Here is a 241,621-nt window from a genome sequence, read left to right on the forward strand (position 1 = left end):
CACGTGCCAACCAGATTCGCACATGTGCACTGGAATCAAGATAGCCGTGCTCACCCTATGGACCCCAGGACACTGACTAACAAGATAAGTATGCACATTTTGTCTGTTACATGCCCTGTATCCCTGTTATAGTTTGTCAAATACAACATAAATCATGTAAATTTTATTTTTTCTTATGTGTGGATGGATGCAAATTGCCTAAGTCAAGGAATACAAATGACGTGTTGCACCCCCATTTCTGCAAGTATGGTGACACATTGGCAAATTTGCTCATCCCATCAATGACCAACATTGCACTCCACTTTCCCTAACTGTCAGGGTTAAGGCAACCACATTGCACACATAAGAGTTCCAACAGTTTGAAATGTATGAGCTCAATCATGTAAAACGTGCATTTTCTGCTCTGGAATATCTTACTAATCAGCTTAATTGTCTCAAGCAGATGTGATAAGTGCTAAACTCTCTCTTTTGCATAAATGGTGTGACTAGTTGTAATTAACATTCTCATCATGCATTTCATTCGAGAATTTAAACTACTATGAATAAAATTTGAAAGCATCAACTTTATATTACTTAGAATTCCCAACTCCAATAAGGCCCTGATGATTACTAAAGTCAATACAGGAGATATAGATTTTATATGATTTCATAAATCAAATAGAAGAGTAAAAATCTATTGCTGCATATTAAAAGAAATCAATGTACTGGTATTCATACCAAATAATATATTATGAAGCACTTGGCTCATCTTCAAATCCCTTATGTCCGTAGACAATCCTACACAATCACTTCCTTATTTACTGTTATCGCTGCTGACCTTGGATGCTTCTTTGGATGAAACATTCAGGAAGGAAATCGAGAGGGCAAAAAGAAGGTATAAGGGCTTCTACAAGTCTATTAAGAGCAAAAGGATAGCAAGGAACAACATTTTTCCTCTAAAATCAGAGTGGCCATCTTGTGCATTGAGCCAAAGAGATGGGGAGATCTTAACTGCATTTTTTGCATTTGTATTTACTCAGGCGACAAACAAAATCTATAGAAGTTTGGCAAACAAACACAGATTACAGAAGAGCAGATGCTTGCAGTCTTGAGGCAAATAAGAGTGGATAAATCCCCAAGGTCTAATGAGATATTCCCTTGGATTTTGAGGGAGGGTACAGCAGAAATTGAGGGGGTCTGAGCAGAAATATTTGATATGTTCTTAGAGGTGCTGGAGGATTGGAGGATAGCTAATGTTTTTCCGTGGTTTAGGAAAAGCTCTAAGAATAATCCAGAAAATGACATCCAGTGAGCCTGACATCAGTAGTTGGTAAATTATTGGAAGGTGTCCGAAGAGACAGGAAATATAATTATTTGGCTAGATTTCAGAGATTTATTGTCAGAGTACATACATGACATCACACAAAGCCCTGGGATTCTTTTTCCTGATGGCCAGGCAGAATTACCTCTGATTGGTAGTGGGTAAAAAAACTGTATACAATGCACAAATGGAAACAAATATAAACAAGTGGGCAGTACAGAAAAGAAAAAAAAGTGAGAGTCCTTAAACTAGTCCCTGATTAAGTTTGTTGTTGAGAAGTCTGATGGTGGTGGGGGTGGGGGGGGGTAGCAGGTGTTCTTGAACTTGGTGGTGCAAGTCTTGCGTTACCTACACTTCTTTCCTGATAGTAGCAGCAAGAACAGAGCATGTGCTACGTGGTGTGGATCCTTGATGATTGCTGCTGCTCTCCGATGGCAGTATTCCCTATAAATTTTCCTCTGGTAAGGAAGGTTTTGCCTGTGATGACATGGGCTGTGCCCACTACCTTTTGCCTGGCTTTATGCTCAGGAATATTGGTAACACCATACCATATTGGTGACTGTGATGAGGCTGGTCAGCACACTTTGCACCACACACCTGTAGAAATTTGCCAGGGTTTCCAATGCTATACCAAACCTCCACAAACTGCTGAGGAAGTAGAGGCACTGATGAGCTTTCTTTATGATGCCATTAGTGTGTTGGCTTTAGGAAAGATCCTCTGAGATAGTGACTCCCAAGAAGAGGATAGATAGGAATTGGTTGGAGATCATCTGCATGGCCTTGCGCATGGTAGTCATGTTTAACTAATCTTATTGAATTTTCAAAGACTTTAGTAAGGCCTTTGACAAGGTCTCATAATGGAAGTTGGTCAATTACTTGGCATCCAGGATGAGGTAATAAATCAAATTAGGTTTTGGCTTTGTGGAAGAAGCAGAGTGGTAGTGGATGACTGGAGGCCTGTAACTAGTGGTGTGCCTCCAAGATCAGTGCTGGCTCTATTGTTGTTTGTCTTCTATATCAAAGATCTGGATGATAATGTGAGAAATTAGATTAGCTAATTTGCAGATGACAGTAAGATTAAGGGTATAGTCGACAGTAAGGAAGGCTCTCCAAGCTTAGAATGGAATCTGGACCAGCTGGAAAAATGGGCTGCAAAATGGTAGATGGAATTTAATGTGGATAAGTGTGAGGTGTTGCACTTTAAGAGGATAAACCAGGGTAGGACTTGCACGGTAAACAGCAGGGAACTGTAAAGTGCAGAACAGATTGATCTGGGAATACCGATACATAATTCCTTGAAAGTGGAGTCACAGGTAGATAGGGTTGTAAAGCTTTGGACACATTGGCCTTCATAAATCAAAATATTGAGTACAGGAGTTGGTATGTTATGTTCATGTTGTAAAAGACACTGGTGAGGCCATATTTGGAGTATGATGTGCAGTTTTGGTCTCTGACCTACAGGAAATATGTCAATAAGAATGAAAGAGTGCAAAGAAAATTTTCAAGGATGTTATCGAGATTAGAGCTGAGTTTTAGGGAAAGGTTGAAGAGGATAGGACGTAATTCTCTGCAGAATCATAGAATGAGGGGAGTTCTGATAGGGGTATACAAAATTGTGAGAGCTATAGATAGGGTAAATCTAAACAAGATTTTTCCACTCAGGTTGGGCAAGACAACAAGAGGACATAGATTAAGGGTGAAAGATTAAATGTTTAAAGGGAATATTGGGGGAAACTTCTTTTACTCAGGTATGTGAGAATGTGGAATGAGCTACCAGTGAAGTGGTGGATGCAGATTCGGTTTTGACATTTAAGGGAAGCTTGGATAGGTACACGAATGGGGAGGGGAATTGGAGGGCTGTTGTCCAGGTACAGGTCAATGGACCTAGAAAGAATAGTTCAGGACAGACTAAATGGGTCGAAGAGCATGTTTCAGTGCTGTCGTGTTCTATGGTTCGATGGAAGAGTCCTTCACCACAGATGCTGCCTGATTCATTGAGTATTTTCTATAATTTATTTCATAACTTTGTTGCCTGATTTCCTTTCCCTGGTCAGTTTCAGATCTTTCTCCTTTCCTCTCATTTATTGCTTTCAGCAGGTTCTTTGTTTCAATCACACACTCTTCTTCCTCTTTTGCTGTTTGTCCATGGCAGCATTTTCACACGTTGGAACACTGTCCTTATCATTATGTGTGCCTTCCCATTTTTAAAAAGCCTTCTGCAAACAACTTCTCCAGAATTGTAGTCCAGTTTGGATCAAAGATGAAAGGATGGTGATGCTGATAATCTGGAAAAACAAATGCTGGGGGAACTCAGTGGGTCAGACAGAAACCATGGAAGGCATTCACATACCACTCACATACCACTTTAAGTAATCCCCAACTAACCACAGAGCACCGTTGGCATAGGATTCCATAGGTTAATAAGGGATTACTGAAGATGGAATGTAATGGGGGGGGGGGAACAGAAAAAAGTTGAGAACCACTGCATTAGGCCAAAACTCATCATGACTGGCAAAAAAGAGAGCAGAAGCCTGAATAAAAGGGTGGGGAGAGGGGAGAAGCATGAACTGGTGGGTGAATATAGATGGAAGGGGAAAAAATGTGAAAAAAGCAAGAAGCTACCGGATAAGAGTGGCTTGAGATAAGTTGCTCTGTTTACACTGTGTAAATGCAAGTTGTTATATATATATAATTCAAACACACATGGATTATTTATGTAAAATTTGTGCTGTACAATTTGAACAGTTTTAAAGCAATTAAAGGATTCCCTGAATATTAGTGATTTTCCTGAATATGAAGGGAAGAGACCAAGCCTAATACTGCAGAAGAAAGGATATTTTTCAAATAGAAATTGATGGGAAAACCAATGCAAATATTTATTGTCTAAATCTTCAAATAAATTAACAATGAAAATCTTAATTCCACACAGATACGGTAGGTAAGAAGGCATATGGGTTACTTTCCTTTTTTATCGTGGGCATAGAATATGGTACAGGTGTATGAGATATTAGTTAGGCCACAGGTGGAAGATTGTGATGTCTCAGTTTTCTCATTTCCACAAACTTCACTTTTACATTGGGACCCTTTTAGCTGTCTTTTCACCATTTAAACTTAGCCATGCTGAGGCAGAATACCTCCAGGAATGGAGATGAACAGGGAATTGACATCTTGGTAGAAAATCAGTGGAGCCTAAGTTCAACAATGGAATATAGAATTTTCTGGCATGGGTCTATCAAATGAATTTTCTCACTAAATATCTGTTTGCTTAAAATTTATAATCACGTTAAATCACTTCGCTGTATAGTAATCTGGACCTTTTTGGAAAATGCCACATTGAATGATGTCACATATTCTGCACAAATTCTTTTACATGCGCTCAAGAAGCTTCTGTGGACATATTCCTTCTTAAACTCTGGATGGTCAAATACAGAATAAAACCAATGGTGGACTGAAAGTGAATGGATTACCCAGCCACCCTGGTCAACAGGTGAACAAGGATGCAGGCAGCAGGTGCAATACAAGGATGCAGGCAGCAGGTGCAATACAAGGATGCAGGCAGCAGGTGCAATACAAGGATGCAGGCAGCAGGTGCAATACAAGGATGCAGGCAGCAGGTGCAATACAAGGATGCAGGCAGCAGGTGCAATACAAGGATGCAGGCAGCAGGTGCAATACAAGGATGCAGGCAGCAGGTGCAATACAAGGATGCAGGCAGCAGGTGCAATACAAGGATGCAGGCAGCAGGTGCAATACAAGGATGCAGGCAGCAGGTGCAATACAAGGATGCAGGCAGCAGGTGCAATGGAACACTGCCTCCTGTAAGTTTCCCTCCAAGTCACACAATATATTGACATGGAAATATATTTCTATATCATTGTTGCTGATAATAAAGCTTGATTGACACTTTTGTCTGTCAGCATGAAGCAAACCATGACAGTGATATCTCTGTACTTACTCTATCTTCAAAATGGAGTTAAATATGTTCAGAATAAATTAGACTCTGATTCATTTATTAAATATTATTATATTTATGGATCTTAAACACAGGCCATTACTGTAGTAAAGATGTTATTTGAAAATGAGTTGACATGTCTGTGACAAAAGTCTATAAATCTTGCTGTACGAGACAACTACATGTATTTTACCCGGGGTGGCTGGGCAATCCATTCACTTTCAGTCCACCATTGGTTTTATTCTGTATTTGATCATCCAGAGTTCAAGAAGGAATATGTCCACAGAAGCTTCTTGAGCGCAAGTAAAAGAATTTGTGCAGAATATGTGACATCATTCAACGTGGCATTTTCCAAAAAGGTCCAGATTACTATACAGCGAAGTGATTTAACGTGATTATAAATTTTAAGCAAACAGATATTTAGTGAGAAAATTCATTTGATAGACCTATACCAGGCTTGTTGCCAGAATGATTGTTCCACTTTGTGAAAGCTGCATCTTTAAAGGAAAGTTAGAAGGGTTGTTGAAAAGTGATTTGGAGAAATACAAAAATGCAGAGCCTTTCATAGAACATCTAAAACAGTTTTGAAGTGTAACCTCTGCAGTAATCGGTGGAATAAAATGCTTGATACAATTTCCATACAGCAAATCTCACAAAAAAAACTTAACAACTTGGATGTTGAGTAATGTTTAGGTCAGGAGAGAAAACGGGGAAAAAAAGCTATCTCTTTACGATAATCCTGAAGGACATTTCCATGTACTACAGGAATGAATATTGGGTCTGAAATGAAGAATGCCAAGTTTGACAGTTTCGCACATGATGGACACCAAACTCTGCTTATCTCTGCAATAAGTGATGAAGTGATGGTGAACCAACGATAATCAAATTATGAAGTGAGGTACCACTGATGTGCCAGATTTCTTCCTTATTCATATAATATGATATCAACTATCCAAAGACAAACGGAAGCAGAGATCTTAAAAGCAAATAAAGAAATTCAAATGTGAATTCAATTATAAAAAATAACCACTGTATTTGATGGCATACAAGACCCATGGGCATATAAGACCCCTCTTCCCCCCCCCCCCCCCCACTTTTAGCAGGGAATATTGATTTTTTTTAGTTTATTGACAGGTAAGTCGGTGAACAGGTTCCTCTTGGTTCCTCCTGCACCTTTTGCACTGCTAGCAGGGTCCGCCATAGTTGGCCTTCTCACCAGGTGAAGTGAGAATTAGATGGGTTCCCTTGGAGCTGGAGGGCCACGGGGGCACACATGGGGCCTCTCCCAGCAGCAAATGCCACGGTCTCTCTGCATCCTCGCAGTGACCTTGCTCCTATGGTCGCCAACGGCTCTTTACCTTTTTATCTGAACCAGCACCGGGGCCAGAGGGCTGTCCATGCCGCTGGACCTGGATGGCACTCATCTGCCGCCAGACGCGGGTCAGGCCGCTGCTTCTCCCTGGCAATGTTCAGGGTCCGCCAGGTAACTGCGGCCAGCGAACAGGAGGCCGGTTCTCCATGTAACGGCATATTATTCCCCAATGTGGTCAGCAGAAGCTGAGCCGTGTCCACATGACCCAGGGAATCCAATGCATGGCAGTATCGCTCATGACCTACAATTTATGGATCACGCTAATTTCAACTTCGAATACAAGACCCAGGGGTTATTATTGAGCCAATTTTTTGAGGAAAAAAAGTAGGTCTTGTATGCCGTCAAACATGGTACATTGTCTGTCAGATTTACAAAATAGTTATTGTCAGAGTAACAAAAACCTAAGTAGAACTTATTTAAGCCCAGCAACAATTAAACAACTGCTCTAAATTAGATGCATGTACTGTAAATAGCAGCTTTCACTGATACATAAAACAGCATGCACATTCCATAATAATATCCTAGCATCAATGGTTTAATTTTGGAAGTTGTTTCATTGCTGCAGTCTTTTTAATTGGTCCTTTCTTGAGATCTAAAATCCTTTTTGCGGTTGGCACATTGCATTTTCCTCTGAAATAAACATAATTATGATTAATTTGTAATATTTCATGGTGTTCAACAGCTGCAACAATGTAAATGGCTACATTGTCCAAAATTTCCAAATCATTTTTACATTTTAAGGAGGAGAGAACAAGACCTACTTTGAATGTAGTTTCAGAATAGCATCTCCTGTTTTGTTCAGGGCTGGAGGGAAAAGATTATCAATAGATTTACTGGCTAAGAAATGGAGCCTAGTGTTTGTCCTCCAGCATGATCCAGAAGAGTCATTACAGAAGAAGGCAAAGTCTGGTGTAGCTTTCAATTCTTAATTTTTTTTTAAAATTTGAATTTAGACAAACAGCACAGTATCAGGACCTTCCAGCCCATGAGCCCCTGCTGCATAAATATCCCAATTAACCTACAACCCTGGTATGTTTTGAAGGGTGGGAGGAAACGAGGGAACTTGAACGAAACCCACACAGACACGAGGAAAATATTCAAACTCCTTACAGACAGTGCTGGATTTGAACCTGGGTTGCTGGTGTGGTAATAGTGTAGTCCAACTAAATCTGGTCATGGAAAGCAAAGCTCAGTGTACACTACAGCACATATCCTTGGACATGAGGGAATAGAGAGCAGCTTGATGGAGAGAGATGGCACAATAAGAGGAAACAATAAAGAATTCTCTGTGGGTCCAGGGTTAGGGTTGTAAAAAGTAGAATTAAAAGAATAGTTAAGCTTTCCCCACAGCCAGCTGGAAGAGCCAGCATGAAGATGGTGGGGATTAAGTGATGTGAGTAATGAGAAAAAATGATAAAGGGAGAGACAACCCTGGAAAAACAAACCCAATGAGTTACACCTAAATAAATAGATTGGCATGTTATCTGCTTCTCTGCATGAGGAATATGAGAGGGTCAGAGTAGGCAGAATTAATGCCTTTGTTCTGGGGGGTGGCACAGTGAGAGCAAGTAGTGCTGTTGTGTCAAATTTGGTTGGTCTTTCTTTCACTTTGTGTGGCATTCATCCCTGCCCTCCATTCTTCACTGATATCCCAAAGACCATAAGATATTGGATCAGAATTAGCCCATTCAACCCAAGAAGTCTGCTCTACTATTCCATCATGAACTTTTCCATTCTCCCACTCTGCCCCACTCCCCACCTTCTCCCCATAACCTTTAATATCCTAACTATTCAGATACCTATCAATCTCTGCTTTAAATACACACATTGACCTGGCCTCCACATCTGCCTGTGGTAGCAAATTGCAGAGGTTCACCACACTTCGGCTAGAGGAATTCCTCCACATTTCTGTTTTAAATGGGCACCCTTCAAACTTGAAGTTGTGCCCTCTTGTCCTTGACTCCTCTACCATGGGAAACAACTTTGCTACCTCTACACTGTCTAGGTCCTTCAACATTTGAAATACTTTATGAGGTCCCCTTCATTCTTCTGAACTCCAAGGAGTACTGTCCAAGAGCCATCAAACATTCGTCGTTAATCCCTTCTGTCCAGGAATAATTTTTGTAACTCTTCTCTGAACCCTCTCCAATGCTAACACATCCTTTCTTAAATAAGGACCCCAAAACAGTACCCTATACTCCAAGCAAGACCTCACCAGTGCCTTATAAAACTTCAACATCACATCCTTGCTCTTATACCCTATTCTTCTAGATATGAATGCTGACATTGCATTTGCCTTCTTCACCTGGTTGACCTTTAGGGAATCCTGCATGAGGACTCCCAAGTCCCTTTGCACCTCTGAATTTTGAATTTTTCCCCTCCCAAATAATAGTCTGCCCTTTTATTCCTTCTATCAAAGTGCAACATTATATTTCATTTCCCACTTACATTTTCCAACATTGAAATTAATTTGCCACTAGTTTGCCAATTTTCCTCATCTATCTAAAGGCCCTTTTGGGTAGCCTGAACACCCTAGTGTAAAGCCACATAATCTCTCCCCTTGCGGCTAAAGACATACTCACCTGAATGTGGCAGAAGCACCTCCGAGGCGCTGACACCTCGGTGAGGGCTCCGCCAACGCACCTGAATGTGCAGCCTCTGTAAGCAGCTGCCTGGGGGCAGGCTGATAACTCCAACAGCCGGTGACCCAACTCCCAGCTGCCTGACAGCACCCCCCCACCCTACTACTTGACAGTCCCACTACCTGATAGCTCCCACCTGGCTATCTGACAGCTCCACCCCACTGGGGAGAGGAGGTCAGCAGAGGCTGTTGGGGCAGGGGTGGCTGGCGGGGGTCATCGGGGCAGAGGCGGCCGGTGGGGCAGGGATGGCCGGTGGGGGTCATCGGGGCAGAGGCGGCCGGTGGGGCAGGGATGGCCGGTGGGGGATGCAGGGGCAGGGGCAGCTGGCGGTGGATGTCAGGGGGCGGCTAGAGCAGCTTTCACAGCCCGGTTGGCCGGTCCTGCACCGGGTCCACTCTCTGCAGCTCAAAATACGGCATAGCAATGGCCGTCTTCCCTACCCATAAACCCCCAATCAGCTGGAAATGTGAGAAACACAAAGCGGTTCCACCTGCATAGGGGATTATGGGTAAGGAAGATGGCCATTGCTATGCCGCATATTTATGACGGGTGGCGCTGCAGTACCAGTCGCCCTGTTTCCATCAGATCCGGAGGTGCCTCTGGATATGAATAGGCCCGGGCAACTCTGCAAGGAGCCTTTTAGGGCTACTACCTGAAAGGTGAATCCACAGGTTAAAACCCGCTCCTGCCGCTGCCCTCAAGGCAGAGGATCCACCTGAAAGGGCCTTAAGTTTCTCTGTGGTCTCGGTGTTTCCTCATCACTACCTCCACCTGGGCGGTCTGTCTTACCAAAAGATGACTGCCAATGCCTTGCAGGCACCGCCAAAAGGAGTCAATGATGGCACCATCCTACAGGAATGGGTAATGATTGCGGTCCAGTCCGGGTTCCCTACTAGAATGGGGTTGACACAGCCAACCCAGTGGCATACCGCTGGCATTGGGAGGTGGTTGGATAGGGAGTGGGCACTGATCATGGGTATCTATGAGGGTGCTTGTGAGCACCACTTCCTAGGGAGCACAAAACTGACTGGTACCTTGTGGGCTACTTTGACACCGCCACACACTTCGACTTTAGAGGGGTGGTCTTGCCCCTTATGGGACTGGTGATCAGGAAGCCATTACCCTCTAGCTCCTCATGGGTTAGCAGTCCTGGAGGCCATTATCCTCCTGGAGTGATCAGAGTACACAGCAAGGAGAGCTCCTGCTCGAGTTTTCAGGGCTGAGGGGAAGTTGGGTGTCGTCACTCTGCCATTGGGGCTTCCCCCCACAATGCTCTATCCAGAGAGCATACTTGTCTCTGTGAGAAGGTGCCTTATCCAACATATGGAAAACATTTCTCTATATAGTGATCTGCTTGAGTGGTATCGTTTTTATTTTAACATATCTTTTTTTCCCTTTTCCTTTTTTTAATAATTATAACATGTACATAGAATTATTGATTATCTTCAAAGTGATTGGAGAGTAATGTCAGCCTTCTTCCACAAACGTAGCTTCCCCTCCATCACTATCAACTCAGCCCTCACATGCATCTCCTCCCTTTCCCACTCATCTGCCCTGGCCTCCTCTGCCTCCAGACACAACAAACATGGAAATCCCCTCATCCTCACCTAATACTCTACTAGTCGCCACATCCAACATATTGTCCATTGGAATTTATGGCACTTACTACAGGATCCCACCACTGGAAACATTTTTCCTTCTCCTCCCTTCTAGGCCTTCTGCAGGTACTGCTCCCTCCGTGATTCCCTTATGCACTCATCCCTCCCCACTTATCGCCCCCTCTGGTACTTTACTCTGTTGCCGCAGGAGGAGCAGAAGCAACCCTTCACTTATATATCCATAGGACTTGTTTACTGCATCTGGTGTTCCCTTTGTGGTTTTCCCTACATCGGAGAGACTGGTTGCAGATTTGGAGATCACTTGTCTGAGCACCTTCTCTCCCAGTAGCCAACCATTTCAATTCTGAGTCACACTCTCACATTCACATGTCTGTCCATGGTCTTATGTACTATCCCACCCTGACCATCCACAGATTGGGCAACGACACCCGATTTTCTGTCGGGGCACTATCCAGCCAGATGGCATTAACATTGACTTTTCTGCTTTCTGCTAAACTTGATCATCTTTTCTTTCCTCTCCCCCTTTCCAGTTCTCCCTTCCCTTCCCCCTTACCACCCAGCCATCCTTCCACCCCCTCAATGCTGCTGTCCCCTCCCTCCTTTCTCTGCCTATCAAATCTTGCCTTTACCACCCCTCTCTATCCTTCCCACCACCCCCCCCACCCCACCTTTTTGATTGGATTCCTGCCAGCATTCTCTCATACTTTGATGAAGAGCTCAAGCCTGAAACATTGGTTATGTATTTTTATCTTTGTTAGATATAGGACACTGTTTGACGTGCTGAGCTTCTCCAGCAATTTTGTGTTTTTACTTCAACCAAGGTATGATTTACTTGCAGAGTAATGACTTCCAAGGGTTGGAATGTTGTGTGTGGAGGAAACGTGACCTCCCCGCTTGGCTGGAATGTGTGCCCTTCCTGTCTGAAACTTATTCAGAAGTCACATCACCTGTCAATCAAGGTTGGACTCCAGCCACCCATTAGTGCACACCTTGCCAGTGGCCAATTTAAATCACCTAGGGTCATTATCAACTAGAAACACAGATTAGCACTGTATATAACATCAATGCACAGCACATTCTTTCTCTCTGCCTACAGGAATGGGTAATGATTGCGGTCCAGTCCGGGTTCTCGCTACTGTGGACATCACTGGATGTGTCGCTGGTAAGGTGTGCATTACATTGAAGTTGAGCTGTAGTATTGTGATGGATCAATACTTGCAGAGAGCCACACCTTTCCTGGTGCATGGAACCAGGTGTGTGTAAGAGTACCTGTTTGTAGTATGTGCACTCAAGTGTGTGAGAGTGTCGAGTATAGGTTCACTATTGTCAGAGTCCAACCCAGATCTGAGGTGGATGTCTATATCACTGCTCAAGTGAAATAGCAATGGAGAACTGTTTAACATTCTCCCATGTTTGTCTCCCATATGTTAATTAAAGTTACAGTGATTGTAACACTTGTGTCCAGACTTGTCCCTCTGTGAACCCACTGAACCTGATACTTTTCCCAACATGACACATGCCTTTTCTATTTGCTGTTGTAATTTGTTGTCCACATCCTGGCTACTGTTTGGAGGTCTGTTTCTAACAGTGTCTTTTGACTCTTGCCATTTCTTAACTCAATCTACAATGATTCTATATCTTCTGATCCTATGACGCCTCTTTCCTTACGAACAGAGCCACACCAGTCCCTGCTTAACTGCTTATCCTTTCAATATACTGTGTATCCTTGGATATTCAGCTCCCAATTATATCCCTCCTTTAGCCACAACTCTGTGAGGACAATGTCATACCTGCCAATCTGTAGCTGAACTACAAGGTCATCCACTTTATTTCTTATGCTGTGTACATTTAAATAAAAAACCCTTAGGTCTATATTTGTAACTTTTTTTAACGGTGCACATTGCATGGCAACTCATCCCCATAACTGCAATTTTGCCCTATCTGCTCTTCCACACAAACATGCTACCAGCTGTCTCTACTGGTGCGCCAACTGCCTCTTCACATTGGTTCCCACCACCACCTCTCCCCCACCAATCTAGTTTAAACCCCTCCAACAGCATTCACAAACCTCCCTGCCGGGATATTGGTTTCCCTCAAGTTCAGGGGCAACCTGTTCCATTTGTACAAGTCACCCCTTCCTGAGAAAAGGTTCCAACGATCCTAAAACTTGAAACCCTGCCCTTTGAACCATCTCATCAGCCACTTATTTCAGCCAGGGTGAAGAGGTTGTGCTATCTTTCTGGGCTGACCGCTGGTCCTCTCAGCTGTGCGCGTGTGTGTGCGCACACGCCAGTTGCAACCCGCGCTCAAAGGAAATTAATGTGCGCACGAAAGGGGAGTTAGCTACAATCATGTAGTAATTAATAATTATACTTATTGATACTTCATAGAATGAAGTCATAGTTGTATGATATTAAAACATGCCAATGCAGTTTTATGAGCCATGAGAGATAGGCTGTGCCAAAATGATCTTGAAACCATTGCCAATTTACATTTGCACAAGCCTTCAGTGCACAGATACTTTGGTCACAGGAAAAAAAATTTGCACAACATAGGATTTTTGTACACACTGACCATCCCTAGATCATGGCACCAGTAGTAATCCATAGATTACCACCTTCGAGATCTCTTTCCTAACTGCCTCAACTTACTTTGCAGGACCTCTACTTCACTCCTGCTTATGCACCACAACCTCGAGCTACTCCGCCTCCACCTCAAGAATATTCTGCACCTGCTCAGAGACATCCTAACCCAAGACCCTGGAGGCACACACTACCCTGGAGTCTCTTTTGCAGCCCAGAGTCTCCTATCTGTTCCCCTATCAAGTCCCCTATGACTATTGCTCTGCCTGACTTTACCCTTCCCTTCTGAAGCGCAGACCCATCCACAGTGCTATTGGTTTGGCTGCCGCCTTGCCCAGATTCACCCCACCCACCAACCCTTCCCCCTCCCCCCACCATCAGTAACCAAAGGGGTATACTTGTTGTTGAGGGGATTGTCCATAGGGGTTCTCTGCACTGACTGCCTATTCCCCTTCCCTCTTCCTACAGTTAACCAGTGATGCACTATCAATAACTCCAGAGACTGGAGGTTAACTGGAAGATAGGCTTTTACTACCATAAACAGAAGGCACATCTCATGTTGCTGTCCCGAGACCTGAGCTTGTTCTAGGGGAGGGGTTATGGCATTGCTGCCTCTATTGGGGAAATCAAGGGGGAGGAGAGACAAGTACAATCGGCAAGGCTGGGCCAACCATACAGATACAAACAGTATTAACAGTGGTTCCACCACATTCACCCCCTATTTTCAAAGAAGTCTAGGAGGGTGAAGAGGGTTCCATGTCCATCACAAATTCAGTCTGTCCAGTGGTCTTGTCTGCCGTTGTGACTTTCGTAGTGGTGGCTGTAGCTCAGCTGTTGACTCCTGAATGGTCTGGTCGTTGTTGGTAGGTGGGGTGCTGCGAATGAACTGAGACAGTTGGGGCAGGGGCTGGGGGTAGGGTGATATAGTATGCCGTGGGGTGATGGATGTACCCATGAAGGAGGACCCCCGGTCATTATGATTATAGCAGGGGTATCCGAACAGGGTGAAGAGGTTGCGTAAGCCTTTAATGACGGTGGGAGCAGTCATATTCGGGCAGGGAATGGGAAACGCGAGAACTCATCAGTGATGTTGAGGAAGTATATGTTGCGATTCAAAGAGGTCAGGGACTCCTTGAAATCCATTCTCAGGCACTCAAAGGGGCAGGTGGCCTTAATCAGGTACGACCTGCCTGGCTGGCAGGTGTGGTTTGCGCTCGGCACAGACCTGCCAGTTTCTGGTCATTGTCCTGATGTCCTCAACTGAATAGGGGAGATTGCAGGCTTTGATGAAATGGAAGAACATGGTGACCCTGGGATGGCAGAGGTCAATGTGGAGGGCTTGTAAATAGTCTATCTGCTCACTGGCACAAGTTCCTGGGACAAGGCATCCGAAGGCTTATTGAGCTTTCCGGGCCAGTACAAGATATTATAGTTGTAGGTGGAGAGTTCAATTCTCTACTTCAGAATTTTGTCGTTCTTGATTTTACCCTGCTGCTTGTTATTGAATATGAAAGCAACTGCATGTTGGTCAGTCAGCAGGGTCAATCGTTTCCTGGGAAGATAGTGCCTCCAAAGCTGTACCACCTCAACGATGGCCTGGGCCACTTTGTTGATGGAGAAGTGCCGGATCTCTGGGCCTTGGAAGGTGCAAGAGAAAAATGCTATGGGTCTGCCCTTCTGGTTAAGTGTGGTAGCCAGAGCAAAGTCAGACGCATTGCTCTCCCCTGGAACGGGGTGGATTCATCCGCAGTGTGCATTGTGGCCTCGACAATATTGCCTTTGATGCAGCTGAAGGCCTCACGGGCCTCTGTGACAGGGGAAAGGAGGTAGCTTTTATGATGGGGCAGGCCTTATCGGCATAGTTGGGGGCCCACTGGGCACAATAGGAGAAAGACCCCTTGAGACTCTGGGGAAGTTGGAGCTCTAACGGGCTGCATGTGGTTGAAATTGGGGCCAATAATTCCATTTGCACAATGCAGCTGTGATGCGCAGAATACACATTTATCTTTGTTGTAGATGAGGTTAAGATTTTGGCTGTCTGGAGGAATTTCTGTCTGGAGGTTGACATCATGGTCCAGCAGATAGTGACATTGTTGAGGTAGGGGAATGTGGACAGTAGCCTGTGCTCATCCACCATTTAGTCCTATTCGCTCTGGAAGATGGAGACTCCATTGATGATCCCGAAGGGGACCCTCAGAAAGTGTTAGAGACGGCCATCCGCCTCAAACACAGTGTACTGGTGGTCCTCCAGGAGGATAAGATGGTAGTATGCCTGGTGGTATGCCAACTTTATGTCACCGGTAGAGGGGGTATGTGTCCAGTTTTGTAAACCTGTTAATGGTCTGACTGTAGTTGATAACCATTTGGTATTTTCCCCAACTCTTAACCACCACTACCTGAGCTCTCCAGGGGCTGGCACTGGATTTGATAATCCTCTCAGTCAGGAGCCATCTCACTTCTGATTTGATAAAGGCCCTGTCTCCAGCGCTGTATCACCTGCTCTTGGCGGTGACGGGCTTACAGTTGGAGGTGAAGTTGGTGAACAGTGGTGGTGGGGAAATCTGGAGGGTGGAGAGCCCGCAGGTCACACTCAGTGGGTGGATCACAGGTTGCTGGTTGGACACATTCGGCGGGGAGGGAAGGCAGTTTAAAAACTGTTGGTTGTAGACCGAGATGGGGCCCGCCATATTCCATGGTGATGCTCTTTAGGTGGCACTGAAAGTCCAACCCCAGTAGTCATGACGTGCAGAGCTGTGGCATCACAAGGAGTTTAAAATATTTGTAATCTGCGCCATGCATGGTCAGTGTCACTAGGCAGCTGCCGCGGATCTCTGCCAAGTGGGAAATTGTAGGCCATGGAGACTCTGTAACTCACTGGTATCACCACAAGGGAGTAATGCTGCACCGTGTCGGGGTGGATGAAACTCTCTGTGCTCCTGCTATTGAATAGGCAGCTCATCCTGCACCCATTTACCTCTATGTCCATCATTGACCTGGAAAACTGATGAGGACTGCTTTGGTTGAGCATGAATAAAACCAGAGTAGCTTCACTGATCTGCTGTATCGGCTCGTGGTCTGGTACAATGGCGGCATCGAAGATGGCGGCTCCCATGGCATTCATGCAGTGCTGTTGTTGTTCATCAGAAGTGACGTCGTCCAAGATGGTGGTGGCCCCCACTGCCCACATGCAGCACTGCTTGGGTAAAAAGGTTGCTTGTATTTGCATACCCTTACATAGTGTCCCTTCTCACAACCGGAACAGACCATGTCCTTTGTTGCACAGCGCTTCCTGGGGTGCTTCTGCTTGCCGCAGAAGAAGCACCTTGGGTCCTTACTGGCAGCAGCGGCAGCCGTAGTCAGGTCGGGACGTGGGGCGGCCTGCGATCCCACATCCCAAGATGGTGGTGCCCACATTCCTCACACAGCAGCCGTATTACTGGTTGAGAAAGAGTGAATATAATCTGATCTGAGATGCCTGCTAAACAGACATCTCAGATCAGCTCCTCCGTGTACTCTTCTGCTGGTATGGTTTTGCAGCTGCAGGCCCATCCAAGGTCTTGCAGGACCCGAAGGTAATCATCACTCAACTCCCTGAGTTGCTGCTTACACGTGACTAGGATGTGCCTGGCGTAGACTTCATTCACCCAGGCCAGGTACTGGCCTTTCACAATGTCCATTGCTTCAGGAATGTCTTGCAGTCTCTGACCATCAGGTAAATGGGGTGCCTGACCCATGAGAACAGTAAGTGTAGCTTGTCTGCATTGCATTGAATGATCATCGTGGAGGTCTGCAGAAACAGTTGAAGCAGCATAGCCAGAGTTTGAACTTGTCAGATGCTTCCAGTGATTGCAGGTCAATTTCCAGCCTCTCTGGTCTCAGCAACTTGTCATAGGCTTTTATTTACCATAAACAGATGGGCCAGGTGCGGGTCAATGGACTAGGTGGGAGTAGGTATTCGGCATGGACTAGAAGGGTTAAACTGTCCTGTTCCTGTGCTGTAATTGTTATATGGTTATACATCTTGTGTTGCTGACCCGAGACCCGAGCTTGTTCTGGGGGAGGGGTTATGGTATTGCAGTCTTTATTGGGGGAATCAAGGAGGAGGAGCCACAGGTATAATCAGCAAGGGGTAGGTCAGCCATACACATTCTAACAGTGGTTCCACCACACCCAGTTACCTGCCCTTTGCCTCTTAGGTGTGACTGTCTCCTTACACTTTCTGTCTATCACCTCCTCTTTCTACTGAATGATCCAGAATTCATACAGCTCCAACTCCAGTTCTCTAGCACGGTCTGCAAGGAGTTACAGCTGGATGCACCTCTTGCAGGTGTAGTCATTAGGGACACTTGCGTTGTTTCAGATTTTCCATATCCTGCATCTGGAGTATTCCATGGCCCTATCCTCCATCTCTACTAGGTTACTGTGAAAAGATCTTACTTGACCTTGCCTGTCGCATGTCCTGAAGTCTCTTGAGCCAAACCTTTTAACACTGCACTGGGCCAGACTCACACCAGTTGCTCCACTTGAGCTTCGCTTCTCTTTTATAAATCTCCTTTTGATCTTACATCACTTCTTTCTAATGATCTGCAGCAAAGACTCCCAACAATCTCCATTCCTCTTCCCTTTGTTACGAGTCCAGAGGACCCCAAAATCCAGCTGCAATAGATATGCACCACGACAAAGGGCAACTTAAACAAAAACTGCTTTTAATTATCTTTGAACATGAAAATAGAATCAAACTTTAACTTATCTCTTTTGACTCACTTAACCTTAACCCCCTTCTAATTCTAAGTGCACGTGTGTGTAATGTGTGTGTGTAAGTTCAGCAAGGTTCTTTGGTTCACAGTCCAATCTCACTGGTTGCAGGCAATTCTTGTACTGTGCACAGAACTTAACATTAGTAAAGTTCACCATGCTTTGGTGCTTAACAGTTAAATGGTTACCACTCAGAGGGTTCTTGTTGGTTTTCAGAGAGAGAGATTTTCTTGTTTCAGGTCACCACAGAGTTCCTTTCTGTTTCTCCTATTCCAAGGGAAACACTGGACAGCCAGTCCTCTCCTTTAACCAGGCCGTCTTCCAAAGCTTGCCAGCTTGTCCCTCTGGAACCAATGTCTGTCTCTCTCCTCTCTCTCTCTCTCACTCCTCCCTGAAAGCAAAGCCTCTTTTTTACTGCTCTCTACCTGCAAAGATCACATGACCTTCCAGACAGTAAGTTCTGTTTTCCAGACAAAGCTGCTACTGCCTGTTGTTACATTTGTTGCCTTTTCACAGTCCATCATGAGTCTGAGACTCTTGTAAAAGCTCCTGCAAAAAGTCTGTGTTTTAAACTATTTGTGTGACCTGATCTAACAAACCTTTCCCAATCTATCTCTCAAACACCTCTATATACTCTGTCACAGCTTTTAAACTCCCCTGAAACAAAGTACAGCTCCCAACACTCACTAATTGCCAGGTCCTGGCTCTGCTTTATTTTTTTAAATTCCCCTGGAAAAAAAATTCCCGACCCCAACCAAATTCTAGTTGGTACGTTAATTAGCCACTGTAAATAACTCTAATTGTAGATACATGTTGAATTGATTGGCTTCTGACATGAAAAAATAAATGGGGGATTGGGATTGATAGGAAAGGTGTGGACAGTGACACAGAGTTAATGGGGTTTAAAAAAAATAGCAGATATGTATTGAAGGGACAAAATCTGGAGATTAGAAACAATTCTGTGGGGAAGAACATAATCATGCAAGAACATACTCTGAGACTGACTGAAATGCAACTTGGATACATCTAATGTATCAATAAAACTGACCTTGTGTACTGGAGTTGGTGTTGATAATGTTGTCTCCTCTATAATCGACTTCAGTCTGCAGAGGTGACCCCAAGAGTTTGTCAGTGCCACTCCCACCCTGAACTATTAGTTTCTGGTCTTCTTTACTATTTTAATAATACCTAATGCAAATGTGGGCACATTGCAGGCTTCTGGACTCAATATTAAATTGTACAACTTGAGGTAACTTGATTTCTTGGTCTTTGTAGGTTGTCTATTTGTGATATTTGCTAAGTTTGTTTCCTTTTCCCCCCTCTCCTCACACTTTTTTCTGCTCTAGGAGTGAAGAACATGCCCAGCCTGACATGTTAGGCATGACTTCCTACTCTGCATTTCACAACTCCTACATTTTGTCTGTGTTCTCACCTTAACTACTCCCATTCACTCACTGGCCAGATTACCTTGTTTCAATGTATCACCGTGGTCATCCCAGATTTCCCCTGTCAAAGACATCCTTCCCCTCTGACCCCCCCCCCCCACCCCCACCGCCCCTGCAATTTAACAAGCTTCTTTTGTATCCTTCCAGTTCTGATGAAGAATATTTAACCTCTTCTGAATCTCTTCCCACAGATGCAGCCTAAGCTGCTGGATATTTCCGGCATTTTCTGTTGTGTTTTCTGTTAGGTTTCCGGTATCTGCAGTTTGTTTGATTATTCACCTGGAAGTGGATAATCAGACATGGTCAAGTTTTTGCAGCAGGCTTGAACCTTTTTCCTCTCGTGTTATGACCAAACCTAGAATTGTGATTCTCCAATGTGAATGTTAAGGAGGCTTACTATTGGAACTCAATAGTTTCCTCATGTACAACATCCTGTTCTACTTAATATACCATTCTATTCCCAAGCAAGTTTACTGTTATGTACCAATAATTGGCCAGACTGATAAAATACTTACGTGAAAACCTTCATTTCTCTTGATTCCATTACCTTTTGTTTCTTTGCTGTTTCAATTAATAAGTTTGCCTGTATGAAAGTCGATTAGAAAAATAATTGATCAAAATCTAACACAATTAGTTCTTCTTTTACTCCTATAACAAAATTCTATATTTAAACCCCAAAATAAAGGCAGCAGATTCTAGAAAACTGAAAATAAAAACAGAAAATGTGATAAATACAAAGCTGATCAGACAGAATCCATGGAAAGTAAAATTGAAATAACATCAAGTAAAAATAAACATGCAAGCTCAAAATGAGGTGCTAATAAATGTTTGAATCAAAGTAATAGGGAAAGTGCATAATGTTGTATAAGGGGACATAAATCAAACTCTTGTTCAAATCCAAGTTTTCCCTCTTTGTACTTACTATTTTTAGAACCTTGCATGATCCAACCCTCCAGATTTCTGCAGAGATATAGCCAAGGTGCTAAAACTTCTTTTCTAACAGCTGAGATCCTCCTAGACAATGACCTCTGGGTTCTGTAGACTTTCAAAGTTGCTTTACCTACATTCTGTCTTTTTTTTCTCAAGCAAAATATTTCAGGAAAATTGAGCCATCAGGATGTCAGACATCCTGTGACTAAAATAGATGGGAGTCTTCTTATTAGACCATATTCTTTCTCACAGGGCTTTTGTAATATCCTCCATGAAATAAGCTGCTAAACACTTTACTTAGGGAGTTGTTCAATAGGGAGTAGAATCCCCAAAGGGAAAAGACCACCTATAAATTGGAGGAACAACATCAGATTTTCCGAATGAGCACTGTCCAGCCAGATTGCATTAACGTCGACTTTTCTGGTTTCTGCTAACCTGCTCTCCTTGAACCCCCCCCCCCCACCACCTTCCCTCTCTATTCACCTAGCCATCCCTCCCTCCCCTTGCTCGCTGCTATCCCCTCACTCCCTTCTTCACCTATTACCTCCTGCCTTTGTGACTACTCATTTTTTTAGACGCCTGCCAACAATGGATCTTTCTCGACACCGAACGTGACTTGCATATATTCCTTTGATGTAGCTTATGTTGGTCCTAGGTTTTCTACAGACAAAGACTTTGTTGCAAGAAGTTGTAGCATTATTCCAGTCATGCTCAAGTTGAATTTGGCCCATCTCTGGAATGCTTGCCATTACACCAAAAATATTTTGCAGCAACTGTTCCAGCAGTATCCTGTCAAAGGCCCTAAGGCAGTGGTTCTCAACCTTTTTCTTTCCACTCACATATCACTTAAAATATTTCCTATGCCATAGATGCTCTATGATTAGTAAGGGATTGTTTAAGGTAGTATGTGACTAGAAAGAAAAAGTTTGAAAACCACTGTTTTAATCGTACCAAATTGACTCATTATGTGCACGGTTTCAGAACTCCAAAGGAAATGGGACAATGACAATTTTTCTCAAGCAAAATATTTCAGTAACAATTGGGTCTAGAGCAGTGATTCTCAACCTTCCCTTACCACTCACATACCATCTTAAGCAATCCCTCACTAATCACAGAGCACCAATGGCATAGGGATTACTTAATGTGGTATGTGAGTGGAAAGAAAAAGGTTGAGAACCACTGCCCTAAGGTATAATATCAGCAATCATTTGAGTAAAATTCATCACATTACCACAACCCCAAACCAAGCCATGCTCCTGATTGTCACACCCATTGTTTCTCCAGATAAGAGAATTTCAATTGAATACCCTGGAAAAATGATCTTCAAGTTGTAAAATCAAAGCCCTTTCAAGCTATATTACCTGCTTTAGTTTGTACCTAAAATCAAGTTGTTTTCAACAAAATTCACTTCTGTGGAATGCATGTGGAATGAAACACACTGATTTAACAAAGGATTTAGAACCTCAGACATAGCATAATACTGTACAGTACAGGTCCTTCAGCCCACAATGTTGTGCTCTCCTATATAATCCTACTCTACATCAGTCTAATCCTTCACTCCTCACAGCCCATAACTCTTTGTTTTTTCCTACATCAATGTGCATATCCAAGAGTCTTTTAATAGTCATCCCTGATCAATTAATATTATAAAATGATGACAGAGTTTCATCTGCAATAAAAACAGAAAATGTTGGAGACACTCAGCAAATGGGAGGCATATGTAAAGACAAAACAGTTAATGTTTCAGATCAATGACTTTCTCATTAACCAGCATTTTGTTTTATTTGCATGCTGGGCAGAATTTTAAACTTGATTCCATGTTACTAAAAATAACAACCTTGAGTGAGCAATCTCATAAAGAGTCCTCTTAGAGGGGAAGAAGATGAGGAAATTGCCTTTGGTAATCTCTTGATTCATTTGTATTCTATTCCAGTGTCTCTGTTTCTGTCCTCATTTGTAGCAAATCAGAAGCTGTTTCCAGCCCATCTACAGTATATTATCAATCATTTTGCATGGAGATCATTACAGGATTTCTCTTTATTTGCAAGAAAAAGCTTACTGCTTTGATTGCCCTCTATCAGTAAGAAAGAGTTAAAAGGAAGATACTCTCATCATTTCTACAAATAGCAGTGAGACTGAACATAATTAGTGGTTTTCACATGTACTAACATAATTAAAGCTGCAAGCTGCACACATTGTATTTTCCTGTTTTTAAATGTAATTAATACCTAAGATCAGACCAGAATATTTTAAATTGTTTTCTCTATTTAAAAAGTTTAGATATTTAACTGTTTGACAATAACTTTAGAGTATTGCAACCACAACTTCTGACTAATAATATTCATTTACAGCAATGTTTCCTGGGTTTTCATTTTTGTTGCCTATGCTATTAAATTTGATATACTAAGGCATATGAGGAGTCTAGGTTAATTGGGTGTATTCCAGCAGCACAAGCTCATGGCCGAAAACGATCAATAAATTAGGTCTGGACAAACAAAGAGCATGTCTCATTTTTGAGGAAGACATTTTTGGTGCATTCTGGTCAGTATTTATTCTTCATTCACCATCACCAAAACAGATTATCTGGTTATCATCTAATTGCTGTTTGTGATGTATCTTGTGCACCAACTAGCTGCCATACTTCTGTAAATCCAAAGGACTGCAAAGCACTTTGAGGTACTTCATCAGTTAGAAACCGTGCCCAGAACTTATAGACTGCTCCATATAAAGTGAAAAATCAATGAATCAAAACAGTACAACAGAAAAAAAAATCATAAAAATGCAGTCTTCAACTTGCATTAGTAAGAGAATTGTAATTTTGAATTGATGCATTTTTAATTTTTATCCTCTACAATTGTCAAATATTGGTCTTGAGAGATAAGTAGCAGACTGGATGGGAAGCCACAGAGCCTGCAGTATAAGGTAAACCTGCAGACAGTAATTCATGTCTGTTGAGTAGAATCTAGGAATGCAAAATGTGGGTAAGAATGAAGATTATAAAAAGAAACTGAAAGCACAAAGTTTGGGAGGATGTGCTACTTGATATGGATTAACAAATATTTGCTCAGAATTAGATCTACCCGCAGCCATTTCATGAGTAAAATACACATGGAATAACTGCATATTTTGAAATGTTTGCTTCCATTTCCTGTTGAGCCTTGAGTGCCCACACTTTATACACTCCAGCATTCTGGTAACTTTTTCATTGGACATGTTATGATATTCTCAATGTGCGCAGCCTTAATTTCCTTAAATAACAACTTAAATTGATATAAGAAGTTTGTTTCCACTTGCAAATTGAATAAGGAAACTTGTCACGTCATAGATCATATGTAAATTGAAGTGTCCCTGCCAAGATATCAGTGGTCATCTCTCCCATTTTGTGTCATGGATCTGTTGCAGGAACAGACCATACTTATTACTTTTTCTCCATGCAGTGTTTGTACAGTTATTATAAATGCTATGAGAATTTCCTTTTAAGTTTCTCAATCACTTCCCATGGCTCTTAGCAGGAATGGCAAGACTAGAGATTCATGCAGGCAACTAATATTCAGAATTTCTGAAACAAAAACAAGGGGGTGAAAGACAAAATTATTTCTTTAAAGGAAATGTCACCAATTTCAGAATTTTTAAAGGATTTTATTATGTGATTATAGCAGCAGAGGTTTCAGTCAATAGAATCTGTATCAGCTCCCAGCCGGGTATTCCCATTTACCCTATTCCTCCTTTCTACACATTTACTACTTGTTTCCTCACATATACCCATCAACTCTCCTTTGATACAATTACCACCTACTTGCACCAAGGAATAATTAACAATTGCCGGTTAGTCTTTGTGATGAAGGAGGAAACTGGTGCACCCAGAGAAAACCTCCATAATCAAGGAGAGAATGTGCCAACACCCCACAGATCACATCCAAGACATAATCAAACCCAGGACTCTGGAGCTGTGAACAGATAAATTCAATTACTTCTATGCATGATTTGACCATCATAACATGAAGGAACCACTTTGCATCCCCACGTCTCCTGATGATCCTCTACTTTCAGTATCTGAAGATGGCATGCGGACTGCCTTCAGAAGAGTGAATCCAAGAAAATCATCCAGTCTAGACGGAGTACCTGTCCAAGTACTGAAAACCTTGCTGACCAACCTCTCACTCTGACAAGGTGTGGTACCCACCTATTTCAAACAGGCCTCAATCACAAGAAGAGCATGATATCCTTCCTAAACAAGTATTGATCAGTGGCATTCACATTCACAGTGATAAAAGTATTTTGAGAGGCTGGTATTGAAGCATATTAGCTCTTGTCTAAGCAGTGACATGGATCCATTCCATTTTCCCTATCGCAGCAACAGGTCTATGGCAGATGGCATTTCTCTGGCTCTTCACAAAACTCTGGAACATCTGGACAGCAAAAGTGCATACATCAAGATTTTCTTTATTGACTACAGTTCAGCATTCAACACCATCAGGTAATCAGCAAACTTCAAACTGGCCTCAATACCTCATTGTGCAATTGGATCACATTTCAATATCCCAGTGAGGGTGGATTGGCAAAACTGTCTCCTCCATAATCTCTATCAGCACTGAGTAACTACGGGGTTGCATAGCTGCCTGCTCTATTTGCTTTAAACCTGTGACTGTGTGGCTCGGTAGGACAACAACACCCTTTACCATTTTGCTGATGCTATAGTAAAACCCTCGGTATCTGGCACCAGTCGGGATTGGTGATGTGTGGATAGGCAGAATGACCACTCGTGGACACCAATTTTAAACTTTTGTATTGTCTTACCTATTTATTTTCAGAATTTATTTTGCCAGTTGCTTGAATTCCGGGTAACTGGGATTTTACTCTACCACATTAACGGGCTATATAAAAAGGGCTGATGAATTAGCATACATGAGGGAGATTGAAAACTTGGCTGAATGATGCACCAACAACAAACTCACACTCAAATGTCACCAAAACCAAGGAGCAGATAGCTGATTGTTGACTTCAGGAAGGGAAAACCAGAGGTGTACAATCCAGTGATCATTGGGGGATCAGAGGTGGAGAAGATGAGCAAATGTAAGTTCTTGGGAGTTACTAGCTCGGAGGATCTTTCCTGGACAAAACACACTGATGGCATTGTGAAGAAAGCACGTCAGTCCCTCCACTTTCTCAGGAATTTGCAGAAGTTTGTTATGACATCGAAAACCCTGGCAAATTTCGACAGGTGGTAAGTGTGTTGACCAGCTGAATCACAGTCTGGTATGGGATCACCAATACACCTGAGCATAAAGCCAGGCAAAAGGTAATGAATGCATCCCAGGACATCACAGGCAAAACCCTCCCCACCATTGAGAATATCTACAGCAAACTTACTGCCGTCAGAGAGCCGTCAGAGAGCAGCAGCAATCAAGGATCCACATCACCCATCACATGCTCTGATCTCGTTGCTACTTTCAGGAAAGAGGTATAGGTCCAAAAAGACTCACGCCACCAGGTTCAGAAACAGCTGCTATCAACCATCAGACCCCTCAGCAATAAACTCAATCAGGGACTCATTTAAGGACTCTGACTGTTGCACTTTATTGTTTATATCCTCTCTGTATGGCACAGTTAGTTTGTTTACATGTCTTTATTTGTTTAAATGTGTTCATTGTGCAAGTTTTTTTGCACTACCAATAAGAGGTAATTTTGCCTCACACACAAGAAAAAGAATCTCAGGATTGAACGTGATGCCATATATGCGCTCTGACAATAAATCTGAAATCTGTTAACTTTTTTTTTGAGTACAGTACAGTTTACTGGTTTTCAGAAATTCTGCCTGGCCCGCAGAAAAAGAAGCTCAGGATTGTATGTGTTGCCATGTATGTACTCTGAAAATTCAATCACGAAGAAGGCTTGCCAGCAGTTATACTTTGTGAGGTGTTTGCGGAGATTCGCTATGTCACCAAAGGCTCTCGAAAGCTTATATAGGTGTACCGTGGAGTGCATTATGGGTGGTTGCATCACTGACTGGTACAGAGATGGCAATGCTCAGGACAAAAAATCTTTAAAGGCTTGTTAACTAAGCCTGTGGCATCATGGGCACCAGGCTTCACTCCATCGAGGACATCTACAGGAGGCTGTGTCTTAAGAAAGCAGCCTCTATCCTCAAGGACCCCAACCACCCAGGCTTCCCTGCTACCATTGGGTACTGAAGCCTAAACTCAGCAGCACAAAGGACAGCTTCTTCCCTGTTGCCATCAAATTCTTGAATGATTGACGAACCAAAGACACTGCCTTACTTTAACTTTTCGTTCACTATTTAAATTTTTTGTGAGGTGATTTACATGATATTTTCTCTATGAGAGCTGCTGCAAAACCAGTTATGTGACTTGTTCATGACAATAAATTCTGATTCTTAAATTTTAACTTTGTATTTTGAAGCAGCAGTAATAATTAAAGAGTCACCATGCTGAACCATGATTGGGCATTCAGGCAAACTCAGTATATCATTAATGGATGAAATAAAAATTCTAGGATAATTGTCTCTAAAGCAACAAGAGATGTAAAGAGACTATAGCAAAGGCAAGAAATTTAAAATTGGGTAGTTGATATTCGCTCAATGGTCTCCTATGCTATGATTTGTATTCCATATGGCTAGCAGGTAAATCTCCATTAAACATACTGGGAAAAGAAGCAAAGTTTACTGTGAGAATTAAGTGAGCCAGACAGCTGAATATGCTGACACCTGGCATTAGGGGATTTTAATTTTAATGATTACAAATGTGATTAAATGAAGGATGGATGTGAGAACAATGGATCAAATGCATCCTGTTTACATGACCTTTGTCAGAGGCAGATCTAGGGAATTGTCTGGCAGATATAAATTAAGATCCCATTGTGCCCTTTAAGCTTGAATCAGTGGGGGATAGATCATCATCTATGGAAAGCCAAATCCCGGCTTAAGTGGAGTTTCCAGACTAAAATAGAAAAAATGAAGAATATCCAATAGCTGTGGCAGGGCCTAAATGACACAACCTGCTACAAAATCAAATCCGGTGCAGTAGGAGACAGTAAAACTTTACTCCCAGATGAACTCCATGCCTTCTATATCTGATTCAATCATACAAACAAGGAAGAGCTATCACTCTGCACTCCCATGTCCTCTGATAAAATTCTCCAGTCCGTATCCGAGCAAAACATGCAGGCTGCCTTCAGGAGAGTGAATCCGTGGAAAGCATCTGGTCTAGATGGATTACATGGCCAAGTATTAAAAATCTGTTCTGACCAACTTGTCAATTTATTCATAAATATCTTCAACATCTAACTCCAGCAGGATATGATATCCTCCTGTTTCAAACAGCTGTCAATCATTCCGGTGTCCAAGAAGAATGTGGTAACCTACCAAAATGACTATCGACTAGTAGCTCTCACATCAACAGTGATAAATCGTTTTGAAAGGCTAGTGTTGAAGCATATCAGCTGCTGTCTGAGTAGCAACATGAATCCAATTCATCTATCATAGCAACAGGTCTATGGCGGATCCCATCTCACTGGTTCTACACAAACTTCTAGAACACCTGGATGGCAAAGAAGCATGCTCTTTATTTATTTATTATAATTTATTTACAAATGTTCAAGTTAGTGCAAAGGACAAAATAAGTTTCTGAAAAAATAGTAATATACATTCATTAATAGCTATTAATCCATGCTCTTTATTAAATACAGTTTGGCATTTAACACCATCATCCCCTCAAAATTGATCAGCAAACTCCAAGACCTGGGACTTATACCTCACTGTGTAATTGGATCATGGATTTCCTCACTTCCAGACCACAATCAGTGAGAATTGGTAAGATTATCTCCACAATCTTCATCTGTACCAGAGCACCTCAGGGCTGTGTTCTTAGCTCTCCTGCTCTACTCGCTGTACAACTATGACTATGTGGCTCGGAAAACAGCAACACCATCTACAAATTCACTAACAATATGACCGTAGTAGGTTGTATTAAAAAGGGGCAATGAGTCAGCATACAGGAGGGAGATTGAAAACTTGGCTGAATGGTGCACCAACAACAACCTTGCACTCAATGTCACCAAAACCAGGAGATGAATATTGACTTCAGGAAGAACTTGAGGTTACAATTCAGTGATTATTGGGGTTCAGAGGTGGAGAGGGTGAGAAAATTTAAGTTCTTGGGAGTCACTACCTTGGAGGATCTTTCCTGGACCTAATATATAAATGGCATTGTGAAGAAAGCACGTCAGTGCCTCCAATTCCTCAGGAGTTTGTGGGGGTTCGGTATGACATCAGAAACCCTGGAAAATTTCTACAGATGTGTGGTAGAAAATTTGCTGACCAGCTGCATCACAGTCTGGTATGGAGACCCCAATACCCCTGAGTGGAAAGCTCTGCAAAATGTGGTGGACACAGCCCACGACACTACAGGCAAAATCCTCCCCACCATTGCGAATATCTATAGGTAATGCTGCCTTTGGAGAGAGCAGGAGCAATCATCAAGAATCCACATCACCCAGCACATGCTCTGTACTCATTTCAATAATCAGGAAAGAGGTAAAAGTGCCACAGACTTGCATCATCAGTTTCAGGAACAGCTGCTACCCTCCACCATCAGACTTCTCAACAATAAACTCAATCAGGGACTTATTTATTTTTGTTTCATTGATTTTTCTCTCTGTATGGCACAGTCAGTTTGTTTAAATTTCTTTATTCATTTACATGTGTATGTTGAGTCAGTTTTTTTGCACTACCAATAAGTAGTAATTCTGCCTCACCCGCAGGAAAAAGAATCTTGGGATTAAATATGATGTAATGTCTGTATCCTGACGATAAATCTGAAATCTGAAAATAATCCCACAAGCTACCCTGATAAGGAGAAATAGCTAAGTCATCAGAACTATTACATATACGGTAGTAACAATTTCTTTACTTTGTTTGGTTGGGTTGATTGAGATATGAGGGTCCTGAACTTTCTGAAAGATCAGGAAAAAACATAAGGAGGAAAATCAACCCCAATAAGCAATGATAACTCAGGAACAAAGTTCACAAGGAAGACTCAGAGAGGTCCACAACCCATAGCAGTGATCCCTCACTAAGTTCTCACATCAAAATTGATGGTGGGTTTTGTGATGTAATGTAATGAGTGACAGGCTAGAACAGTGAGTCAAGTGCAAAGAAGTATTGAGTTGTAAGGAAAAATAACACTGCACAATAAAGATTTTGCTTCCTGAACACTATGGATTTATGGCTGCTGATTAAGAAAATCACCTTACAATGTTCCTATCATGAACCATCTTTTAGATCTAACCTACCTTGTGATTTCCTGTCATATTTAAAGTTTACTTCAAGAATATAAAACCATAAAGTACAACTTATCTTTGAAAATTCATTTTCTTCATTCGCACTTGGAATTCCTCCCTCCTGATCAATGACAAACATGATAAAAGGTTCACCAGGACATTGCCACCATGGAAAAGTGGTATCAGGGCAACTGGAATCCATCAATGCTGGCTGACTATTGTTAGACAGTGAAATGAGAGGTATCAGATGCTGAGTACAAACGAAAATCAGCAGCAAAACAATTTTAGGTTAGTTTACCTATCTCGGCTGCACCATTTCATCGGATGCAAGAATCGACAACGAGATAGACAACAGACTCGCCAAGGCAAATAGCGCCTTTGGAAGACTACACAAAAGAGTCTGGAAAAACAACCAACTGAAAAACCTCACAAAGATAAGCGTATACAGAGCCGTTGTCATACCCACACTCCTGTTCGGCTCCGAATCATGGGTCCTCTACCGGCACCACCTACGGCTCCTAGAACGCTTCCACCAGCGTTGTCTCCGCTCCATCCTCAACATCCATTGGAGCGCTCACACCCCTAACGTCGAGGTACTCGAGATGGCAGAGGTCGACAGCATCGAGTCCACGCTGCTGAAGATCCAGCTGGCTGGATGGGTCACGTCTCCAGAATGGAGGACCATCGCCTTCCCAAGATCGTGTTATATGGCGAGCTCTCCACTGGCCACCGTGACAGAGGTGCACCAAAGAAAAGGTACAAGGACTGCCTAAAGAAATCTCTTGGTGCCTGCCACATTGACCACCGCCAGTGGGCTGATATCACCTCAAACCGTGCATCTTGGCACCTCACAGTTCGGCGGGCAGCAACCTCCTTGGAAAAAGACCGCAGAGCCCACCTCACTGACAAAAGACAAAGGAGGAAAAACCCAACACCCAACCCCAACCCACCAATTTTCCCTTGCAACCACTGCAACCGTGTCTGCCTGTCCCGCATCGGACTTGTCAGCCACAAACGAGCCTGCAGCTGACGTGGACATTACCCCTCCATAAATCTTCGTCCACGAAGCCAAGCCAATGAAAAGAAAAAAAATGTCAGCATCATTACGTGATTAAGCTTGTTAAATTAAATAAGTTAATTTAACATTCCTTCAACGTCCTACGTTTTACAGCAAATCTGAAATTATCTTTGTGTTCATCTTCATAATCCCTTTTTTTACGAAACAAACCTTTTGAAAAAATATGTTGTCCAGTGTAACTGAACATCAGTATACTTTAAGTGATATGTACATTAATAAGCTTTTGTATTTCTTTGTCTACCAAGTCCATTGATACCATGTGTAGGGAAGAGGGTTGGCAAGCCCTTACAAGAAGAGCAGTTATAGAAACTTCATTTTGCGTGTAGGTGATATTATAAAGATATCACGTTACAAAGATTTCTAAAGAGAGTTTAAAACAGTGGTCCCTTATTTAACACCACCCTGTTTTCAGAACTGTTGGCATTTGATGTCAAATATCCCAGTATTATAGTGCTTTTCTCTCGTGGTTCAGATGTCAAGAAGAAGCCCTTAAAAGCTCGCACTACAATAAAATTAGTACTCCGACAACTAGAAATGTGTTGGCAAAGAATGGGTAAAAGCTACAATTATGAGACAGGATATCGCAGAGTCCTTAGGGAGCAGAATAACCTGCCAAAGAGCATTGAAGAACAGTGCATGCAGGAGACAACTTCCTTCTGCAAAGGATACTTACATCAAGAAGAGGAACAGCAAATGCTGGAAATACTCAGCATTTATTCATAAGCAGACAATTCTTAATAGTTAAGAAATCTCTACCTGAATGTGGAGATTATTAGAAATACATTTCAATGTTGTCAGCTACAGATCTCCAGGTACAGTTCTTGTAGAGGTCACAGATTTGAAACATTAACTCTGTTTCTCTTCACAGTTTCTGCCTGATCAGCTGAGAAGCATTTTTTGTTTTTATTTCAATGTATACAGTGCCTGGTTCAAAAATGAAAAACTTTTACATAATCAAACAACACTTTTTATTTATATATTAATAAGATATCACTGGCAATGTCAACATTTATTGTACATTCCTGATTGTTGCTGAACAGAGCAGAAAGTCAACCACATTAGAACATCTCGAGGTCAGACTTCGTAAGGACAGCATATTTACTGCCCTATTAGGGACAATGATAAACCAGATGGGTTTTTGCATCAATTCAGCACTGGTTACTGCTACTGAGACAAGCTTCTGAATTTAAATTTTCCTTGGCAATTACAGTGGAATTTTAATTTGAGTCTCCAGAATGGGTGTAGAATTCTGGCTGCTGGTCTGGTAACAACCAAAATGCTAGCATGCTGTATAATTGTTTCTTGTACTCTGGATGTACAATCCAGACCTTTTTATCTTTGGACTACGTAGGTTTTCTTTTTTTTTAAACTTTATTTATTCGTTGAAAAAAAAACAAGTAATATATGACATATACAGCAATTAAACATGAACATTTTTTTTATATATATAAAAAAAAGAGAAAAGATACATAGGTTTTCTGAACATGTACTATGAGGATGCAGATTACAAATTAGGAAATTAAAAGGGCCCAAGGATCATCAATTTAAAAAAAAATAAACAGATGTCATAATTGATCAAACACTGTTATCAGTCACCTCATACTTTGTTAGTATTTTGCTAAATCATGGAGTGTTAACTTAAATGATTCAAGAGTCAATTTTCCATTAGGGGGAGAGTCATAAATCTAAGGTTTAAAAAAATCAATTGCACATACTCATTCACTTGTCATTCTATGGGGTTCATAAATCCTCCCAAGCAATATTTCATCAGTTGATCTGTGTAAAATAATCAATGCAACAATGGGAGACAGAGAATTCTTTACAATCATTATGGGTCCCTCTGTTGGCTTTAACTTTCATTTAGTTTTACTGATGCTAAACTATACATTGTGATCTCTCATTAATTAGGCAACATAATGAACTTACTTGTGCAATTTCTGTCAGGTATATGCGGCGTTCATCATTGGACTTATGATAAGCCTGAGGAAAAATGTTCAATTAGCTAAGTTTTACAAGGAGAAATTATGATCTTCAAGTCAGTCAATATAAATTGCAGGTAATCTATAGAAAATGACACTTTTGCTCTTATCACATGCAATGACTTCAATAGAAATGTCACAAACAAGTAAATATTATGGACTCATATTAATGAACAATCATACATTATACCACCTCACTGACAAAAGACAAAGGAGGAAAAACCCAACACCCAACCCCAACCCACCAATTTTCCAACGCAACCACTGCAACCGTGTCTGCCTGTCCCGCATCGGATTTGTCAGCCACAAACGAGCCTGCAGCTGACGTGGACATTTTACCCCCTCCATAAATCTTCGTCCGCGAAGCCAAGCTAAAGAAACATTATCACCCAGAAATCAACAAAAGGTAAGTGCCTCAAAAGATCCAAAAAAATCATTGCTTTATTCTTTTAGATTTCCCAAGTAGGTCTAAATAAAGCAATAAATATTAAGCATTGTTTATCCAAATCCATATTTAGAGGTAATGTCCAAGAAAACATAAAATTTGCAAATTTCCATTTTGAATTAGTATTAATATTCACAAAATCGAGTGCAACACTGCCTGCGATTAACTATCATAAACTAATTTTGAGGATTTGGATAATTTTCTAAAGGTTAAATGAGTGAAGGGAACATTGGGATAAATTCACTCTTTGAATGCTTCAAATTTTTTTTGAATTTTAATTAATGCATATTGAGAAGTAAACTACAAAATTCTAGAGCAATTCAGCACTGAGAAAACAGAATCAATGAGTTTTTTCCCAAAGGTTTTTAACAAGTGATAACTAGATATATTTAAACTATCCGATACCCACACTGCTAAAGAAAACTCTAAGACAAACCTTCGCTTCTTGTTCTATTCTCCATTCATAATTTTTAAGCTGGTTTAGAAGACTTTTCTTTTCGTTGTCCAGTTGCTTTATCAGTTGTTTGAGTGCACCCTGCAAAAGCATAACTTTGATGATACATCTGCATCTTATGTCTAACAATCACAAATATTTTAAATTTTAGGATATTCAAACTTTAATATTTTAATTTGCATGTTGAAATTTTGGGAACTGTCAAGAAAATACATCAAAATTTACAGCCAAGTAAGTAATTAAAGTGCTTTTTGAAAGAAATTACAAATAGGCATTAAGGAAAAAGTGGATAATTATGGAAGGAAAGTTCACTAAGGGAAGTTTTGTTATCCAGAATTCAAGCAACTGGCAACCTTAAGCAACTGGCAAAATAGAGGAAAATAAATTTGTAAAAATACGCAAGTTTAAAATTGGTACACCTTGCCGTTAGTTCTCAATTCACATAACATGCCATCTCAAGCAGCCAGAAAACTTGCTTATCCAGCATCTACCAATCCCATAGGTGCTAGAGATCAGGGATTTTACTGTATTTCATTGTTAAATATTTTCTAACCATGGGATCTATATTTGAATAATTGTGAATCAACATTGCAAGAGTGATTTTCAATTATTTGTTGAGTTAATTATGACTTTTAAAAATGCAGATGTATCTCTTCACACAGATGCTGTATGACCTGTTGGAAAGTTTCTGGCATTTTTGGAGTTTGAGTTGATACTTGTAGGCAAGATCAGATTCAGATTTATTGACAGAGTACATACACGACATCACATATACCACCAAGATTCCTTTTTCCTATGTGCATGGCAAAACTACCACTAATTGGTAGTGCAAAAAATAAACTGTACACAGGGTAAAAGATGTAAACAAATAAAGAACTGTAAACAAATAGACTGGGCAATACTGAGGGAACAAAAGAAAATCAATAAAGTGCACAAGTATGGAGTCCTTAAATGAGTCTCTGATTGAGTTTGTTGTTGAGGAGTCTGATGATGGAGGGATAGCAGCTGTTCCTGAACCTGGTGGAGAGAGTTTTGTGGCAACTTCACATCTTTCCTGTCGGCAGCAGCGAGAACAGAGTGTGTGCTGGATGCTGGGATTGCTGCTGCCTTCCAACAGCAGCGCTCCCTGTAGATGTGCTTAATAGTGGAGAGGGTTTTGCCTGTGACTTCTGGGCTGTGACCAGTATCTTTACACTCAGGAATATTGGTGTTTCCATACCAGACTGTGATGCAACCGGTCAGCACACTTTCTACCACACCTCTATAGAAATGTGCTAGGGTTTCTGATGCCATACCAAAACTCCGCAAACTCCTGAGGAATTAGAGGCACTGACGTGCTTTCTTTACAATGCCATTGGTGTGTTGGGTGCAGGAAAGATCCTCCAAGGTAGTGACTCCTAAGAACTTAAATTTACTCACCCTGTCCACCCTCAATGATCACTGGATTGTGTACCTCTGGCTTTCCTTTCCTGAAGTCAACAATCAGCCCCTTAGTTTTGATGACATTGAGTGCAAGTTGTTGTTGTTGCGCCATTTAGCCCGGTTTTCAATCTCCCTCCTGTATACTGGCTCATCCCCTTTCTTTATACAACCCACGACCGTGGGATCATTGGCAAATTTATTGGTCATTAGGCCAATAAAACAAATGATTCCATGGGATCACTGAAATAGCACTTTTTACCACTCATAATGGTAATCCACAATAAATTTCAACATCCAGCAGAGGCCATCAATGAACTAAGATCAGCTACTAGCTGATGTTAAACTATCACTGGCTTGAACGTCACAAAGCTGAGATGAACCAAACCAAAATTAAATGTTTCTACCACCTAGCAAAATGTAAATCCATCTTGGACTGAATTAAATCACAGCAAGGGTATTTTAAAATCAAATATGTCCTCCTTGCAACTGTCCTTTAATTCAGAATTTAACTTTTATTATTCCATATTAACTTTTATTCATTTTGAAAGACCTAATTTTAAAATTTTTAAAGTTTGGTAGCTGCAAACCACCTTGTTTGTATCATTCTGTTAATTATCTAGCGCTATCCTCGGTTTCCCCCCTTTCCATAAGAATTTCTCTTTACCCAGAGGGTGGTGAATCTGTGGAATTCATTGCCACAGAGAGCAGTAGAGGCAGGTTCATTAAATATATTTAAGAGGGAATTAGATATATTTCTTCAGTATAAGGGTATTAAAGGTTACGGAGAGAAGGCGGGGACGGGGTACTGAACTTTAAGATCAGCCATGATCTCGTTGAATGGCGGAGCAGGCTCGAAGGGTCGAATGACCTGCTCCTATCTTCTATGTTTCTATGTTTCTATGTTTAGTTCATTGAAGAATTTCTCTGTTAAGGGAATTGGTAACGATTGAAATAGGTATTGTATCCTTGGGAAGACATTCATTTGAATGCAATTTACCCTCCCTATCAATGTTAGTGGTAATTCTTTCCAATGTTCTAAGTCATCCTGTAATTTCTTCATTAATGGCTGAAAATTTAATTTGTAGAGGTGGCCTAAATTATTATCAAATCTAATACCTAGGTATCAGATTGCTTGTGTTTGTCATTTAAATGGTGATTCTTTTTTAAACTCTGTGTAATCCGCATTATTCATTGGCATCGCTTCACTTTTATTTGCGTTGATCTTGTACCACACTCACTCCTTTATTAGGGCTGGAAAGGCTGCCCTCAATGTGGGTCCCGCTAGCTTGCATCTCGTGTCCAACCCTGTCGGGGGTATCAATCTGACCTCTGCGCCTGTATCCACCAGGAAGCAACTGCCGGACAGGCGGTCTCAGACATATCCTGTTCCCTGTGAAACCCCTGAATGCATCACGGTTGCAAATGTAATTGCACTTTACACATCAGCATGAGCCCTACATGTGTCAGGTACAAGTATATAAAGTAACTGTTTAAGTATATATAATGACAGCAAAGAACTACCCCTCTGCACCCCCACGTCCCCTGACAATCCCACCCTGTCCATACCTGAGGATGACATGTGTGCTGCTTTCAGGAGAATGAATCCGAGGAAAGCATCCGGCCTGGATGGAGTACTTGGATGATTATTAAAGATCTGTGCTAATCAAATTACCAAGGTTTTCACAGATATCTTCAATATCTCACTTCAGCCGATGCCAATCATACCAGTGCCCAAGAACATAGTAATCTGCCTTAATGAATATCAACCAATAGTACTTACATCAACGGTGTTTTGAAAGGCTGGTGTTGAAGCATATCAGCTCCAATCTGAGCAACGACATGGATCTGTTCCAAGTCTACAGTGGATGCCAGCAAACTCCAAGTCATGGGACTCAATACCCCACTGGATCATGGATTTCCTCACCCCCAGACCACAATCAGTGAGGACTGGTAAGAAAATCTCCTCCACAATCTCCATCAGTACCGGAGCACCACAGGGCTGCATTCTTAGCCCCCTGCTCAACTCATGACTCTGTGCTTCGGTGAGACAATAACACTATCTACAAATTTGCCGATGATAACACAGCAGTGATTTGTATAAAGAAATGCGATGAGTCAGCATACAGGAGGGAGATTGAAAATTTGGCTAAATGGTGGACGAATAACCACCTTGTACTCAAGGGGTAAATCACAGGATTCTGTTGACACCATGGTTAAGTGAAAAAAATACATAAATGCTGGAGAAACTCAGCAAGTCAAACAGTGTCTTTATGTAGCATCGGTAAAGATACATCACCAACATTTCAGGCTTGAGCCCTTCATCGTGTGGGGGAACATGAGAGATGTCTGACCAAAACCTTGTACTCAATGTCACCAAAATCAAGGAGCTGACTGTTGAATTCAGGAAGAGAAAACCAGAGGTATACGATCAGGTAATCGTTGGGGGATCAGAAGTGGAGAGAGTGAACAAATTTAAATTCTTGGGAGTCACTATCTCGGAGGATCTTTCCTGGACCCAATATACTAATGGCATCATGAAGAAAGCATGTCATTGCCTCTACTTCCTCAGGAGTTTGTGGAGGTTTGGTATGACATCAGAAACCCCAGCAAATTTCTACAGATATGTGGTGGAAAGGCTGTTTATCTGTTCTTTATTTGCCCAGTCATCACGGGCAAAACCCTTCCCACCATTGAGAACAGCTACAGGGAACACTGCCGTTGGAGAGCAGCAACAATTATCAAGGATCCACACCACTCAGCACATGCTCTGTTCTCTCTGCTGCCATCAGGAAAGAAGTACAAAATTTGCACCACCAGGTTCAGGAACAGCTGCTACCCTCCACTATCAGAATCCTCAACAATAAATTCAATCAAGGACTCAAATATTTAAGGACTCTTACTTTTGCAGTTATTGATTTTTTTTATTTTCTCTGTATTGCACAGTTTGTTTACATTCATTATCTGTTCTTTATTTGTTCACATGTGTACACTGTGTACACTTTTTTTTTGCACTACCAAAATGTGGTAATTCTGTGCGCCCAAAGGAAAAAGATCACAGGGTTGTATGTCATTTATCTGAATCTGAATAAAAATATAATCCACAATTGGGATTAGGGTTCTCCAGTTCTTAAATTGGTAAGTAAATTCACTGATTGCCACCAATGCCATAGGATTCTATAGGTGATCTGTGGTTAGTAAGAGATTACTTAAGGTGGTATGTGAGTGGAAAGAAAACCACTGAGAACCACTGGTCTAGTTAATGGTTTTTCAGTACAGCAAGTGGAAAATAAAAGAAGAAAATCTACAGACACCGTGGTAGAAGCAAAAGCACAATGCTGGAGAACTCAGCAGGTCAAACAGTGTCCTTTATATAGCAAAGATAATATTAAATAACTGACGTTTCGGGCTTGAGCCCTTCATCAAAGTATGGGAAAATGTCAGTAGGCATTCAAACAAAAGGGTAAGGGGAGAGGCATGGTCATAAAGCCAGGAGTTAATAGGTGGAAAAGGAAGAGAGGGCACAGTAGTAAGGAGGAGGGATGGCTAGGTGAATAGAGAGGGATGGGGGTGGAAAGCTCATGGGGGAAGGGAAGGGAGGGAGGGGGAAAAGGAGAGCAGGTTAGCAGAAACCAGAAAAGTGGAGTTAATGCCATCTGGCTGCAAAGTGCCCAGTCGGAAAATCAGGTATTGTTCCTCCAATTTACGGGTGGTCTTGGTGCAACAGTATATGAGACCATGGACAGACATGTGAATAAGGAAAGGAGTGTGACACAGAATTGAAGAGGTTGGAAAGGGGTAAATGTTAGGACTTAAGAAAAATATTTGGGGTGACCAACTCAAAGCTCTGAACCTAGTTTGGTTTCTGCTGGTGAGAAGCAGAATATTTACGGGCTGGGAGGGAAAAACAAGAATGTATCCTTGCATATTCTCTTCTTCACTGGTAAGCTAGAACCAGACCAAAGACACTTGGAGTGAGAATACAGCAAGGTGCAACCCAAAAGGTCTTGCAGAAATTTGCCCACCAAGCTTTCCATTTCTGTTGATTTATGGAAGTGCATACACTGAATGGATGGAGGGATACAGGCAAATTGCAGAGGCCACTGGGCCTTGCCATGAGTGAGTAGTTTTCTTCTAAATCCTATTGCTCTGTGGAATCCTGGTCTCAGTCATTCTGGACCAGCACCCAATTGATGCACTGTGTAGTCCTAATTGGTAGCAATACCAAATCTATGATTGGCAGCTTCCAGCTTTTCCAGGACCAAGCTGATGCTCATGCCGAGACCTTGGGTTTGCAGCCAGATGGAACCTAACTACTTGTGGCAGGTTTGATATCTAAAAATGTACAAATCTTAATGTTAAGAACCCAGTGGACCCCAAAACCTAGCAGCAATAGAAATTCACCAAGACAAATGGTTTCTTAAACAAAAGTTGCTTTTAATTATCTTTAAACATGAAAACAGGATCAAACTCTAACTTTTTACTATTAACTTACTTAACCTAACTCAAGCCCCTTCTAAGCACACGTGTATGTAATGTGTATACAAGTTCAAAAAAAGTTCTTTGCTTCACTGTCCAATCTCATTTCTCACTCGTCCAAGTTCACCAGTATCAGGCAATTCTTATACTGTGCACAAAATTTAACATTTATGAATTTCACCAGGCTTTGGTGCTTGAAAGATAAATGGTTACTGCTCAGAAAGGTTCTTGTCGGTTTTCAGGGAGAGATTTATTGCTCATTGGACACCCACAACTGATTCCTTCTGATCAGCGACTTCAGTGTCTTGCCGAAGAAACTTGCCCCGACAGGGTTTTCTAGATGATAACCTCTTTCTTTCAGGTCACCATGGAGTTTCTTTTTCTTTCCCTTATTTCAAGTGAAATATTATGCAGCCAGTCCTCTCCTTTTGTATGGACCACAAGGGCTTTGACCAGGTTGAACTAAGAACTCACCTCCCATCTTCAAAATGGGGTTTTTCCACAAGCTTGTCAGCTCGTTACATTCCAGTTCCAGTTGCTGGTGCTAAACTGTAGAACTGAATTTTTTTTTTCTCTCTCTCTCTCTCTCACTCACTCACTCAGAGAAAACTACATGACCATCTTCGAACAGCCAACTGCACTCAGGCAGACTGTGGCTCCGGACCTAATCTTTTGAGTTCAATCATCTGTTGCTTTCCAAAACAATAATCCATTACTCCACAGCATGTCCAATTAACATCTGCTTGTGAAGTCCTTATAGGCATTCTTCAATAAGATCTGTTTTGGTTTGTATCTGTATGTGACCTAAACTAAAAAACCTGCCACAATTTATCTCCTTTAAAACATATCTATATTCAATATAAAATATAACATAATCTGTCACACTGTCTTTGGATGAGACATGGTAAGACAAGGTTTTAGTTTTGTAACTGAGCATTTCATTACTCTAGAGTGAAACTAGGACACCTGACTGGAGATAGAAGGAAAAGTTGGAGGACATAGCCATTGGATCCCAGGAACTGTCAAGCAGCTGTATAAAATAAAGTAGGCATTGCAGATACTTGAAAAAGAATTCCACCGGCAGGGAACTGTGCTTCAGGGAATTCTGCTGATGGTCAAAAACAGTCAATTTATTTGGAGATTGTCTCCATGTTCACAAAACGCAAGTTCATATATGGAGACAAAAATCCCATTCTGTTTCATTTATTCTCGCCAATTCCAAGATTTCCTGGTCTCTGCTTCTTTGCAAGTTCTTAGAATCATCAAGAAGTCAGTAATTGTGGCAAATCCACCTGTCCACAATGCCTACTGTCCAATGCTCTGTAAGAAGGAAGTTAATCCCTCCTACTTTATTTGAGATTGAAGGAAACGGCAAGCTGAAACTTATGAAATGAGGTTTTGGTCAGCTGCAGCCACCTGGAATAACAGACAGTAAGAAGTTAAGGATATCAACCAACCACTTGGAGTAACCCAGACAAGATCAGGCATGGGCTCATGTCTGAAACTTTCCTTAAGGACATCCTGGAAAATATGTTCAGGATGTAGAGTTCTTCAAAAACTTAAAGGTACGAGGATAAAGTTCCCAAGCTGAAGCCCGACTTCCCTCTTCCTTCAGGATTCTTTGGCAAGATGACCTTTCCATTGGTTGATCTCTTGCAGTTACCAATCAACACTTCAGGTTGCTCAAACATTAAAGCAACAATGAAAGAAAATGAGTGCAGCACTGTAGATGATTGTAACTGCAGTCTTTTGTCAATGAAATGAACTGAACACAATGCCAGTCACTGCGTTAACAAACCATTCATCCCTTATTGCTGTTGACTTGCTTTCCCATCTGGTCTGCATTGGTGCTCATTCTATATTTGTGAATTAATTGGACATTGTATAGGCACAATCATCTGTGTGTGTGTGTGTGTGTGTGTGTGTGTGTGTGTGTGGATGCATTGGACTAACAGTTGTGGTCAATTGAAATTTTATTTTGTGTATTGCAATGAATCAGGACAATGGTGTAATGTTTATCAGATACACCCTGAGACAGTTTCTAATATTTACACAAGGATGAGTGAAATAGGCTATGGGAATCCCAAGGGAAAGAGACTGTGAACAAGTGCTTAAAGCCATACTGTAATTAGATTTTTTTTTACACAGTCAGTTCTATGTATGACTGGCTGCTGGAGCATCTGCAGCTCAACATTCCAGCCAGGCACTGGAGAGGAGGGAGGGTAGAAGACCTTACAGGGGGGCAGGGAGTAAGGAATCACAGGGTGGGGGCAGAGATTAATAAAAGGAAATCTATTCTGCAACATTTAATGCATCTGTCACAAATCCAAATCAAAGGTCTAGATCACTCACCTTGTTGGAAATTATATTATGAAATATATGCAAATGACATTTATGATTGATGAGTTCGAGTTGAAGGAAGCAATTGCAATCTGTTGCCAGGCTACAAAATACCCTTAAAAGAAGCATGCCATAAATTTTCCAGTGATATGTCAATATAAAAGAGAAACAAAAGAATTGCATTTTATTTAAAAGGTTACTGAATTATGTTTTAATGATTGACAGGCTGCCTGGTGTCCCAGACATCTTCATTTACTGTAGTGTTCTAATTTATTTCAATACCACAGAAGAAATATGGCAACAGGACTTTAGAATAATAGCCTTTATATGGGCAAAACATTATTATTGATGAAAAAGATAAGGTACCTCAGGAGGAAAGGTCATCTCTGATGTTTAAAAAAAGATATAAATTTTGTCTATTTCATTAGCCACTCTCTTGCTGTCCTTCCAATGTACCTACAAAATTGCAGCAACTTAGGGCACCAGAAACAACTGAGGAAGAAATGAGATGTTTAGAGTACCATATCTAGCTGTCATCATGCACCAAGCAAAAATCAATACTGTATTTTGAGCAAGGGTTTTAAATCAAATCAAACACTAAAAAAGGACAAGGCAAATGGATCCTGAGGCATTCTCACCTATTTAACACCATTGTCTGAGCCAAATGCTGCAGTGACAAAACATCTTCGTTAGATTTAAACATTTAACAATAAACACCTGTAAAATGTTGCTAATACTTTTGATACTTCAATTTTAGTTGGCAATATGGCCTTTGAAATTTCCATAACCATTCTGACACCAACAATGAGATATCTGCTAAACTTTCAGCAGGCCCTGGCTCATGGTCAGCAGGCCCTGGCTCATGGTGATATCATGAAAGGAGAATTAAAAATGAAACAACAATTCAACCTAGTTTTTGGAGATAATTTAACCTTTTCAGAACAGAAGGTTTGCGTGATCAAATGACTTAAAAACTAGAATTGTTGTTTGTCATAATGTCACTGTATAATTACAGTTTATGGGCTTTTCTTTTTCTCTCTGGTAATCCTGCTTTTGTGTGATTACCACAGCTGATACTGAATTATACAGCCATAAATAGAATAATTCATGATGATGTTCTGATTATTAGAAAGTGGTACTGACCAACAAAAGTTAATTAGGGATAAAATGCCATTTTAATGTGCTAAAAATCATTATTTAACTTTAAACCCTAATGGTGTTCAAAATTCTTCTAGCTTCAAACTATCAGTTCATAGTGTTACCGAGTTATAAAGCATGGAAACAGACCCTTTAGTCCAAGTCATTCATTCTGATAAATTTGTCAACCTGATAACTTTGCATTTGGCCCATATTCTTCTAAATTCCACCCGCACCCCCCCCCCCCCACCCCAGCCATTTAAGTGTAATTTAAATGTTACCATTGTACCTGTCCCTTTCTTTCTTTGGCTTGGCTTCGCGGACGAAGATTTATGGAGGGGGTAAAAAGTCCACGTCAGCTGCAGGCTCGTTTGTGGCTGACCAGTCCGATGCGGGACAGGCAGTCCCTACCGTTCAATATACCCACCACCCTCTCGGTAGAAAAAGTTGCCTCTTATTTCTCTATTAAATCTTTCCCTTCCCACCTTAAACCTATTCCCTCTAGTTTTAAACTCCCCTGCCCTGGGAAAAAGACTGTGACCATTCATTAGAACCATAGAACATTACAACACAGAAAAAGGCCCCTTCTATTACCATATAACCATATAACAGTTTATGGCATGGAAACAGACCATTTCGGCCTTTCAAGTCCACACTGGTTCACTCGAACAACTCCACTAGATCCACCCACCTATTCTCCATCCATAACCCTCCAACCCTCTCCTATCCATGTATATATCCAGCCTCCTGTCAAATGAAAGAATTGACTCTCATCTTAAAAAAAAATTAATCCATCATTAAAAAGGATGAAGTGTATTGTTTTACAATACAAGCTTACCAAACTATTTTTCTGACTAATCCCAGTGACCTGCACCCAGTCTATAGACCTCCCATCCATGTACCTGGCCAAATTCTTCTTAAATGTTAAAATTGACCCCACATTAACGTCAGCTGGCAGCTCGTTCAACACTCCCAGCACTTTCTGTGTGTAGAAATGCCCTTTCATGTTCCCCAAAACTTTTACATTTTCATTCTTAACCCATGCCCTCAGGTTTGTATCTCACCTATCCTCAGTGGAAAAAGCCTACCTACATTTACTCTGTCTTTACCCCTCATAATTTGAAATACCTCCATCAAATCTCCCCTCATTCTTCTATGCTTCCAAGATAAAGTCCTAACCTGTTTATCCTTTCCCTGTAACTCAATTCTTGACATCCAGGCAACATCCCAGCAAATCTTCCCTGCACTCTTTCTACCTTATTTATATCTTTCCTGTAGTTAGCTGCACACAATGCTCCAAATTTGGCCTCACCAATGTCTTGTACAACTTTACATTAACATCCCAACTTCTATACTCAATACTTTTATTTCTGAAAGCCAATATGCCAAAAGTTCTCTTTACAACCCTATCCACTCTCAGGGAATTATGTATCTGTATTCCGAGATCATTCTGTACTACCACACTCCGCATTGCCCTACCATTTACCTTGTATGTCCTATCTTGGTTTGTCCTTCCAAAATTCAATACCTCACACTTGTCTGTATTAACTTCCATCTGCCATTTTTTATCCCATTTTTCCAGTTGGTTCAGATCCCTCTGCAAGCTATGAAAACCTTATTCACTGACCACACACCTCCAATCTTAGTGTTACCTGCAAGCTTGCTGTTCCAATTTACCACATTATCATCCAGATCATTGATGTAGATGACAAATATCAATGGTCCCAGCACCAATCCACCACTATTCTCTGGCTTCTCCAATCCAGCCATTGGCAAATCCAATCCACTACTTCACCATGAATACCCGGCATCTGAACCTTCCTGACTAATCTCCTATGTAGGACCTTGTCAAAGACCCTACTAAGGTCCATGCAGACAACATCCGCAGCCAGACCCTCTACAATTTCTACACTAACCTCCCTCAAGGTCTGAGGGAATATTTTGTCAGGCTCTGGGAATTTATCCACCCTTATTTGCTTTAAGTCAGCAAGAACATCCTCCTGTTTAATCTGTATAGTTCCATGACCTCACTGCTTGTTTTCCTTATTTCCTTTGACTCTGTGCATTTTCCTTCAAATTGTCTGCCAAAGCAACCTTGTATCTTCTTTTAGCCTTCCTGATTTCTTTCTTGAGATTTTCCTTGCATTTTTTAATACTCATGTACCCTATTTGCTCCATGTTACCTATACCTGCTATACACCTCTCTCCTCTTCCAAACCAGATCCCCAATATCCCTTGAAAACCAAGATTCCCTATTCCTGCTAACCTTGCCTTTAATCCTGACAGGAACAAACAAACTGTACTCTCAAAATTTCACCTTTGAAGGTGCTCCATTTCACATCTTAACTGCAAGATCAAGTAAGCAGATCTCAAAACCTTCTCAAAAAAGTATCCAGATCCAAAATTTTGATTGTCCATTTCAAGGTTCTTTTTATTGTCATGTAGTAATACATAAAAATGTAATATATATGATATACTTCAACTTTTTTCTGCCATATGACAAACAAAGAGTTGCTATGAACATTGCCCGGTGCCACTAACAATAAGAGAAAGAAGCAGTCAGTGAGTATCTGTGGATTCACCTCCAACAGACTTGCAGCCTCTGCAGCTGTACAGACTCCTATTCAATCCATTGGCTACCTGAGCTCCAGATCCAAAAACTCTGATACAATCAGGAAGCTTTTAGCACCCAAGGCCCAAGCCCTTCTTGCCTTCTACTGGTTTCCATAAGCCAGTCTCCAGCAGCCTGCAGCCTAGTGTGAGTCCTTCAACTACTCAGCTCCTCGCTGGGTTGCTGCCATGGTCACCTTCCTTGTTCTGATACTTTGTTCTCAAGAGCCAGGTCCTGTAGTCTGTTTGGCTCTTTTGACTGTTCTTACCTTGCTGGTTTGATGCCATGGTAGGGACGTCTCCTATGGGGGGGGGGGGGGGGGGAAGGTGGGGCGTTCCCTGTCCCCTGTGCCTTTCCCCCAGAGTCTGCATCCTATTGTCTGGACACAGACCTCAGTATTTTTTTTAAATGTCGGCTTCTTAACAAGGCCATTTATAGAATTGTCAGCATCAGAACCAGGCAGTCGGACCCCACTCTCACGGGTCCACACCAGTGGCAGCACCTCTGTTATAGCATCTCTGGCAGCACCATTATTTTTTTTCTCTCCACGACCTGACCTGCTGAGTCCCTCCAGTTTTTCTGCCCTTGCCTGAGTAAGCAAATGGTCTTCCCTGAATGATGTTAATGAATCAGACAATCCAACTGTGACATGTCTGAAAATCTTGATCAACGATGCCTGGAACTCTTCATATTCAGCTACTTGGAAATTGAAGAGAATTACATTATAGACTAAAAGCCTTCTCACCACAATGAATGGTGATGCAAATCAACAAGCAAGTTTTACAAAAGTTGGTGATGGAATTAATTAGCTGAAAGCAGCATTACAAGCTTCATTACAGACTGCCATTTCAAACCAAATTTAGTGTCATCTGATTGCACAAGTACAACCGAATGAAACAATGTTCTCCAGTCCTTGGTGCAAACCATGCAAAAATACAACCAGACATTATGCATATACAGATAAAAAATACATATGCAAGACAAGTATTCATATATACAAATAAATAAATATTGTTTCGTGAATATGAGAGATTCAGATGGTTAGTGTGAGCAGTTGCTTTGGTCGTTGAGCTTTGGTCGTGGGAAAAAGCTGTTTGTTAGCCTGGTTGTACTTCTGTATCTCTTTCCTGATGGGAGCAGCTAAAAGATGCTGTAAGGAGGGTGGAATTTTCAGAAAACAATCCTGATAGATCACATCAATGGGGTTGGGGGAGGGGGAGTAAAACGGGGAAGACTTCAGCTCTTATGGTCCTGTGGCTTGACCTCCGATCGATTTCTCTGCAGCGACCATACTGTAGAGCTCGTTGAAAGAATCAAAGACTTGTTGATCCAATCAAGGCTTTTATTAGCAAAAGACAGGAGCTCTTCACAGGTGGCTGACCAGTCTGGAATGATCCGACCTGGCTAGGGACACAATCCTTTAAGGCCCAGACAATAGGTGTGGCTTAGCTCTCAGCCAATCGCTGTAAGCACAGTCTAGATACAGTAACTATATATACTATGTACATTGGTGATCTTCTCTCTTTGGCTTGGCTTCGCGGACGAAGATTTATGGAGGGGGTAAAAGTCCACGTCAGCTGCAGGCTCGTTTGTGGCTGACAAGTCCAATGCGGGACAGGCAGACACGGTTGCAGCGGCTGCAGGGGAAAATTGGTTGGTTGGGGTTGGGTGTTGGGTTTTTCCTCCTTTGCCTTTTGTCAGTGAGGTGGGCTCTGGGGTCTTCTTCAAAGGAGGTTACTGCCCGCCAAACTGTGAGGCGCCAAGATGCATGGTTTGAGGCGATATCAGCCCACTGGCGGTGGTCAATGTGGCAGGCACCAAGAGATTTCTTTAGGCAGTCCTTGTACCTTTTCTTTGGTGCACCTATGTCACGGTGGCCAGTGGAGAGCTCGCCATATAACACGATCTTGGGAAGGCCATTCTGGAGACGTGACCCATCCAGCGCAGCTGGATCTTCAGCAGCATGGACTCGATGCTGTCGACCTCTGCCATCTCGAGTACTTCGACGTTAGGGATGAAAGCGCTCCAATGGATGTTGAGGATGGAGCGGAGACAACGCTGGTGGAAGCGTTCTAGGAGCCGTAGGTGATGCCGGTAGAGGACCCATGATTCGGAGCTGAACAGGAGTGTGGGTATGACAACGGCTCTGTATACGCTTATCTTTGTGAGGTTTTTCAGTTGGTTGTTTTTCCAGACTCTTTTGTATAGTCTTCCAAAGGCGCTATTTGCCTTGGCGAGTCTGTTGTCTATCTCATTGTCGATCCTTGCATCTGATGAAATGGTGCAGCCGAGATAGGTAAACTGGTTGACCGTTTTGAGTTTTGTGTGCCCGATGGAGATGTGGGGGGTTGGTACATTGGTGATAGATCTGTACTATCACACATACCATACCACATTGTGAGCCAGCCTGCCAGATGCTCTTGTTAGAGCTCCTGTAGAAAGCTGACATAATGATGGCTGGTAGCCTTGCCCGCTTCAGTCTCTCAGGAAGCGCAGTCACTGTTGCTCCTTCCTGACAAGTGAGGAGATGTGTGTTCACAATAGGTCACTAGTTACTGTAAGTGAACTCCAAGAAATATGGTTCACTCTACTCTCTCTATGACATAGTTGTTGATGTGTAGTGGAGGGTGCTCATTCTTGGGCTTCTTGACAGGTTAAGATGATTATATCTGACATGGCAATGCCTTACAAGATCTATCAATTCTGAGATAACTTTTAGGTCTTTAAAAGTTTTCTGTATTCATCTGACCAAAACTATAAACAAATGCCATCCTTATGACTTTATACACTATCTAAAGCTTTCAATTTATGGTGTTGAGATGCATGTTATTTTTATAGTTTTAATGGTGTAAATATTTCATGTCTTGATATACATAAATAGCAAAGTAGTGTATTCTCTCCCTTATGAAATAAGAATTCAAGTCCTCAACATTTTTATGTTATGTTTGGGACTCCTGCATAACAGACATGTTCAAATGCATGGGGACTTTTTAACTGGACATGCAAATTGATTTTCATTCATGACATCAATGGCTTCTACTGGTTGAATTGAATTTGTTGGATGATACTTGTCATATATATCAAGATAGAGTAAAAAAAAACTTTGTTTTGCATACTATCTAGACAAGTCAACCTATCTTTAAGTACAAAAGGCAGTGTAAAATGAAACAAAAAGCAAAGTATCTTGTTACAGAGGAAAAAGTTCAGTTAAACAGCATGATTTGTCTAAAGAGTGGTCCTTTCAATGGTCTTTAAATCTGGAAGTGGGTGTTGTCAGACTCCTGTATCTTTGCTTCATGGGAGACTGGGGTTGCTTCATGGGAGGTGGGGGAAGGCAGGGGGAGGAGAGGGTGGATAGGATGGTTCTTTTAATATGTTGGCAGCTCTCCCACAGCATCTGAAGGAATAGATGGAGTTGATGGAGGGGTGGTTTATTAATTCAATAGCTTGATTCGTTCAATTTCTTGGGCACAAGCTGTGATATATCTGTGCAGGATCTTTTGAAATGTACATTTGTTACTTGACATTTTTTGATAGCAAAGGCTGCCACACTCACAGTAGTATTTACACAATTGCTAAACATAATCTGCTAGAAGTCAAGCAGCCTCAGTGAGAAAAGAAGAATGGTTAATGTTTTCAGATTGAAATCCTTTATCGAAACTGGTTAAATGTAGTAGAGAAGCCAATGTAAAGAGTCAGGGAAGAAGGGGTGGGACAGGGACCTTGTATAGAATAGGGATTAAACCTCATGGCTATTCTTTCGAAAAGGATCTCATGTCATTTGTAATCTGGTCATCATACATCTGACCAAAGCACTTTTGGATAACAGTCTATTACATTGATGCTCTCATGTCCAAGACAGATAGCAAGGCAAACTCTTTCTAATATCAGTTAAATGAGTGTGCCAGAGCAGACTGTAGTACACATTTGTCATTGTTGCCCATATGTGAGCTGCAGTGTTTCAAATGTGAATTCGATTCTATTGTGCAAACTTTTATTAGATTGTTGATGAATTAAAAAGAGTCTTACAAATCTTACATGGTTCAATGTAGACAGAGTTTTATGCAAGGCAAAGCATAAACCTACTAAGCTTTGTTGAAATCTCTATCCAGAAAATTAATTTGCACTGCGCAATCTTTTCAAACTATGTGTGACATTGTCTAAAACACAATTGGGTTTTTTTAAATATATTTATAACCCAGTAGAAGCTGATTCCAGACACTGAAACCTATGCCGCTTAATTACATTCAATTAATCTGCAAGCCTGTACGTTTTGGAGGGTGGGAAGAAGCTGGAGCACCAGGTCAAAAACCACGCAGGTCACAGGGAGAACGCACATAACTCATCGGCAGCGTCTGGTTTGAATCCCTTCGTTGACAATGTAATAGTTTCGTGCTAATCGCTACACTAACCGTGCCACTTCCAACTTTTATACCACTTGCACTGGTTCGGCCCAGTCCTATATGATGCATGCATTCAGAGAGGCTGTTGGATGTGTATTATTTAAGATACCATGAATAACTGGTGTCAACTGCACCATACTGTGTCACACATACACGACTTGTGAATGAGTGGCTTGGGTTTTAACACTTGTCCAGGTCTTGACTCACACACTAAGCCCTTCTCCAACATTTTTCAACCTGGGCTGCAGAAGGGCAGTACAAGGCAGCAGTATTAAGTGGATCCTTCATTATTATTTAAATCCATCGCACCCCTCTCACCTCTTCTCCATATCCTTGCGATTATTTCCATTTTTTGTTAATGACCCTGTTTTCCCAACCAACTCCCCCCCACACCTCCAATATTCTGACACCAGTCCTAATGTCTTGATTATTCCTCACCCTGCCCCACCTCCAATCTCCTCCCTAAGACATTCTCCCAGCTCTTTAAACATCATCATGACACCAATCTCTTCCTCAAGACCATACCTCCAATTTATCATTGGCCTCGTTGATATACTTCAAATCTTCTCCATTGCCAATTCCTGATCACCCCTGCTTGCTCTGATGTTCACCTCATTCTTTTGCCACCCTCTAACTTCCACCAGCCTTAGATGTTGATCTCTTCCAGAGCATCTTCTCCATCCTTTCTCCCACATCTGATAATTCCTCCAGCCTCCTCTGATTCATAACTTCTCCCCAGTCCTCAATGGTTTTCTCCCTGCTCCTTTCATTCTCTGACAATTATCACATCCCAGATGACCATATACTAACCTCCCACCTCTCTCCGGCTCTCTTGTTAACCTCACCAGTCTTCGCACAGATCATCCCTCTCCACCCTCCAATCTGCTACCAACACTCTCTACAACCTCCACTCACTACTACAGTGTGAGGTCATCGAGGACAAATCTTCAATCTTGATTGATCTGCGGGCTTTTATATTCATGCCATGTTGGGCATCTGTACAGTGGATTATCTTGAGGCTATAATGATCCGTTACAAGAATCTACAACAGGTGTTCAATGAGTGGCATGAAAATATGTAGTGAAGACATAGCCCCATGAATCACCAGTATCTAGTTTCTGACAATTTAAATAAAGATCAAAAACTTCCGATACACTGTTACACCACTGGCCACATCTACTTATTAAGAATAAGAAAGCAGACTGGCTTGTGAAGCTTGCTATTCCGTTTATTAAGATTGTGACGGCTCTATTAGTTCTGCATTATTTTCCAGTATTACTTCCAGATCCCTTGATTCTGTTGTTGTCCAGAAATCTATCCATCTCTGTTTTGAATGAACACAATGACAAAGACTAGCCTTTCAGCCCAAGCAGTCACTGTTGGCGCTTATGTCATTGTTGACTCCTCACATCCAAATCTATCACCATAACCTAGACATTCTTTCTCCCTCATGTTTTCTCAGCCTCCCCTTAAGCACATACTATATATGCTTCTGAATTTTCTATTGGATTTCTTGGCAACTATTTTTTTTGGTAGTACCTAGTAATGCTTTTCCATTAAGATGTTTAATAATTTTTGAAGACAAATCATTAGGTTACCCAGATTTTTCTGAAAATAAAAGATATCCTTTTATTGTTTCATTCTTCTAACTTCTTTGTGCTGAAGTAAAGACTGCAAACTAGGTTAAAGAAACATAATGAAGTGAAACATGAAAGTCTGCAGAGGCCATATTGTAGTAAAAACAGGATCATAATAGTTGGCTGAAGGATTTTATTTTTAGCTAGGAATTTTGATTAGAAAATAATTTAGTGTGCCAATCACATTATTTAAATGAAAAGTGGTGAAGAATTACATATAACTACTTACAGCACAGAATAGGCCAGTTCGGCCCTACTAGTCTATGCCGTAACAAATTCCCACCCTCCTAGTCCCACTGACCAGCACCCAGTCCATACCCCTCCAGTCCTCTCTTCTCCATGTAACTATCAAGTCTTTCCTTAAATGTAACCAATGATCCTGCCTCAACCACGTCTGTCGGAAGCTCATTCCACATCCCTACCACCCTTTGCGTAAAGAAATTTCCCCTCATGTTCCCCTTATAATTTTCTCCCTTCAATCTTAAACCATGCCCTCTAGTTTGAATCTCCCCCACTCTTAATTGAAAAAGCCTATCCACATTTACTCTGTCTGTCCCTTTAAAATCTTAACCACCTCTATCAAGTCCCCCCTCAATCTTCTACGCTCCTGAGAAAAAAGCCCCAGTCTGCACAACCTTTCCCTGTAACTCAAACCTTGAAATCCTGTCAACATTCTCGTAACCTTCTCTGCACTCTCTCTATTTTGTTTATATCTTTCCTATAATTTGGTGACCAAAACTGTACACAGTACTCCAAATTTGGCCTCACCAATGCCTTGTACAATTTCATCATAACCTCCCTACTCTTGAATTCATCTGTGTTGTGGTTGGGAGAAGGGAGAATCATGATTGAAATGTTTCTCTTTTACACATTCTTAATAAGCTTTGTCGCCAAGATCGACTGTGGGTGCATTTGAATGATGCACCATTAAGCAATAAGCTATATCTATGGAATTGCACAAACATGGAGTTAACTTTTCGAGGAGACAGGGAAGTGAAGGAAGAAAGTAAGCATTTTGTTTGCAGTACATCTTCCTGTTGGCAGAAATTAATCTGCTAACACCAACCATATCCTGCCTCTGTGGAGTTACTATTAACTATGCTTGGCTAGCACTCTTACTGCCAGAGGATGCTTTAACACCCACGCACAAGCCTGTAGGAAAGATTGATATGGAAATTGTGTCTAATTACTTTCTCATGAAATTGTAATTCTAGATCTCCAGCTGTCCTGACATATAAAAATGACTCAAATATGCAAAAGGATCACACTCAGTAGATTCTAAAATAACACTGGCAATTTTTTTTTAATGTTAACCCTTAGCTCACTACAGGAGTTTCAATGGCAGTCTTTAAATTATCAATTGTTTACTTACCCCTTGAATGTTAAACATAAAACTATAAATCACACAATACACACTTGTCCAAAAGTAATTTTCTCATTTTTAAGAATGTGACCATAGGATGCAAGGGTAGGCAAGTTTTTTGAGAGTGAATGATAATTAAATAGCAAGTTTTTAATTGTTCTTCCAGAAGATGTGGATGCCACTGTCTGGATCAGCATTTATTATAATTTCTTTGAAACGTCAAAGAACAGTCAAGAATCAACCATGTTAGTGCACGTGGAATCATACCAGGTTGGCAGGTTCCTTTCTCTGAAGGACATTAGGCAATGAGAAGAGTTGTTTCACAGTCATAATTATTCATTTTATTCCATATATTAATAGCATTCCAGGTCACTAAATCGTCCAGGTACAACCACTGCACTACTGTACTATTTTTTCAATCTCATTAAGGAGTATGAAACTCTCTCATGGTTAAGACAAGCAATACAACAGAATTGAAGGAGAACCTTCATGCAAGGGTGAGAGAAAAATAGATGGGATGAAAATGTGTTGAATGGGAGGGTCCTTGATGGAGGTTCAGTGCTACCAGATACAAGACTTTAAGAGACCTGCAGTTCCACATCCAACAGCTGTTGTATCCTTGCCATTATTGCTGAACAAAATACAACCTCCTTAGACCTCCAAATAAAAATTTTCTGCATCTATATATCCTGAGATGGGACACAAGGGTTTGATGTTGCCATTTCACATTCCCCTGGCTTCCACCAATGTCTTTCACAGCTTCTCAAAGCACAGGTACAATGGAAACCCTAGATTTCACTCTATGGCAGTATATTGAGTTGTCAATATATGACAGATTATGTTGGGTTTTATATTGTATATAGATATGTTTAAAAGGAGATAAATTGTGGCAGTTTTTTTTAAGTGTAGGTCACATATAAACACTTCAAAACAGATCTCATTTAAAATACTGGAGCTCTGTTCAAGTTAGACAGGCCAGTTCCGAGTGCCTTTGCAAAAGCTTTGGGAAGTGCCTATAGAGACTTCACTACTGGATTGTTGTTTTGAAAAGCAACAGATGAAAGAACTTGGAGGATTAGGTTCGGAGCTGCAGGCTGTCTGAGTGCAGTTTCCTGTTCTAAGAGGGTCATGTGGTTTTGCAAGCAGGGAGAAAAAAAAACAGGCTTTTTTCTCACAGAGAGAAAGCATTGTTCATAAAATGAATTAATACCACATCTGTAAATATAATAATGACGTATTGTGTATTTATATAGTTTCAACAAATTTCAAATTATCATACTTACCACTGGCATCTCCTCAAATGAATATACAGAAGACAATCTATCTAAAACAATAATGTAAAATAATTTAATTCAAAATAATTCAGCTCAGTAAAAGTTAAACTAACAGTTATTCACTAATTACAAAAACAAATGTTAGCAATGGATATTTTGTCTGTATATTTATCACCTTTTAAGTTATTCTATTCAATGTATTTTTGATGTTTTGAATTTACTTTGCTGTTGACCAGAGTTCAGCCTGTCGGAAACTACATTAATCTGATTTTTTGACCCAATCTGTAGTAAATAAAGTGCACTAAGAAGAAAATTTTTTTTTGTGTAAGTACGTACCTACAGGATTGCCACGAGTACACTCCAATTTCTCTTCTAAAATCTTGATTTGCCTCTCCAATTGTAGATTCAACTCTTCTTGAGTTTCATACCTGGTTTTCCATTCATTTCCTTAGGATGAATGAAAAAAAACTTGGCATTGCGTTATGGTGTGTGGGTTTGGAGTGTAGCATTGAAAGTATGCATGGAGAGTTTTGCTGGTGTACTTACTACAAATGATTAATTCCTTTGTCAAAGGAAGATATGGGTGGACAATAAATTATCTCCTTACAGTAACACCCACATACCACACAGGCTTTCAAGTTTGATATTCTAAATTCTAATGTAAATTTTATTTACACTGTTCTCTGAACTTATTTGGTGCCTGTTCCCTTCTGCACAAACATGTTTAGTATTGCAATATTTAAGCAAAGTAGATCACTTAAAATAAGGTTTCCAAGCTAAAATTACAATATTGGAATAAGCTTTACTTACAGCTGAACTTCAGATTTGACATGCATTACAAATCCCACTGTGCATTAACAGAATGAAGGTATAGATGGGTTCATTTCTTAAGGTCCCTGAATCTGGTGATAATTTAAGGGAACATACAAGGTTTTACCCAAGAAATTTTACTCTGGTCACATTAGCACCAATAAGTCCAGACAGACCAAATATCACGGTGGTCATATGAAATAGCTGTTGACCACAAAAAAACAGGGGATCAGATTGTAAATGTACACAAGAAATACCATCCCTATCAATTTCTCTCCTCTCTCAACTCACATCTAAATAAATATACATTTGAAGTATTTATTATACCACCAAGGTCAGCATTTATTGCCTGTCCCTAACTGCTCTCAAGGTGATGGGGAACTCCCTTCTTGAATCATCTCAACTCTTCCAGTGAAGAACCCTCATGGTTCAAGAACAGTTTCTTTCCAACTCTTGAACCTCCCTTTGATGCACTAATCATGGACTGCTTCGACAGCTCCAAAAAGAATCTGTCTACACTATTGCATGTCACATTATTGTACTTGGATTATTGTGAATATTTATTATCTATTTTCTGTACTTATTGCCTCTTTTAATTTAATTCAATTAATTTAATTTTTTTCCTTACAAGTTCCTGTTCAATTGCAGCAATTAAGAAGTTTGGTGTGCAGATAGTTTATATAATGTGTAAGACAACATGCTCATTACATTATCATACAATCCCATAATGCTCGTGGGAGAGGATTCCTAGATTTAAACCCAGTGACAATGAAGGATCGGTACAATAATTCCAAGTATGGACAGTGTGTAACTTGCAGATGTTTGGGAAGTGCTGTGCTGATCTAATTTTCTCAATGCCCACTATAAACTCAGTCTTCTCAGTCTCTCTCCTTTAAATCATTTACTTGCTTAAGTTTTTAGTGAACTATTTGTTTCAACCTTTGCTTTGTTTGAATTTGAAAGCTACTTAGTTCAACACCAGAGAATTTGCCTGGTGTTTCACCAGGCTTATCATTTCCAGTGAGAAAAGTGTTTATTTTTTAATCTAATAATGCCCTTTCAATCCAGCAAAAAAAAGGTCCTTATAAGATATTATGCAGTCATTTGGGGTACATCGGCACCACTAATGGCGATGCTATCAAAGAGTTTTCATTTCATTGAAAATTATGATCATTCTTAAAATGCAAGAATAGACAAGCAGAAATTAAAATTTTATATGTACCTTCCTCTTCAATGGTGTCCATTTGCTTTTCCAATTGAGATACAACGTTTCTTAGTCCGGAAGCAGATTGATCAAGCATGTCTCTACGTTACACACCAAAGAAAATGCACAAAATAATCAGCTGTTACAACAAAAAATTGTACGTGTCTTTTTAATGAAAATAACATTTGGTATTTGTACATTGTACTAATTCCTATTCTATACAGTACTAAATTTTACTGTGTTTGATCAAAGTAAGTATTTGCATTAACCCATTCAACATTTACATTAAATAATAGGCTCAAAATAGTGTGGTTACTATGGTTTCCATGAATACATTCAGGAACTATCTCCAATATATTTCTACAAAATTAATATAGAATTGCCACTGACATAAAACATTTTAGAAATTATCAGAAAAAAACATTTGCAACCACACTTACAATTGCCATTATGCATTCTTTTAACATTTATTGCACTAATTTACTAAAAATTAAAGGGAGCAGATAGCATTCTTCCATGTTAGTAGCCCACATTGAATTAGATGAGCATAAAATTCTCCATATGAAAATTCCCAGTCTAATTCCTGTGGTACAAAAATTAATAGCACCGAATAGCAGAACTAAATTAAACATTGAGTAAGTTTGCTGTCAACAGATGGCATGGAAAATTAATTGCTAAAGAGGACATAATGTGAATTCTCATTCACAAACTTACCCCATGTTAAAATGCTTGTTTTTTTTTTAAACTATGTTCCTTGTATTGTGTCGCGAGATATCCATATTTTCTAAAATATTTTCATAAGAACTGATAGAACAGAGGTAACAACAATAAATGAACTCAACCACTGAGGGGAAATTGTTTGTATCTTCAGCGCAATAGTTAATGAGGAACCATTGCAACTTGAAACCTTAACTTCACCTCATACTGTGCCTGTGGTTCCTTTGGAAAACCATAAACTACATTACTTCATGAGGCCATTGAATGTTACAGATATGCTAAAATAATCACATTTATTAAAGATAAAGTGGACATTTTGTTGGTGCTGTTATGATGAAGCAGATCTAGAAACATAGGTAACACAGTACAAGTGCTACATCACATTCACATTAATTTTAGCACAGGTACTGTGTCTTCATGATTGCCCTTGGGCTCATTCCTAGTGGTACATTTCAACTACATTCACATTGGTGTGAGGTTACATCAATGTTAAAGTCTTGACATTTAGGATTAACCTCAGGTCCAATCAAGTTTTATTTTTTATTTTTCACACCATAAACCACACTGACCAAGATACATACATTTTCCTTTTCAAATATATACAGTGTCATTTTCTCCCGCCCCCTCCTCCCATCCCACCCTCCCTACCTGCGGGGGGGCAGGTAGACATTCATTTAAAGTACAAAATCTCAGATACATTAAAACAATCAAACAATGTTGTCATTCAATAAAAATAAACAAGAAATTCCACTGAGTTAATTCTTTTCATTTCCTTCTCCTTTCGTTAATTTAGGTGGTAGATGTCCCCGGTAGGTTTTCTCTATTGTGTTTCATGTATGGCTCCCATATTTGTTCAAATATTTCAATATTATTTCTTAAATTATATGTTATTTTTTCTAATGGAATACATTTATTCATTTCTACATACTATTGTATTCTCAAATTATCTTCCAATTTCCAGGTTGACATAATACATTTTTTTGCTACGGCTAGAGCTATCTTAACAAATCTTTTTTGTGCACCATCCAAATCAAGTCCAAATTCTTTATTTTTTATGTTACTTAGGAGGAAGATCTCTGGGTTTTTTGGTATATTGTTTTCTGTAATTTTATTTAATATCTGGTTTAGATCTTCCCAAAATTTTTCTACTTTCTCACATGTCCAGATTGCATGAATTGTTGTTCCCATTTCTTTTTTACAACAAAAACATCTGTCAGATACTATTGGGTCCCATTTATTTAACTTTTGAGGTGTAATGTATAGCCTGTGTATCCAGTTATATTGTATCATACGTAACCTCGTATTTATTGTATTTCTCATCGTTCCAGAGCATAACTTCTCCCATGTTTCCTTCTTTATGTTTATATTTAAATCTTGTTCCCATTTTTGTTTAGTTTTACCATTTTTTTCCTCATTCTCCTTTTCTTGCAGTTTAATATACATATTTGTTATAAATATTTTGATTGTCATTGTATCTGTAATCACATATTCAAAGTTACTTCCTTCTGGTAACCTCAGACTACTTCCTAATTTGTCCTTCAAGTAGGATCTCAATTGGTAATATGCCAACACTATATCTTGAGTTATATTATATTTATCCTTCATTTGTTCAAAGGATAATAATCTATTTCCTGAAAAACAATTTTCTATTCTTTTGATCCCTTTTTTCTCCCATTCTCTAAAGGGAGAATTGTAAAAGGGAGTAACTGATTTTGCGTCATTATTAGTTTTGGTAATTGGTAATTTGCTTTATTCCTTTCTACATGAATCTTCTTCCAAATATTGAGCAGATGATGCAATACTGGAGAACTCCTACGTTGTACCAATTTTTCATCCCATTTATATATGTGTTCAGGTATCTTTTCCCCTATTTTATCTAGTTCTAATCTAGTCCAATCTGGCTTTTCCCTTGTTTGATAAAAATCTGATAGGTATCTTAATTGTGCGGCTCTATAATAATTTTTAAAGTTTGGCAATTGTAAGCCTCCTTGTTTATACCATTCTGTTAATTTATCTAGTGCTATCCTTGGTTTCCCCCCTTTCCATAAAAATTTCCTTATTATTTTCTTTAACTCCTTGAAGAATTTCTCTGTCAAGTGTATTGGCAATGCCTGAAATAGGTATAGTATCCTTGGGAAAATGTTCATTTTAATACAGTTTATCCTTCCTATTAGTGTTAATGGTAAATCTTTCCATTGCTCTAAATCGCCCTGTAATTTTTTCATTAGTGGATAATAATTGAGTTTATATAGATGGCCGAGATTTTTATTTATTTGTATACCTAGGTATCTTATTGCTTGCATTTGCCATCTGAATGGTGATTCCTTCTTAAATTTTGAGAAATCCGTGTTATTCATTGGCATTGCTTCACTTTTATTTACGTTAATCTTGTAACCCGACACTTCTCCATATTCCTTCAATTTCTTATATAATTCTTTTATTGATAGTTCTGGTTCTGTGAAGTATACTATCACGTCATCCGCAAATAAACTGATTTTATATTCCTTGTCTTTTATTTTAATCCCTTTTATATTATTTTCTGTTCTTATCAATTCTGCTAGTGGTTCTATAGCTAACGCGAACAATAAGGGTGATAGTGGGCATCCCTGCCTTGTTGATCTGCTTAAGTTAAATTGCTTTGATATATATCCATTTACTGTCACTTTCGCCAATGGCCCCTTATATAATGCTTTAATCCAATTAATATACTTCTCTGGTAAACTGAATTTTTGGAATACTTTGAATAAATAATTCCATTCTACTCTGTCAAAGGCCTTCTCTGCGTCTAAAGCAACTGCTACTGTTAGCACTTTACTCCCTTCTACTGCATGAATTAAGTTAATAAATTTACAAATATTGTCTGTTGTGCGTCTTTTTTTAATAAATCCAGTTTGGTCTAGATTTACCATTTTAGGTACATAATATGCTAATCTGTTTGCTAATAGTTTAGCTATTATCTTATAATCTGTGTTAAGTAATGATATTGGTCTATATGACGCTGGTGCGAGTGGATCTTTCCCTTGCTTTGGTATTACTGTAATTATTGCTGTTTTACATGAATCTGGTAAGCTTTGTGTTTTGTCAATCTGGTTGATTACTTCCAGGAGGGGAGGAATTAATAAATCTTTAAATGTTTTATATAATTCTATTGGGAATCCATCCTCTCCTGGTGTTTTATTATTTGGTAGTTTTTTTATTATCTCTTGTATTTCTACTATTCCAAATGGTTCTGTTAATTTATTTTGTTCCTCTATTTGTAATTTTGGTAGTTCAATTTTAGTTAAAAATTCATCTATTTTGCCTTCTTTCCCTTCGTTTTCAGTTTGATATAATTGTTCATAGAATTCTCTAAAGTTTTCATTGATCTCCGTTGGATTATATGTGATTTGTTTGTCTTTTTTCCTTGATGCCAATACCATTTTCTTAGCTTGTTCTGTCTTAAGCTGCCATGCTAGAATTTTGTGCGTTTTATCCCCTAGTTCATAATATTTCTGTTTTGTCTTCATTATGTTCTTCTCCACCTTATATGTTTGTAGTGTTTCATATTTTATTTTTTTATCTGCCAATTCTCTTCTTTTAGTTGTATCTTCCTTCATTGCTAATTCTTTTTCTATATTTACTATTTCCCTTTCCAACTGCTCTGTTTCCTGATTATAGTCCTTCTTCATCTTGGTTACATAACTTATTATTTGCCCTCTAATGAACGCTTTCATTGCATCCCATAGTATAAACTTATCTTTCACTGATTCCGTATTTATTTCAAAATACATTTTAATTTGTCTTTCAATGAATTCTCTAAAATCCTGCCTTTTATGTAGCATGGAGTTTAATCTCCATCTATACATTCTTGGAGGGATGTCCTCTTACTCTATTGTCAATATCAAGAGTGAATGGTCCGATAATATTCTAGCTTTATATTCTGTTTTTCTTACTCTATCTTGCATACGAGCTGATAACAGAAATAGGTCTATTCTTGAGTATGTTTTATGTCTACCCGAATAATATGAATATTCCTTTTCCTTTGGGTATTGTTTCCTCCATATATCCAAAAGTTGCAATTCTTGCATCGACTTAATTATAAATTTGGTTACTTTGTTCTTTCTGTTAATTTTTTTCCCAGTTTTGTCTATATTTGAATCCAAATTAAGATTGAAATCCCCTCCTATTAATATTATGTTCCCTTGCGTATCTGCTATCCTCAAAAAAATATCTTGCATAAACTTTTGATCTTCTTCGTTAGGTGAATATACATTGAGTAGATTCCAAAACTCCGAATATATCTTATATTTTATCATTACATATCTCCCTGCTGGATCTATTATTTCCTCTTCTATTTTAATTGGTATATTTTTACTGATTAATATAGCTACTTCTCTTGCTTTTGAATTATACGACGCTGCTGTTACATGTCCTACCCAATCTCTCTTTAATTTCTTGTGCTCCAATTCAGTTAAATGTGTTTCTTGCACAAATGCTATATCAATTTTTTCTTTTTTCAGTAAATTTAGCAGTTTCTTCCTTTTGATTTGGTTATGTATTCCATTAATATTTAAAGTCATATAGTTCAACGTAGCCATTTCATACTTTGTTTATCTTCCCTTTCAGTTTCTCCATCATCACCTTTCCTTCTTATCCATTTCTGTTTTCTTGTTTTGAACACTTTATAAGAAAACATTTCTAAAACATCAAACATTTTCCTTATTTTCCTACTTAAAACTTCTTTAACCCCATTCTCCCCTCCCCCTCCTGAGTTGCCCTTTATCCCTTGCCGGGCAACCACATCTCCCCTCTCCATTTGGATTTGCGAATTCACTCGCAAGCGTCAACGGATTTTGCAGTGACCGTAACTCCTCCCCACCCAGCCCCCCCCGGAAAAGATTTCAATTTTCATATATAACAAAGGTCACTCTTTTAATTCCCTCCTTATTCCCTCTATTCCCTTATTAATTCTTATCTATACTCTATATATTTTCCTCTAAATACAGATACACTCATGTATACACATATATATATATATATATATATACCCATATACTCACATACATATAGTTCGTGATCATTTTTACTCTCATTACATGTCTTCATCTTTCTGCTTGTTTTGTAGTTGTTCTGCAAATTTTCGTGCTTCCTCTGGATCCGAGAATAGTCTGTTTTGTTGCCCTGGAATAACTATTTTAAGTACCGCTGGGTACTTTAACATAAATTTATATCCTTTTTTCCATAAGATCGTTTTTGCTGTATTGAACTCCTTCCTCTTCTTCAGGAGTTCAAAACTTATGTCTGGATAGAAAAAACTTTTTTGACCTTTGTATTCCAGTGGCTTTTTGTCTTCTCTTATTTTCTTCATTGCTTTCTCCAATATATTTTCTCTTGTTGTATATCTTAAAATTCTTACTAGAATGGATCTTGGTTTTTGCTGCAGTTTTGGTTTCGGGGCTAATGTTCTATGTGCCTTCTCTACTTCCATTTCTTCCTGTAATTCTGGTCTTCCTAGGACCCTGGGGATCCAATCTTTTATAAATTCTCTCATATTCTTGCCTTCTTCATCTTCCTTAAGGCCCACTATCTTTATATTATTTCTTCTATTATAGTTTTCCATTATATCTATCTTCTGAGCTAACAGCTCATGTGCCTCTTTAACTTTTTTATTAGATTCTTCTAATTTCTTTTTTAAGTCCTCTACTTCCATTTCTACGATTATTTCTCGTTCTTCCATATTTTCCACTCTTTTTCCTATCTCTGATATGACCATTTCTATTTTATTCATTTTTTCTTCTGCATTCTTAATTCTTCTTTTTATCTCATTAAATTCTTGTAATTGCCATTCTTTCACTGATTCCATATATTCTTTAAAAAAAGATATATCCATTGTCTTGCCTTTCTCTTCTTCCTCCATTTCTTTCTGTTCTTCTTCTTCTTCTTCCTCTGGGTTGACCATCTGTTGTTTCCTTGTTTTCTTTTTCCCCTCTTCTTTCTTGTTGTCGTTATTTTCCATGCTCTGCACCTGTTGCTGTGTTGCAGGTGTCTCTCTCAGCTGTGGAGATCGACTCCGCAGCTGTTCCCTCCTCCCATCAGTGTGTTTTTTTTCATGTGCGGTTGCGCACTTTTACTCGGCTCTGCGAGCCATTTTTGTAGTCCCAAGCCCGGGACTTCCACTGACCTGAGGGAGCGGGCTTCTCTCTCCACGGCGGGCCTCCTCGGACAGGTAAGGCCTCCACCTTCTTCTTCCGACGTTCTTTCATCTTCTCTTCTTCCCGTTGTTTTCGACTTTTCTCTCTTCGCTGCCATTTTCTTCTCACCTTTGTTTTAATTTTTACTCTTGTACCTTTGTGTTTTATGCGTTTCTTTTCAACTTTTCCGGAGAGGGCTGGAATTCCCTGACCGGCCACTACTCCATCACATGACTCCTCAGGTCCAATCAAGTTTAGTGTCATCTAATTTTATATGTATAACCTGACGAAACAGTATTCTCCGATCCTCGGTGCAAAACATGCACACCACCAGACATAACGCACATACAGACAAATAATACATATGCAGGTCAAGAATTCATATTAACAAACAAACAAACAAATAAATACTGTTTCATGAATATGAGAGCCTCGGATGGTTAGCATGAGCAGTTCTTTTGGTTGTTCATCATTCTCACTGCCTGTGGGAAGAAGCAAGTTGGTGTTGGCTCTGATAATCCTGTATTTCTTTCCTCACAGGAGCATCTGAAAGATGCTGTGTGCAGGGTGGAAGCCTAAATTATTTTTTGTGCCCTCTTCAGGCAACAATCCCAGTAGATCATGTCGATTGGGGGGCAGGGGGGTGGGGCGGTGTGGAGGTTTGGAGACTCCAGTGATTCTCTCTGGCACTCATGGTTCTGTGTATTGACCTCTGATCCATTTAAAACCATAGAACATTACAACACAGAAACAGACCCTTTCATCCCTTCTAGTTTGTGCAAAACCATTTTTTTTGCCTAGTCCCAGACCCGAACCCAGTCCTAAACCGTCCATACTTTTCCCATCCGAGTGCCTGTGCAAATTCTTCTTAAATGTTAAAATTGAGCCTGCATTCACCATTTCATCTGGCAGCTCATTCCACACTCCTAACACTCTCTGTGTGAAGAAGTTCCCACTAAACTTTTCCCCTTTTACCCTTAACCCATGTCCTCTGGTTTGTATCTCACCTACTTTCAGTAGAAAAAGCCTATCTACATTAACTCGGTCTATCCCCCTTAAAATTTGAAATACCTCTATCAAATCTCCCCTTATTCTTCCTCCCGCCAGAGATTAAAGTCATAACCTGTTTATCCTTTTCCTGTTTTTCAATTCCTGACATCCAGGCAACATCCCAGTAAATATTCCCTGCACTCTTTCTACCTTATTTATAATCTTTCCTGTAGTTAGGTGACCAAAACTGCACACAATGCTCCAAATTTGGCTGCAATAATGTCTTATACAACTTTACATTAACATCCCAACTCCTATTCTCAATACTTTGATTTCTGAAGACTAATATGCCAAAAGCTCTCTTTACAACTCTATCCACTTTCAGGGAATTATGTACCTGTATTCCAAAATCCCTTTATTCAACTGCACTCCTCAATGCCCTACCATTTACCTTGTATGTCCTTCCAAAATTCAATACCTCACACTTGTCTGCATTAAATTCCATCTGGTATTTTTCATCCCGTTTTTCCAGTTGGTGCAGATCCCTCAGCAAACTTTGAAAACGTTCTTCACTGTCCACAAGGCCTCCAATCTTAGTGTCATCTGCAAATTTGCTGATCCAATTTAACACACTATCATCCAGATCATTGGTGTAGATGACAATCAACAATGGTCCCAGTACCGATCCCTGAGGCACACCACTAGTTACAGAATCCATTCTGAGAAGAAATCATCCACCACTACTCAATGGCATCTTCCATTCAGCCATTGTCGAATCCAATTTTCTACTTCATCATGAATACCTAGTGTCTGAACCTTCTTGACTAACCTCTCATATGAGACCTTGTCAACAGCCTTACTAAATTCCATGTAGACAACATCCACAGCCTCTCCATCGTCAACTTTCCTGGTTTCTCTGCAGCAACCTGATTCTTCCAGGAAACCTTATTCTGATTAACACATTCCTCAAGAAGTAAAAATAGCCTGCAATGCTCTCAAAGTCAGGAATACACTCTATCAGAAACCCTGTCTTAGATTCCTTGCAGGTTGTCTTTGCAGATACATGCTACTGATAACATTCTGTAGTTTACTACTTCATTGCAGAAGATATGGAATGTTCTACTAGCAGAGTGGGCAAACTCCCTTTCTTGATAAATGCATGTTCTCATATCGAAAAAGCACTTGGAAGATCATTAATTTTTTTTTCGTGTGTCAGGCCTGTTTTTATATCACATTAGCTCTGTTTTCTAAATCATACAAGTCTGGCCCCCTGGGCGAGTCGCACCACTGATCAAGGAGCTTAGTGTTGGAAACTGCTGCCATCAAGCTTTCTCAACATTTTTTTTCTAATGGAATACATTTATTCATTTCTATGTACCATTGCTGTACTCTCAGGCTCTGATTTCCAGGTTGACATTATACATTTTTTTGCTACAGCTAAGGCTATCATAATAAATCTTTTTTTGCACTTCATCCAGTTTGAGGCCTAATTCTTTGCTTCTTATATTACTTAAAAGAAAGATCTCTGGATTTTTTGGTATTGTATTTAATACCTGATTTAGATCTTCCCAAAACGTTTCCACTTTCTCACATGCCCAAATTGCATGTACTGTTGTTCCCGTTTCCTTTACAGCGAAAACATCTATCTGATACTGTTGGGTCCCATTATTTAACTTTTGGGGTGTGATATATAGCCTGCGTAACCAATTATATTGTATCATGTGTAACCTCGTGTTTGTGTTACTTCTCATAGTTCTGGAGCATTACATAATTTAAAAAATAAAGTCACAGTATTCGAACAAATTTGGGAACCGTACATAATTTAAAAAATAAAGTCACAGTATTCGAACAAATTTGGGAACCGTACATGGAACACAACAGAGAGGGCCTACCGCGGACCTCCACCCTCTAAAATGATAAAAAGAGAAGACGAAATGTGTGTAAAAGTAGATGACACAATTTTCTTGTTTATTTTAATTGTGTGGTGACATTGTTTAATGGGTTTATTGTATTTTATATGTTGAACGTTTAGTGGGTAGGGAGGGGAGTGGGAAAAAGGGGAAAAAATGACACTGTGTATATTCAAGAGGGAAATGTTTATGTGTATTTTGGTTAATACATATGGAATGAGCTGCCAGGAAAAGTGGTTAGAGCCGGGTGCAGTAACCACATCTAAAAGATATTTGGTTAATGGATAGGAAAGTTGCAATGCAGACCAATAGAACTAATTCAGGAGCACCTTGGTAAGCATGGATGAGTTGGGCCGTAGGGCCTGTTTCCATGCTGTATGTATGTTCATAGTGTGAAAAATTTTTTAAAAATTAAAAAAGCTTTCTCAACTTGCTCTATCACAAGAATTCACTGTTCTTCACATCGCTTCTCCACCTTCACCCCATCTGAAAATTAATTTATATCCCTTCCTCAGTGCTGAACCTGCTGAGTTTTTCCAGCATTTTCTATTTTATTTCAAATTTCTTTGTTTTTCTCCCATTCTACAGTGCTAGTTGCATTCTTAGAACTTCTCATTCATTTGTCAAAAAAAATCCCTTCCAAAAAACGTTAACTCCACTGTGTTGTGATTTTCCACTATTGTACATATTTGCCAATTGTAAATTACATCACCTTTCCTGGTTGACCCTGCTCTCATTGGCTAGCTCATGACTCCTCCCTTTCTTCTCCGTAAAAACTGTCATGCCACAAGCCTTCCCCCAGTTTGAATCTGGGCCAGTGTGAGTGACCATCACAGGGATGCTGTCCATCTCTTGCAAATAGAAGTCTTCAGTTACGGCAACTTCAGTCTTTGTGCGATTGATCGTGCATCACACACCCTCAATAATTCATCTTAGAATACATAGAATCAATAGTACATCCCGTGTCTATGTGGGTTTTCCCTGGAAGCTCCGGTTTTCTCCCACTATTTAAAACATACTGGGTGTGTAGGTTAATTTGCTCCAAATTGGGTGGCACAGACTCGTGGCTAAAATGGCCTGTTACTGTGCTGCATGAATAAATTATAATTAAAAAATTGCCCTTCTGATGTTGTCAGGTCAACATAATCTCCACAGTTTCCTTCTCCAACCTTTATTAATTTGTAAGGTCACCTTTTAATTCATGGGATTCTTTCCAGGACCAAGGTGATTTTGACAGATTAAAACAAATGGCTTGACTATTTCAGGGAAAATCACAGTACTAGGGCATTAACTTTTAAACAATTAGTCCTATTCTTGACTCAGTGGGCTGAATAGCCTATTTTTGCTCCTACGTCTTATGGGCTTATGTTTGACTTTCTCATTCCCTCTGGTTATCTTTGGTTTTAATAATATGTGCTTCATAATTGAGCTTCCTGGACAACATTGTTTAATGCAAAAGCTGAGTTATTTTTCCCAGGCTTTCCTGTGTGAAGATTTAAAAAGGTCTGTATTCAAATTGTTAAGCTTGTAATCTTAGATCAGCAGGAAGCACCAAATGATAACAATCAGACCTTGAAAATAATGCAAAAAAAAGAAACACAATCAATTGAACATACAATTCATTCTTGACACACTGGCAGCAAGCTGGTTTTTAAAATTAAATGATGCTTTTCTACACCTTTAGCACAAAAGTTGCTTCACATTGATCATATAAAATCCTCCGAATAATATAAAAGAGGTTTTGTGCAGCTTTAATGCGTGTCCAGAAACAAATCCATGGCAAGAAGTGACAGACAGGCATGGGTAAATCAACTGGTTCTTTTAACACAGAATTAGAATTGACTTAATGTACATTTGCTAAGCTGATGACATCAACATGCTGCATTTTTAATGCCTTATCAATAAGCGGTATCAGCAAGATTCTCCTTCCATTAAAACTCCACATTCTCTGCTGATCCTCGACTTCACCATCTGCTGTGGCTTTTCTATTCTCCTGGTGTCAATCACTCACAATGCTACATGGCCACTTTGCACTATCATTATTTTACATCCTCTACTGCAGTGGTTCTCAACCTTTTCCTTTCCACTCACATAAGTATTCCCTATGCCATAGGTGCTCTATGATTAGTAAGGGATTGCTTAAGGTGGTATGTGGGTTGAAAGAAAAAGTTTGAAAACCACTGTTTTAATCATACCTTATTGACTCATTATGTGCATGGTTTCGTAACTCCAAAGGAAATGGCCCAATGACAATTTTTCTCAAGCCAAATATTTCAGTAACAATTGGGTCTAGAGCAGTGATTCTCAACCTTCTCTTCCTACTCACATCCCATCTTAAGCAATCACTTACTCATCACAGAGCACCAATGGCATAGGGATTACTTAAAGTGGTATGTGAGTGGAAAGAAGGTGGTTGAGAACATTGATTTAAAATAAATATATCTACATATTTGGGATGGTTTACTCAGATATAGGATACCATTCATCAATCTCATAGCCTGCGGGAAGAAACGCTTTCCCTGCCTCGCAGATCTGATTTTGATGACCCTATGTTGCCTCCCTCCCTAAAACAATTTTACTTTTACAGTTTCAACTCTTCTGTTGTGGTATGTTTGCCTAATCACTCAGTCACTTCCATCTTTCATATCCTTGTCTTGGGCAAACTTTTCTCAATCTGGTCATTTTTTTTTGCGTGGCCCTCTCTCTCTTCACCCTCTCAATCTAACTGTTGCAACCCACTCTAAAAACATTAACACAAAAGTAAACATAACCTGCAATAAAGAGAAGGTCTGCACTGTCATGGTTCCTGTTTTCAAGTAAAGCAGAGTGAATTGTAATATTTTGGTGTTCTAGTCAATTTTCAACATCATTAAAAACAGACTTATGCTTATTACCATATCATCATTTGCGAGCGCCAGATGAGCACAAAGTGGCTGCTACATTACTTATCTAACTGAGACAAGACCAATTTATAAAGTGAAACATGAAAGTCTGCAGATGCTGTGATTGCAGTAAAAACACAGAAATGCTGGAGGAACTCAGCAGGTCTTGCGGTGTCCATAGGAGGTAAAGATATACAACAACCTACATTTCGGGCCTGAGCCCTTCAAGGTATGGAGATCAGGATGTGGCCAGGTGGAGGGGGCACAGAACTGCTTTGAGGGAGGCGGCCACCCACTACGGTCCCGTAAATATCAAGGAGCACACCGTGCGGGGACTGGCTACATCAGCAAGTGCATTGAGGATGTCACCGAGATCAAATGCTTCACAACCAGGGCTAACCAGAAACCATGGTTGAATGCAGAGATCCAGGCACTTCTCAGAACTTGTGATGCTGCCTTCAGGACAGGAGACAGATGGCACTAAGATCAGATAGGGCTGAACTCTCCCATGTAATTGAAGGCCAAGTGTGGGTACACACCAAAGATCCACAGACAGCTGTTCGACACCGGCAACAGGAGGCACATATGACAAGGAATCAAGACTATAATGGATCACATGTCAACCCTGCAAGTTAAAGATATTGACACCTCCCTTCCAGACAAACTGAACATCTTCTATGAACAGTTCAATGAGAGAACAGGCTGTCTGAAGAAAGCTCCGTGTCCCACTGATGAACGAGAGCCCAGCATAGCTGTGGTTGAGGTGAGGAGAACCCTATCTAAGATGAACCCACACAAAGCAGCAGGACAAGACAACATACCTGGTCAGGTACTGAAGGACTGTGCAGACCAACTGACATTTTCATCACATCACTGCAGCAGTCAATAATCCCTACGGGTTTCATCCCAGTAGCAAAGAGGGCTCAATGACTGTCACCCTGTGGCATTGATTTCAACTAATATGAAATGCTTTGGACATCTAGCAATGGAACATATCAAAGCACATCTCCTAGAGACATTGGACCCATTTCAATTCACCTATGGATGTAACTGTTCCACTGATGATGCTATAGCCTTGTCCCTCCACTCCGTCTTGACCCACTTGGAGGATGGCACCTAAAATGCCAGATTGCTCTTCATCGACTTCAGCTTGACATTTAATATCATTCCCCAGAGGCTGACAGTGGAGCTGTCCTTACTGGGACTCAGCATCTCTCTATAACTGAATTCTAGACTTCCTAACAGAAAAGTCTGGATCGGCAGCAGAACACTGAGCACCATCATGTTGACCACTGGAGCATTTCAGCCTGTTCTTGTTCACACTAACTGACTGCAACACCAGATCCAGCTCCTTCTGAGACATCAAGTTCCAGATGACATAACAGTAGATATGGTGTGAGAATAATAATCTGACTCTCAATATGGACAACATAGACAAGACAAAGGAGATGATCATGGACTTCAGGAGGACCAGGAATAACTACCCTCAACTACACATTACTAACTCAGTAGTGGTGAGAGTAGAGCATCAAGTTCCTTAGAGTTCACTTTAACAAAGTGACCTATCCTGGACACACGTCTCTTCAATCATCAGGAATGAGCAACAGAAAGTACACTTCCTAAGAAGACCGAGGTGGCAAGGCCACTGGCCACCATCCTGTTGACTTTGTAAAGAGCTCTCTCAAAATGTACTGGCCGGCTGAAGAAGGCACACACAATCATTGATGACCCCTATTTCCCCACATACAGCATCTTTCAGCTTTCCCATCAGGAAAGAAATTTAAATTTAAATTGCAAATTTACACATATAGCACTTTTACAGGCCCTTCCAGCCCATAAGTCCATGCTGCTCAAATATCCCAATTAACCTACAAACCTCGTACATTTTGAAGGCTGAGAGGAAACCGACACAGACGTAGGGAGAACATACAAACTTTTTATAGACAGCACTGGATTCAAACCTGTGTCCCAGGCATTATAATAGTGTTGCGCTATCCATGCCGCCTCTACGCTGTCTGTGTCACCAGGTGTATCAGAGCCAGAACCACCAGGCTGAGAAACACCTTCTTCTCATAGACAGTGAGACTGCTGAATGACTGAATTTACTGCTGGTATTAACCCTCCAAGCCTCTACTATTTATTAAACAATGTACAGTATAATTATTTTTATATATGTACTCCACATATATATCATTTGTGTGTTTGAATGTTTATGCGCTGAAGATTAGAGAGCGTTGTTTTGTTGGGATGTACTTGTGCTACTAAATGGTAATAAACGAACTTGTTCCTCCAGCAGTTACCACAATTATAAAGTGTTTAGAGTGTTTGGAAGACAATCAAAGCTTTGAAAGTCTGTACATAATTGTCATTCTTTCTTTCTTCAAAGGAAGCACAGTAATAATGATAATAGTTATGAGTTTCTTACATTGAAATTCTTGTCAAACAGTAGTACACATGAAAAAAATGTGTTATATCTCATGCATGAACTCTGACAATAAATGTGAACTTTGACATTAAAAAGAGATAATACAGTATATTTCTTCTTTGGCTTGGCTTCGCGGACGAAGATTTATGGAGGGGTATGTCCACATCTGCTGCAGGCTCGTTGGTGACTGACAAGTCCGATGTGGGACAGGCAGGCACGGTTGCAGCGGTTGCAAGGGAAAATTGATTGGTTGGGGTTGGGTGTTGGGTTTTTCCTCCTTTATCTTTTGTCAGTGAGGTGGGCTCTGCAGTCTTCTTCAAAGGAGGTTGCAGCCCGCCGAACTGTGAGGCGCCAAGATGCACGGTTGGAGGTGATATCAGCCCACTGGCGGTGGTCAATGTGGCAGGCACCAAGAGATTTCTTTAAGCAGTCCTTGTACCTCTTCTTTAGTGCACCTCTGTCTCGGTGGCCAGTGGAGAGTTCACCATATAACACGATCTTGGGAAGGCGATGGTTCTCCATTCTGGAGACGTGACCCACCCAGCGCAGTTGGGTCTTCAGTATATATACAGTATATATACAAAAGCTAAATGCATAATAAAAATTCACAATTACCACAGTAAAAGAAAAAAAAGTGGCAGGTCTTTTTGTTGTGTCAGAATGGACAATGATTAGTGCAACATGGAGGTTCAAGAGCCTGAAAGCTGATGGAAAGAAAGTGTTCTTTAACCAAGAGGTGCGACCAGGATGATGTCAGTCCTTTATGATGATGGCTGCCTTCATGACGCAGCGCCTCGTATGGATGTCTTTAATGAATGGAAGGTCAAAGCCTGTGATGGATCTGACTATGTTTATTACCTTCTGCAGCCTTCTGTGTTCCTGGGCACTCAAATTACCAAACCAGATTATGATCCAACCAGTCACTATACTTTTCACAGAACACTGCAGAACTTTGACAGAGTATTCGATAGTATACCAAATCTCCTTATACTCCTTAGAAAGAAGAGGTGTTGGTCTGACTTCTTCATAGTCATTTGATGTGCTGGTTCCAGGAAAGATCTTCTGAAATAGAGACTTATAGGAACTTGAACTCCACCTCCATCTTAACGTTGATGACAAATGTGTGGTTCTTCGGCCTTCTTTTCCTAAAGTAAACAATAAACTCCTTGATCTTGCTGATGTTGAGAGCAAGATTGTTGTTCTGGTACCACCCAATCAGATTTTGAATCTTCCTACTTGTATTCTGACTCATCATTTAATCCAACCAAGGTTTAATTATCTTTCACCAGGTCTGCAAATTATTACCGGGGCTATGTTCTCTGCTAAAACTATCTACTATCAGAGCATCCTGGAGAGCAAACAGATACTGGGGATTATTTTCTCCCCACCTAAATATCTCATTTCAAGGATTCTTGTCACAGTTCATCCCCAACAGCAGCATGACAGAAGACTCTCTGATCTACAGGCTATTTTGGGGATGCACAAGGAAATGAAGGGCTGAAACTGACTGGAAGTCCCTCAAATAATAGGGGGAGAAGCAACAAGGTGCCACTGGGGTGCTAATGGTGAATTTATAGAACAAATGTAACAATGTACATTGGTGGGCATGTATGGATAGGATTGACACTACAGATGTGAAAATATTTTAAAGGGTTTTCTTTATTGTAAATAATTTATTGTGAATAAAGTCTATTTTGTGGAGAGAATAAATGTCTCATTAAGAACTGCAAGCTCCTATTCCTTAACATGCAAGTCTGTACTTGCTCCCTGAATTTAGTTCTGAACTTATTTTCGATTGTTTTTTTTTTGTATTCCATTTGCCTATCAGTTAATCTCCAAAGCCCAACTCCTTGCTCTTTTGATGCCATTTCACTTTGGGGAGACCAGTCAACCTACAACTTCTTTTGATAATACCAGGATGTTCTTGAAACTTTTGAATTGTTATTTCAAGGTTGAAAGTACCTTAGAAGTAAGAATTAAGGAATCCTTAATTTTTAGGATTACTAAATACTAATTAGTTGCTTCAAATTTTTGTATCACATAGACAAAAGAAAGGCCCAATATCCATTGAAATATAATGAGCCATTAACGTGGTATTTGTGAGAAGAAAGCGATAATGTTTTAGGTTGTTGAATTCTCATCAGAATGAAGGCTCATCAAAGAAACACTGATTCTGGTTTCCTCCTGACCTCTTAGCATTTCCAGTTCATTTTGTTTACATGGCAACTTCTGAAGCATTTTGTTCTGACTATGCTCACAAACAATTGTATTTTAAATTCAGTGTCTTTTATATTGTACTAGATGGCGAAAGTATTTGCTGTTCAGTTTTTTTTAATGATTGTCCTTTTTTTTGTAAACTGGATAGGTCAAATGGTTTGCCAGAAATTAAATTTATTTGCAATATGGAAACAACATAAACAAACACCCTTTACTGGAGATAACTTTTTCATGGACTATGTAAAGGATGATGTATTAAAGGGATGTTACTGCAGTCAGGGTCAGATACAGCAATGAGCTCTCTGAACCCTTCTCCATTAACAATGGCGTGAAGCAAGGCTGTGTTCTCGCACCAACCCTCTTTTCAATCTTCTTCAGCATGATGCTGAACCAAGCCATGAAAGACCCCAACAATGAAGACGCTGTTTACATCCGGTACCGCACGGATGGCAGTCTCTTCAATCTGAGGCGCCTGCAAGCTCACACCAAGACACAAGAGAAACTTGTCCGTGAACTACTCTTTGCAGATGATGCCGCTTTAGTTGCCCATTCAGAGCCAGCTCTTCAGCGCTTGACGTCCTGCTTTGCGGAAACTGCCAAAATGTTTGGCCTGGAAGTCAGCCTGAAGAAAACTGAGGTCCTCCATCAGCCAGCTCCCCACCATGACTACCAGCCCCCCCACATCTCCATCGGGCACACAAAACTCAAAACGGTCAACCAGTTTACCTATCTCGGCTGCACCATTTCATCAGATGCAAGGATCGACAATGAGATAGACAACAGACTCGCCAAGGCAAATAGCGCCTTTGGAAGACTACACAAAAGAGTCTGGAAAAACAACCAACTGAAAAACCTCACAAAGATAAGCGTATACAGAGCCGTTGTCATACCCACACTCCTGTTCGGCTCCGAATCATGGGTCCTCTACCGGCACCACCTACGGCTCCTAGAACGCTTCCACCAGCGTTGTCTCCGCTCCATCCTCAACATCCTTTGGAGCGCTCACACCCCTAACGTCGAGGTACTCGAGATGGCAGAGGTCGACAGCATCGAGTCCACGCTGCTGAAGATCCAGCTGTGCTGGATGGGTCACGTCTCCAGAATGGAGGACAATCGCCTTCCCAAGATCGTATTATATGGCGAGCTCTCCACTGGCCACCGTGACAGAGGTGCACCAAAGAAAAGGTACAAGGACTGCCTAAAGAAATCTCTTGGTGCCTGCCACATTGACCACCGCCAGTGGGCTGATAACGCCTCAAACCGTGCATCTTGGCGCCTCACAGTTTGGCGGGCAGCAGCCTCCTTTGAAGAAGACCGCAGAGCCCACCTCACTGACAAAAGGCAAAGGAGGAAAAACCCAACACCCAACCCCAACCAACCAATTTTCCCTTGCAACCGCTGCAATCGTGTCTGCCTGTCCCGCATCGGACTGGTCAGCCACAAACGAGCCTGCAGCTGACGTGGACTTTTTTACCCCCTCCATAAATCTTCGTCCGCGAAGCCAAGCCAAAGAAGACTGCAGTCAGTACTTCCCTGCAACATTCAAAGACAAACATTACATTTTGAAGTTAATTGAGGTCTTTCCAAAGAAATGCTAGTTTTACAAACAAATGTAGGTATTTAGCAATGTCGACAGAATGTAACTTTACCCAATGTATGTACCATGCCTCACCATATACCATTTCCTTTAACAGCATGTTTCATTTACTCAGCATTCTCTAGGTGAAATATTGCTAATCAAATTCCCTTTAAATCTTTCCCCATAACTCATGCTCTTGAGTTTTAGACTACCCTACCCTGTGATAGATAATGTGACCAGCCACCTTATAAACCTCATTAAAGTCGTCAATAGGCTTCTTCACTTTAGGAAAAGAATCTCAGCCTATCCCAAAAAGTTGTAGGTTGCATTGGTACTGCTTCCTGCACTCTCAAAAAACCAAAAAATGTAATCATATTTGCAAAAGGTTTTCACCCTACTCCCACCTAAACATGGCCCATTTCTGGTTCTTCCTTTCTCTTTATGGGTCTCTTTGTGCTTTTTCTTAGAAGTGTCTAATGAAGTAAGGTTAACAGAGTTATGGCTTTTCACTTTGGAGTGAAGATTGACTTCATAGAGGTATACAAGATTATGAGAAGTATGGATAAGGAGAACAACCCGCACCTTTTTCCTGTAGCGACAATAGCAAATACCAGAGGGCATCTGTTTAAGTGAGGGGAGGAACACTTAGGGGAAATGTCAGAGTAAATTTTTATATGCCTGGAATTCATTGTGAGGGATGATGGTGGTACAATATGGACATTTAAAAGATTCTTGGATAGGCACAAGGATGCAAGAAAAATGGAGGGTTCTGGGTGTGAGGTAGAGAAGGTTTTGTTAAGCAAGTTTATATAGGTCAGCACAACATCGTAGGCTGAAGACCCTTACTATGCTGCAATTTTATGTTCTGGTTTGTAACAAACCTTCATTACAGGCCTTCTCCCACCCCTGCTTCCCAGCAGCATTCCACTATTTTATTCAATCTCTCTGATATTTGGTAGAGCCCTCAACCGCACCTTATCCTTCCTCTACACTTTATCCTTCCTCTACACTTTATCCTTCCTCTACACTTTATCCTTCCTCTACACTTTATCCTTCCTCTACACTTTATCCTTCCTCTACACTTTATCCTTCCTCTACACTTTATCCTTCCTCTACACTTTATCCTTCCTCTACACTTTATCCTTCCTCTACACTTTATCCTTCCTCTACACTTTATCCTTCCTCTACACTTTATCCTTCCTCTACACTTTATCCTTCCTCTACACTTTATCCTTCCTCTACACTTTATCCTTCCTCTACACTTTATCCTTCCTCTACACTTTATCCTTCCTCTACACTTTATCCTTCCTCTACACTTTATCCTTCCTCTACACTTTATCCTTCCTCTACACTTTATCCTTCCTCTACACTTTATCCTTCCTCTACACTTTATCCTTCCTCTACACTTTATCCTTCCTCTACACTTTATCCTTCCTCTACACTTTATCCTTCCTCTACACTTTATCCTTCCTCTACACTTTATCCTTCCTCTACACTTTATCCTTCCTCTACACTTTATCCTTCCTCTACACTTTATCCTTCCTCTACACTTTATCCTTCCTCTACACTTTATCCTTCCTCTACACTTTATCCTTCCTCTACACTTTATCCTTCCTCTACACTTTATCCTTCCTCTACACTTTATCCTTCCTCTACACTTTATCCTTCCTCTACACTTTATCCTTCCTCTACACTTTATCCTTCCTCTACACTTTATCCTTCCTCTACACTTTATCCTTCCTCTACACTTTATCCTTCCTCTACACTTTATCCTTCCTCTACACTTTATCCTTCCTCTACACTTTATCCTTCCTCTACACTTTATCCTTCCTCTACACTTTATCCTTCCTCTACACTTTATCCTTCCTCTACACTTTATCCTTCCTCTACACTTTATCCTTCCTCTACACTTTATCCTTCCTCTACACTTTATCCTTCCTCTACACTTTATCCTTCCTCTACACTTTATCCTTCCTCTACACTTTATCCTTCCTCTACACTTTATCCTTCCTCTACACTTTATCCTTCCTCTACACTTTATCCTTCCTCTACACTTTATCCTTCCTCTACACTTTATCCTTCCTCTACACTTTATCCTTCCTCTACACTTTATCCTTCCTCTACACTTTATCCTTCCTCTACACTTTATCCTTCCTCTACACTTTATCCTTCCTCTACACTTTATCCTTCCTCTACACTTTATCCTTCCTCTACACTTTATCCTTCCTCTACACTTTATCCTTCCTCTACACTTTATCCTTCCTCTACACTTTATCCTTCCTCTACACTTTATCCTTCCTCTACACTTTATCCTTCCTCTACACTTTATCCTTCCTCTACACTTTATCCTTCCTCTACACTTTATCCTTCCTCTACACTTTATCCTTCCTCTACACTTTATCCTTCCTCTACACTTTATCCTTCCTCTACACTTTATCCTTCCTCTACACTTTATCCTTCCTCTACACTTTATCCTTCCTCTACACTTTATCCTTCCTCTACACTTTATCCTTCCTCTACACTTTATCCTTCCTCTACACTTTATCCTTCCTCTACACTTTATCCTTCCTCTACACTTTATCCTTCCTCTACACTTTCTCCAAAAAAAAGGACTGCAGACACCATGATTGAACTTTTTTAAAAATGCTGGAGAATCTCAGCAGGTCAAACAGTGTACCTTATATAGCAAAGATAAAGATGCAAATCCAACATTTTGGGCTTCAGCCCTTCAAGATACATTCAAAATGTCCCAAAGGCAGGAGGTAACAGGCGAATAAGGGAGTGAGAACTGTTAGGTCTGCTTTGTTCATGAATGAGTGAGACAAACACCAGACTGAGTCGAAATCAGGGTTCTTTGTTCTTTATTACCGGATTGTAACACTTGCGACTAACAAAGTTAGTCGGAGAATGCATTCTGCCGTTATCAGCAAAATGGTGATTTTTTATACCCTTGGATATGTGCTTAGAACATCATCATATCATTACTTGTCCAATGACTAAAACTGTTGCTATCCTTTCCCTGCTAGCTTCCTGCCTCTCAATCCATCAATGTCTCTCTTATCTTGTAAGTACAAGGATGCATTTACATCTTGTTACAGCCCTGTACATTCCCATCTCATGATGTTTTACCTAACAGGAGTACAAGGACACCTCCCCTTCTTGTTACTGCCCTGTACAGGGTAACTCCCTACACATTCCCATCTCATGATGTTTTACCTTACAGAACACACCAGAAAACTAGGGAAGAGAACTGGCTCTTGAATGGAGAGGGAAGGGGTGGCAAGCAGGAGGAAGGAGGGGAAAAGGAAGGGAGTACAGGGAGTGATTAACTGAAACTGGAGAAGTCAATGTCAATGCTTACAGTTGGAGAGTGCCCATATGGAAAATTAGGTGTTGCTCCTCTAATTTATAGGTAATCTTGGTTTGACAGCACATGAGGCCATGGATAGACATATCAGGGTGGGTGGGGGGTAGAGATCCTTGTCACTGAATGTGGACAGAGGAATCTACAATCCCAGTACATTTCGAATGGTGGGAAGAAACTGGAGCCCCCCAGGGGAAAACCCACGCAGACACAGGGAGAACATACAAACTCCTTACAGACAGCGCAGGATTTGAACCCTGTTGCCACTGTCAAGGTGTTGTGCTAACCGCTACACCAACCATGCTGCCCTTCATCAAGGTTTATGTAGCTTTACCTTTGCTATATCTCTGCTGTGCTCACCCAAGCGCTCTCCCTGTCTTATCTTTTCTCTGTGCCTCTCCTCTCATCTCCTGGACAGAAAGGATAGATGTCCCCTCGTTCAACACCCCCTTCCCCCAGGGTCAGGGCCAAAGGGTGGGGGTCATCCACGGGCATTTCTGCCCAAACGAGGTGCTGTACCCCCCCATCCCACCCCCACCCCCAATATGGTGGCAATTATTCCACCTTGAACAAGCTTCCAGTCCACCACCAGAAGCATCCTCCCCTTCCTCTGTCAACAACCCGAAGGGGCCACATTCCCTTGAGGCTGCGTGGTGCGGCCTTCATCCCCATCAGGGCACTTCCCCAAGAGGTGGGGGGGGGGGGGGGTCACCCCTGCTCTTTCCCTTCATCCCATCGGGTGACTGATGGTCTGGAAGGAAACCACAGCCAGGTCTTCCCCATCCCCCTCTCCCTCTCCCTCTCCCTCCTCTCTCTCTCTCTTTCGCTCACTCCCGGCAATGTCCTTTACCTCATCTGTCTCTCTCGCTCCAACTCGCCGCTCAGCCGCTCCAGCTCGCTCTCGTCAACGCGCGCTCCCTCCATGCTGTTGCGGCCGTCTCCCTGGCAACCAGCCTTCACGTGACGCCAGCCCGGAAGTGGGCCGCGCGTGCCGGGAGCCCGGATTTCCCGCGCGCCTTCAAGAGGCAAGCAGCGGGCTGACTTGTCCTGGGTTCAACGCCATGGACGGACGGGTGGGGTCCGTGAAAGAGTACGAGAGGATGGTGGCGAGTATCGGTACTGATGTCTATTTGAAATGGTCACTCTGGGTCTTTGGGACCGTTTTCTGTCGTTGCGAACGTTCAGTTGTTGAGAGATCACAGTTCACTTCCGTTTTGCTAAATCTTTATAAAGTTAACCTAAATTAAAATCACAGCAACGAAGCAGGTCATTTGTGTGTAACCCAGGGGTGTCAAACTCAAATTCACAGAGGGCCAAAATTAAAAACTCGGACTAAGTCGTGGGCCGAACTAAATATTTATTGAAAATTTTCAACAACATCTGCATGTTTTCTCTTCTTTCAACATATGTAATGTTAAACTTTTTCTTATCAAATTAAATGTTTAATAATAGTTTTGGTTAAACTCTTTCCAGAATCATTAACAAATGAGAAATAAAATATTCAATAAATAATATTTCTCTATAGCCTTTTAAATGTTTTTTTTTCACAAGCCAACAAGTAAAAAAAAAACAACTTGCTTCAATGAAAATCCAATCTTTCAACTATTAACAGTCCAAAGTTAACCAAAGAAAATATGAATCCAAGCTTAGCTTGCCACATTGTGATTTACTCTGATGCACCTGGGTGTAAACCAGATACTTGGCATCTCTTCTTAGATGCAAGTTCATCAAACTCTGGGATCAGAGTTTCCTCCCACCTGTGTTGAAAGGTCCTGTTTTCTGTCTTTCGTTTGGCCATTTTTCGTAAGGGGTTTATTACACGTGAGTTGGGCGACAGGTCGCAGGTACTAATGAAAGTAAAGAGAGGAGATGGGGGCGATTAGCGGGCTGACGGGGTGGCGCCAATGCGTTTGCAAAGCATTCTGGGATTTGTAGTATTAGCTGTGCATGCGCTATACTGGCGCGGCGGCCAGCGGGCCAGCTCTAATACATATTTGATATGATCTTGCGGGCCAAATATAATTATATCACAGGCCCCCGCGGGCCTAAGTTTGACATGTGTGGTGTAATGCATTTTGCTTCCAGAAAATATTCCAAAAATCATTCGTTATCAAATGATTGTTTCACCACCGTTACAGGGACTAAGGAGGTGGGGGGGGGAGGGGTTAAATTAAATTAAGTTTCAAATTACTGTATTCTATAAAGAAAAAAAACAGAAATTCATTTTTTTTTTGTGTTCAAGAATATCTCCCTTGAATCTTGCTCTCCCTGAGCAATGTTGTGGGAGATCAAGAAATCTAAAAAAAAATAGAATTTGAAGTAAATTCACCCCTTCCAAGATGCATTCAAAATGGTGGTGGAGAGGAGCACAGTCCCAAAGGCAGGAGGTAATAGGCGAATTATGTGGTTATGGTTATTTGTATTACAGAGAAACTGACTGAAGAAACTTTTCAGTTGACCTCGCATCAGAAGAAAATGGTGGAACACAATGCTGTGCTTGCAAAGCTTTGCCAGAATTTCAATGAGGTAATTTGATCGTGGTTTTTATATTTGTTTATTGGGTCCGTTGTAGGATGGATCACTTCTTGGCTTTGGCAAACATTGCAAGGCTCTGATATCCCATCTACTGCAAACATTAATTTGAGTGAGGTGCTGCCTCAGGAAGGCAGCCGACATAATGAAGGACCACCACCACCCTGGTCACAAGCTTTTCTCACTGCGACCTTCAGGCAGAAGGCCCAGAAACCTGAAAACCAGCACCTCTAGGTTCAAGAACCATTCCTTTTCAATAGCTATCAACCTCTTGGCATGTTAATCAGGGACTGTCTGCACTATTGCAAGTCACTTTTATGCACTTGGATTACTGTGACTATTAACTATATTATATATTGTCCCTTAATTCAATTAGTTATTATAGTTTTGTCTTTTTTACAAGTACCTGTTTGGCTGCAGCAAGAAATTTGGACACATGTAGGTTGTTCAATGTGTATGAGTGTAACATGTGTATGACAATAAATGTCATCAACATCCTGATCGTGATTAACTTGACCTATAAATTAAGTTTGCCAATGCAAGAGCATTATTCTTTTATACTTTTAAACTGTTAACATCTAAATTTCCTGGTTTATGTTGCTTATAAATGTTAAGATCCATTTGTCCCACCTACAATCTTTGGACAACTTTTATATTTTAACTTTGGAGATACCACATGGTAGCAGGCTTTTGGAGGCTGGGAGGAAACCTGAGCACCCAGAGACATGGGGAGAACATACAAACTCCTGACAGACCATGCCAGATTTGAACCCAGGTTACTGGTGCTGTAATCGTGTTGTGCCAACCACTCCGTTCAGTTTTATGAATTCATTTTCATTCTTTATGAAAAAGTGAATAGTGAATTGTTGTAATTGATTTTAGACGGATGATGGCTGGTTTTGAAAAAGGGAGGTAGCCACAGGCACAGTTAGAGCAATGCCGTTATAGCCAGTCATCTGGGTTTGAATCTGGTGCTCTCTGTAAGGATTCAAGATTCTTTTGTCATGTAATAAAATAGATGTAATATTACACACAATTCCTTTTAGTCTGCCATAAGGAAAAACAAAGATTCACCATCACAGAAATTACCTAAAGCTTCTTAAAGTCAGAGAAATAGAAGCAAAAGAGAGTCCCTGAGTGTCTTGTGGGTTTGTATCCAGGGCTTCTGCAGCCACACAGACTTGAGTCCAAACCATTGACAACCCGAGCTCTGGATCCAACTTCCGACGCAATCAGGAAACCTTCAACACACTCTGCATCCTTGCATTCCAGTTCTTCAGCTACTCTCCAGCAGAACGCAGTCTGGTGTGAGTCCTTTAAACACAGTCACTAGTAGCCCCAGCCTGCATGGATTCCTCGCCTTGAGTCACCAATAGCCTGCTGCCTCTGTGATCTTCAGCTGCAGAGCCCTGCACTGGTCCACTGCCATGGTCACATCCCATAGGGTGGACCCCCCTGCTTCTCCTTCTCAAATGGAGGGGGGGTGTTTTCCCCATTTGTATCCTGTGCCTTCCTGTGACCCTTTGAGGATGCTACAGAAGACGGGCACTGCTATCTTGGGGCCCAGACACTACAGTCATAGAATTTTAAAATAAACTACTGTCACTCCTTTAACGGGCTTTTTAAAGCTTATAGGGAGCTGTCAGTTGTTGTACTGGGTCGTGGAACACTGTGCCTCTGCTCCCCACTCTCTGTGGGGTCTGCACCAATGTCAGCATTGCCTTTTTTTGTACATTCTCTCTGCCACTTCCCAGCATGTTAAAACATACAACAATTTAAAGTATAATTAACACAAGAAACTGTGTAGAGAAAAAGTAAATATTAAAGTAAAATATAATAAATAGTCACAGTTGGCTGGTAGTGCCAAAAAATGTCAGTAGTGCAGAAAAATCTTTAATGATCTTTAATGAGATGAACAGCCTGATAGCCATTGGAGAAAAAAAAGTATTCAATCTACAGGTGCTGAACTTTGGGATCCTGTACCTTCTGTCTGAAGGTAGCAACAAAAAGAGAGTATAACCAGATTGGTGGGGGTCTTTCATAATGTTGGCTGCTTTTTTTTTTAAGGCAGTGTATCGTGTAGCTGTCTTCATTAGATTTGTGGATATGGAGTAAAGGTACTCCCTGACATACGTCTGTGTTCCGTTCTGGATGACTGGTCGTATCTCGGAATGGATGTATGTCAGAATTGTATGTCAGTGTCAAGGGGTCTGTAGGCTGGGCGTGGCCATCTTGGTTCCTGTGCACATGCGCAACCCTTTGGTAGGCGCATACACGGTGGGTTCACGTATTGGAGTTCGGATGGCATGTGTGCAAGAGTTAAGTGCCCTAATGATATTGAATTCGCAAGTTGGAGAGTACTGTACTTAATTTGCAGGCTCTCTACTCTTTTCCCTATTTCTGTCATTACCAGTTCTAACCTTTGCATTTTATCTTCTGTTCTCTTCATTTTCCATTTAATTGCGTTAAACTCGAATGATAACCATTCTTTTAATGATCTCATTTGTTCTTCAAAAAAGACTTTATCTATATTCTGTTTATCAGTTTTACCTTTTATTTCTCTTTGTCCATCACTTTTACCTTCTATTTCTCTGTGAAGATCTTGGCCACCTTCTTCCTCTTCTGTGTCTGTATCTGTGTCTCTTCTGTTTTTCCTGAAGAACTGCTTGTATCTCTTTGTAGGGCCTCTTCTTGCTGGACCTCTTGTTACTAGTCCTCCCCTCCTGGGCTGCATGTCTGTTGTGCTTCCTGACGTTGATCTTCTTGTCATCATTCTGTCTGTCTCCCTCGTCTGTTTCATCGCTCCCTCTTCTGCTGGCTTCCTCATCCTCCAGCTGAGTACCCTGGTGTCGGTCGTCCCTCAGCTGTTCGTTCTGTGACTGCTGCTCCTCTGCTGAGCCCCCGCTCCCACCAGTGTCCTCTTTCTCCTTTGATTGCGCAGTTTTGTTTGGCTCTGAGAGCCATTCTTGTAGTGCACCGGCTGGTGGGTCGTGACTCCGCTGGGCAGGTACTGACCTCGAGGATCGGGCGCTCCTCGTCTCCACAGCGTCCTGTTCCTTCGTGCAGGTAAGGTCTTCTATCTTCTCCGGCTACTTTTTTCCAGTCGCTTTTACTTTCTCCTTCATGGGAGCCATCTTCTTTCTCTTCTCTGTATCTTTATCTTCTATTTCTTGTATTTTATTTTTATGCTTTGCTTTTTCCTATTTTCCTGGAGAGGGCTGGTTTTCCCGACTGGCCACTACTCCATCATGTGACTCCTCTTCCCATCTTTTGTTGTTTAGACTAACGATTTCTCTGTTCTGATGAAGGGTCTTTGACCCTAAACTTTTTCCATAGATGCTGCCTGACCTGCTGAGTCTTTTTTCCAGTGTTTTGTTTTCACCTGTATTTACAGGATTTTTTAAGAATTGCTGAAACTTTCAAAATTCTGGCAGGCTCAGCAGGGCAAAGGTTTTCCCAGGGTAAGGAGTCAAGGACCAGGCTAAGTTGAGAACAGAGTGAGACCATTTAAGTCAAAATATGAACCTTTGAAATTTCCTATACTGAAGTCATATTCAAATGAATTGAAAGCAAACTGATAGATTTCTGGATTTTAAAAGGAATTACAAAGTGGGAGAAATGAATGAAAGTGATGTTGATAAATTGTGAAGCAGGGCCAGAAGGCCACCTCTGCTTAATTTTTGTGTAGGTGTACACCAGTGATTTGAATAATATACATTTTGTAAAGTTACACTTTTTGTGCTTGTAGGTTCAATCAAGACTGGAACGAGTGGCAGCCGTGAAACCTAATAGCGCATTACTGATGCATTAATGTTATTATAAACATCTCAAGCAGCAAGAGCATTGGATTCCACAAGTTAATTCAACATTATGAGTGAATGTTCAGTGAAATTTACTTTCTATTTAATTGCTGCTGTTCAGATTAAATGTTATGTCTTCCAAATAAAATTGCATCAGTGGTGTGATTTTAAATGCATAAACTTTATTCATTTAAATAATACTATATTTATTTTTTAAAATATTTTATAGATATCATTTTGGTAATGTAAGTCTGCATCTTGCCAACTTTAAGGGAGCCCAGTAAAATGTTGTGAAGTTGTAAAATGGCTATTCTTTAAATTTGAAGATCCCAAATTCCAGACTGAGTTATTATTCGTGTGTTGTGACAAACATGACCATCCCTTCACAAAACCTTGTTGACTATCCCTTATAAGATTGTACTCCAAATGCTCACAAATCCTGTCCTTAAGAATCCTCCCCAATACTTTGCACACCATTAAACAAGACTCACCGGTCTATAATTCCCAGGATTCTTAATTTTTTTTTAAACAATGAGACCACATTTACCACTCTCCAATCCTCCATCACCTTTCCTGTGGCCAAGGAGGATGCAAAGATCATAGCCAACACCCAGCTATATCTTCTCTCCCTTCCCACAGCAACATGTGATATATTGTGTCTGGCCCCGGGGACTTAGCAATCTTTAAAAATTGGAAGAAGATCCAGCACTTCCTCTTTCTTAATCTCCCACATTGTCCAGCACACAAGCCTGTTCTATTCCAACCTCACCCTGATCAAGATGCTTTCTTTGAATACTGAAACAAAGTATTCATTTAGGACCTTGCCAACATCCTTTGCCTCTAGGCACACATTACCTCCTTTATCCTGAAGCAGCCCCACCCTCATTCTCATCATCCTTTTTAACGTACACAGAACACCTTGGGGTTTTCCTTAATCCTACTTGCCAAAGCCTTCATGCCCCCTTCCTAATTTTTGCTTTCTAAATCTAATGTTTGCTTTCTTCTTAACCAGCTGCCTCACCGTGGTTTCCTTTTCATACCATCTTTTCCCGGTCTTAGTGGGATAAACCCATCTTGAACCCCTTGCAAGTGGTCCCTAAACATCCTCCACATTACTTCTGTGCTTTCTCCCATGAACATCTATTCACAATTTACTCTCCTTGGTTCCTGCCTCATCCCATCATAATTAGCCCTTTTCTAAATAAACACTAATTTTATCTGCTTTTATGCTTGTCCGTAGCTAGGCTAAAGCTCAGGGAGTTGTGGCAACTCTCACTGAAATGCTCCCCCACCAAGAGGTCTGTCACCTTGTGATAGATTATAGATATGTTTTAAAGGAAATAAATTGGGGTAGGTTTTTTTTAAGTGTAGGTCATGTACAAACATTTCAAAACAGATCTCATTTAAAATACTGGAGTTCTGCTCAAGCTAGACAGTCTGGCTCCAAGAGCCTTTGCAAAAGATTTGGAAGAGTGCCCAAGGGACTTCATTAATGGATTGTTGTTTTGAAAAATAACAGATCAAAGAACTCGGAAGATTAGGTCCAGAGCTGCAGGCTGTTTGGGAGTGCTGCTTGCTATTCTAAGAGAGTCATGTGGTTTTTGCAAGCAGAGAGGGAGTCAAACAGGTTTTTCTGAGAGAGAGCGATCAGTTCTGCAGTTTTACAGTCAGCAGCAACAGCTGGGACTGGAACAGGACAAGCTGGCAAGCTTGTGGAAAAGCCCCATTTGGAAGACAGGTTGTGAGTGCATAGTTCAGCCATAAATAAATATACAGCATCTACATGTTATAGGATGGATCAGAATAAAGGAATTTTAACAGAGGATAACTACAAGATATTTTAGTGTAAGGTTTTACTACAAAACCAGTGCTTATAATTGTTATTTAATTAGGTACCTCAAGATGAAAGCAGAAACATTTGTTTGGCCTTCACTTTATAGTTCCATTCTCAAAAATTTACAAGCTATTAAGTGTGCTGATTTGTTCTTAAACCATTTTACAGATTAAAAACTATACACTTTTTAAAAAATGACATTGTATATTAAGCTCTTCCACTGAAGATTAGTATTTGAGGTCTAGCTTGAAAATCCCATCTTCCTTTACCTCAATCTCAAGGAATGTTTTGGTCACTGTTGCGACCTGCTGATGGGAACAATTAATTCTATTATCAGTGCAAACTGCAGCATGAGGTTTGTGGTGCATCACCGAGTTGCGCTTTGAACATATTATTTACACCAAGATACCACTGCTATTAATCGAGTTTACTTGCACACTCGTATGGTCATTTGTACAAAATACACATCATTTACTTCTTTCTCTCAATCACAGCTGTTTGCATTCCAAAATAAATCTTCGAATCAGCGTAGCAGCAGAGATACATACTCTGAGGCACGTGCAGTGAAAAGACAATTTTAAATAAACTCCTGTGTATTCTATATTTTTCTTAAACTCCCAACCTTTCACACAAAAATTTCAAATTCAATGAACTATTCCAAAACCAAGGTGAGAAAATAAGATAAAACAAAATTCTTCAGAGCTAGATTTTATTTTAATTGAAAAGGGGAGAAGCCCCAGATTCTTAATGTGTTATTATTAAGTTGAAGTAAAATCAATATGACAACACAAAAATAATTTAATACTATTTGTCTCAAAGTGCTATAGGATTTTCATTCTTCAAGAACTACCTGCATATTAGCTGAAAATAAACTTCTGCAAAGCATTACTGTTCATTAGCATCAGTTCAGTTGCATGTTAAAATTTACAACTCCATCAATTGAATTCAAAATGATCAAAAAGATTCATTTTTTTCCTGGCTTTTCTGGTTTCTCTTGCAATTTATAGTCATCAAGTATAGCATTTCCTGTTTCCTTCGCAGTGCGTCGTGCAATTGCTTTGATACCCAGATGATCAATGTTAAAAGCTGTCACCCCAACATTGATGGCAGAGTTCACAGCGTTGTCTGTAACTTTAGCAGCAGCAGTACCATACCTTTATTAGAAAAGATCATAACTTTGAATTATTAAAGCAGCCAGGTAAAGCAGATAACTGCAGATGTGAACGAGCATAATTATTTACATATCTCCCTCCATCTCTGTCCCACCACCAAGGATTAGGATCTTTTTTTGTCCTATGTTTTCTCATCTGGATACTCAATGGATCACATAAAAGGACCACTTGTGAAGCTAACTGTTCAACCCACAAAGAACAAGTACAAGAGGACAAGGCTAAAGATTTAAATGTGCCAAAATAGATAATTTATTTCATTGTTCTGAAACTATGCAAGTTCATAAAATGTATGTTTATATAATAACATCAGATCCAAAAAAAGTTCTCTCTCTCTTACCAATCAGTGCACAATTAAGTGGGAAATTTGTGATAATATTGCCACACATGGCGAAACGCAGGTGCCAGTTTAGCTTAACTTAATTATGCAAGGATGAAAGTAGTGAGGATCTATTTATCTATACCAACAAATATTTTGAGAAATATGAAGGGTTATTTGTTTCACTAGAGAATTGAAAATGAGGTGAGTAATGCAGAGCACAACTGGTTTGAACTATTCAGTGCAACTCATTTTGAAAGCTGCTAACTACAACAAAAAAAATTGCACAGAAAAGGGCAAAATGATTCATGATCAAGATGCTGTTGCCTAAAAGATAAAGCTAATTAAATGAATAAATTTCATGTGGAATTATATCACTTTCATCGATTTTAGTTCACTTTTGAAATGTACATTTTCATTTTACTGTACTTGAAAGCATAAAGTATCAGTTAACGACAAATTGCATACAGCATGTTGTTCCGAGCCCAGAGGACCCCAAAACTCAGCAGCAATAGATATTCACCAAGACAAATGGTGACTTAAACAAAAGTTGCTTTTAATTATCTTTAAACATGAAAACAGGATCATACTTTAACTTATTACTATTAACTTAACCCCCTTCTAATTCTAAGCGCACATGTATGTAATGTGTATGCAAGTTCAGAAAAGTTCTTGGATTCACAGTCCAATCTCACTTCTCATTCCTCTAAGTTCACTGGTTGCAGGCAATTCTTATAATGTGCACAAATTTAACATTGATGAAGTTCACCAGGCTTTGGTGCTTGAAAGGTAAATGGTTACCGCTCAGGAAGGTTCTTATTGGTTTTCAGAGAGAGATTTGTTGCTCGTTGGACACATACAACGGATTCCTTCCGATCAGTCACTTGAGTGTCTTGCCGAAGAAACGTGCCCCATCAGGGTTTTTCAGATGATAACCTCCTTCTTTCAGGTCACCACAGAGTTCCTTTTTGTATCTCTTTTTTCAAGTGAAATATTAGGCAGCCAGTCCACTCCTCTTGCATGAACCTCAAGGGCTTTGACCAGGCAGTTGGAAAGAGAGACAGACAGACAGATGAAACAAGCAGGAGAAGCTGGTTGGAACTGAAACAGAAAATTCCAGAGCGGCAGGTGGCTGGAAGTGCTATCTGTCTGATGTTTCTCTTGGAATAAGCGGAACAGAAAGGAACTCTGTGGTAGCCTGAAAGAAAGAGGTTATCATCTGGAGAACCCTGATGGGGCAAGTTTCATCAGCAAGACACTGAGGTAACTAATGGTGGTACCTCAGTTGTGGAAATCCTGGAACAATAAATCTCTCTCCGCAAACCCTATGATAATCTTCCTGAGTGGTAAACATTTACATTTTGAGCACCAAAGCCTGGTGAACTTTATACATATTAAATTCTGTGCATAGTGTAAGAATTGCCTGCAACCAGAAAACTTGGAAGAATGAGAAGTGAGATTGAACTGTGAACCAAAGAACTTTTCTTAAATTTACACACACATTACATACACATGTGCTTAGAATTAGAAGGGGGTTAAGTTGGGTTTAGTTAAGTTAATAGAGGTAAGTTAAAATTTGACTCTGTTTTCATGATTAAAGACAATTAAAAACAATTTTTGTTAAGTAACTACTTGTCTTGGTGAATTTTTATTGCTGCTGGGTTTTGGGGTCCTTTGGGGCTCGTAACAGCAGCCTCTTGCACAGACCACAAGGGCTTTGACCAGGCTGATCTAAGCACTCACAACCCATCTTCCAAATGGGGGTTTTCCACAAGCTTGCCAGCTTGTCCTGTTCCTGTCCCAGTTGTTGCTGCTGACTGTAAAACTGCAGAACTGAATTCTCTCTCAGAAAGAAAGCCTGTTTTACTCCCTCTGCTTGCAAAACCACATGACCCTCTTAGAACTGCAAGTTCCTCTCCAGACAGCCTGTGTCTCTGACGAGTTCTTTCATGTGTTGCCTTTTTGTAAGCAACAATCCATTAGTGAATTCTCTTGGGCACTCTCTAAAGCTTTTTTAAAGGCTCTTGGCACTGGACTCTCTGGCATGAGCAGAGCTCCAGGATTTTAAAAAAAAATCTGTTTTAAAGTGTTTGTATGTGACCTTCACTAAAAAATTTTCCCCAATTTATCTCCCAAAAACATTACGATAATCTGTAACAGTGTAATTTGAATTTATATTGAATCATCCTTAAATGAAAAGGATTACTTACTTGTGTTTCACTGTGTGAACAGTCTCTGCTGCGACATTCTTGGCTATGCACTTTGCCGCGCATTCCAAACCGTTCCAGATGGTTACAAATCCTGTAATAAGAAAACAGGAACATAATTAGGAGCAGGCTATCTGGCCTTTCAATCCTGCTCCACCATTCATTAAGATGGCATCTTGTAGCTCAACAACTTTTTCCTGCACACCTCATAACCTTTAAATTTCCATAAAATCTATTGATCTGAATGTACTCTGTTTCTATTAGGAAGATTCACCATCATCTAAGTGAAGAAACTTCTAATTTGAGTCTTAAATGGAGTCCCCTCCCTCCCACCCCACCAGTTCTAGACCGCTCAAGATTCTGAACTCCAGAGCAAACATCCTTTGTTTATTCAGTTTCACGTCATATAGCAAATCTGCCATCACTGGAACCAGCAAATGAATCTAGATTCTACTTTCCCAATGGCAAGAAACTTTTGTGTAAAGAGGCCAAACTATGCCTAAAACTGCAGGTGTTCTATCACAGAGGGCCTAGAAGATTTCAATATTTTTATTCCTGTACTCAAAAGCCAAAATGCTTTTCTAATTGCTTGCATGTTAATTTTCAGTGGACTGATAACAACACTGCTTCCTTTGATCATTAAGATTTCCCAATCGGTCACCATTTAAAAACTTTGCTTTTCTGTTTTGTGTTCATTCCATCTGTTGTTTTTTGCTTGTCTAGACTTCATTGAGGAATTTTTATGTCCTCCTCCCCACTGACAATTTCCCTAATTTTGTGGACTGATGTAAACGTCAGCCAAATCATTAATGAAGATTGCAAAGAGCTGGGGCCCATTACCAATTCCTGATCACAGCCTGACATTATGAGAAAGACAATTTATCCAATTCTTTAATTTCAGTCCATTAACTAATGTTTAAATCCATGGCGATACATTATTTCAAAGCCCATATGCTTCAACATGGTTGACCAATCAAACTCCTGTGTGGAAACTGATCAAAAACCTTCTAAAAATCCAAATATTTTACTTAACCTATATTTCTCATTTTACCCATTTATTCTACCAACTATGTCCTCTAAGAACTCCAATAGTCAAATACAATTCCACTTTCTTAAGTCTGTGCTACCTCTTCTCAGTTGTATTATTTTTCTATGTCCCATCATGACAACTATTATTAGAAAATCAAGCTTTTTCTCCAATGCTCCCAAAATTCCTCATTTTCTCACATCTTCCTTCAATTCTGGGGACACATTTGCTATCCTGCATTCCACACTTTCAAAATCTACAGAATTTTAGGAAGTGGTAACCTGAGCAATGCAATCTCTTTTGTCACTTCTCAAAACTTTGCAATGTGTATATTTCATTGAGTCCTTAGAATTTATCTTTCGTTTTCACAGATGTCGCCAATTTTCTTTTGGAAAAAAGCTAATACCATTTTCTTAATTTCCTCTGTCACTTCACTCTTGGTTCTTTAACATTTTTAGGAGCTTTTTCTGTTCAAATACAAAATACATTTAATTTCTCTGCCATTTTCTTATTAACATTTACTTGTTAAACATTAGCCATTATTTACCAGTCAATCATAACCAATTGAATCCTCATATCTTTTCAAACATAGCAGGGTTGCATTTCTAGAAAACATCGGTATCATAATTTTCTGTAATGCCAAGCCGTATCATCTACACATGCATGAGGAAACAAGAGTTGAAATAAAATTATTTAATCAATCTCCTATCTCCACACATATTCCTTGAGAGAAATTTTTATTATGAATCTTTCAATATAACCTTTATTCAGTTTTCTCTATTGCCAACCTAGATTTCTTAGTTGTATCTACACTGTTCACAAACCATACATTTTTATTTGAGTTAATAATGTTTGGTTACCAGAAGCATTAACAGATATGTCTTAAACACATCAACAATTTTTTTCCCAGTTCATTCTACAATTTAAATATGGCCTAACTGATGTTCAGTTTAAAATTATTGAAATGAACAGACTTGAAGTTAGACCAGTGTTGCACAACTTTTATTTTAAATTGGGCTTACAATCCAAACTGTTTTAGAGAACCAAATCACAAAAAACACAAATTTCAATCTGTAAAACTAACCAGTTAGTCATATTTAAAGACATAAACGACATATTCCTCCCTGTTCCACTCACTCATCCCTCCAGCATTCCTTTTCACTCTGACAAATTTATGCCCACATGCAATGTCGTCCAGTGTTATAGCAGAAGTAAACACCAAATGAAAGTGGCCCCTGTTTTTCAAAAATTTATTCCATTATAGAGTGACAGACGTGTCACCAGTTCTGTGTCCATTTAGAAGTCATAGATTCATGACTACTAGTTCAGTACCTTGAGGTGTAGAACCAGACATGGACCCTGAAGATCTGACTGGCCCAATCTGGTTCTCTTCCATGGGTCCCTAGGTGAGCTTTGTGGGGTGGAGTGATTGCCTTAAACTCACTAGATCCATTGGAAAATTTATAATACTGAGTAGCATCTTAAATATTAAAAAATTATTGGGATTTAGTAAAAATAACTTACAGTAATCTGCCAATTTGATGCTACTGAAGTCACAAGTGTGCCACCTTATTGGAGTATTACTGTGTTGTGCATCGTAGATTTACACCATTTGTATAATTTGAAAGATCTCAACAATGAAGACGCTGTTTACATCCGGTACCGCACGGATGGCAGTCTCTTCAATCTGAGGCGCCTGCAAGCTCACACCAAGACACAAGAGCAACTTGTCCTTGAACTACTCTTTGCAGACGATGCCACTTTAGTTGCCCTTTCAGAGCCAGCTCTTCAGCGCTTGATGTCCTGTTTTGCGGAAACTGCCAAAATGTTTGGCCTGGAAGGCAGCCTGAAGAAAACTGAGGTCCTTCATCAGCCAGCTCCCCACCATGACTACCATCCCCCCCCACATCTCCATCGGGCACACAAAACTCAAAACGGTCAACCAGTTTACCTATCTCGGCTGCACCATTTCATCAGATGCAAGGATCGACAACGAGATAGACAACAGACTCGCCAAGGCAAATAGCGCCTTTGGAAGACTACACAAAAGAGTCTGGAAAAACAACCAACTGAAAAACCTCACAAAGATAAGCGTATACAGAGCCGTTGTCATACCCACACTCCTGTTCGGCTCCGAATAATGGGTCCCCTACCGGCATCACCTACGGCTCCTAGAACGCTTCCTCCAGCGTTGTCTCTGCTCCATCCTCAACATTCATTGGAGCGACTTCATCCCTAACATCGAAGTACTCGAGATGGCAGAGGCTGACAGCATCGAATCTACGCTGCTGAAGATCCAACTGCGCTGGGTAGGTCACGTCTCCAGAACGGAGGACCATCGCTTTCCCAAGATCGTGTTATATGGCGAGCTCTCCACTGGCCACCGTGACAGAGGTGCACCAAAGAAGAGGTACAAGGACTGCCTAAAGAAATCTTTTGGTGTCTGCCACATTGACCACCGCCAGGGGGCTGATATCGCCTCAAACCGTGCATCTTGGCGCCTCACAGTTCGGCGGGCAGCAACCTCCTTTGAAGAAGACCGCAGAGCCCACCTCACTGACAAAAGAGGAAAAACCTAACACCCAACCCCAACCAACCAATTTTCCCCTGCAACCGCTCCAACCGTGTCTGCCTGTCCCGCATCGGACTTGTCAGCCACAAATGAGCCTGCAGCTGACGTGGACATTTACCCCTCCATAAATCTTCGTCTGTGAAGCCAAGCCAAAGAAAAAAGAAAGAATAATTTGGGAAAGAGAAAATGGATATGAAACAAATAACTTGCATTAATCATTGAAAAGGGTTGGCAGTGCAGGAGACTTTTTCAGTTTTCAAATTCAAACAACATGCTTCCTGCACCATTACATTTATGAAACCTATTGATTTTATTTAAGACTTCTGTATGACTAAAAAATTAAGGATTTAATTAAATCTACCAGTAACTAATATTTATAGCAAATGGAAAAAGTTATAGAAAAGCAAAATAAATAAAACATACCTTGAACTCCACTTGCTGCAACCACGAGAGCCCCATCTACTTTGGCTTTTGAACTATTATCTTTTTTTATAGATTCAGGGATAAGTTTACTTCCATGTTTCTTTACATGTGGAGCAAGCTCTTTTCCAACAGTGCTAGCGACAGTGCAAAGTCCATCAACTGTGAAGTAATAACAACATCTTAAAGGTTCAGATATTTTAAGGAACTTCACTCTGGATTGCCTAAAAATGAAACAATGGTTTTAAAAAGTGTATAAATACACAATCTTCTATAATCAAAGATGAAGGACCAAACTTAAGATTATAGCTTCTTTATTTAATTGGTGCCTAATATGCCTGAGATTGTCTGATCTCGGAAGCTAAGCAGGCTTGGAGGGGAGACTGCCGAGGAACACCAGTTGCTGTGAGGGGCACTGGACAAAGTGGCGAGACTCTGTCCGCCTTACAGTTGACAAAAGTTAAAGAATTTCATACATGTTACATTCTAAATGTAGTATTACATGACAATAATGGAAATTTTACCTTCACAATTCTCCTGATCTTATTATAATTTTACAAAAAAATTCCTTTTGCTTTGATTGCAGCAACTGTGTTAAAACGTTTAGGCTCAAGATATATTTATTAAACTACTGTACAACCAAGAGAATGCAAATTCTGGACTCTGAAACAAAAAAAATCTGCCGGATGAACTCAGAGGGTTGAGCAACATTAGAGGGGAAAATCAGAACGGTCGAAATCTCAGGATTTGAAGGGCTCCAACCCAGAATACTGGCTATTCTTTCTCCAAGTGATGCTGCTTTAACACGCTATGTTCACCAGTAGATTTGTTTTTGTACAAACCAAATTTTTCCAAAATGACATCACTGTGCTCATTGACGAAGAGACTAATATGAAAAAGCAACTATGAGAACAATCCATTTGACAAATTATCTTGAATGAGGAATGTTTGAAATAAACAAGTTATTAATCCAGTTGCTATGCGAACCCAGTCATTCTTGTATACCAATGGATGGGAATTTATCAGTGGCCGACTTCAATAATTACAACAGGCAATGCTTTATGTACTAAACAGACATTAACGTTGTTATCTAATGTTAAAAAAAAAACAGAAAATAGGTCAGTATACATTCTGCAGCACATTTATAGAAGTTTGATAGAGTGTTTGATCACATGCCAAATCTCCTCACACTTCGTAGAAAGTAAAGGCAGTAGTGTATCCTGCAGATGTCATATGACCAAATAGAAATTGGAAAACATGCAGCAATTCATACGGGGGAAAATAAGAAAAATACTACTTCCTTCTACACATGCTGCATGAATTGATATTTCCTTCAATTTTTGAGCTTGAAGTGGAAACAAACATAAAACCAACCTATCCAAGATGCTCTTCAGCCAGCTGATATACAAATGATTAAAAATATTAATTTGCCCAGGTACTAACAATGACCAAGAGAGGGTGAGCAAATTTAAATTCTTGAGGTAAAAACACAAATGCTGGAGAACCTCAACACTGTTCTTTATGTAGCAAAGGCAAAGATGCATAACCAATATTTCGGGCTTGAGCCCTTCATCAAAGAGAAAAAGCCGGCAAGCGTCCGAACAAAAGAGAAGGAGGGGGAAGGGGGGGCTGGCAAGGCAGGAGATGACAGGTGGAGAGAGGAGGGAGGGGACAGCAGCAGTGAGGGAGAAGGGGAATGGCAGGACTGTGTGGGTGAAAGAACTGGAAAGACAGGAAAAGGACAGGGGAAGAAAAGGCAAGCAAATTTAATGGAAAACAGTAAAAGTCAATGTTCATGCCATGTGGCTGGAGGGTGCCCAGACGAAAAATAAGGTGTTGTTCCTCCAGTCTACCGGTGGTCAGGGTGAGATAGTACATAAGGCCATGAACAGACACGTGAGCATGGGAGTGTGTCCTGGAATGGAAATGGTTGACCACTGGGAAGTTGCTGTCGTTGTGAATGGAGCGGAGGTGCTGAGCGAAGCAATCTCCTAGTCTGCAACCAGTCTCTTCATTGTAGAGAATGCCACAAAGGGTGCATTGGATGCAGTAAAGAAGTCCTCTGGATGGACAAGTGAAGAGTTGTTTCATGTGAAAGGCCTTTTTGGGGCCCCAGACCACGGTGAGGGAGGAGGTGTGGGTGCAAGTGTTGTACCTCCTGCAGCTACAGGGGAAGGTGCCAGGTGTGGGATGGGTGGGAAGGGATGAATGCACAAGAGAATCAGGGAGGGAGTAGTCCCTGCGTAAAGCCAAGAGGGAAAAATATGTCTGGTGTTGGGATCCTGCAGTAAATGCTAGAATTCCAGTGATGATGTGTTCGATATGGAGGCTGGTGGGGTGGTAGACAAAGATGAGGGGGATTCTATGTTTGCTGCATCTGGGGACAGAGGGAGTCAGGGCAGATGAGCAGGAAATGGAAGAGATGCGGGCGAGGGCTGAGTTGATGGTGGTGGAGAGGAAGCCACGTTTGTGAAAGAAGACATTTCAGAAGCTCTGGACTAGAAGATCGCACCTTGGGTACAGATGTGGCGGAGACTGAGAAATTGAGAGAAAGGGATGGAGTCCTTGCAGGGGGCAGGGTGTGGGGAAGTGTAGTCCAGGTAGTTGTGGGAGATGGAAGGTTTGTAGTATGTCAGTGGAAAGCTTGTCTCCTGAGAAGGAGACAGAGATTCAGGAAGGGGAGAGTGTTATTGGACCAGGTGATTTTGAGATCGGGGTGAAAGTTGGACATGAAGTGGATGAAGTTGACAAGCTCATTGGAGGTGCATGAGGCAGCCTCGATGTAGTCATCTATATAACCAGAGAAAGAGTTGAGGGGTCACCTGCGTAGGCTTGTAGCATGGATTGTTCCACAAAGCCTACAAGAGGCAGGCGTAGCTGAGACCCATTCGGGTATCCATGGCTAAGAAGTTATTTAGAGTGAGGACGAGTTCTGCCAGGCTCCCGACGCCAAGGCCCAGGTGAGTCGGTTGACAAGTTTGTGCGGGCCATGCGGGAGCTGGGACAAGACTGCGGGTGCCGAGACACAAAGGCAGCAGAGTACCAGGAGGAGATCATCCGCAACGGGCTGATCGCTAGATTCCACTCTCAAAACACCCATGAATGACTCCTGGAGAAGGGTGATCGGTCCCTACAGGAGGTCGTGCAGATGGCCCAGGCCATGAAGAAGGCCCAAAAGAACGTGGAGGCCTACGCTGTGGGCCATGCGACCCCCAGATACGCAGAATGGGCAGCACCATCTTGGGATTCTGGGCCTCTGCCCCTGACTGCCGCCACAACTGTCAAGCACATGAGGTGCAACTACTATGGCCAAAACAAGCAACCACGAAAATACTGTCCTGCACGTAGTGCTACCTGCTTGAACTGTCGGCAAAAAGGGCACTATGCAAGGGTATGCCGATCTAAGCCCCCCTGCGAGCAGTGCTGTGTGTGGACCACTACCCCCGTTACCATTTTGGACCGAGCAGCTCCAGTCATCACTTCCGGCTGTGGAGAACTGAACTTCCGGGCCCACACCATGATGTCACTGCCAGCTTCACTTCTGGGCTCCACTGCAAGCAATCCATGGGGGCAGCTGTCTTAGCAATCTCCCGGGTGGTCATCTTGGCGACATGGCAGCTTCGATCATCTTGGACCAGAGTCAACCACACCAACTGGGATGTTCCATGATGGACATAGAGGTAAATGGTCACACCATGGATTACCTGTTTGACACAGGGAGCACCAAGAGTTTCATACATCCAAGCACTGTTGAACGCTACTCCCTGACCGTGTCCCCTGCAAAGTGTCGGGTAGCACTAGCCTCCAAAACCTTCTGGACAGAAATCTGTGGGAAATGCTCCGTGGACCTAACCTGGGGGGAGGTGAGCAAAATACAAAAATTTCAGACTATTGGTGATGCCCTATCTCTGTGCCCCCATCATATTGGGACTACATTTCCAGTGCCAGCTAAAAGGGGTGCTGATGCAGTTTGACGGCCCCTGTCCCCTGTTCACAGTCAGGAACAACAAGTTCCGGAATGTCCGCCCCCCTTTCCTGGAGAGGCCCAATCACTCACCTGAAGGCTGGGCAGCACTACCAACCTGCGGTCTGGCCACCTAACAGGTCCCTCCATCCCCACTGTTCCAAAACCTCACCCCAGACTATAGGCCAATGGCCACTAAGAGTAGATGGACAAGGGATTCATTAAGTCTGAGGTGGAACGATTGCTGAGGGACAGCATAATAGACCCCAGTAATAGTCCATGGAGGACATAGGTGCTGGTGGTAAAAGGGGCAGAGAAGAACCTGATGGTGATTTACTACAGTCAAACCATCAACTAGTTCACCCTATTGGGCACCTACCCCCTTCCCCAAATTGATGACATGGTGAACGAGTTCACAAAGTACAGGGTCTTCTCAACCATAGATCTCAAGTCAGCATACCATCAAATTCCTATCTGCCCAAAGGTCCAGCCCAACACAGCATTTGAGGCTAACGGTTGACTGTATCAATTTTTACAGATCTCTTTCGGCCTCACAAACAGGATGTTGGTGTTTCAAAGGGAAATGGACCGCATGGTGGACGACAATAGGCTAAAAATCATTTACCCATATTTGGATAATGTCACCACATGCAGCCATGACCAGAAAGAACATAACGACAACCTGCGGAGGTTCCTAGCCACATATAACCAGAAGTGAGTGTTTAGCACACAGCGGTTTGCGATCCTGAGGTACGTGGTGGAGGGTGGTGTGATTGTCCCCGAGGCTGAGTGCACACACCCCCTCTTGGAATTACCTCTACCACATAACCCCAAGGCCTTAAAAAGGTTTTTGGGGCTCTTTTCATATTACGCACAATGGGTTCCCAATCATGTCAACAAGGCCCAGCCCCTGGTGAAAACCACAACCTTTCCCCTGTTGGCAGAGATCCGAAAGGCTTTCGAAAGCATCAGGGAAGAGATTGCCAAAGCAGGAATGCACACCATCGACAAATCGGTCCGTTCCAAGTGGAGAGTGATGCTTCCGACTTCGCCCTAGCCGCCACACCAAACCAGGCAGGTCAGTGGCAATTTTTTTTGCGCACTCTCCAGGGCCATGAACGCAGGCACTCCATCGGGAAGGAGGCGGCACAGGCTATAGTGGAGGCGGTGTGCCACTGGAGGCACTACTTGGCCGGCAGCCCATTCACCCTGCTGACAGACCAGAGAGCCATTGCCTTTATGTTTAATAACAAACAGCTGGGCAAAATTAAGAATGACAAGATCATGTGGTGAAGAATTGAGCTGTCCACCTACAGTTATGAGATCTTGTACCAGCCAGGTAAGCACAACGAGCTGCCCAATGCTCTACCAGTGGAACCTGCACCAGGGTGCAAGGAGATCGCCTTCACGTCCTCTACGATAGCATCTGCCACTCTGGGGTCACAAGACTCTACCACTTCACGAGGGCCTGTAACCTTCCCTATTCGGTGGATGATGTCAGAGAGCTGACACGCAATTGCCTGGTCTGTGTGGAATGCAAGCCACAGTTTTACAGGCGAGAAAGAGCCCACCTCATCAAGGCTACTCGTCCCATCGAACGTCTCAGCATAGACTTCAAGGGCCCCTCCCATCCACAAATCAGAAGCTATTTCCTGTACATTGTTGACAAATACTCAAGTTTCCCATTCGCCATTCCCTGCCCAGATATGACCACAGCCATTAAAGCACTCGCACCATATTCACTCATTTTGGGTATCCCACATACGTGCATAGCAACTGGGGTTCAGTGTTCATGAGTGAGGAGCTGCACTGTTAATTCCTATCTAGGGGCAGAGCAACGAGTAGAACCACCAGCTACAATCCCCGAGGGGATGGCCAGGTAGAAAGGGGAAACGGCACTATTTGGAGGGCAGTCCTTTTGGCTCTAAAGGCAAAAGGGATGACTGTGTCCCAGTGGCAAGAGGTACTCCCAGAAGCACTGCATGCCACCAGGTCCCTACTCTGCAACGCCCCATGAAAGATTGTTGTCCTTCCTCCAGAAGCACGATAGGACCCACAAGACGGACCTACTGGTGGAGGAAATGCACCTCCTGCATGTGAACCCCCAGTATGCGCTGGTGAGGTACCCAGATGGATAGGACCACAGCCAGTGGGACTGCAGAGGTCCCATTGACCAGAGAGACTACACCTGTGAACATTACTGTGCAACTCATGGACTGTAAAAACAGTGTCCCGCATCACCCCACTGGACTTTATCTAAAAAGGAGGGGTGAAAGTGGTGGAATATGGTAATGTGGGCACATTCGCCACTGAGCTGGGCAGGCTGGCCTGCCTGCTGAACTGGTAGCCCCTCTGCTTAAGACACCTAATAAAGGCCGAGAGCCCTAATCTCCTCCCTCATACCTGCCCTTGGACTTGAGCCAGCAGCATGCTGAGACATGATTGGACTTTAGATCAATAAAGCCTTTATTGATCGCGCTACAAGGTTCTCCAGCATTTTGTGTTTTTACTTCAACCACAACGTCTGTGGAGTTTTGTGATTTACTTTAAGTTCTTGGAAGTCATCGTCTTGGAGTATCTTTACTGGATCAAATACACAAATGGCAGAGTGAAGAAAGAAGTTCAGCACTTCTACTTCCTCAGTCTGTGGCAGTTCAGCATGACATTGGAAACCCTGGCAAATTTCTACAAATGTGAGGTGGAAAGTGTGCTGACGAGCTGCATTACAGTCTGACTATTGTTAAGGGAAGAGAAAGCACTGTGGTTTTTAGCATCATAGAGATCATTTCACTCACCAAGCCCAGATGAAATAATAAGGGCTCAAAACTATAGCATAGTTTTGGTGAAATTAAATGATTGGATTGGACAGGAAATAAAAATGTTTTATTCCCCTAAAGCTGAACACCATCAGCTGGAGGAGGTCTGGAACTCACTGTCTAAAATGGTGTTAGGGGAAAAACACTCAACATAAAGTTCTCAGAGCTAATACCTGCAGAGCCAGAGATTTTGGCTTGGAATAGTGGTATTAGGATGGGTCGGTTTTTTCCCCAACCAACCCTGCCATAATACAATAATTTCCATGAGGGTCACATCTTTTTCTTGATCCTCTGATTTGTATTCATTGAATTATTACCCAGTAATGATACAGCAGGGTGAGAAAAGCTTACCCATAGTCTCAAAACCACCATATTTAAATTCTCACATTATTCATCTTTCAGGACTGAATGAGGAGAACATTCGGAGAATCAAACATTTGGATATTGAAACCATCGAGTTAGTTTCCTACCAAAGACTCACTGCTTCGCTACCTCTTTCATTAATCTTATTGCCAATATGGGCCAAAATCAGAAAGTTTGGAATATTATATTCCATTAATTTCCAACAATGTATTTGCACCAACATCAAGTGTGCTTAGTTTTACTTTGCCCGTGAATAAGTTTATTCCTGTTGTTAAACTTTTTGCATTTTATTGATTTTTTTACCCTCTGTACTGCTGTTTGTTTACTTTTCTTTATTTGTTCACATGTGTATGTTGTGTAGGTTTTTTTTGCACCACCAGTAAGTAATAATTCTGTTTGCTCCTAGGAAAAATAATCTTGGGGTTGTATGTGATGTCATGTATGTACTGTGACAATAAATCTGAATCTGAATCCATGCCTTTTAGTCTCTAGTCTCAACTATTGCAGCATGTTCCGGTCCTAGCTCCTTTTTCTGCCCTCAACATTAAGATTCAAAATTCAGCTGCTTAAGCCACATTTACCATCATTCTTATCCTTGATAGTAGAAGCCTTTTTTCCAATGGCATACCAGTTAATTGGCTGTGCAGTATCCCAGGATAGGAAGCACTTTGTGCCATTTCCACTGGGCCACCCTTAACTAGGACACTAATTTCTTTTCCACTGAACACACTTTTCCCTGGGGATCGGAGTATTCTACCTTCAATTGGAAATGGGTGACTTTCTACTATCCCTTTTCCACTGGTTTTATCAGCATGCTGGCATCAGCAAATGCCGGGGATACGAGTAGGGGTAGAGGCAGTTAATCCCCAGTGTGAAATGACATCATTTGATGCTGGTGTTCGGACGGTGTTCCTTTTCCACTGGACCCTTCCCAGTAAATTCCTGGGACAGGGTGCCAGTGGAAGAAGGGCTATAGTCTCCCAGTTGAACGATGTCTTAATTTTAAGATTCACATAATAAATTTCTTCATGGCCTCATCTTAAATTAACACAATAATTTTCTCCAGCCCTAGTATCTTCTAAAATATCTGTGCTTCTTGAATCACAGATTATGAAAATAACTCCATGTTGATCTCTGTACCTTTAGATGACAAGAGCTCAGATTCTGATATCTGACCCACCTATCAACCTCACTCTCTCTCTCTTTCCTTTCTAAGAACACTCTTTAAATTGTATCTATTGCATGGATCAGGCATCAAATCTGTACTGAAACACTCTTGGTGGGCCGCCAGATCAGCTTTAAAATGATTTAGGCAGTTCACTTACCCAAAAACTGGCTTACTTTTACAGCCCCTCCTGTTGCTTGTCGTGCAACATTTAGTCCTTTCTCCACAGTGGGACTGACTGTTGCAGGTTTATCTTCGGGCTGAATATGCTCTCTCAGCTTGGAGGCTCCTTTTTGGATTGCTTTACCAGTGAATTCAGCACCTTTAACCAAACCCCAGCTCAGCCAAGAAGCACCTGAAAAATTAAATATTTATAAACAACTAGATTTCTGTGGCATTTTTCACAGTCAAGGTTAATTATACTGACGGAAAATGAGTTAAGCATTTCTTATTCCAGAGGGGAGTCACATGATGGAGTAGTGGTCGGTAGAGGAATACCAGCCTTCTCCAGAAAAGAAGAAATAAAGTGAAAATACAAAGTTCAAGAAATACAAAACATAACAAATAAAAGATAAAGTTGTTGAGAAAAGAAAGAAAATGGCACCCAAGAAGGAAAAAGTAAAAACAATGGGGAAAATAAGAAGAAAAGATGCCAGAAGAGAAAGGAGAAGGCCTTACCTCATGAAGAAACAGGGAGCAGTTGTGGAGAAGAGATCCCGTTCTCCAAGGTTGGTGACGACCCCACAGAGTGGCGACCCCATTACCGCTGGACTGCAAAAATGGCTTTCTGAGCCAAAAAGTGCATAACTGCGCATGTGCGAGGAGTCGCGCATGCGCAGTGCGCTTACTAAGGAGAAGGAGAACACCGACGGGAGGGGGGCTCAGTTGAGGAGCGGGCAAACACAACGTGGCCAGCTGAGGGATGCCTGACACCAGGGCTCTCAGCTGGAAGAAGAGGAAAGTGACAGGAAAGGGAGTGAAAGGAAAGAAGAGCAGCAGCAGGAGGCCCAACAGATGAGTAGCCCAGAAGAAGGACCAACAGCAAGAAGCCAAGCAAGAAGCAGCCCAGCAAAGTGAGACAAGCAACTCATCAGGAAAGTGAGAAGAGACACAGATACAAGGAAGAGAAGAGACACAAACACAGGTGCAGACACAGAAGAAGAGGAAGAAGACCAAGATCTGCACAGAGAAATAGAAGGTAAAACAGATGGACAGAATATAGATAATTTTTTTTCCAAGAACAAATGAGACCATTAAAAGAACAGTTGACATTAGAATTTAGTGAAATGAAAAGTACAGAAGAAAAAGTGAATAGAATAGAGCTGGTCATGACAGAAATATGGAAAAGATTAGAAAATGTGGAAGAATGAGAAACGGCTGTAGAAATGGAAGTGAATGACTTAAGAAAAAAATTGGAAGAAAGTGACAAAAAAGTTAAAGATTCACGAGAGTTGTTATCTCATAAAATTGATATGTTGGAAAATTATAGTAGGTGAAACAACATAAAAATAGTGGGCCTAAAGGAAGATGAAGAAGGCGCAGACATGAAGGAATTTATAAAAGAATGGATCCCAAAGGTCCTGGGAATGACAGAAATACAGGAAGGAATGGAAATAGAAAGGACTCACAGAACACTAGCTCCGAAACCACAGACACATCAAAAACCAAGATCCGTTTTAGTAAAATTTTTGAGATATACGACAAGAGAAAATATACTGGAGCAGGCAAGGAATAAAATTAGAGAAGGCAAAAAACCATTGGAATACAAGGGTCAAAAAATATTTTTTTACCCAGACATAAGTTTTGAACTCCTCAAGAAGAGGAAGGAATTTAACACAGCAAAATCGATCCTATGGGGAAAAGGGCTATAAATTTAAGATATCCAGCTGTGCTTAAAATATTTATCCCTGGGGAGGAAAACAGACTGTTCTCGGATCCGGAAGAAGCATGAGAATTTGCAGAACGCCTACAAGACAGGAAGGAAAGATGAAGAGATGTAACAAGAATGAAGAATGGCGATAAAATACATATAAAGATGTTAAAATAATGTATAGGTAATAACTAAAGAAGGGAAAAAGGGAAGAAAGGAAGGGGGTAAAAAAAAGGGTGAGCTTTGTTATATGTGTAAAAAAAAGTCTTTTCTGGGGAGGGTTGGGTGGGAGAGAATACAAAATCAGTGACGCTTGCGAGCAGGTTCACAATCTAAATGGAGAGGAGAGTTGTGGTTGCCTGGCAAGGGATAGGGGCAACTCAGGGGGGGGGGGGTGCATTTGGGGCTAAGGGAATATTGGATGTGGGAGTTGTTGAAGTATTTTATGTTTTAAATGTGTTGTCATACATTGAGTTCAAAAAGGGATAACTGAGAGATGAAAAGGGTGATGGTGGTGGTGAGGAAGCAGAAATGAGGTGTAAACAGGGTATGAGATGGCTATGTTGAATTATGACTATAAATATTAATGGAATACATAACCAAATTAAACGGAAGAGGCTATTAAAATTACTGAAAAAAATAGACATAGCATTGTGCAGGAAATGCATCTAACTGAAGTAGAACATAATAAATTAAAGAAAGACTGGTTAGGGCACGTAGAGGCAGCATCATATAATTCAAAAGCTAGAGGTGTAGCTATATTAATTAATAAAAATGTACCAATCAAAACAGAGGAGGAAATAATAGATCCAGCAGGGAGGAATGTAATGATAAAGTGTCAGATATATTCAGAATTTTGGAATTTGGTCAATATATATGCTAATGAAGAGGATCAAAAGTTTATGCAAGATATTTTTTGAAGATTGTAGATACGCAAGGGAATATATTGATAGGAGGGGATTTTAACCTTAACTTGGATCCAATGTTGGACAAAACTGGACAAAAGACTAGCAAAAAGAATAAAGTGGCCAAATTTATGGTTAAATCAATGCAGGAACTGAAACTTATGGATATATGGAGGAGGCAGCACCCAAGGGAGAAGGAATACTCATATTATTCGAGTAGGCGTAAAACATACTCAAGGATTGATATGTTTTTGCTGTCGGCCCATATTCAAGGGAGAGTTAGGAAAACTGAATATAAAGCTAGATTGCTGTCTGATCATTCACCCCTGTTATCCCAGCAAGAACATATAGATGGAGGTTAAACTCCATGCTACTTAAAAGACATTGCCAGCATGTTAAACAAAAACAATGGAGGTCCCCATAAAACTTATGAGTTCAGGATTAAAATGCGCTGGTCTGCTCTCATCTTAGCCTTTAAATGTTGGTAATATTTTTAAATAATTGAAGGTCAATTTAAAAAAAAGCTAAAACAGAAATTTCTGGAGACATTCTGGAAGTCAAGCAGCATCGACATGGAGGGAAACAAATCACTGCTTCAGATCACGAATTCAGACACTGATTTTTTTGTTACAATTAAAATGTTACTTTGCTTTGATGTCAAAGTCAGACATTGTGGTCAAGAGGCAAATCCCTCCAAAAAAACACTACCACGATCATAAGTAAATCACAAAAATCTGTAGAGACTATGGTTAAAGTAGTTAACAACTCTCTGAATTTACTTCTGACTACAACAAAAATTCTAAATACTTCAACAACGGTCATAAGAATCATTGTAATCTAAACTACAAATTCAAGTACATATCCATCATGTAATACACATGGTTCCAAGCTGGAAAAATAAACTTTCATCTCACAAGATTGAGAATTACTGCCACTCTATTCACGGCTGTAAACAAAATGTTTCTTTAAGAATGTAATTGACTAACAAGTGGTTTGGGGCATTGAAGAAAAACAAATTTTAAACATGTTTTATATTGTAAGGTAAAACATCATGAGATGGGAATGTGTAGGGAGTTACCCTGTACAGGGCAGTAACAAGAAGGGGAGGTGTCCTTGTACTCCTGTTAGGTAAAACATCATGAGATGGGACCGGAGAAGGAGTCACCCAGTACTAAGGAGTAACAGAATGCATCCTTGTACTTACAAGATAAGAGACATTGATGGATTGAGAGGCAGGAAGCTAGCAGGGAAAGGATAGCAACAGTTTTAGTCATTGGACAAGTAATGATATGATGATGTTCTAAACATGTATCCAAGGGTATAAAAAATCACCATTTTGCTGATAACGGCAGAATGCATTCTCCGACTAACTTTGTTAGTCGCAAGTGTTACAATCCGGTAATAAAGAACAAAGAACCCTGATTTCGACTCAGTCTGGTGTTTGTCTCACTCACTCATGAACAATGCAGACCTAACAATTTGGTGACCCCGACGTGATGGGTGAGTGAACACTGGACGACGGTTTCTGTTTTTTCTGACAATCATCTCAGCCGGCTGATAAAAAGGTCCAGAGAAGCCTGTTTTAACAAAATTCTCTTTTTTTTTTAAATCTTTATGATTGTCAGTAAGAACTGGAGATCGGACAAATTAGATGACCACAATTGAAGGTCGCATGCCAGGATTGTAACACGTAAGTGATTACAGACAAGATAAAAGTCCTTAAGGTGTTTGAATGACATTTATTAAGTGCTTCGCAAGAAACTACTAGAGTTTAAAAGTCTTTATTGTGTCGTTGCAAAGTCCAATAGAGTGAGAAGGTGGTCTATAAACAATTGAGGACCTGAGTTTTCTGCCCTAAACTGGTTATTAAGAGGAGAAATCTCCCACGTGAAGGTTGGGCTTTGAAAGAAAACAAAGGTTCAGGCTTATTGGCCTCAATTGTATCTGAGAGACTGACTTATAAATGTCCGGTAGGTATGATAATGTCTGTACACTTGAGAAGTTAAGAATTTATTTCCCCAATTCGCCGTGGTGGAATACCACAGCAGACACTAGAGACCTTGAGACAACAAAAAAAGTACTCAGGGACGCCTGCCTGGTGAACAAGAACGACGACAGAAGGCTGCGACAGCTGTGTCCGGATCAGGTAGGAGATATTAATGAAAAAGTTGACAAACTCCTAAGAGACACCCAGTTTATTCGAAATACTTTTGATAAGTTAAATGAGGGTATTCCCAACATCACCAAGGAGATAAAGTTACGTAAATTCATAGATTGGTACAGGGAAACAGGACAAAAGTATAGCCCAAATATTTGGTTTTCTAGTTGTAATTTAACTTTCAGACCCCTTTGGGAAAACAGAGAGTGGAAAACGAGCAATCAGAGTATACAGGACAGTCTGAAGTCAATTGGAGGACAAGACTTAGAGACTGTTCTTTTAAAAGATATTAGTCATCCAGCTTGCAAGGAGACATTTTTAAAAGCAATTTTCGTTGACATAGATCCCCTAAACGGACAAAAACCTAAATTAAAACAGGCATTAGAAAGCGGTCCCGCAGCTATGGCTGTACAGTTGCCTGCTAAGACTTTTGACCAAGTTATTAAGGAAATTAATCAGGAATTAGAGGAGCGAAATACCAGTAATGCGGCATTGGAAAAACAAAAAATGCTCCGAAAATGTGTAGACCGCTGGAGGAAGAGGGGTTGGTTACCCGGGGGCACTGAGATGTTCCTGACAGGTGAGGAAAAAAAAATTTTAAAACGTAGAGGCTTAGATAAGCTGGAAGAAACAAAACACAGAAGGGAAAGGAAAAGTGCCTGTTTCCAGTTTCCAGCCACGAAGTGTCCGGGTTTGCTCTCTCCCTCCCTCCTTTCACCCTCCCCCCTCTCTCTTCTCTCCCCCTCTCTCTCTTCTCCCCCCCCCTCCTCTCTCACCCACTCCCCCTCCCAATCCCAATCTGTGGTGGTGCTGCCCTGAAATCCCCAGGTTGGGCAGGACAGAGAAATACAATTTGGTTTTAATTTTGTGCCCACAATTCCAGCTCCGCATCAAATGGGATCCTGTTTTATCCTCTCTCCCTCCCTTTTTCCCGCACCCCCACCATTGCGGGATCAGGGCAGACATTGTGGGCTGACGTGTAGCTCACTCGAGGTGGGAGGGAAGGAAGGAGTGATAGTTCCCAGTGGTGGGAGACCCAATCTGATCCAGACCAGTGATCACAGGATGAGAACCTTTTAAAACCTTTGAAACGAAAGTGTTAATCTGAAGACTTTTCTCCCAGTGGGGCCAGTGCAAGGCATTTTCTCTCTCTATCTCTTGTGCTCTGTGTATCTGCCTCTCTATCTCTTTCTCTCGCTATGCTCTCTCTCTCTCTCTCTCTCTCTCTCTCTCTCTCTCTCTCTCTCTCTCTCTCTCTCTCTGGCACCCCAGATGGGACACTGGAGTCACGTCCCTTATATTCAGATATTGAGACACTGGGGTGTGACAAGAACCACGGGAATAGGGACACATCAGACGAGGTACAGGCCCCTTTAATAAAAATAGAAGGGGGAGTAATAGATGTAGAGACCCCTCTGGAGTCCAAGAAAATAGAAAAGGAGTTAGAGATACAGAAATGGAACATGAAAAAGGTTCAGGATAACATTAAAAACTTAAACAGAGATATTAATGTGCTGGGGCAGATCAGTGAGGATCAAAAAGAATTAATGGTAGGTGTATTGAAGGAAGTGGAAAAGATAACTACAACACTGTCAGGAGAAATTAAAGCTGAAGGAATGGTAATAGGAGTAAAGGACGAAAAGTGTAGTACAGATGAGGAAACGAGATACGATCCACCATGGGAGGAAAGTAAAAGGAAAAGACTCGGGAGGGAGAAAAATAGACATGCCTACCTGGACATAGTTAGAACAAAAGAGAAAGATGTGAAACAACTAAACTATGGCCGAAAAGATTATCTTAGAGATGAACGTGACCAATATACCTTTGACCCTGAGACATTGGAAGCTGATAGGGACAGTGACAGTGACGAAGAAGAGTCAGAACAAGGTGGGATAAATAAATGCATGCCAAGAGTAAAGAAGGAGCAGAAATCCCCAAAATTGAGATATCAATGCCCATTACTGATCACGGGACGGGGAACTCAAAAATATGTACCCTGGTCACGAATGGACTTAGAGAGTTTAATGAAAAAACTACCTCCGTTGAGTAATGGGGCTAGTCCATGGATTTCTTGTTTTGAGCGAGAAACCTGCCAAGAACAATTAGCACTCGCAGATGTCAGAACTATCATGATAAAATTAAAGGCAGAAGGGGCCCTGAAGCAAATAGAGAAAATTGTAAGAAGCAGTAAATTGGGGGATGAAATAGAATTTAACCCACTTTGGAATAAATTTTGGGAAGCACTTAGAGAAACATTTCCTACACCCTATAGTTTGGATGCCTTGGTAACCCTTCAACTAAAGGAAGGAGAGACTGCACACAAGTATTTCACTCGAGCATGGGACTTATGGGAAACAGGGACTGGAGAAAGACCCGACCACAGCCCCTTAGGAAGGGCTCACTTTCGTAATGGGATAATAAACGGACTACCTGCTACGGTTCAAGCAAAATTAAGGGACATTGTGGGAGTAGAGACAATGTCAGAGGATTTGTGGAAAAGACACCTGACACATGCAATCAAACGACATCGTCAATCAGAGCATGCTAAGTCAGAAAGTGCGTCCCAGAAGGAGGTGGACAAAACAACCGATAAATTGGTGAGAGCCATAGAACATATAGGGGTTAAATTAGCGGCCCAACAGATAGTCCCACAGGTCATGGGGCCAGTGATAAATCCGGGACCCCAAGTAAGAAATGGTTGGGAAAGACAGCTAGGTACAATGTATAGAGGGGAACATGCAGTATGCTGGTACTGCCAAAATCCTGGACACTACCAGCGGAACTGTCCGGAGGCTGGGAGAGCAAGGGGAAAAAGATTACCCTCTATGAGAGGCTATCGGGGAAGAGGAGGAAACTTAAGAGGACAAGCAAGGGGTAGGGGTGGACACATTGATGGGCCCCAGAGAATCGGGGGGTGGCAGAGTGATCAACAAGTCCAGGCACCTCAGTGTAATGACTATATTGAGGAAGGTGCTGAATTTGATTATTGAAGGTGCCCTGGAGAATCAAAAATCACGCCTCCCTGGGAGCCACCAAAAATTTGGGGGACGGTAAATGGAGAAAAAATTGAATTTATGGTTGACACAGGGGCAGCAGTTACGACAGTGATTAAAAAACCCCCAGGGAGCACATTTTCGGGCAAAACATTATCTACAATAGGATTCTCCGGGATAAGGGAAACACAGCCCTATACAGATAACATCGACATGACATTTGGACGACAAAGGGTTAAAACGCCTGTCCTGGTTGTGCCAAGTTGCCCCATTAATTTATTAGCAAGGGACATTCTTACCAAACTAGGAATAACCATACAATGTTCTGAGAAGGGCCTTCGGTTAACATACCCAGGGGATACAATAAGAAGGGGAGGACAGTTTATAGTAATGACCCCATCTAACGCTTCAGAAGTATTTTCTGGAGTCGGCTACTGTATGATGAACCAGGCCCAGGGCTGATTAAACAGTTTTTTGAGTGGAGGGCCAGTATTCCTCGGTATGGGGATTACCATTATCCACTAGATCCTATGCATGTTACATTAAACTACACCATCCACCCGGACCAGGAATATGAGGAGAGGTGGGACTCTCTAAAAGAAGGGAAGACAGAAACGATACATTGTCCATTTATCTTTGTAGGTAAGGAGGGAATAGCTGCTATGGTTGTCATGACAGAAGAACAAATGGAGTGGTTCTGCTTAGGAGTAGAAAGTGTGCCTCATGTGACCTTGGGTATTGACAAAGATCATCACGCTCGACAGCTGGGTCCGATGGTAAAGGAAGCGATAGGGTGTGAATACAGGCAGACAGAAATCCCGGGATATTCCACCTCGGAGGGAGGAAATTTGTCAGACTGAATATTGAAGCATGGGACCAGGTAGTGAATGAGAAAGTAGAAAGAGACCGAGCCATAGAAGGAGAAAATATTGATCACAGAGACTCAGACAAATATCTTTCTAATCTGAGTCCACATATATGGACAACGGGGCCCTATGATGTGGGAGTAATAAAAGGAGAGGTATTTCTAGAATTGGCCAACCCCGGGCAGAAACCAATATGGAGAAAACAATACCGCTTGTCGCCCAGTCAGGAGGAGGGTATTAAAGGAACGATAGAAGGGTTAATGGAGTCAGGGGTTTTAAGGGCGGCACCTGACAGTATGTGGTACACGCCCATCATGCCTGTTCCCAAACCGGGTAGAAAAGACTGGAGGATGGTACACGACCTCCGGGAGATTAACTTGGCTACCAAGACCATCGGGAGACCAGTCCCAGACCCATATGTAGCACTTAGGGCTCTGAGTCCGGAGCACGAATACTATACTGTCATTGATCTGGCAAACGCATTCTTCTGCTTGAAATTAGCTGAGGAATGCCAAGACTGGTTCACTTTCACTTACCAAGCACATCGGTACACATACACTAGATTACCTCAGGGTTATAAGGACAGTCCAGGACTGTTCAATCAGGCCCTTAGCGAAATCCTAATGAAATTAAAGCTCCCGGAAGATGTTACACTGATTCAGTATGTAGACGACCTACTATTAGCAGGGAAAACGCCACATGGGTGCCTGACAGGGCAGCCAAACAGGTTACTGGTTATCATGAACATATACAGGGGATGATTTTGAGGTCCCATAACAAAAAAAATGAATCTGAAACTAAGGAGACTTGTAGCAGATTGAATGACTACACAGATGAGTTTTGTGGAGGAAGAGTGCTGTACAACTGGCTCCCCGCTAACTGGGATGGTCGGTGTGCTCTAGTAACCCTTAATGCGCCAGTGCTGATTGTCAAAATGCAGGAGGGAGACGAGGATTCCCTAGAATTGCGCCACACAGAGAGTTGGCTGTGGAGAAAAAGGAGGAGTGTTGGACTCTTGGGGCCGGGAGGAAGGAACCCTGATGGGGTATGGATTGATGCCATTGGCCAAGCCCGGAATATTCCGGACGAATTTAAATTAGCCGATGAGATTGCAGCTGGGTTTGAAAGCTTTCCTGTTTTTAGTGCAATTTTTCCCATCACTGTAAATAAGAATGTTAATAGGATCAACCTTATTCACTATAATGTCCAGCGCCTTGCAAATTTGACCAGGGACGTTGTTGAGGCAATACATCAACAACTGTCAGAAACTTCCCTTATGACACTTCAGAATAGGATAGCGATTGATATGGTCCTGGCAGAGAAAGGTGGAGTGTGTGCTATGTTTGGAGATCTATGCTGCACTTCTATCTCTAATAACACAGGGCCAGATGGATCACTCACTAAGGGGTTAACGAAACTTAGGGCATTGGCGAAAGAATTAAAAGCCCAGTCTGGAGTCTCCAATCCTGTTTTATCCTGGTTACAGGGAGTGTTTGGGAGATGGAGCACATTGTTAGGACAACTTTTGCTGGGTTTGTTCATTTCTATATCAATTTTTATCACTTGTGGCTGTTGTTGTATTCCATGCATTCGAACGCTGGTCACGAGGACCATAGAGACAGCCCTTGCTGACCGTGATGAACTGCCTCCGAAATATCAAGCTGTGCAGGCTGTGGAGCAAGACTATCTCACGTTACAGGAGACGGAGAAAGTTGCTGAGATCGATCTGGAGTCTGAAGGGGAATGTGATGGGAAGGAGGGATTGTGAATTAGATTGTTACACATATAATTTTAACCTTGCTTGTAACCCAAATATTATAACATTGATTGTAACACAAACATTATTAATCAGATTGTAGAACAAGTATTATGAATTAGATTGTAGACCATATGTTAACTTGGGAATTTACTAATGTACGGGGGGTTAGCTAGTTTTTTGCTTGGGGGCAAATGGGATGAAACTTGTAAACGGGCAATGGGATCGGGGTGACGGATGGGGGGTGTACGCAAAGGAGGGTTGGGGGAACCCTCGCCCACCAGCCGAACTACCCTGTGAACAGAACCCGTATAGAGCTTGGCAATAATAGGCGAAATAATGTAACGCGGTGGTAGCATAGTCAGGGCGAGATTGTCCTCTAAAGAGGACAAAGGAGGGATTGTAAGGTAAAACATCATGAGATGGGAATGTGTAGGGAGTTACCCTGTACAGGGCAGTAACAAGAAGGGGAGGTGTCCTTGTACTCCTGTTAGGTAAAACATCATGAGATGGGACCGGAGAAGGAGTCACCCAGTACTAAGGAGTAACAGAATGCATCCTTGTACTTACAAGATAAGAGAGACATTGATGGATTGAGAGGCAGGAAGCTAGCAGGGAAAGGATAGCAACAGTTTTAGTCATTGGACAAGTAATGATATGATGATGTTCTAAACATGTATCCAAGGGTATAAAAAATCACCATTTTGCTGATAACGGCAGAATGCATTCTCCGACTAACTTTGTTAGTCGCAAGTGTTACAATCCGGTAATAAAGAACAAAGAACCCTGATTTCGACTCAGTCTGGTGTTTGTCTCACTCATTCATGAACAATGCAGACCTAACAATTTGCAGCTCGATACCTTTAAAATGAGGTCCAATACAAGGACAGAGATTTTAAAAAACTGCCGACAGCAGGAAACTGCAACAAGCATAAATTTATCTTGTTTTTTTTCCCAATTAAGACAAGGGGTCATGAATCCAGAATGTTAACTTCTTCTTAACACAGATGTTGCCCAACTGCTGGGCCTTTCCAGTATCTGTTTTAATTCAAATATAAAGGTGAACTGCTATTACATTTCAAGTACCTAATTGCACAAACATGTGCTTCGGATAGTGAAAGTCTCTAAAAAGTTACATAGATCTACCACCTATGCACATGAAAGGCTTACCTGTTAAAATTCCACGAGCCACTTTTTCACTCCACTCAGGTAGAACATTCTCCTGATTACTCGATTGCATTTCACGATTCATCAATACAGTTTCACTCAAATTAATTTCATTATAGGAAGCTTCAGGATCCTAAACAAAAACAATTATTTCACAGTACAAGATAAATAGCTTATCAATTATTATTTTCTTTCAAAACAAACACTATTCAATTTCTATAGTTATTTACAAAATCACAAATCGCAAAATAGCTAAATGCATCCTCAAAGATTTGGAAATTTTCTCATTTTCTCATAGATTTATTATATAATAATCCATTCCATTCATCTAGAAGGATCCATTTCAGTTTGTCTATTGAAGTAACGGGTCTACAGCGGATGCCACCTCACTGGGTCTACACAAAGCCCTGGAACACCTACACAGCAAAGATGCATATATCAGGATGCTCTTTATTGACCACAGTTCGGCATTTAACATCATCCCCTCAAAACTGATCAGCAAACTCCAAGACCTGGGAGTTAACACCCTACTGTGTAATTGGGTCATGGATTTCCTCACCTCCAGACTACAATCAGTGAAGATTGACAAGAGCTTCTCAATAATCTCCATCAGAACTGGAGCACCACAGGGCTTTGTTCTTAGCTCCCTGCTCTACTCTTTATACCTATGACTATGTACAAATTTGCGAATGTACCCATAGTAGTGCGTTTTATAAAGAAAGATGATGAGTCAGTATATAGAATGGAGATTGAAAACTTGGCTGAATGGTTCTTGCACTCAATGTCAGACCCACACCACTCAGCACGCACTCTATTTTTGCTGCTGCCATCAGCAAGGAGGTATAGGTGCCACAAGATTTGCACCACCAGGTTCAGGAACAGCTGCTCCACCATTAGACTCAACAACAAACTCAGAGATTCATTTAAGGATTCTTATGCATTTTATTGATTTTCTTTTGTTCTCTCTGTATTGCACAGTTTGTTTACATTTGTTATCTGTTTACAGTTCTTTTATTTATTTACATGTATACATTGTGCATATTTTTTACACTACCAATTAGTGGTAATTCTGCCACACCTTCAGGAAAAAGAAATCTCAGGGTTGTATGTGATGTCATTTATGTACTCTGACAATAAATCTGAATTATAAATGTTCATGACAAAAAAATAATTCCCATTCCTCACAAATCAGCACTTCACAGGGGTGGAGAGAAAGAAATATTGGCCTTTGTTAACCATTCGTCATAACTACATTCAAATTCAAATTTATTGTCAGGGTACATGCATAATATCGCATACAACCCAGAGATTCTTTTTCCTGCAGGCCAGGCAGAATTTTTACTTATTGGTAACTGTAATCTGAACAAATACTAAAGAGAGAAATATAAACAAAGAAAGAAATGTAAATAAAATGATTGCAATAAATATTCAGTGATAAATAATGATCAAAGAGTCTCTGATTGAGTCTGTTGTGGAGTCTGATGGCGGAGGGGTAGCAACTGTTGCTGAACCTGGTGGTAGGAGTCTTGAGGCACATCTATATCTTTTCTAATGGCAACAGCAAGATCAGAGCATGTCCTGGGTGGTGTGGATCATTCATGTAGGTTTTGTTGAAAGTAGGGAAAGATTTGCCTATGATGTACTGGGCTGTGTCCATTACATTTTGCAGGGCTTTCCTCTCAGAGGTATTGGTGTCCCCATACCAGGCCACAATGCAGTCTATCAACACACTTTCCAGGGCACATCTCTGGACTCCTGTTGAAGTTTTTGATGTCAAACAGAACCTCCGCAAACTCCTGAGGTAGTAGAGGCACGGACTTGCTTTCTTCAAGATGGCATTAGTATTGTTGGGTACAGGAAAGGTCCTCCGATATAGTGACTTCCAGGAATTTAAATTTGTTCACTCTCTCCATTCTGATCCCCCAATGATCACTGAATCATGCACCTCTGGTTTTCCTTTCCTAAAGTCAACAATCAGCTCCTTGGTTTTGGTGACATTGAGTGAGAAGTTATTCATACACCATTCAACCAAGTTTTCGATCTCCCTTCTGTATGGTAACATTGCTCCTTTTTATTCAGCCCACGACTGTAGTATTGTCAGCAAATTTGTAAATGGTGGTGTTCAACCGAGTGATGCAGTCATAAGTGCAAAGCAAATAGAGCAGGGAGTCAAGTACACAGCTCTGTTGAGATTGTGGAAAAGATATTCTTGCCAATCCGCATTCATTGGGCTAGAGTCAAGGAAATCCAGGATCCAACGACACAGTGGGGTGTTGAAACCCAGGTCTTGGACTGCTGATCAGTTTTGATGGGATGATTATCTTGAATACCAAACTGTAGTCAAGGAAGAGCATCCTGATATCTGCATCTTTGCTATCCAGGAGTTCCAGGGTTTTGTGTAAAGCCAATGAGATGGCATCTGCTATCGATCTGTTGTTGCAGTAGGAAAATTGGAATGGATCCACGACATCGCTCCTATCAATTGTTTATGGAAATAAATTTTGATTTTGACCTACACAATGCAACATTCTTCAATAACTTTGACCACAAGCCTATATTAAAGCAGTCAGTAACTTCAATAATCTCATTGCTAGTCTTGATCAGTGGCTCTCAACCTTTTTCTTTCCACTCACATACACCTTAAGTAATCCCTGACTAACCACAGAGCACCTAACCACTGGTCAAGATTGATGGGAGTCAATCCATGTGTTTCTATAATCCATAAAGGTAAAAGTTCCATTATTGTCACATAAATACTACATTTAGAATGTAATATACATTAAATTCTTTAACTTTTGTCTACTGTAAGGCAGAGAGTCACCACTTTTATCCAGTGCCCCTCACAGAAACCTACAGCACCTGGTCTCCCCTCCAAGTACTGACTAGTCCTGAGCCTGCTGAGCTCCCGATATCAGACAATCTCAGACGTATTCAGGCTGTCAGGTGCTGAAAGGTAGCATAATCAAGAATATAACACAAATCTGACATCTGGCCAGATACAATTGCCTTTGCATGAAATCACACTAAATGGTAGATTAAATGAATGCACAATGATTTACAGGGTAGGCCCTTTAGGACGGAGATGAGAAAACATTTTTTTACCCAGAGAAGTGTGAATCTGTGGAATGCTCTGCCACAGAGGGTGGTAGAGGCAGATTCGCTGATTATGTTCAAAAGAGAGTTAGATAAGACTCTAGTGGGCAAAGGAGTTAAGGGTTATGGGGATAAGGCTGGAAAGGGGTACTGATGGTAGTGATCAGCCATGATCTGTAAAATGGCGGTGCTGGCTCAACGGGCCAAAGGGCCTACTGCAGCTCCTATTGTCTATTATGCTTTGATTCTAACATTACGATTAAGCCAGAGGGGTAACCTTGGTATAATAAGGAGGGCAGAGGCCATGCTGGGAGCAGCACCAGACATACCTAAAAATGAAATACCAAGCAAGTGAATGAATTTTTAAAAATAGCAAACACTGGCACACTGAATAGAGTCAGCAACAGTATGGACAAGATGCAAAACATCTTCGATTGAAGACCTTTCATCAAAATTCAATTAAAGTTTGTCAATTGGAGGGATTACTTTGTTTCTCTTTCTATAGCCTGGCAGTGTTTCATTATTTTGTTTTTTTATGTCAACCCTGTGAATCTACAATGCAAGACTGCAAACATGAAATAAAGAATGCAACAAAGTCAAGCTATCTCACAGTCAATATATCACATTTGAAATTTTGCAAGTTCTACTGCACCTTACTATATTCAGCATGGTAGTGAATGATTAAACACAAGAGGAGAAAGAGGTTCCAAGAATATGCCCATCATAACAATGGCAGAATTTGACATACTAGTGATAAGTACAACACATCCTTGCATGCAGCAGAACTTAAACAAAATAGATATGGTACAGGAAATGGCAAGTAACATTTGTGCCATAAAAGACCCAGGTCATGATTACTGCCATCAAGGGATTCAATGGCGTTACAATTGCAGAGATTAGAAATTCAATTTAATCAATCACATAAACTGACGATTGTGAGATTATGCTGGCTGGTAGACAGCCAGCACCTTTTACCCAGAGTGGGAGTAACAAATACCAGAGAATATCTGTACAAAGTGAAGGGAGGAAAGTTTAGGGGAGATGTCAGTGGCAAGTTTTTTTTTAAATTACACAGAGGGTTGTGAAGCATTGCCAGGGGTAGCGGTGGAAGCTGGAACAAGAGACTCTTAGACAGGCATAGTGATGGATTAAAAAGAGGGTTATGAATAGGGTTTTTTTTTAAATGGGTATATAAAGGTCAGCACACATCATAGGCCAAAGGGCCTCCATTCTAAACACTATAGCTGTGATAGCAGGTCAGATACTTAATATCATGCATCAAATAATTTCCTCATGATACTCCAAAGTAATTTCGCTCTCTGCAAGACTCAAGTTAGGAATGTGATGGGGTACTCTCCACATCTCTCAATAAGTTCATCTCTATCTAGTACACTGCAGCTTGCTTGTGACAACTAATCAACCTAAACTTCCATTCCCTCTCCCACCAGCACCCAATGGCTGCATTGTATTCCATCTAGTGCAGATCAATTGCTCAAATGGGCTACTCTGAAATCACTTCCTGAACCATTGAGACTATCACCTACATACATTTGTTCTAAAATCTGGAACTTGCTCTGCAACAGTACAATTTGAATACCTTCAACAGGACTACAACAATTAAGGAGCACCCCCCCCCCCCCCCACCCTATCTCCTTGGGCAATAAATGATTGCCTTGACATAAAATACAAAAAGAAATAATAATTTTACATAAATACTTGTATACAGTACAATTCTGATAATCCAAAATGGTTGGGACTGGGCCTAGTTCAGATAAACAGTTTTTTCAAAGAATTGGTCATTTTTTTTTTAAAACAGCCCAGTAGCAAAAGAAAATCACTTGTAACAATGTTAAACAAGACTTTTTTTAAATCATTAAAATAATGTTTAATTCTCACCAAAAAAAAAAACACTAGCCATGCCAATCACTGACACTTCCCCACCAAGACCCTGCTCGTGCTAGGAGTCCAAGGTCCCCACTGCTGCTGCCGGGAGCCTGACGTCCACTGTGCCTCCACCAGAGGCCCCCCCGAGGTCCCCAATCAGTTCAGCTCCAAAAAGATTTTTGGATAAATGAGGATTTCTGATTTGTTTTGGATATCCTGAAGATTTTGGATAATCCAATTTCAGGTAATTGGAGTTGTACTGGATTATAATAAACCAAAATTATATGTATGCAATTTTTCCAAATTCCATGAACCTTACCTGAACCTGAAAATAAGTCAACTGTTTTAATAAGTCTTCAAAGTGTTCACGGTCTGATTGTGGTAGCTCAGAGGACAAGACCACTCCAACATAGACATCAGGGTTTTGTGACATTATATCTGGAAACATGTAGACTCCATTGTTACACTGCAGTACAGGAGACTGATAAGGTATCAGTGGATATACCCAATCACAAACCTTGATAATAAAAATGAAGAACCAGAAAAAAAGTTAGAATTTTACACATTTGTGTTTTTCCACAGAAAAATACAATGAACAATATTCTAATATTTTGCTGATTGGTACCAATAATATACTTTGAAAATAAAATACCTACCTAAAAAAACTTGATTAAAGTTAACTATTCAAAATCTAATGGCACTCATCAATAAGAAAGGCTTGCATCAAATCACAGAAAGCCAACTTGCTGAGGATTTCTAGCATTTTGCTTTTACTCCAAGATAAATTGCATCTTCTATTCCAATGCCAAGTTTAAAAGAGCAGTCGGAAATATACACCACCAAGATAAGTAGCAATTTTCCACATTTAAATTATAGAAAATGAATGCCAAATTTTCCATGTGAACATCATAGCCAAATCATCCCTAATTTATGGTCCAAATTAATGGGGAATAATCAGAAAATAAGAAAACTTCACATTGAAATATTGTATTTGGCAATGTAAAAATCTTCTCAATCTGGAAACTACAAAATTATTTAATTTTGCATTCATACAGTTTCCAGTTCTTCACTACCAAAGTTCATCAGACTAAAACAAGCCAACATTTAAAAAAATAATTTTTTGAAAACAAAGTTCATCTTTCACATTTGGAATTCACTCAATTCTCCATTCCCAAAATTCATTCACCTGTGTCTTGGGCCTCTTATCTTTACTGCAAATTCAAGCAGTAGCACTTCATCTTCTGAAATGCCACATCACAGACACAAAGATTCAACATTAAAATTTATCAATTTTAAATAACCTGCCTTCTCTTCTTTAATATTACATTTCTAGTATTCCTATTTGCAACTTTTTCAGCATAATTTGTGTTATTCACCATCCTTTAGCACCACCTTAATGATGGTACCATCACCACTTTTGTAATTCAATTCATTCTGATCTCCACTCCATCACAGGGCTTCTGTTGTTTTTTCCTACCTTCCTGCAACCATCTCACAAATTTTGACTTTGACTTAAAACTAATTTTCTCTCTTACTTTTCTCAATTTTCTGATCTGCTGAATAGTTCTAGCTATGTTTTTTTTTTGCAACACATGGCTTTCTTTATATGGTCTGCCAAAAATCAAAACATTGTGACTAATCAAGCACTTTTTAAGTGTAGTTAGTAATGCACAGCATATTCCTACAATCTTTGGCTTGGCTTCGCAGACAAAGATTTATGGAGGGGTAATGTCCACGTCAGCTGCAGGCTCGTTTGTGGCTGACAAGTCCAATGCGGGACAGGCAGACACGGTTGCAGCGGTTGCAAGGGAAAATTGGTTGGTTGGGGTTGGGTGTTTCCTCCTTTGTCTTTTGTCAGTGAGATGGGCTCTGCAATCTTCTTCAAAGGAGGTTGCTGCCCACTGAACTGTGAGGCGCCAAGATGCACTGTTTGAGGCGATATCAGCCCACTGGCGGTGTCAATGTGGCAGGCACCAAGAGATTTCTTTAGGGAGTCCTTGTACCTCTTCTTTGGTGCACCTCTGTCTCGGTGGCCAGTGGAGAGCTCGCCATATAACACAATCTTGGGAAGGCGATGGTCCTCCATTCTGGAGACGTGACCTACCCAGCGCAATTTAATCTTCAGCAGCGTGGATTCGATGCTGTCGGCCTCTGCCATCTCGAGTACAATAATACACTGAATAATCTATATATCTACTTCAGGCATATTTTGGAGTAATAAATGTTGACCAGAATATTGAATTAGATGATGGAATTTCCACCAACAAACAACCATAAAATATTTTGCATTCAATTGAGGGTTATCTAATTTCTCCTAGACTGCAACACTCAAAATCTCTTTGTCAATGCCATTTTGCATCATACGTTAGTATAGGCATGCAAAGTCAAAATTGACAAAACTATCCTATTGTAAATAAAGAGAAACAACATTTGCTCAAGATTTTAGTATCTGCAGCTTTGTGTTTCTAAATTATTCTATTGTTTAGAATCCTTTTCTATAATTTTCTGATCCCATCCTAAAAAATAAACTTATTTGCTTGATTTCAAAACATTTATGAAGGAATTTTTAAATATATTTTTATGAGATGTACATTGTTATAGCAAATATTCAATTCCAGATTTCCAACTCTCACAATTACTTTGTGCAGGTTAAAATAAATCAACTTTCCAGTAATTCATCTCAACCCATTCCATATTACTCTTTGATTGAAAAGTTTATCATTCAACTTAATTCCTAACAACCAGTCAGGTAAATGACACAAATTCTGAGAATTATGCTCTGCTTTTTGTAAACATGTTTAAAAATACTTCCAAAATTTAAACCATTTGTTCATCTCCTAATATTTTTACTCGCACAAATGATCATCACTAGTCCAAAAAATGGACTCCAGTACAAATCAAATTAAAATTCTTTGTGCATTGTCCTATCGACAGAATTAATGAAAAATATTTTTCAGTTCTCTGAAGATATCATACCTGCAGAAAAGGAGGAGGTCTGCTTTGTGCTGAACCATTATCGTTCTCTGAAAATGTCACAATGCGTAGAAATCCAGGATACGAGGGTGTACTCACTTGTCCATCAGGTGTTACATAGAAAAGTTGTACACCATGTTCAATTAAAATGAGCTCATCTGCATCCATACCAAGAGATTCCAATGAATGGGGTTGGAATTTTTGTCCCAAAACGTCATCACCTACAACAGCAACCTCACCAGATTCAGTTCCATAGGAAAGAATCATATGCCCATCCATAGCCTCAGGTGTGTACACAGGAGGTAGCTCGTTAGATGCAATATCCGGTGAGAAACGATTAGGAGCTGTAGAGGATGAGTTTCCATTTGTTGTTCTGCTCGCCTCGATGACAGAAGATTCTGAGGCAAACTGAAACTTGGAAGATTTCTCTTTGCAAGGCATTGGTATAACTGGATACAGCCTTGGCTCAGTTTTTGGGTAATTAGACTCTGAAGTTCCAGGCAGCTGGTTTGAATGGTTAGATGCTGCCGGATTGTCATCATGCTCCAAAATTGACAATCTTGTACATATATTTTTTTGCGCTGTACTCATTTTATTTTGCATTTGACGAACTGTGTCCCACTCAGCACCTATGAATTCTGGGCCATTTGTTGGAATATCCAATCCATTATTTAAATGTTCTTTTGCTTCTCTGTAATACTGTTTTGCGGTTTCTTTTTGACCCAATTCATCTGCAGAAAGACCTTTATTGATAAGGATAAAAGACTTTTTATATTCCTTTTTGATGCAATCAAGACTCTCAGCTGTATTTTTTGCTGGAAGGTTGCACTTTTCCATACCTAAATAAAATAAAATAGTTTAGTATTTCATAATTTCAAATAAGCTCATCTTCCTTCAAAACACTGTTGGCATCTCAGCTCATTCATTTATTGTTGTTATACTGTACTTGATGTCCCAAACTGGATCCAGTTTTATAAACTTTTCATTCCATGAAAACAGCAGACGTGATTCAGCAGCTAAATTACAAACTCAAGTTGTTTTTGGATAGAAAACTCAATTATGTCTCTAGAACCCAACCTACATGATATTACAAGAACCTAAAAATCAACAAAATAAAACTCATCACACAAAGAACCAATGAAGAATGGAAATTGTGCAGAAATCAGGCATCAGGCCCCTTTAACCCCTTCTCACATCGAACTATCTAGTCTCATCACCACTCCAGAATAACTAGAAGGCAAATAAACTACGTGTTAACTGAATAAACAAGGCCTCTAATGTAAAAAGTATCTTTGCTAAATATAGAAAACTTGTGTGGCAAGAAGTTCAAATGTAAACTCAGGTTAACCTCCATAGCTGGGAAGAGGTGGATAGCCATGGATCTTCAGGGATATTATAATTGTAAAGAAGTTCAAATGTAAAGAAATCTAATTGTATTAATTGCAAATGTATACTCCTGCTATCTTTCAGAGTCCTCACAAAGGACCTGCAAAATTTTCGGCACCAACTCTTCCAGCAGCCAAACAACTGTTGTTGCAAAGTGCACTGCATCCATCACTGCTTCACAACTCCCCCAAAAGACTACAGGACACCATTGCAGCTATCAAGCATTTTGTCAACTCTTGACAACCAAAAGTAACTGTGGTAAATCTTTTTCAAATTTAGTTGCCTTTGAAAATTATTTTCATTCTCCGTCGCTACAAGAAGTTATAAAAAGCACTATCCTAATCTACGACTGACTGAAGACACATCCCTACTTAAGACAGAGGTCAAATAGGCCAGGTCATTGCTCCAATTATCTTAATCTTTCTTCAATACCTTGCCTCCAACAAGGATTCCCACAAGAGTACATAATGGCTTCCACCACATAATCATAGAGTTGCAGTACACTAACAATGGTTGCAGAGGTCATTATTGACTCATTTAATAAAGTGTAAAAGAGAAAAGGCTTCACAGTAAACATCCATAAAATTTGAGAATTGTTGTTAAACAACGTAGAGTTTTGTAAAGATACAAAATGATAGATCCAGCACTGCCGGTTACTCAGTCAGACTCAGGTTAGACAGGCTGGATGCAGGACAATTTTTGGCCCGGCTGAGAGATTTAGATTGAGTGCAGTCGCTGGGCATAGGGTAGAGCAATTTGGACTGAGACAAGGGTAATTTCCTCACCCATAGGGTGAATTCAGGGAATTATCCATCACAGAATGCAGTGGAGACTGAAGTATTGAATATATTTGAGACTGTTAAATTTCAACACACAGAAGTCACCAAGGGATAAGGGAACAGGAATATAATACTGAGATGGATGATCAGCCATAATTTAGTGACTGGCAGAGCAGGCTCACAGAGCCAAATAGTCTATTCTTGCTCCTACCTTCTATCTAAAGCAAAACTTTCCAACAAGCTGATTCTGTTGCACAACAATGAGCATATAGATCCATACCTGGACAATAAAGGCCCCATAATGAGGCATTGGAAAATGCGATAATTTTCTAGATCTCAGGGGCACCTATCAATAAAGGTAGAAAAGAATTATGAAATTCACCGAAGAAACACACAAATTGCTGGAAGAACTCGGCAGATCAGGGAGCATCCATGGAAGGCAAAAGATAATCAACGCAGACCATTACAGCACAGAAACAGGTCCTTCTGGTCTCTGCTGAACTTTTTTTTGGTCTAGTTCCACTGATCTGTACCCAGTCCATAGCCCTCCCATCCATGTACCTGTCCAAATACTTCTTGTTAAAATTGAGCCCACATTCACCATTTCAGATGGCAGCTTATTCCACACTCTCAACACTCTCTGTGTGAAGCTCCCCCTCATTTCCCCCTAAACTTTTCCCCTTTCACTCTTAACCCATGTCCTCTGGTTTGTACCTCACCTACCCTCAGTGGAAAAAGTCTGTCTATCCCCCTCAAAATTTTAAATGCCTCTATCAAATCTCCCCTCATTCTTCTATGCTTCAGGGAATAAAGTCCTAATCTGTTTAACCTTTCTCTGTAACTCAGTTCCCGAAGTCTGGGCAACATCTGCACTCTCTTATCTTTCCTGTCGTTAGGTGACCAAAACTGCACATAATACTCCAAATCTGGCCTCACCAATGTCTTATACAACTTTACCATAACATTCCAATTCCTATTCTCAATACTTTGATTTCCAAAGGCCATTATGCCAAAAGCTCTTTACAACCTCTACATCTGTGACACCACTTTCAGGGAATTTTGTATCTGTACTCCCAGATCCCTGTGTTCTACTGAACTCCTCAGTGCCCTACTAATTACCGTGCATTTCCTTTCTTGATTTGTCCTTTCAAAATGCAATGCCTCACACTTGTCTGCATTAAATTTCATCTGCCATTTTTTCAGCTGTTCCAGGTCATTCTGCAAGCTTTGAAAACCTTTTTCGATGTCCTCAAATCTTAGTTTCACATTAAAACCCTTTATCGAGGCAGACATCCCAATAAAAGAATAAGGGGGTAGAGGGAGGAGCACAGGTTGGTAGGTGAATACAACTAAGGGGAAGAAATTTAGAAGGAGGAATAGGCTGAGGAAGATGCACTCTCTGATAGGAGGATGAAAGAGGTGGGTGTACAACTGGAGGAAGATTGATGAATAGATAATGGCCAGGGAAAGAGAAGGAAAATGAGTGAAAAGTTTGGTGAGAGGAGGTTGAGTAAACAAAGGGGCAGGTAACTGGATACTGGAGAAGTTGATGTTAATACTGGTACAGGCCCAGAGGACCCCAAAACCTAGCAGCAATAGAAATTCATCAAGAAAAATGTTACTTAAAAGTTACTTTTAATTTTCTTTAAACATAAAAACAGGATCAAACTTTAACTTATTACTATCAACTTAACCCCCTTTTAATTCTAAGCGCACGTGTATGCAATGCATGCACAAGTTCAGAAACGTTCTTTGATTAACAGTCCGATCTCATTTCTCACTCATCCAAGTTCATAAATTCTTATACTGTGCACAGAATTTAACAGTGATGAATCTTCATCAGACTTTGGTACTTGAAAGGTAAATGGTTACCACTCAGGAAGGTTCTTATCAGTTTTCAGAGAGAGATTTGTTGCTGGTTGGACTCAAGTGGATTCCTTCCAATCAGCCACTTCAGTGTCTTGTCGAAGAAACTTAACCCATCAGGGTTTTCCAGATGATAACCTTTCTTTCAGGTCATCACAGAGTTCCTTTTCTGTTTCCCTTATCTCAGGCAAAACACCACACAGCCAGTCCTCTCCTCTTGTCCATACAAGGGCTTTGAATAGGCTGAAGTCAGAACTCACAAACCATCTTTCAACATGGGTTTCTTTTTCACAAGCTTGCCAGCTTGTCATGTTCCTGTCCCAGTTGCTGCTGCTGAACTGAATTCTCTCTCTCACACATGACCCTAACAGCAAATTGCACTCAGACAGACAGCAGCACCGGACCCAATGTTCTGAGTCCATTCATCTGTTGCTTTCCAAAACAATAATCCATTTCTCCACAGCATGTTCAATTAATATCTACTTGTGAGGTGTCTATAAGCATTCTTCAAAGTTTGGCAGACACTCGGAGCCTGGACTGTCTGGCTTGAGCCACGCTCTGGCATTTTAAATGAGATCTGTGTTGCGAAAAACCCACAATTTATCTCCCAAAAACATATCTATACCCAATATAAAATATAACGATATGTCACAATACCCTCTGGTTGAAGACTACCAGGATGGAATTTAATTCCTCCAATTTCTTAGAGTCAATATGAGGATGAAATTCATCTGTGTCTTCTATACACCAGTGCAGTATCTGACTATTTGAGGATAACAGCATTCAAAGAACACATTCTCATTTATGACCCAGCCTGGGTCAGGACGACCAACGTGGAACTGCGACGACCAAGATAGAACCCTGGGTTTGTCACTGGGCAAAGTTGGCAGACGTGCTCAAGGGGATGCCTCATTGAGATTTATGGAGTTGAAGGGCCAGGACTGTTGCAGGGCCAGGACTTCTCCACGCTAGTGGGGCGTTCCTGAGGGGCCGCATTGTGGGGGATGGTGGTAATGTGGGTGCCTGAGGGCACTGAGGTACCTATACTATAACTCCAGGCATCAGAGCGTGAATGGAGACTCCTTACTCAAGCCTCCAAGGGCTGCTGCGCTCTTTCAATCCTTATGGAATTAGTATTGGTTTCTAGTCAAACTATTGGTGGCACAGATTTTTTTTAATATAATTGCAACTGAGTGGTTTATGTATAATAATTTTAGTTTAGATTGTAATTTAGGTAATTTTATGTAATGTTTTTAGTCTAAAGTCTAAATTGTGTTTAGTCTAAAGTGTCTTCGTGTTTTACTCTCTAATGATGCACCAATTTCCAAAAGTGTTCTCATTTTTTTTTTTAAAAACTGATGCTCATTATAATTGCTGCAGCTTTAGAAAAAATGATAAGCTTCGAATTTGTATTCATTCCCTGACTTCAGATAAAAGTCTTGGCCTCGCTTTTGTTATGGTTATCTAGGGAGCTGCAACGCCCACCCAGATAGTTTGGGCTTGTAGGGCATGGGGTTGAGTCAGTCGCGCCAGTGTGTTTAGGCAGCCTGTCACTGCTCACAAGTTTCTCCAACCCATTACTATTCTGTGAGATGACTCTCTTGTCCAGTGTCTAATCTTTTGTGTTTGTTGATTTTGTGCTTTGTATATTCTTTTATTAATTGGTATACAGCACTTTGAAGTTTAAAATGTGCTATACAAATAAAATATTCAATTCCTGTTTCCCTATTCCTCCATTGACCAATAAAGGCAAGCATGCTAAACGTGCATTGCCCGCGACTTTCATGGAACTATGTAGCTGCGCTCCCCAATTCTCATTGTTCTGTAACATTCACCATGGCCCTATCATTTGTTGTTCAATTCCTGTTCTGGTTTAACCTACCAAAGTGCAACACCTCACACATGTCAGAGTTAAGATCTATGCCCCTCTTTCCCAGTTCATCTAGATCCCTTTGTAATCTTTGATAACTTTCTTCACTGTCCACCACACCTCCAATTTTGTGTTATCTGCAACCTTACAATCAGGCATTAATATGGATGACAATCAGTTCAATGGTTGCCCTTTCATTCTAATTGTACAGATGTGCATTCAATCCCCAGAAATATTAAAATCCAAGATAACAATTACTGTGCAAACAAGGAAATACTGTACTATAAATACCACACATCAAGTGAAACGTTAAAAAGATGTTCAGCATGTCTGTTCAGGTACACATAACAGGTCCAATGAGCACTTTAGCAAGAGCTGCCAGGGTTCTCATAGGCACCCGGTCAAAGTGTGTTCCTCAGCCATCACTACCTTAAAAAAATGCATCGGCAGTTCTTGTATTTCTCCAGTACTACCAAAAAAAAAGTAACTAGCTGGTCATTTAACTCATTGCTAATTTCCAGTATTATGGATAAATAAATTTGCCACTATATTTGCTTGCAAAACAATGGCATCAAGTTTGAAAGTAGATCATTAGATATAATGATTTAGAGAGGTTTTGCAGATACAAAAGATTTATGAAAGGCTGAAGCACTTGTCAGCATTTTCAGTCAAAAGTGCTGAATGAATTAACAACTTTGATCTCAAAGCTGACTAAAGAATTAACAAAAATGTCAAGGTATTTTGCAAATTAGACAACGGAGACAGGCAAGTTTCCAGTAGTTGAAGTAGGTGCTATTTGTAATGAGCTGGTAGTTGATCACCTCATGCTCAATCATAGAACTTGGAAACAGATCTCCAAACTGTGGCCAATTTGAAAGATGGACAGTAGGCAAGGAAAACGGGCCAAAGATAACAGTAGTTTTAAACAAAAGGAAGTTTTAACTTATCGAAGGTTGCATGTTAGACAAGCAGAATAACAATACGGATGATTTAGAGATAAAGTGGTGATAAAATGGCACTGACCAATGTTATGACTTTCAATTTTGCTGCTATGTAGAAGAGTAATATAAAAGGGGGTTCCTTGGAGTTCTTTTTTGGTGTGGAGAGGTGCAAAGAGAATTGACTAGTATTCCTTTATACAAGAAAAATATTTCCTCTGCAAGTACTGCCCCTGAAATTTGGCAATATTTAGTTGATAAATATTGATAAGTTAGAAATCGATTGCTGAAGGAAAAATTGAAAAGAATTAAGAGCACAATAAGTATATGTGATGTCCTGTGACCAAACATCATGTGATTAGATTAAGCCATTAAAAACCATTCTAAACAATGAATGCATTTGTTCTTCCCTATACGACCATTTAGTCCTACTTGACATCAATTAAGCTGAAAAACATTTATCATTTAAATACATTTTTACAAATCTAATAGAATCAAAAAAAATTAGTGAGCAACTTCGCCATCTTCCCATGAAGTAGTATAATCCTTGAAAGATATTTTACAGTATTGTCACTTTAAGTCTTGAGAATTCTCTCATTGTTACCAACAATTATTTAAAATGTAAACACAAAAGTGGAAAGGTGGGGGAGGTACTCAGATCAATCAATGCACACGTAAAATCAATAATGATCTGGACTTACAAACCACAATTTTTCCAAAGCAAACTTGACAGTTTCCCCTTCAATCCACCTACTAATTAAATCCCCAATTCCAGATATCATCAGAATTGATTGCCGTGAGCACGCCACAAAATCTGTTGTTTTCCGGCAGCTTCACAGTGCAAATATTTATATAAACCACATTACAAGAAATAAAGATAGTGTCTACAGTTAATTTCATTCAGAAATCTGATGAGCTGCACGCTATATTTGACACTGGAAAAATTGAGTACGGCTTAACCAGAAATTTCATACCTATGCTTCAGATGTGGCATTGTGACAGAAACCTTTGTGCCTGCAACCTGGACATATACTAAGGCGAGACCCTTCTGGGTGGAACTTGGCCAAGCCCTCGAAAAAAATCTTAGCTAAAGAATTCCCACAGGACCCAGAGCTCTTCCTTTTGGGAAATAGGATAGACACAAGGCTTTCGATGAAGCTGTCCAAATTCCAAGTCTGATTTGTAATGATCACGTCGGTGGTGGCCAGGAAGTGCACAGCGGTTACTTGGAAATCTGACTCCCACTTGGGCATTATGTGGCGGAATACAGAAATGCAAAGCATTTTGTAGGGCACCATTTTGATCATAAACAAGAAAATCTGCAGAGGCTGGAGTCGAGTGAGTGCAATACACAAACATGCTGGAGAAACTCAGCAGGTCACATGGAATCCATAGGAAGCAAAATGCAACCAAGGTTATGAGACTGAGCTCTTCTTCAGGAATAGGGAAAAACAGGTAGATGCCCGAATAAAGATTAGGGGGGGGGGGGGTGGGGGGAGGAGTACAGACTAACATGCAAGACACAATATGTGCACATAGGTGGCAGGGTAGAAGAGAAAGAAACTGAATAGCCCACTGCAACAGCAAGGACCACCCAGTGGCCAATCACTAATTCCACACACCATTGCCACATGGACAGGTCTGTCCAATGTAATTGGGTACTACCAAATTGAGGCCATCGTAAATTGGAGGAAAAACATCTTTAACCCCCCCCCCCCGGTCTCTCTTTCCCTCACCCCCATCTCCCTTCTAGCTCCCACCCTTTTCCCATCAAGGAGCTATCCTTTTTAGCCCTCTGCCCCTTTCCCCACCACTTCTCAGATCCATGGTCTTCTACTCTTTCACTTGTATCCTCCACCTAGTACCTCTTACCAGTTCCCTTCACCTCCCCACTCCCCCCACCAACTTTTTATTCAGGTCTGATTTTTTAAAAATATTTTATTTATAGATTTTAAAACCCATACAATTTCCAGTATCAATCACAAATTACAGTTATCCATTATATACAAAATTGGCCATGGACTCTGAGGCATTTTCCCCCTCCTCCCACACTCAACAGACCACAATTACTCACAACATTCAAGACACCCACAACAAAGATAGGGAACACATCAGGGATTTGCCATGGCCCAACAGCTGGCACCTAGACTTATATTTTTCTTGACTTTACTTGATTGGGATGGAATGAACACCCCCCTCCCCCTCGTAGGATAGACAGGGAAGGCAGGGTGGCAATATATCCAGATCCACACTATAATTGTGTTCCTATGAAATTTAAATATGGTTGCCAAATTTTGAGAAAAACTTTATATTTTTTCCTTAAGTTATAGGTAATTTTCTACAGGGAAATACAGCTTTGCATTTCTGTATTCCGCCACACAATGCCCAAGTGGGAGTCAGATTTCCAAGTAACTGCTATGAACTTCCTGGCCACCACCAACGTGATCATTACAAATCAGATTTGGAATTTGGACAGCTTCATCGTAAGCCTTATAACCATATAACCATTTACGGAGCGGAAACAGGCCATGTTGGCCTTTCGAGTCCACACCCGTTCACTGATTTTGTGCGCCCTCTTCAGGCATTGATCTTCATTCAATAACGATGGGCGAATGCAGGTGGAATCAGATAATAGCAAAACTATGAGCAAACAGATTGGCTGTCTGTGTACCAAAAATAGTAAAACTTGACGAAACTGGATTTATGAAGAAAAGACAAACAATGGACAATATCTCTAAGTTCATTAACTTAATCCATGCAGTACGTCTACCCTATTTCCCAATAGGAAGAGCTCAGAGTCCTGTGGGAATTCTTTAGCTAAGATTTTTTTTCTAGGGCTTGGCCTAGTTCCACCCAGAAGGGTCTCACCTTAGTATATGTCCAGGTTGCAGGCACAAAGGTTTCTGTCACAATGCCACATCTGAAGCATAGGTATGAAATTTCTGGTTTGGCTGTACTCAATTTTTCCAGTGTCAAATATAGCTGGGGGAGAAAGTTATACTGCACCAGCCTACCCCGTGCATTAATAATCACCGGCATGCTGATCCAACACAGGTCTTACCAGCACCGCTCATCAACCATTGTTCCTAAGTCAGGTCTGATTTTCAACATTTCCGATGAGTTTCAGGCCTGAAACATCAATTGCCTTTTGCTTCCTATAAAGAATGATCTTCTTGTTTACCGCTGCTCTTTTTTTAATCACTACCTTCTTTCACAACAACAATCTGGTTTGCTCCCAGCCTGGTTAAAACAGTTTTGCTCATTCTAGTCTCAAAATAACTTCAGTTTCTATTTTATTTTAATATTCCTCTGCTTCCATTAGTACCCTCCTCACATTACTAAAATCACCCAAAATAATCCCAGAGTTATTCCCATAGCAAAATGATTTGCTTAAAATCAAGCTTTACAAGATAACTTAATAATTTCTTGTTTTCTTAAATTTGGGTTACAGCACAAATATGTCAATGGACAATTTCATTGCATTGTAATTGACTTGCTTACTCAATAAATTAATTCCAGTATATCACTTTCTTCCACGAGGCATACTTAGTTACAATAAAGCAGGTATATTATCAATATTCTGAAATTATACTGGGGCATAAAGGGTTAAATTTCACTGTTAGGATCCATACTATTGTTTGGTACTACCAAGACCTTTAACAGTCGAGAGATGATCATTTAATTAAAATTTAAGACGAAGGAGGAAGACATTAAACCTGTTGTATCCATGTCATTTGAGAAAGAGCTACCCAGCTTAACCTCATTTTCCAATACTTAGCCCTGCAGGCCATTGCCCTTCAAGTATGTGGTCAAGTTCTGCTCATCCTGATGTTTCTTGCCTTTATCACCTGAAGTCTTACCATTTTTGCATACAGTTCCAGCAGTGTTCCTCAGAAGAATTTATTGTCATGAACACGTCATAAAATTTGTTGTTTTGCAGCAGCTTCATGGTGCAAACATTCAAATAAATCACTTTATAAAATAAATAAAAATAGTGCAAGGAAAAAGAAAAAAAATCAAAGTAAGGCAGTGTGGCTCATTGTTCATTCAGGAATCTGATGGCAATGGGAAGAAATTGTCCATGCACTACTGAGTGCTTATCTTTCGGCTCCTGTACATTTTTCCTGATGGTGGTAGTGTGAAGAAAGGATGGCCTGGGCAGTGGCAGTCTTTGAGGATGGAGGCTGCTTTCTTAAGACATTGCTTCTTGTAAATGTCCTCAATAGAGTGAAGACTGGTGCCCATGATGTCACAGGCCAAGTTAACAATCCTCTGGAGCTTTTTCTTGTCACAAGTGTTGGCACCTCTATACAACAATGATGCAACCAGCCAGAATGTTCTCCACAGTACACCTTTAGATGTTTGAGAGCATTTGGTGACATACTGAATTCCTCACAAAGTATAGCTGCTGTCAAGCCTCCTTCACGATTGCATCAGCATGTAGGATCCAGGACAGATCCTCAGAGATGTTGATACCCCAAAATTTGAAGTTCTTGATCTTCTCCACTGCTGACCTCCTTGATGAGGACTGGGTCATCTTCTGATTGACCACCATCACTGGTTTTGCTAACGTTGAGTGCAAGGTTATTGCTGTGACACCTCTCAACTAGCTGAATGAGCTGCTCTTCCTGCTCTTGTATTTGACATCGAAGCAAATAAAGGAAAGAATGCCACATTTCTTTCTATCCAACTAAACAAGTTAAAACAAAATAATGGCATATGCTCAAGGATCTTTCAATTCCTTGACATCACTCAATATCCTGGTATTTATTGTGCATTTCTTTCCCTTGTACTTTCCCAAACACATTACCTTACACTTCTATGGACTGATTTTTATCAGCCATTTTTCTGACAAAAAAACTATAATTTTCCTGTCACCTGAAACTTTCTTTCTCACCAACAATTATTCAATTCCTTTTGCTTCACCTGCAAACTCATCATGACCCAAATTCAAATTGCTATCACAAAAGAAAGGGAGTACATGGGAGTTCTGTGGAAACACCGATACCAGATTATTCACACAAAAAAAAAACACCTGTCAACCATCGTCTTTTGTTTCGTCCTGCTGAGCTATTTTTGAATCCTATCCCTCGGAACCCATGGGTGAAGCGTTTCTTGGCGAGTTTGCGACGTGAAAAGGCCTTTCTAAACCATCATGCTGAACAGTGTACAACTTCCAGTGGGTTCAATGCAAATCATTTCCTTCGGTGACAACTCTGGAATAAAACTTAATGATTAAAAGGAAGCGAAGTGCAAAAGCGTCACTAATACGCCAGGAAAACGTCTAATACTGAGGACAATGATGCAAGGATCAAAAGTCATGGAACTAAATCACCGGCTGGGGTCATGAGCAGATGTGCGAGGGGTCGGGTGGCCACATTAATTAGGCCGAGACAGGTAAGAAAACAACAGCAATATCCTAGCCGTTGTTTACCGGAGTATTGGGGACACCCCTCCCCCCTCCTCCCTCCCTCTCCCTCCCCCCTCCTCCCTCCCTCTCCCTCCCCCCTCCTCCCTCCCTCTCCCTCCCCCCTCCTCCCTCCCTCTCCCTCCCCCCTCCCTCCCCCCTCCTCCCTCCCTCTCCCTCCCCCCTCCTCCCTCCCTCTCCCTCCCCCCTCCTCCCTCCCTCTCCCTCCCCCCTCCTCCCTCCCTCTCCCTCCCCCCTCCTCCCTCCCTCTCCTCCCCCCTCCTCCCTCCCTCTCCCTCCCCCCTCCTCCCTCCCCTCTCCCTCCCTCCCTCTCCCTCCCCTCCTCCCTCCTCTCCCTCCCCCCTCCTCCCTCCCTCTCCCTCCCCCCTCCTCCCTCCCTCTCCCTCCCCCCTCCTCCCTCCCTCTCCCTCCCCCCTCCTCCCTCCCTCTCCCTCCCCCCTCCTCCCTCCCTCTCCCTCCCCCCTCCTCCCTCCCTCTCCCTCCCCCCTCCTCCCACCCTCTCCCTCCCCCCTCCTCCCTCCCTCTCCCTCCCCCCTCCTCCCCCCTCTCCCTCCCCCCTCCTCCCTCCCTCTCCCTCCCCCCTCCTCCCTCCCTCTCCCTCCCCCCTCCTCCCTCCCTCTCCCTCCCCCCTCCTCCCTCCCTCTCCCTCCCCCCTCCTCCCTCCCTCTCCCTCCCCCTCCTCCCTCCCTCTCCCTCCTCCCTCCCTCTCCCTCCCCCCTCCCTCTCCCTCCCCCCTCCCCCCTCCCTCTCCCTCCCCCCTCCCTCTCCCTCCCCCCTCCTCCCTCCCTCTCCCTCCCCCCTCCTCCCTCCCTCTCCCTCCCCCCTCCTCCCTCCCTCTCCCTCCCCCCTCCTCCTCCCCCACCCTCCCCCCTCCTCCCCCCCAACCTCCCCCCTCCTCCTCCCCAACCTCCCCCTCCCTCCTCCTCCTCTCCCCCTCCTCCTCCTCTCCCCCTCCTCCTCCTCTCCCCCTCCTCCTCCCCCCATCCTCCCCCTCCCTCCTCCTCCCATCCTCCCTCCTCCTCCCATCCTCCCCCTCCCTCCTCCTCTCCCCTCCCCTCCCCTCCCCCTCCTCTCCCCTCCCCCTCCTCTCCCCTCCCCCTCCTCTCCCCTCCCCTCCCCCTCCTCTCCCCTCCCCCTCCTCTCCCCTCCCCCTCCTCTCCCCTCCCCCTCCTCTCCCCTCCCCCTCCTCTCCCCCTCTCCCTCTCCCTCCCCCCTCCTCCCCCAACCTCCCCCCTCCCCCAACCTCCCCCCCTCCTCCTCCCCCAACCTCCCCCCCTCCTCCTCCCCCAACCTCCCCCCTCCTCCTCCCCCAACCTCCCCCCCTCCTCCTCCCCCCCTCCTCCTCCCCCAACCTCCCCCCTCCTCCTCCCCCCCTCCTCCTCCCCCCCTCCTCCTCCCCCCCCCCTCCTCCTCCCCCAACCTCCCCCCCTCCTCCTCCCCCAACCTCCCCCCCTCCTCCTCCCCCAACCTCCCCCCCTCCTCCTCCCCCAACCTCCCCCCCTCCTCCTCCCCCAACCTCCCCCCCTCCTCCTCCCCCAACCTCCCCCTCCCCCTCCTCCTCTCCTCTCCCCTCCTCCTCCTCCTCCCCCTCCCCCTCCTCCTCCTCCTCCTCCTCCTCTCCCCCCCCGAGACAGGTCGCCCCATCCCGACTTTCCCACAGAGACAAAACGAGCCACCGTTTCCCACCTCCGGCCGGGCCCCGCTTCCTGCCACGCTGACGCGGCTCCGAATCGACGCAACCAACCCCTCGACGGGCCAGTCACGGACGGTCCGTGAACTTTGGCAGGGCACGTGGGCAGAGGGGGGCCAATCATGTCCGGGGTGATGGCTGCCTCACGTGAGTCTGGATGTTGGCGGCGGGGGGGCCCGCTGAGCTCTATTCGCGGTGGGTTTTGAAGGCGATGACGCGGATCAAGCAGAATGTCATCACCAGCGTGTTCAGAAGAAAACAAAAATGAGGAAACCACCCCCCCCCCCCCACGAAACGAGGGTTACCTTTTATTGCCTATGCGGAACCTGCTGAGTTTCCCCAGCACATGTATTGTTTTAGACCCCCAAATCTGCAGATTTTCTTCTTTACCACCAAAAAGTAAGATTGCAGTGTGCCTTTCAACTCAAAGCCCAGCCAGCGAAGTCTCTGCAGACTTGACTGAAGTAAAACCAGTGCTGGAGGAACTTGCCCTCTCCACTTCTGATCCCCCAATGATCACTGGATCGTACACCTCTGGTTTTCCTTCCTGAAGCTCCTTTGGTTTTAGTGACATTGAGTGTGAGGTTGTTGTTGATACACCATTCTGCCAAGTCTTCAACCTCCCTCCTATGTGGAGCTGGGTGGTAACTGTTCCTGATCCTGGTGGTATTCCTCTTCTTTGGCTTGGCTTCGCGGACGAAGATTTATGGAGGGGGTAAAAAGTCCACGTCAGCTGCAGGCTCGTTTGTGGCTGACAAGTCCGATGCGGGACAGGCAGACACGGTTGCAGCGGTTGCAGGGGAAAATTGGTTGGTTGGGGTTGGGTGTTGGGTTTTTCCTCCTTTGCCTTTTGTCAGTGAGGTGGGCTCTGCGGTCTTCTTCAAAGGAGGTTGCTGCCCGCCAAACTGTGAGGTGCCAAGATGCACGGTTTGAGGCGATATCAGCCCACTGGCGGTGGTCAATGTGGCAGGCACCAAGAGATTTCTTTAGGCAGTCCTTGTACCTTTTCTTTGGTGCACCTCTGTCATGGTGGCCAGTGGAGAGCTCGCCATAGAACACGATCTTGGGAAGGCGATGGTCCTCCATTCTGGAGACGTGACCCACCCAGCGCAGCTATACCTCTTTTATGATGCCAGCAGCGAGAACAGAGCATGTCCTGGGTGGTATGGCAACTTAATGGTGGTTACTGATCTCCAACAGCAGCATTCCACCTAGATTTTCTTGAGGGTGAGGAGAGTTTTGCATGCGATATACTGGGCTGCGTGCACTACCTTTAGCAGAGCTTTCCATATAACCATTTACGGAGCGGAAACAGGCCATGTTGGCCTTTCGAGTCCACACCGGTTCACTGATTTTGTGTGTCCTCTTCAGGCAATGGTCCCGGTAGATCACTTCGATTTTTTCCACTCATAACACTTTGAAATAAACAAGTATAAGAAGCAACATGATGATTAGGCTTTAATAATTTGAAGTTCAATAAGGAGAGGATGAGTAGAATAGATAAACCTGTGGATGGCAGATTTGGATTTTTGCCATTCAATTAAGTCATACACAGGTCACGATCATCAGAATTAAAGCACGTGGACCGAGGGGTAACATTTCAATGTGGACTGAGAATTAGTTAACAAATAGAAAGCAAAATGTATGAATACACAGATTATTCTCAGGATTTGCAATGACCATTGCTCAGCCTCCTGGCTTTTACAAAAAAAACCCAATGATTTTGCTGAGGAGACCAAATATCTTATTTTCTGATGATACGGAACAAGGTAGGATTGTGGATTTGTGGAGGATGTAAAGAGGTGTCATGTGAATGTAAACAAGTTAATAAACTGAGTTAGAATATAGCAAATGGAAATTAATATGAAATGAGGGAGATTATCCATACCCACTTGGGTGTACATAACGGAAAAGACAAATATTTCTAAAATGGTTTGAGAGTGGGCTGTGTTGAAATTTAAGGGGGCATCAGTATCCTCTGCATACAGTAGTGAAGGTAATTAGGTAGCCCATTGGTATGTTAGCAGCAATTAGTGTGAGAGGAGTTAAAATTGTTGTAAGGGTGCTTTATTGCAATTGTCTAGGAACAGTGATACTACATCATAGAGGGTAGGTTTACCCTATGAGGAACAATAGCAGAGACCACAGAACATTACAGCACAGAAACAGGCCTCTTTGGCTCTTCTAGTCTGTGCCAAACCATTTATTTTTGCCTAGTCCCACTGACCTGCATCTAGTCAATAGCCCTCCTTACCTCTCCCATCTATGTGCCTGTGCCTGTCCAAATTCTTCTTAAATGTTAAAATTAAGCCCGTATTCACCCCTTCAGCTGCCAGCCCGTTCCACACTCCCACCACTCTCTATGAAGAAGTTTCCCCTCATGTTCCCCTTAAATTTTTCCTCTTTCACTCGTAACCCATGTCCTCTGGTTTGTATCTCACCTATCTTCATGGTAAAAGCCTATCTGCATTTATTCTGTCTATCCCCCTCATAATTTTAAATAACATCAAATCTCCCATCATTCTTCCATGCTCCAGGGAAGCATGTCCTAACCTGTTTAACCTTTCTCTGTAACTCTGTTCCTGAAGTCTGAGAAACTTCTTAGTAATTCTCTGCACTCTCTCTATCTTATTGATATCTTTCCTGTGGTTAGGTGACCAAAACTGCATAAAATACTCCAAAAGTGGCCTCACCAATGTCTTATACAACTTTATCATAACAACCCAACACCTATACTCAATACACTAATATATGAAGGCCAATATGCCAAAAGCTCCCTTTACAGCCTTATCCACTAGTGGCCCACTCTCAGGGAATTACGTATCTGAATTCCTAGATCCTTCTGTACTACCGCACTCCTCAGTATAGTACCATTTACCATACATGTCCTTTTTTGGTTTGTCCTTCCAAAATGCAACATCTCACACTTTTCTGCATTAAATTCTATGAGCCATTTTTCAGGTCATTTTCCCAGCTGGTTCAGATCCTTTTGCAAGCTTTGAAAACCTTCTTCACTGTCCACAACACCTAAAATTAGAAAAATCAAAGTTCATACCATTTGGTTTAAGCCTGTCGAGGAGAAGTATGGTGTTTTTCCTCAAATTTAAATTTGGCCTCACCATGACAATGGATGAGGCCAAGAACGGTCGTGTCCTTGTTGGAATATTTGGAAGAGTTAAAATGGTTGGGTTCGGCAAGTTCAGGTTTTTTTTAAATTTTTTTATTTTTCACACCATAAACCACATTGACCAAGATACATACATTTTCCTTTTCAAATATATACAGTGTCATTTTCTCCCCCCCCTCCCATCCCACCCTCCCTACCTCCCCCCCCCATTCATTTAAAGTACAAAATCTAAGATACATTAAACCAGTCAAACAATGTTGTCATTCAATAAAAATAAACAAGAAATTCCACTGAGTCAATTCTTTTCATTTCCTTCTCCTTTCGTTAATTTAGGTGGTAAATGTCCCCGGTAGGTTTTCTCTATTGTGTTTCATGTATGGCTCCCATATTTGTTCAAATATTTCAATATTATTTCTTAAACTATGTGTTATTTTTTCTAATGGAATACATTTATTCATTTCTATATACCATTGTTGTATTCTCAAATTATCTTCCAATTTCCAGGTTGACATAATACATTTTTTTGCTACGGCTAGAGCTATCTTAACAAATCTTTTTTGTGCACCATCCAAATCAAGTCCAAATTCTTTATTTTTTATGTTACTTAGGAGGAAGATCTCTGGGTTTTTTGGTATATTGTTTTCTGTAAGTTTAGATCTTCCCAAAATTTTTCTACTTTCTCACATGTCCAGATTGCATGAATTGTTGTTCCCATTTCTTTTTTACAACGAAAACATCTGTCAGATACTGTTGGGTCCCATCTATTTAACTTTTGAGGTGTAATGTATAGCCTGTGTATCCAGTTATATTGTATCATACGTAACCTCGTATTTATTGTATTTCTCATCGTTCCAGAGCATAACTTCTCCCATGCTTCCTTTTTTATCTTTATATTTAAATCTTGTTCCCATTTTTGTTTAGTTTTACCATTTGTTTCCTCACTCTCCTTTTCTTGCAGTTTAATATACATATTTTTTATAAATCTTTTGATTATCATTGTATCTGTAATCACATATTCAAAGTTACTTCCCTCTGGTAACCTCAGACTGCTTCCTAATTTGTCCTTCAAGTAGGATCTCAATTGGTAATATGCCAACACTGTATCTTGAGTTATATTATATTTATCTTTCATTTGTTCAAAGGATAATAATCTATTTCCTGAAAAACAATTTTCTATTCTTTTGATCCCTTTTTTCTCCCATTCTCTCAAGGAAAGGTTATCTATTGTAAAAGGGAGTAACTGATTTTGCGTCATTATTAGTTTTGGTAATTGGTAATTTGTTTTATTCCTTTCTACATGAATCTTCTTCCAAATTTTGAGCAGATGATGTAATACTGGAGAACTTCTATGTTGTACCAATTTTTCATCCCATTTATATAATATGTGTTCAGGTATCTTTTCCCCTATTTTTTCTAGTTCTAATCTAGTCCAATCTGGCTTTTCCCTTGTTTGGTAAAAATCTGATAGGTATCTTAATTGTGCGGCTCTATAATAATTTTTAAAGTTTGGCAGTTGTAAGCCTCCTTGTTTATACCATTCTGTTAATTTATCTAGTGCTATCCTTGGTTTCCCCCCTTTCCATAAAAATTTCCTTATTATTTTCTTTAACACCTTGAAGAATTTCTCTGTCAAGTGTATTGGCAATGCCTGAAATAGGTATAATATCCTTGGGAAAATGTTCATTTTAATACAGTTTATCCTTCCTATTAGTGTTAATGGTAAATCTTTCCAATGCTATAAATCGCCCTGTAATTTTTTCATTAGTGGATAATAATTGAGTTTATATAGATGGCCGATATTTTTATAAATTTTTATTTATTTGTATACCTAGGTATCTTATTGCTTGCATTTGCCATCTGAATGGTGATTCCTTCTTAAATTTTGAGAAATCCGCATTATTGATTGGCATTGGTTCACTTTTATTTACGTTAATCTTGTAACCCGACATGGCTCCATATTCCTTCAATTTCTTATATAATTCTTTTATTGATAGTTCTGGTTCTGTTAAGTATACTATAACGTCATCCGCAAATAAAGTGATTTTATATTCCTTGTCTTTTATTTTTATCCCTTTTATATTATTTTCTGTTCTTACCAATTCTGCTAGTGGTTCTATAGCTAATGTGAACAATAAGGGTGATAGTGGGCATCCCTGCCGTGTTGACCTGCTTAAGTTAAATTGCTTTGATATATATCCATTTACTGTCACGTTCGCCAATGGCCCCTTATATAATGCTTTAATCCAATTAATATACTTCTCTGGTAAACTGAATTTTTGCAATACTTTGAATAAATAATTCCATTCTACTCTGTCAAAGGCCTTCTCTGCATCTAAAGCAACTGCTACTGTTGGTGCTTTACTCCCTTCTACTGCATGAATTAAGTTAATAAATTTACAAATATTGTCTGTTGTGCGTCTTTTTTTAATAAATCCAGTTTGGTCTAGATTTACCATTTTAGGTACATAATATGCTAATCTGTTTGCTAATAGTTTAGCTATTATCTTATAATCTGTGTTAAGTAATGATATTGGTCTATATGACGCTGGTGCGAGTGGATCTTTCCCTTGCTTTGGTATTACTGTAATTATTGCTGTTTTACATGAATCTGGTAAGCTTTGTGTTTTGTCAATCTGGTTGATTACTTCCAGGAGGGGAGGAATTAATAAATCTTTAAATGTTTTATAGAATTCTATTGGGAATCCATCCTCTCCTGGTGTTTTATTATTTGGTAATTTTTTTATTATCTCTTGTATTTCTACTATTTCAAATGGTTCTGTTAATTTATTTTGTTCCTCTATTTGTAATTTTGGTAGTTCAATTTTAGTTAAAAATTCATCTATTTTGCCTTCTTTCCCTTCGTTTTCAGTTTGATATAATTGTTCATAGAATTCTCTAAAGTTTTCATTGATCTCCGTTGGATTATATGTGATTTGTTTGTCTTTTTTCCTTGATGCCAATACCATTTTCTTAGCTTGTTCTGTCTTAAGCTGCCATGCTAGAATTTTGTGCGTTTTATCCCCTAGTTCATAATATTTCTGTTTTGTCTTCATTATATTCTTCTCCACCTTATATGTTTGTAGTGTTTCATATTTTATTTTTTTATCTGCCAATTCTCTTCTTTTAGTTGTATCTTCCTTCATTGCTAATTCTTTTTCTATATTTACTATTTCCTTTTCCAACTGCTCTGTTTCCTGATTATAGTCCTTCTTCATCTTGGTTACATAACTTATTATTTGCCCTCTAATGAATGCTTTCATTGCATCCCTTAGTATAAACTTATCTTTCACTGATTCTGTATTTATTTCAAAGTACATTTTAATTTGTCTTTCAATTAATTCTCTAAAATCCTGCCTTTTAAGTAGCATGGAGTTTAATCTCCATCTATACATTCTTGGAGGGATGTCCTCTAACTTTATTGTCAATATCAAGGGTGAATGGTCCGATAATATTCTAGCTTTATATTCTGTTATTCTTACTCTATCTTGCATACGAGCTGATAACAGAAATAAGTCTATTCTTGAGTATGTTTTATGTCTACCCGAATAATATGAATATTCCTTTTCCTTTGGGTGTTGTTTCCTCCATATATCCAAAAGTTGCATTTCTTTCATCGATTTAATTATAAATTTGGTTACTTTGTTCTTTCTGTTAATTTTTTTCCCAGTTTTATCCATATTTGAATACAAATTAAGGTTGAAATCCCCTCCTATTAATATGTCCCCTTGCGTATCTGCTATCTTCAAAAAAATATCTGCATAAACTTTTGATCTTCTTCGTTAGGTGAATATACATTGAGTAGATTCCAAAACTCCGAATATATCTGACATTTTATCATTACATATCTCCCTGCTGGATCTATTATTTCCTCTTCTATTTTAATTGGTACATTTTTACTGATTAATATAGCTACTCCTCTTGCTTTTGAATTATACGACGCTGCTGTTACATGTCCTACCCAATTTCTCTTTAATTTCTTGTGCTCCAATTCAGTTAAATGTGTTTCTTGCACAAATGCTATATCAATTTTTTCTTTTTTCAGTAAATTTAGCAGTTTCTTCCTTTTGATTTGGTGGTTTATTCCGTTAATATTTAAAGTCATATAGTTCAACGTAGCCATTTCATACTTTGTTTATCTTCCCTTTCCGTTTCTCCATCATCACCTTTCCTTCTTATCCATTTCTGCTTTCTTGTTTTGAACACTTTATAAGACAACATTTCTAAAACATCAAACATTTTCCTTATTCTCCTATTTAAAACTTCTTTAACCCCATTCTCCCCTCCCCCTCCTGAGTTGCCCTTTATCCCTTGTCGGGCAACCACATCTCCCCTCTCCATTTGGATTTGCGAATTCACTCGCAAACGTCAAATGATTTTGCAGTGACCGGAACTCCTCCCCACCCAGCCCTGCCCGGAAAAGATTTTAATTTTCGTATATAACAAAGGTCACTCTTTTAATTCCCTCCTTATTCCCTCTATTCCCTTTCATTCCCTTATTAATTCTTATCTATACTCTATATATTTTCCTCTAAATACGGATACATTCATGTATACACACTATATATATATATATATATATATATATATACACACACACATATACCCCTTTACACACATACATATAGTTCGTGGTCATTTTTACTCTCATTTCATGTCTTCATCTCTCTGCTTGTTTTGTAGTTGTTCTGCAAATTTCCTTGCTTCCTCTGGATCCGAGAATAGTCTGTTTTGTTGCCCTGGTATAACTATTTTAAGTACCGCTGGGTACTTTAACATAAATTTATATCCTTTTTTCCATAAGATCGTTTTTGCTGTATTGAACTCCTTCCTCTTCTTCAGGAGTTCAAAACTTATGTCTGGATAGAAAAAATTTTTTTGACCTTTATATTCCAGTGGCTTTTTGTCATCTCTTACTTTCTTCATTGCTTTCTCCAATATATTTTCTCTTGTTGTATATCTTAAGAATTTTACTAAAATGGATCTTGGTTTTTGCTGCATTTGTGGATTCGGGGCTAAAGCTCTATGTGCCCTCTCTATTTCCATTTCTTCATGTAATTCTGGTCTTCCTAGGACCCTGGGGATCCAATCTTTTATAAATTCTCTCATATTCTTGCTTTCTTCATCTTCCTTAAGGCCCACTATCTTTATATTATTTCTTCTATTATAGTTTTCCATTATATCTATCTTCTGAGCTAACAGCTCATGTGCCTCTTTAACTTTTTTATTAGATTCTTCTAATTTTTCTTTTAAGTCTTCTACTTCCATTTCTACAATTGTTTCTCGTTCTTCCACATTATCCACTCTTTTTCCTATCTCTGATATGACCATTTCTATTTTATTCATTTTTTCTTCTGCACTCTTAATTCTTTTTATCTCATTAAATTCTTGTAATTGCCATTCTTTCACTGATTCCATATATTCTTTAAAAAAAGATATATCCATTGTCTTGCCTTTCTCTTCTTCCATTTCTTTCTGTTCTTCTTCTTCTTCCTCTGGGTTAACCATCTGTTGTTTCCTTGTTTTCTTTTTACCCTCTTCTTTCTTGTTGTCGTTATTTTCTCTGTTCTGCACTTGTTGCTGTGTTGCAGGTGTCTCTCTCAGCTGTGGAGATCGACTCCGCAGCTGTTCCCCCCTCCCTTCAGTGTGTTTTTTTTCATGCGCGGTTGCGCACTTTTACTCGGCTCCTTGAGCCATCTTTGTAGTCCCGAGCTCGGGACTTCCACTGACCTGAGGGAGCGGGCTTCTCTCTCCGTGGCGGGCCTCCTCGGACAGGTAAGGCCTTCACCTTCTTCTTCCGACGTTCTTTCATCTTCTCTTCTTCCCGTTGTTTTTGACTTTTCTATCTTCGCTGCCATTTTCTTCTCAGCTTTATTTTTCTTTGTTTTAATTTTTACTTTTGTACCTTTGTGTTTTGTGCGTCTTTTTTTAACTTTTCCGGAGAGGGCTGGAATTCCCTGTCCGGCCACTACTCCATCACGTGACTCCTCGGCAAGTTCAGGTTTAGACCCATAAACAGAGGGTAGGTTTTCCACTCTGCTCTTGTTGGTTTAGTTCATGCCTGCTGCATGAAAACGTTACAGTATTCAGTGCTTTTCAGAAAGCAAGATGTTATTGCAAGGTTAACAACAGATACAGGGTATCATAACTTCACCAGTAACTTTTGGATATTTAAGCATAATTGCCTAAATTTAATATGCACAAGTGTGCTGGGAGCTTCATCATTTGTTGGCTAGAAAACAGTTCACTAATAGATGTGTTGCAATCGTCTCATAAGGATTTCTTACCTGAAATACTTTAAAATCAATGTTATTTGGTTTAATTTGGCAGAATGGGTAACAATGGTTTAAGAGTACTGTATTGACATGGCTTCAGTTTAACTTCTCAACCACAAGACAGCAAATTAAACAGTGCAGAACGCCCTAAATATATATTCACTTTGATACAGAAGTCTCTGGAGTATGGTTTGAACCCGTATTTTTTTTCCTAATTAAAGTTAATGCAACAAAAAAGTTTGGCTGAAGAATGCTCCATAACCCAGTTGGACACACACTTGTTGAACACCTACTCAGCATCTAGTTATTTACAAAATACAGTGTCATGCATTTAACCTATCTTTTTGACAACCACTTCTGTCTAATGATTATCCTGAAGATTAAGAAATACTTTCTGACATATGTCCTATTATTATTGCTGGTCTCCATTCAAGAATGAAAATTAAGAAAGTGTTTTAGCTATAATTTACAATTCATAAAATCTGATACACTGTATTAGTTCATAACATAGACTGAATGGTTTAAGATTTATGCCTAAACTAATGATCTTATCTCAGATAGGGTGGTTTGGCATTGAACACCGTCAACCCCTCAGCATACTCTAAGACCTGACCCTGTTCTCTACTATGCAATTAGCTCCTGGATTTCCTCAGCTCCAGACCCCAAGCAGTGTGGATTGGCAAGAACATTTCCTCCACAATCTCCATTAGCATGGAGCACCACAGGGCTGTGTACTTAGCCCCCTGCTCTACTTGCTCTACACCTGTGACTGACTCTGTTTTGCAACACTATTCACATATTTGTTGATGATATCACAGCAGTGGGCTGTATAAAAAGGGACTTGAGTCAGCATGCAGGAGGGAGATTGAAAATGCGGCTGAGTGATGTATCAACAACAAGTTCTCACTCAATGTCACCAAGACCAAGGAGCTGATTCCAGACTTTAGGAAAGGAAAACCAGAGGTGTATGATCCAATCTCATTGGGGTATCAGAGGTGGTGAGGGAACAAATATTAATTCCTGGAGTTACTATCTTGGAGGACCTTTCTTCGACTCAATATACTTTTGCAAAGGTTTGGTATGACATCTATGACTCCTAATTCATTGTGAAAAAATAATTTTTCCCTGCTCTAATATTCAAATAATAGAATAACTGAAGAGCTCTTACTATTTAGTTTGCCAAGAAGTTAGTAGATATGCTGGTGGAGAGTGATGTGGATTTTTAACTAGATATAAACCTGATATTGTAAATTGATCACAAAATGTAGAAAGTGTGCATTTTTTCTTTTAAATTAATAAAATGCAAATAAAAGTAAGATCATAAAATGTGTGGTCTGTGCAGTGATTCTCTTACACCCAACTCAGCAATAGGACAATTACACTGGATCCCAAGACAGTTAGGAACATTGAATGCATCTAGTGGAAGGATATTTATCCATTGGTAATGACAGATTCCTCACCATTTTGTCAAATTAATTTTAATCAAAAATACATTTCAGTGTTGTTCATGCATTAGTTTGGATCCAAAAAAGGTTGGAAATAGGTTTTGTGTGTGACTCCGGTTCACTATTATCTTGTGAAATTAAGAGTTTCCAAGTCTGTTTAAAACCAACTGGTATTCCTTTGGAACAATATTAACCAGAAAGGATAAAGGTAAATGCAAAATTATGGAAGGAGTTTGCACGAATCTTTTAAAAGAATGAAAATAAAGTTTGCAGACCTGATTGATGATATTTCAACAGTGTCTAAATGCTTTAATGTTCTGAGCTATTCAGATTTGTAGGGTTGATATCAGTTGTTCAGCAATGAGGTCATTACAACTCTCCTGAAGGATGAAGAAATGAGTAGAGATTTCATTTATAGTGGAATAGACCAGAAGAGATTATCTATGACTTTGATAGCACCAAAGGTTGCAAGGCTACAGTTAATTATAAATTCTTAAATCCTGAAGAATAGAAATTGTACATCGAGTTTTTGTACGCGATTTTTTTTTAGGTCGTTACTCTTAGAGTCGAAGTATAAAATTGTGTTGCTTGGCTTGCAGTGATTCTACAGGGACACGGGAGATGCACTGCGTTAAGTTTTGCTCCATGGTAACTGCTCCACGCTGAGCCGAAAAGCTTGAGGTACTCGGCGTCCTTCGAAAAAGAACGCTCTCATTTGGTGACTAATTACAGAGCTCCGATCTGAGAGTAAAGCGAGACGTCAACCCGATAAAGTATCATGTGTTTAAACTGTCGTCTTAAAATACCATGCACATTAATATCGCCAGTGTGAATTCCGTATTTTTAAAAATTCGTGCACAATTTTAAATGGGAAAATTATGGGCAATTATTGCAAATGAGATACCTTGTACGAGCAACGCTGCAAAATTTAGCAGATCAGAGTTTTATGAAAAAGCTTAATTATCCATTCTATTATTGATGAATCCAATCATGTTGACGATATGCAGTCGACACAGAACGAAATATTAGTTAGTTGTAAATGGTAGTCAGTTTTATTCCATTCGCGATTCTTTGAAAGTAAATAATTTGATGCTGTATAATCGCCGAATGGAAGTTTCGACCTTAAAATTATGTCACTGCACCAATGCCATAGCATAATCTGCTTTGACACTCTTTCAATGATCATCAAAGAGCCCACTTAGGTCATTGGAAGTATTGTAAATATAGGGAAACTTGGATGACCTGGGAAATTCAGGCTCTGGTCAAGAGCAAGAAGGAAGCACAGGGCAGGTATGAGCAGCTGGATCAAGGGTATACCTGCAGGAGTTTCAGGAACTGAGGAGCAATCTAAAAAGGTTAATCAGAACAAAAAAGGGATAGGAAATAGCTCTGGAAGATAACATTACGGATAATCCCAAGAGCCACAACACCAAAGTATGATTTCATTTTGCACACATTAGTCATTTAACATGGGGCATTTGGCCTGAATGATTTAGCTATAAATCGATAGATGGATAAATATGTACTGGTTTAAGAAAACTAGTGTATGTTCTTCCTATATTTGTTTTGGTACACTTTAACAATTTTGGGGCTTAATGAGTTGTATTTGTTAAAAGTAATGAAGCTTCCCTAATCATGAAAGCTAAAGAATTTTTTAAAAAATTATAAAATAACTTGACCATCTTAATGTGTGCAGATGATTATATCTTTCGGGACAGGTGAACGAGTGGCGAAAAACCTCCAAACCATAAGGTGATAAAGTTAGGTTCAAATATTAACCAGCATAATTTTCTGTGCCTTTCTATCAACTATGCCATCTGATCTTTTATTTCCATCTAGGGTAACAGATGGCATCTTGATGATAATCCAGGGAAGGCCAGCACTCCTCTGGGGCATCTGTTCCTCAGCCCTGCTCTGAAATATCAGATTTGAAACCACAATCTTCCGATTTCAAGACAAACGTAAGAAGAAAGATGGTTTAATTCAGAACATTTCTGTGACATTTTGTACTGTCATTTGCCACTGGATAGTCAATATATATATTCAAAATTCAGTTATGCAAATATAGACACACACATAGATATATAATATATTGTGTATATAGTATATACAGTATATGTCTATCTATATAGATGTGTGTGTTTATATTATATATAGATAGATCAGTAGATAGATATAGATATATATTTAAAAGATTTTAATTTTCCATCCAGAGACTGATTGAAAATTGGTTCATACTGGGAAGGAAGGTACTCTCAGAACATTTAATACATATCTAGGCAAACCCTTAAATTGCCAAGGCACTCAGTGCTGGTAAATTAGATCAGAATAGGCAGGTTAGCATGATGGGCTGAAGGACCTGTCTCTGTACTGTATGACTCTTAATAGAACATATGATAACATGATAAAGTAAATGAGCATCTAAAAGTGCAACATCATATTTGGCTATTTAAATTAATCCTTAATTGCATATAATTTTGTATGAAACTTTAGTTCTGATTTAAATTTACAATTTAAGATTTGACATCTAATTAATTTATTTGTCTATATTAACCCAGTCACAAATATTTTACTCTCTTCAGTTTCAAGCAGAATTTTGTTTAATGCCATAGCATAATCTGCTTTGACACTCTTTCAATGATCATCAAAGAGCCCACTTAGGTCATTGGAAGTATTGTAAATATAGGGAAACTTGGATGACCTGGGAAATTCAGGCTCTGGTCAAGAGCAAGAAGGAAGCACAGGGCAGGTATGAGCAGCTGGATCAAGGGTATACCTGCAGGAGTTTCAGGAACTGAGGAGCAATCTAAAAAGGTTAATCAGAACAAAAAAGGGATAGGAAATAGCTCTGGAAGATAACATTATGGATAATCCCAAGAGATTTTATAAGGGAAAAAGGGTAACCAGAGAAAAAATGGGATCCCTTGGTAAACAATGTGGTCAACTCTGTGTGGAATTATAGAAGATGGGCAAGGTCCTTAATGAGTACTTCTCTGTTTTTACTGTGGAGAAAGACTTGAGGACTTGGGGCAGGCAAAGTTCATGCCTTGAGAACAATCAGTATTATGGTTGAGGAGCTGGTAAAGGTCCTGATGCATATGAAAGTAATAAATAACCTGGGCACGATCAGATACATCTGAGAAGCAAATTTGGAAATTGCAGGTACTCTGGCTGAGATTTATGAGCTATTATTATGTACAGGTGAGGTGCCAGAAAACTGGAAATAGCAAATGTTGTGTCTTTATTGAAGAAAGGCTGCAGGGAAAAGCCTGGGAACTAGAGGCCAGTGAGGCTAATATCCATAGTCAGTAAATTACAGAAGTGTATTCTGAGGGATAAGATATACATGCACTTAGCTGGAAAAGGGCAGATTGTGACTAGTTAGCACGGTTCTGTAAGTGGGAGGTCGTTTCACAAATTGAGTTCTTTGGTGATGTAGCCAAGAACATTGGCACGGGCAGAGCTGCAGATGTTGTCCATAAGGATTTTAACAAGGTATTCTATGCGTTCTACATGGTTGGTTGCTCTAGAAGGCTAGACTGCATGCTATCCAAGGAGAGATAGCTGAATGGATAGGAAATTGGCATCATGACAGAAAGCGGAGGGTGATGGTGGAAGGTTTTTTTTCAGATTGGAGGTCTGTGATTAGTGGTGTGCTTCAGGATTACTATTGCAATGTTTAAGAAACATGCATGGATAGGATCAGTGGGATTAGCGTGGGTGGGACATTTTTGGTCGGCGTGGGCAGATTGGATCAAGGAGTCTGTTTCTACATAATATGACTATGGCTATAACTGGAAAAGAAAATTGGCCATTTACTTGCAATTATGACAATAATTAAATGTTAATCCAGATTGAATGATTTTAAGTCAGAAAGCAAAAGGTGAACAAATCAAGAATATAGATATAGGAAATAACATCAGGAATAGGCCATATGGTCCCTTGAATTGTCTGTCATTCAATATAATCATGGCTCATCTAATTTTAGCTTCAGCTCCATTTTCTGACTTGTTACACATCTATTCCAGTCTTGAATATATTCATTTACTTAATCTTCACGTCCTGGCTAGAAAATTCTAAAGATTTATTTCCATCTAAGAGAAGAAATTCCTCTTAATTTCTATTTTAAATGGGTGATCAGTGGTGAAGGTTTCTTCATAGCCGTTCATGTCAAGGACACACGTGGTTCCGTTCTGATGCACCATCTTGAACGGTCTCTCCATGGCCGCTGGAGTGGAGTCCGTTGCATGCCCCTGTGGACGAAGTTGCAGTCATAGTCCCGGAGGTCCATGGGGATAAAGGAAAGTGTCAGGCCATGGCATGAGGTTGGGACAGGAGGTAGTGTTCCTACCTTCTCTGGGAGTTTTGTGAGCACTGCCACAGGTGTCTCCTTTGTGCCACGGGCCACACTCCCCCCCCACCTTATTTTGAAACTAGACCCTCTCTTTCTAAATTCCTCCATGTGTCCTATCTACCCCATCCACATTCCTCTATACCTCATATCTTTCAATAACTTCATTTTTCTAAACTCAAATGAACACAGTCTTATTCTATCTAACCATTCCTCATAAACCAACCCTTTGTACTAGGATTCAACCTAATGAATCTTCTTTGAGTGGCCTCCTATACAAATATATCCACCATTGAATAAGGAAATTTGATCAATACATAGTACTCAATGTAAGGTTTCACTAAAATCCTATACAATTCTAGCAGGACACTCTTGCGTTTATTAGCTTTGCAATAAAGGTTCATGTTCTATTTGCCTTTCTAATTGTTTTAACTGTACGCTATGGCCATGCAACAGATGAACCTGCTCACAGAGTTGCAAGCAAGTCTGCGGGCAGATCTGACTATGAGAGCTCCGGTTCTCACCTACTTAGATATTCTGATCGCCCGCCACTTGCACCAAGAGCATTTGATGGACGTGCACCAACTCTGCCGGTGCCTAAGTGAATATGGCCTGGCTATCAACTCCATGAAGTGCCAGTTCGGGCTGTCAGCCATTGATTTCCTTGGGCACTCATTGACCAGCATGTAGTGGTTCCCTTGCCAGTGAAAGTCAAGGTCATATACCAGCTTGCCAGGCCTAGTACAGTCAAGGGCCTATAGGAGTTCGTGGCATGATCAACTTTTACCACTAATTCCTACTGTCAGTGGTCTGAATCATGCAACCCCTGTTCAGCCTAATGTCCGGCAAGGCCAGAGAAATCACCTGGGAGTAGGCAGTAGCTTTCAAGCAGGCCAATGCCATCCTTCAGGTAGATGTGCCCAAAGCCCTCACAGTTGATGCTTTTAACTCAGTAGTTGGCAGCGTACTAAAACAACTAATTGCAAGTGGAAACCACTTGCAATCTTCAACCAGAACCTGTGACCCTGGAACTGAAGTACAGCGCCTTCGACAGGGAGCTGTTAGCCCTCTACCTCGTCATCCGGCACTTTCAGTTTTTCTTGGTGGGGCAGGAGTTCATGGTCTTCACGGACCACAAACTTCTCATCTTCGCATTTTCCAAAGTGTCAGATCCATGGTCAGCATGGCAGCAATGCCATCTATCATCATCTTGTAGTATCCACCACCATAAAACGCATCTCCAGGAAAAATAACATTGTGGCCGATGCACTGTCTCACACCTCCATCCACTCAGTGCATTCCCTGTCCAATGCTGGCCTACCACACCACAATCTCATGCCTGCAACTTGAGGACAGCAAGCTCCTCGGTAATGTGTCCACTGGCCAACCCCGACTCATCATTCTAGACTCTTGGAGGCATTGCATTGGTTTGGCCCACCCATCCATTCAGGTAATATCCATTGGCATGGTCTATGCAACCAGGATGGCACTAGGCCAGGACATGCATACACTGCCAGATCCCAAAAGCATGTGAAGCCTCCTCTTCAACTCTTCCAACCTATGCACAGGAGGTTTGAGCATGTCCATGCGGACATTGCCAGTCCACTGCCAGTCTCCTGACCATGGTCAACAGGTTCATCAGATGACCAGAAGCCATACCACTTGCCAACATGTCCATGGAGTCCTGTGCCAGAGACCTCATTGCAAACTGAGTTGCACATTTCAGCCTGCCTGACAACATCATCTCAGACTGGGGGGGGGGGGGGGGGGTCACAGTTCACATCCAGCCTATGGTCAACACTGGCACATCTACTTGGGACCCAGTTGCATCACACCACGGCCTATCATCCACAGTCCAATGGCCTGGAAGAGTGTATCTACTGGCACCTGAAGTTGGCCCTAATGGCACGCCTCCAAGGCCCGAATTGGGTGGATGAGCTCCCATGGGTGCTTCTTGGAATCCGCATAGCTCCCAAAGAAGACAACCACATCATCAGCAGAGTTGGTTTTCAACGCCAGTTCCAGGCGAGTTTGTGCCAGTGGCCCGTGGCACAAAGGAGACACCTGTGGCAGTGCTCACAAAACTCCCAGAGAAGGTAGGAACACTAGCTCCTGTCCCAACCTCATGCCATGCACTGACACCTTCCTTTGTCCCCATGGACCTCTGGGACTGTGACTGCAACTTCGTCCACAGGGGCATGCAATGAATTCCACTCCAGCGGCCATAGAGGATCCGTACAAGATGGTGCATCAGAACGGAACCACGTGTGTCCTTGACATGAGCAGCCATGAAGAGACCTTAACCATTGACCACCTCAAGCTGGTGGATATTGACCTAGAACATCCTGTGACTTTGCCACCTCCATGCTGACAAGGGCAGCCACCCAAACAGACTAAAGAAGTGTTGGCCATGGACTCCACATCTCCTAACGCTAGTTCTGAGGGAGGGGGGAATATCATGTGGTGGCTCAACAACGCAACTGGCGAACTGGCTCACGGAGTCACGGGCAAGTCTGTGGCAGATCTGACTGTGAGAGCTCCAGGTGAAGGGCAAGCCCACAGCCTAGCGGCTGATGTCATAAATGTCCCGGGAGTCGCAAGTGTCATCAGATTCCAAAGGATTTAAATGCTTGCGAGAGTTCTATTAAAGTGTTGGTTCAACTCACTTTTTGTCTCTGTGTGGTTCTTTTGCTTGCTGCGTGCCTAATGCAACTACAATGCCAACTTTATGTTACATAAGTAACAATACTCAGATCCTTTTGGGTAACAACATTCTGTAGATTATCCCCATTTGAACAATATTCAATTTTTCTTTTCTTCCTGCTAATGTGGACAATCACAAAATATATATGGTTCTACCTCATCACCCAAATTGTATCCACTTGTTTAACCTATCCATATCATTGATATCCTTTTGCAGTATCTTTGTTTGTGACCTTCCCATAACTTGTTTACTTGCCTTTATTAAATTAGTGGCAAATTGGGCTACAATTCAATAGGTGCCTTCAACCAAGTTATTAATTGAGATGATAAGCAGTTAAGGATCAGCACTGATCCTCAAGACAACCCACTATTTACAGTTTGCAAACCCCTTGCTTTTGAGAATTAGCCCTCTGATCATAGTAATACATCATCCACAAAACTATAAGCTTTCACCTTTTCCTTTGTAAGTACCACTCTACTGAGTGCCTTCTGGAAATGTATATATACCAAATCCATTTGGCCCACTTCATCCTAGGGTAAGGGAGTCTAAAACTAAAAAGCATAGGTTTAAGATGAAAGGGGAAAGATTTTAAACCAGGGGACAACTTTTTCCAGTTGTTTGCGGAATGAGCTACCAAAGGAAGCTATATAGTCAGGTACAATTTGAACAGGAACGGGGATAGGAAAGGTAGATGGATATGGGCCAAATGCAGACAAATGATACTAGCTCAGGTAGACAACTTCAGGCTGTACAACTCAACTCTATGACCATTTTGTTTATTATAAAAATCTTAAATGAAAATCAAGCACAATGTCAACTTTGCTTGTTATTTCAATTTTCTAATATAATTTTCGATTTTTAAAATTTTATTATCAGTATGTTATCTTTATGATCACTTTCTGTACTGGGGTAATTTAATTTATGCTATTGGAGTTTTTTTCTTTACAAAACACCTGTTTGGCTGGACCAAGCAAGAACTTTGGTTTTATATTATGCTTGTGTGCATGACAACAAACAGGATTACTAATATTATTTAATGTCCTGCTATTACTTATTTAATATTTATTATTTATTGCTTGAATTTTTTTCTAATTTCAATGATATATATTTGATGATACATCAGTTCTTCAGAACTTCACTGGGGTGTCATCAAAAAATGGTTATTTGTTTTACTTAGGCTATTATTCACATCTTTTATTAAAGCAGTAAAAGCTACATCCCCGATACAATTTTGTTTCTACTAATTTGATTACTTGTCCATTCCCTTTTATTCATCTCTTACTGATTAACGACTATCCCAGTAGCTCTTAACCTTTTATTCCACTCACATACCACTTTATTAACCACAGAGCATAGGTTAGTAAGGCAAGGGATGACTTAAAGCGGTATGTGAGTGGAAAAAAAAGGATTGAAAACCTCTGGACTATCCTTACCAAATATTTCTATGCCCTCACTTCCTAATATGCTGTCATTTTTTTGGTTTGTAACAGACAAATCAAGTTGATTAGGCTTTTAAGTCATGAGACATGTTCAGATTTTTGAATTATTAATAAAATCACCCTAATTTCACAATAATATTCAAGAGCATCTGTTAGAGATTAGCTGTTATTTGTCAGATGCAACAATGAGGAAATTATATTTCTAGAGGTTGCTTTAAATTCCATGGGATGCCATCACCTTGGCAACGCGCAACCGCAGAGACGATAGGAAAATCACGTGGAACTAATAGCGTGCTGCGTTACCATGGAGCAGTGCTCCAGATGGCACGTGTAATAATAGCAGAAGGTGATTGGTGGGATTTAATAGACGCGGGCTGGTTGAAAGTAATTTGTTACATGATGGAATTGGGGCGAATTGCTCTGTGCTTAAAGACCAATTAAACAGGACCTCGTTTATAGCGAGTAGCTTACGTTCAGGGCTTATAAATAAAGAATCGCTTTGAGTAGGTCAAGGAACAGCAGGTCAGGAGAAAGGAGCCATCATTTGTAGCCATGTCCAGTAATAATTCTGCCGGGGCAGCGAGGCGCAACGCTAATCAAGAAAACATTTATTCGGTCCCACAAAATGGTCCATTTCTTCAAAGACAACGAACCGTTTTGGGAGTGTTAAATGAAAACGACCAACAGAAGCGTTCACTTTGTCAGGTAAAGTGTACTTGGTTGATATTGTTATATTTATGGATAGACTTTAAAACGTAATGTTATTGGCTTATTTAATTTCCTCCCTTCACTTTTTTCCAACTTTCTTTAGGATCCTTTAAAACCTAGTTGTGTAGTTACACTGGGTATAGATAATGGATTCAGTACGACCAAGAATAACACAATATTTGGGGAGTGTCCGGTTACTTTCGTATCCAACACAAACTTTAGCATTTACATGGAAGATGAAGTGCAGGATGAGGTCGAAGTATCAGAATGTAACCTGCCATCCGAATTGGAGACTAAACTAGGAGAGGTTGGGCACCTCTCCAAACCAGCGGGACCCTGTTTGTTCTTGGATTCTAGTGAAGGTAATTAAGACGTGAATTCCCATATTTCCTATTTTCCTACTGATGACCTTGTCATTATTTGTTGTATTTAAAAAAAAAAAAAAATGCGCTTGTATCGCTCCTTTCAAGTATAGTGCATATTTCCCTGCAGCTTCGCCAATGGTAGTAGATTCATCAATTTGCTCTCGACGCTTTTATTACGATTCATACGAACATGTGGACTTTCATGATGTGGAAGAATATGCAGAAGATATTTATCAATACCTTCGAGAGGCTGAAGTAAGTTCGACATATTGGTTTTGCTTTAGTCGAGGTTGGTTACAACACTTTCTCAAGGCTACTAAGGAATTTCGTTACAAAATCGCATGGAAACAAAATAAAAAATACTTTATAGTAGAATCTTAAATCAAGTCCAACTTTTTTGGGGGGAGGGGTGGGTTAATATACGACAAACTGAATCACGAAAGGCGTAATTTTGTACGTCTTGTCATCTTTTGCCACCCATAATACCAAATATTCCAGGTCTTAACATTTGAGGCCAAAATTAAATGCAAATCTGAATGAAAAAAATATATAAAATCTGGTTATTTTCCCCCCTCAGGTAAGGTGTAGACCAAAATTTGGTTACATGAAAAAACAACCAGATATAACGACCGGCATGCGCACTATCCTTGTGGATTGGCTGGTAGAAGTCAGCGAGGAGTACAGTCTACAGAACGAAACTTTGTACTTGGCAATAAACTACTTGGACAGATTCCTGTCCTGCATGTCAGTACTACGAGGAAAGCTGCAACTTGTAGGCACAGCAGCAATGCTGGTGGCATCGTAAGATTGATCTTTTTGTTAAGACCGTTCTTAATAGTTCAACTTTGTGCAGAGTTTAAAGTTCATAACCTATCTCGTCCTTAGGAAATATGAAGAAATCTATCCCCCAGAAGTTGACGAGTTTGTGTACATAACAGACGATACATACACAAAGAAGCAACTGTTGCGTATGGAACACCTCCTCCTCAAGGTTTTGAGCTTTAACATGACCGTACCGACTGTCAACCAATTCCTAACACAATATTTGAAGGAAGAAGGGATTGGTGGACACCTGGGAACCCTAACTATGGTACGAATTACGCGATTGTGAAGTACAATCCACTCGGCTAGTGGAAGATTTAGATATTCAGGAAATGCATTTTCTTTTGGATAGAAGCAGTAGCGATTTTAATGCCCAAGTATAATGGTTGAATGCTACATTTCTGAAAATGAGTAAAAATTCTTGATGGGAATGAATTGCAGATATTCAGTGAATCCAGCAAGTAACGATCCACCTGTACCCCAGTTTGAAGTTGTGACTATGTTCGATAGTTAATAACTTTGCAATATTTATTGCATGTAAAGACTTATTTGGACTGGTTTTGGTGCATCAGTTGCAAACTGGTACTCCTCAGTCATGCCCCCAAGATTTAAAGCCAATGAGTTGTGTATTTTTAAAGCTAATGCAGGAGAATGTCTTTGATTTTAAATTGCCTACCTAAAATCACCCAATGTATTTGAAGAATTAATCTAATTGAATTTCCCAGATAAATGTTCCTTTTCTATCTGCATAGTTACTGAATAACTTTATGCCATAATAGATGGGATGATTAAATTTAAATGGTGAAGCTGGTGGGTAATTGGACGTGTAACAAAACTTGGCAAATCTAAGATCTCCCCTTAAACAATTTTGATTCAGATGAAAATTGAGTTTAAAATATAAAGTTCAGCTGGGGAGACATCTAATGCAGGTTTTGCTATAGTCTTGAGGATCCCAAATTGTAACACTTGGCACCAAGTTGCAGAGCTAGAAGGTCCCTTACAGGAAAGGGAAATACAGATGAAAATGCTGGATCTAAAACAATACAGCACTGAAACAGGCCCTTGAACCCATGCCAAATTATTATTTCAGTCTAACTGACCTTGGCCATAGCCCTCTATGCCCCTTCTATCCAATTTTCCCAAATGTTGGCAACTTGTTCCATGCTCTTGACACCTTATGATTCAAGTTTCCCCAATGGTCCCTTTTCACCCTTAACCTATATCCTCTAATTCTTGCACTATTGCCTCAGTGGAAAATGCCTGTTTGCATTTACATTTACCTTGTCTATATACCTCTATCAAATCTCCCTTCATTCTCTGATCAAGGGAATAAAGTCCTAACCTATACAACTTTCCCTATAATTAAACTCTTCAAGTCTTGGCAACATACTTTTTCCTCTGCATTCTTTCAGTCTTACTATGATAGGTCACTAAAACTTCACACAATACTCCAAATTTGGCCTCTCCAATGTCTTGTATGACTTTGAAGGCAAAATAATAGTTGATATCTTGGGCCATGACCCTGCATCAGAATAGATGGAGGTCATTGCCAGAAATCTTGACTATCCTTTGCATTTGCTTCCACAGATGCTATACTGAATTACTCCTCCAGTAGTTAGTATTGGCATTAAAAGCAAATTAAAATGGAAAAGTGTAATGACAAGTGAATTGGAGCACAATATTTAGAATAAAGTTGCCCTATGACATTTTCTTCAACCTAATGTGTATTACTAATGATCTAAATTCTAAAACTTCAGTGTGCAAAATGAATGAACTAGCTAATGATCAATCTTCTATTTGCAGTATATAGCTGAACTAAGTTTATTAGAAGCCGATGTATGTCTCAAATATATGCCCTCCCTGACAGCAGCAGCTGCATATTGTCTTGCAAACTACACAATCAACAAAGCTTTTTGGGTAAGTATCTTTAGTGCTAATGACTAAGATGTACAATAAAATTGCAGGAAAAATGCAGCACTTGATATCAGACCATTTAGTTGTGCATGACAGAACTGAAGGCTGGATTGTTGCCCAGTCGATAAACTAATCTACGAAATGTATGGGTTGATCATTCGAGATGAGTAGAATGCTGGGGGGAAGAGAAAGGAATTGAAATTAAGACCTTGATTTGGATTTCTGTACTGTGGAGGTCACAATTAACTAATCTATCCTATGTTAAACATTGCCACTTGTAAAATTGTTCCATTCTGACTCTGCTGTTTAGAGTATATCCTTAAATTTGGGGCTAAATTTCCAGTATTTAAAGCGTAATTGAAATTTGTTGGCCAAGTCTCGATTGGGAACAATAAAAACTAAACTGTCTACCACTTAATTTTGATAGCCAGAATCTCTTGCTGCATTCACTGGTTACTCGCTGTTTGATATTGAACCTTGTCTAAATGACTTGCATAGAACATTTCTTCAAGCAAAATTCCATTCACAACAAGCAATTAAAGAAAAATACAAGAGCTCAAAGTAAGTTTTTGGTTTTTATATAAAAAAAAATTGTACAAAATCTGTCATTGTTTTTATACAAATGTAATGCTTCTCTTCAGGTACTTGGCAATTTCTCTCATTGAACCCCCAGCAACATTACCTCTGGAGTTTAGATTGAAAATGGAATATTGATACTAAATACTGAACTAGTTGTGCAACCTTGGACCACTGCCTGCTGATTAACGGAAGTTGATAGTAGCCTTGGGCTACTATTGAATTGTGACTTGTAGAATATTTTAAGGTGAAATTTTATCTAGTTGTTTTAAAAGCACTAAAATTAGCTTAGTTTTTTAAATGTTTTTCAATTAATGTGATTTAAATGCAAGCACCATTTCTTTAAAATTTTTAGCTGAAATCTCTTGGATAAGAGAAATGAATGTATATTGTACACTGAATTGGGATAACCAATAAAGCAAATTTTAATTGAATTGGTCTTGGTCATTTTAAAGAAAAAATATTGATACTAGTCACCTTGTAATCTAGGTAACAGAGTATCACTGCAAATGTATTGGAAAACAAAAAAACAATTTTTAACAAATTTCTCCATCAATTCTGTGACCTTCCACATCTGTATTCACCTTTTTGTACTGAAGATTGTCTCATTAAGAAACTTTCTCTCAACTGACTGTCCTCCACAAAGAAGGCATATCACACAGGGGTAAAGATGAACAATTACTTTATTAACAAAAAATTCACCTTCAAACTTTAATTCAAAATCCCCCCCTTTGATAAAACAGTGTAAAACTAATAAATTCCCCAGCCTAAATATAACATATGTATAGACACAAAACACACAAGACTGACAAAACTTCGATCTCAACCAAAGCAAAGATAATTTTAAAAATTCAGTTTGTTTGGTAAATTGAAGCCAAAAGATCTTAGAGAGAGAGATTATTATGCTGCTTAACAGACTTATTGACCTCCACATCATGTTCTTCTTGGAACATCTGGGAATATATCCTTACATTTCATAAATAATGTCTTCATTTCTTCCCTTTCTGATTTAGTCAAATGCATTAACTTGGTGTCTAAGGTTCGCAAAACTATAGAATTTTCCAGCCTGGGGCTTATCACTTTCTGTGCTCCATGACCTTCCATGAAACTTATCTCCTCCTTACTTTCCTCTATAACTAGCACCTTGGTTGAAATCCTAATCTCCTCCTCAGTTATTTTCTCAAAGTAAGGTTTAAGCATGTTCATGTGACAGACCTGTGTCTCTCCTGGACGATCAGTCGTCTCAATGACATAGATGACCTGGTTAATTTTTTATTTCACCTTATATCGTCCTGAAAACTGAGCTCTCAAAGGGTTTGACTGCATTGGAAACAAAACCAATACCTTGTCACCAGGTTTAATGTCCCTATTTTTTGCTTTTTGATCATACTGAATTTTCATTTTTTCCTGAGCAGTTTTTAAATTTTTCCTTGCCATCTCGCAAGCCTGATATAACCATTTACCCAGCAGAAACAGGCCATGTTGGCCTTTCGAGTCCGCACTGGTTCATTGATTTTGTGCACCCTCTTCAGGTATTGGTCCTGGTAGATTTTCATTCAATAACGATGGGCAAATTCAATTCTGTTTTTAAATTTGAAAACATAATCCAACAGATTTGATTGTATATCATTATGTATCCACTGTTCGTTCAATAATAGTAATGGACCCCTGACTTCATGACCAAACACCAACTCAAATGGACTAAAGCCAAGAGACTCCTGAGTTGCCTCTCTCACAGCAAACAATAACAAATAGATTCCTTTATCCCAATCCTTATTATTTTACACACAATAAGCCCTCATCATATTTTTCACAGTTAAATGAAATCTTTCCAAGGCCCCTTGACTTTCAGGATGATAGGCAGATGACACAATTTGATGGGCTCCCAATTCATACACCACCTGTTGAAATATTCCAGACATAAAATTACTCCCTTGGTCCGAATAAATTTCCCTTGGTAGGCCAAACAGTGTGAAAAATTTTAGCATAGGCTTCACAATCGTCTGCTTTAATGTTTCTCGGGGAATAGCCTCTGGAAACCTTGAAGCTCTGCACATGAGTGTTAACAAATATTCATTTCCTGCTTTGGTTTTTGGCAATAGGCCAACACAATCTACTATCACTTTTGAGAAGGGCTCCCTGAAAGCAGGGGTGGGTTGTATAGGTGCCACTGGTGGTCCTTGATTAGGCTTGCCCACCAGTTGACAAGTGTGACAGGTTCTACAAAAGTTCACAACATCCTTTCTTAATTTCAGCTAATAAAACTTGTTTCCTTATCTTTTCTACCGTCTTCTTCACTCCAAGATGACCTCCTAAAGGTGTACGATGAGCCAACTTTAATATTTCATTCCTGTAAGTTTTGGGAATTATAACTTGCCTTATTACCATCCAGTTTTCACTGGCAGGTATCACTTGTGGTCTTCACTTTCTCATCAATATTCCATCTTGAACAAAGTAACCTACTGGCACAGTTTCAATTTCCTGGTTAGACAGAATCTTATCTCTTATCCCAGCAACATCAGGATCATGCTTTTGTCTAGCTATTAATTCTTCTCTTGACAACAGCAAAGCTGGATCCTTAGGTTTGTCCTCAATGCTTGCCTCCACTACAGGATCATCACAGATTTTCTCTACCTCTATCTTTTTTTCTAGACATGGCTCTAGTAATGGCACACACAGGGTAGATTTCCAAATCCTTTTCGGACTCATAAATCAATGACTTGTGAGTTTCACTGCAGGTATGACTTTACTCTCTGCTAAATCATTCCCTAACAAAAGAGAAACTCCATCCACCAGCAGACTTGATCTTATTCCTATCGTAACTGGGCCATTAACTAAGTCTGATTTCATCACTATTCTATGCAAAAGTATAGGCTCTGCTTCATCACCAATGCCTTTAATTAAATTCACATCTCCAGTATCGGTCTCCTCACCAAAATTCAAAACGTGGCTTAATACAAGTGATTGGGCTGCTCCAGTATCCCGCAGGATTTTAACTGGCACTTGATTGGATCCTTCTTTAACCGAAATGAAACCTTCAGTCATGAACGGTTTAAAAATATCCCTAACTTTCTCACTCTGAACACAGGCAGTTGGTACCACCCCTTTCTCTTTCTTCCTTTTCAGTACAGGACAATTTGCTATTATATGCCCTGACTTCTTACAATAGTGGCAAATAACACTCGAAAATTTTTCCTTCACCCATTTCTTTTCCTCTCTTCCTTTAACCTCACTTCTAGATTTTTTTTCTACTCTACTTGGATTATCAGCAGTATTCCTTTGAAAGGTTTTCCACTTAGGTTTGTGGGTTAAAGCATGTTCCTCTGCGAATTTAGCCAATTCTTGCCAAGTTTTTATGTTTTTCTCTGCCAAGTACACTTGAATATCAGCAGGAACACAATTTTTAATCTCCTCAATCAGAATGAATTCGAAGAGGAGTCACGTGATGGAGTAGTGGCCGGTCAGGGAATACCAGCCCTCTCCCGAAAAGTTAAAAAAAAACACACAAAGCACAAAGATTAAAAATTATAATAAAGTAAAAATAAAGGTGAGAAGAAAATGTCAGCGAAGAGAGAAAAGTCGAAAACAACGGGAAGAAAAGAGGAAGAAAGAATGTCGGAAGAAGAAGGTGAAGGCCTTACCCGTCCGAAGAGGCCCGCCGCGTAGAGAGAAGCCCGCTCCCTCAGGTCAGTGGAAGTCCCGGGCTCGGGACTACAAAAATGGCTCACAGAGCCGAGTAAAAGTGCGCAACCGTGCATGAGCATGCGCATGAAAAAAAACACACAGACAAGAGGGGGGAACAGCTGCGGAGTCGATCTCCACAGCTGAGAGAGACACCTGCAACACAGCAGCAGGTGCAGAACACAGATAATAACGACAACAAGAAAGAAGAGGGTAAAAAGAAAACAAGGAAACAACAGATGGTCAACCCAGAGGAAGAAGAAGAAGAACAGAAAGAAATGGAAGAAGAGAAAGGCAAGACAATGGATGTATCTTTTTTTAAAGAATATATGGAATCAGTGAAAGAATGGCAATTACAAGAATTTAATGAGATAAAAAGAAGAATTAAGAATGCAGAAGAAAAAATGAATAAAATAGAAATGGCCATGTCAGAGATAGGAAAAAGAGTGGAAAATATGGAAGAACGAGAAACAATTGAAGAAATGGAAGTAGAGGACTTAAAAGAGAAATTAGAAGAATCTAATAAAAAAGTTAAAGACGCACATGAGCTGTTAGCTCAGAAGATAGATATAATAGAAAACTATAATAGAAGAAATAATATAAAGATAGTGGGCCTTAAGGAAGATGAAGAAGGCAAGAATATGAGAGAATTTATAAAAGATTGGATCCCCAGGGTCCTAGGAAGACCAGAATTACATGAAGAAATGGAAATAGAGAGGGCACATAGAACTTTAGCCCCGAAACCACAACCGCAGCAAAAACCAAGATCCATTTAGTAAAATTCTTAATATATACAACAAGAGAAAATATATTGGAGAAAGCAAAGAAGAAAGTAAGAGAAGACAAAAAGCCACTGGAATATAAAGGTCAAAACATTTTTTTCTATCCAGACATAAGTTTTGAACTCCTGAAGAAGAGGAAGGAGTTCAATACAGCAAAAACGATCTTATGGAAAAAAGGATATAAATTTATGTTAAAGTACCCAGCGGTACTTAAAATAGTTATTCCAGGGCAACAAAACAGACTATTCTCGGATCCAGAGGAAGCAAGGAAATTTGCAGAACAACTACAAAACAAGCAGAGAGATGAAGACATGTAATGAGAGTAAAAATGACCACGAACTATATGTATGTATATATAGTGTGTATATATGAATGTATCCGTATTTAGAGGAAAATATATAGAGTATAGACAAGAATTAATAAGGGAGGGAAAGGGAATAGAGGGATTAAGGAGGGAATTAAAAGAATGACCTTTGTTACATATGAAAATTGAAACCTTTTCTTGGGGGGTCTGGGTGGGGAGGAGTTACGGTCACTACAAAATCAGTTGACGTTTGCGAGTGAATTCGCAAATCCAAATGGAGAGGGGAGATATGGTTGCCCGCCAAGGGATAAAGGGCAACTCAGGAGGGGGAGGGGAGAATGGGGTTAAAGAAGTTTTAAATAGGAGAATAAGGAAAATGTTTGATGTTTTAGAAATGTTGTCTTATAAAGTGTTCAAAACAAGAAAGCAGAAATGGATAAGAAGGAAAGGTGATGATGGAGAAACGGAAAGGGAAGATAAACAAAGTATGAAATGGCTACGCTGAACTATATGACTTTAAATATTAACGGAATACATAACCAAATTAAAAGGAAGAAACTGCTAAATTTACTGAAAAAAGAAAAAATTGATATAGCATTTGTGCAAGAAACACATTTAACTGAATTGGAGCACAAGAAATTAAAGAGAGATTGGGTAGGACATGTAACAGCAGCATCGTATAATTCAAAACCAAGAGGAGTAGCTATATTAATTAGAAAAAATGTGCCAATTAAAATAGAAGAGGAAATAATAGATCCAGCAGGGAGATATGTAATGATAAAATGTCAGATATATTCGGAGTTTTGGAATCTACTCAATGTATATTCACCTAACGAAGAAGATCAAAAGTTTATGCAAGATATTTTTTTGAAGATAGCAGATACGCAAGGGAACATATTAATAGGAGGGGATTTCAACCTGAATTTGGATTCAAATATGGACAAAACTGGGAAAAAAATTAACAGAAAGAACAAAGTAACCAAATTTATAATTAAATCGATGCAAGAAATGCAACTTTTGGATATATGGAGGAAACAACACCCAAATGAAAAGGAATATTCATATTACTCGGGTAGACATAAAACATACTCAAGAATAGACCTATTTTTGTTATCAGCTCGTATGCAAGATAGAGTAAGAAAAACAGAATATAAAGCTAGAATATTATCGGACCATTCACTCTTGATATTGACAATAGAGTAAGAGGACATCCCTCCAAGAATGTATAGATGGAGATTAAACTCCATGCTACATAAAAGGCAGGATTTTAGAGAATTCATTGAAAGACAAATTAAAATGTATTTTGAAATAAATACGGAATCAGTGAAAGATAAGTTTATACTATGGGATGCAATGAAAGCGTTCATTAGAGGGCAAATAATAAGTTATGTAACCAAGATGAAGAAGGACTATAATCAGGAAACAGAGCAGTTGGAAAGGGAAATAGTAAATATAGAAAAAGAATTAGCAATGAAGGAAGATACAACTAAAAGAAAAGAATTGGCAGATAAAAAAATAAAATATGAAACACTACAAACATATAAGGTGGAGAAGAACATAATGAAGACAAAACAGAAATATTATGAACTAGGGGATAAAACGCACAAAATTCTAGCATGGCAGCTTAAGACAGAACAAGCTAAGAAAATGGTATTGGCATCAAGGAAAAAAGACAAACAAATCACACATAATCCAACGGAGATCAATGAAAACTTTAGAGAATTCTATGAACAATTATATCAAACTGAAAACGAAGGGAAAGAAGGCAAAATAGATGAATTTTTAACTAAAATTGAACAACCAAAATTACAAATAGAGGAACAAAATAAATTAACAGAACCATTTGAAATAGTAGAAATACAAGAGATAATAAAAAAATTACCAAATAATAAAACACCAGGAGAGGATGGATTCCCAATAGAATTCTATAAAACATTTAAAGATTTATTAATTCCTCCCCTCCTGGAAGTAATCAACAAGATTGATAAAACACAAAGCTTACCAGATTCATATAAAACAGCAATAATTACAGTAATACTAAAGCAAGGGAAAGATCCACTTGCACCAGCGTCATATAGACCAATATCATTACTTAACACAGATTATAAGATAATAGCTAAACTATTAGCAAACAGATTAGCAGAGTATGTACCTAAAATGGTAAATCTAGACCAAACTGGATTTATTAAAAAAAGACACACAACAGACAACATTTGTAAATTTATTAACTTAATTCATGCAGTAGAAGGGAGTAAAGCGCCAACAGTAGCAGTTGCTTTAGACGCAGAGAAGTCCTTTGACAGAGTAGAATGGAATTATTTATTCAAAGTATTGCAAAAATTCAGTTTACCAGAGAAGTATATTAATTGGATTAAAGCATTATATAAGGGGCCATTGGCGAAAGTGACAGTAAATGGATATATATCAAAGCAATTTAACTTAAGCAGGTTAACACGGCATGGATGCCCACTATCACCCTTATTGTTCGCGTTAGCTATAGAACCACTAGCAGAATTGGTAAGAACAGAAAATAATATAAAAGGGATAAAAATAAAAGACAAGGAATATAAAATCAGTTTATTTTCGGATGACGTGATAGTATACTTCACAGAACCAGAACTATCAATAAAAGAATTATATAAGAAATTGAAGGAATATGGAGAAGTGTCGGGTTACAAGATTAACGTAAATAAAAGTGAAGCAATGCCAATCAATAATGTGGATTTCTCAAAATTTAAGAAGGAATCACCATTCAGATGGCAAATGCAAGCAATAAGATATCTAGGTATACAAATAAATAAAAATCTCGGCCATCTATATAAACTCAATTATTATCCACTAATGAAAAAATTACAGGGCGATTTAGAGCAATGGAAAGATTTACCATTAACACTAATAGGAAGGATAAACTGTATTAAAATGAACATTTTCCCAAGGATATTATACCTATTTCAGGCATTGCTAATACACTTGACAGAGAAATTCTTCAAGGAGTTAAAAGAAAATAATAAGGAAATTTTTATGGAAAGGGGGGAAACCCAGGATAGCACTAGATAAATTAAGAGAATGGTATAAACAAGGAGGCTTACAACTGCCAAACTTTAAAAATTATTATAGAGCCGCACAATTAAGATACCTATCAGATTTTTATCAAACAAGGGAAAAGCCAGATTGGACTAGATTAGAATTAGATAAAATAGGGGAAAAGATACCTGAACACATATTATATAAATGGGATGAAAAATTGGTACAACGTAGGAGTTCTCCAGTATTACATCATCTACTCAATATTTGGAAAAAGATTCATGTAGAAAGGAATAAAACAAATTACCAATTACCAAAACTAATATTGACGCAAAATAAGTTACTCCCTTTTACAATAGATAATCTTTCCTTTAGAGAATGGGAGAAAAAAGGGATCAAAAGAATAGAAAATTGTTTTTCAGGAAATAGATTATTATCCTTTGAACAAATGAAAGATAAATACAATATAACTCAAGATACAGTGCTGGCATATTACCAATTGAGATCCTACTTGAAGGACAAATTAGGAAGCAGTCTGAGGTTACCAGAGGGAAGTAACTTTGAATATGTGATTACAGATACAATGATAATCAAAAGATTTATAACAAATATGAATATTAAACTGCAAGAAAAGGAGAATGAGGAAACAAATGGTAAAACTAAACAAAAATGGGAACAAGATTTAAATATAAAGATAAAAAAGGAAACATGGGAGAAGTTATGTTCTGGAACGATGAGAAATACAATAAATACGAGGTTATGTATGATACAATATAACTGGATACACAGGCTATACATTACACCTCAAAAGTTAAATAAATGGGACCCAACAGTATCTGACAGATGTTTTCGATGTAAAAAAGAAATGGGAACAACAATTCATGCAATCTGGACATGTGAGAAAGTAGAAAAATTTTGGGAAGATCTAAACCAAATATAAAATAAAATTACAGAAAACAACATACCAAAAAATCCAGAGATCTTCCTCCTAAGTAACATAAAAAACAAAGAATTTGGAATTGATTTGGATGGTGCACAAAAAAGATTTGTTAAGATAGCTCTAGCCATAGCAAAAAAATGTATTATGTCAACCTGGAAAATGGAAGATAATTTGAAAATACAACAATGGTATATAGAAATGAATAAATGTATTCCATTAGAAAAAATAACATATAGTTTAAGAAATAATATTGAAATATTTGAACAAATATGGGAGCCTTACATGAAACACAATAGAGAAAACCTACCCGGGACATTCACTACCTAAATTAACGAAAGGAGAAGGAAATGAAAAGAATTGACTCAGTGGAATTTCTTGTTTATTTTTATTGAATGACAACATTGTTGGACTGGTTTAATGTATCTTAGATTTTGTACTTTAAATGGATGGGGTGAGGTAGGGAGGGTGGGATGGGAGGCGGGGGGGGGGGGAGAAAATGGCACTGTATATATTTGAAAAGGAAAATGTATGTATCATGGTCAATGTGGTTTATGGTGTGAAAAAAAAATCAGAATGTATTCCCTCAATAAATCAAAACACACAACCTTCCTTCAAGCAAAATCCAGGTTGCTGTTTTTTTTAAACTCCTGAACTTTTGTCTATAAGCATTTGGGACCAGTTCATAAGATTGGAGTATAGCCTGCTTTACAAATTCGTAATCAGCTGCTTGTTGTACCTGAGACACGAATACACCTATTGGGCTTTCCCTTTAAGAACACTTTGTAGCAGGAGTGACCACTGGCCATTTTAAATTTACAGCTACTTTCTCAAAATGCTGAAAATACTGGTCTATTTCAGCTTCCTCAAATGGAGGAACTAACCTCACTTCTCTACTGACCATAAACCTCTCCTCCTGACCAGCACATGGGTTTTGGGCTTCTCTCTCTCCTTGCATTAGGATCAGCTTTAATTTAGCTAGCTCTAGCTCATGCTTCCGTTCTTTCTCTCTCTCCTCCATTTTTAGTTTTCTCAAAGCCAACTTTACTTCCTCTGAAGTTTTCTCCTTTGGAAATTGTTCTAATGCACCTTCTTCAAATATCTCCTTTCATACATAGTGCTTAACAATCTTTTGGGCAATTTCCTTTTTTTTTCATCCCAGTTCATACTGTAAGAAGTTTTAACTTGCCAACTATTACCATCAGTTCTGACTTTTTAGCCATTTTTAAATTAACCACTGAAGGGTTAGCTATGAACTGGTCAATATTCATAGTTGCTGGTTTTTCTGCTGGTGATTTATACACTCAGCATTTATTTTTAATTTCAAGCTGGAGGTTGAGTCAAACTCAGATGACTGATAACTAAGAACAAGTCCATCGCCCCTAAAGCTTCCAAATTGGTTTAATCCTGGACTTATGTAACAACAGCACCCCCAGTGGTGGTTTATTATCTAAGTCCAGACATTTTTTGATCATTTTCTGCACATGCCCAGTCTGTCTCCCACTCTCTCAGCAGTCCACCTTCACCTTGGCTCTTAAATGCAAACTGTCACTTTTCCACACAAAACCACTCAACAAAGGCCAATACACAACATGGAACTCTGTCACACTTATCCCTCTTCTGTTATTGTTTATCATGCCAGTCACACTCTGACTGCAATACCTGCCATGTCTTATGTTGTCCATATTGAGTGCTAACTGCTATGCCTCTTCTACTTGCATTAACCCTCCAATTCTTATTCCTTTCCTCATTCAACTTTTTGTGAAACCTCCTCCTTCCATTCTCTAATTCTATTTTTCATTTCTTAGAGGCTTCTTTTTGCCACAGTAGTTGTTCAGCATTGGCAATTGTACCTGTGTTCCACATCTCTCCTGCTGGCCATGTTTTATTTCCTAGTTTCTTAGTTAATACCACTGACAGGATATAGTATTGTTTACCATGGTTAAGATTGATGTGCACATTGTTTGCCCTGGATACCCATCCCAGCTTTTATTGATAGTCTGACCTATTTCCCAGCCTTAGTTCCAAATGATCCCAAATGCTATTTCCTTGTGGCAAGGTATACTAAATCATTTGCCAACTGACCCTTTCACTAAGCAGGAAAAAATTATAGTCAAGTATCGTAATTGAATGGGGTAAAACACTGTTTCCAAATAGGTTAAATAGACCAGGTTGGTTATGCATCCAGCTGCCCAAAACGATACTCCAGTGTCAGAATGTAACCTTACACTACCAGCCTCTGAGGTATTAGTGTGGGCCAAACCTCCCCCAGTGGTTGTAAGGTATCTTTTTCATCTGCGTACTGATATTTGCAGGATTATAGACTATCCTGTAGTCAACCACGTAGTCAATGGCCAGGTATCATAATTTAGGAACCTCTGCTGTTCAAGTAGTTCAAATAGGTTCAATAGACTGGTTGATGCTACAACCAATTGCCCAAAAATGATACCTGAGTGTGGGTGATAGCCTTGCACATAGACTCGCAACTGGCAGAACAGTTTGCTCTCAAATCACAACAACAATTTTTCTTAACTCACCACTGTGTCTTGGGTAAATACACCTACATTTATAACTAGGAAGCTTTTTGTTCTCCAAGGTCAAAGTGCTAAGCCGGGCCAAGATAGGTTGAGAGAGAGGTGTAAGTCGGACCTGGGTGTTATAATACCAGAGGATTGTTGGTCTTATTGTTGTTTGGATAGTATGACGTCAATGATCAATGTGAGATATGGTCTGGTTCAATACAATTTTTTGCATCAACTCTATTTCACGCCACAGAAACTGCATAAATCAATATCTGAAATGTAGAATAGAGATTGGAACCTTTTTACATTCTACCTGGTCGTGCGTAATGGTAAGATCATTTTGGCACAATATCACTGAAACATTAACAACAGGAGTGATTTTCCCCTGCAATCCAGAGCTGTACTTCTGGGCAACCTTATGGATGTGAGCTACAAACTGACTAAATTTCAAATACGCTTTGTGGCCAAGAAGTGCATAGCAATCACCTGGGAATCCAACCCACCCCTTCTCTTTGGTTGATGGACCTTGAAGTTGATGTAGTTGCATACCCATGGAGAAAATTACTCAGAATTTAAAGAATAAAGATGACAAGTATGACAAGATCCAAGTATGGCAACTGTACTTGGACTATGTGGGGATCCAATTCTAAATTTGACCCTTCCATGTATGTAATGATGGGATATCCTTGAAAAGGAATTATGAAAAATGAGAGCTGTTATATTCCTGCATTTGTGTGTGTGTGTGTGTGTGGGGGGGGGTGGAATTTTGCAGATATTTAATATATTTGATGTGTAAAAAAGTTTAAACTGTATGAATGTATTTATGTAAAATGAAGTTTTAAAAAAAGTGATCTGATGAGGGGTCCTGGTCAGCACATGTTTTCATATTTCTTTAAAAATGTCTTAAGAACTCCACATGGCCCGGTCATATTTCGTTTGCCACGATAAAGAGATGATGAGAATTAATCCTATTCACTGGCAGCCTACCCGCTTCCACTGTCTCCATTACAAAGATGGCCGACCTCCCGCTTCGCCGCCCGTCCTCATCCTCCGTGCGCTCCTTTGCCATCTGCGCATGCTCAGCGGGGGAGGTGCCACGGATTGGCGCAGATGGGAGGGGATGCACCGTTGAGCGTGGGAATCGGAGGCGAGCGTTTAAAATCGCGCGAGATGTGCGGAGGTTCTGAGAGTTGGTTGAGGCGGATGGTCGCCGGTTCGGGCGACCTCGGAATGAGTACGGGATGCAGCGATGGTGGGCCCACCCCACCTCCTTGCAACGTGATTCACCATGAACTGACAACGGTGACCATGGACAGTGAATTTAATGCTAATCCCCAAGGAGGAGGAACAGAGGATCCTTCCGAGAACAGGGATAGCCCGGGGGAGGAGGAGGAGGAGGATGAAGAAGATGATGATGATGAAGAGGAAGAGGAGGAGGAGGATGAAGATGAAGGCGGCGAGAGGGTGATCAGGAAGTGTGTATATGAGGGATGTACAGAGACCACGACGCAAGTGGCTAAACCGAGGAAGCCCTGGATGTGTAAAAAACACCGCAACAAAACTTACAAGGACAAGTACAAGAGGAGAAAGAGTGTCCAGGCTATGGCCAACACAAGCAAGAGTGATGTGAGGAAACCGTGTGACTGGGCTCATCTGAACTGGGTTAAAAAAGAAAGTCTGATTTGGGTCATTGATGTATTTGGGATTCTTTTTTTAACCTTTGGTGTTCTGCAGAAAACTTGTATCAGCTGGAAAACAGTTATTTGGGCTTTCCCTGGTAGATATTTTTTTAAAATTGCTGATAAATTATTTGCTGAAGAAACCTTAGGTTGGTGTCAATAGCGAAGGAGACCATTTGCATGGGTGAATCTGTGCTGGCTTTATGCGGTAGTAATACAGTTAGCTCAGCTATTCCAACCTGTGCTGAGCTGTAGAACATACCCAGTTTCATAGAACACTACAGCACAGTACAGGCACTTTGGCCCTCAAGATTGTGCTGACCCATACTTTCCTTTAAAACTTACTAAACCCACCCTAGGCCATAACCCTCTACTACCACCCCTGACAAGGCATTCCACACACCTGTGTAAATTAAAAAAAAAAACTGAGTTCCACTCCATTTGCTTTTGAAAGGCACTTACCTCAAGCTGGCTCCTGACACTCCCAGCTCTCTCAAGTCCCATGCTCCTCCTCCTTCAGTAATAGTCCCAAGATGTGAGATGTTATGTTTAGCACGCTTCGTAATAGGAAAAGTCATGGCAGGTTGTTGATTCATTGATACTTTACTATATTCTAAAATGGTGTTCTAACAAGCATACATATATATTAATGTCCGCATGTCATCATGTACACGAGATGGCGTCATACCTAACATTCTAAGCACCCCCCACAACCAAAAAAACACGAAAAATTAAGGAAGCATGCATAATGTTTGTGAGATGCCAAGTATTTGTTATATTGGATATATGGCATCCCTTAGAAAGAAAAAAAACATGCTGAACAGTGCTAAATCCCCTTTTTTTATCTACTGGTTATGGCACATAGTCTTTCAGTGGTTCCAGCAAGTGTCTCCCATTTAGATCTGCAGAGTGGGATGGCATCAGCTGGACTTCACTGTTGTTTTAAGGGTGTTCTTGGCTTGAGCTGTTCCAGTTTTGGTTCATCGGGTAGGATATAGCTGGGAGGTGGTGAAGATGATCTTGAGTCTTTCCAATGTTGGAGTGTGAAAGACCAGAGGACTGCTTGCCTGGTCTCTTGTTTCGTGTGCCCCTCTTAAAGGTATTTTTCAGATGGTGATCCGGGTATCTCTCTATGAATGTCAGTGAGTAGTGGAGACGCTTCCTCTCATTGCAGGTTTGGCTTTTCTGTGTGCATGTCTACTGCCTCAGGCACTGGCATCATAGCACTTTCCACTGCTCTTAACTGGTCACTGTGCCTTTTCCATGTCATATTTCCCACTAGAATGTGATAAGAATATGGGCTGAGCTTTTTCAGGACTTTTCCCTGTTCCCACTGGGCTCTGTTGAAATGGTAGTCTCTTATCAAAACTGGTTCACCCACTTCTATTAATTTAGGGTCTTTATTAGCAGAAGTTGTTTGTTGTAATCTTAGACTGATGTTTTGGTGTAATGCTGATTGTCTGGTCCTCAAATATCTCCTGAACATCAGTTCTGCTGGTGTCCTTTTGGTGATCGACTGGTGTATTTTGGTACTCCAACGAGAAATCAGTGATTCTATGGATCCATGACAAGTTTACATTTAGTTTAATCTTCATGGCTTTCTTGAAAGTTTGTATGAAACGTTCTACTTCTCTGTTTGTGCTTGGATGATACGGCGCAGACAGTTTGTAGTGTATGTTGTTATTACACAAACTTTTTTTCATGCTAGTTACAATTGGCTATTTGGAGTGTGCGTCAACTACTATCAGGACATTCTCTCCCATAAATGGTCCTGCAAAGTCGATGTAGACACAATGCCACAGTTGTGACGGCCATTTCCATGGGCTTGTTTCTGCTTGAGGTGCTTTGGGTTCTGCTTCTGGTTTCAAATGTAGCTTGGCAATGGTTCCTGAAATGCATTGCTGGGGTGGTGATAGCTACAATAGGGACATTTAAGACTCTTGGATAGGCACATAAATGTAAGAAAAGTGGAGGGTGAGGTTGGGAAGTGTTCAATTAATGGTGGAGTAGGTTTATACAGGTCAGTAGAACATTGTGGGCTAAAGGACCTAGAATGAGCAATGTTCTATGATTGGTGGATTGAGCCAGTGAGAAGAGGGGCAAGATAGAGTCATCACGAAAAACTGCAGATGCTGTGATTGTAGTAAAGACAAAAATTATGGAGGAATGTAGTTGGTCTCACAACGCCCATAGGAGGTAAAGATATTTTACTGACGTTTTAGGCCTGAGCCCTTCTTCGAGGAATAAGCAAAGAACAGGAAGGTGCAAGAATAAAGAGACTGAAGACTGGCCGGGGGGAGGAGTCCAGACCAACAAATATGTTATTTGGATAAGAGGAGAGATGAGAATGAATTGGGTTCTGTGTAAGGAGACATAGGGGAAAGGAAGACAGAGCTGGGGGGGGGGGGGGTGGAAGGCAACAGGGGGGAAGAAGATGGGGTGGGGGGGGGGGTTAACAGAAACCAGAGAAGTCAATGTTGATGCCACTCAGTTAGAGGGTTCAGGAGATATTTGAGGCCCAGACAGAAGATGAGGCATTGTTCCTCCAATTTGTAGGTGGTCTCAGTCTGGTCGTGCATGAGACCATGGGCAGGTATGTTAGCAAAGGAATGGGAAGGGGAATTGAAATTTGTAGCCTCTGGGAGATCCACACTTTTGAGGCAGACAGAGCCGAGGTGCTCAACAAAGCAACCTTCCAGTCTGTGCCCAGTCTCTCCAATGTAAAGGAGACCACAAGATAGAGTTAGACACTAGAAGGTGAGTCAGACACTAGATGTAAAGTGGAACCAGTTAAGAGATGATGGGCAAATGGAGCTGGAAGGGGATAAAAAAAGGGTAGGCCAAAGAAACAGGTGGCTAGGCACGCTAATGATGGGAAGATGGGAATCAGTGTGGGGAGTGGGAAAGGTAATGAATCTATGTATTGGGGAGAGGGAGAAATGGAAAAAGTGAACAATAGGAATGATAAAGAAGTATTGGGAGTGTATGATGCCTGAATTGGGTCATAGGCAACCCAAGCAGAATACAAGGTGCTGTTCATCTAGTTTGTGTTTGGCCTCTCCATGTTATTAAAAAGCATAGGACTGACAAATCAATGTGGGAATGGGGAGGAGAGTTGAAATGCCATGCAACCAGAAGCTAAAGGTGGTTTGGAAAGAGAAACAGTTAACATTCCAGATGAGGGATCAGCTGATATTTCAGCTAAGCACAGAAAGAGCAGAATATGAAAAGCACTTTCAAGTGTAGTAGTGACTTTCAAGTGTAGTAGTGGCTGGAGATTTAATATCCGTACTCAAAATATGAACAGAGGGACCTTGGGGTTCAAATTCATACATCCCTCAAGCTTGTTGTATGGGTTGATAGGATAGTTAAGAAGGATGATGGGATGCTGGGCTTCATTAATAGGGGGATTAAGTTCAGGATTCAAGAGGTCATGTTGCAACTTTACAACTTTCTGGTAAGACCACACTTAGAGTATTGTGTTCAGTTCTGGTCACCTCATTAGGAGAAGGTGCAGAGGAGATTTACTGGGGTGTTACCTGGATTGGAAAACCAGTCTTATGAGGCAAAGTTAACAGAGCTGGGACTGTTCTCTTTGGAACGCAGAAGGATGAAAGGAGACTTAATAGAAGTCCACAAGATTATGAGAGGCATAGATAGGGTGGACAGCCAACACTTGTTTCCCAGGGCAGAAATAGCAAAGACCAGAGGACACAAGTACAAAGTGAAGGGAGGGAAGTTTAGGAGAGACATCAGGGGTAAGTTTTTAAACAGAGAGTTGTGGGTGCCTGGAATGTCTTGCCAGGGATGGTGGTGGAGTCTGAAACATTAGTGGCATTTAAAAGACTCTTAGGGAGTGGTTAATACCTTTATTTTAGGAATATATCTTTTACCTATCTCTGCTTACCTATCTCGGCTGCACCATTTCATCAGATGCAAGGATCGACAATGAGATAGACAACAGACTCGCCAAGGCAAATAGCGCCTTTGGAAGACTACACAAAAGAGTCTGGAAAAACAACCAACTGAAAAACCTCACAAAGATAAGCGTATACAGAGCCGTTGTCATACCCACACTCCTGTTCGGCTCCGAATCATGGGTCCTCTACCGGCACCACCTACGGCTCCTAGAACGCTTCCACCAGCGTTGTCTCCGCTCCATCCTCAACATCCATTGGAGCGCTTTCATCCTTAGCGTCGAGGTGCTCGAGATGGCAGAGGTCGACAGCATCGAGTCCACGCTGCTGAAGATCCAGCTGGCTGGATGGGTCACGTCTCCAGAATGGAGGACCATCGCCTTCCCAAGATCGTGTTATATGGCGAGCTCTCCACTGGCCACCGTGACAGAGGTGCACCAAAGAAAAGGTACAAGGACTGCCTAAAGAAATCTCTTGGTGCCTGCCACATTGACCACCGCCAGTGGGCTGATAACGCCTCAAACCGTGCATCTTGGCGCCTCACAGTTTGGTGGGCAGCAACCTCCTTCGAAGAAGACCGCAGAGCCCACCTCACTGACAAAAGGCAAAGGAGGAAAAACCCAACACCCAACCCCAACCAACCAATTTTCCCCTGCAACCGTGTCTGCCTGTCCCGCATCGGACTTGTCAGCCACAAACGAGCCTGCAGCTGACGTGGACTTTTTACCCCCTCCATAAATCTTCGTCCGCGAAGCCAAGCCAAAGAAAGAAAAGATATGGGTTGGCACAACATTGAGGGCTGAAGGGCCTGTACTGTGCTGTAGTGTTCTATGTTCAAACTTTCCTCCACTCACCTTAAACAGATGTTCTCAGTTATTGGCCATTACCACCCTGGAAAATGAGTGCTGGCTATCCACCCAATTTATGCCTCTCATAATCTTGTGCCCTTTTTTTTTTTAAAGTCCTCTCTCATCCTCTGGGACTAAAGAAAAATTTCTTAGCTCAGTCAGCCTTTTTTCATAATACATGTTCTCTAAATCAGGGAGCATCCCTGCTAAAGCTTCCGCATACTTCCTGTCATGAGATGATCACTTTTATAGTGCTGCAAGATTACATTGTGGCTCTAATTCCCCAAATAGTCTCTCAGACGCTGAGGAACAGAGAAGCAGGCAGATTTTAGAATAGTGCAGAAAATACAGGATTGTAGTCATGGGAGATTTTAACTTCCCTAGTATTGACTGGGACCTCCTGACCGCAAAGGGGATGGATGGGGCTGAATTTGTTGGTGTTCAAGAAGGATTCTTCACACAGTGTGTGGACAGGGCTATGAGAGGATCTGGTGCTGAGTAATGAACCGGGTAAAGTAGTGGACCTTTTAGTTGGGGACCACTTTGGTGAAAGAGATCACAACTCTCTTAGGTTCAGTATAGCTATATAAAAAGACAAACTCAGGCTAAATAGGAGGTTCAGTATAGCTAAATAAAAAGACAAACTCAGGCTAAATAGGAGAGTGATTAACTGGGGAAGAGCTAATTATGAAAGGATTAGGCAGGAATTAGGAAATATTCATTGGAAAGAGATGTTTAAGGGGTAGAGCACAGAAATAATGTGGAGGAAGTTAAGCGACCAATTGAGCTTGGTCCAGGACTGGTTTGTGCCACTAGGACAAGGAAAAAATAGTTAGAAAAGGGAACTTTGGGTGATGAAACAAGTAAGGCGATTTGTAGAGAGGAAGAAGCAAGCCTATGTTAGATATAGGAAGCAGGGAACAGATAGAGCTCATAAGAAAGATATTAGAAGCCAGGAAGGAGCTTAAGAAGGAAATTAGGAGAGCTCGTAGCGGGCAGGTAGAATTAAGGATAACCCCGAGGTGTTCTATGTGTATGTTTTTAAAAAAAAAAATAGAAAGATGACAAAAGTGAAGGTGGGGCCACTAAAAGATAAAAGACCCAACATGTGCCTGCAAGTGGAGGAAGTAGGGGAGGTGCTGAATGAATACTTAGCGTCAGTATTTACAAGAGAAAAGGACCTTGATCAGGATGAAGTTGAAATAGAGCAGAACTATGTGGTGAACAGTGTGGTGATAATGGAAGAGGAAGTGTTAGATCAAGATTGATAAGATCTGTACTTCTCTCCTATGGACAACATAAAAAATATTTTATGATACATCAGGTGAAAAGAAAACAAGACTTGGACTTGGAAGTGCTGTGGTCCCCAGGGTGGTCATAGGATCGTTGTTGAGATGGCTGCTCTACACACTCAGTCAATATACAGTCCCAACCTGAAATGTTGACCAGATATTTGCCTCCACAGATGCTGCCTAACCTGAATTCCTTCAGCTGTTTTTCCAGCATTTTTCATTTTCTAATCACATTTGTTCAGTTTTTCTTATCTCAGTTCTACAAACCTGGCCTCCTGGACAGATTCTGCAATCTTACCATTATCAAATTACACAGACCGTAATGATAATTAGTTTATAGTCATATACATTATACAATGTACATATTCACCAAAATTCTTGCTTGTTGCAGCTGAATAGGTGCTTCATGAAGGATAGAATCTACAATAGTATACATTAAAATAAAAAAAATACAAACAATAGATGGATAATAAATATTGGCAGTAACCATAGAGCAAGAAAAATGTGGTGTTAAAGTGGTACTAACAGTCCTTTTTATGGAGCTGTCTATGATTAGTGTAACAAGTGGAGGTTCAAGAGCCTGATAGCTGTTGGAAATAAACTGCTCTTGAGCCAAGAGGTGCTGTTTTTCAGGCTTCTGTACCTTAGAAACATATAGGATTATGAAGGGTATGGATAGGATAGATGTAGGAAGGTTTTTTGAGCTGGCCAGGGAAACTAAAACGAGAGGACACAGTCTCAAGATTTGGGGGAGTAGATTTAGGACAGAGATGAGGAAAAATAGTTTTTCCCAGAGAGTAGTGAATGTTTGGAATTCTCTAACCAGGGAAGTGGTTGAGGCTGCCTCATTAGACATATTTAAAATTCGGTTAAATAATTTTTTTTACATGATAGAGGAATTGGAGGATATGGGGAGAAGGCAGGTAGGTGGAGTTAGGTCATAAATTAGATCAGCCATGATCGTATTGAATGGCGGAGCAGGCTCGATGGGCCATTTTTGGCCTACTCCTGTTCCAACTTCCTATGTTCTGCCTGAAGAAAGCAGCAACAGGAGGTTGTGTCTAGAGTGATGTCTACCTTCATGAGGCAGCACCTTGCATTGATACCTTTAATGGATGCGAGGTCAGAGCCTCTGATAGACTTTGCTATGTTTGCTACCTTCTGCAACTGCGTGTGTGTTCCTGTGCACTCAATTTACCAAACCAGGTTGTGATTAACTAGTCAGTACATTTGTAGAAGTTTTTAAATTTAGAGTTGTAGCACGGTAACAGGCCCTCTGGCCACTGAGCCCATGATGTCCAAATACACCCGTGTAACCAATTAACCTTCTAACTCTGTCTTTATAATATAAGAGGAAACTAGAGCACCCAGACGCACCCATTCAGACATGAGGAGAACATGAAAACTCCTTCGGATTTGAATCTGAGTGGCTGGTGCTGTAATAACATTGTGCTAACCATTACTCTAACCAAGTTTGATGAGAATATTTGTCGACTTGCTAAATTTCCTTCTTAGAAAGCACAGGTGTTGGACTGCCTTCCTCATGGTTGCCTTAATATGCTGGCTCTGGGAGAGGTCTCATTTCTCATTTCATCACAACTGATTTAATCCTTTTCAATCCCATTCTTCTACCTTCTCTCTGTAACCCTTGATTTCGTTCCTAATCAAGAAGCTATCTCTGTATTAAATATACAGATTGATTTGCCTATGAAGCCTTGGATTTCACAGATTCACGGCCCTCAGGAAATTTCTCCTCATCTCTGTTCTAGAAATGTTTTTTTTTGTATTTTGAGGCTGGGCCCTCTGGTCCCAGACTCCCCCATCATATGAAACAGGTCCACTCTACCCAGGCCTTTCAGTATTCAGTAGGTTTCAATGAGATTCCCCCTTTCAGTCAGTATGGTGCTAGAGTCATAAAATCCTCCTTGTATGATATTTTTTCACACAGAGTAGTAGATGCCTGGAAGGCATGACTAAGGGATATGGTGGAAACAAATAGGTTTGAAACATTTAAGAGACATTTAGACAGGGGCATGACACTCGGGGAAAGGAGGGATATACATCATGTGTAGCAGATGGATTTGTTTGAATTGACATTGTGATTGCCGCAGTCAGTGTGAACTGAGGGCCCTTTCTTGTGCTGTACACTTGTCCTGCATGTTCTATGGTTATGGCTTAATGGTATTTCCTTTGCTCTACAGGATGACCCTGATGAAAGACCTGCATCTATTACCAAACATCGTTTGAGCAGCGTGTTTGTACATCAAGCAAGTCGTAAAGCAAGTGTGCTTGAGCAGGTTTTAAATCAAAAAAGATTGGTGAGTCTTTCTATGATTGACTAAATTTCACTTGCATTGGCACGAATCAAGCTTCCTTAATTATGCACTGGCCCCCTCAATTTTAAAGTGTAACTCTGTTTCTGGAATACCTCATATCCTCTACATTGGGATGGTGGTGTGGTGCTATCTGCTCATGCAGAAGGAGTAATATGTTCTCATAGAACACTACAGCATAGTATAGGGGGCCTTTGGCTCTCGATGTTGTGCTGACCCATACATTCCAGCAAAAAATAACAAAGCCTTTCCTACAACGTAATTTTTCTTGCATCCATGTGCCTGTCTCTTAAATGCCCCTAATGTTGCAGCATTCTAGGCACCCACAACTCCTGATGTCTTCCCTAAACTCTCCTCCCTTCCCTTTGTACAGAACTCATCCCAGCTTTGATCCCAAACTCTGACTAAAGAGCTGAATTTCAGAGTGACTGCCCTTTCCATCAAGGTAGCATTTGTTAAGTATGACATTAAGGAGTTCCGATTAAAATTGAAGATAATTTGCAACAAAAATAAAGTATTCTAGTGGTTGGAGTCTTATCTCACACAGAAGGTGATTGTTATGTTTGCTATTAGGCTAGGAATTCCTCACGGTTGTTCCTAGATCAATTGGTAATCGTTGATCTTTTACCAACATAACAATGTGGGGTGGGGGGGGGAAATGTTTGCTGATTGTGCAATATTCAGTTCCATTTGCAACAAATGAAGCCAGCAGTGCTTGTACGGAGCAAGACCGAGACAGCATTCCTGTAGAGGCTGATAATTGGCAGGAATATTTGTGCCACAAAATTACTAGACAATAATTGTCTCTAACAAGAGAGATTCCAGCTATCTACCTTTGCCAAGTTAATGATATTCTCATTGATCATTCACCCACTGTCAATGGATTAAAAACTTAACAAGAATGGGTTAGAAACTAGGTATCCTGTGGCATGAATACTCTGTACTTGCCTTGTGAGTGCAGTGACCCCAAGGAACCTATCATCATTGAGAAAAAAGCAGCTTGCTTGAGCTTTACTCTCTATTCACTACTATAAACACAAGATCACAGTGGCTGCTTTTTTATTCTTTTTAAATTTTTGTAATTAATTTCAAATATAATCATACATATACCAAATATTTACATGATACATAATAGTAATAACAAATGACAAATTTAATAACTCATCAAGAATGCATATACAAAACATTTATGGTCAAATGAAAATTTTCATAACTCAACAAGCTATAAAGCACATGTAATCAATAAAAAAATTATAACTGAAGGAGAGAAAGAAAATTTTTTTTCCCACATTCAGGATGATTCTAACTCTATTCCCTAATCAAAGGTATCTGACTAAAGAAAGTACAGTACAACTCTGATTATCCAAAGTGGTTGGGACTGGGCCTATATCGGATAAAGTCTTTATTGGCTAACCGGTCATTTTTAAAAAAAAAACAGCCCAGTAGCAACAGCAAATCACTTGTAACAGGGTTTAAACAACAACAAACAACAAGGGAAGGCTTTTTGAGCATTAAAATAATGTTTAATTCTCACCAAAAAACATCTAGGCTGCTAAAGATCATCGACACCTCCCTACCAAAGTCCCCACTGTTCCTGGGAGCCTAAAGTGGCCTCTGCTGCTGCTGGAGGCCACTCTCCTTTATGACATCGGGACAAGGGATTCTTTGGCTGCTTGTGGCTGAGAGACAGAGGCATGCAGTTTGAGAGGGAGAGTTGGAGAGAAAAGTCAATGGGGAATGTAAAGAAGAAATGGAAAGAGAGAGGGAGGGAATTACCTGAAATGAGGACACTCGTTCTAATTTCATGTCGGATGAATTTTTTTCAACCTGCTAGGTCAGTTCGGCTCTGGAAAAAAAAAAAATCATATAAATGAGGATTTCTGATTTGTTTGGGATATCCTCATGTATCTGAAATTCAATTTTTTTTTCAGATAAATGAGTATTTAAAAGAATCTGATTTTGGATAATCGTAGTTGTACTGAATATACTTCATAGAATAAAACTGCTACAGTGGCTGCTGTATGTGCGGAGGCTCCTCTGGTAAGTGACCAGCTCCATCAAAAAGGACAAATGCAGCAGATACATGTTCTTATCTAGGTCCCACACAGTTTTAATTTGGAAATGTCTCATTGGTCCTTTATCATCACTGAGGTAAAACCCTGAACTCTCTGTCCAACAGGAATGTCCGAGTACTTTTATTGCAGTGGTTCAAGAAGGTACTACTGTCTTCTCAAATGGGATTATCAATAAATACAACAATAACTGACAATGACACCCAGATTGTGGGAAATGAATAACTTAAATAAAATCTGGTGAGGAGATCGTCATTTGGAAAGACTTGAAATTCTTTGAGGGAAAAATTGTGAAACATTTTTCTTTGATGCAAAATTGATGAGACAAATGAGCGTAACGAATTGATACATGGGACTATAGTTGATCCCCAATTGCCAAAACAAATACTGGTTAGTTATTAATATAAATGGGTTTGTTAGGTGTTTCTAGAATATTGCAAAATTGAGCGCCACTTTCTGCTGTATGGCAGGATTGAGCTAATCGAGTTATTAATAATGGTTTATATCAATGGGTCAATTGAATTTTAAGGAAATAATGCAACTAGAGATAATTAGTATTAGAATAGTTGAGGTAAATATGTTCAAGCATTTAAAGCAAAACTGGATAGGAATTCAAATGTATGTTGTGATTGGGTTGAACTATGATGGGAAGAGACTTGCCATTCTTTTTGAGATGTGGGTGTTGCTGGGCATAAAAGCATTTAATGTCCATTATGAGTCTGGGGTGGCATCTAGGCCTGAATAGATGATGTTGGCAGGCTCCTTTCCATGATCTAGGTTGGTTTTCATGACTATCCAGTAGACAAAGGAGGAAAAACCCAACACCCAACCCCAACCCACCAATTTTCCGCTGCAGCCATGTCTGCCTGTCCCGCATCGGACTTGTCAGCCACAAACGAGCCTGCAGCTGACGTGGACACTTACCCCTCCATAAATCTTCGTCCGTGAAGCCAAGCCAAAGACCATTACTGAGCCTAGCTTTATTTATAAAAAAAAATGTAGATTTATTTAGTTGTATGATTTTAATTTCCAAAAGTGGGATTTGAACTGAGCCTTTGCTTTAATGATCCAGTTTGGATGCCCAATGAAACCACTTCCTACTTGCCTGATTTTTGTGATTGAAAAATATTCTACCAAAATGCATTATTTGTGGTACGAGACTCAAGAAGAAGTTTTTCTAACTTTGAAACTTGGCCATAGTAAAGATGATAGGCAAATAAAACAAATTACAGAATTGAATGAACAGTGCTCACTCTTTAATGGATTACTTTTTGGTTCATATCTGCTATCAACAGTGCAGCAAGAGAGCTTTGCACTGAGTTGAGAAACTTCCTTGCAAATGAATAGGGAAATTAGAGGACTGGTCCTCCAAAAGCAGCTCTTTTCACTTCAACTAATTTGTGGTGAAATTACATTTTTTTTTCTGTGGTTGGGTTTTTATTCTCTAAATTACACACCTTTTAAAATATTAAAGCTGAAGTGTGCATCTTTGGAAGCAACATCAACCGTTTTTCCAGTCTGCTGGCTTGTTGCTTGGAGAGTGGAAGTACAGTATGGAGTTTTCATTAGAAAGGTTGTGGTAGTGGATGTATGCTACTATGCAAATGTCGAGGAAATTCTGTCATGACAAATTTTTTGTTAAAATTTTTAAAAATATTTTTATTGAGTTTAACATAATAATCCTACATACAAAGTCTACTAATGAAACAAAAAGCATGTCATATATACATATCACAAATTAATATAAATGTAATTTAAAAAAATTCTAGATAGAAACCATTGAGTTACATTATACCAACCTTTGGTCAAAATGGGTAATATCTAATTTGATGATATGATCTAGGACAACCATAATTAAACCTGTATATAATCAATTAATCTTAAAAAAAGGAATAAAAGAAAAAAAAGGAAACCAAAAAACCTAACAACACTAAATCTAAACTACCCCCTCCTTCTGATCAAGGTTACCTTGTAGAAAAAAAAGTAAAGATATGGATTAAATAGTGACCTTCAGAAACCAGAGAATCACCAGAACATCCAAATTACTTAAATTACTTGATAGCATTCTATGAATGGGCCCCATATCTTTTCAAATTGAAGCTTTCTATCTATAATGTTGTATCTTATTTTATCCAAGCTTAAATTGCATCATGTAACCACTGTGCATGAGTAGGTGAAGAGTCATCTTTTCATTAAAATTGCTCGTCTGGCAGTCGACATGACAAAAGCTAAAACTTTCTCTTTAGATGCAGACAAAAGTATATACAGTTCACGAGAAAAATTAAAAACAATTAAAGGGCACGGTTCTATTTTGACCTTAACATTTTTTAATGCTCTTGCTTTTCATTTTTAGTCCTTGCTGAGAAGTCCTGAAGTTATCCAGTTTCTACAAGAACAGCAACGATTGCTGAGTAACCAAACTCAAAGACAGCGGTTTCAAGAAACACCAATGTAATGCTTTCTTTATAAAACTGGTTGGTGCGTAAAAAGGTAAAGGCTTAAGTAATACTAAAAAGGTGAGAATGAAATGTATCATTTTTTTTCAAAACTTTTGCATTTCAAGAGTTTTACTTTCTTACCTCAACTATTTAAACAACTTTTGTGCATCTTTAAAAAAAAAAATTAGGAACATATTTATGATTGTGGTTAACTTCTACTCAAAATGCTTTGGAATGTTTGTTAAAAACACTGCACATTTCAAAATTCAGCCAAGTTGCCTTTTTTAAAACTAAAACAATTTTCCCAAGTGAAGTTTAACTTTTGACGGAGAGGGATGGTGATAGAAAAACAGAACAATATCTAATTACAGGACTGCACAGTCAATATTGAGTATTTCTAGGTTGCATGTATGGTGCCTTTATTTAAAATAACAAGGTCCCTTCATGTTACACCGGCATTGTGCATCATCCTAAATGTTGGGCAGATATACGTCTGAGGAAGCAGTGATTAATATATAAAAAAAAAAGTATGATCTTAAATCTGAAAGATTTTTCATTCAATAGTGATTCCCTTTTTTTTTAAAAAAAAAAGTCATGAAACTTGGCAGGAGTTATCAGGATGTTTAGTGAGGGTAACAAAGTTCTGAATCGTTAGGGTATTTATCTTCTGCTTTCATTCAGCAGCTTTTTAATATGGTCAGAGATGCAAGTGAAATGTGGAAATCAGCAGAGATTACACACTTTTGTAGAGATGTAATCATTAGTTCAAGCATTAGATTAAATTTGCAACTAGATGTGTTTAGGACAAGTTTGTTTCTGGCCAAGTATGTTTATATTTTAAAATGTGATGCTCTGTGCTGATGAATAACAAAAATACATTTATTTGTAAATGTATTAAGTCCTTTTTAACAATACTTTGTAAAATGTTGTCTTTAAATTGTGGCTTATTTTTTGTTGTGTTTGAAGAAATTTCGTTTTCTCTAATTATTTGTAAATCTACAGCATATAATCCTAGAAGATTTGTTTTTCTGTGGATGTAAAGGCAGTATAGTGGTTAGATTTTTTAGTTCATTGATTCATGAAAACAAATTTAATAAAGAAATTGTCCTAGTTTTTTGAATGATGCAACTTTTTCCCTTGTAAAGCAGGTGTCCATATAATAAGACAGGAGCAGAAATAGGCTATTTAGTCCATCAACTCTGCCCCTCCATTTTCCCACTCAGCCCCACTGCCCGATCTTCTTGCCACAACCTGAGCTGCCTCGGCTAATCAAGAAAGTATCAATCTCCACCTAAATACACCTAATAATCTTGCATCTATAATCACATGTGGCAACAAATTCCATAGATTTACCATCCTCTGGCTGCAGAAATTCTTATGCATCTCTATTCTATTCAATCCTGAAGTCATGCCCTCTTGTACTCTGTCCATGTCTTTCAACATTTAAAATGAATAAATAAGATCCCCCCTTCATTCTCCTAAATTGTGTATAGGCCAAGAGCAAACAAATGATCCTCGTATAACCCTTTCATTCCCAGAATCACCCTTGTGAACCTCTTCTGGAATCTCTCCAATGTCAGTACATCCTCTCTTAAATGAGGAACCTAAAACTTCTCACAGTACTCTGTGAGGTCTCACCAGAGCATGGCTGGCACCAAGTGGGGGAGGGGGGGTATTCATGGGGATCCCCCCACTTGGAGGTGCTGTGCCCACATGCGCTCGTGGCCATTGCTCGTGATCAGACCCACCCCCACCCGAGTCACTAGTGTGCATTAAGTGTCGCTAGCGTCCACACAATAAAAGCTGCGCTTTCGGCTGCTACGTCAAAGGGACAGAGGAGGATTATGTTAGCTCGGCAGGTAGACCACCACCAGCACCCCCCCCCCCCACCAAGCTGAGTGAGCTTACGCCTGTCAGACTGTGCCCTACCCGATTACCCAAATGCCGTCCTCTAACACTGACCTTGCACCAGTGTCTTATAAAGCCTCAACATCACAGCACTGCTCTGTATTTGATTCCTCTTAAAATGAATGCCAGCATTGCATTTGACTTCATCATCACTGATTCAACACTGCAAGTTTTCCTTCAGGATATCCTGCATGAGGACTCCCAGGTCCCTTTGCATCTGGGTATTTTCAATGTTCTCTCCATTTAAAAAATAGTGTGCCTGTTTATTATTTGTATCAAAATGCGTGACTATACACTTTCCAACATTATATTTAATTTGCCACTTCTCTGCCCATTTTCCTTATCTGTTCAAATCCTTCTGCAGCCTCTGGTTCCTTAACACTACCTGTTCCTCCTCTTACCTTTGTATCATCTGTAAACGGGGACACATTCCATAATTCAAATTATTAATATACAACATAAAAAGAACCAATCCCTACACCTTGCTTGTAGCAACTGGCAGCCAACTAGAATATGATCCCTGTATCCTAACTCTGCTTCCTGCCAGTCAATGGTCTACCCATGCTATATTTTTCCTGTTATTCCATGGGTTCTCATCTTGTTAAGTAACATAAGTAGCATCTCTACTTGTGGCACCTTGTCAAAAGCCTTCTGAAAATCTAAATACACAACATCCACTGCATCTCTCTTTCCAGTCTGCTTGTCACTTCAAAGAATTCCTATAGGTTTGCCAAGCAAGATTTTCCCTTAAGGGTTTGGCCTTTTTTGTCATGTGCCTGTACTGTACCAAGTACTGCATAACCGCATCCTTTGATAATCAACTCCAACATTTTCCCAACCTCTGACATCAGGCTAACCAGTCTATAATTCTATCCTTTATGTTGCTGCCTCCCTCCCTTCTTGAATAATGTCAATCCCAGACAAGTTTTCAAATGTGGATGTCATCAGTAAGTCCAATCTTGACCATCTTGTGCAGTCTTGAATAGATGTCTGGATAGAATTTGGAAGTGGAAAACGATTTCAGTTCACTTTATGCCACCTTAACCAAGGCCACTAAAACCAATGGCAATGCCCTACTCATCTGGTAAATACGAGAATTTGTTGCAATAAGCAACAATTGACCACTGGATCTTTTGAGAATTTTGGAAGTACTGTAATTGTACTTAATACATCAATTAGATTTTCCAATCCCAGCCTCTCACTGAATTGCCCTCCCAAGAATTAACACACTAGTTACTATAACTTCAATACCTGTGGGAGAAACTCAGCAGGTCATGCAACATCCATAGGAAGTAAAGCACTTGTTATTGCACTTGTCCCCAGCATCTGCAGATGAATCCTTTCAAAAGCCTATACCTCTCCTTATTCAGAAACTGCTAAATTAATGTATACATTTTGAATTATAACTAAAATATTTTACCATGTTCAAATATTGATTTAGATTTTTCAAGATTGTAAAATAGTGGCACTGATTTTACAAAAGTTGAAAATCCGATCCATACTGAGTAATTCAGTGAAATCTAATTCACTCTAATTCAGTGAAATCTAGGTCTGGTATCTGTATTTTGTTGTTTTCAATTTTATACTTGAAGTACTTTCAATGCTGGAGAGATTATCCAATTTCATTGAATTCAATAAACAAGTCTAGAATAAAAATCTGTAATCTTAACTATCCTAACAAGTACTAAATTACAAAAGAATGAAGTGTTGGCTTCTAAATTCTGCAAATAAATTAAAAGTTGTAACCATTTGCTCATTGCATGATTTTCAGCCACAAGGTTCAAGTTGCACCTGATTCTCTCTCCTGAGACAATTCAGTAACTTGAGCTTTAATTGTTAATGATAATCTGAATTGCCTGTGGGGGGGCGTGGCAAGATGGCGTAGGGAACAGACGTGCCTTCCAGACCTCTCCTGACTCTGATTTATTGTTTTGTCTCTAAGTGCCCGTTAAAGTTCTTTTAAAAGTTTATAAATAATAAGATGTTGGATTAGTGCCTAATGGTTTATATGCAAAAAAAGTAAAAGAAAACATCAACAGGCTGTTAAAAAAACTACATTTTCCAAAATTGTCTGAGCCTACTTTTGTACAAGAAGCCAGGACTCAGCGTTGAATGGATCCAGAGGAAGACGTACAGAGTTCGGCTTTGAAGCTCCGTTTTAAGCCAGTGAGGCTCTCTGAAGGTCGCACTCAACAGCTTTCAGAACAAAGGGCTGGACGGGTGCCACTATTTCACACAACGGCCACTGTGAGTGCTGTTACTGAGACTTTGACAGTTGAATCAACTGGGGCACCACCAGCTGGAGAGTTAAAGAGCTGTCATTCGACTGCTACAGTGGTGGCGCTGCAAAATGCATCTTCAATTACAACGGTTTTTCCAGTCATCGATTCAGTGAAGATGATTAAAGAGATTTGGCTTAAAGATAACCCTGATCTTCAGTCTCCTGGCATTGCTGGGGGGACTTTGAGAGGGATTTTTATACGAAGTCAAACTGCTAGAAAAGATACTAAATTAAGGGAAGGGACAGAAGATCCCATGGTCTCTAAGGAACAGCAAGACCCCATTATGCCTGAATCTACTTCTGCTGAAATGTCTGTTAAGGATCTTGAAGATAAGATGTATTCTGTATCGAGTCACTTAGCTAATTTTGTGAACCTGTTTATTTCCAAGATTAATGCGATGGCGGAAGTCATTAATGGAGCTTTTAAGCTTGAAACCATTGAAAGATTTGAAATGTGTGATCAAGGTTTAGTCGATGCACAGGATCAACTGCAAGATGAAAATAGAATAATTGAAACATTGCAGATCCAAAATAAAAATTTAGCAAAAAAGGTTGATTATTTGGAGAATCAATCTAGACGGAACAACGTGAAAATTGTTGGTTTGCCAGAAGGCATAGAAGGACCAGATCCAAGAAAATTTTTTACTGAATGGATTCCACGAGTGTTAGGACAGGATAAATTCCCTGAAGGTTTAATACTGGAACGTGCTCATAGAGTTTTAAGAAGAAAATCTTTTTCAGGACAGAATCCAAGATCTGTTTTGATCCGTTGTTTAAACTATTGTGACAGAGAGACAATTTTACGTACGGCTATTAGAAATGCCCAGCAAAATAGATCTCCTTTGATGGTTCAGAATAATCCTGTTTTCTTCTATCAAGATTTGAGTCAAGAAATTATGTTTCAACGACGCAAATTTAATTCTGTGAAAGAACGGTTGTGGGAAAAAAAGACACAAGGCAACATTTAGGTATTCTGCAGTACTGAAGATTTTTTAGGATGGAAATTAGCCAAAGTTCTTTGACAATCCTAAAGAGGTTATGGACTTTGCTCAGTCTCTACCAATCATGCAGTTTCAGGAACGATGTAGTCCTTCAAGGTCTCCAAAGAGATTAGAGATGTAAGGTGGGATCCAGTTTTTTAAAAGAAATGGAAGCAATGGTGACCGAAGTGGTAACGTTGATTTATATATATATATAAAAAAAAATCTGTTATTTTTTTTGAGAATAGTTTAAATAATGATGATAGTTTAATGAAATGGGAGTTGGGAGAGGGAACTGGGTGGGCACTAGTTTCCAGAAGTCATCAGCTACCTGTGAGTTATCTCACACCCAATATTTTGGGGGAGTTACCGCTTTGGGCGGTTTAAACAGGAGGAGGTAGTTGTGACCTCTGACTTGTTTTTTTTTCTTTTTAATTTTTGGGTTAAGAAGTGAAGGTTTTTTTTTATTTTAAATAAATAATTTTTTTAACTCTTTTTGTTTTCTGATTGTAATTGAGAGGGAATTAGGTTTTTTTTCTCTCCTTTTTTTCTCTTTTTTTGGGGGGTTTTTTTCTCTTTTTTCTTTCTTTTTTAAGAGGATGATGTCACAGAAGATAATAAGTCAAAAATTGAGGATGTTGAATTAGATGAAGAGGAAGATGAGGGGAAAGGTGATAAGAAGAAAAAGAAGAAAATTAAGTACAAATACATTGAGGGAGAAGAGTTTAATAAAATTAAGTTAATTTCGATAGAGAATTTTGAAGATGTTATAAATGAAGAATATGGAGAATTTTATGAGTTTTAACTTTTTTCTTTTTATATAAGAGGAGGGGAAGGGAATAAAAAGTTTATCTGATTGTTTTTCTAAGGGATGTTTTTGTTCTCTCGATGAATTATAAAGGAAACTTGGTATTAATGGAAATTCTGTATTTATGTATTATTAATTATGATTTTTTAGAATAACAGATATGTGGTTGATATATGATTTTAATATTTGAACTTAGTTTTAAAGTGGATTTCATTAGTTAAATACATGTATTATGTTTGATTTTAAATATATGTTTAAGGGTATTATTTTAGTATTGATATTTTTTGTTGTTAGTAATTTTTTGTTGTTAAGTTTTATCCTTTTTTTGTAAGTGGGTTTTTTCTATTTTATTTACAACATTGTTAATTAATTCTTCACTCTTTATTTTGGGGGGAGGGTTGGACTAATTTTAAATTAGATGATTAATGTGTTATAATTATTGGGGGGGTTAATTTGTATAGTTTAATGATGTAGTATTCTAATTTTTATTATCTTATTTTTTATTATTTCTTTAAATGTAATTTTTATTTTATTCATGTCATAAAATTTTAAATAAAGTTTAAAAAAAATCTGAATTGCCTGTGATGTTTCCAATGATCAAAAAAAGTGCCGAATCAGCATGAACTTGGGTTAGGAGACGTATGCTGGGTTGAAATACTGAAGAGAACACTGGAAATTGGCATTTTGGAATAAATTCCAGATAAAAATAAAGCACATTTTAAAAAATAAATATGAACTGTTCAGTAATACAAAGTAGAAACATAATGATAAAATCCTTATTTGAACATAGTTTTGATGCATATTTCCTAAATATAACATCACAGCAATAATTATGCATCAACTGCATATTAAATTATTTTCATCTGGAATATTCATTGTCTATTCTGACTTAGCCACCTGTTTCTACAAGATGCAGCAACATTTTTGACATGTAAATGAAGAGGCTTTAATGAACTATGTAATTTGAAGACTCAGCTGCAATAATACAATAAATCCCGTTATTTGAAATTCAATCAACCGGTTTAAAAAAAATAAACAAAAACTTAAAAATTGAAAATTGTAAATATTCTGAAGTTGCACAAAGCTTTGGTGAAGATGGAAGCAAATATTCACTTAGCAGAGTGACTTTCATGACTTTCTCAGTCATGCTGTTTGAATAAAGTTGTGTTTGAATAAAATGGCATTGCTCAGGTTGATGTCGCTTGCTGTTTGGATGATTCTCTTAGTGTCTCCTTATCCCTGCTTAGTAAGAGTCTTTATATTTATTAGAATCTTAAGTATATTAATAAAGCTTTATCTGTAAATTGGGGGGAAAGGGGTTAATTATGATGGTGGCACAGTCAGCATAGCGGTTAGCCCAAAGCTGCTACAGTACCAGCATTGGAGTTCAATTTAAATTTTGTAAGTTATGGGAATTACCTGAACTTTACATACTTAAGGACTATAATACTGATTTTTTTTCCAAACTACTTTACATATTGCACTATCTTTTGTCTTTTAAATAGTTTATTCTTAATGCTGGTGAGTCTCAAGCAATCGGAAAACTCATTTATCCAGCACCTACTGTCCATTTTGGCCAGAGTAATAAAAAAAATTGTATTTAAATGAATAGTTGCAGTGTACAGAGATTATTTGGGTATCCTGGTATTTGACTTGCACAAGGAAAGCTACTGTTTATTGCTAGGGGAGTGATTAACAAAATGGGGAGGTTATGCTTCAGTTATATAGGTCAATGCAGCATATTTGCCATAGTATATAGGTGAGTGGTATCATTTTGGGTAAGTTGATCTAAGTCCCTTTCACACTGGCACTTTAACCCAGTAATTAACTGCCAATCTACCAGTTAACGTGCAAGTGTGAATGCTTACAAACCAGCACACTGGGATCGTATCAACCTGGGGATGAACTTCATAGAGAGGTGATCATTGTTTTGAATTGGCATACCGGTTCGCCCAGTGTGAACAGGATGGGGTATGCAGGACACCACCGCTGGAGGATAGTTGCCCCTCTGCGATGCAGATTGGTTAATGTGGAAGGGTGCGGAGAACAGATTAATATTGGTCCAGTGTGAATGGCTCTACCTGTATTTTAAAGGGTTTGTTGAATTACCAATTGAGCGGTTCACCAACGTGAATGGGGCTTTAGTGAGGAAACAGGCCCTTTTTGGCAATGCTGACCAAAAGGCCCCACCTACATTAGTCCCACTTGCCTGTTTTTGTCCCATATTCCTCCAAACCTATCATTTGCATGTATGAACCAAATGTATCTTAAAAATATTGCAATTGTACCTGCCTCACTACCTCTTCCGGCAGCTTGTTTCATACACCATCACCCTGTGCATATAAATAAAATGACCCCTTGTGACCCTATTAAATCTCTCCCATTTCACCTTAAACTGTTGGTTACCAATTCCTCTACTCTAGCCAAGACTGTTTATCCAATCCTCTCATCATTTTGTGCACCTCTGAGAAATAGTGACTGATGGCAATAGGTGAAACAAAGGCATTTTTTCAATAGGTTGAAATAATGGAGTAAAAATTAACTTTATTTGTCTGTAATGTGTCTAATCATACAAAATACATGGAAAAGAACAACAATGAGAGGTAAAAATAGCGAGTTCTAACAGACAGAAGGAAAGAGAAATTAAGAATCGTGCAGGATGTAACATGCTAGAAGATAACGTGATGCTTCTTCAAATTCTGTCAAACTTTAGTAGAACAGTAGAGGTGACCAGAAGATTGAGAGCCTGAAGTAGGAATGATTGACTATCAATGCCTTATCTTCCATCTATGGTTTATGAAATTTTGTTTGAAAATGCTTTAACGCGACACCTTACAATATTTTGCTGCATAAATCATGCCATGGTCCCATTAGGGCTGCTCAAGGAAAGAGTAGAATGTACGGTTCTAGTAATCTTTTAGTAACAATGTGATTAGTCTTGATTATTTCCTTACAACAGCAGATCATGGAAACACTTAGTTATGATCTTGTGGATCGTTGTCTTACTAGCTATGACCTCTACCAATATCTATCATCTTTGTTCCAAGAAGAACCTTAGCTTTTCCAGTCTAACTATGTATCTGATATCTAAGTGTTTACAACAGATGTATTCCCTTGAGCTGGGTTACGTGCATCCTGGACAAGGTGTTCTAAATTCTGAACTTTCGATTGTTCATCCTATATCTCTCAACTTACAATGGGGCTTGCATTCAGGCAAACCCATCGCAAGTTTAAAAAAAAATCATGTCAAAAAAGATACTGCACCTACTACTTTTTATAATTAAATTTTGAATACCTTTATTCCACACTGGGAAGAAAAACCCATTAATGTACACAGCTGAAAGCATACTGGACATGAAGTATGTTTGAAGCATTGAACTAAAATTAATTGCTGGCTAGTGAGGATGTTAAAGTGAGCAAGTATCTTGAGTTTCATCTCCAGAGAAATTGCTTTCCTCTTTTCACCAGAAGCAGGAGACACACATAGACATCTAGTAGACATGACGGGTTGTTTACAGTGCACTCGTTCGCGTGATTGCTGGAGACTGCAAGTGTGGTTGAGTCAGCATCACTTGAGAATATAACCGTTTACAGCACGGAAACAGGCCACGTCGGCCCTTCGAGTCCGTAGCGGTTCACTTGAACAACTCCACTCGCTCCTCCGCAAACTCCTGAGCAAGTAGAGGTTTTCTTCATGATGCCATTGGTGTGTTGGTTCCAGGAAAGATCTTCCGAGAGAACAACTCTTGTGCAATGTTGCATTGGCCAGCATTGCGAGAACAGATCAGAATTCAAAATTGAAAGTATGGATTCGAACTATCGTAACTTTGAAAAACTTAAGTCGGACCATCGTAAGTAGGGGAAGCACCTGTATTGTGCTAGATCCAAATTTAGAACCATAGTTTACTATAATCTCTCAAAACTTCACTATGGATGTAAATGATTTGGATAGCAGGTTGATTGAAATAGAGGTCACACACCCAGTGGCATTCATCCCACCTCATTAAGGTTACAAAAATGGATTTCATTTTGTAGCAATTGGGTCAGTTTGCAAGATCGATCCAATGCTTAGAGTCATAAAGTACAGGGGATGAATGAACTGATTCTTCTGTCAACTAATGAAAACAAAGAAAGATTGGATAAACATAGGCTATATGCTCTGAAAGAGGTGATTTTGTTGCACAAGGATAAAAGGTTAACCTGCAATATTACTTTAATGGAGAGACTATAGTCAAATTGGCAAAAAGTAAATCAAGGACTGAACATCAGGAAATTCTTGAAGTGCAACTAAATTAGTAATGTAATTTTAGAAAGATAACTGAAGTCTTCGAATCACTTTACAGTTAGCAGCTTCAACGAATGGCATTGTGGATATTCTTCTGCATGGGGATCAGCTGGAGCAAGTGCTCTTCCTTATAATTTTATGATTGCATTTATTTTTTTTACATCTACTTCAGCCTTCATCTCATCTCCAGCTAACAATGCCTTTAAAATATTTTTGACAGCTCACTCCTGGAGATAATTACAAAAAGGCAATCCTAATTTAACCATTTGTTTCGGATTTTATTCATGATCCCGTGGTCACGATATTGAATGATATTCATCGTATTTTGATCTTTGTATAGTCCCTCTCATATAGAATACTAAGTGCTTTAAAAATATTCATTAAACTATCAATTTCATATTTGGTAAATATAAAAGACAGCTTTGCATTGATATAGCACCTTTCACAAACTCAATGTTTCAAATAACTTCAGCCAATTATGTACTTTTTAAAATTGCAGACAATTAAAATTTTCTCCTTCTAGAGTTTGTGGATGCCAAGGACAGGAATTTTTAATCTGAGCAATTACCAGGAATACAAAATATATTCTAAATTTATCCTTTACAGTCTTTAATTGAAATATTGTGACTAGAAAACAAATCAAGTTTCAAGTGTTTCAATAAATACATTAAAATTTAGGTTAATTAACCACCAATCCTAATGAGTAATCGACATCATCCCACGTTAAAAATAACTGCAGGTGCTGAAAATATGAACTAAAAACGTGATTTTTTTTTAAACCAATGCATTTTCTCACTTCTGATGAAAGATCTTTGACCTGAAACATTAACTCAACTTTTTTCTCATATGCAGTCTGATCTGCTGAGTGCTTCTGGCACATTCTGTTCTGAAGACCAGTTGCATTGGCTTTCATATCAGCCAATTAATTTAGTGTATAAATCCCCAAAATGCTTCATAATTATATTAAAATATGAAACAATTACTACTTTCCATGCCTTATTCCATAATGAGACATGGCAATTTCCTTGCATTTGGCAACTGAATTATACAAGACTGTTTTAAGACAGTGTCATCATTTATACAGCACAAAACATACTTTTCATTAACTGAATTCCAATTACAGAAAGGCAGAAAAGACATTATAGCATTAATACAGAAGAGAGAGAAACCAAATAAACATAACCACTGTTGTGATTCTTTTTGGTCTTTTAAGACATTTTTATCTTTCAGTTAACTAAGAATTCAACCTAGACAAGTTTCCATTTTATTCACCACCATGCAATTTACAAAAGGACTGCAATAGGAAAGGAGTACCAACTCTGCTGCCATCTACAGTAATTTTCCTGATTATATTTTTGTTTGATGAACATTCTCAAACAGTTACAGTGCAATAACTTAATTAACTTTTTTGGGCATTTCCAGATTCCAGGCACCGATAAGGTAATGCAATCGAATGAAGAGAAGATCTTTACCCATCTGGAGCCAACTCCAAAAGGGAATGAGCTTGGATCCTATAATAAAAGATAAAATTAAAGGAAATCAGATACATCTAGTTAGACAACAGGGAATATTCACATTAGGCAACATCTAAAGATAAAAAGAAAGTATTAACAACATCTCCTTGGATTGTCTGACCAAACATTTTCAACCTAAAATATTCTGTTCCTTGATCTACAGATGCTGCCTGACCTGCAGATTGATTTATTTTTATTTCAGATTTCATACATCTACAGATTTATACTTTTAGATTCACTTGTAATTTGATTTATTCAAATGAATTGGTCAATTTCAAACAAAAACTTTATTAGAAAGCAATCAAGTGGATAAAAAACTGATAATTATGATTTACACTAAATGAAGTTGCACTATTTTTTAAAATTGTAATTCTATAAATGCTTTCTGAAATAAGTATTTGTTTTCCATTCACTTTGTTTTAAGTAAACACCCATGCTACACACCGAAGTAATGTCCGTAAGATTCTCATATTTGAGAGCAGTTTAAAACTTGTGTATTTTTAAAAAAAACTTTCCCAGCAATAACAATTTCATCAGCATGGTTAGCTGTTCACACCAGTTAGCCTCATGGCTAATTTTAAGACATTTAAAATGTTTTCCCCACATTTAGAGCAATTAATGGTTTCAGGACATGATTCCATTACATTGAAAGGACAGCACACTAAGTATCTTCAATTTAAAGTTTTCAGTTTTTTTGCATGTCATTGATAGTTATCATTTATTTTAGTAAGGATCAATTATAACAATGTGTTAATTGTCATATGCATTGTACAATGTACACCTACCAAAATTCATAATTGCTGCAGACGAATAGGTACTTGGTTTTTAAAAAAAGCAAAAACATCTAAAAAGTATAATAATAATTAGAGATAATAAATACACAAAAATAGATAAACGAGCAAAATTAGGCCAATTTGCCCATAGAGTTTGCTCTGCAATTTAAATCATAGATGATGTATTTTTCCCTTTCAATCCCATTCTCCTGCATTCTTCCTAAAAACCTTTGATAGCCTGTGAATAAATATTCTGTTATCTGAACACTAAAAATAAATTTGGGAAAAGTGCAAACAAAAGTTCAGAGTGGTTCATGTTTAGTGTAACAACAGAGGTTCAAGAGGCTGATAGCCATTGGAAAGAAACTGTTCTTGAAACTAGAAGAGCTGGTCTTCAGGATTCTGTACCTTCTACCCAAAGGTAGTGGTGAAAGCAGGTTGTGACTAGAGTGATGGGTTTTCTTTATGATATTGGCTGCCTTCTTGAGGCAGTAGCTCCCATTGACCTATTTGATGGTTAGGGTCCTGGATAATTAGGGAAAGTCATGGCTTATAGGTCTGTCTAAAAGACAAGGCTGTACACCAGTAAAGAAGAGTGTCTCCCCACAGAAGAAGTTATTGTTGCATTCAAAATGAATTCAGACATTTGTTGATGACTGGCATTGTATTAATTAATTGGAAAGTCAGCCTGGAGGTAGAAACATATTTTATGGGAAAGAAGCCAACTGATCCATACACCACATGAGATGCAAGAGGTGAGGAGACTTTTCGTGTTTGACAATTCAGGGCTAAATGAAAGTGAAAAAATTCCTGGTAGCAAGTGGTAACTAGCTCATTTCTATATAAAAACTTGAAAATTAAATTACAAAATATAATGTAGTCAAAGATCCCAAGATTATCTGTAATCCTACTATAGACCTAATCAACTTTATAGTTCTTTCCTATATTTCAGTAAGGCACAGTATAATGATTCAAAAAAAGGAGAATTGAAAGCTTCACCACTTATGCTGGTGATAACAATTTGGAGTACATAAGAACAGCCACATTGACATGCAGCTTGCCATCCAGATAATGCTGTTGGTGAATATTTAATTTGCATTCCTTATTTTGGTTCTGAAACAGATAAAATATTTGCACTGATAAAGGTGGCACACAAATTTCCAAGCTGGAAGAGAACTCTCTGGTCATGTAGAAAGGGTAGATCTTAATAAACCACAATCAATTTGTCTGCCAGTATCTATGGATTCACATGCTCAGCTAACAGTACACCTTAGTTTTAAACACATCACTTTTCCTTGCTCCCTTCTCCTCGAGCTTCTCCTTGGCCTCAACCTCAATTTCATATGAGTGACTAGACCAGTTAATATTGCTTCCTTGTAATTTACTTCCAATAAATCTATAGTTACTGTAAATCTATTGTGTACCATTGTTCTATATATATATTCACATACTGGATTGTAGTCAAAGCCAGAATAACCCTGTGAGGTGTATTTTGAAAGTGCTTTGGAGCTTTGTTATTTCAAAATTCCAGAAGATCCCAAAGAGAAAATCAAGGGTATAACATTATTTCCAAGCACCTTTCCAAATTAATCAAAATAACTTGCCCATATACCATTGATCTTACCATTGATAATAAGTGCCACTTATTATTAGGCAACTGTCTAGATAAAGACAACAGTGTTTCAAGAGAAACCATAATTACCTTCATCGTCTAGGTCACAACCAGAGAACAGATTATAAAACACTGCGAATTGAAAGTCCACTTTTAAGTCTTTTGATTGTTGCTTGCACATTATTAAGCTGATTAAGGTACACTTAGAATTTTTTAAATAAAGTCCTGAATCCCCCAAATGTTATCCAAAGTAGCACCCAGATAACAACAATATTTACAATGTTAGAACACTTGAAATACTCTTTCTAAAATAAGAATTCTCATTCTCTTTCTTCCTTCATGTGAATCAAGCAGAGCAAATCTTTTGATACTACATATCTTTCAATTCGAGTTCTAAGCTCACAGAGCCTTAGATTTTAGTTTCAAAAAGACAGTATTCCCTGGAACAGCACAAAATAAAAACATGTCCATAGCTAAGAAAGTATTTTTTTTAAATCAATGTATGCTACTATTTAAAATTAAAAGAATAATTGAAGATAGAAGATGAAATTAATTGGATTTCATAGGGCCTATATATACTAGCCTAAAGTTTAGTAAATGGTACCAATTCAGGGAAGGCTAGTGAGAAGGCAGGGGAGAAAAACAGTCAATGTTTTGTTAAGCTGTTGGAAGTAAACCCAACTTGTTGAAAATTTTAAAAAAGCAGATACAGTAAAACCTATTGGGATTGGTAGATGCCAGATAAGTGAATTTGCCTGTTTTGCTTGAGATTGTGTGTTATGATTGACAAACTAATTGCTAGGGGGTGCCAATTTTAAACTTTTATTTTTATACCTATTTGTTTTTCAATCTTTTTATAGCCACATATTCAGGTAAAGATAAAGTAGAATTATAAATGATAAACAACAGTAAACAAAATATGTGTGATCCATGTAACTGATGAAAAAAGAAAAAAACATCTATTGCTAATCAAATATCCTTTATCCGGAACCCTTGGGGGACAGTGTGTACTGAATTTCGGATTTTTCTGGATTTTGGAAAGCCAGATTTAAGCCTACCCAAATTGTGCTGCCATATCCACCCCTACCCCCTTCCAGTCATGCTGCTGTCTCCCACCTCTCGTCTGCCTGACTCGGGCTGCCGGTCCCCCCCTCCCCCTCCCCCTCCCCACCCGACTCGCGCTGCCAGTCTCCCCCTCCTCGCCTGCCCGACCCACACTGCCAGTCTCTACCCCTCGCCCGCCCGACTCGTCCTGCCGTCTCTCTCCCCACTTGCCAGATTTTGGAGCTTTCCGGATTTTAGATGTCTGGATAAAGGATTGTGTACCTGTACCTATGTATTTACTGCTTTTTTTTTTGCTGGTTGCTTGAATTCCAGATAATGGGGATTTTACTAAACAATAAATCTAAAATAAAGAGGTAAAACCATTTCATAAATACTATCTGAACTGCTGAATTTTTTCAGCATTTTCTGTTTTTATTATGCACATCAGCTTCTATATTACGGTCACATAAATAACTTACCCTCCACCTCTGTCCATTCCACAGCAACTTCTGCAATTGGAATCTTTAAACACTGGGCTATGTAGAGGAGTTCAACATCAAAAGCCCTAAAATATTGTTTATAAAATATGGAAAAAAATTAGCAAGGAGCAGCTGACAGTGATACAAACAATAATATTGGAAATATTACAATTTGTATATGAAGGAGAGTCCACCAGAAAATCCATTATTAAAACCACAGGATACATCTCGGGGGAAAGATGAAACATTGGAGTTCTGTAATTCCCCAAACACTAACATTGGCATCATTAAATCTTGACATATCTTTTTTGGGAAACACCTGCAACTTTAAATTAAACAAGGGTGATTACAATGGAATGAAAGTGGAGTTGTCTAGAGTGAATTGGGTAAATAAGATAAGAGTTCAATAGATGAGTGGTGGCAGGTATTTAAACAGCAAATTCATGAAGCTCAGCACAAGTTTATTTGAACTCGAAAGAGGGATTCTATGAGGAAAAAAAAGAACCATCTGTGATTAATAAAGTGGGGCATACAGACTAGTATGGGTTGGTGGTAGATCTAGATTGAGAATTTTTTAAGAACCAACAGGAAATCAGTTTTAAAAAAAAGCTCATAAGGAAAACATTTTTTCTTCAGAGAAAAGTTGTATGTAATATCAAAATGACAAAGTTTCAATGGATATACAAGAAGGTTAGTGTAGGGCCTCCACAATAAGTCTGGGGTGTTAATGTCAGAAAACACTGAAATGCCAGATATTTTAAACTTTTTTTTATTACATTGGTCTGCACTGTGGAGGTCACTGCAATTATTTCTATGGTAACAAGAAGGCTAGTTTGAAATAGTGTGGAAGAACTTGCAAAAAATCCCAATCACAAGGAACAAGGTACAAGGCAAAGCTTATGGGACTAACAGAAGACAAATGATCAGGAACTGATTGACTGCATCCAAGGATTTTTGAAGGAATTAGATGTAGAGAAAATGGACCCATTTGAAGTATTTCAAAACGCACTGAATTACAGGAGTGTACCAGTGGATTGGAAAACACCAAATGTTATTTTCTTTTTCAAGAAGGAAGACAAAATACATAAAAGTGCTGAAGAAACTCAACAGGTCCTGCAGAGTCCATAGGAGGCAGATATATGACCAATGTTTTGGGCCTGAGTCCTTCGTCAAGGTATGAGCAAAAAGCAGGTAGGCAACTGAATCAAAAGGTAGTGGGAGGAAGGAAAAGGGGTAGGGGATGGAGCAACGGCAACAGCCAAGAGGCCATTGGTAGGAGGGCAGGAGAGAAAATCTGAGAATTGATTGGAGGGGGATAGCTATATGAATGCAGAACTGGAGGAAAGGAGAGAGAGGAATAGGAAAAAAGGGAGATGGGTGGGGCAGCTAACTGAAAACAGAGAACTGCTATTTTATCATGCGGTTGGAGAATGCCCAGATGGAATAGGACATCTTGTTCTTCCAATTTAAGGGTGGTCTTAGCCTGGCAGTACATGAGACTGTGGACATAAATGTATGCATGGAGATGGGGTGGGAAATGGAAATTGCCACTGGGACATCTCTGCTATTTTAGTGGGCAGATGAAGGTGCTCAATGAAGTGATCTCTCAGTCTACATCTAGTCTCTCCGATGTAGAGAAGACCTTAATGGGAGCACTGGATGCAGCAGATGACCCCTGCAAATTCACAAATGAAGGGTGCTTCACTTGGAAATAATCAAAGACATAGCTAATCATTTTGGAAACCTTGGCTTAATCAGGTCAGGCGAATGTGATTTAATAAAAGGCAGAACTCTTTTGATGAATTTTTGCTGGAGTTCTTTGAGCATGTAACACACTGATCCTTAGAGGGGAACCTGTAGATATTCTGGAGTTGTGCTGCTCTTAAACATGCCTTTATGCTGACAGATTGTCAATCTATTAAAAACACAAAATGCTGGAGAAACTCAGTTGGTCAAAGAGTGTCCTTTATGTCTTCTTTGGCTTGGCTTCGCGGACGAAGATTTATGGAGGGGTAATGTCCACGTCAGCTGCAGGCTCGTTTGTGGCTGACAAGTCCGATGCGGGATAGGCAGACACAGTTGCAGCGGTTGCAAGGGAAAATTGGTTGGTTGGGGTTGGGTGTTGGGTTTTTCCTCCTTTGTCTTTTGACAGTGAGGTGGGCTCTGCGGTCTTCTTCCAAGGAGGTTGCTGCCCGCCGAACTGTGAGGCGCCAAGATGCACGGTTTGAGGCGATATCAGCCCACTGGCGGTGGTCAATGTGGCAGGCACCAAGAGCATTCTTCAGGTAGTCTTTGTACCTCTTTGGTGCACCTCTGTCTCGGTGGCCAGTGGAGAGCTCGCCATATAACACGATCTTGGGAAGGCGATGGTCCTCCATTCTGGAGACGTGACCTACCCAGCACAGTTGGATCTTCAGCAGCGTGGATTCGATGCTGTCGGCCTCTGTCATCTCGAGTACTTCGATGTTGGAGATGAAGTCGCTCCAATGAATGTTGAGGATGGAGCGGAAACAACGCTGGTGGAAGCGTTCTAGGAGCCGTAGGTGATGCCGGTAAATGACCCATGATTCGGAGCCGAACAGGAGTGTGGGTATGACAACAGCTCTGTATACGCTAATCTTTGAGGTTTTTCAGTTGGTTGTTTTTCCAGATTCTTTTGTGTAGTCTTCCAAAGGCGCTATTTGCTTTGGCGAGTCTGTTGTCTATCTCGTTGTCGATCCTTGCATCCGATGAAATGGTGAAGCCGAGATAGGTAAACTGGTTGACTGTTTTGAGTTTTGTGTGCCCGATGGAGATGTGAGGGGGCTGGTAGTCATGGTGGGGTGCTGGCTGATGGAGGACCTCAGTTTTCTTCAGGCTGACTTCCAGGCCAAACATTTTGGCAGTTTCCGCAAAACAGGATGTCAAGCGCTGAAGAGCTGGCTCTGAATGGGCAACTAAAGCGGCATTGTCTGCAAAGAGTAGTTCACGGACAAGTTGCTCTTGTGTCTTGGTGTGAGCTTGCAGGCGCCTCAGAATTTATGTAGCAACTGTAAAATATACATGACCGATTATTTTGGGCTTGAGCCCTTCAAGGTATGAGAGAATATCGGCAGGTTATGTATTCTCACCGTTTTTAAAGGACACTGTTTGATCAGCTGTGTTTCTCCAGCATTTTGTGTTTTGTCCACAGATTTACTTCAATCTATATTAATCCCATTTGTAATTCTGTACCTTAGCAATTCAAGTTTGGTCTGAATCCTTTTCTGCATTAGGTCTGTATCTTTGTCAGTCTTGCCTATTCTGGTTTCTGTCTAAATGCCTCTGAATAGTAGTGAATATTTCTGATCCCACCACAGGAACGTCTATGGGGGAGACATCAGAGTAGTTTTTAAAAAAATATAAACACAGAGTGGTGAGTGCCTGGAATGCACTACTGTGGTGGAGGCTGGTACAATAAGGACCTTTTAAAAACTCACACAAATGGACGCAAAAAAAAGAGGGTTAATGGTGTGCGATAAGGAAGGTTTAGACTTTTATCAGTTGGCACATCATCATGAGCTGAAAAGCCTGTACTGTGCTGTAATGTTCTATATCTTATTTTTTTAAACCCCTTTCTCTTCCCGTCCCTCACACCCTTTCACAATGGAAGCCAGCCATTAAATTAAAAAAAAATCTGTTCATACTGGTCTTGAATGATCCCCTGGAGATAGACATTGGTAACTGGAATATTGGTTAGGGGTTATTTCAATCAATGCTTTAAGATCATGGATTTGATTATGATGGGTCCTTCTCACTACTTGTACTGTAGTTGCATCCCATTCGTACTCACAAAATTGATCATTTCATTTATTCATTGTATACAGATCACTCGTGATTCATCACTTTTTGCAATAACCATATCCACCAATGGAACAGTACTATAGTCTTTAAGAAACGGATGGTCTTATTAAGAAATTGACATTAATTTCAACAAATGTGTTATTTTAACTTTGTAACTGAAAAGCATACCAACGGTCTACATGCAAAGTTGAGAAAGTCCTTCGAGCTGCTTCTCTAGTCAAAAGCTTGAAGCCACACTGCGTATCTTTTACTCCTTTCACACATAGAAACCATACCAGAAAGTGGAATCCATACATGAGTAAGGTCCGAAAATAAGAACGCTGAAACAGAAGACCTCAAGTTATTTAGAACCAAACCGACATGACTCAGAAGTAAAACAAGTAAAAAAAAATAACTCAGAAATTGATAGGGATAATAGAATGGAAAAAATGCAAAAGGTACTTTACCCCAAAAGATATAGGAACAGAAGGCCATTTGACCCATTGAGTCCACCCACCATTCCATCATGCGTGATTCATGGTCCCACTCAGCCTCACTCCTCTGCCTCCTCATCTTTGTTTTGAATGGGCACTCTTCAATCTGGAAGCTGTCCCATCTTGTCCTAGACTCCCCGACTATGGGAAGCATCTACTCTGTCCAGGTCTTTTAACATTCAAAATGCTTTTATGAGGTCCCCCCTCATTCTTCTGACCTTCAATGAGTACAGTCCAAAACCTGTCAAACATTCCTTCTATGGTAATCCCTTCATTTCAGGAATCATTCTTGTGAACATTCTCTGAACCCTCTCCAATGCTAGTACATCCTTTCTTAAATAAGCAGCCCAAAACTGTACCTCATACTCCAAATGAGGTTTCACTAGTGTCTTATGAAGCCTCAACATTACATCCCTGTTATATCCTTAAGCTTATATTAGTATCAAATATTAATAAAAAACAAGTCCCTGATGAATACAGGCGTGAGAATTTATATTAGATGTAATAGCAAGGATATTAAATAGGTCCTTTGCAGACACTTTCAAATTAGAAAACAATATTTCAAGACAATGGGCAACCAAGAGTCAACTTTAATGAAATGGAATACACCAAAACATGAGAAACTTAGCAGGCCATGCAGTATCTAGAGGAAGTAAAGGCCTGAGCCCTTTATCAAGGTAGGAGTAAAAAGCTGACAAGCACCTGAATAAAAAAGGTGAGGGAAGGAGGAGGAGTGGAGGGAGGAAGGGGCAGGGCAAGGTGCACAGGCCAACAATTAAGAAATAGGTGGATATAGATGAGAGGCCAGAAATAAAGGCTGAGAAATGATAGGGAGAGAGGGTAGCTTTCTGAATGGAAAAGAAGGGGATGGGGAGCAGGAGGAAAGATGACAGCTATTGGGAAAGAGAGAGACTTGGGGGGTGGGGGGTGGTTTAAACAGAAACTGGAGAAATCAATGTTAATGCTGTCTAGTTGCAGAGAACAGATGCAATATTAGGTGCTGTTCCTTCAATTTGAAGGTAGCCCAAGTTTGGCAGTGTACGAGGCCATGAATAGACATGTCAGTGTGGGAATGGTTGGCTATTGTTATTGCAGTGGCCAGAGCGAAGATGCTCAAAGAAAATCTCCCATTGTGGCCTCAACTGGCAGTGAGGGAGGACCAGCAACACTTCACATGTGAATCTGCAGGGTCAATCTGCATTGGGTGCTCCCATTGTGATCTCCTTTATGTCGGAGACTGGGAGATTGTTTTGTTAAGCACCTGGATAGGCTAGGCTTGTTTTCTTCAGATGCCAATGTACATGCAAAAAAAGAGGGTGGGGGCACAGATTTTATATCTATATATCTATTAAAAAAATCTCTCCTCATTATTGGTGTCGAAAACCAAAGGGGATAGGCTGAAGATGAGGAGTAGGTTTAGAGGAGAACTAAAAATAGATTTATTTTCAACCAGAGGGTGATTGGAATCTGCAATAAACTGGCTAACAGGGTTGTAAAGGCAAAATGTAATTAGCATCCATACAAGCACTTGGATTGCCAAGGTACAGAATTACAAAATGCTGGGATTTGGAATTAAAATAGATGAGTACAGTATTTGATTGCCAGGATGAATGCGAGGTACTGAAAAACCTGTTTAGTGTTGTACTGCTCTGTAAATGTCAGAAACATTAGGACTTCTCACCTTGCTTGTCTACCAGGAGTCACAATGGAATAGCTGATCTCAAGCTTTCCATTAAAACTTCACAGGATTCATTAATAATTGAGCCACAAATTTTTCAATGCACTTTCTAGTTATTTTGCATAATTTCAAATGAATCAACAAAAATTCAAATTAAGCAATTTTGGATTAAAGAGAGTTGCAAAATTTTTTGAATCTGAGTTTGCAACATAAATAATGAATTTGTTTCCATATTGAGATTTTCCTTTTTAATTGGAATTGAAACCCCGCAGCTTGTAAATTGTAGTTTACAGCAAAATGCTGGACAAACTCCAAGTCACTCAGCGTTTTTATGCAGGAAAGATAACCAATGATTCAGGCCCAAGCCCCAACAAAATGCAGGCAGGAGCCCAAATAAAATGGCAAAGGGAGGAGCACAGGCAATACCCAATAGGCCATAGGTGGATGGGAGGGCACAAGAGAAAAACAGCTGTGAAGAGATAGCTTTCTGAATGGAGAGGGAAAGGGGTGGAAAGCTGGAGGGATAGGGAAGAGAGAGAGACAGGGGAGTGGCTTAATAGAAACTGGAGAAGTCAATGTTTATGTCATCTAGTCTCCATCCAGTTGGAGAATGCCCAGACAGAATATTGTTCCTCTAATTTGCAGGTGATCTTGGTTTGGCAGTGCATGAGGTTATGGGACAGACATGTCAGTGTGAGAGTGGAGTGCGGAATTGAAATGGTTGGCTGGTAAATTGCATTGCTAAAATTAAATTCGGTGAAAAGTTTTAATTGATTGATTCAAATTCATGCATCAAATCAATCTTTTTATTGATCGACATTTCCCCTTACTTTGGCTATTGTTTCCTTCTCCAAATGAGCTCTGGATCCACATGAAATGGCCATGTTGTCCTGAAAGAGAGTTGAAAGGAAATTTAGTTAGCTATTTTCGCAGAACATTATTAAATTAGTTGGTGTCAACTTAGCTTATAGAAGTATCACATATCTCTTAACAGCCAAATAATATTTCAGCATTTTATCTAATACAAATTGTAGAATAGAATTCCCAATTAATCAACTATGGTAGTAACTATTCCCTTAAAACTCAGGAGGCCCAAACAATTTATTATGAAGAATTCATTCAGGATCTGTTCCCAGACGCAGCAAGTCTTCAATGTCAATATTTTCTTGAGATGTTGATTTTAGTTTTACTGTACGACTTCACATATTTTTCCCCTCTATGAAAATTCTGTCATCAAGGTATGAAAGAAAATTCTGAAGACAATGTGCCAGTATCCTCTGTAACTCAAATGGCAACATAAAGCAATCACTTTGAACTTAATTTCATCCATACACTTTAAAGAAGAACATAAACCAAATGTTTTTCTAGATTTACTTTTGATTTAATCTGCAATCCCCCCCCCCCCCCATTTTCTATAGTTCAGATACATGTTTAAACATTGGGCGATACTTACTGGGCCAGGCTGGAGAGCTTTCAACCCTACTTCTACTTTTGCAATATCAGCAAATTTAGTAGCTCCGTCAGCATCAGCCATTAGAATATATCTTCCTCGAGAGCTCAACACACCCTGCCCAGAAACAATGTGTCATCATTAGTGTTATAAAGTGAATTATCAAAGCAGGTATTGTTATCAAAGTCACAAAATTGTAGCAAATTATTTTAATTTTCCTGAGCAAAGAAAAAATACAAAGAGCTAGAGGAAATGGCATGTGGACAGCCAGCACCTTTTTACCAGGGTAAGAGTAGCAAACACCAAAGGACATCAGTACAAGATGAGGGATGTAAAGTTTAAGAGCGACGTTAGGGATCAGTTTTTAAAAAAAATTAGAGTAGAGGGTGCTTGGAATGCATTGCCAGGAATGGTGGTGGAGGCTGGTACAATAAGGACATTTAAAAGTCTTCGACAGGCACAGAAACAAGAAAAATTGAGTATTAGGAGGTAAGGAAGGTTTAGTTTTTATTTCTATTGGTCATCATGGGCCCAAGGTCTGTAATGTTCTATCTTTTTCCACTAAGATGGTTAACAATTTGAATAGATAGACAGAAACAGACACCATTTTGATGGGATTAAAAGAACAAGAGAGACTACATATACATTATGAATTAATTCATAGACTCTATATATGCATGCAAAATATCATGCAAAAGTTGACCCCCCCCCCCCACTATTTTTGGCCCCAGTTGCCTGCCCACTGGAACTCCTAACACCCCAATTGCCTGCCCATCCAAACTCCTGACACTCTTGACTGCGGACTCTTGCCTAAGCCCCAGCTGCCTGCCCATCTGAGCACCTGACGCCCTGATTGTGGACTTACCACCCAGTCCCGGCCACCTTCCCGTCCATCTGAGGTCCCAAAGCCTTGAATGACGCAGGCACTTACCGCGGTCAAATGTAGTATCTGTGTAATAGTTGACCCCCCCAAATTTACCCAATAAATTGGTCCACAAAATTCAACTATTACACATGTATATACAGTAGGTGAAATTAGGAATGATTATACTTGGAAGAACAGTGGCAAACATACACAATTCTACACAAACATGTTCCTATTTGTACAAAATTATGATGGGTAGAGATAGAGCAAATGCAAGTAGGCTTTTTCCTTCAAAGTTAGGTGAGATACAAACCAGAGAATATGGGTTAAGGGTGAAAAGGGAGAAGTTTAGGGGGAATGTCTTTGCACAGAGATTGATGAGAGTGTGGAACCAGCTGCCAGCTAAAGTAGCGAATGAGGGCTCATTTTAACTTTTAAGAAGAATTTGGACAGGTACCTGGATTGGGGGGTGGGGACATATGGAGGGATATGGACTGGATGCAGCTGAGTGGGACTAGGCAGAATAATAGTCTGCCACAAACTAGAAGGGCTGAAGGCCCTGTTTTCTGTGCTGGACTTTTACATGGTATTTTGTGAGGGACGAAAAATGGCAATTTAAAATTCAAAATTGGCTTAACGTGAAGCTATTCAAAGAAATAACATCAAGTTAGATGAATAGAGTTGGGATGTAGAGCAGGAATTATTTTAAATAATGAGACCCTGCACCACCTCATTAAAAGCACTGGCTAATTTCTCTGGCATCCATGATTCAATTCAGCTCTAATGTTTCTGGACCATACAAATCCGTGAATCATGAACTATAAAGACAGAAATGGTACAGAAGTCTACAGATGCTATGAAATCAAATGTTTGGTTAGTAAATGAACTGGTGAAATAAAATTAAAAACTCACCATTTTAACTGCTCCCCCTTTCCCACGGTTTTTAGTTAGTGATAGCACACGTACCCTGTCAGATCCAAACTTCTTAGAATACTTTAGTCCAACCTACAACAGATTTAACCAAAGCAAATGCAAGATTATGATGAACTAGGAAAGAGACGTCATGAAATGAACAACCTGACAAATTTCACATTTAATTTCAACAAGCCTTGTTTGCAACATGGTACAGAATTTAATGCAACTATTATGTGTAATAATACAGCAATTTATTTTACAATAACTTTAATTTGATAAGCATCTTAAAATTGAAATACTAGTATTTTTTTCTGACTTTACAAGAGACTATTTACTGTTCTCTAATAATAGAGGTAGCAGCAGATGTTAAAATCCTCAGGAATTATGATTCAGTCTTTATCTCAGTTTTAGGAATAAAGCTCTAAAGTAAGACACGATTGTATATTGGCTCTATTAATGATTGAACTGTTTTCAGCTCATTGGATTATGCATGTGAACAATTGCTGTACTCAGCAAGCTTTTCACAAGAATTAATTAAGCATGTTTGACTCCTTCTAGAATAAAGTTTGATGCAAAAGAAACAAATTATGTTTTTTTTTACATTCTGGATTTTATACCTATTAATAAAAAGCAAATCATATGCTTCAAATCTGAAATAAAAATAGAAAATACTGCAAATAATCAACAAATCAGGTAGTGCATAGAGAGAAAAGGAGTTCATATTTTAGGCTGACATCCTTTCACTGTTAAGGAAATACAGTATATGGCTAAGATCTGATGGTTGAAATCTGAGAGGGATTCAATTATAATTTACATTTTAATGACCTGAGTCAATGTAAATGTATTCAATTATTTTTATTTTCTAATTTTTAAACTGTATCATTGTTTAAATTCTTAATAATTTTTTGAATGTTGGCAAATGTCAGAAAGATGAACCATATTAATGCTATTGTCCATTTTAATAGCAAAACTGCCATAAAACACTACAGCATAAAAACAGGCGCTTTGGCCCATCTTGTCCATGTCAAACTATTTTCAGCTCTTGGCTCCATGCATAAATGACTATTTTGGTCTTCAAGAAGATTAATTCCCTTGCTATCCTTCTGCTCTTGATACATCTGTGGAAGCCCTTGGTATTTTCCTTTACCTTGTCTAACATCCCAAACCTCCTTTTAACCTTCCTGATTTCCTTCCTCAGCATTTGTGTATTTCTTATACTCAAGTACTTCATTTGTTCCTTGCTGGTTATATCTGCAATAAACATCCTTCTTAATCAGGGCCTCAATCTCTCTCAAAAAACAAGTTCCCTAGCCCTGTCATTTTACCTTTAATCTTGACAGGAACATACAAACTCTGCACTCAAAAATTCACCTTTGAAGGCTTTCCATTTAGCAAACACACCTTAGTCAGAAACTAAACTGTCATAATCCACCCTTGCCACATCTTTTTTGATTCCATCAAAATTGTCCCTTCTCCAATTTAGAATCGTAACCGGAGGTCCAGCCTATCCTTTTCCATAATTATTTTGAAACCAATGGCATTATGATGGGATCATGTTCACTGGATCCATAGCATTCCCTTGCACACACTTCCATTACCTGTCCTGTCTTCTTCCCAAATAGGAGATCCAGTATTGCACTTCTTCTCATTGGGACTTCTATATAATGATTTTGGAAACTTTTCTTAACATATTTGACAGAATCCAACCCATCCAGCCATTTTACAGTTTGGGAGTCCCTGTCACTTTGTGGCAAGTTAAAATCACCTACAATTACAACTTTAAGTTTCTTTATCTTTCTTTATGTTTCCTTCTACAAATTTGATCCTCCAACTTCCACTGACTATTGGGAGGACTATAATACCATTAACGTGATCATCCCTTTCTCGTTTCTCAGTTCCACCCTCAGATGACAGGCCCTTTAATCTGTCCTTTCTGAGCAGTACCATGACATTTTGACTGACTAGCAATGTTACTCCTACTCCTTTCATCCCTTTCTATTTATCATGTCCAAAACAATGGAACCCTGGAAATTTTGTTTCCAGTCCTAGCCCTCCTGCAATCAAGTCTCACTAATGACCACAATGTCACAATTCCACATGCTGATCCATACCCTCAGCTCAACCACCTTTCTTGGACTCCTCTTGCATTGAATTGATGCAACTCAGAACATTATTCCCACCCTGCTCAACTTTTCTGTTTCTGGCTTTGTCTGCAGGCTGAACATTTTTCCTTAACCATTCCACTATCTGCTTTGGCACTCTGGTTCGCATACCCCTGAAACTCATTTGAACAATCAGAACAACACTAGCAAACCTTCCTGCAAGGATATTGGTCCCCCTTCCCGTTCAGATGCAAAGCACCCTGCCAGTACAGGTCTCACCTTCCCTAGGAGAGGCCATTGAACCAAAAACCTGAAGCCTTCCCTTCTGCACCATTTCTGTAACCGTACATTAATGTGTGTTATCCTCATATTTCTGGCCTCACTAGCACATGGCACAAGTAGCAATCCTGAGATCCCAACTCTGGAGATCCTTTACTCTAACTGAGGACCCAACTCCCTGAACTCACTTTGCAGGACCTTATCACCTTTTTTAAAAAAAAATATATATAAACACACACTATTGATCCCCACGTGGAGCACAAGATTTAGCTCCTGACCCTTCCACTTGAGAATGCTGTGGATTTGATCTAAGAGTTCCTAACCCTGTCACCTGAGAGGCAACATACCTTCCAGGAGTCTCAATCATGTTCGCAGAACTTATCTGATCCCCTAACTATTGAATCTCCTATCACTGCACCTCACCCCTTCTACTCCTTTCCTCCTGAGTTAAAGAACCAGACTCTGTGCCAGAGACCTGACCACTGTGACTCGAGCCTGGTAGGCTATCCCCTCTCCAGGATCCAAAACAATACATGTAATTGAGGGGAATGGCCGCAGGATTACCTGCACTGACGGCCTATTCCCATTTCCTTTTCTGACATTCACCCAGCTAACCTACCTCCTCAGAATGACTCCTGCCTTCCAAATGATCTGGAGCAATTTCCAAAGAGTTGAATGCGCCTCTTGCAAATGAAGTCATTAGGGACACCAGTGGCTTTCCTGATTGGTCACATCCTAAAGAGGGGCATACTGCCTTGGCTGCCATTCTCACTGCTCATTGTGCAATAATTACAAAGTTCTTACCTTACCTCACATGCTCTTACCCATACTTTCTCACTGAAACTCTTTTCTCCTATCTGTACCTCCTCTTGCCAGAGCCTTGAGCCAAATCCTTAAAGTCACACTCTAACAATGGACCACTCCTACTCAGCTTCCCTTCCAATTAATTATTGTTACCTTTTACTGGCACTTTTAAAGTGTCCCTTTCTCGCTTACTCTTGCACCAACTCCTGTTGCTGGAAAAGATATGCCAATTAATTCAATTTCTCCCATTTCAAAATATTCTATCCAGTAAATTCACAAATGTGGGCCAAGACTGAAATGAACATGAATTATTGCAATATCACAAATCCAAAACACAACTATCCTTGAAGCATCACTGCTGACTGAGTAAAATGATGCCTTTTAAAAAAAAACTTTAATTACATATGAGCATAATTTAAGTGATCTTGTTCCCCCTACAAAGAACCACTCCCCGCTTGTATTCACCCAGGTCAGAGGGTCTATTAAAATTATTGCTCTGTAACCTGGACCATAGTATCAAGGTCCAGACAATTACCTGGGCAATGTAGTCAGAGATTCTGTCCCTGAAATGCTGCACTCAAAAGGCAAAGGATGGGACAGAATCACCATTAACTTTAACAATTTTGAAAACCTATCAAAACTTCAGCCATTAAGTCAATGTCAACTATAAACACAAAAATAAGCAAAATAATTTTAAAGTTACATAGCTTCCTTGCAGCCTTCTAAATGTGGTTGTCCAAACCCCATTAAAATCAATATGGCTTTGAACAAAGGCCTAGTCTTTGATCCACAGGATCCAAGTGGTAACTTGAAATGCTATGCTGGGGATTCCCAGCAAGACTAAAATCCCCTGGTGGCTGCCATGGGGGAGTTCAGAAGGGGTGAAAACCACATGGGCTTAAAAAAAAACATGCTGTTTCTGTATAAAAGAGTTATAAAAGAACATCTGTGGGAAGATCTAAAATGCACAATCAATCAAGCCAGAAGCAGAATAGCTCAGATACAAGATTTAAAATCACATTAGCCAGCCTTTTTCTGCAAATGCACTGCAAGAAAATGCATTGCGAGAACTTTTAGAGTCAGAATCAGAGATAGAACTTCCAGGCCGACAATCAAGTATCCAACAATGCCCAATGCCACTAATCAGGACTTCTAGGCCATGGTATTTTTGGTGGTCATATAGGTATCTCTTACGTTATAAAATGTACCTGTCTGCACCACCCCCTCAGGCAGCATGCTCCAGATTCCATTTACTCTCTGGTTAAAAATAATTCTTCTTGGATCCCTCCAAACCTCTCACCCCTTTATTTTTATACACTTTCACTGTGGTTGCAAAAATTCCCCTCAGCCTCTTCTGCTCCAAGTAAAATAAACCCAGCCTCTCCTGTCTTTCCTCATAACTTAAACTCTCCACCCTTGTCAATCTCCTCTGCATTGCATCCAGTGCAAGCATGACCAACTTTTGTGTGATCAGAAACGTACACAGTACTCCAGCTGTGGCCTTGAAAATGTGTTAACACTTGCTCTAAAACTTCCCTGCCATCATATTTTAGAGTAATGTAGAGACTGAACACAGATGCAAGGCCCGATGGCCATTGTGTCTACACTGACAATCAACTACTTATAATTTCACTAACCCAACATTAATCTCATTTAATTTTTTTTCCTGTATTTACATCACACATTCCCCTCCCCCACTCACAAGATTCTACCAGTCAGTGGCCACTCAGATCAGCCAATATTGAACATAGGTCTTTGGAACAGCAACTCACTGTTGCTACACACCCTTCTAGGTAAACATTAAGTATGCCTTCTTCCACATCTGTGTAGCACCCTTCAGAAACCCTGACTTGTGCATCACAGACCCTTTGTTCTTCAATACCCCCTTGCGATGAAGAATTAATTGTGAATATCTAACTCTTATTAGTCCTTCCAAAGTTTTATCATCTTGTAAATCTCACCCCCTTTATTATACACAAATACACAGAAAACTCCTATCAATCGGTTTTGGAGACTCCATTACCTCTGTTGTTTTGTCTTTGCTCCCGTCATCTACCACAATCACTTCGTAGGAAAACAAAGAGTCTTTCTTCTAAAGGTAAAAAACAATATTATAATACAACCTGCAGGTTATCTGAAAATGCAAATTGTTACACAATATGTATTGAAATCTATCGTAACATTAAAAAATGAACAGAATTTGTCTTTGAATAGGAACACTGTAAAAATATACTGCTAAAGGATTCTGGTTGGAATGAGAAGATAACTGAGGAGTTATCTACTAGCTATTTAAACATCACAGGTAACTTAAAAGGGACAGCACACAGACTATTTAAACACCAGGGGAACTACCAGCAGCAGACCCATGGGCCATGTAAAGAAGACCAGACCACGTTGATGCGGGGGGGGGGGGGGGGGGGGGAGGGTGGGGGGTGGGCTACAGGTCGAGCTGAGATGCTGGGACCTGATCTCCAAGCCAGACTTCAACAGCAGAGAGTCATCAGGGAGTGCTGTATGATGTGCTTTACAGAAACAAGGCTAAACGTGGGCATTCAGGACACGGCATTGTAGCCCAAGGGCTACACCCTCCATCATGCTGACTGAACACTGGAGTGTGGAAAAACCAGGGGAGGCAGCGTTTGTGTTATTATCAATTAATTGTGGTGCACAGATGTGACAGTCATATCCCAGTCCTGCTCCCTCGACCTGCAACATCTGGCAATCAAGTGATGCCCATTCTGTCTGCTGAGGAAGTTCACCGCCATCATCCTGTTCACAGTGTACATTCCACCCCAGGCTAACATCAGACTGGCACTAGAGGGGCTGAGCACTGTGATTAACAGCCACGAGATAGCACATTCTGATGCATTCCCGATCATGGTAGGTGACTCCAATTAGGCCAACCTGAAGAAGACTGATAAACTACCACCAACACGTCACATGCAGGACCAGGGGAACCAACACACTCGACCACTGGTCCACCACTATTAAAAACGCACACCGAGGCAGACCATGACCGCACTTTGGCAAGTCTGACCACTTGGCTATACCTTTTCTCCTGGAGTACAAGCAGACCACAGAATCAGTGGCGAAGACGGCGAAAGTGTGGTCGAGGGAGGTAGAGGAGCGTCTTCAGGACTGCTTTGAATTGGTGGACTGGAACATATTCAAGCACTCATCCATAGGCTTGAATGAATATGCAACAGATGTCACAGACTTCATCAAGACCTGCGCGGATGAGTGTGTGCTCACGCACAAATACCGGATGTTCCCCAACCAGAAGTTCTAGATGAATCAGAGAATTCGCAACTGGCTGGAGGTGAGAACAAGGGTGTTCAAAGCCAGGGATTGGGATTTTACAAGAAGTCCAGGTATGACTTTTGGAAGGCCACCTCTGAAGCAAAGTGGCAATTCCAGAGAAAGCTAGAGACAGAGACATAAAACACCAGCTATGGCAGGGGGTGCAGGCCATTACAGTACACCTGTAGAAGTTTGAAAGCCTTCAGTGACGTATCAAATCTCCTCAAACTCTCAGATAGTATAGCCACTGGCGAGCTTTCTTCATGATTGCATCAACATGGAGTCTCCAGGACAGATCCTGGAGATGTTGACACCCAGGGATTTGAAGTTCTTAACCCTCTCCACTATTGAGCCCTCGATGAGGACTGGTTTGTGTTCTCCTGACTTCCTCCTGAAGTCTACAATCATCTCCTTGGTATTGTTAATGTTGAGTGCAAGGTTGTTGGCATGATACCACTCAACAAGCTGATCTATCTCCCTCCTGTACACTTCCTCATTGCTGTTTGTGATTCTGCCAACAAATATGGTGTCATCAGCAAATTTGTAGAGAGCATTGGAATTGTGCCTGGCCACACAGTCATGGGAACATAATGAGTAGAGCAGTGGGCTAAGCACGCATACTTGAGGTGCGCCTGTGTTCATAGTCAGTGAGGAGGAGGCATTGTTTCCAATTCGTATTGACTGTCATCTTCCGCTGAGGAAGTCAAGGATCCAAATACAGAGTTGGGTGCAGAGGCCGAGGGTTTGGAACTTGTTGACCAGCACTGAGGGAATAATGGTGTTGAAGGTTGAGCAGTAGTCAAAGAAGAACAGTTGTATGTATAGCCCCTTTTGCACTTGCGTCCCACTAAATCAGCCATTCAGAGTCTCGGGATAGGACTGGCATTTTTTTCTGTTCACACTTGACCACTATCAACTGAGATACTGCACATATTCACACTTGCAAAGAACCATCCCTGGGGTTAGGACTGTTCTAACTTCTACCTGTGATGTCATGACACATTGTGTGATGGGGGATCTGATCAATGTATTATGATCTTATATTTGAATAAAATTAATCATGCCTAATTAAGCTTTATGTACAGCACAGTATGAGCCCTTCAGCCTTTCTTGTTGATGTGCCAACCTATATAAACCTTTATAAGGGAATGTGGGAAAATGCTAGCAATAAATAGCAATAGCAGGCAATATTTACACAGCATGGGAAAGTTGGTAGTGCTATAGCGCACAATTTATAAAGACAACAGGGAAAAAGTGATGGTGGATGTGACTTCCCAGAATACCGTGTGACATAGAAACCCCTCCATGAGTGCACCGTGCATGTATCCCTTTCTCAGTTTAAAAATTGTCTGCTATTGCTATTTATTTCCTCTCTCTCTCTCCCCCATTACGACTTTCCCACGGCAAAGTTTATACCTTCATTTTAATCTTTTCTTCCTTCATGTTCCTGCACTCGCATAAAAACACCGGCATTGAGATGATGATGCCAACTCATGCCGGCATTGAGATGATGATGCCAACTCATGCCGGCATTGAGATGATGATGCCAACTCATGCCGGCATTGAGATGATGATGCCAACTCATGCCGGCATTGAGATGATGATGCCAACTCATGCCGGCATTGAGATCATGATGCCATCTCATGCCGGCATTGAGATCATGATGCCATCTCATGCCGGCATTGAGATCATGATGCCATCTCATGCCGGCATTGAGATCATGATGCCATCTCATGCCGGCATTGAGATCATGATGCCATCTCATGCCGGCATTGAGATCATGATGCCATCTCATGCCGGCATTGAGATCATGATGCCATCTCATGCCGGCATTGAGATCATGATGCCATCTCATGCCGGCATTGAGATCATGATGCCATCTCATGCCGGCATTGAGATCATGATGCCATCTCATGCCGGCATTGAGATCATGATGCCATCTCATGCCGGCATTGAGATCATGATGCCATCTCATGCCGGCACTGAGATCATGATGCCATCTCATGCCGGCACTGAGATCATTATGCCATCTCATGCCGGCATTGAGATCATGATGCCATCTCATGCCGGCATTGAGATCATGATGCCATCTCATGCCGGCATTGAGATCATGATGCCATCTCATGCCGGCATTGAGATCATGATGCCATCTCATGCCGGCATTGAGATCATGATGCCATCTCATGCCGGCATTGAGATCATGATGCCATCTCATGCCGGCATTGAGATCATGATGCCATCTCATGCCGGCATTGAGATCATGATGCCATCTCATGCCGGCATTGAGATCATGATGCCATCTCATGCCGGCATTGAGATCATGATGCCATCTCATGCCGGCATTGAGAAGATTTTCTTTTCACACTAGATCCTTTTTAGGCCGATTGGCCTTTAATTCTTCGTACTACTTGCAAGTGTGCAAGGGGCTTATGAGTTGCTGTTCTTGAGGTGATCCAGAACTGAGTGGGAGCCAGTGATATTGTATCTGCTGTATGTGATTGTGACAAACGGGATCAAACATTCAGCAAAGCTCAATTGAACTATCGCCACCTCTCCTCTTTGCAACATTTCAAGCCTCGAGCAGTATTGACAAGTTGGATATGTTTACTTTTGATGTCAAGGAGTTTTTGTGTAACAATTTGGCATTTATAAACATAGCAGCAAGGCCAATATTGGATTTTACTCAAAAGTGCCACAATTTCAATAAATATAACACTAATATTGATGACAGTTATTGACTTCTGCAAAAATTAATTAGGACAAGTATTCTCCCACCCTTTAAAATGTTTGGGGCAGTAGGTTAATTTGGGCATAACTAGGTAGCACAGGTTTAAATGGCCGGAATTAGCTTCTACTGTGCTGTAAATAAAAACTAAATAAAATTTTAAAAATATAAAGGAACACTCAAAATACAAAACAGAACCAATTAAAATTAACATCTTTCAAAGTTGATATTTAAAAGTGATCATTAGCCTTGGTACATTGCAACTGGCAAGACCATGTAGATACTTCCAGTTCCTTCCAAAATACCAATGTCCACTCTACTGTTTATTGCTCCTAACTCCTAATTTCCTAAAATATTGGTAAGGATTTAAATTTCATTGCCCAGAATAAAACTGAAATCATTTTGATATCTAAATTCACACATTTCATAATTCTTTCTAAATTATTTTTATTTTCAGCTGAAGTTTGTTGCAAAGGATATGAGATGGGCAAAAATAGTAATTTTCTGTTCCAACATACCAAAATGTCTAATTTCAGTTTAGATTATATTCGCAAAAGAACCTCAGCATGAGTTCAATGATTCCAGTGAAACAAATTTATGATAATGTTGCTAAAATGCTAAATATATACTGAGTTTTGTTAAGATCACCACACAAAAACAAAAATTGTACTGAGTCTTCAAAAGGAGATCAGTGACTTGTATTGCTATTTGAAGCTACAACATTGCAGTCAATGTAGTCATTTGGAGACGGAGTATCATAGCGGGAAGTTCGACATGCTGTGTGGAATTCCCATCGAATAATCAGATTCAAAAGCTTGGTTTTATAACGATAGACAGTTTGGCATATTGACTTGTTTGGGAACAGAATAGATTAATAAAAAATGTTCTTCATTCATCTATTAACTACAATGAATGAAATAGCAATGAATGAAATAGCAATGAATGAAATAGCAATGAATGAAATAGCAATGAATGAAATAGCAATGAATGAAATAGCAATGAATGAAATAGATAAACAACGAGAAGGAAACCTCAATACCAGTCTGGATTCCAAATATTCTAGTGCTTCATCCATCATCAGAGGTACTGAAATTAAAAGAAAAAAAAGTATGAGAACCTGGCAATATTTAAATGACTAAGGTAGTCTTTTACAAGCCTACTGTGTTAAAATTCATGGAGCATTGCCCCTTAGTTCAGAATATATTGATTATTCTGCAAATACGTCATCTTGCACATATGCAGAATATTTAAAAATGTAAAACACAGTCTAATGTTGAACGTGAGGGTATTGTGCAAGTCTTAACAAATTAGAAAAAACTATTTTGCATAAATATTAGTAAGAGGACAATTTCTTCTAGTCATTGCTACGAGTTAAACAGCATTCATTTTCTGAAAGCTTGTAAATTTTATTTCAATTTCAACCCCAAAGAACTTGCCACATTAGTTGACAATATCACTGCTTAACATCAGTTACTGATGCTATGAAGTGATATTGTCAATATATGTGGAACTTGCATTTATATGACTTCACAAGGTCACCAAACACTGCTAATAATATAGGACAAATGGGACATATTTACCTACAGCAGACTCCCATTAAATAAACCCCAGAATATCCTATTTTTGGCAAATGGCCTCTAGTCTGTGCTGACCATTAAAAAAAAATGCCAATCCTCCCTAACCCATTCCATTACTGCTCACCAGTGCACCTCAGGCAATTCATAATGACCACTTAACCCACTAGATTTAGGATACGAGAGGAAACCAGAACACCTGGGAGGAAGCCACATGACCACAAGGAGAATGTGCAAACTATACACAGCACGAGAAGTTAGGATTAAACCCTGGCTGTTAATGATCTGGTGCATTACTAGTTGCATTCCTGTGCTGTTCCAATAGGAAATGTTCAGTAAGAACAGATAGAACTTCTATTGAACACATTGTTGGCAGAGCAGTTAGCTCAACGTCTTTTCAGAATCAGCAATTGGGAGTAGGGTTTGAATCCAGACCTGTCTATAAGGAATTTGTATGTTCTCTGGGGATTCTGGTTTCCTCCCACCATGGGCAGGGTGTACATTAATTGGGTGCAAATTGGCCGGCACACACTCGTGGGCGAAATGGCCTGTTACCGTGCTGTATGTCTAAATTAAAACATTTAAAATTTATTTTAAACTTATTGCATTTCCATTAGAGCAGCATTCTCCATAATAAGTGAAGTGTCATGTGATTTTATACTTAGGGTTACTGGAGTGGTATCGCTGACAGAAGATTTAGAGTATGACTACTGAACCAAGGTCGGCACCAATTTGTCTTTTTAATTTTCAAATCATTATGTAACTCTTTTTTAAACTTTATTTATTAATTCAAAGTACAGATAATAAGTAACATATATAACAATAAATTATAAACATGAATGTATTTTTTATATATATATATATATATATATATATATATAAAAAGGAAAGAGAGAAACCACCCCCCCTTCAGCCAATTCTCCTAAGGAGAGCCATAAAGAGAAGAAAAAGAAAACATTAAGAAAAAATTAAGCATAGAAATTAAGATCTAATCAATGTAAATCAAAATGTAAATATTCTGAATATAACAACCACCTATTAATAAAGAAACTATAGTTATGACGTGAAACATGTAATTTTTTCCATTATTAAACAATATTTCATCTCATTATGCCATCTATTAATATCAATCATATTCGTATCTTTCCACGTACTAGCAATACATTTTTTTGCTACAGATAAAGCTAAATATACAAAAGCAAGTTGAAACTTATCTAATCCCAAACCTTCCAGAGGTTGCAAGCTATCCAATAAAAATACTGTCGGATCTAAAAGTATTTTAATCTTATGCAAGTATTCTAGAAACAATTGAACTTTCTTCCAAAAAGATTGTATATAATGTAAAAGATTATAATTAATCTTCGCATAGTGTGCATTTATCAGTCTCAGTCCCTCTTCAATTTCATACATTATGTAACTCTAAATATGAAAAAATTACCCTCTTTTGAAAACTGGACACAGAAACTATGCAAATATCTATTTAATTTATTCAAGTTGTATTATACTTTTTTTTGCTTGTAATACTTACATCTTTGTTCTTCATTATAAGATGGTACAATAACTGATAGTTCTTTAGTGGAAGGATCATTAATACTGGGGAACAATTCCATCCCATTAGAATTTACATTGAAGAAATATTTTTCTTCATCTCTACGGACAAGATTTGGCATTTTTATGGCAGTCACAAATGCAATAAACACAAGCTGTGGAAAAAAACAAGAAAACCAATCAGGTTGCAAAACCATACATGGAGGTTATTTTTATATCCAATTTACTCCTCAAAGTATGTGGTTCTCAAACAATGAAAATGAGCATTTCATGTTCAATCAAGGCTCATCAGCATGGGTTGCATGGTATCATTGATACAGCAGAGGAAGAGACCAATTATCTTTCACACCCCTGTCAAGCTATTTCGTTGCATTATTTCCTCCATCACAATTTCAAACTTTCCCCTTCCAGCATTTATCTTATTTCCTTCTGAGACCTGCAGAATCTGGTTTCTCCACCTGTCTAGAATTTGCTCCAGAATATACATCTATTCATGGATCATGTCACTACTGATTACCTTAAGGCTATGTTTTCCAACTACAAATTCAAATTGGCTTTTCTAACTCGCAGCATCTTCTTTTCCACACTATAGTTTCTCTCCCAGGAATGTAGAGAATTGGAATTTGGTAGGCAGGTGAATTTGCCAGTTTAGTCAGTGAACTTGGGCCAGCAGCTTTAATTAGTTACCTGAAATCAGTTGACTTATAACTTTGGATCTTGCTATACATATCAACATGGGCTCTGCTTATGCATGGAGCACAACTCTTCACTGAGTGTGTAAAAAAAAAGGGAGTTTGGTGAAGCAGAGATAAACGTACAGCTTGGTAATTATTTTTAAAATTAGGATGAGATAAGATTTAATTATCAACAGGATACTGCATTAATTACTATGCCAAAATTTAAAAAAAGGGATTATTCAATAATATTAATATCAAAGCATATTTAATAAAGGAATTGGAAGATAAAAGAGTCTTCAGATTTTGAATAGTCAGCTGAGCTCTTTTGCCTGAGATTCCAGTACCATGTGGATGCTTCAAGCTTTCGAGATCATGTGGATTGAAAGTAACTCCAAATGACTAAGTTTACATTAGGATTTTGATCAGTGTGAGGTACTTTTGAACTATATGATCTGCTCGGTCTCAGGAGTCATTAAAGGTTGGAATGAATGCAGGCCTGGCAGGTGGTGAAGAAAGCAAATGGCATGTTGGCTTTTATTTCGGGAGGTTTTGAAAATAAAAGCTGTAATTTGGGTTTCATAAGCTGAGGAAGGACATTCTTGCTATTGAGGGGGGGGGCAGTGAAGATTCACCAGACTGATTGTTGGGATGGCAGGATTAACATATCAAGCTGTATAAATGCATTATAACCATTGGAATTTTGAAAATGGGAGATGAGCTCACTGAAACATACAAAATTCTGATCGAACCAGACAGGTTTGATGCAGCAAGAATGTTCCCAGTACTGTGGAAGTCCAGACAGAGGGTAAAATCCAAGGATAGGGTTAAGCCACAAGGACTGAGAGGAAGAGAAAGTTTTTCCACTTAAGAGAATTGAAAACTTCTGGAACTCTCCAGCACCGGAAGTGGTTAAGACCAATGCCCCCAATTGTCTGAAGGGATCAAGGGGCACAAAGAGAAAACAGAAAGAGGGCTTGAAATCATATGGTCAGCCACGATCAATCAGCTGAATGACCACCTCTTGCTTCTATGATTCTATGTAACAAGTCCTACCATTGCATAGGTTGAGGGATAAAACATGAAAGTCTGAAGATGCTGTGATTGTAGTAAAAACACATAGAAATGTTGGAGGATCTCAGCTGGTCCCACAGCATCCATAGGAGGTAAAGGTACATTACTAACATTTTGGGCCTGAACTCTTCTTTAAGGAATAAGCAGAAAACAGGAAGGCGCAAGAATGAAAAGACTGAAACTGGCCAGGGGAGGAGTCCTAACCAACAAAAGGTGTTAATTGGTTATGATAAGAAGAGAGGTGAGAATTGACTACGCCTCTTCACACCCTGCCCCCTGTAAGGATTCCATTCCATTTTCTCAATTCCTCCAGCTCAATTACATCTTGTGCCAGGAGGAGGTCTTCCATGCCAGGTCATCAGAGATGTCCTCCTTTTCAAACAACGTGGGTTTCCTTCTACCACCATCAACTTGGCCCTCACCCATGACATGCTCTTCTGCCTGGCCTCCTCTGCCCACATCTACCACCCCAAAGATACCCCTTGTCCTCATCTACCATCCCACCAGCCTCTGCATCCAGCATATTCTCCTCTGCCATTTGTTAAGTGATCACTCAAGATACATATTCCCCTCTTCTCCTTCCTCAGGGACCACTCAATCCATGACTCCCTTATCTACTCCTCCCTCCTATCAATCATTCCCTTGGCATTTATCCCTGTGACTGCAGGAGATGATCCACAAGCCCTCCCTCACCACCATTCAGGGCATCAAACAGTCCTTCCAAGTGAAGCAATCCTTCACATGAATCTGCTGGGGGTCATCTACTTCATCCAGTGCTCCTGTTGTGGTCTCATCTACATCGGAGAGACTGGGTGCAGACTAAGAGACCACTTTGTTTGACATCTCAGCTCTGTTATCTCAATAGTGTGGAGTTCCCAGTGCCCACCCATTTCAATTCCCCATCCCATTCCCTTGCTGACACGATTGTCCATGGTCTGCCAGACTGAGACCAACCACAAAATGGAGGAACAACACATCTTCCGTCTGGGCACCCTCCAACCAGATGCACAAATGTCGACTTCTCTAATTTCCTTTACTCCCCCCCTTTTCTTCTTCTTCCCCATTTTTCTCTCTCTCCCCTTTTCCTTTTACCTGCGAGGTTCGCCGAGTTCTTCTAGCATTTCTGTGTCCTTACTACAATCACAGCATCTGTAGACTTTTGAGTTTCACTCCCTTTTCCCTTGATTTCCTTTCTCAGAGCCAAAATCAGTTCTCACCTTTCCTTTTATCACACCCAATTAACATCTATTGTTGGTTTGGACCCCTCCATTGGTCAGTTTTCAGTTTATTTATTCTTATGCCTTCCTGTTCTCTGCTTATTCCCTGAAGAAAGGATCTAGCCTGAAACATCGGTAATAATATGGACACTTCTTTATGGACACTTGTGAGATCAGCTGAGTTTCTCCAGCATTTGTGTCTTTTTTTAAATAAAGAAGTGAATGATGAACAGACCAGGAGTCACAGAGGGAGCAGTCCAAGCAGAAGGTGGAAAGAGACTAGGAGGAAGATGTGGTTAGCGGTGGGTACCAGGGAGAGCTGGTGGAAATGAAGTAGGGCCATAAAGGGACCAAAGGACAGTTTACCTTGGAGGTGCAGGACATGACCAAGGTACAAAATGAATGTATCACATTAGCCTTCACTGAGGATGCAGCTGGTAACTCCCAGTCATGGAACATAACTCTGAAAACCTGGATGGGGTCAAAATTGATAAACAGGAAGTAAAAGAAAGGCCAGCTGTACCAAAAATTGATAAATTATCAAGTTCTAAAGGTGAAAGACTGAAGGTTGGTCAGAATTTTCCAAGTGGAAGGATTTTGTGCACAAGGATACAAGAATCCCAATCATGCTTTAAAAAGTGCAAGGATAAACTATATAAACTTATAGTTGCAGGCAGTTTACCTGATGGTAGGGCTACTTTTCAAAACTATACTCAGGGACAGAATTAGAGTCCTTGTGGTCTGATTTTTGAAAACCAATAATGATTTGTAAAAGGAAGGCACATGGGACACATTGAATACAAGAGCAGGGAGGCTATGGTCAACTTTCTGAAACATGGGTAGAACTAAATCGGAGCATGGTGGGCAGTTCTGGTCACCATATTATATTAAGTATGTAATAGTCCTGGAGAAGGTTTAGAGTGGGGTGGCCAACCTTTTAATTTTTAATTTAGAGATACAACACTGTAACAGGCCATTTTGACCCTTGAATATTTACTTGGGTGTAGGTTAATTGGATGGCAAGGACTCCTGGGCTGAAAGCCTGTTACTGTGCTGTATCTCTAAATTAAAGATTAAAAGGTTGGCCAACCCTGGTTGAGAGATTCACCAAGATGTCAGAATTATAGGAGAAAGTCTCTTTGCCCTGAGCAGAGGCCAAGAAGGAATGTGACTGATAAATAAAATTGTGGGGTATAGATGAGGTAGATGGCAGGATATTCTCTCTGGACAAAACTAGAAGGCATAGCTTTAGGACAAAAGGCAAGAAATTTAGGGGGACCTTTTTCACCCAGTGTACCTTGAATGCACAGAGAAATGTCTACATTAGCACTTCAAATGCCTGAGAATAAAAGGCCATGGGCCACACACTGGAAGATGGGATTAATATAGATGGGTTCCTACTGGTCAGAAAGGCAGTGGTGGGTCAAATAATCATGCTGTATTATTTTTTGAGCAACTAAAGCGGCATCATCTGCAAAGAGTAGTTCACGGACAAGTTTCTCTTGTGTCTTGGTGTGAGCTTGCAGGCGCCTCAGATTGAAGAGACTGCCATCCGTGCGGTACCGGATGTAAACAGCGTCTTCATTGTTGGGGTCTTTCATGGCTTGGTTCAGCATCATGCTGAAGAAGATTGAAAAGAGGGTTGGTGCCAGAACACAGCCTTGCTTCACGCCATTGTTAATGGAGAAGGGTTCAGAGAGCTCATTGCTGTATCTGACCCGACCTTGTTGGTTTTCGTGAGCCAGCTCTTCAGCGCTTGACGTCCTGCTTTGCGGAAACTGCCAAAATGTTTGGCCTGGAAGTCAGCCTGAAGAAAACTGAGGTCCTCCATCAGCCAGCTCCCCACCATGACTACCAGCCCCCCCACATCTCCATCGGGCACACAAAACTCAAAACGGTCAACCAGTTTACCTATCTCGGCTGCACCATTTCATCAGATGCAAGGATCGACAATGAGATAGACAACAGACTCGCCAAGGCAAATAGCGCCTTTGGAAGACTACACAAAAGAGTCTGGAAAAACAACCAACTGAAAAACCTCACAAAGATAAGCGTATACAGAGCCGTTGTCATACCCACACTCCTGTTCGGCTCCGAATCATGGGTCCTCTACCGGCACCACCTACGGCTCCTAGAACGCTTCCACCAGCGTTGTCTCCGCTCCATCCTCAACATCCATTGGAGCGCTCACACCCCTAACGTCGAGGTACTCGAGATGGCAGAGGTCGACAGCATCGAGTCCACGCTGCTGAAGATCCAGCTGCGCTGGATGGGTCACGTCTCCAGAATGGAGGACCATCGCCTTCCCAAGATCGTATTATATGGCGAGCTCTCCACTGGCCACCGTGACAGAGGTGCACCAAAGAAAAGGTACAAGGACTGCCTAAAGAAATCTCTTGGTGCCTGCCACATTGACCACCGCCAGTGGGCTGATAACGCCTCAAACCGTGCATCTTGGCGCCTCACAGTTTGGCGGGCAGCAGCCTCCTTTGAAGAAGACCGCAGAGCCCACCTCACTGACAAAAGGCAAAGGAGGAAAAACCCAACACCCAACCCCAACCAACCAATTTTCCCTTGCAACCGCTGCAATCGTGTCTGCCTGTCCCGCATCGGACTGGTCAGCCACAAACGAGCCTGCAGCTGACGTGGACTTTTTTACCCCCTCCATAAATCTTCGTCCGCGAAGCCAAGCCAAAGAAGAAAGAAATTATTTTTTGACTAATTGTGACCAACTCACTGAATAATTGTTTTTGATAACAGTTCAGAAAACATTGAAAGGGGCTGATTGGTAGATAATGATTTTCAAAAGACATGCTGATAAACTGTATAAGTAGAGGCTTGTCTGTAAAGTTGAAATCCAAGGGATAAAGTAGCAGCATGGATAGAAAACTGGGACACCTATTAACAATGAGAGAGAAAATATGTCTAAATAAAACAGCAAAAGAGATTCAACACTTTCCCCCATCCAAGGTCTGGTGTTTCTCAAGTCAGTATTTGCACCAGTGCTTCACTTGTTATCATCTTCTTCTTAGTGTCCCTCAGGATGGTGCATGTCTGCTTGTTTCCATCCTGGTTTTATGGGGTCTTAGGTGGTTTAGAAGGATGAGAAAAATAAATGGCAGCTGGTGAAGAACTGCACGGAACAAAGAAACAGCGCTCCCTCACAGGATCCAACCGCCCAGCCCGACTGGCATAGGGTCCGTACAAGCTTTAAATGGCATGTTAAAGGAGCCAATGGTGTTTTATTTTAAAAGCTTGCGGCCTCAGGGTCCTAGCCAGAGATGGCAGTGCCTATGATCAGCAGTGGCCTCCAGGGGCTGCAGACTCCAGGGGAGCAGAGGACCGGTGTAGGTCACCAAAGGAGACCACCCCCATTTGAGAAAGAGAAGCAGAGGAGATGACCCATGGGACAGTGACCACGGCGGCAGACCAGTGAGGGGCTCAGAGGTTAAAGAACACACAGACAGTAGGCTGTTGATGATGAGTTGAGGAACCCACGCAAGCTACTGGCGATTGCGGACAAGGGTCTCTCATCACAATTCAGGAGACTGGCTAAAGGGTACCAGGTATCGGAACTGGGATGTGATACGGTGCAGGAAGCTTCCTGATTGTGTCAAAGGTGTTGCAACAGATTTGTTAATATTAATATTTAAAATGTAGTTGTAAAATATATATTTCTTAGTAAAGTTAGTTTGTGGGCTGGATTCAGGGACACACATAGACACACAGTTGCACCCAGAGAGAGGCCATTTTTGGAGTCGAAGTGTCTGGGGAAAACAGACCTATAAAGCTGAAACTCAAGAACGGGCATTGGCTTAAAAGTAGCCCATGAACTTTAGAATCATTTCTTCAGAATCAAACTTAAACTAACAGTTTGGATTTTAAATCACACACTCATATATACATTTTGGACAGTGGTGTTTAGAGTTAAGTAAGAAATGTTATTAATAATAAAAAATATTGTTATGAAAATACCATTGTCTTGGTTATTACCATTGTTGCTGGTTTACAAACAGCATTCTGCTGGCAGTTGTTCAAACAAGCAGGACTTTTAGTTCAATGGTGCACAGACAGGCCGGAGACCACGAGATCATAATTCATACTTTTGAAGTGGCTCTGAGTGGACAGAGATGCATTTAGCATATAGATGTGAATTAACCTTGGAACTACTTCAAAAGGGCCATCTTCCATGATTCATGTTTTTGGAGAATTGAAACAGAAATGATGTCACTTGTCATGTGATGAGAATTTTCAGAGAAAGAACAGTCGGGGAAGGGGCAGAGAGTTGTTCTGTATTGTATTATCCTTAATCATAGGAGATACACAAAATCAGTGGCAATAAAGAAGAGCCACTTTACTGTCTCTTTGACAAAAGAGGAAAGTTTTGGGATTGATGATACATTAACCAGAAAAGATACTGTTGTATGTTACTCCTGGAAAAGGGGGAACACAGAATAAGTGACTTTTGAAATAAGGAAGACCACTTCTGACTGTGTCCAGGATAGAGGGCAGATTCATTGTGTGGAACACTGATTCCAAAATCTCCAAGAGAGAGAAAGTAATTTGTATGAAGAAATATTGCTTTGAAAATAAATCTACAAAGGGAATATGTGAGTTTTATAGAGGTCTGATGACTTGATATTTCAACGTATTTCATTATTGTTTGTGAGCAACAATTTAAAGAAATCTGATGCCTCATACTTACTCCATAATTGCTTTTGAACAGCAGTAAAGACTTGGAATTTCAACACAAAAGCATCCTGAGACTGAACTTTAGAATCATTTCTTCAGAATCAAACTTAAACCAACAGTTTGGATTTTAAATCACACACTCGTATATGCATTTTGGACAGTGGTGTTTAGAGTCAAGTAAGAAATGTTATTAATAATAAAAAACATTGTTATGAAAATACCATTGTCTTGGTTATTATCATTGCTGCTGGTTTAGTACATAACAGGTGTGAATCTGGAGCTCAGGCTGATGATGGTTTGGAGTGAAGGCTGTGTGGATGTAGGAGCACTGGTGGTGAAGACACGAGCAGTGTGACTCTGAAGGAACTCTTTTGCTTCTCTTTCTCTGGATGTAAGGGGCACTGGGCAATTTCTGCTGATAGCAAATATCACTTTTTCTGTGTTACACAGGACAATAAAACAATCTTGAATCACTGTAGGAACTACAGACCGCTCCAAAGATGGTGCAGGAGTTACCAAACACAGTAGGAATGCAGGTAACAGTGATATGATGCTCCTGATGCATAGTATTAAATTCTCAATAAAGAATACTTTTGCATTACCGAGTAGTCATGGATCAGGGATTTTCATACTGTACGCACAAGTCCACCCATTCCTCAGCTAGCACTGAGGAATCCCAGTCCCTGATATTGAACTTTTAAGTTCACAAGCACAGTCCATTTGAGGAGTTTTGGTCAATAGAAGTGACAACAGTTGTTGATAATGTGGTTGTCACCAGGTATGGTGAAGTTGCAAAATATTTGGTGACAAACTGCCAACGGTGATTCACCTGGGTACAGGACTTTTTAACAGGTACACGACGGCTTCATATTTGTGCCGAGTTTGCAGAAATTATATTCTACCCCATAGAGGATGGTATAGAATCAGATGGCCAGTATAAGTGTTAAAGTAGATGTGAAATCTGGCACATTTTCTCCTCTTCCATTCAGATCGATCCGCACCAGGAAGGGAAGCCATTGCTCTTAGGACCACAGAACATTATCGAACAGAAACAAGCCCTTTGGCCCTTCTTGTCTCTGCCTCGTCCAAATGACCTGCACCCAGACCATATCTCTCCATACCCCTCCCATCCATGTACCTTCCAAATTTTACTGAAATGTCAATAGTGAACCTTCATTTACTAATTCAGTTGGCAGCTCATTCCACACTCCCACCTAGTCATTTCATTAATTGAAAAGTCATTAAGGAACATCAGCTTGCTTTAAACTGTATATTTTCTATGCCTTTCCCAGTGTTTGAACACATTTAAGTAGAGAAACAGTCCAGAAACAACAAGCCAGAGTGTACCATAGAATACACCAGATGCCAGACAGAACTAGGCCGGACAGTTGACTTTTGAGCCTGCTGTCCTCCATCCAGTGCCACCTCAAGCTGGACATTAATACGTCCTCCATTTGGGTTGTAGACCCAACACCTCCAAAAGGAGGACAAATTAAAAGCACTTACCTATGCAGCATTCCAAGGTTGTTAGGCTCTGTGTGGCCATATTTTTTCCCTCGCATCATCGCTGTTTCCCCATTCAAGCCCGTCTCCCTTGATAATGGGTAGACTTATGGCTGTAGGTCTGCTGCGTCCTGAGACACGGCAGAACAGCTGCATGAGCCTGCTGCGCGACATGCCTTGATTGACATCAGGCTGGGCCAACGGGGAGATGGAAATGGTCTACTGACGGAGAGATTGCCAACATTCACGAGGGCGGAGGGGAGGTGCTGTGCAATGGCAGAGAGCAGGTAAAGGAGATACCATATCCTGTGTCTATCATTTGGTGTGTGCTCGGAGCCGGTGTCCACAGCACCCAATGTGCACCCAGAGCTGCAACCCACAATCTAACCTGTGTGCCCAGGGAGGGTGCCTGCTGCTGCCGCCATTAGCCCTTTTTCCATTGGCATCCCAGTTAATTGGCTGTGCAGTGTCCCAGGAGAGGAAGCCCTTTCCACTGGGCCACCCTTAAATGGGACACAACTCATCCCCAAGGATCGGAGTGTTCTATCTTCAACTGGAAACGAGTGACTTTCTGATCTCTCTTTTCCACTGGTTTCGTCAGCTAACACCAGGGATATGAGTAGGGGTCGAGGTGGTTAATCCCCAAACGTGAAATGACATCATTTGACACATGGTTTTCTTTTCCCACTGGATCCTGTCCCAGTTAATTTCTGGGACAAGGTGCCAGTGGAAAAGGGGCTAATGTGTGCCCCCTGAAGCTGCCCATGTGTGCCCAAGGAAGGTGCCCACTGCTGCTGTTTTGTGCCCGGGGAGGGTCCCCGCTAGTCGTTGTGCTCCTCTTCTTCTCCCCCCCCCCCCACCCCCCAAATCGCTGAGAGGGTTTCTGACGCGGACCTTGGACGTTTGGAAAGTTGGAAATTGTCGCCCTCGGTAGAACAAATGGGAGAAAGGCACATGAAGGCCAGTGAACAGTGACACGAATTCTTCCTCTCGGGAGGTGGTCACCTGGAGAGCGATGACTAACCTCAAAGCAGATTCGGCGGAAAAGAGTTGGCCAAAGTTATCAAGCAAAATGGCCCGGACCCGACTCACCAGGGCCAAGGCTGTAAGAGTGAGAGTGACCAGTAGCTGCAGCCCTTCGACCAGCTCCATGTTCCGCCGACCGGCTGCTGCAGCCGCCGGTTTTGAGACTCGTCGCCTCCACGGAACATCCGACAGCAACACCGTGACAACTGCAGCGAGCCTATAGGAGGGAAACAACAAGGCGGAAACGGTGCACGAAAGCTGAGAGCCCCGGGTGACAGGAGGGCCGGTATGAAGGCCTGCACAGCGCTGTCGCCCCCTGCTGGACGGGAGCCTTTACAGCGGCGCCCTGCCCGGAAGCGTCGCCGGTTCACGTGATAGCACACTGTTCGAGGCCAGCGCGCGAAGTTCCGGGCCGGAGCGCCATCATGAGACCCCTTCCGTACGCTGCATCACATTGCGGCAGATTTCGGGGTTGAACACCACCTCATGCATCGATGCAGCACCGATCCATGTCTTAGCACTCTGGGTATAACGAGGCTCCGTGCACAAACACTTGCATTCCCACCTGCATGTTGCAATGAAGTCCACCACGGACCTATTCTGAATTCCCCCCCCCCCCCCCCCCCCCCCGCCTCCCCATCCTAGAGGCTTCTTTCAGCAAAAATACCCTGCCTGTCAAGCTTTTCAAGAATTTTCTAAATTTCGGTGAGATTTCTTCATTCTTCTCGATTCCAAGGAGCATAGTCCGATCATTCTCTCCTCGTACTGCAAACTCTGCAGTCAGACAACTGAATCGTAGCTGTTCTTCCTCTCTGGCAAGCACATCCTATCTGAGTTAAAACGGGACACAATATTCCAGAAGTGGCTATTAGGTACTCAAGCTTCATAGTGTGAATATTGTTCTGGGTCCAGAGGACACCAAAACCAAGCAGCAATAGAAATGCACCAGTTACTTAAACAAAAGTTGGCTTTAAACATGAACAAACTTTAACTTATTAACTTAACCCCCTTCTAATTCTAAGCACAAGTGTATTTAATGTGTGTATAAGTTCAGAAAAGTTCTTTGATTCACAGTCCAATCTCACTTCTCACTCCTCCAAGTTCAGGCAATTCTGATTCTGTGCACAGAATTTAACATTTATGAAGTTCACTAGGCTTTGGTGCTTGAAAGGTAAATGGTTACCGCTCTTGTTGGTTTTCAGAGAGAGATTTGTGGTTCGCTGGACACCAACTGATTCCTTTTGATCAGCCCCATCAGTTTCTGGCTGAGGAAACTTGCCCTATCAGAGTTTTCCAGATGATAACTTCTTTCCTCCAGGTCACCACAGAGTTCCTTTTTGTTTCCCTTATTTCAAGTGAAACATTATACAGCCACCCATCTTCTCTTGTATGGACCACAAGGGCTTTGAACAGGCTGAACTAAAAACTCACAACCCATCTTCAAAATGGGGTTTTTCCACAAGCTTGACAGCGTGATGTGTTCCAGTCCCAGCTGCTGCTGCTGAACTGTAGAACTGAATTCTCTCTCTCTCTCTCTTTCTCTCTCTCTCACTCAGAGAAAGCCACATGAGCACTCTGCACTCAGACTGATTGCGGCATCGGACCCAATCTTCGAGTGCGTTCATCTGTTGCTTTCCAAAACAATAATCCATTACTCCACAGCATGTCCAATTAATACCTACTTGTGAAGTCCTTATAGCCATTCTTCAAAGTTTTTGCAAAGGCACTCGGAGCCAGGACTGACTGGCTTGAGCAGAGCTCTTCCATTTTAAATGAGATCTGTATTGAAGTGTTTGTATCTTTTTGTGACCTACACTAAAAAAAACCTGCCACAATTTATCTCCTTTAAAACATATCTATATACAATATAAAATATAACATAATCTGTCACAATATCACTTAAGGGCAAGTACAGGCTGCAACCATTCACAGCTGTGGACAGACTGGGTGGCAACATCTAGGACAGACTGTACCTAAAATTGATGCTCTGGAGGAAGGAAAAGAACTTTTGTTGCTTTATCCAGGGACAGTTGGTGAGAGTCATGTGAGTAGAACATTTAAGGAAATGGCATTCATTATTGATCAGCAGCTATCTCATGAACACTGAGGTGGAGAGACTCTGTGTGAAATGCACAATCGACTGATTCTCCCTGTCAGGGGAATTATTGAACCACACCGTGACTAAAGGAAAGATCACTTTGATTGACGCATATTTGGGTAAAGGAAGCAGGAGAATAGCTGCATCAGATAATGAACTTTGTAATAGTTAGACCTGTACTTGGGTTATGGCAGCATCATGGAAGTCATGTGTTTTGTTTCCGCCTACACAAGGAGAAGGGGAGTTGTGAGAACCATTCATCCAAAAGGATATTTCTCAGCAAAAAACTCCACAAAAATTCATGAGTTTTCAGCAGTATGGTCACTCAGTCTCTCCCATCTCCTTCGTGATTACTTCTGGGCATCAGTTTAATAGTCTGTGTTTCAACGTTGGCCTTCTAAAACTGAACTTTGGAATGACTTTCCAGAATTGTGCCTAAGCTGTAACAGTTTGGGTATTCCACACACACATGCACATATGTATATTCGCGCAAAGTTGAGGTTAATTTAATGTATTATCTTATTAGTAGTTTTTAATAAATATATTGTTTTAAAAGAACATCAGTAACATTGCCTTGTTGAATTTCTATTGCTGCTGGTCTGCAGTGCAACAGGCCTCACCAAGACACAGTACATTTGCTATAAATTTCCTTACTCCTGCATTCATATAGTGTGGCCAGTTAATATTCTCCTGAATGGGACCAAAAGTACAAGCAACTTTTATCCAGAAAGAGTGATGTGTTGTACATGAGAAAATCTAATGTAAGAGGGAAGTATACAAGTCCTGTCATGGCAGCAAAGGAATCTGGGGTCTCTGAAAGGGGCCACACAAGTGGTTTGGGTGGGTAAGAAGGCACATAACATTCTTTACAAGAGTAAGAAGTCAGGACACAGCTACATATCTATTGTTTGGCTGCCCTTGGTGTATTGTGTGCAATTCATTACAGGAAAGATGTGAGGTAGACACATAAATATGCAGTACTTTGCTTGGATTGGAGAGAATGAGCTATAAGGAGAAGTTGGATAAAGTAGGTTGTGTTTTCTGGAGCATCAAAGGTTGAGGGGAGTCCTGAAAGAAGTTTATAAAACTAAGATGGGAATAGATATGGTAGACAATCAGAATCTGTTTCCCGGGGTAAAAGAGATTTAATTTGGCAAATTGCTTATCACAAACATCATCAACTGAAGGACCTGTACCTGTGTTGTACTGTTCTCTGTGAAAACTGAGCTCTCTCTTCCCCTCCCCCTCTATCTCCTTTCCCCAACATTTACATTCAGAGCCACCTGCTCCCCCGATCAATTCTCATCTTTCCTCTCCTGTCCTCTTGTCACGGAGCTGCTCTACCAGACAGCAGCAATAAAAATTAGCCCAGAACAGTGTTATATTTAAAATAATATTTTTAATTCTTCTTTTTTCTCTTCTTCTTTGGCTTGGCTTCGCGGACGAAGATTTATGGAGGGGTAATGTCCACATTAGCTGCAGGCTCGTTTGTGGCTGACAAGTCCGATGCGGGACAGGCAGACACGGTTGCAGCGGTTGCAAGGGAAAATTGGTTGGTTGGGGTTGGGTGTTGGGTTTTTCCTCCTTTGTCTTTTGTCAGTGAGGTGGGCTCTGCGGTCTTCTTCAAAGGAGGTTGCTGCACGCCGAACTGTGAGGCGCCAAGATGCACGGTTTGAGGCGATATCAGCCCACTGGCGGTGGTCAATGTGGCAGGCACCAAGAGATTTCTTTAGGCAGTCCTTGTACCTCTTCTTGGGTGCACCTCTGTCACGGTGGCCAGTGGAGAGCTCGCCATAGAACACAATCTTGGGAAGGCGATTGTCCTCCATTCTGGAGATGTGACCTACCCAGCGCAGTTGGATCTTCAGCAGCGTGGATTCGATGCTGTCGGCCTCTGCCATCTCGAGTACTTCGATGTTGGAGATGAAGTCGCTCCAATGAATGTTGAGGATGGAGCGGAGACAACGCTGGTGGAAGCGTTCTAGGAGTCATAGGTGATGCCAGTAGAGGACCCATGAATCATCTACACTTAGCTAATTTAACCTCAAACTTTGTGCGAATATACTGGTGTTTGTGGACTACCCCAATCCACTACAGCTCAAGGCCTAATTCTCGGAAGGCAGTTCAAAGATCAGTTTCAGAAATTCAGTGATGCAACACACAGGCTTTAGATGGTTGAGACTGCAGACCTTTGATGAAATGAGCAGTTCATGAAGTGGGTAAAAGAGACTGGGTTACAGAATGTTGATTAACTCACAAAATCCTTGTTGACGTAGTTCAACGAAATGTTCTTTGTAGACGAGCGCCAACTAAAATTCCCCTCTTCTTTGGCGTAGGGGACACGATGCAAGTTATGATCATGAAGCTTCCCAGAACTCTTTTTGTGGGTTAGTCGAACTCAAGTGATTCTCACTCTGGTCACCATCCAAGTGCAGTATTTCTTCTGCAAGTAGAATCCTTTTTGTGGGTCAGTCAAACAAAAAGTGACCTTCACTCTTTTGGTCATAAAGTAGTCTTCTCATTCCTCAATAATTAACAGGAGGAAACATGATAGTTTGTCTATAACCACACAATGAGGCCAAGTGGGTTTCTCATTCACACAAAGGAGGTTGAAGATCTCTCTACTCTTGTCCTGCCTTCTTAAAATGGCCTCCTGAGTATATGATGCACTGTCCTTTTAATAAGCCAATCACATAGTCTCTGCCCTTGTCTTTTCCAGGACTTCTTCCCTTCACTCTGCAAATTTATCAACTTTTGGAACATGCTACCTTTGAAGCCTGCTGCTAGTTCGCAGTCACTTTCCAAAACCTGCAAGGATTGTTAAATCTGTTCTCTTAAAGGAACAGTCCTACACAAATAAAATGAACTGAAAAATGGAAGAATGTCACACTATCCACGTCCAATTATCACCTTTTACCTGTTGGCTCCCTGCCCTCTCTTCCCTTCTCCCCAGCCCTTTTATTTCAGGTGCCTACCTGTATATTGCTCATACCTTGAAGAATGGCTCAAGCCAGAATCGTTGGTTATATACCATATATACTCATATAACAGTCAACCTCATGTAAAAGTTAACTCCATATTTTTGGCCAAAAAAATCTGGAATTTTCCATATATCCCATGTAAAAATTGACTCCAGTCTCTCACCTAGGCTTCAGCCGCCCGCAAGCTGATGGACTCGATGCCTTGAACACAGACTCTCACTTCAGCCCCGGCCCATTGGAGCTCCTGGTCGTGAATTCTCACCTTGGCCCTGGCCACCTGTCCATTGGATCTCCCAACACCTCGAACTTGGACTCATGCCTCAGCCCGGGCTGCCCATTGATCGGAACTCCCAATGCCTCCTTAGTGTGTTCTCCACCTCCCCCGTGGTAAAATGTGTTTTGATGTGCAGACTTTGTATTATTACCATAATTCAATGTGCTTTTCTCTTTATTCATTTAGATTTCTGCTACTGATAGAGTATTTTGGATTCTAGCGTGAATTTCAGCCCCTCAAAAGTAGTATTCATATAATAGTTTATCTTATAAATTTAACACTAAAAATAGTCTAGAAATTTCACTTTTTACATGAGCATATACAGTATCTTTATCTAGAGTCCTTCCATTACTTCCAAACAACAGAGGGGGAATAATAACAAAGTGCCGCATACAGTGCAGCAATTGGGTAAATAGAAATGAATGTAACAATGTACAGTGATGGGAATGTATGGATACAAAACTAAAGGTGGGAAGAGATTTTCAATGGTTGTCTGTAAATAATTTATTGTGGATAAAATTTATTTTTGTTAAAAATATATATCTTTACCTCCTCAGGATTTGAGTTCCTCCAACAGTTTTGTGTTTTTACTACAACCACAGCGACTGCATAATTTGTTTCACTCTCTATGACCGTAAATGCAAAGGAGCTGAGTCAGAAGATAGATTTGTACAGCAATTCATTCTTCCCCCGCACAATTAAAGCATGGAATAATCTTCACCCTACCATACTCACACAACCAGACCCAATTAAATTTAAGACAGCTCTTCCCCCAAAGTCTCCTCCTTAAGCACATCCTCCCCACCTCCAGTTTAAATTCCATACAGAATATTTTGGAGGATCAAGAACCAACATAACAGATGCAGGAGCAAACCAAGAGCAGTAGGGAGATCCACATGGCCACAGTGAGAATGTGCGACCTCCACGCAGACAGGACCTATTCTGAATTGATCCTGATCAATGGAGCTGGGAGGCATCACCTTTAGCTGTTAAACAACTCACCCAATTACAGTGAAATATTTGGACTACTCTACTGCAACCTACACGAGCTTTCACATCCTTAGTCCTTAATTGTTACTTGCTGCGGTGCACAGAATAATCACGTTGACATGATGGAGTGATTAAATGGCTTTAATTACCAAAAACGTGCGCATTACTGATACACTCTTGGCCAGGTTCCAGGTACAGGAGCAAGAGGGGACAAGCCTTTATTGGGAAATCCAGGGAGGGGTTTGGACTGGCCAGCCCATACATCTACACAAATGACTTTCACCATATTCTCCCCTTCTTTGAGATAAAACCCGCCGGTGGGGGGAGGTGGGGTGATGTGGCGACATGGAATACATACTTTATTACATATATACATCGTTCATAGTGTCCATCACAGGTTCATCAGCCTGTCCAGTGGTCTCGTGAACCTCTGTGACTTCTGAGCCACTGGGCAAGGCCCCTGTTGCTCCTGCATCGAGCTCGCAGGACTGTGTACCTGTGTGGGTGGAATTTTGGTTAATGAGCTCTTTGCTGGCTGTTTGGGTGGGCTCCTTGCTGGCGAGATCTCTGTGGGATTGACCACCACAGGTGCTTGGCTTATGACTGGTGCTGGTGGGGGAGGATATACGGATATCTGGGGGGGAGGCGGGAGTACGTCAAAACCCTGGGACGTGGATGGGCACTGTGTCGATTGACTGTCTACTTCTGGGGTCACCTGATTAGTGTTAGTGTACCTTGCCCAGGCCAGGTCTTGGACTGACACCATGTCCTCCCTCCCATCCTGGTAGCACATAAATGCATATTGTGTGTTCACGTGTACCAAATGCATTTTTTTCCACCAGTGGATCTGTCTTGTGGGGCCTAATATGTATGTGAAGAAGCACCAGCTCTGGTGTCATCAGCCAAACTGGCATAGTGGCTCTGGATGCTGACCTCCTGGGAAAAGAAAAGAGTCTCTCGTGGAGGTTGGCATTCGTAGCTGTGCACAGTAGGGACCTGGTAGTATGCAGCACGTCTAATAGCACCTCTTGCCACTGGGATACGGGCATCCCTTTTGACGTGAGGGCCAACAGGATTACTCTCCAGATTGTACCATTCTCCCTCTCCACTTGCCCATTCCCGCGGGGGTTGTGGCTAGTAGTTCTGCTTGTGACTATCCCCGCCACCTGTAGGTACTGTTGCAGCTCCTGACTCACGAAGGAGGAACCCCTGTCACTGTGAATGTAGCTGGGGTATCCAAACATAGTGAATACGGTCTGGAGTGCTTTGATGACCATGGGTGCAGACATGTCCGGACAAGGGATAACAAACGGAAACCGGGAGTACTCATCCACTACATTCAGGATGTAAAGATTCCTGTTATTGGATGGGAGGGAACCCTTTAAATCCATACTAAGACGTTCGAAGGGATAGGTTGCCTTAATCAGTTGGGCTCTATCCGGTAAAAATGCGGCTTGCATTCGGCACAGACCGAGCAGTTATGGCAGTTCCCGAATCTCCTCAACTGAATATGGTAAATTTCTAGCTCTCACAAAATGATACAGCTTTGTGACCCCAGGGAGGCAGAGCTTGTCATGCAGGAATTTCAGATGATCCGCTTGTGCGCTGGCATATGTTCCCCAGGACAGAGCATCGAATGGTTCATTAAGCTTCACGGGTTTCATAGGATCTCATAATTATATGAGGACAGATGGATTCTCCACCGCATGATCTTATCATTTTTTATTTTA

At 40.4% G+C, this 241,621-nt stretch overlaps 5 protein-coding genes across 10 annotated transcripts; 2 read left to right on the plus strand and 3 right to left on the minus strand.

Moving 5' to 3' along the window:
* Positions 1-7,074: 7,074 nt before the first annotated feature.
* ccdc169 (coiled-coil domain containing 169) lies at positions 7,075-79,740 on the minus strand. The gene is made up of 9 exons (XM_069891686.1): positions 79,632-79,740; positions 56,546-56,628; positions 54,850-54,960; positions 54,523-54,563; positions 33,833-33,931; positions 32,899-32,952; positions 20,183-20,250; positions 7,386-7,428; positions 7,075-7,254 (listed from the first exon to the last, which is right to left on the minus strand). The coding sequence occupies exons 1-9, from the start codon at positions 79,703-79,705 to the stop codon at positions 7,195-7,197; spliced, it is 633 nt and encodes a 210-aa protein (XP_069747787.1). The 5' UTR covers positions 79,706-79,740; the 3' UTR covers positions 7,075-7,194.
* A 7,619-nt stretch (positions 79,741-87,359) lies between these two features.
* sparta (spartin a) lies at positions 87,360-172,622 on the minus strand. 5 transcript variants are annotated; one of them, XM_069891681.1, is made up of 8 exons: positions 172,552-172,622; positions 122,638-123,473; positions 119,981-120,178; positions 114,688-114,817; positions 103,130-103,324; positions 94,665-94,823; positions 90,646-90,736; positions 87,360-88,101 (listed from the first exon to the last, which is right to left on the minus strand). In XM_069891681.1, the coding sequence occupies exons 1-8, from the start codon at positions 172,568-172,570 to the stop codon at positions 87,912-87,914; spliced, it is 1,818 nt and encodes a 605-aa protein (XP_069747782.1). In that variant the 5' UTR covers positions 172,571-172,622; the 3' UTR covers positions 87,360-87,911. The 5 variants fall into 5 exon arrangements, 4 of the variants coding, with proteins under 4 accessions (XP_069747782.1, XP_069747783.1, XP_069747784.1 ...); XM_069891682.1 differs by lacking the exon at positions 172,552-172,622 and adding an exon at positions 136,588-136,692; XM_069891683.1 differs by lacking the exon at positions 172,552-172,622 and adding an exon at positions 134,509-134,626.
* ccna1 (cyclin A1) lies at positions 156,249-160,748 on the plus strand. Its single transcript, XM_069891685.1, has 8 exons — positions 156,249-156,634; positions 156,741-156,999; positions 157,130-157,257; positions 157,580-157,803; positions 157,888-158,092; positions 159,628-159,741; positions 160,166-160,299; positions 160,380-160,748. Exons 1-8 carry the CDS (start codon positions 156,482-156,484, stop codon positions 160,450-160,452), a joined length of 1,290 nt encoding a protein of 429 aa, XP_069747786.1. The 5' UTR covers positions 156,249-156,481; the 3' UTR covers positions 160,453-160,748.
* A 97-nt stretch (positions 172,623-172,719) lies between the features above and the next one.
* rfxap (regulatory factor X-associated protein) lies at positions 172,720-187,263 on the plus strand. Its single transcript, XM_069891687.1, has 3 exons — positions 172,720-173,190; positions 181,502-181,618; positions 186,059-187,263. The coding sequence occupies exons 1-3, from the start codon at positions 172,735-172,737 to the stop codon at positions 186,158-186,160; spliced, it is 675 nt and encodes a 224-aa protein (XP_069747788.1). The 5' UTR covers positions 172,720-172,734; the 3' UTR covers positions 186,161-187,263.
* Positions 187,264-196,990: 9,727 nt separating this feature from the next.
* Positions 196,991-233,852, minus strand: alg5 (ALG5 dolichyl-phosphate beta-glucosyltransferase). 2 transcript variants are annotated; one of them, XM_069891689.1, is made up of 10 exons: positions 233,615-233,852; positions 223,343-223,517; positions 221,280-221,326; positions 216,239-216,307; positions 211,028-211,120; positions 209,254-209,367; positions 208,631-208,690; positions 205,818-205,969; positions 201,828-201,913; positions 196,991-197,916 (listed from the first exon to the last, which is right to left on the minus strand). In XM_069891689.1, exons 1-10 carry the CDS (start codon positions 233,672-233,674, stop codon positions 197,801-197,803), a joined length of 972 nt encoding a protein of 323 aa, XP_069747790.1. In that variant the 5' UTR covers positions 233,675-233,852; the 3' UTR covers positions 196,991-197,800. The 2 variants fall into 2 exon arrangements, with proteins under 2 accessions (XP_069747790.1, XP_069747791.1); XM_069891690.1 differs by having other exon boundaries at positions 233,547-233,615.
* Between the last annotated feature and the right edge of the window lie 7,769 nt (positions 233,853-241,621).

This window comes from Narcine bancroftii, chromosome 7 (genome assembly GCF_036971445.1).
Source record: "Narcine bancroftii isolate sNarBan1 chromosome 7, sNarBan1.hap1, whole genome shotgun sequence".
NCBI classification, from domain to species: Eukaryota; Metazoa; Chordata; class Chondrichthyes; order Torpediniformes; family Narcinidae; genus Narcine; species Narcine bancroftii.

What these genes read in the sequence shown, in the direction of transcription:
- ccdc169 (XM_069891686.1), bottom strand. Translation starts at nt 79,705, where the DNA reads ATGGAGGGAGCGCGCGTTGACGAGAGCGAGCTGGAGCGGCTGAGCGGC. An exon ending in GAGCGAGAGAGACAGATGAG is followed by an intron (nt 56,629 to 79,631) that starts GTAAAGGACATT and finishes TGTGTAACGTAG; the next exon opens with AGACATGCTTGATCAATCTG. An exon ending in GAATAGAACAAGAAGCGAAG is followed by an intron (nt 32,953 to 33,832) that starts GTTTGTCTTAGA and finishes ATTTTTCCTCAG; the next exon opens with GCTTATCATAAGTCCAATGA.
- ccna1 (XM_069891685.1), top strand. Translation starts at nt 156,482, where the DNA reads ATGTCCAGTAATAATTCTGCCGGGGCAGCGAGGCGCAACGCTAATCAA. An exon ending in GTTCTTGGATTCTAGTGAAG is followed by an intron (nt 157,000 to 157,129) that starts GTAATTAAGACG and finishes ATTTCCCTGCAG; the next exon opens with CTTCGCCAATGGTAGTAGAT. An exon ending in GCAGCAATGCTGGTGGCATC is followed by an intron (nt 157,804 to 157,887) that starts GTAAGATTGATC and finishes TCTCGTCCTTAG; the next exon opens with GAAATATGAAGAAATCTATC.
- sparta (XM_069891681.1), bottom strand. An exon ending in GACCTCCTCCTTTTCTGCAG is followed by an intron (nt 120,179 to 122,637) that starts GTATGATATCTT and finishes TTTATTATCAAG; the next exon opens with GTTTGTGATTGGGTATATCC. An exon ending in TGCAGCAAGTGGAGTTCAAG is followed by an intron (nt 90,737 to 94,664) that starts GTATGTTTTATT and finishes TTCTTATTACAG; the next exon opens with GATTTGTAACCATCTGGAAC.
- rfxap (XM_069891687.1), top strand. Translation starts at nt 172,735, where the DNA reads ATGTGCGGAGGTTCTGAGAGTTGGTTGAGGCGGATGGTCGCCGGTTCG. An exon ending in CCAACACAAGCAAGAGTGAT is followed by an intron (nt 173,191 to 181,501) that starts GTGAGGAAACCG and finishes TTTGCTCTACAG; the next exon opens with GATGACCCTGATGAAAGACC. An exon ending in TTTTAAATCAAAAAAGATTG is followed by an intron (nt 181,619 to 186,058) that starts GTGAGTCTTTCT and finishes TTTCATTTTTAG; the next exon opens with TCCTTGCTGAGAAGTCCTGA.
- alg5 (XM_069891689.1), bottom strand. Translation starts at nt 233,674, where the DNA reads ATGGAGCTGGTCGAAGGGCTGCAGCTACTGGTCACTCTCACTCTTACA. An exon ending in TTATAATGAAGAACAAAGAT is followed by an intron (nt 221,327 to 223,342) that starts GTAAGTATTACA and finishes TTTTAATTTCAG; the next exon opens with TACCTCTGATGATGGATGAA. An exon ending in AAGGGGGAGCAGTTAAAATG is followed by an intron (nt 209,368 to 211,027) that starts GTGAGTTTTTAA and finishes GTTTCTGGGCAG; the next exon opens with GGTGTGTTGAGCTCTCGAGG.